The 288,358-nt window shown below is 41.1% G+C and overlaps 1 protein-coding gene across 2 annotated transcripts; it reads right to left on the minus strand.

Annotated features, from left to right (window-relative positions):
- Positions 1-8,206: 8,206 nt before the first annotated feature.
- On the minus strand, positions 8,207-212,987 carry PLCL2 (phospholipase C like 2). Of its 2 annotated transcripts, none has more exons than XM_063452311.1 (7): positions 212,907-212,987; positions 210,917-211,396; positions 77,567-80,050; positions 66,920-67,123; positions 43,878-43,953; positions 19,562-19,671; positions 8,207-9,000 (listed from the first exon to the last, which is right to left on the minus strand). In XM_063452311.1, the coding sequence occupies exons 2-7, from the start codon at positions 211,214-211,216 to the stop codon at positions 8,821-8,823; spliced, it is 3,354 nt and encodes a 1,117-aa protein (XP_063308381.1). In that variant the 5' UTR covers positions 211,217-211,396; positions 212,907-212,987; the 3' UTR covers positions 8,207-8,820. The 2 variants fall into 2 exon arrangements, with proteins under 2 accessions (XP_063308381.1, XP_063308382.1); XM_063452312.1 differs by lacking the exon at positions 212,907-212,987 and adding an exon at positions 212,244-212,286.
- Between the last annotated feature and the right edge of the window lie 75,371 nt (positions 212,988-288,358).

The following is a 288,358-nucleotide window of genomic DNA, read 5'->3' on the forward strand; positions in this document are numbered from 1 at the left end:
ATTTATATATGTCATACTAAGTGTATTTTTATATTAAACACACTATATATAAATATTATAAAATATAAATAAGTAAATAAAAAACTGTAAATATAATTTTTACAAAATTATATATATATATATATATATATATGTAATTTTATTCTATCTGTATTTTGATATTTTATATATATATATATATGTATATATTATATATATATATATATATCAATATATCAAAATACACTTAGAATGAAATTATATATATATATATATATAAATTAAAAAAACAAAAAACAAATATATATGTATATCAATATGCATAATTACATAAATAATTTCATAAACATACACGTAGACTTCAAATATATAAATATGTATATACGTGTATATAGTTTTACATAATTAAGTAATTTTATTGATTGCAATTTGAGGGACCTGCCTGACAACTCACGCCGAAAGTCCAGAGAATTTAATTTGCCAGCACTGTATTTAACCCTGTAGCTTTCCATGACAGCCTAAAACCTGTGCATGGGGGGTACTGTTTTACTTGGGAGTCTTCACTCAACACAAATATTAGTGTTTCAAAACAGTAAAACATATCATAGCAGTGATATTGTCAGTGAAAGTGAAGTTTTTTGCATTTTTCACACACAAACTGCACTTTAACTGATGATATTGTTGAGATACGTTTTACTGTTTTAAAACAAATATTTAATATTTGTGTTCAGCGAAGTTTCCCATGGTTTTCCATTTTTTCACTTTGAAATTTGCCAGATTGGTTATGTTGCCTTTGAGAGCGTATGGTAGCCCAGGAATGAGAATTACCCCCATTATGGCATACCATTTGCAAAAGAAGACAACCCAAGGTATTGCAAATGGGGTATGTTCAGTCTTTTTCAGTAGTCACAAACAGTGGCTAAAGTTCATAATAGCTTTTTGCATTTTTAACACACAAACAAATATAAATGCTAACTTTGGCCTACTAAAAAAGACTGGACATACCCCATACTGAATACCCTGGGTTGCCTACTTTAAAAAAAATATGTACATGTGAGGTGTGATTCAGAAATGTATGACAGATAACAGTGTTACAATGTCACTATTGATACATTTAAAATATACCGTATTTATTGGCGTATAACACGCACTTTTTCTCCCTGAAAATAGGGGGCAAATGATGTGTGCGTGTTATACGCCGATATACATATTTTTCGCTCCATAAGACGCACTTTTTTCCCCTCAAAAGTGAGGGGAAATGTCTGTGCGTCTTATGGAGCGAATGTGAAGGTTTACTTACCTATCTTGAAGCGTGGGCCGGTGTTCGGCGCGCACCGCGGTAATGGAACTTCAATTTCAGGTTCCGGTTTCCGGCGGGACTGAAAGGAAGTGCGCACTCAGTGTGCACACTTCCTTTCAGTCCCGCCGGAAACCGGAACCTGAAATTTAAGTTCCTGTACCGCGGTGCGCGCTATGAATCCGGCCCACACTTCAAGACAGGTAAGTAATTATGGGAAAAGGGGAGGGAAAGTGCACTATGGGACAAGGGGAGGGGGGGACACTATGGGAGGGGGGGAACACTATGGGAGGGGGTGAAAAATAATATGGAAAGGGGGGGATAAATACGGTATATATATTGTGAAACATCAATGTGCTACTTGTACTTATAGCCCTCTAACTTACAAAACAAAAGCTAAAAACATGTTAACATTAGGTATTTCTAAACTCAGGACAAAATTTAGAAACTATTTAGCGCGGGTGTTTTTTGGTGGTTGTAGATGCGCAACAAAAAAAAGTGTTTTTTTTATATTTTTCATCATATTTTATAATTTTTTTATAGTAAATTATGATGAAAATAATGGTATCTTTAGAAAGACCATTTAATGGCGAGAAAAACGGATATATAATATGTGTGGGTACAGTAAATGAGTTAGAGGATAATTACAGCTAAACACAAACACCGCAGAAATGTAAAAACAGCAGTGCTAGGAAAACAAAGTTATAGCTCCCTATAGTGCCCCCCTCTTTCATGTCCCTCATCAACCCCCCAACCCCTCCCCATGCTGCTCAAGGGGTTAAAAAACACTTTATCACTTACCTGATTCATGTGCCATCTCCCTTAGCACTGGTGTAAGCTCCACCTCCGCTGATGTCTGCCACGAGTTACCTTATGCGCATGTGCAGCAATCGCATTAGGACTTCCCCCATAGGAAAGCATTGTTTAATGCTTTCCAATGGAGTTTGGGGTGACGCTGATGTCCTCATGCACAGCATGAGTATGTTCAGTGTCATTTAGTGGACACCTTAAAAGTCACCTAACAAGCCGGATGTCCCTCTAGTGCCTGTCTGGTAGAGGTAGTATTCACCCTGCATGGTAATTATGGCAGTTGATCATAAACGGCATTAATTAGAATTGCTGGATTAAAGGGGCCTGGAACACCGCACCCAGACCCAAATCAATTAGATGAAGCTGTCTGGGTGGCTACAGTGTCTCTTTAATAGGATTCAATCATTTATTTTAACAGAAAGGTACCGCATGTGTATACAGGTAGATCAGGCACATTCCAGGTTTCCCAACTACATTTCCATCATCACTTAAACTTTTCCAGAGGTTTATTCATATGTCAGTCCGTCGATATTCTGTGGTCGGTCATCAAATCGCATTCTTGCTAGTCCCATTTGTCATTTCCTTTTTCTGTTTTTTTTTTTTATAATTTTTTTTTTCCGCTTTGACTTTGTTTTGTATATTATATCCACACTCCTCTATACTCACATACTAATTTGTTTCCTTACTCTTGTGTATACCCATTTCCTCTTGTTTTTAATCAAGACCTCCTCCTATTGCAAGATTTGTAATCTTGTTCTCGGGACCATATTGAAGATGCCTCACAGCTGCACAAATCTGGCTGTTCATGAATGAGATCCATCTGTGCTTTTAAAAAATACCAGAGCCTTCTTTCCCACTGTTAATTTAGATAGGTAAATTACTTGTCAATATCCCCTTTCTAGAATTGTAAAACGCTACAGAAAATGTTAGTGCTAATAATACCACGCAAATTCCTTCTAGTTAGCTTGAACCTGATGCTCTTATGTCTTTGCTTGCCATCTTCTACTGTGATGGATATACTTTCTGTCTGCATCTAATTTAAAAATAAATAAATAATTATTTATTGAATTTTGTTCCAATACAAGAAAAGAGGTAGAAACACTTTGGACATTAGTACAAGAAATACTACAGTTCAATACACGCGGGGTAAATATGAAAATATTACATTATCAGTGGGAGTGACATAATATACATATAAAGAATAAAAAAATAAAAAAAAAAGAAGATGGGAGGAAAACAGAGAAATAGCCATTTTGGGAGATGTGGATGTTGTATCCATGAAGACCAAATGTTTGGATCTAACTTTTAATGGGATATCCCCACTTGCCTCGTTCTTTTGTGTCTGAGGATTTATTACTTGTCACTCTATTTTTGACCATTCTCAGCTAGAACTTTCCCACATAACTTTGTATATGCTGAAACCCATGCTTTACTTGCTGTTGTGTTTGCCTGATGAGAATGAGGTATTTAAGCTTTGAACACCTACAGATAAATTGGCATTCTGATTGTACCCATGGCTAAGAGGTCCATTTGTTAATCTTGAATGTCAGCTTTCCTTGGTATTGCATATGGACAGGCAGAAGTCACTGTGACAGAAACAAAGTGCAATAGAATAAGTAAGGATATTCATTAACCCTCTCTATAGTTAAAGTTAGAGAACAGTCCCAAGAGCACAGGCAGAGAGTCAGTTACACAGCAAAAACAAAAAAACATGCAAAATGTTCTCACACTTTATGTGGTCATCAGTCTGTCATCATTAAAAAAAACTTTAGCTTAAAGGACCACTATAGTGCCAGGAAAACAAACTTGTTTTCCTGGCACTATAGTGCCCTGAGGGTGCCCCCACCCGCAGGGTCCCACTCCCGTGGCGCGTGGCGCTGAGGGGGGAGGAAGGGGTTAAACTCTTAACTTTTTCCAGCGCCGGGCTCCCTCGGCTCTGGAGACTCTCCTCCCTCTTCTTCCGTCATCGGCCAAATGCGCATGCGCAACAAGAGCCGCGCGGGCATTCAGCCAGTCCATAGGAAAGCATTCACAAAGCTTTCCTATGGACGCTGGCGTCTTCTCACTGTGAAAATCACAGTGAGAAGCGCCTCTAGCGGCTGTCAATGAGACAGCCACTAGAGGCTGGATTAACCCTATAGCAAACATAGCAGTTTTTCTGAAACTGATATGTTTACAGCAAAAAGGGTTAAACCTAGATGGACCAGGCACCCAGACCACTTCATTAAACTGAAGTGGTATGGGTGCCTATAGTGGTCCTTTAATGAAGCAGTTTTGGTGTATAGAGCATGCAACTGCAGTTTCACAATTCTCGGCTATTTAGGAGTTCTACCACTTTGTTTATGCAGCCCTAGGCACACTTCACTGCATGTGACTTGTACAGTGATCCTAAACACTTCCTGTAAAGAATCATCTAATGTTTATACTTCCTTTTTTGCAAATTCTGTTTAATTTAGAATTTCATATCTCCAGCTCTGTTAACAGCTTGCTAGACCACTCAGGAGCCTCATGTATGCAATTAAAGTTACATTTACAGTGCAGTAGATACAAACTTTCAAAGTAGGTTACATCTTTTTAAAAGTGAAACTATTTTTTTTCCATGCAGGCAGTGTGAGTCACAACCAGGGGAGGTGTGGCTGGGGCTGCATAAACAGAAACAAAAATGATTGATTGAACTAAATGGCAGTGAAATAAGCAGTGGAACTTAGAGGTATGAACTATACACAAAAACCGCTTCATTAAGCCAACATTGTTTTAGTTAATATAGTGTCACTTTAAGATATTGCATTTCATATTTCCAATATATCATGTACAAAATATCAATTGCAGGGATGGGAAGAGGTTATCATATCCCCTTCATAACCAAAGTTTTGAAGAGATTCCATGGTATATGACCAAGGCTCTATAGCTATGTCTGATTAGACTGGTCCTTTTTTTTAGCCATGCCTCTTTACTTAACCCCTTAAGGACCAAACTTCTGGAATAAAATTGAATAATGACGTGTCACACACGTCATGTGTCCTTAAGGGGTTAAATAAAGAAAAAAAGGCCCAAATCAATCCTAAAGGACAGAACAGGGGGTAACCCTAATAGTATGAATGAGAAAAACAGGAGAGAAATCTGTCCTATAGCGCATATAAAGATATACGTAACGTCGAAGAAAAAACTGTTAAAAGAATATACTTTATTGAATAAATAAAAAGAACAAAACTTAAACCATATATAAAGGGAAGGGGGGAGTGAGGTGAGACACACCTAAGTGAAAAATATATATAGACCCCTTAATGGGTAAAACAATAAAGCGATGCTGCCTAAAGAATACCTCAGTGGCAACACAGTCCACCTAAAGGGGTATATAATCACACTAAATGCCGACATCACAAAGTACGACTCTGGCTGAGAGCAATAAACAGTAAATCGCTACCTCAAGAGAAAGAGAGATAAGTAATAATTGGCAACAATATAGGGCGATACTTAATGAACAAGTGTTCCAGTGGCAGCAAACGCTACAGTCAATCCGAATGCCACAAAGTATTACAAAGTCTCTTATAGGTAGATAGAACGGACAAGTAATAGTAGGCAACCGAGAATGGGTAAGTGTCTCGCCCAGGTGTCTAACTCAGGTGTCTACAACCGAGAATGGGTAAGTGTCTCGCCCAGGTGTCTAACTCAGGTGTCTACAACCGAGAATGGGTAAGTGTGTCGCCCAGGTGTCTAACCCAGGTGTCTACAACCGAGAATGGGTAAGTGTCTCACCCAGGTGTCTACAACCGAGAATGGGTAAGTGTCTCACCCAGGTGTCTACAACCGAGAATGGGTAAGTGTCTCGCCCAGGTGTCTAACCCGGGTTAGACACTTACCCATTCTCGGTTGTAGACACTTATCTACACCTATCTGATTCCTATCTCGGGTCAGATATTTACCCGATTTACTTTGGCTATCCCTGTTCCTCAGGCGTTACTCTGTCTATCTTCTTGTCGACTATCATTATTATTTACTTGATTTGCGCTATCATACAGCAACTTGAAGGTGTAATTGACCATAGTCCCTAGATAGCTTCCTGATGAGAACGGGATTTTTACTGCCGACCAGGGTACTTCATTTATTGTAAATGGGAATCTGAATAATGACTAGGCTATCCCTCGTACTACTATTATAATGTTTAAAGATATGCTGATTACTACTATACAGTTTGTATAGCTATACCTCTTTCCGGCCTCCTCTCATACTACTTTACTATACCTGGTACCCATGAAGGCACCATTCCTTTTCTATTGTTATCTGGTCTCGTGTGGTACATCTGCATACGCGGGCTTCTTTGATTAGGTGTTTACTATACTGGGATTCAGTGTATAGGTTCATTGTACCATTACCGTAGTTAGTATGGGGAGCAGGACAGGCTATTATCCATATTAGCATTTAGCTAACGTTCTTTGGGGAAACCTGGTTTCAGTTTGTCGCCTTTTTTGTTATATTACTGCATTCCCCTTTTACATTCCAGTATCTCCGCTGCCTACTATTACTTGTCCGTTCTATCTACCTATAAGAGACTTTGTAATACTTTGTGGCATTCGGATTGACTGTAGCGTTTGCTGCCACTGGAACACTTGTTCATTAAGTATCGCCCTATATTGTTGCCAATTATTACTTGTCTCTCTTTCTCTTGAGGTAGCGATTTACTGTTTATTGCTCTCAACCAGAGTCGTACTTTGTGATGTCGGCATTTAGTGTGATTATATACCCCTTTAGGTGGACTGTGTTGCCACTGATGTATTCTTTAGGCAGCATCGCTTTATTGTTTTACCCATTAAGGGGTCTATATATATTTTTCACTTAGGTGTGTCTCACCTCACTCCCCCCTTCCCTTTATATATGGTTTAAGTTTTCGTTCTTTTTATTTATTCAATAAAGTATATTCTTTTAACTGGTTTTTCTTCGACATTACGTATATCTTTATATGCGCTATAGGACAGATTTCTCTCCTGTTTTTCTCATGCCTCTTTACTTGCTTCCCATTTATGCTATTTAGTGAAATGACACAATTTTTCCACCAAACTGACCAGGATCACATATTGCTCCTCTTTCTCATCCTCCGTTAATTCTAATCCTAAATTATCCAAACCTTAACCATAAATCCTTTTGATTGTAAGCTTGTTTAAACAACACTAACCATTTTGTAGACTGGGCTTAACTAATCCTAACTAACCCTAAATACTAAATTTAACACTACATGTTCACAGAGAGTAGATTAGCCAAAGATAATCCAGTAATAGCACTAACTCTAACACTAACTATGCAAGTTTAGTATATTGTTTATGATTGCCCTAGGAGTCAATTCCAGAGATGACCGATAAGGCATGTGACAATGGTGCTTGACTCCAGGGTGACAGGTCAGTTTGAGGGACAATCAGTGACTGTTGCCACACTATCTTCTTTTTAAGGTAGTCCAGCAAGGACCAATTGACAATTCATTCCAGCATGTACTGTAGCCAGGCATCAACTGTCAATCACACCATAGGACTATTGTAACCAACATTGCTGCATGAAATGGAGGACGTCTGGCTGGCTGTGCATCCAAGGTATTTCTCTGCAATTGCCTGCCTTGGGTGCTGATGTTCCCCGCATGTTGGCCATGCCTCCTCCGTAACCGTGCAAGTTTTGCAGAACATATTTGGACAGAACACTGTACAAATATAGACTATTAATAAACACATTAAATTATTCTTACTGCAAGGTACTTTTTTTGTGATTCATAGAGACATCAACAACTTTTATGGGAACACTTGATCACTGAATTTATTATTCTCTCAAAAATAACTCGGTTTGTATCCATTATGTTTATTGCGTTATGAGAGGTGACTATTAAAAAAAATATAGGCATTAAAGAATGCTGTGTTGATTTTATAAATACAATTCAGGATAAATCTTTGTTATCTTTTGAAAACGGCAAAATTTCTAACAAACATTGCACGAAAGTTAATTATCACCCTTTCATTAAATTAAAACAAAATGGTTAATATCTGTTAAACGCAAGACAATAAGATAAAACCTTTATGTGTACACATCACAGAATTAAAAAAAAAAAGTATATATTACAATATTTCTTCAAATTTGGTCACTTTTTATATTAGCTATTAACATTTCTAAAACTCTGGCAGAATAGAATATTTTATTTCAAAGATGGAGTGCACGTATTTATCGATTAGCGTGTACACACATTCAGCGCACGCAATCCTTATTGCATTCGCTATTCTCATTTATGTACAATATGGCTCAACAGAAACAAACATAATTGGCCATTTTTTTTAAAATCGATCCTCAGTGGAGCTCATTTCTGTCCATTGTGCGCTGTTACAACACATTTTGTGAAATGTGAGGATTTCTTCATTTTATTTAAGCATGTCTACTAAAATATAACTAATACAACCCATCTTTAAAAACCACAAGTATCTAAACTAGGAGTTTCGATGCTAGTAGGTATATTTTTGTGCACTGTCAAAAACTTTTTTGACCGAGACAATCTGCACACCAATTCCTTCATGTAAAAGATCCACATAGTTGCACAAGTCAAGTCAAGACTGTTGTTAGCTTCTCCATATGTGCTCCGTAACAACCAGAAAAAACAAACCCTTTTTTTGTGAGTGCAAATTGGTAGAACATGTGCTGCTATATTGGTCCTAGAGTTTATAAACTCTATCATAAATAGCTCAACCATGTGATTTTTTTTAATGTGATCAGTCTCCGGTTTCATCACTCGATTTCTCTGGGATAACCTCTAGGCTCCTCCTCGGTTTGGCTGCCTCTGTATTTCCAGTGCTTGACTTGTTGAGTCCACAAGAAAGAGCAGCATAATGAATTTGCTTCAAGTTCTCCATGGTCTCGGTTTTGGCATACTTGAGAAGATCAGCTTGTCCCTGTAGATAGTCACAAAATAAAACTTGAGTTACATTGTAGGCATGACAACCACACTGAGGACAACATACAAGCCGTGGCATTTTGTAGCACTGTATACTGTTATAATACACAATCCAAATGCAACCAAAATCAAGCTCTACTCTTCTTCTCGCTCCTTTCCATTACAAAAATATTCTTTATATGGGCTTCAAAAGCCTCTAAGGAGATGAACAGGAACTGGAAAGTTAAAAAAACAAAAACATTAAAAAACACCCAGCTCCATTAATTGACTGCATGAATAAAAATATACCTGTTAATACATTTTCACATTTTCACCTGCTCAGTATCAAGCAACTCTTCTTGGAAGTGACCACAAAAAATAAAGTGCTGGTCAGTAAAAAAAATTAAAACTCACAAATACGAAGGTGCTTAAATCTTAGGAACAATTCATGTAGAAAATAAAATCAGTTTATCATTTAGCAGGCTTGTGCATATGCCGCCCAAATGGTATTTTATTTTACAAACGCAGTGATAGGGTGAATCAGAAAGAAAAAAAAGTAAAACATAACTTGTGGTCATATTAACTTGCAGAAAGTTCAGTGCTCCTCTGTATAATTCAGCATATTAAAAGATATTTGAAAAAATAAATAAAAAAATAACTTTGTACTTAAGTGAATTTGGGGGTTTAAAACCAACGATTGTCCCACCAACTACAAGTTTTAAAAGCATGATTAATAAAAAAAGGTTCGTATTCCTAACGCAATGGTGTCCCTTTAAAAGGATACTAAAGGCACCAAAACAACTTTAGCTTAATAAAGCAGTTTTGGTGTATAGATGATGCCATTTAGCAGTTGCACTTCCTGTAAAGTGAGATCTAATGTTTAAACTTCCTTTATTGCATGCTCGGCCTTCTTGCAAGAGCCTCCGGTATGGGATTAAAGCTCAAATTACAGAGCAGGTGATAAAAACATCTAACGCAAGTTAACATCTGATTGCAAATGAAACAATTTTTTTTTATGCAGGCTGTTTCAGCCAGTCAGGGGAGGAGTGGCAAGGGCTGCATAAACAGAAATAAAAGTGATTTAACTACTAAATGGAAGACAATTGAGCAGTGTGACTGCGCAGTGCATGATCTATACACTAAAATTGCATTATTAAAAGAATACTATAGTGTTAGGAATACAAACATGTATTCCTAGCACTATAGAGCTGCAGTAAATACTTAGGTGACCGGCCGCCCTCAAAGTGGAGTTAAAATGTGTTTAAAGTTACCTTTTCTCCATCGCCATGCATGTCTTTCCGCAGCTGGACCGCCTCCATGGTTAAAATCATCAATGTTGATGATCTCAGCTTATCCAATGCTTTTCCATAGAAAAGCATTGGGAGGCTATTGCGCATGTGTGGCAAAATGCATCGCCAATCAACATCTCCTCGTAGAGGTGCATTGAATCCATGCATCTCTATGAGGAGCGTTCAGCATCTCCATGCAAAGCAGATTTCATTATCCTCTACTCTGTTCTGGCAAGGGGGAAGCTGTCTCACACTGATAAAGGCAGCGGGGGGGCAGAGTTAAATACTGTCAGAACCTGCTGCCTGTTCACTGCATACTGAGGGTTAAGCAGGAAGTCCGTTCTTCTCCAAACACTGCCATGGTTCTGCTCTCCGCTCCTTCCCCATAAAGGTAAGAGGAACATTTGGTGACTGTTTCTTTGTATGACTGTGTGCCAACATACTTTTCCGCCCTGGTTGCCAAGTAACCCAAGTACGCCTCTGTTTTAATCTTCGTTTGTTTTCTATGCTCTCTTAGCACAACTCATCCCCTTAGTACTAAACATTAAAACATTTGTGAGTATTAATGCACTTGAAAAAGACTGCCTGCCAAAACGCATTGTGCTTTGATCCAGTAGTATTTCTTTTTTTGTATCTTTGTGATTTATATTGTTTGTTTATTTGTTTGTTTGTTTTGTTTATCAAAGCTGATCCTGCTTTCATCCATTTGGTGAAGTCCTGCCTTCTTTCAGACCCTTGGACTGGACTACCGGTAGAGGGGGATCAGTTAACCAAACTACATGCCATTTCAGCATGCTCTAGGAGGCTCTGGTAAACGTGAGTGGTTCTAAGCAAAGCCTTTTATAATATACATATTAATACACAATATTACACTGAGTTTTTTTTTTTAATTCATTTTTTTCTACAGATTCAAGATTTTTAGCCAGTTTTCTTTCTGAGAAAATTAAGTATAATTAATTTTGAGCGTGTTTGTTTTGCACTCTCCGCTTATCTTTTGGCGTTTTTATATTGTTCTATTTCGTGCCTTTATGGGTGATCGGTGGCACAGTGGATTGTTGCAATTTTATCAACTAGCGCCGACTGCAACTCATCTTTTGTTACCAAAACATATAATATAACTTGAAATGTCAATAACACAAACTTCCAAAAAAAAAAAAAAAAAAAAAGAAGTAGCAATACACAAGGGCCTAGATTTAATATTTTTGGATAACCTTTTCAAATGGTCACTATCTGTGAGAAAATCTTTTCTAATTATTTATGTACGGAGGTGTATGTGAATTCTCATAGATAAAGTATTTGAAAAGTTTTCCCAACATTGTGATCATTTGAAAAGCTTATAAAAAAAAAAAGGAAATCAAGCCCAATGTTTGCAAACTATATGAGAAACATTTGGGGTCTAAAAAAAAAAAAATCGAATTAATTAAATAATTAGAAAAAAAAGCAACTATCCTGAAAAGAGTCTGTCTATCCGTGTCTGTGAGCTTTGGCTTGTGAGCACTGGTTATTTGCCAGTGTAGTTGCCCATGTCTGGCATGAGACAGTTCACCTAAAAAAAATATTTTGTATTTTAATTATTTTGCAGTTTTTGTAACGAATGCATCTGAAAATCTAACAGATTATTTGGTCAACTTGAAACCCTATTCACTGCCTTATGTTGCTTTAGAAAAAGTTAAAGTGCTAGTTATTGCACGCCTTTTATAGTGGACACATGCTGCTATAGGCAATCAACCTGTATGACTTCACCTTTGAAACTGCAACTTAAATTGCAATTTAGTTACTTAAAATTCTGATCATTTAATGCAAATCAGCTTACACTCCCCATGATGTCTATCTCATCTCAGTTACGTTTGCTGAACAGATTCTTGAAATGAGGCCCTTAAAGTCAATGAGGCTTAAAATACAATTACTTTTTCAGGTGGTGTTTCTGTTATTTTGTCCACCCACTGTATTTTATACCGTCTTGGGTCTTGCTTGGGTAAATAGAAAATGACTCCCCAGGACTGTTCTAAAGCAATATTTTGCAGGTATGTCAAATAAAAGCAAAGTGCTTTGGTGGCACATCACTAAAAGGGACTAAAAAGAGTCCTTGTGCAAAATAAACATTACATGATTTCATATTACAAAACAAATTACACAGTCCATTTCTCGGCTTCCTTCAGGAAATTATTGCACTGACATATGTGTATAATTATCCAACAGTCTACTTATATAAGAAAGATTTGTAGTATTTGATGTAAGTGCTGATGATTAAGTTGGAAGTAGAGATGTCGCGAACATAAAATTTTCCGTTTGCGAACTTCCGCAAATGTTCGCGAACGGGCGAACCGCCATAGACTTCAACAAGCAGGCGAATTTTAAAACCCACAGGGACTCTTTCTGGCCACAATAGTGATGGAAAAGTTGTTTCAAGGGGATTAACACCTGGATTGTGGCATGCCGGAGGGGGATCCATGGCAAAACTCCCATGGAAAATTACATAGTTGATGCAGAGTCTGGTTTTAATCCATAAAGGGCATAAATCACCTAACATTCCTAAATTGTTTGGAATAACGTGCTTTAAAAGATCAGGTATGATGTTGTATCGATCAGGTAGTGTAAAGGTTACGCCCGCTTCACAGTGACAGACCAAACTCCCCGTTTAACGCACCGCAAACAACCGCAAAGAGTCAATTTGCACAACCGCAAACTCCCCATTTGCACAAGGATGGATACCAAGCTAGCCATGTCGGGTTCCTTGTCCGCACTGATGTCATTGAAGGTCTCTTCCTCCACCCAGCCACGTACAACACCAAGGGTACCCAAAAGGTGACAACAAGCCCCCTGGGACGCCTGCTGTGTTTGGTCTTCCACCTCCTCAAAGCCACCTTCCTCCTCTGACTCCTCTTCTTCAGACTCCTCTCTCTGCGTTATTATAAGGTGTGTTAAGTAGTACTATTCCTATCAGTTTAGTCCCTGTTACGTCCCCTATCAGGGGACGTGTATATGGCATCGATTTTAGGAACCGCGAGATGGAAAAAGATGCTTGGTCGGTCCTCCTACTTCAAATTTGGGGCACTGCGCGTGTAATCTAATGTGCCACCAGATAGGAGTGGTGTGTTAAGTAGTACTATTCTTATCAGTTTAATCCCCGTTACGTCACCCTCATCAGGCCTTTTTTAGTCGAATGTATCGCCCACTGTCAGTCCCTTCGGGATCCATCCCTCATTCATCTTAATAAAGATGAGGTAATCTAGACTTTTTTGACCTAGGCGACTTCTCTTCTCAGTGACAATACCTCCTGCTGCACTGAAGGTCCTTTCTGACAGGACACTTGAAGCGGGGCAGGCCAGAAGTTCTATCGCAAATTGGGATAGCTCAGGCCACAGGTCAAGCCTGCACACCCAGTAGTCAAGGGGTTCATCGCTCCTCAGAGTGTCGATATCTGCAGTTAAGGCGAGGTAGTCTGCTACCTGTCGGTCGAGTCGTTCTCTGAGGGTGGACCCCGAAGGGCTGTGGCGATGCGTAGGACTTAAAAAGCTCAGAATGTCCTCCATCAACAACACATCTGTAAAGCGTCCTGTCCTTGCCGGCGTGGTCGTGGGAGGAGGAGGATTACTTTCACCTCTTCCCCTGTTAGATTCCCGTTGTGCTGTGACATCACCCTTATACGCTGTGTAAAGCATACTTTTTAATTGATTTTGGAACTGCTGCATCCTTTCTGACTTGCGGTAATTCGTTAACATTTCAGGCACTTTCTGCTTATACCGGGCGTCTAGTAGCGTGGACCACCAGTACAGGTCGTTCTCCTTCAGCCTTTTTATACGAGGGACCCTCAACAGGCACGACAGCATGAAAGACCCCATTTGCACAAGGTTGGATGCTGAGCTACTCATGTCCCGTTCCTCCTCCTCAGTGATGTCAATGAAGGTATGTTCTTCCCCCCCAGCCACGTACAACACCACGGGTACCAGATAGGTGACAACGAGCACCCTGGGATGCCTGTTGTGGTTGGTCTTCCTCCTCCTCCTCAAAGCCACATTCCTCCTCTGACTCCTCTTCCTCACAATCCTCTTCCAGCATTGCCGCAGGTCCAGCAAGCGATGCTGATAAGGCTGTTTCTGGTGGTGATGGTGACCACAACTCTTCCTCTTCACGCTCATCTACAGCCTGATCCAGCACTCTTCGCAGGGCACGCTCCAGGAAGAAAACAAATGGTATGATGTCGCTGATGGTGCCTTCGGTGCGACTGACTAGGTTTGTCACCTCCTCAAAAGGATGCATGAGCCTACAGGCATTGCGCATGAGCGTCCATAACGTGGCAAAAAAAATCCCAGCTCCGCAGAGGCTGTCCTAGCACCCCGGTCATACAAATAGTCGTTAACGGCTTTTTCTTGTTGGAGCAGGCGGTCGAACATTAGGAGTGTTGAATTCCAATGTGTCTGGCTGTCACAAATCAAGCGCCTCACTGGCATGTTGTTTTGCCGCTGGATATCTGAAAAGTGCGCCATGGCCGTGTAGGAACGCCTGAAATGGCCACACACCTTCCTGGCCTGCTTCTGGACGTCCTGTAAGCCTGGGTACTTATGCACAAAGGTTGTACGATCAGATTACACACATGTGCCATGCACGGCACATGTGTCAACTTGCCCAAATTCAATGCCGCCAACAAATTTCTTCCGTTGTCACAAACCACTTTGCCGATCTCCAGTTGGTGCGGAGTCAGCCACTGATCCACCTGTGCGTTCAGGGCGGACAGGAGTGCTGGTCCGTTGTGACTCTCTGCTTTCAGGCAAGTCAACCCCAAGACGGCGTGACACTGCCGTATCCGGGATGTGGAATAGTACCTGGGGAGCGCCGTTGATGTGGAGCAAGACGCAGCAGCAGAAGAGGACTCAGCCGATGAGGTTATGGAAGAGGATGGAGTAGGAGGAGTAGAGGAGGTGGCAGCAGGCCTGTCTGCAAGTCGTGGCGGTGTCACCAACTCCTCTGCAGAGCCACGCATTCCCAGCCGTCAGCAGGTTTACACAATGCGCAGTGTAGGTGATATACCTGCCCTGACCATGCTTTGCAGACCAGGTATCAGTGGTCAGATGGACCCTTGCCCCAACACCGTGTGCCAGACATGCCATTACTTCCTTTTGCACAATTGAGTACAGGTTGGGGATTGCCTTTTGTGCAAAGAAATTTCGGCCGGGTACCTTCCACTGTGGTGTCCCAATAGCTACAAATTTTTGGAACGCCTCAGACTCCACCAACTTGTATGGTAAAAGCTGGCGGGCTAAGAGTTCAGACAAGCCAGCTGTCAGATGCCGGGCAAGGGGGTGACTTTGTGACATTGGCTTCTTACGCTCAAACATGTCCTTGACAGACACCTGACTGTGGGCAGATGAGCAGGAACTGCTCAAGGCGAGAGACGGAGTAGCGGATGGTTGAGAGGGGGCAAGGAGGACAGCAGTGGTTGACGTGGCTGAAGATGCTGGACCAGGAGGAAGATGGCGGCTTTGAGTTTGTGTGCTGCTTGTACTCATGTGTTGATCCCATAGGTGTTTGTGATGTGCGATCATGTGCCTTTGCAAAGCAGTTGTACCTAGGTGGGTGTTGGACTTCCCACGACTCAGTTTCTTTTGGCACAGGTTGCAAATGGCATCGCTGTTGTCAGAGGCAGACACACAAAAAAAATGCCACACTGCTGAGCTCTGCAATGACGGCATTCTGGTGGTGGCAACAGCATGCGTTGATTGGCGTGCTGTCTGGCTGACCCCGGGTGCCGATGCATGCTGTCTGACTGTGCCACTAGCTCCTTGCGACGACCTCCCCCTGCTTCCAACTCGTCTCCTCCTCCTCTATGTCTCCCCATTTGAACTTTCCCCCTGTTCTTCTTCTCTTCTAGCGGGCACCCAAGTGACATCCACGGACGCATCGTCATCATCAACCGCTTCACTTGTATCTGACAACTCAGCAAAGGAAGCAGCAGCGGGTACAACATCATCATCATCACACCGTACGTCCATGTGTGTAATGCTGCCTGACTGAGACATATCCCTGTTATCTACATCCTCTGTCAATAATGGTTGCACATCACTCATTTCTTCCAACTGATGTGTAAATAACTCCTCTGACAGATCAAGTGAAGCGGCTGTGGTGCTAGTGGTGGTGGTGGCGGCAGGCGGGCGAGTGGTAACTTGAGAGGTGCCCGAAGCTAAGCTGGAGGAGGATGGTGCGTCAAGGTTCCGAGCGGAAGCTGTAGAAGATTGGGTGTCCTGTGTTAGCCAGTCAACTATGTCCTCAGAACTTTTTGAGTTCAGGGTACGTGGCCTCTGAACACTGGGCATTATTCTAGGGCCAAAGGGAATCACAGCACCATGACCACGACGGCCCCTGCGGGGTGGCCTGCCTCTGCCTGTCATTTTTTTTTTTTATTAGTGGTACTATGCGTGCAAGCTACTGTGACAACAGATATGAGTGGCACTGTGCACTGGCAGAAGTTGGCAGAGTAGACGCTGTAGGCCTGACACACATGCTTGCAGACAACTAACTGCTATTCAATCTATTACAGTGAAAAAATGTTTTTTGCTTTTAAATGTACACTACTGTTACACCAGATATGAGTTGCACTGGTGTGACACTGTGCCCTGGCAGGCCCTGAAATGCACACGTGTGAAGGAAACTGACTGCTATTATATTACAGTCCAAAAAGTTTTTTTTTTAAAATGCAAGCTATTGTGACACCAGATATGAATGGTGGCACTGGGCAAGTGGGCACAGTATACGCTGTGAGCCTGACACACACGCTGGCAGGCAGGCAACTGCAATTAGATTACACAGGTTAAAAAAAGCAGACTGATGTTCTAGCCCTAAAAAGGGCTTTTTGGGGTGCTGTCCTTACAGCAGAGATCAGATGAGTCCTTCAGGTCTGTAGTGGACACTGAATACACTAGCCTAGCTATCGATTTCCCTATTAAATCAGCAGCAGCTACACTGTCCCTTCCTGCAGCTTCCGAATGAATCTAAAATGGATGCTGTCCAGGAGGTGGGAGGGTCTGGGAGGGAGGGTCTGCTGCTGATTGGCTGGAATGTGTCTGCTGACTGTGAGGTACAGGGTCAAAGTTTACTCAATGATGACGAATAGGGCGCGGACCGAACATCGCATATGTTCGCCCGCTGTGGCGAACGCGAACAAGCTATGTTCGCCGGGAACTATTCGCCAGCGAACTATTCGGGACATCTCTAGTTGGAAGTTATCTTTGGAACGCTGTAAACCTGTTCAGCTATGCAAGAAGGTGCAACAATTCATTTGGGAGTTTTGCTAAGAATACACAATAAGACTACAGTGTTTATAATATGGATCTTACAGAGTATAATAGACAGATTACATTTTCCATACAGAATATTTTGCTCATAAAATAAACAAACATTCTACTCTACTCTGCATTCTACTACCATGCCATAAAACTATGAACGGAGTGACAAAATATCCACTAAAGCTAGTCAACATCCCCCTCAAAAAAACAAAACAAAACTTGGTTTACTTTCATTGAGAATGATCGGTATGTTGCAATAACATATATATATATATAAAATAATTTACTAAAGACTCCTGGGACTTTATTATATTAAAAATGAACTTTTATCTGGAGCAACGTTTCTGTTTTACATAAAAACTTTCATCAGGATCTAAAACGCACATTTATAAAAATATAATATAATTTTACTAGTTTTGAGTACATCGTATTTATATTTTTGCCTAATGCTTTATACACATATTGGTATCCAATAACCCGGTGTCCTCTGCAAAGACTGAGAACAGGAACAAAAAAAAAAAATGAACAAAGAATTGGATTTCCTGATATTTCCCACATCATGTGAATCCTTATCTTCTAATAACATCATGTGAAAATCAACCTTTTTAGAGCTAGAGACATACTTTTCAAAACAAAACATTAGTGGAATTTAGGGAACAAGTTATCTTGTGATGGCCAATCTCTACATATGGGTCTGTATGGTCAGAGCTTGCATTTTATTTTATTTTGTTTTGTCATGGTTTATGTGCTTTAGTTTTAAATGATACACATGAGAAAATGTATATCGAAAATGTAGTAATTATTATAAAAAAAGAATAGGTTAAAGGAACATGTATTCCTAATGCTATAGTATCTCCTCACTATTTAAAGTTGTTTGCTTACATTTTATCTAGCGCGAGACTAACTCGGTGCTGCCAACAGCTCCTCCTCCAGTAACGTTATTTGGCGGTTTTCATGAAACAGCACTTTAAAGGTGAACTGCATAATATGTGGATCCTGTACTCGTCCTATGGGTTCATGACAGTATTTAAAGTGGCAAGGACTTCTCCCCCATCCCTTTTTGGAACTTCACTGAAAGTCTAACTCAAACAATAGATATGAGACAAAGTAGAAACTACTTTGTCTCGGTATGTGTCCTCTGCCTGACGTCTATAAGCGTCAACCCTCCATTAATCAGTGGATCCAGTAATGACGGCTGCAACAAATTGGCTCTATCTATGGAGGATTCCATGATCTTGAGGGATTCTTCTGATCTCAATGCTGCACTCTCAAGCATGCACAAGAGTACATGAGTGACGTTGGCTCCTGGCAGCTGAGGAGGGTCTGCTGGAAGAAGATGGCCATGAGCACAAGTTCAGATAAGTAAAACTCCTATTTGCCTGCTTCGTTTCCCCAGGCCACTAGAACCCCAGCATTAATGTCACCATCGGGGGTCTTTGCAAATTTATCAAAGTCCCCAGGCAGTGACAGTGTCGCTTCAAGGCACAACTGGGATATTAAATTGCTGTTGGAGTAAAATGCGAACACTTAATGAAAAATAATGGTTTTCCAAACAAGTTTTTATGCCTGTGGTTTATTTAAATGACATTGCTCCTTAATACTTTTATCACTAGGACGTTGTGTGAATTCGCAATTGATATTATAGACTGCAAAAGGCTATCCCAGCACAAAAATATGAATATTTTATCTAGTATAATAGGATCGTTAAAACAGAATTAGTAAGCGGGATTTCCAAGCAACAAAACAAATAACTCAAGTTCAAATATATAAATAATTGGCTAGGATTCTTATTTCTCCAACCACTATAAAATCGATATAATCTTAGGATGTTGTTGGCACGTTCTTTACCATATAACAGGGATAACACAGGTCAGTAGGAAATGGAACACAGCAGCAATCTATCCAGTAATGGAGCGTTCAAGACCATATGTTTAGACTATGATGAAACGCTCAGGAAATTAAGTTGGAAGTGTGAAATAAAAGAACTTGAGTAACAGCGGCCAATATCTACCTTTAGAATAGTTATATTCCATGTGAAGCTCTCTACGGCTTTGATCATCTTTCTTTCTTTTAAACCTTCTTTGGCCCCGATGGCATTTAAATTCTCGTGGAACTCCATGGCTGGAAGAAAGAAAATATCAATGAGTTATACGTGGTTCTCAGGATTTCCTGATAAAATGTCAGTTCGTATAATCTTGTGTTCTTTTCAGTGACCTGCTTTGTCTAATCTGAGCATTATTAAGAAGGAGATGAGATTCAAAGAATTAAGAAATCTACAAGCAGATTGAGAAATAAGGAAAGAAAAAAAGAAATGCAGATTGGATTAACATCTATATGAAAAGGCACATAAAGAGGTTGTGTTAATACATTTGAATACATACATGTGCATAGGAAAATCAAACTAACAGCACAAATATACCAAAAGATTACATAATATCTGTTGAATACAGGGAGAAAAATAAATAAATCACCCAATAGGATCAGTTAATAAAGAAAACAAAAGAAAAGAAAAGAAAAAGGCTGGAACAAGTTAAAAATATATCTAAAATAGAAAATTAAATAATAAATGAAAGTTAATACATATAAGGACCAATTTTTATTTTAGCTTATAGTAGTACATATTTTTTTTATCATATCCTCACATTATGGGTACATGAGCAAAAATACAATGATAGTGATTTTTTTAATTTTTTTTTTTTTTTTTAATTCTTTATTTTTGTCACATCCTGCTCTGTTCTGTGGAGATGTCTGGTCTTGGCTTCTAGTATCCAGTACTCTTTTTACAATTCTTGTTTAGTTTTTCTTGATTTTTTGGTTTTCTATTCTATGTCTGGTTTTCTTTATGCTGGGATTTCTGGGTTCATTCCTGTAATCCATCCCTGGGATTCCCAGTCTCCAGGTTTAATTTAAATGTTTGTTTTATGTTGCCACACCCGTTTGTTTTCCATCATTCACTCTGTTTCAGTGTTCCTGCAGGCAGCTCCTCAAGGCTTCTGCCCTTTCTTGCAGGTAAGTGCTATATATGTCTTTTGGTTGGTTTAGCATACATTAGGCAGTGTAGGACCTGCCAGATATGGGGTACATTGGCGTTGTTGGCAGGCTTATGCAATGTATAATCATATAGTTTCTATACTGACTAAATCCCCATGATTTCCATATGTAGTACTTAGTTATTTCTCCTCTTGTTTTGCCTGTTATCTTGTCTTGTTTTAGCTTGTATACCCAGTCCATGTACAGTCCTGTTCAGTCATGCCCAAGTCATGTTCATGTTTTCCTCATGTCTTGTGTATATGTTCTGGGTTTAGCTTACTATCCTTCTCTGGTTCTGGGTTCTATTAGTTCTGTCTTGTTTTCATGTTTGGTGCCTATCTCTAGTCTGCCTTGTTTCTAGTACTGGATAGAATCTTGCTGCAGAGCCTCCCTATTCAGCTCCTGTGAGGTCTGCTAATTTCCATGCTCCTAGTATCCGCTTAAGCTGAATCAGGGTCTTGGTATGTGGCTGCACAAACGCTGGTGCTCAACACCAGGGGGCGTGCAGTTACCCTGCACCAGACCCTGCTAATCCACCTCCACACTGTGACTCCTACTCTGAACATCAGGCATACTGGGTCCCGGTCCTGCACTGCCGCCCGGACAGCGTCTGGGTCCCGGGCACCGGACCGCCACCCTGACAATTTTTCAGTGCAAGAATTAAAAATATACTTTGAGTTGCCACAACAGCTATGACAAAGTGTTCAACATTCCAACTCGGTACAGATACAGGCATAGAAAAATACAGTATGCACCTTTTTATATGTTTTGGTCGGTCTGATAGGTGTTAACGAAAAGTGGTGAATCATTATTGAGAGTGAGAAAACACTCTGAGGTCGCCGACAATGCTGTCGGGGTCTGGTGGTAGTAAGGCTAGGTGGACAAAGGGTATATCGGGGTTGACCTCGATATTTATGGCTGGCTCTTCCACTGTGGTAGGCATCCCATGGTTTGAGAGTGATTGATCATCTGTTTCTAGGGGGTAGTCGCTTAGAGTTGCGTTGCCTAGTATCTAGTGCTGAGGAACCTATGTGTGGATGAGCTAGGTGAGGTGCTAGTGTTTGGTTCATGTATAGCACAGCTAGTTTGTTTGGGTCTGAGGGTAATGGAGCTTGTGTATGCATGTGTGGTCTGGCTAGGGTGTTGCCTGAGTTACAAATGGGCAGACCAGTGTTGTGTTTGTAGCAGTGAAGCTCCAATGATTGCGTTGCCCCTGTACAATGGGGCCATGGGGGGGGAGGGAGAATGGAAAAAATGTGCACCGGAGCAGAGAGATGTGTTCTCTGGATGCCTCACTCACATCCTAATGACCTAGTGTTTAGGCTTTGCTAACTGGCCCACAAGAGGTAGGCAGAACTAGAGATATTTGAAAAAGGACTAAATCAAACCATTTAAATAACAAAGTGTCCCAACAGATAAACAAAACATAGTAGCGGTGTGCTTGTAGTCAAGTTGTGGCGGCTCGTTTCCCTCTGGGTGTGGAGACATCCATGCCCTCCATGTTCAGTGGTTGAGGATGAGTAGTAACGGCTGCGGGTTGGTCAGGCAGTCCCAGTGCAGCCAGCAGGACTGGGCCTTCCTTGGGGTCCGAGGCCTTGTAGTTATGTCCCTCCTTGGAGACCCAGAAGGTCTTCGGTGTCACCCACCGGTATGTAATCCCTGCTTCCTGCAGTTGTGCGGTGAGTGGCCGAAGTGTTTTACGCCACAGGAGTGTGTCTCTACTTAAGTCCTTGAAGAGGGATAGTTGACATGTCTCGACGTCGTATGGGGTCTTCCCCCGGAATGCAGCTAGAAGTCCCAGCTTGTCTGTCATTGTGCAGCAGCATAAGATGAGGTCACGTGGCGCCGAGGTGGGTGCTGGCGATTCTGTATACTCCGTCAAATAAGAACTGTTTGGCCTGCTTGGCTGTAAAACTGAGCCCACCAGGCATCTGATGAAATGAGGCAGTTCTTCTAGGGGTAGCGTCTCAGGGACCCCTCTAATTTTTAAGTTTTTTCTCCTGCCCCTTTCGTCCATTACATTGAGCTGTCTGGCCATTGTGGCCATTGTGGCCTGTGCTGTCTGTAGCCGTTGGACTGTTTCACTTAGAGCAAGATGGTCTCGCTTTAGGCCTGCGAGGCCTGTCTCATTAGCCTGTGTGCGTGCTGCCACCGCTTGTACTGTGGTGGTTAAAGCATCTAGGACAGCCTCCCACATCTGCTTCAAATTTTGCTCTAGGCCTGTGAGCATATTTTGTATGTCCCTTTTAGAGGCCTGGCTGTGGTCTTCTGCCGAGTGTGTTAGTACCGGGTGTGAGCTGGAGGGGGTGCTGCCTAGGTGGTCCTCGTCTACCGAGCATGCTGGGGAGGCGAGCGTGGTGGCAGGGCCTGTTGTGAGGGGGGAGCTATCAGCATGTGGCCGATGTCCTGTTGCAATTTCGGGTTTGTATGGGCTGTTTTTGTGTCCTGCGCCCCATCTCACCTTCCTCACAAAGACCTGGGTGCTCATGTGTGTTCCACCTTTCGGGTCTTTCAGTAAGTTCCCGCGGCAGTCCGCCCACGCGGTAGGCCTTAGAGCCTCGGGTTTGGGTTTTTGTGCCCGGAGTGGAAAAGAAGGGCATTTCCGGGTGTGGCAGGTAATGCTGCAGCTGACCGAGTCCTTTTTAGCCAGTGATTGAGCAGGATGTTCTTGGATTTCGGCAGATTGTGTAGCACGGTGTCGGAGCTCAGAGCAATGGCGTCCACTCCGGTGACAAGCCCCTCCCCCCAATAATGGTGATTTTACCAAGATCATTTATTCTAGTACTAATAGCCTCCTACCAAATGGGGCAAAACCATCTAGTTGCATATGTGGATATTTGGACTATAACATCCACGCTATGGACAGTTAAAATCCAGACCTAAATGTTTAAAATCTGTGCCTGGATTTAAAAAAAAATCTCTGATCCATTGCTGCCCAGTTGGTAAAAAGGCCACACCCCATAGGAATGGGGCCTGTTATATAACAGGGGGAATAGGGATATAGTCCGTGGGCATTGAAGGAAGCACCTTTAAAAAACATTATAAAAGGGTAGACAGATCAGTCCACCCTCTGCCCCTACCTGTGGCCAGCTAGTGGGGGCTATTTAGTAAAATATCAGTGTCAGTGGGTTGGGAGCGATTTATATTATAAAGGAGGGGCACCTAGTGTCCCCCACCCACTGGAGCAGGTGATGGCCCAACTGTAATATATAGGGTAAAGATCTAGTGTCCTCCCTCTGGTGGATGGTGGGGACTCTGAATATTTATTCAATAAAAGAGTGGACATACCATTATCCACCCCCTCTGAATAGTGGCTTGCCTCCTCCAGGTGGCTAGGCATTCCCAACACCATGGGCACCCCCATTAAAATTAAATAACCCTATCTAACCACTCACCCTAATAGTGTGTGTGTGAGGGAGGGGTGGGGGGGGGGGGGGGGGGGCACGGACAATAAAAGTAATACCTGTAAAAAAATATATATATATATATATATGCAATTAACATCAGTCTTACATTAAAATAAGTTATATTAAATATATTTAAAACCATACTTGATGATGCAACTAATTAAATTAAAAAAAAAAAAATGATTAGCTTAAACAAAAATAAGTTCAAAATTGTGATGGCTCAACTCAGATTGAGCCTATAAAGGCTTTCCCACACTATATGAGCTATTACATTGTGTGGAAATATTTCCCAGCCTATGTAATATTAACATATGTATTCAAGTGAAATGGGAATACACGTTTGCACCTAGAAAGAAATTAATCCTAGCTATTTGTTTCCACCTATTGTCAGGATTTTAACCTCCCTTATGAGGGTCTTATTGCGCCCCATATGATTTTTATGTACAATTTTTTTTTTTCTTTTTTAATATGATGGCTGGTTAGCTGCCACTTAATTAACCTTTGTGCCACTGATGGCACTGCCATTGGGTAAATAGTATCTAAAATGACCATTCACTTGCAAAAACAAACAGGTGAGCGATAATTTGCAAACATGCATTGTGTTGGATGTATTGGGTTCGGAATTTTATTGCAACTGGTGCTTTGTGAATCTTCCGAATCCTATACTTTGTGTAGGATTCAGATAAGGTAGTACAGATTTGAATCCGGACATCGAATGCATCTGGGCGACTGATACAGATTCGCTCGGCTGACCGAATTCTGACCATATTAGGCTTTCATAAACATTGCCATAATAATCACAGTTGGAATTCACCTATTTTCAACGGACAAAATCTGGTGTTTAGTGAATAATTCTTTACGTGTTGTAAGCATATCTAGCGCTGATAATGTGTACAGGTGTCAAAGGTCGAAGAAGAATTTTTTTTTTTTTTTTTACTGCAAGTTGCCATATTAATAATTATACAGACGATAGCAGCAGTAACCTGCAACACAACAAGATTGCTCTCTGTTCCAGCACATGTCATGTGATATAATTAGAACAGTGGCCAGCATCACAGTCTCGTCTCCACTCCTTATAATTGCCAAAGGATTTGGATCCTGCAGGACTTTCCCAATTTAGGCTATGTGTCACAGCTCAAAAACCACCAGAGAAAAGTCACTACAAATGCTGAAGCCCTTTTAAACATACCACATGCCCCCAAGAGTAGATTATTGGACACATTCAGTGGAATTAAATTCCATTAACATATTTATGTAATTTGCCTTTCTACACTTTTGAATCCCTCTTGCTGCCAGAATTAATAATGCAGCTAACTTTATAAGCTATGAAACCAATGCTAACCGACAGACATTTCAGAACTGCTGCACATAATGTCAATCGGAGCTTTTTTCTTTTCCTTTTCACTTCTGTGTGTTCAGAATTCTAGTGTCGAAGTCTGTTTTTGCCTGACCCCTACCCCTTCGCAATTTACGCACAGCTTCTGAGCACTGCTGCTGGGGATCAAATGAGAGCCCGCTGTGCAGAGATCTACTGGGTTTACAAGCACACCGAGATTCTAATTTGTGTTCTGCTAGCTACTCAGAAATGCAATAGCAACCACACAGTGTGTACTTTTCTATTTTATCGGCTACCCAAACAGCTTCTAATCTTTATATTGTACTTATACACACAGACATCAAGCACCAAGACCACTTAAAATCACTGAAGTGGTCATGGTGCTCATAGTAACCCTTTAAAGTATTGTTTATTAAACTTGGCTGATCAATATTAGGAAAGGTATGTAAATATTGATTTAGTGATCATGGTCATCTACTTATGATTTGCTTTTTATTAAACCATCCCCCACAGCTGCCAATCACTTTGACCCCCTACAATTTTAGATAACAGAAGTAAAGGCAAAGTTTCAATCATGAGTCAATCCATATGTCTGTGATTTAACTCCAAAGCAACAGTAAACTAAATACAGTTTGTGTGTATTAAGGGAACACTCCAAATAAAAGTGGGGTGCTGCTTTAAACGGTTTAGATGACTGCCCCCTTAATCTTAGCACTGAAATGGTTTAAATCAATTAAATTCATTCCAGCTCTGGAAGAGTCTCCTCACTGCAGCTCCAATTTACCTATTGTGATGTCATTATACCGGATGACTTGTATCTAATCAGCTGCTTTACATAAAGAAGCACTGGGACACACAGACAATGCTTCTCATTGAGAAGCATTCACGCCTGCTTTGAACTATAGGCAATAACCCTCCAAGGTATCTGCTTTACAGGTGTTCAAAATGGGATTTACAAAAGAGTCTATTTGTCTTGTACTTTAAAAAAAAAAAATAATAATAATAATCTTGCAGGGACATGCAGTAAACCCCCACTTTAGCAATGAGAAGTGCTTTAGCGAACTAAAGAGTCTCTTTATTTAAACTGGGAACTCTGGAGAACTTAGAAGGACATTTCAAGGTTTAGGCCAAATTACCAGACTGGAGAAACTCTTCAATACAGCTGTATTGCCCTAAACGTTACAATTCCCCTCCGACTTGTATACTGTTCCCATTTTACTGAATGCCAAGATGTGATTTGAGTGTGTAAGCCATGAGAACGGTAGGGCTCCAGATGTTGTAGAATATCCAATAATGCTGAATGTTAAATATGGAGTGCTACACCTTAGCTTTACAAACCCGAATTGAACATTTTAGCAATACATATATATATAGTTAATAATTTACAGAGATTTAGAAACTTTAAAAAAAAAAATATTATCTCAAATCAATTATTTTCTTATTAAAGTACAGATAACTCTGCAGTTATCTGTACTTTAATAAGAAAACCCAATTAGCACTTTAGCACAGCGTTGTCAATCTGCACATATTTTCAGGGCATATAATGTAATTTTCACCTTTCCAGACAGACAGGAATAGTTCCAACAATAATTAATCTGGTTATAGTTCTCTTCGCTACTAAACTAGATATTCACAAACATGGCACAAGTCAGGTTGTGACTCATTTACTACATAAGGACCAAGAACAAATGGGGGTTTCGATTGACAAAACAAAACAATACCCTACCATTAATAATTTGTTTAGAGGATGGGTCCAGAAGATATTATATGCCTGTCTGGGTTATTCACTAAAAAGTGAAATATTAAATGTTAGGCCACAGTAGACAAATTGGAAATAAACATTATTCATGGTGTTGCTGATTTTAGTTTGGCTACTATGGCCTACATTTTGAATTCACTTTGAACCCAAGACTCCATCAGGCTAATTTATAAAATGTTCACAGACTGTCTCTGAGAAAATTGTAACAAATTCATCCGCTCATAGAAATGTTTTTAATGGTATTTACCATCCTGACAGGAATAGTTGTGCCCATCTACAGCCGTGCACCCGGATACCTGATAAACCCAGCATGTCTAGGGCCGCTGGCCGCTGCAGATCTATGCCACTTTATAGCCCTATGGCCATCCACGTTGATGACGACGTCGGCATTCCTGTGACGTCACGTGCATGCACGTTTTGGGGTCAAAGGCAATCGGATAAACAGGAGGGCTATTTAAACATATTTTTACATTCTCTCATTGCCCGTCGTGGTTTCTGCCTGATGGGAATCCGAGAGTTCGTTCCTGATCTTGATATTTTGGTATTTGACTTCGTTCTGACTTCCCTGATTTCTGGTACCTTTGACTTTTGTCTTTTTCTTTTCAAATAATTTTTATTAAAGTTTTACATATTTGTATAACAACAAGAATATGAACATTGTATTGGGGGTAGGAAGGGAAGGGGAACTTGGAAATGGAAAAGAATAACCATCCAGTATTACAATAGGCATAACAGTGTATATGGCAAAAAAATAAATAGAAAATAATAATATGTTTTACATCAATGCACTTTAATAATAAATATGTCAAAGACCATATGCTGCTTTGATTTTTTCTTCCCACTTATCCCAATTGTATTTTAATATTGGGAAACCACGCATATTAGCTCTATGTGATAATTCGTGTGCCTTGTTTTCTAGAATCAAATTAAAAACTTCCCTGAGAGATGGCACATCTTGGGACTTCCAATGTCTAGGTAAACAGGATGTAGCAGCGATCAAAATGTGACCTATGATTATTTTGTCCGATCTATTAATGGACTCCGGGAGTTTTTTGAATAAGGCTAGTTCCGAGGTTAAAATGCTAATGGTTCTGTCCACTTTAATAATTAGGTCGTGAATCAATTTCCAATATTTAGTTAATTTAGGACAGAACCACCAAATATGGGCCATATTGCCCACACCCCCACAATCTCTCCAACACCGGTCAGAATACATATTGTTCATGTTGTGCAGTCTAGACGGGGCCAGGTACCAGCGATATAAAATTTTGTAATGATTTTCAAAGTGGTCGGTGCAATACGAAATACCTTTTAAAGCTTTAAAAAAAACGAACCATGCTTCTAGATCGTACTGGGCACCCAACTCCGTCTCCCATGACAACATATGTTTTAATTTTACTAGGGGCTTGGCGTTATAAAACGAGTAGCATAAAGATATCATACTAGTGGGGCTGCATAAAAAAGCTTTCTCCAATGGAGACATGTCAAGCGTTTTATAATTTTTATCTGTTTCAGGTACCTTATATAGTTCTTTCAATTTGTCAATGATTAACATACAATCCAATTCACATACATTCGTTAATCCATATTTAAGTTTCAATTTTTCCAAAGAAAGAATAGCATTGCCGTGAAAAAAATTGTCAAGATTAGTTATAGAGCATTCCTTCAACAGTTCTGTCTTTAAAGATGGAATATAATCCTTCAATAGCTCAATTGGCATTGCTCTATAAAGGCTGGGAGAATGATCATTTTTAAAAACAATATCCCAGGCCTTAAGTGTAGTCTTGGTAGATAAAAATAACTTTGTAATTCCAGGTCTTTTCTTAGGATTTAACCAAGGTAATTCTGACAATCTAACCGGTAAAATTTTTGATTCTTCTATTTCCATTCATCTGGGTTTATCAACCTGATTATTAAAGCTCACAGCCACTGCAGCGTTAGTGGCGAAATAATATTTGCGGATATCGGGAACACCGATACCGCCATTCGATTTGTGGTGCTGCAAGGAAGTGAGCTTCACTCGAGCAGGCTTGTTCCCCCAGATGAACTTCATCATTGTCGAGTGAACTTTATTAAAAAATGATAATGGGATGGATAAAGGGATGGTCTTAAAGAAATATAGAATTTTTGGTAGTATCGTCATTTTAACAGATGCGACCCTCCCCAGCCATGAAAGTTCCATTCCGCCCCATCTTTCCATCTCCTTTTGTAGGTCCGACCATGCTTTCCTCAAGTTGTGATTATGCATATTTACCAAATTTTTGCATAAATTAATGCCAAGATACTCCATATAGTCAGCTCTCCAATCAAATAGATATAATTTCTTAAGGGCAATGGTTTCCGAATTTTTTAAATGAAATGGAAGGGCCTGAGACTTAGACTCGTTTAATTTGTAGTACGATATCTCGCCAAATTGAGTTAAAATGTCTTTGAGGTGGCTCAAAGATTCTTTTGGGTTTTTGACAGCTAGAATTATATCGTCTGCAAACAAGCCAATTTTGTGTGCGGATTCTTTAACAACAATTCCTGCAATTTGTGGGGTTGTTCTAATTAATTCAGCCAGGGGTTCTATTGCTAGAACAAATAAAATTGGAGATAAAGGGCACCCCTGTCTCGTCCCATTGGTTAGAGAAAACGTTTTGGATGTGAAACCGGAAGCTGAGACATGGGCGGAAGGTGCACAATATAGCGCCTTAATTGCTGTGATAAAGGATGATGGTATGTTGAATCTTTCTAACGTTCTCCATAAATATCCCCAATGTATCCTGTCAAACGCCTTCTCTGCGTCTAGAGATAGAAGCAATGAAGGCGTTTTGGTCATATTTATGTGCTGAATCAAGTTTATGAATCTTCTAGTCCCGTCGGGCGCCTGTCTATCTTTTACAAAACCCACTTGATCCTTGTTTATTAGCAATGGGATTAATTTGGTTAATCTATTTGCGAGAACTTTAGAATAAATCTTTGAGTCATTATTGATTAGAGAAATGGGTCTAAAATTGTGGCATCTATCAGGAGTTTTTCCCGGTTTTGGCAAGGTGACTATTCGTGCGCACAAGGACTCCTCTGGCATCGTTCCCCCGGACTTATAGGAGTTGAATAATTTGGTCATGTGGGGAATTAAAATTTCTTGAAAAGTTTTATAATATAAAATAGTGAATCCATCGGGACCAGGGGCTTTTCCGGATGGCATAAGTTTGATCGCCTCAGCTATCTCTTTTGCTGATATTTCACATCCTAAGCTTTCTAAGTGTCCTGGAGACAGCCGAGGCAATGTCACTCTGTCTAAAAATTTATCAATGGTCGTTACAGAAGGCTGGGTAAGGTTCGAATCACATTCTAAATTATAAAGTTTACTATAATACTCTGCAAACATGTCACTGATTTTAGTAGGATGAAACACTTTTCGCCCCTGATCATCAAGTAAATACGCTATTTTTGATTGTGCATTTACTTGCCGGAGTTTAGATGCCAAAAGAGTAGAGGCCATGTTGCCTTTTAAGTAAAATGTTTTCCTGAGACGTCTCACCATAAGAGATGTACGATCTAAATTAATTTTGTTAATTTTAGTCTTAATTTCTCCTATCATTGCTGATAGGGAAGATGAGGGGCCAAATTTATTAGCCTGGTTCAAATTGTACAGTTCTTTTTCCAATGTTCTTAAATTATTGCTATTAAGTTTCTTCAGGTGAGACGCTCTAGAAATAAAATGACCTCTTAACACAGCCTTATGCGCATTCCAAGACACCTCACCAGGAACCTCGGGTGAGGCATTTTCAAAAAAATAATCGCTCAAGGCTTTCTCCGTCAATGATCTGTTCACAACATCATTTAATAAATAATCGCCTAATTTCCAGGTTCTATTCGGGGCTGAAGAAACAATTTCGTCAATATGCATTATGATTGGAGCATGGTCAGACCAGTTAATGTCTAAGATATCCGATTTCAAGATGTGCGGAATTAAAGCGCTCTGGACCATAAACCTATCCAGCCTGGAATACATATTTTTAGATACAAAATAATACGTAAAATCTCTTTCATTCTCATGCATCAGTCTCCAGGAATCATATAATCCACATTCAATCATGTATCTGGAACATTTGTTTGCTAATCTGTCGCTGTCCCCTCTATGTTGTCGATCACTGTCTTCCCTAGCGTTATCCAATTCACCGTCCATAACAAAATTCGTATCGCCACACATTACCAAGCTGCCTCTCACATTCTCATTCACTAAGTCCATCAATTTCCTAAAGAACTGCAACTGACCGGTGTTGGGAAAATACATGTTCACTATAGTATATTCAATAGTGTTAAGTGAACCTATCCATATTAAATACCTCCCGTCATCATCCGTCATTACTTTGTTCGTTGAACATGCTACATTCCTGTGGAAGAAGATCGATGCACCTCTAGACTTGGATTTATAAGTGCTATGATATTGGACTGGGAAAAGCTTTGACATAATCTTATGTTTTTTATAATTTTTAAAATGCGTTTCCTGTACACAGATGACATCTGACTTGTTGGATTTTGCTTCTTTAAATAGCAAGCGTCTTTTGTGGGCGGTGTTCAGGCCTCTCACATTAAATGACATATATTTTAAAACCATAATTTATGGAACAGCAATGCTTGATAAAGAGTAAAAGAACATTCAACTTTGTGAGAGTCCGAACAACCGCCTTCCAATAAAGAAACATCCAACAATACTGTCACAACAAACTCTAGTTGTGTACATGTGTGTACAGGAATAAATAAACAGATTTGTGCAAGTCGCTGATGCCACATAATATGCATTTTTGTATGAGGCATTTCTGTGATTCGTGATCTGGAAACATTTCTACCAAATTTTAAAGGATGGATGGTCAAAGAAAACAGAAAAATAAAAATATCAACGGGGTACAAAAAACTTGGGTATATACCCCTATGAGGGGAAATAACAAACATTGAAAAAGGGCCATGAGGGAGAGCAAAAAAAGTTTCTCCATCTCAGGGTATTAGGCCCAGGTTGGGGGGAGAGAAGGCTGCTGGGTACAAGGGGAGCAATATAAATAAAAAAAACCACACCAAAAAAATAAAAATAATAATAAAAAAAAAACCACAAAATAATATTGATTGTGAAAATTTGGAAATACTTAAGTGGTCAAATCGATTTCTGAAATAAACTGTTAAGTTGCATATCAAATAATCATTGGTGTGCAAACTCTAAGGACAGTCATAACGAGGAGAAACAAGTCAAATTTCAAAGTAATCCCGTTAAATCTCCAGACTGGAGCAGGACTCAATAGTCTGTTACAGAGATAAAGTTTTCTCGGAACCAAGCCATAAAAATCGAGATAGAAAAAAAAAAATCATGAAAATAAACGTATATAAAAAAAAAGTAAATAAAATTCCTTAGTGAAGATAGGAAGAACATCTAAACTTGAAGTGTCGAACGATTTACGACCGTGGAAAATGAAGACTGTAGCTCTATAAACTGGAAACTCAGGAAGTGTCAGATTTGCTTCTCTTGCTGGCCTGCAGAGGAGTAGATGGCGAGAGTCTATGAGGCGATACCTGACTTCTATTCATGGATTGGATGAGGTCCATTCCTTCCTCAGGCGACGTGATTATGAAATTCCTGCCATCCATGCGGAAAAGGACTTTAACCGGGAATCCCCATCTATATCTTATCCCTCTTCGTCTTAGATCCGCGGTAAAAAGTTGAAATTCTCTGCGTCGCCTCATTGTTTGGGCAGAGAAGTCTTGGAAGACCTTCATACCGCTGTAGTCCCCCGTGAGACCTGACGTGCGTACTGCACCCAGAAATTCCTCTTTAATGTGGTAATAGTGAAATCTCACTATCACATCTTTGGGTGCAGCCGCAGGCGCATTACCGGGTTTAGGCAATCTATAGATGCAGTCCAGTAGCAGATCCGTATTTTTAGCAGTTGGTAGAGCTGACTTCACCATTGCCTGGAAATAACTTTGTAATTCCAGAGAGTCTATATTTTCAGGGATCCCCCTGATCCTTAGGTTATTACGCCTACTTCTATCCTCGGCGTCCGCTAACTTTTCCGCTTGTTGGTGTACTTGCTTCTGAAGCTATTTTACAGTTTCAACCAAATCCAGGTGAGATTGCTCTTGAGAGTGCAATCTATTCTCTATTATTTCCGTCCGCTGATTAATGCCCTCCATGGCTCCATATAAAGTGTCAAAGTCTTTCTTAAAGTCGTTTTTCAGATCGACTCTCAAATCTTTAATGAGTTGTATTATCATGCCAGCTGATGGTGGCAGATCATCTGCCAGTTCAGGTGGCATATTCGGATTGTAAGTCGCAGCTATAAATGTGGTGGTAGCCATATTGGAGGTGGCAGTGGCCATCTTGGGAGTGGAATATGTAATGTCTGGTCTGGCAGCCATCTTTGTTGTGGCATCATGACCTTTTCTCTGTGGTAGTGCAGAGAAAGTACTTGTTTGGAGCATTTCAGCTCCTAGTTCCATATTTTGGTCCTCTGGGCTTTCCATAGCCCTTACTGTCCCTTTAAGAATTTTGGGTCGGATAGCAGAGCCCCCCCCCCCACCGGGACCGACAACCTGGAGGCCGAGGATCCCGATGGGGAGCGAGACCTCACACTACCCTCCCCTTTACTTGCAGCCCGGTCACTTTTGTAAGTGAGTGACCGGGCTGCTCTATGCTGAGACCGCGAGCGGCTTGCTGGGTGGTCCTTGCCGCTCGCGGGAGACACAGCTTTGTGCTCCGAGCATGCTGAGTGCTCGGAGCACTCTGAGCCGCACACAGAGGTGTCGGCTAGTGCGGCCGCGGTCCCGCCGCTCTCTGGATGCTGCGAGCGGGACGCGACCGCACAGGCATAAGATTTGGCATGGGAGACCGGGAGGGAGGTGGGGAGGGATTTCCCCGACGCCACCAACGATATTTTAAGCGGCGAAACCAGCCGCGAGCCGGATTTTGAGGCAGGGGAGTGAGCCTGGGCACCCTTACTCACCCCAGCAGCTCCTGCTCCCGATTTCTTTATTGCAGGTACGGATTTTTCGTTTTTTTTTTTGTTTCTCCATATTCAGATAGATATTAGCTATTAGTTCTCAAAAGTAAAATGTTTTCATTGTAGTTAAAGTTGCACTTTTTGAACGAAATTGCCCCCCTTGTCCAGGAGCCTCTCTAAAACGTGGCCATCTAAGATGGTGGCCAAGACACGCCCACTTTTGTCTTTTTCTCATCGTTGTGTCTGATTCTGTATCCCTGACCTCTGCAAGTATTCTGACTATTCTTGGATACGTTAAGTCCAGCCATTCTAAGGTCCGGTTAGACGTTATCTTTAGTCCCAGGTGTGACACAATTCTGCGTGCTGCATCAATTAGTAATCCAGACAAAAATACAGCGTGTTTAGGACACCCTCAGCCTCAGGGCTTTTGGCATGATTTTCCATTTCAAAACCAAGAAAAGAGGCTTTACTGTACACCTATTTTCCCTGCTTGATGAAGTGTGGGAATATAGGAGTGAGCAATGATGTCTGTAGTCTGTATGATGGCACAAATAACAGTGTTGTCACCCAGTAGAGTGCTAGAGCAGGGATAGGGGTTATTGTAGATCATATGCTGTACATGGATGTGTGGGAATTGCTCTACCACACAATTTTATATGAGCGGTATTGCTATTTTATTCAATAAAGCCCTTGCCAGTCGCCACTTAAAGATATTAGTACCCCTTATGCCTTTTGTATCTAGGAGTGCATGGCATGTAAACCAATCCCCTAATACGGCTATATAACACAGTTTGTCAATGAAAATTATAATGAACTTTATTAATCTATTTAAAAAGGACTGTAATTACAGCTGAACGCAGAGGTAATTATTATTATTATTTTTTTAGTCATTAATATTTTGATTTTACAAATAAAATGTTTGGGGAATAGTTCTGTTACTCAAGTTGTTTTTCCAAGTCTAGCTTTTTTTTAAAAAAAAAATAATAATTTATTTGGTAAGCACTTCCTCAATATCGATGGAATTTTTTCTCTTATGTTTACTGGCAACCATACATTTCAAACATATGTGTGTCTTTGGACCAGATCAAAAAAAAAAAAAAACAAAACCCTGTGCAAACCAAAATGCATTGTGACATGAAACATTCACTAATTTTCACACACCTAGTACAGAGGATATGCATGTAGAGGGCACAAAGCGGTTTGCAACAACAAACCGTCAAACACACATTTAATAGTTGAAGCTTGACGCATGGACCAGACATCAGTGTTGCTGCTGTTCCAGTGTCACCTATTTGCATATTTTATTGATTGCCAATCAAAGCTTTTGGTGAGGAATTTATAGATTTCCACGCACCAGCTACACTGTATCTAGCCATTACCAGTACTCGCATGATAATTGTTCTTTCTGATTGCATAAGAGAAGCAGGTAGTATGTCTACAATGAAGATTTGCGGTTTCAATGGGAGAACGTGTCCAGATAGGTTCTGAAGATCCCCATGAAAAATACCTTTCCAGAGTGTTTTTAGACTGTTCCCCCTCTAAATGAACAGTAAATACACAGATCCTTTAGGGAAGTAATCATGTGATTATTGTGCCCCTTGTCGTACAATTTAACAATGTTCTGTTGTTCCAATATTTGATTTGAATGTGTAATTTATCACTGTAATCTTTATTATCCCTCATCAATCAGCTAAAGTGACTTCAATTATTCTCAAAGCTCGTTTCAATGCAATGTTATGGCTCCCAACGGCATATTCATTTTGGCTCTAATCACTCATCACTTCTCAGTTTACATTTTAAGACAAAACCACAGCTTTCAGAGAATCAATAAACTACACATGCATACAGTGAAGAAACATTGCTAAATTTTAACAGAAAATCACTTTCGAACAAACGAGCTTGCCTTTGTTTTGTACTAATTTTTGCAAGATTCTAGGGGCCAGAGATAACGGTGTCACTAAAAAGTCAGATTAATAGAGGAACGTAGAAGGCTTAGCTACGATATTGATGCACTATATAAACAAACCGGTATAAATACTTCTATATCATTTATAAATGGCTTTGAGCAATGTAGGCATTGTTTGGAATTAGAGGCTGGATTATTACCCTTTTATTACAGTTTCACTCTAATGTCACATTAGACAGTGCAGTTCATTCCAATTAATTTCATTTTCCTATTAGGCCTATTCTATATGAAATGAACTGTGTCAGCATAGAATAAGTTACTCGCTTTTGCAAGCTTAGCAGTGTAATGTCCTCACATATTTAATTGTAGACTGAGCATGCAAATAGACAGTTTGTAATCACTCGCTAAAAATATCACCAATGTGCAATGTTTTTTGCAAGGGGTCCTTATTTATACATTGGAGCCTAACTAAAATTGTTACTCTTAGCATAATAACCAACACTACAGACTGCTGTATTGGTTATAATGCCAAAAGTACTCTGGTGTCATTCCCTGGCAAGTGGGCAAAACTTTTCTGCAATTATTTGCCTCTTATCTGGGTCCTGCTAGGCGCCAAGCCTCCTGTAACGCCTGTTAAATGGCATCTAACTTCTGCAGAGCTGGATGCAATTCATTGGCTGAGAGCATCAGTTTCATACTGACACATACAAGGTATTTGCACCATAACCACTTTACACTTCATTGTGGTACTTGGAATATTCGATGATTGCAAATCATTTATATAATTAAAAATGGATCCACTCTTTACATGGCTTGGCCAGCAGAGGTAAAAGGTATTTCCTCACTTGTCTACACTAATGGTCTAAAAAACGGTTTATTCACTAAATTCCAGATTTTAAATAGATTCATTATTTTCACTATTAATTATTTTCCATTAGATCTCATTGTAGCGTTAAGATTTACGCTTAAGTTGTTCTGGTCTGTATTAAACAAATGAGATCAAACATATTAATAGAATTCAAATGCAATTTGGTTACAGTTTGCCGTTAAATTAGTAAACTTATAGATTTTTTTTTTTTTTTTTTTAAATTCTTTATTTTTGGTGCAATAAGAATTACAAACAGGCCTGTGGTGCCACGACAGCAGACACAGGCTCAATGATGCAGACACAGTCATGACAATATTCAGTTGCACGATTTTTGTATATAAGACAGGATGTATTCGCATGTGTGTTGCATATAGAATGTGTACATCGGCATTTGTGAGATGCGTTTCTATAGATTACAAGAATTTAAACTTTGCTTTTAAAACTAGGAACATGCTTAAATAACTTAGGCTAAACATGAGAAATAAATTGAGAAAACACACTTATGGGTTGTGCATGAGACTGTGGATATCATGTTGTAGAGCTTGGGTGTTTAACTGTATAGATTGTGTCACCAGTTTGAGAGGTAGGGTAGCTTGTACCGGTAGGGTTAAACTGGCTTTAAGTGCTTGTGGGCCTTGTTTCTAGTTTGGTAGAAGCTCGCAGGACAGGTGAACCGGATAGCTGGGGTTAAAAATTTAATAGGGTTGGGAGAATTGAGTGCGCTTAGGGCGCCGTCACGTTTCCAGCCTACCCTGAGGTCCCAGTAAGGCTACTCTTGCCCGGCATGTTGATTGCCTCCAATATGCTACGATTTATAACTTTGCTAAATCAACTTAAATGAGGCTACAGGAAAAGGTAAAAACGTTAGGGAACCTTGCCGTCCACACAGGGCCGGCCTTAGGGGTGTGCGAGCTGTGCGGCCGCACAGGGCGCCATGGAGCAGGGGGCGCCGTGCGGCCGCACAGGATTTAAAAAAAAAAAAAAAAAAAAAAAATTTTTTTTTTTTTTTTTTTTTTAAATTTGCAGCTGGGGCGGAGCTTACCGTGCGGCGGGGGCGGAGCTAATAGCGCCGGAAAACTGCTGCAGGGGAAGCAGGAAGGAGTCCCTGCTTCCCCACCAAACAGTCACCAGGAGCTGCACTGCCTCCACAATGAACTCCACAGGTAACTGTGGGATTGTCAGGTGAGTGTGACTCTCTGCCTGTGTGTGTGTATTACTGTCTCTGTGTGTGTATGACTCTCTGCCTGTGTGTATTACTGTCTGTGTGTATGACTGTCTGCCTCTGTGTGTGTCTGTGTGTATTACTGTCTGTGTCTGTGTGTATGACTGACTGTCTGCCTGTGTGTGTGTGTCTGTGTGTGTGTGTGAGACTGTCTGCCTGTGTGTGTGTGTGTGTGTGTATGACTGTCTGCCACTGTGTGTCTGTGTGTATTACTGTCTGCCTCTGTGTGTGTGTCTGTGTGTATTACTGTCTGCCTCTGTGTGTGTGATTGTGTGTATGACTGCCTGTGTGTATGGCTGTCTGCCTCTGTGTGTATGGCTGTCTGCCTCTGTGTGTCTGTGTGTATGACTGTCTGCCTGTGTGTGTGTGTGTGTGTGTGTGTATGACTGTCTGCCTCTGTGTGCGTCTGTGTGCATGCCTCTGTGTGTGTCTGTGTGTATTACTGTCTGTGTGTGTGTGTGAGACTGTCTGCCTTTGTGTGTCTGTGTGTGTGTGTATGACTGTCTGCCTGTGTGTGTGTGTGTGTGGATGTCTTCCTGTGTGTGTGTATGGCCGTCTGACTCTGTGTGTGTGTGTGTGTCACATACAACCAATACACGCATATCACACACTGTTAATACACCCATTACAAATATCACACATAGCATACATATCACACACAGTCATCACACCTACTATCACATACACAGACAACACAAACATTACAGCATACATGGATGACGGGGGGGGGGGGGGGAGGGGGCGCTGTGAAGATTTTTCGCACAGGGCGTCTAAATGCCTAAGGCCGGCCCTGCGTCCACATGACTTGCAGTGTTAGGTTCGTCCGTTCCTTGCCGGGATTATCCGACGCCCTGCTGGGGTGTTACAGAATGTGAGGGATTTTCCTATACGGCTGTCCCATGGCGTAGGTGCAGACTTAATAGGTAAAGTTAAGGTAGGTATCTCCAGTGAGATTGCGCCGTGCCGAACCCTGGTGGGGCGCTTACAGTTATGGTTGCCTGTGGCCCAAAAGTAACACGAGATGTTAGCGCAGAGCTCCTTTAAATGATAGGACTAATACGTTAGCTTAGACTCTGCTGTTAGGGTACAGGGGGCTCATAACAGGTTGCTGTGGGCCTCTGTGACAGTGTAATCAAGGCATGTTAGTTAGGCAGATATTAACATTGTCAGAGTGAACAACTGGTGAGAAAATAAAAAGTTAATTTAAACTTATGCCTATAGTGTTAAAACGTTGTGGGAATAATTAGGAGACCGCAGATCAACATATTATAGCAGTGGAATAACGAAAAGAATAACATAAGAGAAAGAAATAGTGGCTGTGTGCCATGTGATCTGTCCCTGCAGTGTGATGCAGAAGATGAAGCCTCCCAGCAGTCCATGTTGGTCAGCCTATACCCCGTCTAGAGGCTCGTAGTGTGGCCCTAATTGTACTGTCACAGGGTACTTGCAGCTGGGTAGTCAGGACCATGAGCTGTAGCCGTGTCTGGTACGTGATGCCGTGGTGTCGCGGTTCAGCATGCTGGGAGCGGCTGTGATAGTCATCTCTCAGACCCCTTGAGGAAGCAGGAGGCCATCCGCCGTCTCTAGTTGTGGTAAGTCTCCGTTGGGCAGTGAATTTGCGGGTCTGGCGACTCTGCTGGTCCGAGGGCTTGCAACTGCTTAGTAAAGAGCCTTTCTCTGTGAAGTGCTTGTGTCCCCGGCTGGGAGCAGCTCCCCAGTATCGTGGGTGATGCGTGGTGGACTGTCTCTGCCTAGGCCGTGGCCTAGGATGGCGTACCTTGGTGGCGCCAGGCTGTTTGCGTCGTGGCACTCTCCGAAGCGCTTGCTTCCTCCGCTTGATCTCTAGTGTTGGTGCCATGTCTTGTGGCCGTTTTGTGGGCGGCCTAGCCTCAGAAGTGTGTTCCCGGCGTGCAAGTTTGGCCCAGAAGTCCTGCAGAATGCGGTCAATCCTTTCCGCTAGCGGGGGCAGTCTGGTGCCGGTCTCGAGGCTGCATGCGGTGTCCGCCATGTTTTTCACAAGGTGATTCCCTGGTGCTTGGTCGTCGTTTATGTTTGCCGGGATATCCCCCGCCGGCATGGGGGGGGGGGAGGTAGAGTCCTCCGGGGAGACCCCAGTCCCCGAAAGTTGCAGCTGCGGAGGGATCGGCCGCCTCCCTCGTGTCGCCTGCTGCCGCCTTCCGTAGGCCCCGGGTCGGTCTCCGGTAAAAGACTGTTGCTGGCAGTTGGTACTTTGGGCTGGTAAGGTTGCTTTGGTGTGCCCCTTAGGTTGGGGCTGCTGTGCGAGCAGTTTTAAAGGCTTTGTCTCGTTTGTTTCGGCATTTTTTAGGTTTTTGCCTTGGAGCCCATGTTGTGTGCGACTGCTCGGCATGGCTGCCAGGCTCCGCCCCCCTCAAACTTATAGATTTTGATATGTAACCAAATGGCAGTTGAATGGTAGGACAAATGTGCATGAAAAAAACAAATCTGTGTTTTTTAAATATGACTTAAATATCTTAAAAGGGATGGCAGACTCCAAAAGCACTTCAGCTTGCTGTGGTGATTCATGTGTTAAGAGTGTGTCCTTTTTTCCCCCTTTTCGTATTGCAAATAGTGCAGATTTCAATAGAAATTGGAACTTTTATCAATAACCTTATTACAAACCCTTGGCTGTCAATCAATCAACCCATCAGTAGAGCTAAAATCAAAAAGCAGGCATTGCCCATACCACAGGGTTTAAACGGAAGGGGCAATTGCCCTGGGAGAGGTTACAAAGGGAGGGCTTGTGAAGGATTCAGACAAGAGACCTGCAGCTTTGCAAGCTAACTTTAGAGTGCTTTTAAATTCGGTTGAAACTGATGAATTTTGATATCCAATTGGTGTTCGCCTGTCGCTTTGCTCTTACTAATATATTTATTTTTATTATTTGCATTTATATAATGTCAACTTATTTCTTAGCAATTGACAAGTTTACAAAGGGGGAAATTTAACAATAAATGAAACAATTACAAAATGTTTACAGGAACAACAGGTTGAGGAGGACCCTGTTCAAAAAGAGCTTATTATGACTCATAATCTATGCAAAGCTCGCTAGACAAGGAAAATACAATAAATAAATCATTGAGTGCAACTCTCTACTGAGTGATTTTTAGTCTATAGACAAACAAACATAGAAATCAATTATTAATATTAATCAATGTAATTAAAATGGAAAAAGTTTATATATGCATTGTTGGCATCATTAACACATTTAAAAGAAGTGGCGTTGGGGGGCGGGGCCCGACCGCCATGCTGACCGGTCGCGGGCCGGAGAGGCTCCTGACAAAATCTGGTCCCCTGTGGCACAAAACCCAAACATCACAGTAATCTGGTTGACTAGGAGATGTCTAACGCATCCAGGCAGATGCCGGAGCCATCGCGGTCCCTGAGATCGGGAGTTTCGGAGCCCCCAGTGGGCAATATGAGGCTTTGGGGACTGCGGACTACGGGGGTGAGGAGTGGGATGGACGTCCGCCGTCCTGTTTGTGCACCTGGCTGCCACGCAACGGCCTTGAGATGCGCCTCGCAGGCCCCGCTTTCCCCCCCCATGGACCGGGGGGGTTTATCCCGGTCCCCACCGGAGAGAATCACTGTCTTGCAATGGCTCAACAACAAGCCTACCTGGCGTTGTGCACCATGCGCCTGGTCATCAAAATGGCGGCAACACGGCCTATACTAAGCTTCACATACAGTCCTCCTTGCCTTACCAACTGCTGGAGATAGCTGATCCCAACCTCAAGCTCGCTGTACATGCTGTGCCCCTCTTTGTAGCACCATAGACCCAATGGACTCTGCAGTACACTGTGTGCAGCAGCATGCATAAGGCCAGAACTGCCAACGGTCGTCTCACTCCCTGCCATTGTCTACAACATGCTACACCGCTATACTAATTAGCACAGAAGCTAGAGAGAGAGCCAAGTTCCAAAGCTGCAGCCCACACCAAGCTACCAAACTGCAATAAAAAAACGGGCCCCACCAGGACGCCCCAGGCAGCACGCTGAACAGCCCTTTGCAGCACACCAGTGGCATTGGTTGAAGTCGGGAGGACCGGCCTCCAAGTACATGCTACCAAGGCTAGTGCGGGACTTTGTACACATACCCACTGTCTAATCGTGAGAACCCTATTTCAGCTGTAGAAATGCACATTCAGCCCATCATATTGCCTCACAAGTCCCTAGCCCCGGTGGTTAATAACCCTGTTCATGATTTTGTTGACAATCCATTATAATCTTGTTTGTTTGTGGTTATCAAAGTGTGTCAGTGTACACAATCTTTCACTACTACTCATACTCATCCAGCTCATGGCATACATAGCATTATCCTATTTACTCATGAGAAAAATGTGTTGTTCAATCCTGTCACAAAAACGCATTATGTGTTTCCACGCAATTATATGTCATTAAGCGGTATAGACGAAATCGCATGCCTAAGCTTGTTAAACAACCTATAAAAATGTGCAGTTATTCCCATGCTATATATGTACCAATACTGTGTTTCTTAACCGCTTATACATGCTGTTGTGGCATGGTCAAACGGATGGTAACACCTGCACAATGAAAAAAAAAGAATGAAAAGAAAAAAAAAAAAAAAGAAGTGGTGTTGGTGCACAGACCCCAATATTTATGTCTGGCAATGTTAAAACATTGCTGTTTCAGAGAAACTGTAATGTTTAAATTTGACCTAAATAGCACTTCTATTAGAAATAAGACTTACAGTCACACTAAAGGTGTTTCTTCATTAAAGACCCACAATTTATTTATTTATTTTTTGGGGGGGGGAGGGGGGAGGGCAGGGAGGGATTAAAAAAAGAAAACACACAAAACATGATGCCACTGAACTCCGTAAATGCTTCTCAAAGAAAAGCATTTGATAGTATGCTTCTCTAGCAGAAGTATCAGTGTGGTAGAGCTTCGAAATGGCAAGCAAAATTGGTCCACAATGGTTCTCCATGAGTGAAACAAGAGGTTGAAGGTTTCATAAATGGCTGGAATCGGCACAGCTGTGGAATGCAAGAGTAATATATAATTTCCATGGCCAACCTGCCACCATTAATAAAATGTCAGGATTTGGGTTTTATATATATATATATATATATATATACACACATATATATATATACACACACATATATATATATTTTATAAATATAGCAATTCACATTCGTTTTCAATTATTCAATAACATATCCCTCTTCCTTTAATCTGACCACTGAAAATAGGAATTATTAAATACTTGATTATTACTCTAATATTATGGGATATAATTAAAGCAACACTGTCATCAGACCATACATATTATGTTTATCATAAAGATGGAATCTCTATTACAAAAACTCACACTGACTTTTAGATAGTCATTGAAATTCCAACAGAATCAAATATATCATAAGAAACTTGTACGGGGCCCAGGCTGCACATCCAAAGGCTACTCTAAAGCAGTATTTGTTGTAATGTGTTATCAAATATGTCTACGCTCTGCACAACCATTTGGACACTCAGGGCAACAAACATGAAATGAATGTGCAGAGCTGAAAGCAGGATATCTATTATTTGAGGGGGAAATCTATTATTTGTTCAAACTGCTTTCAGCCGCAGCCTATAGGGATTAATCCACCTGACTCCAACATACGTGTGCCCTTTATGGGCAAAACACTGAATTAGACAAATATATTAAAAAATAGCATAAGGCAATGTTAATGATGCTTTCACGCACTCTGATTATACCATCTCTGCTTTGCATTAGAATAATCCAAGTAGATTTTACAGTACAATATTAAAAAGGAAAGAATAATGAAAATTCTCACTTACCAGTCTTCTGGCATTGTACAATCTTCTCGTACACGCCATCAGAATTCTCAATTAAAGCCTTGCTGCTCTGGATTATCTGTGGATTAAGTGTTACATAAGCGTTAAAAAGAAAATCTAGGAAACGAGAAATGAGAGGTGGTGTACTAAAACAATAATGCATTATGTTGTATTTTTAGGATTTTTTGTTTGTTTTAGAAAGCATTCTATTCAATGAGGTGAATTAGAAAGTGTTAAATAAGCTGCAGAACACTGGGTCATTTTGGTCTATTCAAACTGGCTGATCTTCACTTTTTTATGTATATGGTATATTAAAGGAAAATACAACAAAGCAACAAAATAAGTCTGGAATCAAAGATTTTATTGGGCCACTCACTTGCAGGAGGACTGAGCTTCTGTCTGGCACTAACTAGCAGTGTTGGCACCTAGGGCATGCCTCCCAAGTGCTCCACAGCTATAATACGCATAATAACGTGTCAAAAAATAGGTTTAGAAATTAGTTTGTGTAAACAAGATACAGTGTTCGTGTTCTAACTATTTTAGTCAAATAACCTATTAGGAAGTCACAGAACAGCTTGCCCCTGGCCACACCCCCACTCACACTCCTAAAATTACAGTGTCCTGCTTTGTCCATTTCAAATGTTGGGAGGTATGTCCTAGGCAGGGATTCAGGCACTATTTATGGAAAAGTATAGACATATTGGCAAGAGGATCAGGGCAAACTATTAGTAACTCTTATCAAGGTTTGAAAGGTGAAAGGAGAATGTGCTGAAATTAAAGGAACACTATAGGCTCACAAACACAAACATGTATTTCCTGACCCTATAGTACCAGCTAGCCCAAATGTCCCCTTCCTTAATAGTGCAACATCTTACCTTTACTCTAGTCTGCTGCTGCTGGCTCTGCCCCTGATGTACCTGCTTGGCTGACATCATCAGAACTGTTGCTCAATACCAATCACAATGCTTTCCCATAGAAAAGCATTGTATTGGCTGACACAGTAAAGGAGGCAGATCACGGACTGAGACCGCACAAGCCAAACACAGCCCTGCCCAATCAGAATCTCCTCATATAGATACATTGTTGACATAATAGATCTATAATTTCTAGACCGTGTCTGGGTTTCATGGAGGTTCTCCAATTTTTTTTTCATTATCCATAACAAGATGGGTTTCTTATTTCTTATTAGTCTAGCCTTGTTCCTTCACTAGGTTTGCCTATCATGGGCTTAATTCCTATCTGGCTCTATATGTCTCCAGGATATTTCAGACATGTGAATGCCAGGGGGTTGCTGATCTAGCAGCCTCTAGGGTAAATTTAACTTGTCTGAACAGATTTTATGACGATAGTCTATTGATCACTTGTTTGGCTTTTTTAAAGTCTTCTAAGGTTTATGCAGCTCAATAATAGTTTTTATAACTATTGGCTGTTTTTGAACTATGTCCCTCCCTCTAGATATACTGCTTGGGTATTCCCCATGAGTAAATGCTGCCACGATTGATTAGGAATAAGGAAAATTGTTTCATACTTACCATAATTTTCTTTTCCTGATAATTTATTCATGGCAGCATTAAGTTCCCACCCATATACTATGAGTTGTGAAGCGAGTTACAAAGGCTGCCTGATGGGAAGGGGGAGGATCTATTTATACCAGTTTCAGAGTTCTGTTTCCTGTCCTTTCTGCTGTGAGGGGAGGAGCTAACCCATAAGTAAATGCTGCAATGAATAATGATCAGGAAAAGAAAATTACGGTAAGTATGGAACAATTTTCCTTATTTTGGACTAAAATTTGAATTTAAATTATCCTGTTGGACTCAAACCCATGAAGTACCAAAAAGAGATCACATGATAGAATGTCTACTTTTTTCTATTTTATATACTTTTTATCCCTTAACAACATTAGGAGGTTCCATAACGTTCTAATGTTCTGATGAGAGTAGGGTCTAATTCCTAATCACACCAGGGAGACCAAAGTATCCGTTGATACTTGGGGCTCCTCTCTGTCAGCTGTAGTTAGCCTCCACCCTGTCAGATGACATTAGAGGAGGCGGAGGGCCAACCGAGTGCCATGGAACATTGGCCCTGAAATCAGGTAGGTGGCTAAAGGATTTTTTTTTTAAGCCTTTACAGACTGGGGTGCGGGTGAGGGCACAAGATGGCACTATAGTGTTAGGAATATAACTTTGTGTTCCTAACACTATAGAATCCCTTTAAATTACAGTGGAACAAACACATTTCACAAATTCTAGGTTTTGTTTTGGTTCAGAAGTTGGGACAACTGTCTCCGTTCTTAAGGGGTTAAAATATGCTATGCTTTATTTTTTGATTGTGTACAAAAAACTTTAAAAAGTCTATAAATCTTGTTCAGTGTAACACTGCTTCACATTGGTGTAAAACTGCATAAAATCATAGTATGTGGTTATATTGCCTGCATCAAAATCTTGATGACAGAATTCCTCAATAAATTTTAGTTTACAGCTCTAACAAGCAATAATAAAGTTGCTCTAGCCTGTTGTGAATGATTCATTCCGTTTATCGCTACCAAAGCTTTATTGATCTGCAATTACTGCATTTAAGAATCAATTTGGTCTTCTCTATAAAGCCAAGTTCCTCCTTTACTGTCATGAAAATATCGGATTGATGCATGATAATGGGCTGCAATCCAAGCTCAAATGATATGTGGCCTAAATATAGTAAAATATACTCTGCAAACACAGATATTTGTTCACCCTGTTCTTTCACTGCAAACAAATTCTTTATAAAGAGAGCTGGTACGATAAATATTATAAGCTTGCATTGTGGTTAAATGTTGAAAGAATTGCCCAATACAAAAGGACTACTGGGGACCATTTACCTTAGTGACACCGCTACCCATCCATGCATGCATGCCTTCCATTCATAATGGGAAGTGATATAATATCAGGGAAACATTCATCTGTTCTGGGATATGCCAGGAGGTAGAGAAAATAAATATCTGGGACCATGGCAGTTGGCAGGACAATGTGAGGACACCAGGAAATGAAGAGAATGGTAAAGGGACAACCACATCCCAGTCAGTACAGTTTTGGTGGTTATAGTACTACTATAGACAATACATTGCTCCTAGGCTTAGTTTCAATATAAAATGGCCTTGTAGCATTATTATAGTAAGAAACGTATAATAAAATAACAACATAGTGAAACACAGCCTTGCCGGCCAAACAGCAAACTTTGGTTCTCCTTGGAACTGAAAGCCTCTCCTCTCCTTTTAGCTTTTCTTCCACTGTTTGCGTATACTTCCAAAAAACACACAAGATTTCGGTGATCCTAGATAGCTCATACTGTACAATAAAAAAAAAAAAAAACCTCATTGTTTGCTCGAGTATTCCCGCTCTTCCTATTGAAAGCCTTCCCTTCTTTCATATTTACATTCTATTTTCGAAGGAAGCCGCGTGTCACTCTTTTCAAGTTATAAAACACCTTTCCTCCGATGTCTTCCCTTTCTCCACAACCACTTTCTGACAGCTGTTTCATTAGAGTCAAGTTCTAGCATCACAAAGTACTTACTATCATACACGCGGTCCACTCTGCTTTAGAGGGGATTTACCCATTCTGAAAACACTTGCTCTCAAGGAATCACCATGCTACTACACTTGAATAATGGACATTGTTTTTATTGTCTGCTATGCTATATAGTAAGCAAACTGCAAGAACCTGCCTATAAAACTTGTTAAGATGATACATAAACCATGTATATTAAATGCTATCCTTTGTCTGATACAATGTCTCCAATTAATTAATTTGCTGGACCTGCACATTGTATTTAAATAAAATGATTTACAAATACAGATAGAACGTGCACAATTGTGCATTGTGTTTAGAAATAATTAAGTTGAAGAAATAAAGAATATTAATAATAAATGTTTTTTTTAACATGAAATAATGCAAGAAAGCACCTGGGATCTCACATGATAACCGGGAAATCCAATAATTATTCCAAACGAGCACCAAAAAAGCAGAGAACGTAATTTACAACTTACAATAGCAAATTTAAAAAAACATGCTGAAAAAAATTCATACATTTTGGTGGGTTAATACCTGTACCTTTAACTTATGAAATGAGGGTCAATATAGTTTGCAATGAGAAACTTGTAAGGTCAGGAATTCTGAGGCTGGTATTATATTATGTGCATGTTTTAGGCAGAGTGTGAAATGTAACACTCTAAATACTGGTTTTAATTGAGGATGGGAAAGACAAGCAGCTCGGTTACAAAAAAAATTAAGGAATTACCAGGGCTGGAATCGAACTATTGAGCCAAGCAGACATGCTTTTGCCAAGAGAATGTTACTTGCCCAAAAAGTAAATCAGCTCAATGCCACATGATCAAAGCAGCCCAAATTGATAGTACAGCATACAGATGGCCTGGCTCACAGGGCTTGTAAAAAAAAAAAATAAATAAAAAAAAAAAAAATAGATAACATACTACATTAGACTTACACTGATGGATAGAATAAGAAATTAAAAAAAAAAAACAGCATAATTAACTCAGAGGCATCTCTCAGAGTCCATCAAAGCAGATTAATCTGATCAAGGCATACCTCTCAAGTGTCCCTATTTAGGAGGGACAGTCTCTAGTTTGGGTTTAAATAACCCTTTCCTATCTAGGAGCTCAATATTGTTGGTGTGTCTGAATGTATAACAGAGCTTTACAGCAATAATACTCACATTAATGTGTCTTTAAACTATACCAGATATGTTTATCAATCAGTCTGTATAAATAAGATACATTGTTCTTGTTCTAAATGACATTTTGGTTGTCCAAAAAACACTATTACCAAGTCATCTTGAATTTTTGAGGATTCCATCTCAGAGTTTTGATTTTTTTTTGTCAGGTTTTTACTACAGGTTTGCATTCCTAATGCTATAGGGTTCCTTTAACATCAGTAACTCATACCTCTCAACTCCATCTACTGATGCGCTTGCGCTATGCTTGTTGAGATCATTACCTGGTGCAGGACACAAGGCTGTTATACAAGGCCATTTTATAGCGGTGATGTCACACAGAAAAAAGTTAAAAGAAGAAAAAAAAAAAAAGCTGTTTCAAGTGACATTATGGAAGTTAGAAGTTCATTGTTCCAATCCCAACACTTATACGCTAATAGAACTAAGGGGAGTATGAGAGGAAATCCGAAAATTAGTGGTAAACGATGTTGTCCGACATTTCAACAAAATGGACTCTATACAAGTGAGAATTCTGAGATGAAGACAATGCTGGAAGCCAGTAACAGGAATCAATAAAATAAACACATATTGTTCTTATACCCTAAGAGGGCAAAGATGACAAACAGGTGGGCAGTTACAAACCTATTTCACTAAATTAACACTGATGCAAAAAAATCAACCAAAATATTGGGGTGTTTGATCCATCCCGATCAGGTTGGATTCACGACAGTACACCAACTGTTTGAGAATACTAGAAGGGCAGCAGATCTGATCTGGTGGGCGGGAAGATTGGGGGGTCTTCCTTAGTCCTGTCACTGGATAAAGAGAAGGCATTTGACAGTGTACAACAGCCATGCCTCCAGTGTTAATTTTGGCGCCAAATTTCAATTTCGTTTTAGTCATGGTCTTTTGACTAATAAGCCATTTCGGTTTTTGTCGTATTTAATGAGAACACAGGTGTCTGGCTGCACTCACCTGAATATGCATAAATAGGGTGCTGCTGGGGGCCAATTTATACAATAAAAAGGGAATATCCAGCGCACTCCATTATCCCCTAAACAGCAACAGCAGTGCTGACAGATTTAGTTATTTTTTTAGTTTTATTAAAAACACCTAATCCAGGCATAAAATAATGGGGGTTTAGTTATATTATATGAACATACATTGCATAAGCCTGCCACAACGTCAATGTAATATAATAAAAAAACAAAACAAAACAAAACACGAAATCTGTCTGCACTGAAGTTGCTGTTTAGGGGATAATGGAGTGCGCTGGATTTTCTTTTTTTATTGTATAAATTGGCCCCCAGCAGCACCCTATTTATGCATGTTCAGGTGAGTGCAGCCAACTCCTAGGCTTTGAACCCCTCCCTGTTACAGGTGCCTCATCCCAGGACCCTATTTAGCCTTGTACTGCAGAGAACTCTAGATGGATTTTTTCCCCTAAGTAAGTAGCTCATGAAGCAAACACTAGGCTGGTAATGTAGGACCTGCCAAAGATGGGGTACATTGACGCTGTGGAAGGTTTATGCAATGATCTAATGATGATAATGTAATTAAAACCCCATTATTTGTCATATTTTAGTCATCTTAATTGTTTTAGTTTTAGTCCAGTTTTAGTTGACTAAATCTCATATTTTGGACGACTAAAATTGTTAGTCGACAAAATTAACACTGCATATCCCACCGAAATCAGGACAGTTGGTAGCTCTGAGTAATTAGTTCAATAGATGTTAACACAATATAGAGCCAATTTAATGTAATTTCTTTCTTAATTTCATTTTAGGTAAGAAAATGGAAATTGTTATTTTTTTCTTCCATTAGTGAATTAAATCATGAACCTTGAAATGTCAAAGTTGTATTTTCAAATGTGAACTCTTCATTAGTAGGTCTAAAAGGTTATTCACTTCCTTAGGGAAGTATGTTCATACAACTAAGTAAGAAGCCTTTAAGAATCATTAAATCTCTCTTTTTTACATAAATGTTAATTGCTCAGTACAATTATGCTTTTAAGAGTATGTGGGAGAACTGTTAATTACACGTTCAGTTACAGTTAAAATGTCTGAAAGTGTGTATAAGACAGTACTAGTCATATTTAAGCGCACAGAGTTAGTCTTGCCATTTAAAGGTAAGATATGTCTAAAACAATTTTAAATTTAGAACATAGTTTGACAGCACTAGAGAGGAAAAATGACTGGATGGCTTAGTTGGAATATTAGTGCTAAAGAGAGGATACTTAAAATTCTACTTAGGAAAACAAAACGGATTGTAGCTATCCAAAACTTTCAGCCACTAATATGCAATTATCCTTTGAGCCAAGTCCATCACCTACAGTTCTTTCTAATATTTATTAAATGTATTCTGGAGGTTGTTGCTGTTTAACTACCATGCCACTACCTCTGCTGCGTACAGATTCCCAATCACCCCTTGGTGCAAGGAAGTATTTATGTCAGAGTGTTTTGCCCGGACAAAAAACGTCTAAATTTCAGGGGGATCATTATTTTTTACACATTGTTTTTCTATCATGACATCAAAGAGTTCTCTGGAGACACGGTATGACTAGCCAAGAAAGCAGCGGAGAGGAGGACTTTTCTTAACACTATGGGACCAGTACAATCATTAGTGTCAAAGTGTTTGGCGAGCTTCGCCAAATTCAGAATAGTGTTAGACAAAGTAAACGAGGGAGCATGCTGGACTGTTGCCTAATAGTACTTCCACGGACGGGATACGGAAGATAATAAATGGTCTTTGCTTTTACAAATCTAGACAAATGGATACTGCAATGCCTGCCATAACATTGCTTACAAGCACAGAAAGTGTGGGGGTTTTAAACTAGTCTACCTTCCTTAAAAACATGCCAGCAAAATCCATAACAAATGAGGTACTTGTTACCTAAATGTTATTAATCGTGGACTAAACCAACAGACAGATGTGTGATGTATAACACGCTAGTACACTGTAATATAATCTTCATAGCACATGCAAACACTTGAAATTTACTTAAACATAACATTGCAGATGTAAGCAGTGTTTATTGTTGTGAGTAATAAATCGAGGGTCTTGGAAAAGCATTACAACATAAAGAAACTAAAGATCTGAGCAGTGTGTATGTGTATATATATATATATATTTATATATATATATATATACATATACATATACATACATATTTATTAATTAAAGTAATCCCCCAGGGAGACATGTTTTTTGTATATTTTTTTTTCTAATTTGTGCTAAAGAATAATTGAACCAGCAAAGTCAGTAAGTCACCCAAAACAATATTCCAGATCTCATTGGTAGACAACACAAAGTGTGGTATTTGAACACTGTTCTATTATTGTTGTTTTATTCTCAACGTATAAACACAGGGGTATTCCCTACGGATAAATGCACTGTCCGTGTTAAACATGGCTGCAGACATAGCCGTTCTAATATAAACAAGACGGATAAGCGCTAGTAGATCCACAGCAGATTACCCTAGGCAGCAGTCACAGACACACAAAGGGATCCCTTCTATACTCCTAAAAAAAAATACAAAACAAATTGCGCCTAATAAGAGGAGTTATATACTGATGCAATTATTTACAAAATGGTCGCAAGAATACAGTCTAAATTGTGATGGAATTATATATTTGCAATATTGCACTACTTGATTTTTCTTCTTTTTCCATATTCTTCACAGACAATCACTAGAGTAATCTATACAAGTCTGTATCCACTAGTGGGGATTATACCAATACATATTGTTATTACTGGAGCTTGTATGAAGCGCTATACCATGTGAGTGAAAACGTATACACTATGTTGCTTGCTATACAACTTGTTGCTATCCACTTATCACACAATTGGTCATTGTTTCTGCTTTTTACATTTATCTACAGAGGAAGGGTAAGGTCCTATAGGAATGCAAGGCCATTTTGTGACTGCAGACAGTACTGACCTTATAGATTGCATAGTGACTTTGTAGTTGCCATTTTAAATGTGAGGTACCCTATCATACCCCAGCCTGCCCTTTACTCTGTAGTGTTTATCAAGCACTGTCCCTTTTACTAATCAATCGTCACAGTGACAAACAACATGAAATACACAAGGAAAATATGAATAGGTGAACTGATCATTTTAATTTTACATTTTTTTTTCAATTCTTTATTTTATTTGTGCATAGAGTAACAGATTTTTGTAGCGCCACAACAGCGGGTACATTAACAATATGGCAGTAGCAATTTGTAACATGGCAGATAAGACAGCACATTTTATATTTAGTGAAGGTAGTGGTCCAGAAGTTTGGAGGTGAATTACTAATTTTAAATGTTTAACTATTATATTAACTTGGTCAAATAATTTGATGGGAAAGCACTTTTTACACAAAGTGGGGGGAAGTAACTCCCCATACAAGCAGGTGCAATCATTCTACTGCTGGTTTGGGTGGCATGGTTCCTGAACTGGAATATATACATTCACAGGACATTCCAATTTGTCTGAAAAAGTAGCCACGCGATTGGCCAATGTTGTCTATATTTTTTTTTGGAAAAAATTATTTATGTATTTTCAGGCTCAGGAAATGAGAGAATAAGTTATATAAAATTCCCAGAGTATTTGTAATTATTGACTGTATAATTTGATCATCTGGTTTTGACCAAATGATACAGTTCGAGAATTAAATAGGAGTTTTCTGTTGTTGGCTGCCGGTTCCAAGTATTGTATTTCTGGGGACTGAGATTGAATTATTATGGATAACACGAACAGTAAGCACGCTATACTGCTGTACAGTGCTTGGGAGCAGCTGTTCAAAGAAAGAAATTCACAGGGAAATGGGACTTAGATTAGCAGAAGCCAGGTTGGTGGGATTTTGCTCTCAAATTTGTCCTCTAATATTCAATTTTCTCTTGGCTCCGGTTGATAATTTTGTGGGATAAGTAAAACGTGGCAGCTATATCAATATCACATTCTTTTTAAATGAATTTCATTGTAAAACGCAGGCGTTTTAAAGCTTATATTTTCATATTTATTTACAAGCTTTAGTGCTTTGCAAAGTCTGAACATAGTGGTCTTTGATATTTTTGCTATAAATAACAGTTTCAGCGGTGATTATAAGCCAGACACTTTAATGTGGGGAGACAATCTTCCCATGCTCAAATAGTTTGAGCCACATAAAAAGAAATGTTTCTTCCCATTAATTCAAAACACAAGAGAAAAAGAAAGTGCTTTTCAACATTTATTTTCATTAGAACTTGTCGCAATATACATTTAAATGATACAATTGAATTTCTAAATAATAGGTCTTTAACATAATAAATAAATGGCTGTCTAAATATTCTTAAAATGAATACATCTTTTTTTTCAAATGAGCAGCAATCCAAAGAGTGACTTTATCACATCAATCGAAATTAAGAAAATCTTTAATCACTTAGGAACATTCTGACACCGTATTCTAGAGTGTATGCAAATGTATTTTTACATTTATTGTAGTGCACGCAGTGTATAGATATGTATTCTTAGATTTATTATAAATTACACATAATGGAATAGTTCATGCAACTTTGATATGTTATTTTGCAAGGTGGTTCCTTGTACTGCTTTTCGCCTTGACTTACAACTGTAGTGATTTGCAAAATTGTCTGCAGTTAGAAACCCATACCATCACTTAAATACATCAGGGGAGGTAGGCATGTGTCTGAAAAACATGCGCATGTCATTCAAGATCTTCCTTTCTAAGTGGCTCCTTCACAGCTTTCTGTGAAAGGTTTAGTGCTGTGGCTGCATACACATGCGGCCATATCTAGAACTCAATTCATGAAAACCATGCAAGGCTCAATTCCCAAGCAGTAAACAGCTCCATCACATCTGCGATCAAATGGTTTAGCTGCATGCTTTACATTGACCCATGAATGGAACTGCTGCAGAGTTCTGAAATGCATTTGAGAGAATATGAACTGAGCTATTTGGCAAGTCGATAGAAGTTGCATTAGGTAGATTCATGTAATTTCATGAATTTCCAAGTGCTTAATATTACCTATCCTCAGCAGCCCCATTGAAATCAGTGCAAAGTTTACTGTAGAAAGATAAACATCCTGTGGATTTGCTTTAATGGAAGCACTTAAAGGAAGAACACTCTTCATGTGGAAAGAGTGCATCATATTTTTTGCATTTTACAAAAGGTCCAGATTTCAAGAGAAATTTGCACTTTTATAAATGAACCTTGTTACAACCCCTGGCTGTCAATCAAACAACCAACCGGTCCTATTACTTCCTGGTCGTTTAGCTCAGTGGAGCTGAACTCAAAAGGCAGCAATTGCTTAGAGCACCTTCCTTGCAAAGAATTTTCATTGAGTTGGATTGGGAAGCCTGTGCCACAGAAAATCTAGGTGTGGCTAGAAGGGCTTGAACAGGCAGCAGACACGAGATCTGTAGCTTTTGCAAGCTGTTTTTAGATATACAAAAAAACAAAAACGCATTTTTAAATGCATGTATGTTTTCATTAGGGGTGTATCTAGTAAATGGTGATTTACTATTTTATTTTGCAGAGGTGTGTCCCTTTAAAAAGTTAGCATTTTTTTCCCCTCATATTAATTTTTAGAATAAAATGCATTAGATAAAACTGGGATTATCTCCAGCCTGGAGTATCCTTATAACCACAATTCTGGTGAGCTTACAATTTTATCTCAACACACCCCATTCGTTTTCGTGTCCCTGAAAGTAACAGTAACTTGATGGACTTGGCATATTGTATTCCGAAACCGGATTACTATAGAGACAGAGAAAGATTTGAAATCAAATTACATACATCTTTCTTGTTTAGAGGAAGAATACAAAACAAAATGCTAATGTACATCTGCAGATACTGCGATCAATGGAAAAACACTGTCATGTTGGTTCAGTTCCTCACTGTCCAAATTATAAAGGGATTTAGCTTGGTCATACTGCGACAGAGCCATATAATGGTTTAATAACTACAAAAATATATTGAAAAATGATCTAATGTATGTCTTGTAAGCTCTAAGACAAATTCCAGAGCATTTAAGTTTGGGATCAATGAACGCAGTTCTATGTAGCTAGCTAATTAGACATGATACAGAACATGTCTGATGAAATTTCACAGAATTTCACTGCTCATCATATTACTGTACAGTCAGTTTCAGCAAAGTTAAATCCCTTTTCATATGATTGCCCCCTGTAATTGTTATAGATTGCCCCCTGGCTAGCAGCTAGCAATTCAGCCTACATAGAACCAGGCAGGGTACTGAGGTATGCAGCAAACCTTAAGACCGTATGCCTATATGGTCAATGATGCAGAGGCAAACCTAATCGTTATGTAGTTTGTAAGTGTACACACATTGGTCATAAAGTGCACCTTATGGTGAAAACACTTATCATCTTGGCATATCGGAATATCATGAGCTAACAGACCCACATACTCCTTTATATTTTAATGAACATTAGGAGGAGGTCTAATGCTGTCCACCTCTTCCTCTGACTCTAGATCAGTGGTTCCCAAACCAGAACTGATGCCCCACCCACAGTCTAGGATTTGTCAGTATCTCCATTGGAATAAGCTAGGGAAATACATAAACCATGGAATGTTGGTGGGCCATGAAGACTGGTTGGGAACCCCTGCTCTAGATCATTGAATCTTGATAGGAAGTTCAGCAAATAGTCTGAAAAAAAATCTGCTTTTAGGATTCTGCAAACTGGTGCTGCATCTTACTTTGCACTAGCCCGAGCAGGACAGAGTGGATGGGCTGTTCAGAGCTAGCATTAAAACAGGTTAACATTGAATGGAACAATGGCGCTGTTCAGAACTAGCATTAAAACAGGTTAACATTGAATGGAACAATGGCGCTGTTCAGAACCAGCATTAAAACAGGTTAACATTGAATGGAACGATGGCGCCAGGGGTCTTCAGACACTAGCTATTTCAATGAGATGAAGCAGTTAAAGTGCCTACAGTGCCCTTTTATGAGAAACAGAAGTAGGACATTTAAAAGTGACCATTTGTGCTTATATTGCGTGATATTATTGGTGTGTTGCATCGTTTTGGCAAAGCTTTAGCACAGTAGGTGATATGTAATGTTTTCCTGCTAATGAACATTATTTGACTAGTAAATTTCAGAGAATTTGCTAATAAAAAATCCAATTCTAAAGGAGCATGATGTCAGCTTAAAGTCTTTGTAAGATGCTTACATAACACCTACTTGTTCTGTTTTGAATTGTGTTTCTTTTACAAGAGCAAAGAGGTCAATTACACTTCATTACAAATTGACTCAAACAGTCTAGGCCAAACCCTTGCCACTCTATAATGAGGTTATCATTGATCTTTTCCTTGTTAGATCCTTTTATCAGTGCTCTGCTAGACATCTTGACATGAAGGAGCTTTCCTTTATCAAGATGCAGAACACTCTGCCAAACACTCTGCTGGTTTAAAATAGATTTGTAAAAAGCATTATATATATATATACATACACACACACACACACACACACACACACACACCCACCCACACACCACCCCCCAAACTAACCTTACAGCTGATAGCTTTGCATGCTACTTTACTGACAAGATTGAACAGCTAAGGAAACAATTGAAGATTATGCTAGCGCTAGTGTACTTATAATCTTAATTTTAATAATGACAGGAGGCGAGTATTTTGCTTTACTCTCTTTACTAAAACTCCATAGCAGTAAAGAAAGTGAATAAACGTTTTAACCAATCAAAATGCAAATAGGGAGTATATTATTTCAGTCAACAGGCTCCTCCCCCTCTTTCGGAAGCGAACATCGGAACAGGGAAGAAAATAGTCATAAAGTCTGTAACGAACATCCGTAATGGAATCCAACGGGAATGATGAACTTCTTGGGTTGATTAGGAAGAAAAAACAGGCACCAACCGGAGAACTTCCGATGCTTGGTCTTTATATGATGAGAAATATCGTTATGGTCATGCCGTAGATGTTCCAACTTCTTTCACACTTAAACTGAAAAGAGAATATGAGAAAGGTTAGGCACCGGTCTTGAAACTGTTTGTAGTCATGACAGTGATCCATCGGATTACATTGCAATAATTTAATTTGTATATTCAGTGTATAGACTACTGGTAGTTAAATAGGCTAATGACAACAGTGACTACCTTATGAACATAAGATTCAAGGAGTATGAAGAAAACAGAAGAATGAAGAAATGTAGAGAAGTATGATTAGAGTATGAATAGAGTAGTTCCCCTCCTCCCGGGTGGGAAGGGTGGGAAAATACTCGCCTCCTGTCATTATTAAAATTAAGATTATAAGTACACTAGCGCTAGCATAATCTTCAATTTTATCACATGACAGGAGGCTTCATATTTTGCATTTTTAACGCTGTAGAATCAGAGACATGGCAGCACTGGAATTCGGACGGAAATAGAAGGTGCGGAATGTCGATTCCCTGGACCAATCAGCGGAGCGTAGGATATCCGTTAAGGAGGCACCCGCCATGAAGGCTGAGGATGCTGCTGCTCCGCGTACTGAGTGGGCTCCGAATGTAGTGTCCACACCGGCTAGCGATAGTAACCATCGAACCCATCTTGCTAGGGTGGTGGAAGTGATGGGGACATGTGGTCTGACGTATGATACTAGGAGTTGACCTGATGGTGTAGACCGAAGAGGTAGGGTGGTTTCCACGTACTGTTGTAGTGTGGAGACAACGCAGAGTTGCGGTTCTGTAGGGAAGAAAGGATAAAACACAGATGTGGAGTCCGTCTTAGTGCGACGAGATATCCGGAATGTAACTCCTTCTGGAGAGATTGAAAAAGCGTCTATGTCCAGTGCTCGTATGTCTGACACTCTGCGGAAGGAGACCAGGCAGAGCAAGACTGTGAGTTTTGCTGATAATTGACGGAGGGAGAGTCTGTCGTTAGTTGGCCAGTCTTTCAGGAATCGGAGGATTACGTCGACGTCCCAGAATTGAGAGTATTTGGGCCCTGGGGGACGTTGTAATCGAATGCCTCTCAGGAGTCGGCATACAAGTGGTTCTTTGCCAACTGGAATCCCTTGTATGGGGACGTGGGCTGCTGAAATAGCTGAGCGAATTACATTAAGTGATCTGTAAGAACGTCCTAATGAGAAAAGGTGAGATAGGAAGTTCAAAATGGCTGAAACAGGGGCCGTAAATGGATCGAAGTTCCGTTCCAGACACCAAGTGGACCAGGAATTCCAGGCGGATAGATAGCATCTTCTGGTTCCGGGTGCCCATGAGTCCCATAGCAGTTCTTTAGCAGCCTGCGATAGTTCGCCGACTTGCCAGGAGCCCCTGAAAGCGTCCAAACCACCAGATGGAGATGGTTGTCTAGGATTAGTGGATGAGGGTTGTCTTTTGGATCTGTTAGAATGTATTGATGGTGAGGTAGTAGAAGGGGATCGTGGCATGATAGAGCTAGGAGATCTGGGAACCATGGTTGTCCCCTCCATAGTGGAGTGATGAGTACTAGTGAGGTTTGCTGATTCTTCAGATAGTGTATGGTCCTCGCTATCATGGCAAAGGGAGGGAAGGCGTAGGCTCCTGTGATCGGCCAAGGTTGTAGGAATGCATCCACTGCTGCGCTCTCCGGGTCCGGGAGCCAGCTGAAGTATAATTTCGTTTGTCTGTTGTTGCGGGACGCAAACAGGTCCAAGTGGAGTGGACCTAGGCGTTCCGCAATGCAGCTGAAGATTTGTGGATCTAGTTTCCAGTCGCTGGTGTCCCGCCAGTGGCGTGAGAACCAGTCCGCCGTGAGGTTTGTCTCTCCTGGGAGGTATTCCGCCGTGAGGGAGATGTTGCGGGGTAGGCAAAAGTCGAAAATTTCTTTTGTTATTTCTGATAGGAGACGTGAGCGGGCTCCTCCTAGGCGGTTGATGTAACGGACTGCGGAAATGTTGTCCATCCGGAGTAGGATGCAACAGTCCGACTTGTCCTTTGCTAGGCTTCGGATCGCGAAAGACCCGGCTAGGAGTTCTAGGCAGTTTATATGTAAGTTGAGGTCTTGGGATGTCCAAGCACCTCCTGTCGATATATTTTCGCTCGTCGCTCCCCATCCCCAGAGGCTGGCGTCTGATTCTAATATCATGTCGGGAGCTTTCCCGAAGATGGCTCGGCCGTTCCATGCTTCCATGCTGTCCAGCCACCATCTGAGTTCGTCTCTGACTTCCTCTGTCATCGGGACCGGCTGATCGTATGAGGGGTTTTCCCTGAGAAAGGAAGCTTTGAGGCGTTGCATTGCCCTGTAGTGAAGTGGACCTGGAAATATAGCTTGAATGGAGGCCGAGAGAAGCCCTACGATGCGTGCGAGGGTGCGGAGTGGAATGGTGTGGGAGCGGATGGCCCTGCGTAATTCCTTGCGAATGGCTGAGATTTTTGCCGTCGGTAGCCGTAGAGTGCTGGAGGTGGAATCTATCTCGAATCCCAGAAATTGAACTGTTTGTGATGGGGAGATAGCTGATTTTTGAAAGTTCACTGTGAAGCCCAGGGATGATAGGAGATCCGTGGTGTAGCGTGTGTGTTGTATCAGTCTGAGTCTGTCTGAGCAGAACAGAAGGAGGTCGTCCAGGTATATAATGCAACGAATGCCTTGAGCTCGAAGATGTGCAACCACGGGTTTCAGCAGTTTGGTGAAACACCAAGGGGCAGAACTGAGGCCGAAGGGGAGGCACGTGAATTGCCAGGGACGGCCTTGCCAATGGAAACGAAGGTATTGTCTGCAGGAGTGATGGACGGGTACTGATAGATACGCGTCCTTGAGATCCAGTCTCGTGAACCAATCCTTGTCTTGTAGGAGGTCTCTTAACAGATGTATGCCTTCCATCTTGAAATGGTTGTAAGTGACGTATTGGTTGAGTTGTCGTAGGTTTATGACTGGTCGTAGATCGCCCGTTTTCTTCTTGACTAAGAAGATGTTGCTGAAGAAACCTCGAGGTTCGGACGCGGGTTCTATCGCGCCTTTTGAGTATAGGGTTTGTAGTTCTTCGTTGATGAGAGATTTGTCTGTTCTTGAGCAGTTGATGGGACGTGGTATTTCCGTCTGTCGGGGTTGGTCTACGAAGTCTATGATGTAGCCTCGTACTGTCTGTAGGATCCATGCGTCCGCGGATATTGAAGTCCATTCCTGGAAGAAAAGAGATATGCGACCTGCTGTATGCATTGGAAGGGAAACATGAGTGAGTTGGTTGCTTACCTGCGGAGAAACGTGCTCTGCCTCGAGTGCGTGGTCCGCGACCTCTGTCTGCGCCTCGTGTGTAGGAAGATGGTCGGTATCCCATCTCTGGGTAAAAGGGCTGTGGTCTTGTAGCTCTGGGGCCTGAGGGCCAGAAGCGGCTGGCAGCACGGCCCCTTTGGCGGTCAGCCCGTCCAAAAACACCCCTAGAGGGGTTTTGTCTAAAGACTCTTCTCATTGATGATTGAGCCTTGTTCAGGGATGTGTATACGTTAACATGTCTGCTTAATTCTTTGAGAAATTGTTCTCCGAAAAGCTTGCCCTGTGCCATAGGACCTAACTCCTTGGTGCCCAACTCCACCAATTTTCCGTCAATGCGGAGAAGTGCTGCTTTGCGTCGCTCAGATGATAAGGCGACATTGGCATTACCCACAAAACAAAAGCACCTTTGTGCCCATTCCCGCACGTCATGCGCCCATTCGCGCACCATAGTAGGGTCAAATTGATCGGCTTTTGCTAGAGCATCATCAGCCAAGTACATAATTCTGGATAGTGGTCCCACCGAGTCCAGAAGTTTATCTTGAACCCCTCTAAACCCTTTTTCCACGCCTTTTCGTGGGTCACGGCCACCTCGTGACATAAAAGTTGTCATTACTTGGTCAAATTCTGGCGTGTCCGCCACGTGGTCGGGTAGAAAAGGCCTTGGGCATTCTGACCTCAAACGGTTGCGGACCGTTTTGTCCATGGGCTTTCGTAGCCAGAGGTGCATAAACCTCGCTAGGTGGTCAGGAGGTGTCCAATCGCTTGAGCGAGGGTGTCTAATTTTTCTTGGGTCAAAAAGTTTTTGTCCCAGTGGGTCAAGGATGGTGTCTTCATCCTCTTGCGGGTTATCCGCATTATCTTGGTCTTGGGGTTCTCCCATGAATGTGTGTTGCGGAAAAAATGATTGGGATCCGGAGTCTGAACCCCAACCACCTTCATTAGAGTCTGAGTCGTCCGCTTGCCATTCATCTAAAATGGCCATGGGTTTAGTTTGGGACTGTTCTTCATCCGAAGAGTAGTCGTGTTGGGGATTCGTGATGGTGGCAGAAATGGGTTTAGCGCGTTTAGCGGGGTTTTTACTTTTATGTGAGTGGTCTTTTTCGCCTTTCCACTGGCGTTTGCCCGTGAGAGTTTCAGGGCTTTTGTGAGATTCTTGTGCATCAGAATCGGAGTCATGGCGGGATGGGTGGGCTTTAGATGGTTTCCTCTTGTCGGAGCCAGAGGCCATCATTTTGGAGAGGACTTTCTCCATTGAGGCAGAAACGGCCTCGTTCACCATATTTTGGAGATCTGTGGTTTGAGAGGTCTCCATGGTGTCTGGGTATATGATTGGCACAGGGCGTGGTAGAGGTCAGTCTGCTGTATTTTAGTCGATATAGACTGTAGTAATATCGCTATGCAATACCCCAGCAGGGTGCAATAATGTAAATTTTGTATAGTAGTACAATCGGGACCCCAGCAGGGTTATTAGAATAAATAATAATAATAATAATAAAACCGAGTACCCCAGCAGGGTCTAGACGGTATAGTAACTGGTCAAATGTAAGCCAGATAACCCCAGCAGGGTTGTAATAAAATGATACCCCAGCAGGGTATGAGTAGTGGTATGTTGGAGATTAAGCTCCAGCAGGATAGTAATCCGATTTATATAATCACCCCAGCAGGGTGTATAATGTCCAATGTAACCACTAGGCCCCAGTAGGGCAAATAGACCACTTGTTGGGATTTTTAAATGTATTCTGGGCCTCACCCAGTATGACAGAGGTGGCCACAAAGCGACCTCCTTAGCAGCACAATATATAGGGCAGCACCCCAGTCAGGCACAGGTTAATACCTGATGTGCCTTAAAACAGCTTGAGTGACTGACCTCTTGTAGCAGACTGTAGAAAGGCTTGCAGTGTCCGTTGAACTTGCCGTTCTGAGGTTTCGCGGCAATTTGCTGCGGTCCTAAAATGGCGGCCGTAATCTCGCGAGACGCGGGATTAAAAATGGCCGCCGCGAGAAGGAAAACGCGGCTGAAATAGGGCCGCGGAAAACGCGGCGGAGAATAGCCTCCGAGCGGCGGCAAGGTGGGGAAAAAAGAAGGATGCAGGGAAAAAACCCGAGCGGAAAGGAGAGAGGTAAACTACCACTAGGGTGAAGTAACCCCGGTGGTACTAAACATTAGGATAGATAGTAGGATAAAAACGGTTTAGAGACTACAGAAAATAGCAGAACTATATAGATAATAAAAGTTAGATAATAAAATAGTATATCATGAGGAAAAAAGGTAAATAAAAACATTCACATGAGGTAAAATAGGGAAGAGCCAAAAACTCTGACCTGTCTGCGATGGAGCAGTAAAGAAAGAGGGGGAGGAGCCTGTTGACTGAAATAATATACTCCCTATTTGCATTTTGATTGGTTAAAACGTTTATTCACTTTCTTTACTGCTATGGAGTTTTAGTAAAGAGAGTAAAGCAAAATATGAAGCCTCCTGTCATGTGATAAAATTCTCCCCTCCTTGCCGTTCTCTTTCTCAACCACACGTAAATCATGCTTTCCCTACCCTCCAGACTTTCTCCCCGGCTACTGAACAAGAGGTGGCTGCACTTCTCCGTTCCTCTCGCCCCACCACTTGCCCGCTCGATCCTGTCCCATCTCACCTCATCAGATCTCTCTCCCCTTGTCTTGTGCCTACCCTAACACACATCTTTAACTGCTCTCTCTCTTCTGGCACTGTTCCTGCTGACCTTAAACATGCCACTGTATTACCTATCCTGAAAAAAACATCTCTTGACCCATCCTCCCCCTCTAACTATCGTCCCATATCCCTGCTCCTTTTCTCATCAAAGCTTTTGGAAAGACTTGTCTTTACCCGTGTTTCTCACTTCCTTAATTCCAACTCTCTCCTTGACCCTCTTCAGTCTGGCTTCCGCCCTCTCCACTCTACTGAGACCACTCTTATCAAAGTGACGAATGACCTAATCTCTGCTAAATCCAAAGGTCACTACTCCATATTAATTCTCCTTGACCTCTCTGCTGCCTTTGACACCGTTGATCATGCTCTCCTCCTTCAAACTCTTGAATCGCTCTGTCTCTGTGACTCTGTCCTCTCTTGGTTTTCCTCCTATCTCTCCCAACGCTCATTCAGTGTCTCCTTTTCCAAGGATACGTCTCGGTTGGAGTTCCCCAAGGCTCTGTCCTTGGTCCCCTTCTATTTTCTCTTTATACTGCCTCTCTTGTAAAACTTATTGCCTCTTTTGGATTCCACTAACACCTGTACGCTGATGACACTCAGATGTACCTCTCCTCCCCAGACCTCTCCCCTGCTGTCCTGCAACGTGTCACTGCTTGCCTTTCTTCCATCTCTGACTGGATGTCGTCACGCTTTCTCAAACTTAACCTCTCTAAAACTGAACTCCTTGTCTTTCCTCCTCCTAATACTGATCCTCCTCTCTCGCTCTCCCTTCAAGTCAGTGATATCCACATAAGTCCATCCCTGCAAGCGCACCGTCTTGGCGTCATACTTGACTCTGGTCTCACCTTTGAGTCTCACATCCAGTTTGTTGCCAAGTCCTGTAGGTTCCCGCATCCGCTCCTTTCTTACACAAGATGCTACCAAGGAGCTTGTCCATGCTCTAGTAATTTCCCGCATGGACTACTGTAACCCTCTCCTGATTGGTCTCCCCAAAAGCCGTATTGCCCTGCTACAGTCTGTAATGAATGCTTCAGCTAGACTGATTTTCCTCTCTAGTTTGTCCTCTCACACCTCGCCCCTCTGCCAGTCCTTACATTGGCTTCCTGTATCCTACAGGAGTCAATTCAAAGTGCTAACCCATATAATACATTTAAAGCACTGAACAATTCCAGCCCCTCCTATATCTCTTCACTGATCCATAGGTATGCCCCTTCTCGTACCCTCCGCTCTGCCCGTAACCACCTCCTATGGAATAGCTTGCCTACTGCCATCAGACTCTCCCCTAGTCTTCAATCATTTAAGAAGGGCCTTAAAACCCATCTCTTCAGGAAAGCTTATGGCCTCCCAGAGTAATCTCTGCCTTACATACCTGTCTCTTGCTCTCTCCTATGGGACAGTGCATTGCTCTCTCCTCCAGTTCTGCTTCACTCCTACTTGATATTTCCTGTCCTAATGTTTCTAATACCCTACCTCCTATAGTCTGTAAGCTCGTTTGAGCAGGGTCCTCTTCAACCTATTGTACCTGTAAGTTTTCTTGTAATTGTCCAATTTATTGTTACATCCCCCCCCTCTCAAAATATTGTAAAGTGCTACAGAATCTGTTGGCGCTATATAAATGGCAATAATAATAATAATAATAATAATAATAATACACACATATACCCTGAACAAAATTCTAAATGCAACACTTGTTTTTGCCCCCATTTTTCATGAGCTGAACTCAAAGATCTAAGACATTTTCTATGTACACAAAAGGCCTATTTCTGCAAATATTGTTCCCAAATCTGTCTAAATTTGTGTTAGTGAGCACTTCTCCTTTGCCGAGATAATCCATCCACCTCACAGGTTTACCCGAGAGTGCGTTTTTGTCTATTATTACCTAGTTTTTTTTTCAACTGTAACTTGTTTGACTTTTCTTATTCTCTGTCATCCCGATCGTGACTATAGTTTCCGTGTACCTCTGTTATCCTTCACCTCAGCCTCTGTATGTTTATTCTGTCTCTTCTTGCAGACATTCTAACCTAAATTCTAAGTGCTAGCGCGTCCACTCTAAGGACCTGTACGCATTCATACTTTATCTTTAAAGGGACAGTATAGTCACCCAGATCAGCTCAATTAAGTGGTCTGGGTGCCAGGTCCCTCAGGTTTTAACCCTTCAGATGCAAACATAGCAGTTTCAGAGAAACTGCTAGGTTTACATTTGGGGTTAAGCCAGCCTCTAGTGGTTGTCTTCTGGACAGCCACTAGAGGGGCATCTGCGACGCTGGATGCGAACTTCGCATCCATCGCGCAGAGCGTCCATAGGAAAGCATTGAGAAATGCTTTCCTATGGACACTATGAATGCGCGCGTGGCACTTGCCGCGCATGCACATTCGGCTCCACTGACGTCAGACGGGGAGGAGAGGTTACCAGCGCCGAGGGAGCCCAGTGCTGGATTAAAGTATGTAACTGAAGGGGTTTTAACCCCTTCAGAGCCACGGGAGGGGGACCCTGAGGGTGGGGGCACCCTCAGGGCACTATAGTGTCAGGAACACTGCTTTGTTTTCCTGACACTATAGTGATCCTTTAACGTAGGTTTGTGTGTTAGGGTCATATAATATATATAATCATTTATGCAAATTAGCATGGCCGGTATTAAAAAAAAAAAAAAAAAAAAAAAAAGTGGCATCCCTAATCATGGGGGTAATTTGCATTGAATGCTAGTGTGTGCCAGTACAGCTGAAATAATTATTTTCAGAGAAAAAAAAGCAACCCAATTAACAGTTACCATTTAGTTAAAAGAACCCTCCAAGTACCATAACCACTACAGCCCTTTTGAAGTGTTTCTTTAAATATGGAAATGTGCCAAGTAAAAGTATTGAAGGGGGAAATATTATTGACAATTTATATTACAGCATGGCATTAACCCCTTAAGGACCAAACTTCTGGAATAAAAGTTAATCATGACATGTCACACATATCATGTGTCCTTAAGGGGTAAAAATAGTGCTGCTTTCCCCCTTGTTTCTTTTTCAACATCAATTGCTTGTCACCTTGTCGTTCTTACTGTCTTGTCTCACTTTCGGAATAGATTGTGAATCAAGAGAAAAAAAAAAAAAGAACAGCAATGGAAATTAATAAATCTTGATTCCATATTAATTCCAAAAAATAAATGTATTCATAAGATAAAGCTCATGTGATTACATTGTATTCAATTATATTACATGTCAGTTCTGAATATTTTCCATTCTCGTAATTCATTAGCATTTATTAAAAGACCTCCAAAACACAAACATAAAATCATTTCATTATTTTTTTTCCCATTAGTCTCCCGTCTCAATGAGAATATTAAGTAACCTTATTGAAGGTAGCAATTTTGTAACCACTAAATCCTTAAAATGTCCAACAACGGAGATTGTTAAAACAATAATATTTGGTGGCAATTACTAAAATCTGAAGATGTGTGCAATTACAGTATTACTCACCAAGTCATAAGCGGTTAAAATCCTTTTCATAACTTCTGGGACTGATCCCTGCAGCTCCATCGTCGGATATTGATCATTGAGGTTCATAACCACAACTGGAGTGTTTTCAGGCCCAGCCAGACGAGTTGATAGCGCCATAATACATTGCATGAGATTAGCTACAGGCGAGAGTCCGCAGAGCTCTTTAAATGAAACTACTGCATTCTGTGAAAGAGAGAGGAAAAATAACACTTATTTTGTAATGGCACAGTAGACAATGATTAAAGTAAATAATCGGAACAATAATAATATTATATATATATATATATATATATATATATATATTTTTTTTTTTTTTATGAGCCTCATTTCTAATTCACACATCTTGCTATTCCTGTTTATATGTTTAGTTGAAGATACAATGCAAACCAGACAATCTCTCTAACCCTCTGGATATAGTGTGGATGGAGATGTATATGTGTATATTTGAATTTTTGGAGTTTGGATAAGGCCTGAGTTCTGTGGGGGGCAGTGCAGAGGATCAGTTTTATTTGATTTTTTGTAATTACTCCCTGCTTCTTACCTCTGGCTAGGGAGCGGGGAAACCACATTCCATGGTGGTCCAGTGGTCCTATAGAGGCAGCACCTCTGGGTGGCACATTCTACTCGCAAGGCCCAGCATTGTACATTATCAGAGTACTGCCGTTAACCCGCGGCAATGCTCTGAAATGCCGGCGCTTCAGACAGACAGAGTCTCTCCACCTCCTGCTATGGAAGCCTGCAATGTCTTTGAACACCTTCACTGGGCCATATTGCGGCTATATATATAGTGATACTTGATTTATATATATACACATACATACATTAAAACATAAGTTTAAAGGACACATTTGGTATACAGGACACAAAATTTGGGGTTAAAAACTGCCTCCTAGATTCCAAAAAATACAATGTATGTATGTGCGTGTGTGTGTGTGTGTGTGTGTGTGTATATATACAAATAATAGATAGATAGATAGAAATTACTTTTTTTGCATCACCCGCATATCTCAGGTTGGACTTTAAGAAGTCCTCCTTGAGCACATAATATCTAGAAATCATGTTTTCACAACTATCCCAGAGTTCCCAGTTTGACATGTAAATAAGCGCAGACCGGCGTTGTGATTCAAACTTCATACTGCACATACCCTTAGCAATGGACGCTGTTTTTAACAGCCAAGCAGATCAGACCTACAAGGTCAAAAATGCAGTCCATGGTTGGTTTCTGGTCACTGATCCTCTTGGATCATAATCCACTCTTTGGTTTAAAAACAACTGTGTTTAACCCCTTAAAGACGGAAGCAATTGTACAAGTTCTAAGCAAAACAAAACCTGGAATTTTCGCAATATGTTCAACCATAATTTACCTCTTTCATAGTAAATGCACCCGCACTTATTATACATAATTTTGTTCTGGTGAAACTGGACTTTCATTTCACATTAAAATAATTATATTTCAAACTATTTCATATGAATATAATCTAAAAAAGCATGAGAAATTAAGAGACTTTGGTATTTACTTAGTTCTGCATGGCATTTTAACTGTGAATGTCATACCGTTGGCTTTTAGTGCAATAAAATACACATATTTATGTTCAATTTTATTGGGTTTTCATAAGTTACAGGGTCAAATATAGGGGTTGTTCCCTTTCCAGTTCTTACACATTGAAATTTGCCAGATTGGCTTGGGGGGCATATGTTCCTTTTGAGACCTATGGCAGCCTAGAATGAAAATTACCCCCATCAGGGCATACAATTTGCAAAAAAAATACAACCCAGGGTATTCAAAATTGGGTATATGCCCAGTCTTGTTTTAGTAGCCACAAACCCTGGCTAAAGTTAGCATTCATATTAATTTTTTTTTTTTTTCATTTTTCACAAAACTGCAATTTCACTGATGATATCATCAGCATTATGTTTTAATGATCTAAAACACTCATACATGTGAGACTTCGCTGAAAACAAATGTAACAGTACTCCCCCTCCCCTCTCCCCCATGTCCATGTTTTATGGTGTTTTGGAAAGTTACAGGGTCAAATAAAGTAAATACAAATACAAAAAGAGAAGTCCTGCGCTCACTCCCATTACTACTGGGCCGGCAGCAAGGACTACAATACACATCAGCCCCAATATATAGTAAAAACCAAAGAAAAGAAAAAGTTACCTGCACTCTCCTTAATCCCTATGTATATTTAGACAAATGGAGGTCATTTAGTTACTCCAATGGCCACTGGAGGGAATGCCAGCCTGCCAACGTTAAGGCAGACCCCCCTAGACGGGTCCTACTCTGACCCTTCACCTTGCTTCCTTGAGCTTCTGGCAAAGATATCTCTAATATATAATAATATTTCAAAATTTGATAATATACTTTTGTGAATAATGAACTATGCTTTGTCTCGCTTTTCTCTTCTCTCTCTACGATTTCTTTTCAGGTCCTCCTCCTTTTCGTCTGACCGGCCGTGTTCCGGTTGCCATGGTAATGCCCAAACAGACAAGACGGAATGGAGGGTTAATGAGATTTGTCCTTTAGCGGTACCCGTAAGTATGGAAACAACTAAGGAGACGTGTGAGTTCTCCAGTTGCCTAGAAACGGGGTGCGCATGGCCAATCCAATCCCTCTGGCTTAGCCACATGGGCAGGTACCCGGAAGTGAATATACTTCCGTGGAAGCGATCGGAGCACGCTCGGCGGCGGGAACGAATGAGGATCACCTGGATTCGTAAGTACTGTAATTAAGCGTTTTCCTATATAAGCCTTTTAATTTAATTGATTTGGTGTCCTGATGAAAGCTCCATGAGGAGCTGAAACGTTGATGTCCTATGTGAAATAAAGAATATCGAAAGATTGCAAAACTCCTTGAGTGCCGGTATTTTCTTGGATATATGATTACAGCTACCAGAGCACCAGGTACCAAAAGGTTTTTTTCTGGGTTGGAGTGCAGGAATTTTTCTATTTTTATTTATATATATATATATATATATATATATATATATATATATATATATATATATATATATATATATATATAATTTTTTTTTATTTTTTTTATAATTTTTTTTATTATTATTCTAAATTCCTAGTTTCCATGAGCCGGCTCCTGCTTCTTCCCACCTCTAGTTTCTGTTCACCACAATTCAATTTTGATTGTATATCCATTGTAGAGCACTGTGGGACATGTTGCTGCTCTATAAATAACAAAATGGCTCATTCAATATAAAGAAAGCACAGTAAATTAATATTTCAAAATTATCCGTAGGCAATTTTTAAGTCTGTGTTCCAAGCCTTGGCAGCAAACTATATGCATGTCTCACCTTTGTAGATTAACTGGCAAGGTGTCATATTTCACATGGCTGTCTAGTGACAGAGAGAATTTAGCAATATCAGTATATTGAATTGTGCGAAAACAAAACAGGAAAACCTTAGTACACAATCTGACAATCTTACAGAGAAAAGAACAATTACACAGAACCTACAACATAGGATTTGTAGTGCACCCTGAAAACAACAAAAGTAGCCAAAACTATGCTTCCTTTAAAGAGACACTCTACTGCACAAATACAAAAATAAATAAATCTGTGTTTTGTGGATATACCCCCAATCAATACATGCATGCATTTAATAATGAATTTTTATCGTTGGGAATATGGCTTAAAAAAAAAAAAAAAAAAAACTAACTTGACAACATGCATTTCTCTTGTCTGCAGCCTTTGCAAGACCTCCCCTTTTAACTCCGCCCAGACTTTCTATGACTGTCCAATCACAGACTTCCCAATACAGCTCAGTGAGAAGTCTTTGCAGGGCAGGTGCTCTAGGCACTAGAATTCCCACTAAGTTTAGCTCCACTGAGCTAACCAAGCCAGGAAGTAACAGGACTAGTTGTCTGATTGAAATCTGAACTTTTTCCAAAATGAACAAAAGAAGACACCGCTAAAGAGCTCTATGGTCTGGAGTGTCCCTTTAAAACAGGGGAAGGCTAGTTCAATATTTACATCAAGCAGAACATAAAGGCAAATGATGGATGCCAGGGTTTTTAAATGTTCTACACTGAAGTAACAGAATACTGTGGGGTCATCTCAAAGCTACAAGCCAATACAAGAAAAGGGTATAAACTGTTCATAAAATTGAGTGTATAAAACTTAATTAGCATACAATTGTCATAATTACGAGGAGTAACATATTCATTATCAAATTATGAGCTAATGTGTTTATAGTGGAGAACACACACTTCTAGATAAGGAGGCACTACCACTGCATGCAGATTTAGAAGTCATATGCACCCAACGGCCTGTTTATAATTATCGTTCCTAGACAGTGATTTCCAGATAATTACTTTATTTTAGGAGCATGGCTGAAATTAAGACTAAAGGAATCTTCCCAATCAGATCAGCGTGCTCTTTGTAGAATGTCATTCTCAAAAGTCAATGCATTAACCCCGTCACTTCCAATTAAGTATCTCCTGACAGAAGAGGTATGCACATCAACACCTATTGTAAGGCGTTTGTATAACTGTATCTCACTGTTTTATTTAACTAAATTAAACTAAATTCTAAAATAGACTATTTTTTTTTAATAATGAATCTGTTAATAAAGCTGATTTTATCAATAAATAATGTGTTATCTGTGTACTGATGAAATATATTTACACATTACTTTCCAGAAAACACACAAATATATACCGTATATACTCAAGTATTAGCAGAGTTTTTCAGCACATTTTTTGTGCTGAAAAACCCCAACTCGGCTTATACTCGAGTCAATGTCTGTATTATGGCAATTTACATTGCCATAATACAGGCTGGGGGCTGGCAGCGAGCGCTTACCTCTCCTGCAGCTCCGGTCAGCTCCCTTCTCCTCCGCGCCGGTCCGTTCAGCACCTCTGTCAGCTCCCAGTGTAAGTCTCGCGAGAGCCGCGGGGTCATAGTGCGGCTCTCGCGAGACTTACACTGGGACTTGCAGAGGGAGCTGACCGGACCGGCGCGGAGGAGAAGGGAGCTGACAGGAGCTGCAAGAGAGGTAAGTAAATGCTCTCTGCCAGCCCCCCTCCTACACAGCCCATGCCACTGGACCACCAGGGAGTGAGAGCCCCCCTCCCTGCCATGTATCAAGCAGGGAGGGGGGACAAAAAAAAATTATAATAATAAAATAATAATATATTTTTTTTAAATAATAATTAAAAAAAATAATAATAAAAATGCCCACCCCGCACCAAGGCTCTGCAACACATACACAAACACACACTGTATCACACACACTTACACTGCACTCATATACACACACTGTACTCATACACACACACACTGCACTCATTATATACACACACACTGTAAATAAATATTCAATTAATATAATTTTTTTAGGATCGAATTTTATTTAGAAATGTACCAGTAGCTGCTGCATTTCCCACCCTAGTCTTATACTCGAGTCAATAAGTTTTCCCAGTTTTTTGGGGTAAAATTAGGGGCCTCTGCTTATATTCGGGTCGGCTTATACTAGAGTATATACGGTAATCGGATTCTGGAAGTAACTTGTTTTTGTAAATAGTAAATAGATTAAAGTGATTCTTACACCCAAGTATTAACATTCAAATACTGATAGTGGAGAAACACGGCAAATGAAGGATCACATATACATATTCACTAAACCCATCATAGTGCTCCAAACTGACTTCTACATAAACTTTAAAAAGCCACAATAAATATGTATTTATTTATTTTTTACCAAGAGAAGTAAACATCAAACACACAAAAATAATCATAAAGAGGATACAATAGCATTCCGGTTTCTAAAATATACATCACTCTATGCTAAACAGGGGTGTTTCATTGCAAGGTCACTGACAATCACTTGCTTCAATCTGCACTCCTCCAGACTGATGGGAAAATGATTAGAGGTCGTCAAAATAGAATTTTCATTAATCTTAATTCAGGAAAACTATTGAAAAGTGTGATCAGTTAAACCAGGCTTCCCCAAACGACGGCCCTCCAGATGTTGCTGAACTACAACTCCCATTATTCTCAGCCCATTTCATTCATAGGATCATGGGAGTTGTAGTTCAGCAACATCTGGAGGGCCGGAGTTTGAGGAAGCCTGAGTTAAACTGTAATGAGTTTTCTCTTAGCTTTTTAAATTGCCAGTTTCTCATAGTCTTTCCTTAAAGGAATGTGTATTCCTGACACTATAGTTGTAATAACACTATTTATGCCTCTGGCCCCACTCTCCTGCCTTTAAAAGGTGAGTTTACTTATCTTTATTTCAGTGCCGCACCTGTCTCGTCAATCTTGATGATCTCAGCCAGCTGGAGGCTATATTGCATGCGTGGCAAAATGCAGCACTGCGCCAATCAGCATCTCCTCATAGAGATGCATTGAATCAATGCATTTCTATGGGGAGCTTTCAGCATCTCCACGCAAAGCGTGAAGACGCTGAACGTCAGTGATGCACAATGTGCAACAGTGCCCCAGGAAGCACCTCTACTGGTCGTCTGAGTTACTGCCAGAGGAGGTGTTACTAGGGAGTATTGTATACACTGCCTTATCTCTGAAAAGGCAGTGTATACATTAAAATGTCTGCAGGGACTGACTATACTCATCAGAACAACTACAATAAGCGGGAGTTGTTTTGGTGACTAAGGTGTCCGTTTAAAGCAGGTTTTTAGTATTTCATAAAAATATAACTTTTGTCAAATCCCAGCTTGTGACGAGTCTTGTGACAAATACAACATTCCTGATATGCAGTTTTTAAAATTAATTTCCCATTTGTAAATATACAATGCTGGTCTCATTCATAATATAAAGATTTGGAGAATAACTAAAAAAAAAACTACATATCCACTTTCAATAAGTTATTATTTTTAATTAATGTAGATTAAGCAGAGCTTTTAGCCCAGATCTACACCTTCTTTGTTGCTCTGTTTAATTCAAACGCCAATCCTTTCCTCAAATCTCCATTTTCTTTTCTGACATAGCACATTCCGGTTTAGTCACGAGGCAGTGAGTACAGCTACAGTTATTACACTCAGTCAATTGGAGGCTCAAAGACAATTAACAGAAGAGCACAAAATGGGGACATGAAAGTAAGAGAATACAGTTTTAAAAGCCACCATTTTGCTCAAGCCATCAGATAGTGTTTTTAATGCCTTGGGAGTTTTATGTTTTGGTTGAAATCAGCCTTTTCTACAAGCAAAACGTACAATCCTTTTTATACAACTGGGACACAATTAGCAGTAAAATGTATTTTAAATGATTTTGTTCAGACCTCTGTCACAAACTGGTTTATAAACCAAAATGTAATTGATACTATTTCATTATTTTATTACATGGTGGTTGCTCCACTTTTACAATGCTATCTTACTTTTCTATTAGCAACATGTCTCACTTCCTCAATGTATCACTAAGATAACAGGCTGATAACCTAATGCATATTGCAGTATTCAGATAAGGGTTGAATTTCTTTAGACAAAGATTTAGTGTGTATATCCATTCTAAAAATCGAAAGCATTTCAGAACATGTTAAGCTGTCCTTAGTGTTAAAGGGTTACTCCGACCACCATGGCCACTTCAGCGATTTGAAGTGGTTATGGTGGCAGAAGTCAGTATGTGCAATGTTTTTGCTTTAAGTACAACATATTAAGCTTGAAAGGTTAAGTAGTATTCTAATAACACCAATGCCTTTCATTCAGAGTTTCTAAAAACAATTTACAACAATGTATAATGTGCTTAGTGTAAAATAGGATAATAAATAGCAGTGTGTGTCCCTTTAACTGGGGTACTGCAAGTCACTGCAGATTTCAGTAAACATCGATATCTTTACAAAACTCCTCAGTGACTTGCAATATCTCTAGTACATGTAGTCAGGGTGCAAGTGATAAACATTTTACACTCACATTTGTACACGTTTAGCTTAATAAATACACTGTCCTCAAAATGGAAAACCGAGCAATGGTACTTCATTTTATTCAACTGTTATTTAAACTCTAAAACAAGCAAAATTAGCACAATATAAAGTGATAAACATATTCAAACCTAATCTCTAATAAAATACTGCAAAACCAAAGAAAGAGAAGGAATATTAGTTTGAGTAGAATTTAAAAATATAAGTTATATAAAGGCTTGTTTCAGGAGTTGCAGCTTTTACAGTGAGCATACCCCATGTTAGGCCCTAATTGAAGGTTTTTAGCTAATCCTGGTTCTGACATTATGTTCTATATTCTAAACATGATAGTTTATGCCCACACTTTGAGGACTAATAAAATAAATAAAATAATAAAATAAAATAATAAATAAACCGAAAGCAAGAGGAAACACTTGAACAGGACACTTGAGGGTCCAGCAGTACTTTTCCGATATCCTTTTTATACAACCTTTACTTTATTGGGAATGTGGTGAAATAGCTAGGGATCCGCAAAGCTAGCCATGCTAGAGGAAAACTTTTACAATCCATTATTTTAGCTTAAAGGGACACTATAGTCACCCAGACCACTTCAGCTCGACGAAGTGGTCCAGGTGCCAGGTTTTAACCCTTCAGATGTGAACATAGCAGTTTCAGAGAAACTACATTGCAGGGTTAATCCAACCTATAGTGGCTGTCTTCCTGACAGCTGCTAGAGGCGCTTCTGCGACGCTGGATGTTAAATTCGCATCCAGCGTGCAGAACGTCCATAGGAAAGCATTCAGAAATGCTTTCCTATGGACTGTTTGAATGAGCGCGCGGTTGCGCATGCGCATTCTGCTCCACTTGGGAGCTGACGTCGGCGGGGGAGGAGTGGTCCCCGGCGCTGGATTAAAGTAAGTAACTGAAGGGGTTTTAACCCCTTCAGTGCCAAGGGAGAAGGACTCTGAGGGGGGGATGAATTAGAAATCCATCTGTCCATTTTGCTAATTTACTAAATATTCACATTCAAAGTATTCATTTTAAGTCCATGATGAATTCAAGAGTGACTTTTGTCTATTTCATTTGCAACTAAGTTCCTCCAGACTTTAACTAAAATCTCTAGTTTGAATGGAAATTTAACATAGAAAGGGCTTAATATCCTATAGATCTTGAACAATATGTTTGTAACTGGTATAAAATCCCTGCCTTACCAATTGGTTGCAGCAGAATCTCACATAGGAACAGGAAGTTCCAGACTTTTCCAATACTTTCCATTCACGTCTACGTAAAAAGATAACTGAAACTTCCGTTGATACCTTAATGGGGCTCTGTCACCTCCTGGGGTCTTTGCAAATATTGCAAAGACCCCCAATGGTAACTTTGCCGCCTGCAGTGCGTTGGTTAGGGTACAGGGGAAAATAAGTTTAATTTACCTGAAACTGTCCCTCATGACCATCCGGTGGATGCTGCATCTAACAGGAGCCCATGTGAGTACAACCACTGATGTTAGTTATGTCAGGTACAGGAAAAATTCTCAAGTCAAAGTAGTCTATACTTTGCCTTCTGATATCTTTTGACTACGGTGGAATTTCAACACATTTTAACAGTCATGTGAGTATTTCATAAAGATTTTATCTTTCTAAAAAATACTAATTTTGCAGGATGGTAGGTAGGCGGCTGTGACAGACGCTTTAAGTAATGTAATCAAACTGTTAAAAACCTAACATTTCCCTGCAGAAAACCATACATATAAAAAACAAAACAAAAAAAATAACATTTGTCTTAAAAGGACACTATAGTCAACAGAACAACTACAGCTTATTGAATTTGTTCTGGTGAGTATAATCATTACCTTCAGGCCTTTTGCTGTAAACACTGTTTTTTCAGAGAAAATGCAGTGCTCACATTACAGCCTAGTGATAACTTCACTGGCCACTCCTTAGATGGCTGTTAGAGATCCTTCCTGTGTCATTGTTGCCTAAAATGTATCAAAACATTCAGTGTCTCCTCCCTCTGCATGCAGACACTGAACTTTCCTCATAGAGATTGATTGATTCAGGGCTGTGTTTGAATTGTGCTGGCTGTGCCCCTGATCTGCCTCCTTGTCAGTCTCAGCTAATCCTATGGAGAAGCATTGTGATTGGATCAGGCCACCACTTCTGATGATGTCAGCAGACAGCTTGTTTTTCTGAGGCAAACGGCATGCAGAGGTACAGCTTCAGGCTTGAATACAAGTAAGATTTTGCTATATTTATGGAGGCATGAGCGACCCAGGGGGCTAGATGGTGGTTTTAACACTATAGGGTCAGGAATAGGGTCAGGAATACATGCTTGTGTTCCTGACCCTATAATGATCCTTTAAACTAATGTGCTATCACCCAGAACACCCTCAAAGGATTACAGTAAGCAGTCTAACCATTAACAAAGAGAAACTGAAATACAATCATTCATTAATTCTGTAATCAGAAGACGACCAATGCAATCCAACATAAAATAATGTTGTTCATGGTTCAATAATATACATGGTCACTTGAAGCATGAGATGTGGCACAATTTCAACAAATCTTTCCAAACTGAATAGGTTTATTATTATTATTGGTATTTATATAGTGCCGTATATATCGTATATGTATTATTTTAATAGATCATTTTTTTTTCTTCTAAACTGAATGTTTATATATAGCTATAGTCCACAGGTAAAATCGCATTAAATCTAAGATGTGCTTATAACATTTAATGGTTTTCATAAAGAGGTCGTACCTGCATATTTTCTCTTAGATCTGTGGCTTCCCGTATTGGTTGAATTGCGGTTTTGAAAACGTCATCGATGGACTTTATCCATAATGTTCTCATTGAAGCATAGTCCCTTGACTTCTTTGCTTTTCTCACAGAAAGGCCTCGTTTATGAGGCTTACCACCACCCCTTCGATTTGTAATAGCCACATGGACAAATAGAGATGCATGAGTTAAAATATCTCCCGTTAAAGATTGCAGAGGGATATGTCTGTAACCAGGCTGTAGACATTCAAAAGGAATAGTGTACTGTCCAATAAATTCATCTCCAATATAATCATCATCAAGCACCACAAATCGCACCATAGTAAGTTCAGGAAGGTTCACTTGAAATTCAAAGCTTTCATCAAATATTGGATTGTCACCATTTTGTTGTACCGTTTTTGTTCTTTGTTCAGCACAATCTGCGGGTATACCATGAATCTCAACGTATACATAAGGATCCACAACATCTCCTTTAGACCCTGATCCCTTGGGTTTAGGAAAATTTTGGCCACTGATAATTTTGATGTGAAGAAGCTGTGGGGAAACTCCAGGCACAGAATCTTTTGTGTTTGCACTAAAAAAAGACACTTCTTCACGCATGATTGCAGGCCTCAGAACATATCCGCAGTTTCCATTCTGACGGAACCAGCCAATATTAAGATCCATCATTAGCCCAGGAGTCTGAAAATTCATAGCTACTATTTGGCAACCACACTTCCAAAAATCCTGAGGATTCATGTTGCTAGAATCTATTCTCATAGGGCTGGGAAATATCCTGGACAGGAATCTTTTATTATAATTAACAAAGTCACCAGCATTTTCATTTGCATATTTGCTAGCAACCACTTCATTAAAGGAGCATATTTCCCAGTGTTTCTGATTCTGAAATGACGACTGAAAGTCAGTAAACTGAACAGATTTACAAATGCTTACCAAGTCTGAAAGTTCTTTGGAAAGCGGAATCCTCTTCACAGTGACAACACTTTGCTGTTCTTCGCCTTCTTTCCCAACTCTTTGTGACATCTCTAAACCTTCATCTTCGTCTGTAACATCTCCTTCTACTCCAGAACAATCCGGGGAAAGTTTTTTAGTCTTTACAAGTAGCTTTCCTTTCAAAGAATCCGGAGATGGAAGATAAGATTCTTCTGCATTAGGAGAGCTTATGTATAATTTATCACCTAGAATTTTTTTCATATGCTGAACCATAACTTTCTGTTGCTTAATGGAGCAATGGTTTTCCAAACATAAAATCAATGGGTATTCCGATGCATGGAAAGCATATTTGTTAACAATATCAATGACACTACGGAAGACTATCTGTGAGGTCATAGTATGACCTGTATAAATAACAGGCTCGTTGTCTGGGCCATCCCACACATCGAGTTCAACACTTCTGCAACCCATTTTCAGAGCTCGAATGTAGCCCGTAATATCTGAAGGTCCCCTAAACTGGTCTTCTATTAAATATGTATTATGTGATGAATTTATGTAGTAGTGAGATAGCGACTGTGTCATATCCTGGCAGACTTTTTTGTGCTCTGGATCAAAAATGCAGCAATCTGCAGACATAAGGTAATTAGTGAAGCCATCAAGGGAAAGACACCCTTTCTCCTTACCTATAGAAGGTTCATATTTTTTGATGATATCAAGGCTAATTTCCTCGGTCACATGGGCAACACCCTGTTCTGCTTCCAAAAACATCATAAGGTCCTTAGTATCCAAATATTCTTTATTGCTTGAAAATTGAACTAACAAGAAGTAAATTTCAGGCCTGGTGCACAGCTCATGAAAAACTTCAATGAACTCATCTTTTGACACATCAGTGTTGACCTTATCCTTTGCCTTCTGTAATTCTTTGAATTTTAGTTCAATTTTGAGGTTTTTAAGACCTGGGTTTACGTTTTTTATAGACTGTACTGCCTTGCAAAGAGGTATTTCCTCAGCATTTGCCTCGACAACTTCCCTGAAGATATCAGAAAGCCAAGATGTCCGCATATTATCATGAAAGCTTTCAATCATATCCAGTGTGTGCTTCCCATATGAAATTAAATAGCGTAATCCAGTTACCCATATATTGGCGACATCGGCTGAATTTGCAACAAGGTCCAGTGATTCATAATTATCACTGTATATGATAGAAAAAGCACAGTCTTCGGATATCTGGTCATAAATTCCATTGCTACGGAAAATATCAGTATTTTTCCCATTTCTCACTTCCTTTACAGACTTAATATCAATTTTTGCTTTTTCTGAGTCTTTCTTAGAGGGCTCCCACCTCAGTGATTGCATGTCTGCATCCAAGAGAAAATATCGGTGATAAATTCTAGAGATTGACCGTACTTTTTTTAATTCGGAACCTTCCACCATAGCATTAATACAGTCGCTTGCACTGCTGATCTTTTTCTCTGTTGGCATACTGCTGAACGATACGGTTTTCTTTCGTTCTCGTTTTTGTTTTGTTCCATCCTGAAAAGCAAAGAAGAGAAACACTTAGTTAGGAACACCATTTTCAATTGTTGATATCAGTACAAGAATTATTAGGCCATTACATGATGGTCCTCATATAATCTTTTCATAATATATCAGATTTTCAAAGGCTGAAACAGAAAAAGTACCAAGTAAAGGAACATTAATTAGCATCTATAAATTAACACAATGTACAGGACACTTGAGGGTCCAGCAGTACTTTTTCAATATCCTTTTTATACAACCTTTACTTTATTGGGAATGTGGTGAAATAGCTAGGGATCCGCAAAGCTAGCCATGCTAGAGGAAAACTTTTACAATCCATTATTTTAGCTTAAAGGGACACTATAGTCACCCAGACCACTTCAGCTCAATGAAGTGGTCTGGGTGCCATGTCCCCCAGGTTTTAACCCTTCAGATGTAAACATAGCAGTTACATTGCAGGGTTAATCCAACCTCTAGTGGCTGTCTTCCTGACAGCTGCTAGAGGCGCTTCTGCAGGACTGAACTGTAAAAGTAAGCAAGAGGGTTCAAAGACAATGTCATTGTGAGATAGAATTAAAGCATCTAATGATATAGAGCCTCGTTTCTCAGTTCGTATGCCATTTGACTTTGATCCCCGGGATTTCTGACTTCCCAGCCAATGATGGATTTATAATTCATACTAAAATTCTTTAACAAAATCACTTTAGCATTAGCACCCATTTAGCTTAAAGCTATGCTACACAATATGTCACGGATAATTTAAAGACTTGTAATAATCAACTGACTGATAAACTAACCACCATGGTACATACTACCCTACTTTTGACTCAAAGATGTGAAGGGTTCACAGAATCTCTTGTCATATGGTGTCTAAGGTTCTGTAATACTTTCCAAAATTGCCTTGTATGCCCCTCCCCCTTTTTTTTACTTCACTTTACCTTTAACTTTTTTATTTCAGTGCTGTATACACTACATTGTTTCAGAATGTAAAATCTACTGTCAAGTTCATACTGAGATGTATTGTACCATCAGCTTATTCAGTTTGGCTGCTAAATAAAGAATTAAAGAACAAAAAGGGGGTTGGCACTCTAAAACACAAAGAATATAGGGAATATAAATAACAATTTCAAAGTAGAAAACTAACTTACAATTTAAAATCAATTTAAAAGTGACACTACAGGCACTCACACCACTTCATCTCATTGAAGTGGTCTAGGTGCAGTATCCCTATCCCCCTTAGAACTGCAATGTAAACCATTGCAGTTTTTGAGAACCAGCAAAGTTTACATTGCAATATCTACCAAACAGCCACTAGAGACGCTTTCAAGTGTTTACCAGACTCTGGGTCCCCTAAATTATGCAGGACATCCTCACGCTCTCAGGGCCGTCTTTAACGTGGGGGAAATGGTGCAACTGCCCCGGGCCCAGTTACTCCTGGGCGCCCCAGAGCAGCTGCCCCGTTGGCCTCCACTTTTAGTTTATCTTCCCCATGGGCCTGCAGATGCAACCGGGCGCCCACACCCAAAGGAGGCCCACCGCGTGGCCCATGCACTAAAGGTCACCCAGTGGGCATTTGTAAGCAGGAGCCCAGTTGCGCGCTGTGGCCCTTTAACAGCGCGACTGGCTCCTTGCTTTTTGGCATTCTGGAAGGAAGTGATGGCCACAAATCACTTCCTCTCACAAAGGAGAAGAGGTGCCGCGTGGGAGAAAGAGAGGAGGGGGGATGGGCCGAGAGCGCCAAACCCCAACTCCCAACAGCATCAGCCACCAGTGTGGACAGTGGGGAAACCACCCTCCAAGGTAGGAAACTTGAGGGTGGGTTTAAAATTGCAAGTATGTGTCAGTATGTCTATGTGTCTGTGTGTGTGCCAGTATGTCTGCCAGTGTATTTCTCTGTGTGTCAGTAGGTCTGTCAGTGTGTGTCAGTATGTCTGTAAGCGTGCGTGTGTCACTATGTCTGCCAGTGTATGTGTCTATGTGTATGTCAGTGTGTCTGTTTATGTCAGTGTGTATCAGTAGGTCTGCCACTGTATGTGTGTGTGCGCGTGTGTCAATGTGTCACTATCTCTGTCAGTGTATGTGTCTGTGTGTCAGTATGTCTGACAGTATATGTGTATCTGTATGTGTGTGTATGTTGTCACTGTGTGTCTGAGTAACTGCATGTGTGTCAGTGTTTTTATCTGGTTTTCTGTATGTGTATTGGTGTGTCTGTATGTCTGTATCTGCATGTGTGTCATTGTGTATATCTGCGAATCTGCAAGTGTTTCTGTGTATATGGGTATCACAGTGTGTGTGTGTATGTTGCAGGGTATGTGTATATGTGCATATATCTCAACATTCAAATGCCAACTCTACACACAAATACACTCCTGCATTCAAACTTCAACACTACATATAAACACAATTCTGTATTTTACACCAAACTTAAATTTCAGTATCAGTTCACCACTGCATTCGAAAACCAACACTACACATAAGTGCATACTTACATTCAAACATCAGCACCACATACAAACACACCCCTACATTTACACAAACACACTCTATACAAAAGCATAACAGTGCTAAACACAACCCTGCAAGCATGGGGAAATGGTAGAGCCATAGCTGTCAAAGCATTGTTAGAGTTGCACGACAGATAGGGATCTACCTTTTGGCCATTCTTGGGGTAGGAGGACCCCAATAAAATCTCACATTAGGGACCTTTCTACTTTAGTTCTTCCACTGCACTGGGGTGGATAGCATGATTGCATGCCAGGGAATGGGAGGGTGCAGGGTCCAGGGGGCCCCAAAAAATGGATTTCCAGGGTTCGGTCAATATTACAGACAGCCCTGCATGAGGACATCCAGCGTCAGTGAAATCCCAATAGGAAAGCATTGAGTCAATGCGCGAGTGATTCAAGCGCATTAGGTCCCCCCATCGGATGATGATAGAGGAGGAGCAGCAGCAGCACCGTCCCAGCGCCAACGGACAATGGCGCTGGAATCAGGTGTGTAAAGATTTTCTTTATCTGCTGGGGGATTGGCGGGGGGAGGGGACACAGAGGGCACTATAGTGTCAGGAATATAACGTTGATAGCTTTGTATTCCTAACATAAAATCCCTTTAAGGTCTTTTTATTTTACTAATCAAGATTGTTTCTATTACCTTGGTTACTGCAAATACTTTAATGTTTAATGACATGTATAATCACATAAAACATTTATAACATTTTATGGCAGTAATTTTTTTTTTAGATGTATATTCATGCTGATAATGAAGTACTCTGAGGTTCAATTAAGATATGTAAATGTATAAATTCTATTTTGTGTAATCTTCACAAATTATTGCAAATATTAAAATGTATGGAATGTTTGTTGTATCTGGATATTTGTTAACTATATATAATGTGTTTTAACATTTTATCTGATTTAGAGCTTGATTAAAACACCGTAAAACAACTGCATCTGCCATAGCCAACATATCTTGGTGTTAACTTAAAAGAGAATAAAATGTTTAGTTGAATTTCGAGACGCTGTGCTAACCAAATTGCAAGCCGATATATGGATAAAAAGTTATTTATCGCTATGTTAACTTGACCTTTTTGGCCACCCAGCTGCCCTGCACCTAGTGACATGTTATCAGAGATCGCTCTTTTTTTTTTACTTATTTAATATTTTATTCTTTTTCTTGTTATATAGAACATATACATCATTATATGCATTACCGTTTTCTCAAATTGCAATGATAACAAAAAAATTCAAGTGTATACATATCAAACATACAAAACAATGACTATACATTAACAAAAATACACAAAGGGTCCAGACTGGGGGCTTTCTTGAGTCAGATTAGATTTTAGTTAAGCAGTTTTACATTCCTATTATAATAACTAGCTATCTCTGTAACATATGTAAGCAGGGTTTAACTATAAACTAATTTTCCTGTATAATACCTAGCCAGTTTTTCAAAGTACTTGGTTCTTTAACTATCCCTATCTCCATTTTCAGCTGATAAATTAGTTGTGATTTTACTTCCTCCCATATTGGGATTTCTCTGGCTTTCCATTTCCTAGCAATTGATATTTTGACTGCTAATAGTGTATGGATTATCAGGACAGCATATTGGTCCAAATTCTGAGACATGTGTAGTTGTAACAGAAATAACTGTGGTTTCTTGTCAACCTTAATTCCTGTCCATGATTCAATATTTATAGTTACCATATCCCAAAATCTTTTTATCTCACCACATTCCCACCATATATGTAGCATTCCTGCCTTATGATCCCCGCAGCGCCAGCATTTATCCGATGCATCCGGGTACATTTTAGCAAGTTTATCTGGCGTTAAATACCATCTGTTCATGATTTTATATTGGAGTTCCACTAAGTTCAGACAGTGTACATTTTTTATGGTCAAATTCAGTGCTATCATCCAGTCATCATAACTTATGTTATTATCTATTTCCTTCTCCCATTTTGATATCACTAAGCCAATGATTTCTTCTGGGTCAGTTTCTATTAAATTAAGACACTTTGAGACTAACTTTTTAATAATAGTATGGTCTTTTAATAATTGTTCAAGTATTTTATGTTTCGCTGAATAATTTTTTATTAAGTGCTCATTAAGATACCCCTTTATTCTTATATAGGTAAATATCTCTTTGGCTTGTAGCTTATATTCGTCTGTTAAAGTATTAAAGTCTTTTATCTTACCATTCTCTATTATATTATTGATTTTATTGACCCCTGCGTTGATCCAGCACTGAATGTTTAAATCCCTTATATTTTTTTGCAACTGTCTAAACTCAATGCTAGGAAGCAGTTTACCTTGTAGGTCTAGGTCTTTTCTTAATTTGTACCATATGGGGATTAAATTGTTTAGGATTAAGCCCTTATCATATTTACCTTGTCTAAGGTTTTTTTTTATGGTCTGTCTTCCAGAAGAGAGAGTATATATCCTCCTTTATTTCGTCATTTAGTAGACTCTGTTCCATTTTAAACCAAATTTGTTCTTTTGCTACATCGGATTGGGTTATTATTACATGTGCTATGTTACAAGCTCTCCAAGTATGATTTAATTGTGGGATTCCCAGTCCACCCGATTTTATCTTTAATTTTGAATGGTTTCTACTCAATCTAGGGCGTTTTTGACCCCAAATAAATTTGTTAATAATTGATCGCTCTTATAACGAGAAGTGATTTTTGAAATTTTTATTGACATTTTAAAAATAATCCATTGCATCAATTTAATATGCAAACTTTAGTCACTAGATTTAGAGAATGTAAACCACGGACATAGGATTTGAGAGCAACAGCAAAAGGGCTCAGTAGCCATACAATGGTGAAATGTTTACCAAGAAGAAAATATTGAACTTTCAAATGGTTAAATCACACAGTATAATGCCCATTTATACTGTAAACGCCGGAATGACTGACTCGTTCTGGAAATGCCAAAACTCCCATTCTCTCATAAAGAGCCTAACCAATTAATAAGTCAAACCTAGTCTTTCAGGATGCCATATACTCCCAGCATACCCCCTGCAAGACTTCGGAAGAAAATACACATTTAATTTTATATTGAGAAATTAGCTCTTTCTTATACACACTGCCACGGGAGACATTGTGAATATATACAACAAACAGTACACAACATGCAATTCCAAAACAAGCATAATATGGTCTAAGAAATAACTACATTACTGCAGGTCTATCTTTTTGGCAAACGCAAGGCTAACATGTCAAAATGAGGGGGTATGAATTTGATATTAATTAATAATGTAATGCATGACAACATTTCTTTAAGTTAAGCAAAAAAACAACAACAGTGATTTGAGTTTCAGTGATACTCTTTTAAGCTGAGGCTGCGTTTTCTAATTCTGGCCAAAGACATCAAGACCACAAGCTTCCGATTCTCAATGTCAACTTAAAATATGGCATGTAATATTTTAGGCTACTTTGAAAAGTACATGGACACGGCAGCTGTTGGCCTACGCCTGAGCCAGGAGGTTTAACATTAACACAGTGTGCCTCAGCCACATGGACCCGTACATGTGCCAACAAGACAGTTACTGCATTGTTATATTTACTCACTAAATCTGATTTACTTTGTGTTCTCCAATTATCTTAATTACGTATACCTCATTGGCAGTATCTTTAGAAAGAAAAAATATTAATAAATAAATATATTTCCTTTTTATTTGAGAGGTTAAAATTTATTCTCAACACATGATCAATGTAATAATCCCATTACTAAATGCAAATGGAAATAACACACTTTTTCCGATTTTCATTCAAGAGATACGCTGGAAGTAACACACATTTTATACCTTTTTTCCCCCAATGTAACTTACACCTAAACCACCGAGAATATCAGGCACAGAAACAATATCTGATTGTAACCGTACGTGTATGGTACCCCAAACAGTTTACAGAATATACAAATATATTTCTTCATTTGTAGATGATCGATAACATGGCAATATGAATGAACCGTTATTGGTTGTGAAGAATAAGAGCAGTTAAAGTAATAAAATTAAGAAAATTCAAACCACCTTATTATGTCACACAGTCTACGGGAAGATGAAAACTACACGTAAAATAAGACATACCAAAAAGTTTTAATGGCCTAACTACTAAGGCTTCAATTAGTTGAGTTATGTACTATAAAATATATCAAATTGAATCATTACATCAGTAAATCATATACAATTGCCAGTTATGAGAAACTTATGTAGGACAAATATGTTCTCAAGATCAATGGAATATGATCTAAATAAACCTTTGCCAAGTTGGGACCAAGGGAAGCCGCAGTGCTTTAGGGCATCACATAGGTCATGAAAATTTTGGGAAATCAAGAGACTTCTCCTGACCACTGGACAAAGAGTAAGCTGTATCGGCTGGGGTGACTTTTAGATCCAACTTGCAGTGCTGCATGGTGTAATGAGAAAGAGATACAGACAGTCTCGGCTCATAAGGTTTATATTGAATCAGACATCAAGGATAAAGCACATTTTCTCTGCATAAAAAGTTAGGTAATCTGGAGGTTCTTTCGATTTTTCATTTATTTATGTATTTTTGCACAGACGCCAGGAGAAACACCACTGAGAGAGTAATATAACCTAGCATCTAATTTCCTACTCACCAGTGAGAAAGAGCAATGATAGGTAATTTTATAATATCATACTTTAAAAAGAGAGAGAAAGGACAAGGAAAATAATAAAATAAATAGGATGCAAAAGACAAAGAAGCAGCTGGTAAAATTAAATAACAGAGTAAACAACGAGAATAGGAGATATGTTTGGATGTCTTCAGCATGCTGGCGGTTCTAAAGTCCAAACATTAAAAATAAAGCCAAAGGATATAAAAAGAGAATAGTAGAAGGCCAAGTAAGGATCATTCAAGGTACAACAAGAGAAACATTTGATAAGCAGCTGGTGATCTAAATGAGGGGCATCCGTGAGGTCCAGAATAATACCTAGCAAGAAGCAATTTTGGGATTTGGCAGAGGGAATGCAAACTGATACCTATATTAAGGCCAGTGTATGGGGAAAGAAAGCAGAATGGAGAGTGTGAAGAAGAAGAACTTCATATTAAAGAAACATATTCATATATTACAATTACACAATTCACTCTTGTACGTCTGATGCCAAAGACGTTAATATTAAATTGTTTTTAGAAGCTATTTAAGATGGGTTTGCAATGAAATACCAGAAGAAACAAAGATTTAAGAAGAATCAAACAACTTCAAGGTTTTACAAAAAAAAAAATCTCTGCTTTTCAGCATATTTTTTTGTTAAACAAGGAGACTTATTCTTGACGTTTTTATATGGAAAATGAATAATTACACATACTATTAAGTAAAATTTTTTTTTATCAGTTATGTCCTCAGTCACGTAACAGTTCACAAAATAAAAGGTGTAATCTCCAGTCCCTGGGCCAGTAAATGAATCACAGTAAAAGCCAGTCGGTCGCGTACTTGCAACATTACACAAGTGTGAATTGCTGTGTGCCTCGATGCTACTTTTAGAGTTCAATTTGGCACATTCGTTAGAAACTAGAGACTTCAACAAGCCATCTCTCCTTTATATGGCAATGCCATCCAGAGATTTATTAATAAAATACTGCAGTCCACTCCAAGTTATTTAACAAGGAAAGGCCATTAGTCTTTATACATGCAATGAAATCTTTTTATTATTATGAGAAGAAACACGAATGAAATAGGTTGTTTTTTTTGCACTGAACGATGCATTACACGAATGCTGTTTGCATAACACACACTGGCACAGACAGTGTTGTGGAAACCTTAATTTTTTTTATCTTTAACCCCTTAAGGACTGAGGCATTTGTACAAGTTGTGATCAAATCAAAACGTAAACAAAACCTTGAATTTGCGCTATAGGTCTTTTCAGGCGTAATTCACCTCTTTTATATTATGGGCACCCACACTTATCATATTTCACTTTGTTCAGGAGAAACAGGGCTTTCATGTCACACCAAATATTTGTATAATAAAAATATCGGCGGGGACCCAGTAAGTACGAAGGACAGCAGGGACGTTCTATGCCGCCCGCCGTCCTTAAGTGGTTAATATGCTGAGTGTTTACAATTATCTTTATTCTGATAGAAACAGCTGCATATTTGTTATCACAAGGACCTAGAGCAGGCTTCCCCAAACTCCGGCCCTACAGATGTTGCTGAACAACAACTCCCATGATTCTCAGCCTATCTATTTCATTCATAGAATCATGGGAGTTGTAGTTCAGCAACATCTGGAGGGACGGAGTTTGGGGAAGCCTGACTTAGAGTATCAGCGTACATTTAATAGAATAATATAAGACACACATACAAACATGCCAAATAATATATAAAACATGTGTGTTCATCTACACAGACACCTATTTTACAAACTGCCCATCCGATACTTGAATAGTTCCATACGCCGTCAGACAGGCTTCCTAAAAATGTTCTACTTGGTGCATACCATTTCATGTTTCTCCCTGGTTTCTACACTTGGCACCTTAAAATGGCTCTGTCACTTCTCAGTATTTCATAAAGATGAAAATATTTATGAAATACTGATACTTATACTGCATTGAAATTCCATTGCAATGCAAAAGATACCATACGATCAAGCAGAGTCTACTTTGTCTTATGGCAAATCTAAGGTTGACAAAAGGTGAAGTTCCGTAGTCAACTTTTGTCCAATCCCAGCAGTCGTCACAAGTAATGGCTAAGAGATGCATTCATGGTCTCTCTCATTGTGAAAAGTCATCTATGGAGGTTCTCGGGATATTGCGGAATCCTCCGTAGATTTCAGTGTGAGAATACTGAAGTGCCAGGAACTTAAAAAAAACAAGATGAAGAAGATGGTAGCGGCAGCAAGGTACAGCTTCACGTAAGTAAAGCTATCTTCCACTGCAATCTTCGCCCACTTAAATACAATTTATGCAAAGACCCCGGAAAGTGACAGACCTGATTTAACTCCACAGAACTTCATCAACTTCAGCAATAAATACATTTTGTTAAGTCTTACATTGTCTCACCTAGAAAACAAGCCGTACACAGCCACTCAGATCGGTTTACAGATGTTATTCCTAAAAATTAACTACATGCAAGGTAGTTTTCCAATGTTTTCTTAATATGTTTAGAAGTGTTTGCAGTGTTTTAAATTGCAAATATAGACTAGGAGTCCTGCTGCAATATTTACAATAACATTCCTTCAAAGAGCCAGATGGCAGCATACCCTGATTATGATATTATATAGCACACACAGGGACTAAAGTGCTTTCAGATTAGATTTGATCATACATCAGTAAGGAACCAAAAATAAAACAAAATTTGGTTATCTAATGAAGGTTTAGCCATGGTCAGCCTTCTCTTGCAGATATACCTTTTGGTTACCCTGCAGAAAAGTTTATAGCTTTACTGAAGATCATTATACATTTTGTGTTAACGGGAAAGCAACTTTATTGTATTGGATGCTGGGGCTAGGCAACTGGGAACCAGGTCTGTCACTATCCTATCTCTCTTATGTCTTTTTAAAGATACCCTGTCTCTTTCACCATGCACTCCTCTTTATTCATATTCAGCTCCAATCTTTATACCTATTCTGTCCAGATCTTCTTTTATAATGAGACATTATCATATATTTCTGCTGGGATGGGGTTCTCAGTTCCCAAAGTCTATTTTAACTGCAAGTTAGCAGATATTCTTGTCACTGTCCCATCGCACGGTCCTCCAGGTTTGTGTGGGGCCACATGGTGGAGAACTCTCAGAAATTTGATGTCATGTGTATGTCTCCATCAATAGATCCTGTGCACAACATTGAGAAAAAAGTTACAGATCTGTGCAGCAATGAAAAAAAACCAAGAAAAAACAAAAACAAAAACAAACTTGCATCTTTTGTCAGCAGCACAACTGGGACTCAAATACATCTGGCCCACCTTCTGCATTGAACACTTGTACAGTACAACTGATATTCGAGAACTTCTTATAGGACACACCATGGTGTCACCGTGAGCCACAATGGATACCATTGGTAATGACCTACAATTTCGAACTACAAGCGAACCTATGGGGTTTTTAAAGCATGCAGGGATCTGTACAAAAGACTGCAATTGACTGGTTGGCTACAAGTAGGCAATCTCTGGCATGGAATAATACAATATACTATGACATCCATTCACAGCTCTAATGGGAAAAGAAATCATAGAGGTTTAAAATATAGATTACAAACACGTACAAGGGCGCCCCCGGCTGGGATATGGAATTAGAAATGACTATTAAATAAATGTCATTTTAATTATTATTATTTTGTCTGCCTTATAGCCTCCAAAATTAATATAATATCATATTAATTAGTGTAAAACATTTAACTGAAGAGTGCGGGAAAAAATTCAAACTAACTAAATTCAAACGAACACTATTTTATAGTTATATCATTTTAAATGTATCTATACAATTATTGATTTTATATCACTTCATTTATTTCTCCCCCTCCCCCCATTTAAAAAAAAAATATTTTACATTTTTTTTGTGCTTCAGTAGTGTGCAAATCAAGAGAAAATATCTGACAAGTAGTTAGATCGCATGACAAGCTCACATCTGGACTGCACATGTTAAATAAACTCATTTTAACCCTCTCTAACACAAAAGCCCTACACAATAAAGTCCCATTAAACATTTTACAGGGTTATGCAGATATATGTCTGTATAATTGGGAACATTTCAAATCCCTCCCCGGGAAATCTCCTATTATGGGGCAAAGGAGCTTTCATATAAGAAGAATCAGGAAACAGGACCTGGAACGGAGGGAGCTTAACGGAACCCAGGTAAGTTGTCGAACTGCTCAAACGGTTTTACAAATTACATGGGGAGGGTGCCAGAGCAACCCTTGTACCATAACCACCACAGTGTTTATGGTGCTCGGAGAGTTAATTTAAATGTGCTTATGAACAATACAATATTATTGACATTACTTTGCTAAAATCCTTTACTATTGAGATTACTGTGATCTCCTATCCTAAAGATATGAGTGGATTTACAAACCATTTTAAAGCACAATATTATACAGATAATGTATTTAAAAATGTGTTAAAACAAATTAACAAAAGATACATGCCTCTGAATAGCCATCTTGCGCAGCAAATCATTGAGCTCTAATTCCCCTCCAATAAGCGTGACTCAAAACCAAGGGATATCTCCACTAATTACTAGTCTCCAGCTGATTCACGTTCGTGGTACTCAAAGATGCGTTACATGCAAGGGTTTTAATCACCCATAGAGAACACATTGAGCTATCCAGGTTCCAAGTAAATAGGGTCTCAACATGCCTTGCGGAGCATGATAAACTGGGATTGTTGTAGGAAATGAAAAACTTTGTAATTCAAAACAACGTTAGGACTAGGATTGGCTGAACTGTTTAGCCACTCCTTGATCTGTGAGAGATTATAGCAGAAAAAGCAAATATTGGGGTTTTGTAGGAACTGCAAAAACTTGAAAGTCGACGATCTTTTTCTGCAAAAATGCTTCATTTTATATAAAATAATTGTTATAATATTATTCATTAGCTCTCATATATCCTTATTTAATTTGGTGGAAACTGAGGAGTTAATTCATTCAGTATAGTAGGGGGTAAGAAGCAGCGTATGAAGTGATTCACTTCGCTAGCCTCTGATAAAAATCAGGAGTAGTGTATAGAATTGTACAGAATAAATGAAATGCAATTTGCTTCAGTAATTTTGCAGCCAGTTAGGGGATTTTATCTGATAATTTGCCAAATTGTTTTAAAGCGTTATTAAACCAGGGACACTGGAAGGTGGAAAACGCAAAGTGAAGAATTCTCAAACAAAGAATTACATTTGCAATGAAAGAAACGTAACCAATTTGTTCCAGATGAAAGAAAAAATATATTCAAGGGATCAAAAGGGTAAGTGCAAGAAAATGGGCACTTGAGTCACCTTCATTTTACATGCCAAAGAGGGAATGCTGATGGGGTTTATGAGCTGTGACCCCTTTTGTCCCAGCCTAAAGTCATTGCAGAATGAGAAAAGAGACGTTTATTATACCAAATCTTCTGCCTGTACATGTTGCAAGTGGAAGAACAAGGTTAACAGTACAAAGTTTGGACTACCTGTGTCATTTGAAGATCTTCTTACGCCATCATGTGATTTAGACAAAACATAACGTACTTAAACTAAATTTCAAAGGTTCCCCGTACAATAAAATTAGCCAGAAATTAGTCATATTACATCCCAACATATTACAGCAAGAAAATACACAAACACTTTGATTCCAAATTAATAGGGCACTCCAAGGTGGATTTACCATCTATAATGTGAATGTAATAAGGACATAATGCATTAAAAAGACACACTGAATGTACTTCTGAATCAGTTTCTGTAGTAACCAAGAAGTGGCTGAGATTGTTCAACCAATCCAGGCCTTTGTATTATTGTCAATGGTTAAATGTCACTGTAATACAAACAAAACGTCCTTACTAATCTTTTGTTTTAAAGTGGCACTTAACATTTTAATCTTTGCTTTATTAACAAAACAACAAAATAAAATAAAGCGAGTTAGAAATATAGTTTGCGTCTGAAGATCAGGTAAAACAAACCTTTAAAGAGATACGTTTTTTCCCACTCTTCTTTGAGTACGCAGGTTGCCTTGAGCAATTAACTAGGGTTTTTACGGATTTTAAACAAATGTAAATGCTTGTTGCAAAAATCACTGCAGCTTTAAAATCGCTCCTTATTATTCTGATATAAAGCGAGGAACTTTTACTTTGCTGTCCAAATCCGTCTAACTTGTATACGGCAAGGTCACATTAATGCATCTAGGTCTACCTTGTAGCTGCAGCTGTGTGGCCTGCAGCTTGGGGGAATGCCATGCACAGGCCTGTTTACACAACTGTTAAGTGGGTTGTTTATAAACTGATAGAAGCCGCAGTATGACTGCTATTAGTTTATAAAACAGTTCTACTCATGTGGCTGGGGGCTAAACTATGTAACCCTTAAACCTCTGCTTAATGGGATACGATCAGGCCCTCATAGAAAAGAATGAAAGGCTCCTGACTGTCGATGTTTATTCACGGTTTAGCAGAAACAGTCTGCTTCTTGCCTGCCTAAGTAAATTTTTAAAGTATATTATTTCCTTTTTATTTATTTTTACACATGGTGTTTAGAGCATTAAAGTATTAGGCTCACTTTCAGGTTGGAGTGTTCCTTTAAATGTTTGGTCTATTAAAGGGGGTAAAAACTGTAGAGTTTGCCTATGGTTCTATGTTTAAAATGAAACACAGTGACTAGCCAATTGCATATACAGTGCATCATTATTTTTATTTTGCAACATCACAATATTGCTTAGTTATTGGGACGCTATAGTCACCAGATCCACTATAGCTTAATGTAATGGTTCTGGTATCTACAGTGTGACAAACGCCGCTTTCCACAGACGTTTGCCACGGACTCCTGGAGAAGTGTGGAAGCTGGCCTCCTACCCACCGACTATGGGCCAGGTCAGCGATTGTAAAGACCCATATTTTATTCATCCTGGTTCGGCACTTTCCATTCGTGTGCATAGAACCAGACACTAGCTCCCTGGCAGCCATTCGTATGGAGCAAAACCGCAAATAGACTTCAGGGGGACTTCGCCACGAATGCCCTGGAACTATTTTTTGCATGAAGACTTTGCGGTTCCCGGTCGGTCCCCAGCGGCACTTAGCCACGATTCTATGGAACTATTTTGGGCATAGGACCATTCGTGTGGACAGTAAAATTATGACTTACAGGAAAAACCTGAACCGATCTGGGTGATTTTTGGATATGTTGGTCACCCATATCGGGGCTATCAGGGGATGTATTTAGGGGGTTTTATGTATTTTAAAGGTACTTTTGGGGTGTTTGGGAAATGTGTGTTTTCTGTGCCTGGAGATAATTGAGTTTTGTACAGTTTCTGACTTAATTATCTCCCAGGCACAGGGGAGGAATTTACCTATTTTGTATGGGAGTGTCCTGGACCTGAAAGCCAATGTAATCGTGTTTATGTTTTTACTGTAGTCTACTCTCAGGTCCGGGGGGGGGGGGGGCCCCTTGCATGGGGACCTGCATATAAGGCCAGTTGAGGCTGCCAATAAACAGTTCCTGCTTACCCTCAACATAGAGTCTAATCTCATGTTTGTAGGGAACAGCTATACCAGCTATAGTCCCTGCTCTTGGGATTGTTCTTTGGATTGTTATAATCACAAGGTCTTGTAAGAGCAACACTGCTATACCTGCTATATTCTCTTGGAGGAGGGGTCTTCTCACTGGGAGCTGGATCCAGGAGTGAGAAGGGATGGCGAGACTCCAGCCAAGCTGCGGTGGCTAAGGGGCTACAGTGTTTATGGTGTCTGGTGCGGTGCTTATGGTACTCGGCGACAGCTAGGAAGCAGCGATTGGCGGAGGCAACCAGTCGGGGTGCCAGGCTGTCCGCCACATACAGCCTGTCCCATTAGAGAAAAGGCAGTGTTTACAGTGTTTAGTGGCTGTCACTCAAATGGTCACTAGAGGTGCTTACTTTGTCAGTGGTTCACAATGTGCAGCATGGGCTTTCAGTGTCTCCATGATTTGCATGGAGACGCTGAACACTCCCCATAGTGATTCACTGACTCAATGCACCTTTATGATGAGCTATAGTGTTCCTTTAAAATATATAACCACCCATACTAAACCCATTTTCTTTAACTATGGAATATACAATTACACGTAGATCTATGGAGGATCTCAAGGTCTTGCACAATATTACAGACAGTAACAAGGACTCTAGTGGATAAAGCACTAGCAGTTGAAGATGGAATGAAGATGGTTAAGCCCATAAGGGCAAACCTTAGTGAATATATCTCCCCTTCAATTCTCCTCCATGCTGCCGCACAGACCAAGTAACGAAAGCAAAGTCATGGATAAAATATGCAACGACCACTGAAGGGTTCAGAGCTGCTTTAAAAAAATCAGAGAGACAAGCCTTATGATGCAATGTAAATTTTGCTTCCCTTTTTATTATTTTGTTACATTTTGTGTTGTGATTTGCACAATATTCTAATGTATAATGAGAGGATTGTACATGAGTGTTTGTAGCGTTTATTTGTTTTGCACTAATTATAACTATTTGTCTAAATTTTGCTTATTGCTTACATTTTTTATATTTCTGATAATTGAAAAAATCATACAAGAACCGTAATATGCAGAAATCTAGGCAAGAAATCAGAAACACATTATTGAAAACTATGAGGCTGTACATAACTTCTGATGACAGCGCACGTTGCTAACCTATTTTAGGTACTTCTTCTCATACAGTGTCAATATATTACACAATGTAATGTAACACATTCCACAGTACTAGACACTATGGCCTTGCAAACTGCAGGATAAACTCTGTGACCTGTATTATTTTCTTTTTCAATGTTGAACAAACCATTTCAGCTAAAATGATATAGCGGAACTAATCTTATGAAGTCTGTGGCTGTAGCTGTTTGTCTGGTCTAATCCTATTGGTAGATTTCATTGAAAGTCGTGTGGACTAAGGAAATCGGAATGTTAAAACCTCAGATTAAACCAAAATGTGTGTGGAATATAAATAGCAACAATTTTCAAAAGGCAAGTCACCAATATTGCTTTTTTAGGGATGATACGGATAAGCTTTTCCGACTGATGCGGATAATTTAAATAAATAAATCATTAAAGGACCACTCTAGTGCCAGGAAAACATACCCCCACCCTCAGGGTCCCCCTCCCGCCCGGCTCTGGAAAGGGGAAAAGGGGTAAAACTTACCTTTTTCCAGCGCTGGGCAGGGAGCTCTCTGCCTCCGATCCTCCTCCGTTCCACCCCGTCGGCTGAATGCGCACGCGCGGCAAGAGCTGCGCGCGATAAATAAACTATTCAGATTTTTTTATGTTTTTGAGAACATTTGTGTGTGTTTGTGTAGTGTGTGTAGTGTGTGTGTGTGTGTTTGTGGAATACTGCAGTTTTAAAAGGCCCAAACCCTCATCCATCCCAGCAACAGGAAGGCCATTTGAATACTGAAGTTTTATAAGGTACAAACAGAGATGCAGAAGATATTCAACTGGACTTCTTTCGTTTTGTTACTAGATTATTATGTTACTATAATGATGCTACCATTGTTACATATAGTTTACTACGGTAATATTTCATACTTGCTGTTACATGTAGTTAATAATAATCTAGCTGTTAGAATTGTGGTTGGCAAACATTTAATTGGTTTTAACAAATGGCTGACCTGCTCCATTCCTCTTCCCCCTCGTTTGCCACTCCCAGCTGTAAATTCCTAACTGTCTTATCTCTCTTTCTTAGGCCCAAACCATCCATCCCTGCAACAGGAAGGCCATTTAAATTGTACTCGGCTCTAACCACCCACCCTGGCTCCTTCTAACTATATAGCATGCACCTCCAGCTGTTTGGAACCACAGCCAATCACCTCCTTATTACCTTCACATGTTATCAGCTACTACAGTTATACCATTAACTCTCTCTGCCATCACATACAAATCCCTCTTCTACCTCTCGTCTCATCTCCCCATTTTAACCTTTAGAATGTAAGCTCACGGGTAGGTCTGGACTTTACTTTTTTTCCCACCTAGACAACTATGTAACCATGTAACATCATAAGACAAAACTGACAAGAGACGAGCTCCTACCGTCAAATGTTGTCATTTTCCCCAGCTGTCACTAGTGATGTCTGAGTAAAAATGCATTGTCTATAGAGGTTTCCACAGTCTCGCAGGATCCTCCATAGACATTAGTGTTGTAGTGGCAGGAATTTAAGAGGCTCCACTGGACGGTTATGGTGGTGGCCGCGAGGGAGAGCTTTAAGTGAGTATAAGTTTGCTTACCCTGCACCTCACTGCAAGCAGCAAAGTCACCATCGGGGGTATTTGCAAAATATACAGAGATCCTACAAGGTGACAGACGCTTTAAACACGTTTAGCTGTAGAACTGATAGAATTTTGTATTGTTCTAGAATGCAATGCAAACTTTGGAGGTATATGGAACTAGCACTACAACAAACATAAATCTCTAACCTTTCTCTTCGTGTATTTTTGAGTAAAACCCTCTGGTACAATCTGGCACAATATGTAAATGCATGCGTTATTTTGCCCTTGAAGTAGGAGTTTTCTGGACAGGATCACAACAAAAACAAACAAAACATATTGTCTGTATTTGTGAACGCGATGTGTCTGTACTCAAATACATGCAGTGGTCCTTTTAGCAGGCAAATATATTTTGTGTAATTCACCAGGAATGAGTCAGGTGGCTGCAACCCAACATATAACACACCCAGACATGGTCTATATGTTAAGAAACGGTTTGGCCAATAGCATCTAATTAGAGAGAATTGCTAGTACCATATGTAGTAGTTATACATTTTAGAAACAACTGTAGTGGTTATGGTGCGTGGAGTGTATCTTTAATTGAACAGCAAAATGAAGAGGATGGGCTACAGCAATGTATCACGTTCAAAATAGAAAGATTAAAGAGGTTTGCTGCTGACATAATGATAAGATTTTGACACTGCTTGTACAAATCCATATCTCTATTAAACCTTGTGTCAACAGAACAGGTTGCTTTACTGTAATAATAGTGATGGAAAATATTTAACTGGCGGGTATCATTGTGTACAAAGCCACGGTTGCCAGCATGTAAATCCCTGTACTACTACAGTCCACCTTTTACATTACGCTCAACACACAAATTCTAAGTTTGTAGCCCTGCAATTGTTTTTAACTACAAAAATATATTTCATAGCATCTTAGGTCAGAAATAAATTGACCACGGCCAGTAAAATCATATTACTGGAGAACTTTGATCCGCCACAAAGCTGTGTAGGCAGATTTGCAAATCATACTGAAGGAAGAAATGAAGGGAAATAAAACAGCCAAACAACAATTATTTATGACCGAAAGAAGTTCATTCTTTTTAAGATTCGAATTTCCTTTTTTTATAAACATGGAACAAAAGCAGATAGTTGCCATATAGGACATACATCAATTCAATTACAGATTATAAATTTATTAAAGTGACAATTAAGGATGAAACATGCATTACTAAGCTTCATCATTTGTACCGAAACATAATTAAAAAAAAAAAAATGTATCCAGTGAGCTTGATTGGTTATGATAAAATAATATAAATAAATATCATTAAATGTATTAATTAAACGTCATGGCTTTATCCCAGTCCTAGGACAGACCGCTTACTGCAGCCTGATTCTCCTACTGTGAGATCATGAAGCTTGATGCTCTGTGCCCAATCCAATGACTCTCATAGAGAAGCACTGTGGGCAAACCGTGCAGGTGCGTCAATCCAATACTTCTCTATGAGAGGTACTGAATCCAATGTTTCTCAAACAGGAGCACTGGCCACAAACGGAGTGTGCTGCATTAGCACACTTTGCATGCTGACACCGGATTTAAAACAGATTCCGTTATTAATTATCTATTTAGTCCTACGCCCCTAGAGGCTGAAAATTTCAAAATGTAATCAGTGAAGTTTCTCAGAAATAGTGGCAGGGGCAGCAACAATACCTCAAAGCCACTTCATTAACATTAAGTTATTTTGGTGCATAAATTTCCCTCCTAAATATGCATTAAGTTTACCTCATACAATCTTCAAAAGCGTTTTATTAGTAATTATTACAAACAAAGAATATTGGAAAAACAACATAAATAAGGTGTAGACCACTAAATGTTTTCCCCAAATGCCAAGATGAAAGTAATACATTTGTACATTGTTACTTGTCTTAAAGACATTGCATGTGCACTTCCCATCCATTTCATCATGTAATGTACCACGGATAATTCAGAATAATCAATGGTGTAATCTACTGGAGACCCAATTAAAGAGTAATAAAAAGTATTTATCATGAAAAACTAAGTTTTGAATGTACTTGGCCCTTAAAGGGAATCTCCAGTGCCAGGAAAACAATCCACTGCAGGTTCCCTCTCCCTCCCACCCCCCAATCCCTGGTTACTGAAGGGGTGAAAACCCCTTCAGTCACTTACCTGAGGCAGCGATGATGTCCCTCGTCGCTGTCTCCTCCTCCGCGCCGCTCCTCCTACTGACTCCGTCGGCCGAGACTGATCCCGCCCACCGGCCGGGGAGACCTAATGCGCATGCGCGGAAATGCCGCGCATGCGCATTAGCGCTCCCCATAGGAATGCATTGAAAAATATTTTCAATGCTTTCCTATGGGGAAATGAGCGACCTATGGGCAGAAGTGGTCTGGGTGCCTGGAGTGTCCCTTTAAACTTTTTTTTTTTTTTTTTTTTTGAGGGAGTACGGTTGAGGGGAGGATAATAGTTGTATTTGTTAATCATTTGCCCTCCAGCCCGAGTTTCTCTCTTTCCTTATTATTCTATAAACAGCAGATGGTCTATGAAAGTGTTTGGTACACTGGCAGCAGCCCGATATGCTTCCTTGGAGCTCACTAAAACTACTGAAGGCTGGGAGAGCAATATAAAACGTGACAGCATTTTGAAACTAAAGGACTACATCTTTCCAAAGAGGCAATGTATGCTACAATATATCATGAGCCATGATAGCTCCTCTTTAAAGGGAGACTCCACTGCCCAAGTACAAAATAAACAAAACTCATGGTTTAGTAGATATATCCCAAATGAAAACTTGTGTGCATTAAATTATGCATTTTTTCATTGCCTGCAACCTTTTCCAAACCCTCCCCTTGTAACCCCGTCCAGACTTTCTGTGACTGTCCAATCACAGACTTCCCAATGTAGATCAATGATAAGTTTTTGCAACGCAGGTGCTCTGAGCAATTGCTGTCTGTTGAGTTTAGCTTATACCTATGATGACAATTTTCAAGCATGTGAAGAAAGTGGGCATTACTTTATGTGAGTCAAGTCATTATCTGTAAGTAACCTTCTAAGAGCACCAGCCTGGAGTTATCAAGATACCTTTCTTGATGGATTTGCCAATGTGAAAAGGCCTTTCTAAGCACCATAGCCATTACCTGCCCTGTATCCAAAATTATAAAATATATAATATAGTCGTTATTCATATAAATGTGGACAGATAATTGGATAAGAATTAGGAAGTGAAATCCCACATTAACAAAAGGCAATAGAAGAGGTGGGATTTGGGTGCCGAGAGAGGGCTGGTTTGTGCCAAACACCTCAAAGAAGGTTTGAGAATAAATTGAAAGACTATACATGCGAGACTCCCTGCATCATAACCAGTACCAAAACAGGAAGTAGTTATGGTTCTTAGAGGATCCCTTTAAATTTGAGCAGCAGTTTGGTTACAAAAGACATAACCTAGATGTATACCGGTCACTCCATTTGAAGGTCAATTAGCATATTTCATTTCAAAGGTAATTTAGAGATGAAAATCTGGATGGGATTAAGCACACACTGATCAATAAAATATGCTCAGATCTCAATGTACAACTTTTCGCAAAACACGACTGATCAACTCTTGTACACATTCCTCAGGTGGCTTTCTCTAGGGGAGCTGTAGATTATTCATAAAGACGTACTGTGCTTTTTAAAGAAGAATTCGTGATACAGGAATTTAATGGGAAATGCACAGCTGTACAGAAGCTGCAATGTACAACAATTAGTCCTGTTGCAAAATTTATAAAATGTACTCAACAATCGAACTGAAGCGGTTGTACTGGCCTATAAACCCCAGATGAGCATGCTGTGCTGAGGGGTCTTAGCAACTTCCTGGTCTGTGGATATATCGATTCAGAATCAGAGATCCTGGGCATTTTCAGATAACAAGGGACCTTGAAATGCTAGGATCTCATACTAACATGAATAACAAGATTTGCTATTTAAATTTATTTTAGGGAGCTGGCAAAATAAACTAAGTAAGCAGTGGCTAATATAGGAGCCTCAGGAAAATACCAACTGTGCTTTTTAGTCAAAATGTGCCAAGCTTTTACATTCATTTATTCTGTCTGCTCAGTATGGCCTCCAGGAAGCTTCCAACCATCTAGGCAACATTGTCAGCCCCTGCTTTCCTTTTATTTAACACCTACACCATGTCACATACATTTATAGCAAATCCTAAGGAAAGTGCCATGTGGTTTCTTTATTCTTTATTCTGCATATTGAAACCTGCAGTAACTCACTCTTGAATAAGGCATTCATTATAAAGGCACATCCACCTACCGCACTGCGGCACCCACCTAGAGCTAAATGAATTGTATAAATCACAGTTTGTGATGTTATAAATTCTCTTAATATACAGGAAGTATCAGGGATTTGCAATGATAGATGCATGGGCACCAATTATGTAGCTTAATAATGTCAAATCATTTTCATTTTTAGCATTGAGCGTAATATAGAATAAAAATGTTATTTGTTAACAGCATAGTTTACAAAAAATGTTTAATCTTTATTTCTAAAAACCCAAAATGTATTCCAACTGAAGGTTGCAGTCATATTTCAAACATTCCACAGACTGAACCATAGATGCTCTGTTCCTGTGTGTCCAACATGTCTGGTTACATCTACATGTTTGTTCATCCACCCACTGTAAAGCGCTGCGGAATTTGTTGGCGCTATAAAAATAATAACATAATACCACTTTGTAGGATTTTCTATTTAGTCACTATCTTTGCACTCCAATCCTCCCCTATTAGATGCCATGGACCGTTGTCACACTGTGCTCACACCTGGGAACTTGGTGGGTTTGTATTAGACGCTCTAAAGATGCCAAAGTTTGCAGGTGGAACTGTCCAAAGTTTGACTTGAACTTGAACACTTTGGTTCAGGACTCTTTCCATTTATGTCATTAGTAGCAGGAGAATGGGGAAGGGGCCCCTGTGGGGTCAAGGACTTAAGAGTGGCTCTACTACGTTTTGTGTAACCTCTTCTTCTATATAAATTTAAATAACATGAGAGGTGTCAAGTTAGGGATCAAATGTGGGGTATAACCCCTATAAAATTAAATCAAGGCAAAAAAAAAAAAAAAATGAGTAAAAGACTCACCACTACCCAACCCGATCAAATACTGAAACATAACTGACAATATATCCGTTAAAATTAACAATGATGAGCGAAGAGTACATTAAAAACAGAGATATAGGTTAATAAGTAGTCTAAATAGGCATCAAAATATTTGTAAGCATATTAGTAAGCTGAATAGTTAAAGGGACACAGTAGGCACCCAGACCACTTCAGCTCATTGAAGTAGGCTGTCTACCAGACAGGCACTAGAGGGACTTCGGGCTTCTTAGACACTTTATGGTTGTCTAAACGACACTGGACGTCCTCACGCTATGCATGAGGACCTCCAGCGTCGCCGGAATCCATACAGGAAAGCCATGAACAATGCTTTACGATGGGGAGGTGTAATGCGCCACGAATGCACATAAGGACTCCCCCGCCGGCAGATGTCGGCAGGGGAGGAGCATTGGTGGAGACTGACCCAGCGCCGAGGGACTGGATTCAGGTAAGTGTCTGAAGGGGTTTTAACCCGTTCAGTGACATGGGATGGGGGGTGGGAGGGAGGGGGGAGAATTCCTTTAACTCAACTCTAGCAATCACATAAATACCCCTTAAAGTTGAAAACCATACAATAAAGGGACCCCAGAGAACAGAAATATGTACACTTAGAAGTCTATGCTAACCGTAAAGATCAAAAGATAAAATGCGCACTGGCTATAATTTTAGCCAACGCTGGGAAATTATGGAAACTCAATAACGGCACTCATAAAGGGACTCTCCAGTGTCAGGAAAACAAATCCCTCTCATAAATATAAAGGAAAAACCTGAGACCACTCATAGAGAGTGACCACTAGATTAAAATCCCAGTCCAATCTAGAAAAAGGTCTCAACAGAAAATAACAAAAACTTTATTAATGATACTGAAAATACTGAGGTAGACCATAGAATATAACCTGGTAGACCAAAGGCAAAAGTTAGGAGAGGTACTAGATAACACGTACTACATCAGGTCAGAAAAATATATGCCATTAGTGAGATAGGATTGAATAGCAGTAATGAATAGCAGCCTGATCCTACCCAATTACTGTTGCCAGCCAATGGAAGTAAAACCTAACACTGGCTAATAATAACCTAGCATGGAACGAAAAAGGTCCAATAGCAGGTAGAAAAGGTAGCAAAAAATCCCTAAACACAGGGAACAGCTAAAGAGTTGTAAAAGGAGAAACCATGACAGGGATAGCAGTGATAAAGTGACTACTATATTGACAGAATCAATAATATAAGTCTGTCAAAAAAAAATCAATAAAACAAAAATCCTCTCTAAATCCGAAAGAGACAATAATGGGGCATCCCTATTGATAAACCCTATAGCTCCTGAAAACACCTTCTAGGGTGTTCTATCTAAATGCTGAATCTGAAGTGCCAATCCTGTAGGCCTAAAACGCTACCTCAGTATCAAAAATAAGAAAGTAAAAAAGTAACACTTTTTCTAGATTGGACTGGGATTTTAATCTAGTGGTCACTCTCTATGAGAGTGGTCTCTTAGGTTTTTCCTTTATATTTATAAAATACTTTGGGTTACCCCAGTTTTCCCAGTCTAGGTGACCACATTGGTGAAGGAACAGAATGTGGGAGCTCTGTTAAGCCCCTATCCTAGACCTCTACCTCTCTTCTTTATTATTCTTCAAAACCCTCTTATCCCTCATCCCATGTTGCTGAAGGGGTTAAACCCCTTCAGTGACTTACCTGAATTCAGCGCCGATGTCCCTCGGCGCAGAGTCAGGCTCCGCTCACGTTCCTCTCTGCCAACGTCAGCCGGCAGGGGAGACCTAATGTGCATGCGCGCATTAGACCTCCCCGTTGGAAAGCATTATTCAATGCTTTCCTGTAGAGATTCCGGCAACACTGGAAGTCCTCATGCATAGTGTGAGGGCGTCCAGTGTCATTTAAAACACTTTTCGTGTTCTGAGAAGCCGGAAGTCTCTCTAGTGGCTGTCTGATAGACAACCACTAGAGGAGGACTTAATAAAGTTAATAAAAACTGCAATAATTACGCTTGCAGGGTTAAGGGTGATGGGAGTTGGCACCCAGACCACTCCAATGGGCATAACTTGTCTGGGTGCCTGGAGTGTCCCTTTAAACTCCATGCATACATATATCAGCTCAGAGAGGGGTAGCCTATATAGTACTGTTATGCCGTTACAAATCAATGCCTCAAGTAGAAGATAAAATGTAACAATTTGTTATTCTCAGTCCACAAATCAGTGCTTGTTAGCGGTCCGTGATATATAAGATAAACTGTAATCTGACAAGTGAAGTGGTGCAGCCACAGAGCTGCTAGAAAGAACTTGGAGAAAAATAGATATATGTAAAACATATAGAGTACCCCACAGTAAACTCAAAATCCGGAGTAACATCATCAAACTAGGAAATCCATAGCCCTTTCACTGTGCCTTCGGGGGCACCTGTCTGAAATTCTATTACTTGACTAGCCTAAACTATCCCTAAAAACCACACAAAAAAACGCAACCCCAAACCATGCGCATTAGCTTCCCCCTCGGTGCTGATGTCAGAGGAGGCGGAGACAGAGCCAGAGCGAGAAAAGTTTTGGGTTTTTTTTTACCACTGAACTGCTATAAGTGGGCGTAGGGGAGGGCAGAGGGACACTATAGTGTGAGAAATACATCTTTCCTAACACTGTACTGTTCCTTTAAATTTGCAATGTTCATGCCCTTTCATACTCTTGCTGCTCATGCTACATTCAAGGTTTTATTTCATCAGCTGATATATTGAAATATACAGAACATACAGTACATAAGCATTGAGTAATTAATTAACTAGACACAATGCAACTGGGATTTATTGCTACATCACACAACTACTACCTCTTAATTACTTTGTGTTGTCAGTATGTCATGTGCATGTGTTTTAATAGAATGTCAACTGGAGCCACAGCAGACTTGTTTTATCATGATGTTTAGACACTAAAAGGCACAGAATTTGATGACTACGCCGACCTTCTTGGCTACCTAGGATATCATAGAAACTGCATATATTCCCCATTAAACTTTGCAATCCTTAAAGCAAAATCTCTCCTTCACCAGCATTTCCCTCATGGCAACAGAACAAATAACTCTTCATATCATGTAGCAGGGAACTCTCAGTGTTCAAGTACTTAAAGGGAAACACCAAGATGAAGGTAACCATTTAATGCATTATGAAGATCAGTATATCATTATAAGATCAATGGCTCTTTGCCAGTGTGTCTAAGCCCAATATTGGCTCAACAGGTGACTTCCAGAGTACCATACGTGATGGATAGGATATGTCACATTAATTGCAACTGTTTGCAATAAGTTATTTTTTTTTAGTAACATACTTTAATCAGTGCAAGGAATCTAATGAAGGTGTCTTATTGAATTAAATTATATTGAAGGATAATTTGCTGAGCTGTACATAAGCTGGGTCCCTGCTAAGAAGAGTAACAGTCGTAGGAAGATAATGCTTATAGACATTGAAGAAATTGTAATGGTACAAATAGATGAAAAGTTGGTTGCATAAGGATCTAGCAAGCTCAAAGAAAACTAACAGACGTGACGGATGCAGAGGTGATGGATGATTTAGGCATCAAGTTTAGTGTTGACACATATGAAAGCTACATCCTATCAGAAGAAACACATGGTACAGCCTGCGTTTCTTACTGGATGTTTCCCCTTTAAGATATCTCTTATGGTTGGGCGAGATTCCTGTCCTGCTAGTACCCACTTCTGGTTACATTGACCTTGTGGATCCATTGTTCTCAGCTGAGCTCCACAGTAGTCTGCTGTTACACGCTTGAATAAGATGTAAAAGAAATAACTATTTTTAATTAAACATGAGAGTTGCCAATTATCTTTCCTAAAATCTACAATCAAGACGAAGCATGTCAAACTCAAAGTCTAGCAAGGGCCAAGTAAACAAGGTTTAAGTTTATGTGGGCCACAAAAATAAACCTTTTTTTTCGTAGAAATGTAGGTTTATTTTGAAAAGTACCGTATAAAAAAAAATAACAAAAAAACAGCATCCCCCTCTACTAAATCCCAGTCCCCCATTGTCCAGCCGCGGCAATCGCAACACTGACCGACACTCACACACACTCACTGACACACAAACAGACACTGACACACACACTCACACATTTACACATTCTTGCACACACTCACATTATTGTATTTATCCCTGGGGTCCAGTGAGGATCTTCTATCTGGAGCTCAGCCTTCCAGCTCCTCACTGCTCCCTCGCACGAAGTTTAGTGATGCCGCAAAGATGTCCATTGTGGGCTGCGAGTTTGACATGCTTGATCAAGACATTTAAAGTGCAACGTGCTTGAACTAGATGTAACAAATACTCACGTTTTAGCAGCATACACTAAAAGCATGCGTAAAAAAATAAAAATAAAACCAAATACCAAACAAAAAGTGATGGCTCGAAAGAGTAAAACTAATTTTACACAGTGCACAATTCCTTCTGTGTACTTTTAAATGTGAAATTTACAGTACATAAAAATGCAAACAATATTTCAATATACACCTCACATACCGTTACCAGCCTTGCTGTGCATGAAAAGTGCAGTAAAAAAGGGGGTGGGGGGGAGGAAACAAAAAGCACTAATTGAAGTGTTATAAACCTACAATACAAAGTGCAACTGGTCCACAATACAATGCAAAGTGCAACTTTGTCACAACAGTAGAAATCACATGTGATTACCAGCTTTACCTTGTATGAATAGTGTTACAATTTGTGCAGAAAATTCTAATTAAAGTGCTAGTCTTTTAGAACCATATAACTATATATTGATTTCATGTACATATGAGATTCCAGTGTACCTAGAGAGATTATAAACATATAGTGCAAATAACGTGTTAAAAACATCAAGCTAATTCCTTGTATTGGCAACCCCCTCTACGCGGCTCTGGGTATTTACAGCATAATAGTGAGAGGGGTTAAAACACCACTAGGCTTCCAATTCCACCCTCCAAAATGGATGACTGCAGCAATAAACAAACGGAGAGAAAACGGTGAAGGGGGGGAGGGGCAACAGCGTTCTACGGATAACTTTTGTCCTTAACACAGACATGCCATTTTGGATTGAGAAATATTTATTAATATATCATCTGATGAAACACACATAAGGTTAAGATAGGCACAGATATCAATCAAGCAAGGTATCACTATTTGGGTCTTTAGCTGTGGGGGGATTATTTTTATCTGTCCATTTATTTAAATTGGACATGGTATTCTCATTGACCTGTGTACTGTTATAAGAGGTGTGAAAAGAATATCTGACCAAAATAAAGGATAACCTTGAAAACAAGAGACATCTCAATGTATCCTTCCTGGTCAAATGCATGCACGCACTCACTCACGCACACTTTTAAATTACAAGTTTTCATGTTTGTTAAACATTTTTACTTTTAGAAAACTTACAAAGGTTTAATTTTAAGCATTGTATTACACAAAGCCTTGAGAAGGAATGCATCCATTGTGGTATTTAACTCTGAATTAAGCACCTGTGAACCACAGCTATCTCACATTCAGGAGAGTTGCAAGCTCATGACCGATTTTCCAGCTGTACGTGTGCGAAAGCTAGATATTACTAGACGGATGATAAATGTACAGTGTATATAAATGATGCCAGGAAGAAAAGAAAAGAAAAACCTCAATATCTTCCAAAGATATTTTTTTTCTGGTAAAAGATAGTACAATATATGTGCATTACACCTCTAGCACTCTTTAACTTCACCTTTAATATATGTCATTATTCTTGCAATTTCTTATTCCCCTGCTATTAGTGTACCACTATATTATTACTTTCCTTTATAAATTCCCTAGCAATGTGACAATTTAGCGTGATCTTCTTTAAATTCTTAAAATCACTGGTTTAATTCTGTGCAATGGGGCACTTCAAAAACTAAGAAATATAATTTGCAGGATTTTTTGAAAGAGGCCAAGAAGGAAAATTGGTAGACTTGTAATGGGTGGGGGGGGGGGGGGGAGGAGAGGGTGAGGGGGAATAGGGGAGACCCGACGCTCCAGCGGCTTCAACTGCTGGCCTGGTTTCTAGAAACATTAAAGGGATTCCGGGAAAATGACCTTGAATATAATAGACCTAACTAGCACGCAAGCCTAGATGTCATCTGAAGTGAACAAACATATTTTGATAGACCCGTACAATGAACTCAAAAATATCTGCACAAGACATACTGGAAGAACAGTTTGAATTAAAAGAAAACAATGCAACCCACTGTCTTAGTTTTGTTTATTTTGTTTGTTTTCTGAGGAACATATTCTTGGTTATAGAAGAATAGCATTCCAGTTATAATCAGCTGCACAGTGCATAATACAGCCTCCAATGGCCACATATAATCCACTTTTCATTCACTAGTCCCCAACACTATATCCAAGTGATAGGCAGCACCCAATATACATTTAGCAATAACAACCAATATGCACATTACAAATATCTGATCCAGATTATATTCCTGAAGTTCATATCTCTAAGAGATCCGCACAGCAATATTGTTACACATGGATAGCACTATATGCCCCAGAGTGATGGCTGCCACTATACTGAAATAAACATTAGTTTGTACCATTATATAAAAATAATGCAAACAAAAAGTAAATACATTATATTTCAGTGTTTCTCTTCACTTTCCTTTGCTTCATGGAATGGCCATCTTTAAATCCTCTTTGGTTGTAGGATTTCCTTTGCTTACCAAAGCCTGAGCATAAAACAGATAACATATTACATTCACAAATGCAGATGTGATACACAATCGATGGGTATCTAAAACTATGCTTTACACTATTCTCAGCTGTTCCAATTGCTTGTGGTCTAAGATAGGTGTTGCTTTTGACTTAATGGAACACTATAGGGTCAGGAACACAAACACGTATTCCTGACTCTATAGTGCTAAAATCACTCTCTAGCCTCCTTCCCCTTCCTTTCCCCCTAAATATAGCAAAATCTTACTTTTATTCAAGTCTGCCGCTGCTGGTTCTGTTCCTGATCTGCCTGCTTGGCTATCATCATCATAAGTTTTGTTCTGAGCCAATTGCAATGCTATCCCATAGGATTGACAGACTGGTAAGGAGGCAGATCAGGGGAAGAGCCAACACAAGTCAAACACAGCCGTGGCCAATCAGCATCTCATCATAGAAATGCATTGAATCAATGCATCACTATGAGGAAAGTTCAGTGTCTGCATGCAGAGGGTGGAGAAACTGAATGGCACCCCAGGAAGCACCTCTACCAGCCATCTTAGGAATGGCCAGAGGAGTTATCCCTGGGCTTTAATGTAAACAGTGCATTTTCTCTGAAAAGACAGTGTTTACAGCAAAAAGCTTGAAGGTAATTATTATACTCACCAGAAGAAATACAATAAGCTGGAGTTGTTCTGGTGACTATAGTGTCCCTTTAAATATAGCCACCCCACAAAGCAAGGGTAAATCAGAAGATGCACTGAAAATAAACATTGGCTTTTATGTATACATTGCAAAAGAACACACAAGGACGAAAACCCATTTTATTTTCAATAATAATAGAACATTATATTTTCCATTAATAAAAGAATATCACACAGTGAATTAGTAATTTTTTTATTTTTTTTTGTCAAATCTTGTGAACAATATCAGGAGCTCAGTCAGCCCATAACTGGGGTAATGAGAGAGACCCAGTATTCAATTCTAGTGTATATCCACACTGGAAAGTAGAATCAGGAAGTTAATCACTATTTAGAACTCAAATGGAAATACACTGTTCACTGTTCTACATTTTCAAAAGGAAAAAGGATAAACCGCATGTTATTTTAAGCATATTATAAGGGAGGCAAGATGTAGTGTAATGCTAGACCCTCACAAATAATGGACAGGTGTGGAAAAAATTCTATAATGGAAAAAGAAAAAAAATGGAAATCATTGAATACTCCTTTAACTTTCAACTTTGTAACTTTTTTATGTGTTATTTTTAAAGCCAATTTTCAGGAGTTTCTCATTCTCTGAGCTGTTCGCGATACAATATTGATTTATGCATCTGCACATTGTCATGGTAACTCTGTATCACCAGTAGCAGTTTTAGAATGAATAAACATCCACAAATGTATTTTTTCCTTTCTTTAACATAGAATTTACATTTAAAAAAAGCTTCTTGATGTTTAGGGCACATCAATAAACTTTTTTTTTTTTTTTTTTTTTACAGGAATTCACTGTATATGGAGCTAAATTAAATTAAAATACTGTTGTGTAAAATAAAAAGCAATAAATTGGAAAAAATAAATAAATCTCTCTAACAGCACCTGTTTCATACTTTTGAAATGTCAAGTTTTAAGAGCTGACATTGTTTTAGTCTTCATAGGAACTTTGAACATTTCACCAATAGTGCAGTTTAAAACAGCACAGTCAGAGGTCTTCAATATTAGGGGTAGTTAGGATGTGTTTAAGGTCATTAAGGGGGTATCTGCTTTGAAAATGCTGTGGACTAGGTCTCATAACGGTGGTACCACCTCTAAACATCTGCTATAGCATGGTTTACCGCTCTACCCGATAGGCTCATTTACAGCTGCCAGCCTAGGTACTGGCCTTACTTAACGCGCATCTGCAGTCTGCATACATGCTTATCTATAGGTCTAGATTTTCTACCCACCAGCAAGCTGTAATCGGCTCATCACCTCAATACTGAATTCTTATACCTCATAACCATAGTCGGTGCGAAGCCTATGCGAAGCCTACCCAAAGCGCAGAACACCACTATTCATTAATATTCTCTTTCCATTTAAAAAAAAAAAAAGGGCAGCAATCTCAACGTGTATAATATTACTTCCTGTGACACTCTATATTGCTATTTATTGACATGTTTATGTTTCCTATGTACTTAACGATGCACTACCAAAATAAAGAATTTAAAAAAAAAAAAAAAAAAGAAAGAAAATGCTGTGGACTGTAACTATAATGATTGTCAAGCAGTTGAATAATTAAAAAGAAAAAAAGCAGAGGCAGATTGTCCAAAGGACACCACTATAGCCCGCAATAAGTCAGCTTTATCTGATTCTCTTCCCCCATATTTGTGTGCATTACCAAATGAAATGTATACTGCTAAATGAGGAGAGATGCAACCAAAAAGAGGGTAACTTGGAAGCAGTCTCTCATTCAATCCTCAATGTGGTGTGGGATTAGAACGAACATTCAAATCCAATGGCCTAGTAAAATATTACTATACCACCTCAGTCAATAAGTTATGATGATTGCCCACTCTCCCAGGAGCCAGGAACTATGCAATGTATATAAAATATAAAAAAATTATAAAAAAAAAACAGAACAAATATCCCTTGTATTCCTTCCTCATAAGGATGTCAGAGTGTCTGTTACACCTCAATTAATGTCTTGTTTCGCCACCCACTATAGTGGCAAATAAAAACGAACATGATTGGCTATAACGGTTCAGCCAATTATATTGACTTCTTCAGTTTAATGTGAGAGGGCATAAATCCTGTGTAAAATAAACCAAACAAGCTCTCACATTGCAGAGGATAATGGATGTCTATTTTCATGGGCAGAAGATGAGGATTTGTGGGGGTATCATTTGACAAGTAATTTTTGTTTCACAAACTATTTGACACGTCCATTCTCAGATTCACTGAAGAAGATTAATAGAGCACGGTAGCTTGTGAGAATGGGTTTGCAAATAATGACAATGTTATAGATTAGAAGTCCTGCTCGTCAGATGACTGAGTAATTACTGTTTTAGAGTCCTGATAGTATAAAAGCAACGTTCTTCCTCAATGTCAAAATATAACATGACTGCAAGAAAAATCATACATTTATAACAATAACTTCTCAAACGTACCACAGAGTATATATTCACGGCAGGCTCCCCCATTTAAAATTGAAATATTTAAAGGACACATTGATGTCCAATTTGCTTTTCCCCTTTGTAAAATAAAAACTCATCTTAAATGACAGCTTGACACATTTATTGATTTTTTTTTTTTTCATTTCCAAAATTGTTCAATCTTCCACTTTTGGCATTATATTTCTTTAAACGGCACAGATTATTTTAAGGACAAGGTCATACATTATTCCCCTCTTTAAAACCGAGTCCCAAACAGGCTGGAGGATTTTGGGGATATGAATCAAAATAAAATTATAAAACATACAATCACATAAGTTAGTTTATATCACATTGGAAAGCCCATATCTCTCTATGAGCTCGCATGAGCAGAGAGATCATTAACTTTTGCCCCCGTTTGTCTATATTTGTTCTCCTTAACATGTGAACATGGTCTATCCAAAACAGGTTTAACATTTTGTGAATCATAATAATGCAAGTAAAATAATGCAACACGAGTTGCAATCTGAAAATGGAATCAGCTTCACTGTCAGGATTTACTTTCTGATTTTGACTATGTTGCCCATGAACAAGGAAAGTGGGGAGGCGTGCTAGCTGTGTATAAAAAGTCATAACAGCAGGGGACGTAATTATGACAGGTAGCACCTCAGCGTGCTAAGCTACCAGTCAACTTGGCAGCCACCTAACCAGTCCTGCATGTGAGTGAAAGAGTGCAGAAGCAGTGTTTGCATACTGCAAGGAGAATTACCTCTTATGTCCCACAGAGAAGATGCTCAAGATACAAGTCGCTGTGGTAACCTGAGGTCATGTGGCTTGCACAGTAGTATCATTGATGTATTTTCGTTTATAAAAATAATAATGCATGCTGAACTACAGATACTTTAAACCTTGATGGAAAGGCTAGGATTTGCTGCCAAATCTCAGCCATTTCCAAGTCTGGGAAGGGCTCGTTTCAAGGTGCAATTCCTGATGTTATTTTGAATAGCATGCAATTTTTAATAATCACATAGCCATGTTTTTCAGGACACTAATTTTATTTAAGAGAATTGCAAAACCGTATTTATATTATTTCATGGATGACTTAAACAAAATGGTTTTGCCCATTAATTAAAGCGTTTGATATAGAGTTTCTATGTTGTCTCTGCCTGTCCTATGATGTGACAGTCAAGCATAAACAGACTTATCGGTCAACTAATCCCAAGGAGAACATTAAACAAAGATTGACTGCCTGTTTAAAAATATACAAATTATGCACATTTTTTTTCTCTCAAATCATCTCCTTTTTATTTTTAGTACTTGTTTTGATCTGTCTACATACAAACGTTTATTCCAAGGGCACAGTTTACAGTCAACAGCTAACTACACTGTATTCACTACACTAGACTCTGCAGCTGTTCCAGTACCTGTCTAATCCTAAATATTGATGGGTTCTGGAAAATGAATGTGTTAAACATGAAAAAGTTTAACACAGGGAGCACTGTGACGTTTAGTTACTTCCAAATTTGGGGAAAAAATATTTTTTAAAAAATGACAGATTATATTGATACCGGAGAAACTGACGGAAGCCAAGCACAGAGAGATGGACACAGGTTTCTTCAGGAAGGAAGAGATTCTTTATTGGATCACCGATCGGGACTCAGAGGGACTAGCGTCACCAAAATACAGCAAAGTCTGAGTACTGAATACATAGAGTACATTCCTTATATAGCACTGTAGCTCCTCCCACAATTAACTACACCCACACATACCCTTAACCTATTTAATAAATAGAGTCTAAACTCATCCATCCGGTCTAACCACGTGGCTCATCTGATACAAAGGAGAGGGACGCGTAATTCCAGTTCTTACATTCCTGCACCTGGTCAGTACAGTGATAACAGTATCTTAGCTACGTGTAATTAACTAACTGATACTACAAACACATATACATACATATGCCTTGTGGCAATCTTAGCCTGCTAAACTTGTATTTTACTGGAATTACATCACATTCCCCCCTTTGATGCCTCTGATATTTCACAATTACTTGAGGCATCACTTAACCTTGGTTTGCATATACCTCAGGTTACCATGAACCAGACCAGACTTATCTTATGATGTGAATCTTTTAACACTCATCTTCCTGCATTGGTTCTCCTTGATCTAGAGCCTTATACTTATATATCGCCATTATCTGTGCAGCAGCCTTCCTCTCTGCTATACTTCCTATCAGGCTTTGCACAGACCTAACTACTAAGGGTATAAGACACGGTAGGAGTAGACACAACAGTAAAATCAGTAGGACTCCACCTACCACTGCCTTAAGCCCTCCAAACCACTCATACCAGCTACCAAACCAACTACTTGGATTGTACCCTTTCCATACCTGAGTAGGCACATGCACTAGTTTAACCATATGGCTAGTAAGCTCAGCTATTGCTTGCCCTTCGTCATCTATTTGAAGACAGCAATTGCTCAGGTTAAACTTCCCACATACACCTCCCTCTACTGCCAAAAGGTAATCCAAGGCTAATCTATTTTGGTACACTGCTGTCCTCATCCTGGTATTATGCTTCGCTAGAAGATTGAGTGCTTGTGAGGTCTCATTAGTAATAATCTCAACCACCGCCTGTAATCTTATAATACGGTTGAGCATATAAATTGGGGTTCTATAACCAAAGGTACCATCTTCTGCCCACGTGGCTGGCCCATAATAATCTATGATACGCTGGGGAGGCCATTCATTATCTTCCCAGGTGCCTATCTCTAAGGGTCCCCTTTTCTTCCTATGATTCACATCATACACTTTAACACCTAAAGTCTCACCTGTTTCAATCGGTAACAAGAAGAAGGATGGTTTGAGCATACCCAACACACATGCCCCTTCCCAGTCCTGTGGCAACTCCGAATAGGCTTTCTTACCACAGATCCAGTACAAATTTGCTGGGGCTCTCCAGGTAGATGTGATGGATAAATCAAACCACACATCCTTTAAACTGGCATATCTAGCAAACGGGTTAGATGGTTCTGAGACATTTGAAGCCGACCACCAAGTTGTATTTTTAGTATCATCATCATAAGCTTTTTGCCCTAGACAAGTTAATTCTCCTACAGAAGTATTATACATTATTCCTTTCCTTGCTATGCAAACATAACCTATGATGGAGGTCTTTAATCTCCACTCAGATTTACCTCTAACACTCAAATGATAATCGGCTTGTGTAGATATTAGTTGGTCAACTGCCTCAGAACCGGACATTACCTCCTTTGCTTCCCAAGGCCATTGGTCTCCCATGTTAGTACCTCCACACACATAGCAGTTGGTAACATTAAGACTACCGGCAATACTTTCAGCTAGGTCAATGAACAGGTTTTTAGCGTTATGGGGGATCTTATTATCTATACTCATCTCTTCATAAAAGGAATGGTATACTTGATGAGTCTGGGAGGATACCGTATCAGTCTCTATTCCTATAAACAATAATGTCCCAGGATCTAAACCCGTCCCGTATATCTGAAACCCAAATAAATTTCCATACTTATCTAGGAACTTGTCGGGGTTATTAATAAGTATATGGACTGGGTTGCATTCCATAGACTTACAATAAGGGCTAGTCGGCAACTTAGTCACTATCATGTCTTTATCTACTGTCTGTCCCCAAGTCGCCCACCCCACACAAGACCAATATGGACAAAAGTTATAGTCTTTATTTGGGCATCTAGGACTCACATATTTATTTTTACTACTGGGACAAATATATTTATCATTAGACCCATACGTCCTCTCCCATCTAAGATCCCCACATACATTCCACGGTTTTCTACCACTTGATATCGCCTTACATGCATCAAATAGCAGAACACCCGAAGAATGTACGGATTCTAACACCGTCTTATTAATTAGGGTCCCCTGAGGATCTCCATTCCTGAGAGTCAACCAAATTGTACGAGGTTGATACTCTGGACTGAAGCACTTAGGTTCTCCTACTCCTAAATGGCACACACTATAGTCTATATTTAGGTATCTACATCTTGATACCTCTCCTTTACATTCGTATTGTGAATGCCAAATTAGGGTTTGGGAAATATGGTTACCTGTTCTCGTAGTCTTAATGCATACCTCACAGCTAGGAGTGTCGGTACCTCTACCTTCCTGAATATAAAAACACATATAAATAAACACAATCAAAAGCACATCTTTCGCCGTCATCCTCAGTCTTCGTCCGTGCGATGGAACCTCAGCTTCCAGGATGTGAGGGCTGCAGGGAATGGAGTTCTGCTCGTCTTCACAGGTGTCCCTTCGAGACTTTCCTGGCTTATACACTATGTGTTGATAAGCGGACAGGCTTTATTATGGCCTTCTCACTCACACCTGTAACAATAAAATTTGTAATCCACAATAATTCCTCGTTACTCCGACTGAGTAGTGCGTTTCAACCGGATCTTGCAGGGATTCTCTGGATCTGCTGTAATTTGCCAAGAATCGACTGCTGCTGGTTTAACCCTGGAGTGATGTATCCACGGAGTTACTTCGGCTACTTTTATCGCTGTAGGGGTAGACAAAAGAACAACATAAGGACCTCTCCACTTGGGCCCTAACGGTACATTATTCCACTCTTTAATCCACACTTGGTCTCCTGGATGATAACTATGAACAGGGGGATAAATATTCACAGGTAATCTATCTTGTACCCATTTCTGTACCTCCTCCATAGTCTTACCCAACTCTACAACCTGCTGCCGGGTAATTCCTTCTCCCAACTGACTCAAGTCCCCCCTTAAGTTACCAAGTACGGGAGGTGGTCGCCCATACATGATTTCAAAAGGAGAGAGGCCCATCCTTCTGGTAGGGGTACTGCGGATTCGCAATAAAGCTATGGGTAAGAGAACGTTCCACTTAAGTTGGGTTTCCTGACACATTTTAGCCAACTGGTTCTTTATAGTTCTATTCATTCTCTCTACCTTACCAGAACTCTGGGGTCTATATGCAGTATGAAGCCTCCACTTTATACCAAGCATATGAGTCAGTTGTTGTAGGCACTGATGAACAAAAGCTGGACCATTGTCCGATCCTATAGAACAGGGTAGTCCATATCGGGGTATTATTTCTCGTAGCAGGAATCTTACAACTTCTCCTGCTTTCTCTGTACGAGTAGGACATGCTTCTACCCAGCCTGAATAGGTGCACACAATTACCAACAGGTAACGATGTCCACCCGATTTAGGCATTACTGTAAAGTCTATTTGTAGATCGGACATGGGGAGTCGCCCCATAAACTGGACTCCTGGTGGCTTTACTGGTCCCTGTCTTGCATTATTCTTAGCACACGTTACACATCTGCGTACAATGGCCTGAGTCAAGTTGGACAATCTTGGTATGTAGAAATGTTTCCTGAGAGATTCTTCTGTACTGTCTCTCCCAGAATATGTCCCATTATGATAGTTCTGGACAATTTCTACTGCTAGTGATGCTGGTATAACTATTCTTCCATCTTCTAGCTGATACCACTTGTTCTCCAAATACTTTCCCGGTTCAGTCTTTAACCACTCCTCTTCTTGAGCTGTATAAACTGGAGTCCATTGGGACAGTGGAGTTGGTATAAGAGCAGCTATATGCCCCACATACTCCTGTCTTCCTGATTCAGCAGCACGCTTAGCTGCACTATCTGCCATCCGATTTCCCTTGGTTACATCACCATCTCCTCTCAGATGCGCTCGACAATGTATGATACCGACTTCTTTCGGCTCCCACACTGCTTCCAATAGTTGTAGGATTTCAGCTGCGTACTTGATTTCTTTGCCTTCTGAATTCAGTAGTCCTCTTTCTTTATACAAAGCTCCGTGGGCATGAGTGGTTAAAAACGCATACTTAGAGTCCGTATAGATATTTACTCTTAAACCTTCAGCCAATTGTAACGCTCGTGTTAGTGCTATTAATTCTGCCTTTTGTGCTGATGTTTCTTTCGCCAGTGGCCGAGCTTCTATCACCTTGTCTATTGTTGTCACTGCATATCCTGCATAGCGGATCCCTTCTTTCACATAACTACTGCCGTCGGTGTAATATTGAACATCGGGGTTCTGGATGGGAAAATCACGAAGATCTGGTCTACTTGAAAATACTTCATCCATTACTTCCAAACAATCATGTTGACTTTCAGTAGGTTGCGGCAAAAGGGTAGCTGGATTTAAGGTGTTTACAGTCTCTAAATGCACTCTTGGGTTTTCACACAACATTGCTTGATACTTGGTCATACGGCTGTTACTAAACCAATGATTTCCTTTGTAATCCAACAACGTCTGTACTGCATGTGGGACTCGTACATAAAGTTCTTGACCCAGAGTGAGTTTATCGGCTTCAGCTACTAGCAGGGCGGCTGCAGCTACGGCTCTTAGACAAGGTGGAAGTCCGCTGGCCACTGCATCCAGTTGCTTAGACATGTAGGCAACAGGTCTTTGCCATGATCCCAAGTACTGTGTCAATACTCCCACAGCCATTCTTCTTTGCTCGTGTACATATAAGTAGAATGGTCGTGTGTGATCAGGTAGACCTAATGCTGGGGCACTCATCAAAGCCTTCTTCACATCTTCAAATGCCGTTTGCTGTTCTTGGGTCCATAAGAAGGGGTCGTGCTCTGTACCTTTGATGGCTGCGTACAGAGGTTTTGCCAGTATCGCATAGCTGGGAATCCATATCCTACAGAAGCCTGCTGCCCCCAAGAATTCTCGCACTTGTCTTCTATTCTTGGGTATTGGTATTTGGCAGACAGCTTCTTTTCTCTCTGGCCCCATAATCCTTTGACCTTCAGAGATATGGAATCCCAGATACTTGACAGTTGGCAAACACAACTGAGCCTTCTTCCTGGACACCTTGTATCCTGCCTTCCAGAGAATATGTAGTAGATCGTGCGTTGCTTGCTGACATTTTTCTTTTGTAACTGCTGCTATCAACAAGTCATCTACATATTGTAACAATACACATTCTCCTGGGATAGACTCGAAATCCAGTAGATCTTGACTTAGAGCTGAACCAAATAGGGTAGGTGAATTTTTAAACCCTTGGGGCAGTCTTGTCCAAGTCATTTGGCGTTTTGAGCCCGTTACAGCGTTCTCCCATTGGAAAGCGAAAATACATTGGCTTTCTGCGGCAATTCGGAGGCAAAAGAAGGCATCTTTGAGATCTAAGACTGTGAAGTAAGTAGCCCCGCCCGGAATTAAAGCAAGCAGGTTATATGGATTGGGTACAACTGGATGTATGCTAACAACCGCATCATTGACTGCTCTTAAGTCCTGTACAGGTCGATACTCATCTGTACCGGGCTTTTGAACAGGCAGCAATGGGGTGTTCCAGGGGGAAGTACAGAATTTTAGGATACCATACCGTATGAACTTATCCAGATAGGATTGGATGTTCTTCTTAGCCTTCTGCGGAATGTGATATTGTCTTAGGCTCACTGGATAAACCCCATGTTTCAGTTCAATTTTTATTGGTGGAATATTGCGGGCCAGTCCTGGTGGGTTGTTCTCTGCCCAAACTCCTGGTATGTTAAACAATGTCTCATCACTCCTAGGGTTTTGGCTAGTCAACACTGTATAAAGTCGCCACTCTTCTTCCTTTGGTACGGATAAAGTCATAATACCTGAAGGTCCATTAAACTTTAAGGATGTTGTTCCATTTGGTAGGAACGTAATCTGCGCTTGTAATTTTGATAGCATATCACGTCCCAGCAATTGGACTGGACATTCAGGCATATAAAGGAATTGGTGTTTTACTACGTGGCCTCCCAATGTACAGAGTCGACTTTTAAGAACCGGTTTTTCAGCACTTCTTCCAGTTGCTCCTATCACAGTAATAGTCCTTCCAGATGGAGGAGCAACTAGATTAGTCACCACTGAATGTTCAGCACCAGTGTCGATCATGAACGCACTCCTTTTCCCCCCTATTGATACATCGACCATAGGCTCCGCTCGACCAAGGGGGATGGAGCCCGGTCGGTATCAATAGTCCTCCATGACAGTGTCAGCCAATCCTACAAAGTCCCTACCTTCTCTATCGCGGGACCTTTGCGCTGCTGGAATATACCTGTCTTCCCTAACACTTCCTCTGTTCCCATTACTCCCTCTATAACCATTACTCCCTCCGGGGCCTCCTCTACCTCTCGCTCTACCTCTAAAGTTTCCGTAGCCTGCCCTGGGTTGGTCTCTCTCGTACTGCTCTCTTTGCGGACATTCGTTCCTCCAATGCCCTTCTTCCTTGCAATACGCGCATTGATCCCTACTCAAAGGCTCCCTACTCCATCTATTATTGCCTCTATCTGGGCCCCGTTTATCTACGCCTGCGATCGCTACCGCTAGCATATCAGCCTTTTTACGCATCTTGCGCTCTTCCTCTTTCTTACTTTCTGTATCCCTGTTCATATAGACCTTATTTGCTACCTCCATTAGTTGGGTGATGGACATACCTGCAAACCCTTCTAACTTTTGTAGCTTGCGCTTAATATCTCCGTATGCTTGGCTGACAAAGGCGGAGTTAACCATTCGGGAATTGTCTGCGTCTTCCGGATTAAAGGGGGTATACAAGCGGTATGCCTCCAATAATCGGTCATAAAAGACACTGGGCGCTTCATCGCTTTTCTGGATCACCTCAACTGTCTTCGACATGTTAATGGCTTTCTTTCCTCCGGCTTTCATGCCAGCAATTATAGCGTCTCTATAGGCTCTGAGTTGAACCATATCAGCACCATTTACGTTCCAATCGGGATCGGTGTTGGGATAGTGTGTCGCGGCCCATGCTGCTGGATTGGCTTGGTTCAAAGCACGGGCTCTATCCTCTAATGCTTTAATGGCTGCTTGATTTATTCTTGTCCTTTCCTCATTGTTAAATAAAGTCATTAGTAACTGCTGGCAATCAGCCCATGTCGGATTATGCGTCTGTACTATTGAGGTGAACAGATCAGTCATAGCTTGTGGTTTCTCAGTATACGAGGAATTATGGGTCTTCCAGTTTAAAAGATCGGTTGTGGTAAATGGGACATATACGAAGACTGGGTCAGCGTGTGCCATTTGACCTGCGGCATCGATATAAGCTGACCCGGGATTCAGACGAAGAGGCATCTGATAGTGCTTTAATTGTTGGGCACCAGTCAACTGTCGGGTTTGGATGGGGCTACGTAGAGAGGCGTCAGTCATGGGTTCCGGTCGGGGAGAGATAGGGTATGGGGATGTGGGAGGTCGGTTTTGGGAAAAGGTCGTAAATAAAACACTTCGAGCCGAGCTAGATGAAGCTTGACCGGAAGTCTGAAGTGGCGCCAAATCAGGATATTCGTTTCTAATGGGGGTGGATTCTGGTTCCGGAAGGGGAGATTTAGTACGAGGGGGGGTGGATCCTGTACTGGAGGAGGAAGCGGAAGTGGATGAGGGTAATGAGGGGAGGGGTGCAGGACTTCCTGCGTTTGCGTCACTTCTTCTTAACGGAAAGTAAGGGGGCGGCAAAGGGATCTCGGACTCAGGGGGCGTGTCCAAAATGGGCCTAACACCAGTCCTAGTGGACGAGCAAGTCCTAGCTACCATGAGGCGACACTGCTCCTCGTGGCATGTCTGGAGCCATTTTGGCGAGTCATTTACGGCCTGTCTCCAACAGTCAATATAAGGAAACTGGCCGTAAAGTTCAGGCCTACCCGATACAGCCACGTGTAAGCGCTGTACCAGAGTTGGATCCAAACTGCCACGTGGCGGCCATGCCGCAACCAAAGTAGGCCACTCCCTAGTACACAAAGTGACCAAACGTACAGGAGACATCTTTACCCCAAAATCACAAACTTTGAATCCCTTTTTAAAATTCTTAACCATACATCCTAAGGGATCCGGAATCGTTGACTGCGACGCACCCATACTTAACAATGGAACGTCGTCGACAACGAATACTATACACGCGTACTATTCAACAGTCACACCCGTTTCCTCTGGCAACAGCACCACGTGGTACGGTTACCAAGTGAAACGTACACAATAACAATAAACACTCAGGGAATTCCCGTACACACACAGCTGTTACACCAGTCACTATATAATCAATATTATGCCCTTTGGCGTAACTATACAGTCACCCACGCTATAATTCTCTATATACGAATTACCCGTCTATAACACACCCCAGTAACATCGTCTTTTACAAATAGCGGTTACAGTACGGTTAGCATAGGTCAAAGCACAAGTTAAGGTCACAATACAATTATTAGTGGTTATGGTGTTAAACATGCAATGGACGACAATGATTAGTACTTATTATATAATGTCAGTAAATATACAGGGTTATGGTACCGTGCACTATAATACAGCAACACACTATTAACACTCTCGCTAGACGGCTGAGCTCGCGCTATCTAACAAGATATACACTTTACTAAAACAATCGTTAACACATTTACAATTCCCAACTAAACTATTGGCCAGTACCTTGAATGGACTACCTAAAACTATATACACCCGTTTTGGTTAGCCACACTGCCCAATCACCACATATATAGCGAGCTAGAGAACCGAATTTACACAGGCGCCTCTTAGTCGCACTATCAAAAGTCTAGTGGGTTCCAAATTTACACGCCTTCCCACTTAGCCCAGATAGGATGAGAACTAGCGAACCGAATTTACACAGGCGCCGCTTAGTCTCCCGGTCCCTCCGACCTAGCGAACGTAATATACACCCTAGAACGCTAGTCTAGACAAGACACCGGTGTCCGGCTAGGGCTATTTACACCAGGACCCCGCCTGACTAACCAAATCAAACGGTCTGACTAAAGAGCGTTCGATCGAGCGGTGCGCCTTCGCTCCTTCCCTCCGACAGAGGGGGCAGATACACAGATTCAAAACCCCTTTGGGCCTACCGCACAATCGGTATACCCCTAGTGGGTCCTGCCGTCTAAAACAGCAGTTGTCTTACCTCCTCGTTCCTGAACCTGAGTTCACACTCATCGACGGGGACACCCCAGCACTTCTCACGTAGAGGCCGATGATCTCCTGGACAACAGACCAGTGGCGCCGAGACGAAGGGAGGTCCACGCAGAAGTTCAGGGGTGCAGCCGTAGAGAACGTGGGCAAAGATAGACCGTCTCACGCCTCTGCCTCTCAGCTACCGTTGAACGATGAGCTTCCCGGCCAACGCACCAAATGATACCGGAGAAACTGACGGAAGCCAAGCACAGAGAGATGGACACAGGTTTCTTCAGGAAGGAAGAGATTCTTTATTGGATCACCGATCGGGACTCAGAGGGACTAGCGTCACCAAAATACAGCAAAGTCTGAGTACTGAATACATAGAGTACATTCCTTATATAGCACTGTAGCTCCTCCCACAATTAACTACACCCACACATACCCTTAACCTATTTAATAAATAGAGTCTAAACTCATCCATCCGGTCTAACCACGTGGCTCATCTGATACAAAGGAGAGGGACGCGTAATTCCAGTTCTTACATTCCTGCACCTGGTCAGTACAGTGATAACAGTATCTTAGCTACGTGTAATTAACTAACTGATACTACAAACACATATACATACATATGCCTTGTGGCAATCTTAGCCTGCTAAACTTGTATTTTACTGGAATTACATCACAATATCTGTATAAACACAGCTGGCGTTTAATAAATTATAATTTAATGACCAAAACAAAAAGATTAAACATGTCTGAAATATACACAGTAAAGAGAGTGGTGAACATTTGTTAGAATTTGAAATGGATCCTGCTTTTAAACATTTTTCTTTGATGGCTTCTTACAGGAAGTAGTTGCTTCCACCTTCCACTCTATTCAATTGCCATGAATAGGAAATAGTGGTAGATATCTTCTCAAAGTTCCCTATTGTCCGTCAGCGTGTCCTTGAGCAAACTGTATAGATATTCTTTAAAATCATACTGAAATGAAACTGCTTCAATTTTAGCAGCATTTACTCAAATCTATATTCGTTCAGGCAGGGCTTGCAAGCACTGCCCAGCAGTGTGGGGAATTTAGGATGTAAAATCAACTAAGCAGTCATGGCCAGAATTTCAAAGGAGAAGTAGCTGTTAATGAATGGAGTTAATATTGCGAGCACATACATTTCGTATACTGCTGGGCAGCACTCGCAATCCCTGCTTGACAAAATGCAGAATTCATAATTGTATTGCAAAAAAAAAAAAAGGAATGGCTCCCAGACCTGCCCTAGTATGTCCTGTCCTAATAATGGATGAAAGAGGGTGTGGGCAAAGGCGATGCTGGCGAGAGGATTTGTGTAAGGCAGTGCATCAAACCGGAACATATGGGCACCAGGATGACAAGCTACCAGTATTGATCGACGGCTCAAACAATGAGTAATGCTGTAGTGCTTGTGTACAGCAATACAATTCCCTGAATTTAACTGTAAGTGCACCGTGGGCATAGTCAAAGAGGCTCTCAAAGTGTAGTTTCCCTAAATCTCCTTGACATCAGGTGAGAGTGTCGAGCATACGGTTAATCAGGAGAACAGAGATAAAATTGTGGTAGATTCAAGTTCAAGCTTCATACCGAGAGGCTTAGAACATTCAGTTCCAATTTTCATCATTAAACTAAAAGAAAAGACAACCCATTTGACTACACTCTGAGTAAATTAATTGGATAAGACTTTTAATACTTGATAATTGATCCAAAAGATCAACTATAAAAAAAAAATAATAAAAAAAAAATAAACACACTATTACTTGGCAGTGACAATGAAATGACTGGGAAGCAAGTAATTGGTGGACAATATTTGGTGGCCAATATTTCAGCAATTATTTGGTTCTTCATGTATTTCTGTAATTTATTTTTTGTTTTTGTTTTTGTTTAAGCTACCCAGGCACATCTATTACTGCACAGACAGTGTTTGGTGCTGACAATAGTGATAGATTTCACAAAGACTACCAATTAACCCCTTAAGGGCAGATGACGGAAATATTCCGTCGTGATTCCCTTTTATTCCATAAGTTGTGTTCTGAAGGTGTTAAAAAGCTATAAAATGCATTAATAACTCAACAGGCACTGCAGGATACAACAATTATAATACAGGGCAGCTGTTTGTGCACAGCCTTGTAATTAAATAAAACCACAAGGATCAGGAGGATTTACTTTGCCAGATATATACAATGATCACTTGTGGCACATTGTTGATGCAATTACAGGCCTTCATGTTCTGATCCTGTGATATAATTCCTGCTAGATTTAATAACATGGTTTAAGAGTTTCAGTTATTTCCAAGTGCCAAAAGGCTAAGACTCATTGTTACTCCAAGACAATACCACCACTCTAAAGAATATTTTGTACTGTCTTATAGAATTACTGCATAGGAAAATATCCTAATTTGCACGGAATGTAAGTGGGTTGCTGGGAGAGCTGGGGATGCGTCTAGTACTTATCTGGAAAGGGAAACAATTCAAAACTATAAGAGGGATTCCCTGCTCTGGTGCGTATGTCTACGTTCGGGTAAATTTCCATTGGGTAAAAATTAATCTAATCTATGTACGGGGAACGTTCCCCAAACACAGACCTGCACTGGTGCGCATGCTCTGTAGCGCATGCTCACTTACTGACCAATTAGTTTTATGACCGGGTCGTAAAAACAGAACCCGGTCGGTAAGTGAGGAGTGCCTGTATGCAACTGTACATGCTCTGTTTGCGGCTGCAGCTTCTGCATGGTTGTTCCTAATTACCAGGAAAAGATCTTTCAGCCAGTCCTAGTCCTTACAATGATTTAAATGGGAATGTTATGTGCTACTTTTCAATGGAAACTATGTCTAAAAATACATATATCTTGTTTAATGCATGCATATAAATAATCAAAAAGAAAATAAATCAAAAGAAAATAAATTATATATATATATATATATATATATATATATATATATATATATATATATATATATAAAGACCTAAGATGACTGTACCCACTTACACATACATACATGGTACTGGGGCGAATTAACACAACATCAGCGCTTACAATACATAATATGGTATTCTTTTTAAAAACCTGGTACTTCTTCTTGACTTCTTTCTTTCAAGTAATCATCTTCTATTGTCAGTGTCACTTCCAGCCAATGGTGCTTCTATTAAAGCTACCCTGCACACTTGCTTCCTCTGTGTCCTCTTTGATCTAGACCTCTCTTCCACTCTCCAAATAATGCTACTCACATCTTAAAAACCTAGCTCAGGGGGGCGGGGCCTGACTGCCGAGCAGACTGGTCGCACTCAACCAGAGCTCTGTACGAAAACCGGCTAACAAGCGACTTTCCCCCAAAACTACCACACCAAACCTTCCACAACGAAGCAGCAGAGTAGTGGGGTGACCCCCGAGACTCAATTTGCCGGATTGCCGAGCTCGGAGTAGCGACCTGGGGCAAATACAGGATTGCGGCCTACCAACATATGCAGGTGCGGGAGTGGCGGCCGACCTCCACGCCAACAACTCAGCGGGAAAACGCTGCAGCCCTCCAGACCCCGTTCACCCCCCCTGGCCGGTGAGGGATATCCCGGTACCACCAAGCGACAGACACAACACGTCCGACCCAAGCATACCTAAACGGTGAGCGAGATACCCAGACCACATAACTTGCAAACAAGCGAGGCGCCTGAGGCCCAGCCAAAATGGCCGCCCAGCCAAGACACAGGAAAAAGTCAGCGGTCAGCCGTGCCACACTCCACCCTCTGATGGCCCTAGACCAGCTGTGCCTGCAATTCTGCACAACATTGGTGGACAGGGGGATGACCCACCAGCGGGCTACACAATTAGTGGCCTCGTGGCTAAGACCAATCACCCGCAGACGTCACTACGAACACCCAGCTCTGGCCTTCCAGGCGGCCACCAGGCAGCGCAAACGCCAAAGGCCGGCATGGCGGGAGCACGAAACGGGCGCACACACCAGCCCCCTCGCACAGAAAAGCAATACCACCGAACAGACCCTAAGGCCCAGCACTCTACCAGAACATGGCTGCAAGATCTCGCCAAAGGCCCAGGAGAACCGGCAAGCACACAGGCGGACGCACATCGGCCCGACCTCCCACCAACATAACAGCGAGTACTCACCCACAAGAGGTCGGAACCACCTGATGAAGAAGCAGACAGCGGCAACGAAGACGGCCCCGACATGGTGGCACATAAGGCAACATATAACACACCGGGAACTACCGACGCCAGGGAATGGACTTACTTTACAACCCACTCCGCAGCCTGAAAACAGAAGTCACTCTCCCTGGCTATCGGGAAATTACTCGTCAGGCATAGGCTGAACTGTCTCTACAACCGGTCAGCCACACGGACTAGAGCCATACACGCTCTCCAGTTCCTTACCGCCAGTGGTATTTTCTTATATTTTCCCCATATGATTGCCTTTTTTCCTTATGTTTTTTCTTTCACTTTCGTTCCCAAGCAATGTTTTATACCTTTATAGCCTAGCATGTTTAATAATGAGGTACCGATGACAAACATAGCGTTTCATATATTTGCTTTCTTTTAATAGAAATTTCCTTATATAAGCCTGTTCTAGAAACCTGTTTTGGACGCCTGTTTCACTGGTCCTGTCTCCTCTCAGCATGAACCTGATTGCAGGGCCTTGCTAAAAATAAGATTGCATGTGTCTTGTCTATATCCTCAGTCACGCCTCTGCATACTATATCCTATCAAGTACACATAGGCTACCTCAACACTCACCTTAACAATATTGGCAGTTACTGCCTATGCCATAAGCCTGATTACACGTTGCCTTTTACCCTACTCGTTTCAGCTTTAAAGCAAGATCCTCAACGAATATAATCCTGGCATATGTACGACTGTTAGTCCCTCTCAGGCATGTAATACCTAATACTCAACATGATTATACCGTAATTAGATCCATCATAAGCCTGTTTATTAAGATGTTATATATATAAAAAATTGTGCAAATGTTTCATGCCACTGTATACCATGTGCAACACTTGAAATACGCTGTTGTGGCGACTGTCGAAATATTGTGACTATCTGCACTACCAAAATAAAGAATTTAAAAAAAAAAAAAAACCTAGCTCATATCTGCCTCTTCCTCAGCTGATACATCCAAATTGCTTGAACATCTCTTATCTTATCTACTGCATCTGGACAATCACTATAGAGATTGATCCCAGCAGCAACCACTGCCCCCCCCCCCAGGGATGAGGTTCCAATCTAGCTCTGCCTGTTAAGATAAAAAGGGGAGACTTTAACTTTACTGTGAACACCCCCCCCCCCAAATAAATAAATATAAAATTAAATGTGTGTCTGTGTGTATATGCGTCTTTGTGTGTGTATATCAATGTGTGTGTCTGAATGCATGTGTGCATAATGTGCGTGTAATTTCCCTACCCACCAGCACATCCCAGGTATTGATGGGGGTGCACAGAGAGACATAAGATTTGTATTATTTTTATTTGGGGGGATGGGGGAAATGACTTCACTAGAGTAAAAAGTCTAAGGAGAAGTAATAAGAAAGGTACATTGGTTCTTAGGGACCAATATTCTAAAAGGAAAAATTATCATATCTCCTTATTTTTCTTTTAATTAGAGTGTTCTTTAAATTAAGAAGAAGAATTCCGAGAACCTCTCAAACAGTAAACTGAATTCTTCCCAAGACATGTAGTTATCAGGTGAATTATATTTTCACTGGAATTCATCTGCTTGGCTGGTGTGTGAGAAGGGCATGAACGGGCAGGTTTTTAATCAAGCATTTTCATTTGGCTTTGAAAACATGAAGATAGCTCCTACTAAAAGAGAAAAACGACAGCAATCATTTAAATATGCATTTCCTTCTGTTTAAAAAGAAAGACAAAATAACTATATAAAGATGGTATCTCTTTTAGCAGAAGCTAGAGGTCTGTTAAACAGACCAACACTAGCAGATTTAGAGTCATAGACAGATATATGGGACACAAGTTATATCTTGGTGGTCATGAATGATATGGTGGATCTGTGCACAAGTAGAAGTATTGACGTAAAGGTCTGCGCTCACATGGACACAGAATTCTAGCTACCCCTTTAAACCCATTCCAATCCCAAAAATAAATCAATTAAGAAATACTGAAACAATTCTCCCAGGCATGCATTCTCTTATGCTTAAAGGGTCACTATAGTCATCCAGACCACTTCAGCTCAATGAAGTGGTCTGGGTGCCAGGTCCCCCAGGTTTTAACCCTGCAGCTGTAAACATAGGAGTTTCAGAGAAACTGCTATGTTTACATTGCAGGGTTAATCCAGCCTCTAGTGGCTGTCTTCCTGACATTAGAGGCGCTTCCGCAACGTTCTATGTGAAAATTGCATTGAGCGCGCAGAATGTCCATAGTAAAGCATTGAGGAATGCTTTCCTATAGGCGGTTTGAATGCACGCGTGGCTCTGGCGACGCATGCGCATTCGGCTCCACTCGGGAGCTGACGTCACAGGGGGAGGAGAGGTCACCAGCGCCGAGGGAGCCCGGCGCTGGATTAAGGTAAGTGGCTGAAGGGGTTTTAACCCCTTCAGCCCAGCGGGAGGAGGACCCCTGATGGTAGGGGGACCCAAGGACTATATAGTGCCAGGAAAATGAGTTTGCTTTCCTGGCACTATAGTGGTCCTTTAATGTTTTGACATGACTAGCCCAAAATATCTACTGAACACATGATATTGTAGCAAAGGTACAGGCTGGCAGATCTACAACTACTAAATAACTACTTCTTGGCCAATGTCAACGAAGGGGATTTATCAAAGTGTTGTATACAAAAAAGTGGTATAAACTTGTAAGCTGAATCTATTTTTTAACGTGGGCCGTATGGATCTTGACACTGTGTTAACCTGCCCCACTGCACTTCAAAATGGCATTGTACCATACATTGCAGCAGATTTCAATCTTTTTTTCCCAGCTATAGTTTTATATATAATGAGCAATAACACGAATGTGAAGATAAAAACAATATATTCCGTATATTGTATATCCGTATAAGTATATGCTCAGTACTATATTTATTCTACGGTTTCTGGGAAATTCACACACATTTCACTTGAAACCACATCACTCGGAAACTCTATTTCTAGATTAAAGCTGTAATTTTAAATTGACAGGGTCCTAGCCTTTTGCAGCACCTCTCCACGGAAATTCACTGTGGTGTTCAGCACTTTCAATGCAACCCACAGCACAGAGAAAAACACACACGTAGATAACATCAGCCTGTATTTAGGAAGCGATGGCATATGTCAAAATAAATAAAATCAAAAACTGGTGTACAGAAAGCCAACAGGCAGAGCGATACATAACTATGAATCTTCAATGTACAGTCACATGACAAAAACTGCTTATACCTTATTTTGGTGATTTTTTTTGTATACTATGTAATAAGAAAAAATAAATACACACACACACACACACACACACTATATATATATATATATATATATATATATATGTTGTCTTTAGCAATTGGGTTCTGGGGTTACACTGGGCAAGCAGCACAATCAAGGAGTACAAAAATAACCCTTATCCATGCAATGTACAATGTGTAGCTATTTACAAATAACAATACAATCGGCTACTGAGTTCACATGCTTTTTGCTATCAGTTACTGTTAAACAATGCAAAACAATAAGTGAATCACTAGGTGCTATAACAATATATCAAGACATGCAGCATACACAGGTTGTGTTACAATACCAAACATTAACCAAAAGTAAATTTGTATTGCAATGTGTGTTGCACAACCAATTCAAATAACCGCTCGTGTTTTGTTTTGGTCGATTAGACGTGTTCCTTAACTAGTTAAGAATAGACTTGCACAAGACTAATCAATTTCAGTTGTAGATTCCACAGGTGAAAAAACTACAGGTAGAATGATTTGTAAACGATTAGTTTAACGATTACCAGAAATTTTATTTTTAGAAATTGCTTTATAGGAAGTTTTCCACAAGTCAAATTTAGTATGCTGCCGGCCCCCTGCCCTACCCCCCTCCCCACCCCCCCCCCCGCCCCCTTTCTTATTGATGAAAATTGCCTTGATACTAGCTTCAGGACACTCATCACTGCTACTCAACCCGCTTCCAGTGAAGTCATGAAGCATGATGACTTTTGTCCAATCAGATGCTTCTCAGAGAGAAGACTTAAGAACAAAAGGCACATGTGCAGCAAATGCCATGATTTGTCAATACAATGCCTCTCTGTGAGAAGCACTGAATCCAAGGAGTCTCAGAGATAAACCAATTTACAGGGTTAAAAAAAACAAAACAAAAAATAAACACCAGTAAAAATTGCCTATAATACAGGAGCTTCCCAGTCTCACTGTGGCTTTTATTCTGTCTATTTTCAGCAATCGTCCATACAGATCTTGGGCCAATCCAATGCTTCTCTATAGAGAAGTATTGAGGGACCCAATGCGAATGCAGTACTCAATGTTTTTGAATTGATATGCAGTTTGCAGTTTTATTAGACAGTGTAAGCAGCAATTTAAAGATCTGTAAAAATAAGAGTCAAATGGGCAAGTGCTCACTAATCCTTCCATACAAAGAGGTTTATGAAATTAATAAAAATGGGTGGTAAATCCACCTCTGAATGTCCCTTTAAGTAATACCACAACTTACTGAGACTTTCTCAGAAAAGAACAGGAAACAAGAATTGGTGAATCATTCAGCGATGCTTTTTCCACACAAGTCATAACAATAAAAAAAAAATTAAAATGAAAATCTACTTTATGAGTGTGATAACGCCTGTTCTTAGAAATTTCTTCCATGCTCCCAATTATTCTATCTTGTTACAAGTTCAATCAAAATAAAAAGAGCATTTGATTTATGCAACAGGAAGGAATACATTTATGTTTAAAGCACGTAAAACATAATGAAAATAAATCTTAGAAACTTTGAACTCTCAAAAGCATAGGCTTGCAACCACAACTCGAACGGAAACTGCAGCTAAATTTACTTGTGGAAAAAAAATGCTGAAATGAAAGTGTACATTTTACACCGCTAGAAAGAAAAATGGCAAAATTACACAAAACTGTAATCAGAGAATTACACAAAACTCTAAAATAAGTAAATACATAGCAATGCTCCAGTGTTGTGCGATATTTGGAGAGTTGTAACAATAACACTCCTGTGATAGAATGAAAGGATCATCAATTACTTATCTCCATGTTGTTTACACACAGCAAACCTCCCCCCCTCAAATAAAAATAATAAAAAATAAAAAAAAACACACCGAAAAAAACAACACAAACAGATTTCATAAGTAGCACCGACATTTATTTATTGCACACTACTCAAATGTGCACACCTATCACGGAGTCTCACAACAATTGGCAATTTAATAAAGATAGTTTGGGCAGGGTTACAATTCACGCAGTACTCCACTTTTCAGTAAATAGCATTATATGTTTTGTTTTCTACTGAATGTTCTTGTTGAGAATGCACTTATGGTAGCAGCCTTTTTGCTTGATTTTAGGTATGTAGATTTTTGCTATTTATCTTCTTTGTTGCACTATCACCTACATTTTGATTATCTTGTTTGGGGCATGATTGTCTCAATTGCACTCTCATTTTAAGTTATCATTTTTTAAAAAATCATACTAGCGAGCACGTCAGTGTCCGATTTCAAAATAAAACCGGCACATACCTACCAACTGTCTTAGAGTCAGTTGGCACCATCAGAATTCATGGTCCTGCCCGCCAACCCCTGTAAATGTCCCCAGTCAGACAATGCTTTGAGTGCTTCAAAATGCTCTGTGCATAGGCTGCACATAGTTGGGCTGGCTGGAGTGGCTGTCAGTAGCACAAGATTGACACATCCTTTTTTTAAAAATGTATTTGTCTGCCCACTTTACATCAGGCCCACATTTGTACGTTCCATTGTTAGGAAGTATGGAACCACTCACAAAACTTTACAATAAGGATGTAAAAGAACAGCATCAAGTCATATGTAGAAGAATACATAGAGCACAGCAACGTGCAGCAATAAATTGTGTATCCTTCAAACCCCTCACCATCCACAGAGCTCTCCACCACAGTGGATCACCGCACCTTCATGGAATGTTGGTATGTAATGTCCACTCCAGACCCTTCTGAACAACATACATCAAGTCTTTAAGAAGTGGAAATGGAAATGGACTCAAACTGGTACAGCTTTCGAAGTCATTTCCCATTGACATCAGAACAGCTGAGGACTATTCCACATTATGAAGAAAAAATGCTCCCTCTCCCCCCCCAAAAAAAACAGTTTCCACTCTTTTTTTTTTTTCACCCTCTTTCACACCGTTTGCTTTATGCAGCTTACCTTTTAGTTACAAGGGGGATTGGTTTGCTTGGTGTTATGCAATGTAACTTTTCAGGTATTAAAGTATTTTTTTTTTTTAACCCCTTAAGGACACATGACATGTGTGACACGTCATGATTCCCTTTTATTCCAGAAGTTTGGTCCTTAAGGGGTTAAAGAATACCACTTTCTATTTTTTTTTTTTTTTGTTTCTAAACGATTTTTGGCCTGCAGGCCATCTCCATAAGACTTTAACTTCTAGTTTATTATATGAAATGCAGCATAGTCACATTACAGAGAACAAAACAGATCTTAGTTCCAGATTCTGGGCATTGTGCAATAACGTACGGTATGAGATAGCACATTTTAGTTGGGAACAACATTTTAAATGCACTAGTCTGAATACAGACCTTCATATGGGGGTGGGAGCTCTTAAAAAAACAAAAAAAAAAACAAGTGATGACACAGAATGGACAATCGCCATACCTGAAGGCAATGTGGCACATTATCTGTGCCAACAACCAGAAAACTGTATCCCAGTGCGATTTGTATAGCATTGTTGAACATAGAATTAGCTAAAACGCTAAGTACACAAGGTGCCTGGAGCAACTGAAGTACCTTCCATTACTAAAAGCCGTGAAGACATTCTAAACAAAAGGATAACATCTCACACAAAAATGACAAGTGCTAATCCGCCTATGGTAAACGGTATTGTGCTATATGAACTGAACATTGTTAAACAAACATTTTGCGACAGTCTACTTTCTGTTCTATCCAAATATATTAAGTTATTTATTATTAAAAAAAAAAAGGTTATTCAAGAGGGAAATGATGGGAGGATATATCGAGTTATAGGCATATTTTAAATATTATATTTTTGAGTTTACATATTATCCTATATGGATGTGTTATCTATACTGTAATTCTGACTAAATTTATATATTATAGATTGAATAAAAATTACCCTGGTATATATGTTTATTTTATCTCAAAAGGGTTTTTCTCCTTATATTATAAATGATAGAATTTTTGATGTGGATAACAATAACAGGAATTGTGTAATTATCTATCGTTCTGTTTTTTCCTTTTTTCCTTAAAAATAAGAATTCAATGTGCAGTTATATATGAGTTGTTTTATTTTCATGTGTGTATTAAGTTTGCAACAACAAACTTTTTATGTAGACATTTGATGTTTACATGAGTAGTCAGGATGATATTGCCCCTACTTAAAATGGCGATATACATACTTCCGGTAAAGTTTGCCAGTGAAGGAAATAATGCGGTCATTCCGGATATGACATCATGATGTGTAGGCGCAGGCTGACATCATCACGTGACATGGAAGTGTAATGAACACGGAAGGAATGACGGGAAGCCGGAAAACGGCGCCACAATTTGATTTCCGGAAGAACCTGATAAAAGCAAGGTGAAGAGAAGTCCATCATACACTTTGAGAAAGACCGACTTGGGTTGAAACGCGTCAGTGCGTGTGGACTTCTAATTTTACTATATATTTTTTAGCTTATCTGTTTGTTTCCAGTATAATTGATCCAGCAAAGTTCATTTTATCTTTACCACCTTGGATATCCTCATACTTCTTGCGGTGCTGGAAAGGAGACACCACAGCAGTATATCTCACAGCCAGTATACGCTAATTATTCATCTGCCATCATAGCCAGAGCCTGCTTGTTGTGGCTCTGGAGAGTGTGAGTGACCCATTACCTCTGTAATAGATCTATATTTACTGATATAACAGTATTATGCTATAAATGTTTTTATATTTTTTTTTTTTCCAGAAAGATCAGGAAGCTCTACACTCATAATATTAAGTATACATTTTATTTATTGTTGTGTACTTTTGCACCCACCTATCATTCATTACTTTTACTAATCATTAAGTGCTATTTGAGTGATTTAAGGCACTGGGGGTAGTTGCACTTATATCTATAATACTAAGCACCAATCCACCATTATTTTACCCTTTCAGGATTTAATATTTTCTATCTGGAGTTATAGGCATCTAATTAAATAAAAAACATGCATTAAAAAAAAAAGTGTGTGCGTGGGGGGGGGGGGGGGGGGGGAAATGGAGGAGGACACAACAAAAAACAAGCACAATAAAAAAGTAATTTACTTTAAATGTCCACTTTTTTGCGTTTTTCCCCCCACCTTTTTGCGTTTTTCCCCAGGCACACTCCCTGTATGTGTTCCTGTGTCCTCTGCTGGTTTCCACGCAGACAACAGATTTCCATTCATTCATTCATTCCATTTTAATGACTGCAATCTCTATTTTGGTTGCACTGTACAGGTGCATACATCCTGTAGCTGATTGCATGGGGAATTAGTAAGGTTTCTTCACTAATCAATAAACTACTTTAAACTGAAAACCTGAATGGCAAAAATGAGGGTAAAATAGCGAAGCTGTGACTATAGTAGAGACTGAGTTTTTAACAGAGCAGCTATTTAAGCACCAATTTTAACATTCTGATTTCAATTTACTGCAGTTTGAGGTTTTATTATTATTATTGTATTATTTATATAGTGCCATCAGATTCCGTAGCGCTGTACAATGGATGTTTATGAATTTGTCCTATAAACCCCTGAACAACAGCAGAATGAAAATGAAACCACAATATCAAACACACACTGTTTGCATGTTTTACAAAAAGAAAAAAAAAGATCAAGCAAAAACATGCTCAATGATCTTTCAGATGTGTTGCCCTTAGGGACTACTTTGCTTGTCACTAGTAATTATACAATCATTTCATTTATATTTAATTCTTGGTTTGTTTTCGGAAGTGACAATACTTGATACTATAGCACTCAAAAAATAATTAGTTTAGGTCAATACATATTGAGACCTGCAATACATATCTCCACCATTAAATACACCATATACAGTATCTCACAAAAGTGAGTACACCCCTCACATTTTGGTAAATATTTTATAATATATTTTCATGTGACAACACTGAAGAAATTACACTCTGCTACAATGTAAAGTAGTAAGTGTACAGCCTGCATACAAGTGTAAATTTAATGTCCCCTCAAAATAGCACAAGACACAGCCATTAATGTCTAAACCGTTGGCAACAAAAGTGAGTACACCCCTAAGAGGAAATGTCCAAATTGGGCCCAAAGTGTCAATATTTTGTGTGACCACCATTATTTTCCAACACTGCCTTAACCCTCATGGGCATGGAGCTCACCAGAGCTTCACAGGTTGCCACTTGAGTCCTCTTCCACTCCTCCATGACAACATCACAGAGTTGGTGGATGTTGGAGAACCTTCGCTCCCCCACCTTCCATTTGAGGATGCCCCACAGATGCTCAATAGGGTTTAGGTCTGGAGACATGCTTGACCAATCCACCACCTTTACCTTCAGTTTCTTTAGCAAGGCAGTGGTCGTCTTGGAGGTGTGTTTGGGTTCTATATCATGTTGGAATACTACCCGATGGCCCAGTCTCCAAAGGGAGGGGATCATGCCCTGCTTCAGTATGTCACAGTACATGTTGGCATTCATGGTTCCCTCAATAAACTGTAGCTGCCCAGTGCCAGCAGCACTCATGCCGGCCCAGACCATGACACTCCCACCACCATGCTTGACTGTAGGCAAGACACACTTGTCTTTGTACTCCTCACCTAGTTGCCGTCACACACGCTTGACACCATCTGAACCAAATAGGTTTATCTTTGTCTCATCGGACCATAGGACATGGTTCCAGTAATCCATGCCCTTAGTCTGCTTGTCTTCAGCAAACTGCTTGCGGGCTTTCTTGTGCATCATCCCTAGAAGAGGCTTCCTTCTCGGACGAAATCCATGCATACCAATTTGAGCGTATGGTCTGATCACTGACAGGCTGACCCCCCCACCCCTTCAATCTCTGCAGCAATGCTGGCAGCACTCATACGTCTATTTCCCAAAAACAACCTTTGGATATGATGCTGAGCACGTGCACTCAACTTCTTTGGTCGACCATGGCGAGGCCTGTTCTGAGTGGAACTTGTCCTGTGAAACCGCTCTATGGTCTTGCCCACCGTGCTGCAGCTTAGTTTCAGGGTCTTGGAAATCTTCTTATAGCCTAGGCCATCTTTATGTAGAGCAACAATCCTTTTTTTCAGATCCTCAGAGAGTTCTTTGCCATGAGATGCCATGTTGAACTTCCAGTAACCAGTATGAGAGAGTGTGAGAGCGATAACACCAAATTTAACACACCTGCTCCCCATTCACACCTGAGACCTTGTAACACTAACGAGTCACATGACACCGGGGAGGGAAAATGGCTAATTGGGCCCAATTTGGACATTTCCACTTAGGGGTGTACTCACTTTTGTTGCCAACGGTTTAGACATTAACGGCTGTGTGTGGAGTTATTTTGAGGGGACAGCAAATTTACACTGTTATACAGGCTGTACACTTACTAATTTACATTGTAGCAGAGTATCATTTCTTCAGCATTGTTACATGAAAAGATATAATAAAATATTTACAAAAATGTTAGGGTTGTACTCACTTTTGTGAGATACTGTATATTCTGACTGCATGCATACTGTAAACATTGTCCTTCTGTAAAAGTCATACTGAGCAGGTCAGGCAATCACAAGCAGTCACACCACTCTCAGCCAGCCTTCTGACATCTGCTGCAATGTTAGCTGTGGCCTGTGCATTATTTATTAATATCACAGCCGTGCCTGAATCTGGATTTCCATTATCTATATAGCAACGTGGACACAGACATGCTCTACGTGTCAGCAGAGGCCTCAACTGTATCGAGGGGAACAGAGGACAAAAAGTTGTGGCACAGGATATATCACACAGCTGTAACCGATTGTACCAATAACAATAAAACAATAGTCCTAACCAAGGTTTGTGTTTCTGCCCATATTTTGTTTTCCACAACTAGAAGAAGAAAAGAAAAAAAAAAAAGAAAAGGAACAGGATAAATTAAAGACAGAAATTGTAGATATTAAATTACTTCACTTTCTGAACTCAAGAGCAGTAATCATTTACACTCCTAAAAAAAAAAAAAAAAAAAAAAAACATGTGAAAAGGTAATACGAAGGGCTTATCCCCGTATCACCTAAAATGTGTAGTGGCTTTCCATTCTGTGTGACTGCAGGCAAAGACTGAGGCTTGCTACGAACTAAAGCTTGCAGGAGAGAGGAGCACTGTTCTCTAGAGCTCTAAGGGTTAATGGTTTCCTTGTGAATTTGGCATGATACGTTTTATTGTTACTCAGCAGATTAACAAATCATGAAGGAATGCAATGTGGAGCCTCCTGGTGAAACTGAAACAATAAGCATGTTACTGACAGATACTGAGGTGATTTACTACAGAGAGAAAAAAGTATGAGTACTTGTCTAAACCACCTGTTCCTATACAAAGTGGCAAGACCCAACTCCTCGCTAGAGGATAAAGTATTAACTCCAAGCATTCTGGAAGCACTCCTATTATAACAAAATTATATAAAAGAAAAATGTTCATACCCCTCCCATCTCACGTATCTCTAATTAGGAGGGATGTCTATTTTGGGCCCAGAGCCCTCTATCCCTCCTTCCTATGAGCTCCATATTGTTGGTGTGTCTGAGTATAGAACAGAGCTACACAGCAATATTACTCACAGTAATGTGTCAGTAAACTACAATAAATGTGTTTAGAAATCAGTCTGTGTAAAAGATACATTGTTTTTGTTCTAAATTATATTTTAGATTCATGTAAAGTCACTTAAAATTTCTTGGAACACCTCCCTTGGCCACATCCCGACCCACACCCCTAACATTAAAGCAGCCCTTGTCCATTTTTGGGGAAGTATTAATGGTTTGGGAATTTTAATTTTTTTTTACTTAAAAAGACAAACTAACAGTTGTGTCTGGGCTCTGATTGGATTTGTGTGACATCCTTTGCAATCCCAGATACAAGTGGGAGAAGCATCTCTCCTGTGTATGGTGTGTCTTAAAGGGACACTATAGTCACCAAAACAACTTTAGCCTAATTATGTACTTTTTGTGTATAGATCATGAATTTTCACAGCTCAATTCAACTCAATTTAGGATTTAATTCACTTTTGTTTCTGTTTATGCAGCCGTAGACACACCTCCCCTGGCTGTGACTGACACAGCCTGTATGAAAATGAAATGGTTTCATTTTCAATCAGATGTAACTTACTTTTAAAAAGTTTTTATCGGGGCAGGGCTTGGACACCATCCTGGAAGTTTGCAGGAAGATTGAGCTCCTGACCTAACTCTACTTAAGATTGTTTTAAACGGGGCAAATACCCCGATAAAGATCATTACCACACTGACAACCTCACCCTGCATTGCTAGAGCAACTCTGTAGTGAACTACAAGCTCACCCTTCTTGCCACTGGCAGCTGCGGCTCCATCTTCTTGCGGCATGGTGCTGCCCTGACAGGCGAAGCGGCCTATCTCTACGTCTGGGGTGACACAGGCATTCACTCTTGGAGACCGTCCGAGCTTCGCACTCTCCTCCTCCTCCCCAGGGCGACTTCTGGCTGTGAAGCATGCTGAACAAGCAGTGGCGCAGAGCTGGGAAGAAGGATTCTTGCAGGCATTTTATGCCATCTGTCAGCGGTTCTGGTGGAAGCTGAAGAGACGGAGGAAGTGAGCTGCAGAGAGGGTTACTGTGACTCACCTGGCTCGCAGAGTTCCTGCCTGCAAACCCCCCTCTGGTCGGATACCCAAGCAGTATCGATGAGCAACACAAAGGTTGCACCCCTGTGAAGATTGTAGCCTCCTGCTACCCTATAGACTTTACATTGTGTGTGTGGGGGGGGGGGGGGAGGAGGGGGAGCGGGGGTGTCTATGACCACAGGAGCAGGGGTGTTGATAGCAAGAGGTGGATGGCTGGGGCAAGTTGTGGAACCCTAGGAACCTTCGCTCACCTTTTATGCCTGCCTGGATTATGTCTCTATGCCATGTGTATAGGATAAATACAGCCAACAGCTTACTACCCCTACCCTTGTGCTCATGTTACCATGTCTTCACAAAGCTTCAAATAGCTTTTGGTGGCTTCACTTTTATTTGCGTTTATCTTCGGTAGTTAGCATTTTCATACTCTGATAATACTTACCATGTCTTGCATACTTGTTTGTGACATGCATGCATATCCTAAATATTATTTACTATAAAATGTGCAGTAACTTTGAGATGCTGACCAACAGATGTTATACTATGCATCATCCTGTACTGTTGGGGCATTGCAAGATGATTTATTTATTTTTTTAAATAGTTTTTATTTCCTGCTCTGTAAATTGAATTTTAATTACACACAGGAGACCCTTCAGGGTGTAGCAAGCTATTAACAAAGCTGGGGATTAACAAAATACTAAATTAAACAGAATTTACCATAAGGAAGTGCAAACATTAGATGACTCTTTAAGGAAATGTTGAGGAAGGCTGTGCAAGTCACATGCAGTGAGGTGTGACTAGAGCTGCATAAACAAAGTGATTTAACTCCTAAATGGCAGAGAATTGAACAGAGAGACTAAAGTTGTTTTGGTGACTATAGTGTCCCTTCAAGCAAATGTTTTACTTAGGACTGTAATTCTCCTAAAAAAATAAAATTGAAGTTCTGAGTAATGTTTTGCTTTATAATGATAACTAATAATGCACAAATAAAATGTTACAAAAGATTTTTAACTCCCTGCAAGAGATAAACCGTCTTCAACTATGTTTTTCATGCACAGCTCTATTTATGACATCACAAACATGCCAAGGTCACTGAGTTACATCATAAAGATCCTGTCATTAGACACATATTCATTTGAATCTAGATGTAACATTTAGGATTGCTAAATTGTCAAATGAAGATAAACACAAATCCACAATACAAATATGACTTTCCAAGAAAGTCCATTTCTGTACAAGGGAGTTTATTCACTTTATTCTTTACACATGGCATACACCACTACCTCATTTAAAATGCAGGATTTGCCCTCTTTCTGGTAAACTACCCCATGCTTTTGAGTTCCCCCCCCCCCCCCCCCCTTTGCTTCATGATTAATTGTTTGGTTTTTAACTCAAGATAAAGTCCTTGGGTTCTATTCACTACATACCAGATTTGCAAGATTATATTTGTCCATTTCGCTAGATTCAGAATTGAGCCACTGAGCCATATGGGGAAATGGATAAAAATGAAGGGATGTTGGGTGTAGTTTGGCTGTGAATTGATGAATTAACAAACTTATATGCAGGTTAAACAGATTTTAATAGCTAATAGCAAATACTAAATGGATGCTTAAGACATCAAAACAACAATAAGTTAATGAAGCAATTTTTGTGTATATATCATGCCCCTGCAGTTTCACTGCTCAGTTCGCTTCCATTTAGTAGTTTAATAACTTTTGTTTCTGTTAATGCAGCCCATTTATTCACACCTCTCCGGCTGAGAATTAAAAAAAAAAAATTGGATTTTGACTTACTTTAAAAGTTTTTATCATATGATCTGTAAATTTAACTTTAACCCCTTAAGGACACATGACATGTGTGACATGTCATGATTCCCTTTTATTCCAGAAGTTTGGTCCTTAAGGGGTTTATCACACATACAAGGCTCATACAGGGTCTACAAGGCTATTAACAGGGTAGAAGATAATACATTCAAAATTAAACAGCATGTGCTATAAGAAGTTTAAACATTAGATGACTCTTTACAGGAAATGTTTAGGAAGGCAGTGCAAGTCACATGCAGGGAGGTGTGTCCAGGGCTGTTTAAACAAAGTGATTTAATTCCTAAATGGCAAAGAATTGAGCAGTGAGACTGCAAGGGCATGATCTATATACACCAACACTGCCTATAGTGTTCCTATGAAAGTGCAGATATGCTGGAGATAACCAACTTTGCCTTTTGAGAATTTTAGAATGTTCTTCTAACAGGAAAGTTTCAGCGGACACAGAAAGATCTGGACAGACAAAAGCTATATGAATTTGTTTCAATGTTCAAGCTCATAACAGAAAGAAAGTGTACAACCTTAAGTATAAAGGAGCATTTGATAGAAGTACAGTAATCAGAAGAAAATAGGCAAAACAGATAGAAAGAAAAAAAACAGGAAAAATGTGCATTTACTGAAAATGTTATTCTAATGGAGGACTCTGTGTTTGTGTGCAGAAACAATGACTATATGAACCATTCCTCTTTGGTATGATTGTCTACAATAAAACAAATGTTTCTACCTTTTAGAGCAGGGGTTGGCAACCTTTTAGCAGAACTGTGCCGATATAAGACTGATGTCCCGTAGCGTGCCGGCCCTATTTTTTTTTATATTGAGGAGTGTATGTTGCCGTATTCTGTTGGTGTTATTTACACTGCAGTTGCTTTGTATCCTTGTATTTGTGCATATATGAGCTATTATATTGAATACGTTCATGAGTGGTTTGTGGTATCGTGTATGATACCTATAAAAGTGGGCTGTGTATAGGGGCTGCTAGTGGAATTGTGTGTGTGGGTACATATGTCACATTGTGTGTTTGGTAGTGTGTGTATGAGGGGCTGTTTAGGGTATTGCATGTGAGAGGCTGCATGTGGGGTTGTGTGCATGTATGTGTATTGTTTTTGTGGATTGTGTGTATGTTTGTGAATGGGCAGTTCCATATTATTTGTATCAGGGGAGGGTAATTCTGCAGCTCTGTGTATATCTAGAAGTATGGGTGGCTTCCTTGGGTTCCAGTGGTTCCAGGCTGACCAGGTACAGGTCAAGGACAGGAGCAGTAACAGCAGCTGTGGACTGCTCTACTCCAGTGTGGAATCCCATTCACAAGTGCTGGGAGGACGTGATCTGAGATTACTTCCTTTACGTGCTGCAATGCAAAAATTGAGGATTGTCCTACACCACCTTTTGCTGATAGGCCTGAGCCTGTTTGGCTCTAGCAGCCTTGAGTGCCGTGCATGGCACTCGTGCCATAGGTTGTTTACCCCTGTTTTAGAGTATAGCAGTTGTTACACTGAATGAGACATTAATTCTTTAAAATAGCAGGTACTATTGCTCTAGTGTCCTATAGCAGACTTCTGAGCTCATTATACAGTCACATAGGTATCTAGTGATAGCACTTAGAAACTACAATCTCCTGAAAGATTGAAAGAAATCTTTAAGTTTATTGCTATTTTTTAAAGTGACTTTGTCTAACACGTTAAAGTAGCTTTGTGCTGGTAACAGCATAGCAAAAAAAAAAGAATTAATCACATCGCTTTTTCACTGCACTTCACTTTCAATAACTCCTTCCAATAAGTCCTATGCTTGCAGCCTTGGGGAGAATTTTTGAAAATGCTACTCACACACACCTAAGAAAATACTTAATGAGAAGATTACTTACAGACATTCAAGTGTGTTTGAATTAGATCCTTAAATGAGTTTATCCTGAAAGGAAATCATTCAGTTTAAACTTGCAAAACAAAGTGAGCTTATGTAGAAAGTAACTCATTTGAATAATGGATTGAAATGTCTAGCTCAGTCTGCTCAAGTTCATCTGTTTGTAAATCATGTGTGATATTGTTGGGAAAATTAATTTTCTTGTTATTCATTTTTTATAGAGCTGCTCTAAGGACTCTTATCACTACAGCTGTTTTGTGGCTTAGCCCAGTGCTCACATGCTATCAATGCATGCAACGATACGTTTCTATTCCTAATGTTAGAGATTATCTTTAAGATTCCCTTTATCTATTGTGTTACTCCAAGCACCATGACCACTTCATTTTAAATGGTGACGTTGTCTGGAATAATTACGTGCAGCGTTGCGCGATTAAAGCACTGCACATACGGAGTTTAACCCCTCTGCTGCGTCATTAGCCAGCCCAGAACTCTTAATCCTGTGCAACTTTCTGTGGACAGTGTGTCATTCATTGAGAGTGGTCAGCTGTTATACACGATTGCACAAATATACAAAATACTGCTACCTCGTGCCTTCACTCCAAAAATCTATCACTTCCAAATGTAAATATAGAAATGGTATCAGGAAGTACAAGCATTGTGTCGCTATTAAAAATCGGCATTTTAGTTTTTTATACCAAATACTAATACTTTATATAAAAAAAAAAAAATGATTAGCTCAATGCCAGCCTGACGTCCAATCGACACTGATCCACACATACACACTTCATTCACAAATACACACAATTATAAACACTTATACATGCATACACACTGAAATAGCATTCTGACTAATATATATATATATATATATATATATATCTCACACAAGTGGCCCATGATGAGTGGTCTTAGTGGTGCATAATCTTGAGGAGAGCATCATTGACCAATTCAAGATGTCTGTATTGTAGCTGGCATGTTAACTCCGAGGTTAAACTTAGGTTAGGACCCACAAATATAGGGGTGCGTTGTTCGTACGTAGTAGAAGAAGTGGTGAGATTGTCATATATTGGATATATGATGTGAGCATAACATATTTTCACTTAAGTTAGAAGATTCCAAGTAATATAACATCTGAAACTGAATAGTTTGTGTGCATTATTCAGCTTTTACTTACAAGCACTTAATGTGACATTCACTCACAGACATATACGAATCCCCATACACACACTAGACATGCATTAACACACTTATACACAAATGATATCCATTCACAAACAGATTACTATTACATTAACATGCTTACAGAAACAGAACGTACTATCATTGGGCCAGCAAATCCTGCCTATTGGATCTTGTCCACTACATGTGAGGTTTACCACCGTCTTTACTTTGTGTTCCTTCAATTTCTTTAACTCTTTATATACCACCTACATTGTTATAATGTCAAGTGTGCCACCCAATGCAACAAAAACAAAGCACGAATCAATCCACAGTGCGGAGAACAATTATTCTCTAATCTGAAGGGGCACTCAAGCTGTAGGCAACACATGGGTTGTCAAGAGGCACGGGTGGTCCCTTTAATGAGGAGTTGTCCTAGGAGCTGAAGGCAATAGGTAAGACAGATGTAGAGTTAAAGGACCACTATAGGCACCCAGACCACTTCAGCTCAATGAATGTCTCTTAGCCGGACATCTCACACAATGTTGGGAGCATACTGTGATGTTGATTGTGGGTTGCCTTATATTAGTGCAGGCCTTAACACAGTGAGGGAGTTTAAGCATGTGTGGGATAGGCATAAGGCTATCCTAACTATAAGATAAGATCAGAGACTAATGAAAGTATTTAGAAAACTGGGCAGACTAGATGGGCCAAACGGTTCTTATCTGCCGTCACATTCTATGTTTCTAGAGGAGACAAAACATGTAATCCCCCCAAAAAGTCATTCAGACAAGAGAATTCATTGTATAATGTTTCCACGACAAATGTTTTTATATTGCATTTAGAAAGCAGGGTAAATCCATCATAGAGTTGATAGTGTATTCTTTGTGTCACTCTTGCAAAGTTGCATGAATACAGCCAGGCATAATAAAAAAAAAAATCAAATAAGGAAACAACCCATACATATGTGATATAAAACATATATGTTATAAAATGTCTTCTCATTGCTATAGGCTACAACACAAAGTGCAAAAACGTGTTATTCAATGGAAGGGTTTTTTTTTTTTTTCCAGGAAACATCACACATTATCATTTTATTATACATTAACACCGACTGGCTATTTTGCAGCAGTTTGTGAAGACTACATGCAATGAACTGTCGAAATTCACACCAAATGCATTTACATGGAGGCTTTACATCGTCACAAGCCTATCTGCAACCATGCCAGGCTTAGGGTCATATTCTTGTTCTCGTGATAGTCTTGCCATATTGGTCCTGAATTGGTTAATATAAGGGTAATAGCCGTCAGGGATTGCATTCAATCAGAGCACTTGAAACGTGTACAATAGAGAAGTATTGAAGGATAAAAAAACATTTTTATTGCACTTTTATTACTTTATTGCATTTTTATTAAAAGCCAACACTTTTTAGAGTAAAAAGCTCCCTTTATCGAAGGTGAAAGCATTATTAATTAACAAAATAATGCTTTTAGTATTACTTTTCAGTGAAATGTAAATCCAACCAATAAGGTTCTGTATATATCAAATGTTCCACATGTTACTGAACAACTTATTTGCCATTCATAAAATATGACTATGGAGTTTGTCGCACGCACGCACGCACGGAGCCTGTGCATCTTTAGGGAAGGAATGCAAAAGGGGCAAAAATGGAAGGATGTCAGATACAGACATCTCTGATACACAGTTTTCCAAGAGATGCCGCAGGCTAGGGAGGGAGGGAGACAGCAGAGGACCCTGGGTGCTCTGGCTTGCAGCTCCGCTGGGTTCCTCTCGCGAGGTGGGAGCGTTGCAGCGGGTGCCATGGCAATGCTCCTATCTCGGTCCCCCTCCCAGTCAAAAGGGAAGAATGGAGGGAGGACACAATGTTTGTTTTGTTTCATAATAAAACATTTTTAAAAATACATATATACAGGCATTAATCTGCCTCCCCAACACACAATCCCTTCAAATATATACACACACACACACTCAATGACGCACGCGTTTCGCTACTCCTAGCTAGTCAGAGCTCTTTGACGAGCTAGGAGTAGCGAAACACGCGCGTCATTGAGTTATGTTTAATAAAACTTTATTATTTTTGCGTACTTGACAACAATCGGTCTATTTAGCAGGGTTGCCGTTGGCCATCTTGATATCCCCTGGATGTATATACTCTACACCATACATTAGATACATAATTTCTTGCTCTTTTCATTTTCTATTTGGGGTTACCCCCCACTTTTGTGTGTATCTAATGTGGCTCTACTAGTTCGCTTCTTTTCAAATCCCTAGCCCTACAGCCACTGCTGCCAGACAGGCTTCTTAGGGGAAGCATTTTCCCTGGTGCTCCCGTTTTGGATCCGCTAGTGGTGTCTGGTCATTCTTCTTTGAACTTTTTCAGGGCTTTCATAGAACTGCTGTCGCTTTGTCTGTAAATTCTAGAGACTAATGTAATACCTACTACTACATGGGGTCCACTAAGTCGCTGTTCCCTACCTTTCCAACTTCAGACAGAGATAGGTGAAGGGCTTAGCTTGTGCTTCGGAGCGTCTGGCTTTCCATTGGAAGTAGTGCAGACATAAAGCAGCGTCAAGCAGACCCCAGGTAAGAAGTCAAACCATTTCAAAATTATTTGACTACTTACAATGGGGTATCACTAGGGTACTTCTGGCACCATAAACACTAAAGCACTAAAAACTATAGTGGTTATGGTGCTTGATGTGTTCCTTTAAACACTGTGTTAATGTTGAAAGTTAGTGTTTAGTAAAAAATACCATAAACACAAACCATAGTACTGAATTAATCCTTTGGTTATTTCTATAACCTCACAAACATGATACATTTACATTTGATTTTCTGCATGATGTTGCAGGCATCTGACCGTTACCACCAGGGCCGGCGCTACCATTAAGGCGGACTAGGCAGCCGCCTAGGGCGCCCCTTGGGAAGGGGCGCCGCCAGGAGCGCCGGCCCCCCTAATGCTGCAGCCGCCCGAGCGCTCTGTAGAGAGCCTCAGGCGGCTGCAGCTTCGCCCGGGCTGGTGAGTCCATGAGGGCGCACCGCCCGGGCGCAGCATGAAGAGAGGAGCTGACAGGAGGGAAGCGCTCAGCGCTCCCTCCTGTCACTCCCTCACTGTAGCGTAGCCGAGCCCTGTATGATCCGCCGGTACAGGGAGCATTTGTCTCCTGTACCCGGACGGACTAACAGCACTGAGTGTTCACTTCCTGTTAGTCTGTCCGGGTACAGGAAACAAAAGTTCCCTGTACCCGTGGACAGTACAGAGCTCGGCCACACTACAACATAGGTAGGGGAGGGTGGGGGGAATAAAGGGAGGGGGGGAGAAATAAATGGAGAGGGAGGGAGGGGGGGAGAAATAAATGGAGAGGGGGGGGAGAAATAAATGGAGAGGGAGGGAGGGGGGGAGAAATAAATGGAGGGGGGGAAATAAATGGAGAGGGAGGGAGGGGGGGGCAGGAGAAATAAATGGAGGGGGGAGAAATAAATGGAGAGGGGGAAATAAATGGAGAGGGGGGAGGATAAATAAATGGAGAGGGGGGAGGATAAATAAATGGAAAGAGAGGGGGGGGAGGAGAAATAAATGGAGAGGGAGGGGGGGGGGAGAAATAAATGGACAGGGAGGGGGGGAATAAATGGACAGGGAGAATAAATGGACAGGGAGGGGTGGGAATAAATGGACAGGGAGGGGGGAATAAATGGACAGGGAGGGGGGAATAAGTGGACAGGGAGGGTGGGGGAATAAATTGACAGGCAGGGTGGGGGGAATAAATTGAAAGGGGGCGAAATAAATTGACAAGGTGGGGGGGAGTAATTGACAGGGAGTGGAATTGACGGGGTTAGGAGGGGGAATGAGAGTGGGGAGGGGAGAAGAGAGTGACAAGGGAGGGGGGAGAAGAGAGGGACACGCAGGGGAGAAGAGAGTGACAAGGGAGGGGGGAGAAGAGAGGAACAAGGGGGGGAGAAGAGAAGAGAGTGACGAGGGGGGGAGAGAAGAGAGTGACCAGGGGGGGGGGAGAGAAGAGAGTGAGCGGGGGGGGGGAAAGAAGAGAGTGACGAGGGAGGGAGAGGGGGAGAAGAGAATGACAAGGGAGGAGGGAGAGATTGACATCCATCACACACACACAATGCACCCCTTGCACACAGAAAAACACACAATGCATTACACACACAGACACACACACACACAAGCAATTCAACCCTTACATACAATGCATCCCTTACACACACAATGCATTCCTTACACACACTCAATGCACCCCTTACAGACGCACACACTGCATCCCGTACATACACAGAAACACACATTGCAGCCCTTACACATACAAACACAGATTCACACAATGCATTCCTTACACACATATCAGGACATCCCCTACTCCTGTGAACAAACAATTTGGTGGAACATGAAGGTGGACCCTGGGGCCCAGACCATGAGCTGTGTAAAGGGCCTTTAAAAAAATGGAGCTGCTTTCCGTTCTCCCAGAACACAAACAGCTTCCAGAGAGCCTGTTCTACACCAGACGAGTGGAGCCAGACTGCAGCTAGAGCCCATCACCATCCTCATCTGATTGTAAGTAGGCAATCTAGTATATTATTCGTGGCACTAATCTCTAATTTACCTCACATTAAAGGGACACTTTAGTCCCCAGAACCACTGCAGCTTAATATAGTGGTTCTGGTGTCTATAGCCTGTCCCTGCAGGCCTTTTAATGTAAACACGGCGGCACTGCAGCACTTGCGTTAGTTAACATGGGGCATTGTGATGTCATATGGGGGGGAGGGGGGGGAGGCGGCAAACTTTACTTTTGCCTAGGGCGGCAAAAATCCTTGCACCGGCCCTGGTTACCACTAGGTTAACCTGCCCATTACTAAGCTATAGACAAGCAATCTTACCTGAATAAATAGCTTGGCTCCAGTGGAAGACATGCTGACTTGACAGAGATTGTAAAAAAAGTAATAAATACATTTATCTTGGCATCAGCTAAGCAACTATTCAATCAAACTGTTTCTGGAAGGGAGTGGTGAAAGGGTCATGATGCCTTTTGGTACATAAATTACAAAACGTACAAGCATATATTCATACAACAAAACAAGAACAGGTAGCGCCTAATAACAAATTAATAATATATAAAACTCAATGGTACATAAAACATCAACAAAAAGTAAAGTCCAAAATATGCAATTTTGGGGGGGCAGGAGGTCTGGCTTCTTATAAACGCTTGAAACTATGACCTTGGGTACATGTAAAAACCTAAAATAATAAATTAAGAAAAATGAATAAGCCAATAGTGAAGTTGAGTATTCCTCTTGATAAAGTCTATTGCAAGGTGAATCACATTGTGGATTATTGCTTTAACTTGTTTTTAATAACATTTTGAAGACTAAAGTATTTTGTTATTTTTATTTATTTTTACCACTTGAATTTCCATTCTTGGCATCCTGTGAGACATGTCCTATCGTGGACCTCTGGTGGGAACTAAACAACAAATATAGAGCGGTTTGGCTGCTCTATAAAATGTGAATATGGTTCCATTTATTACTTGCTAACTCACTTATACACATAGCAATATACTGCTTTCTTTTCTTTTATGATGCTAACTCTGCTGCTGAAGAGATACAGATAAACTGATATCCTTAAAGTGCTATCCTATCCTTGAAATAGTGAGCTGAGATGCAAGCTCCCCCCTCTCTTACTAGCTATATCACTCCCTTAAAATCAATATCACACCATTGTGTCTTGCTTTTTCTCCTTTTTATGTATATACCAAAGTAGCTTAGTAGATAAGAGAGTGCGCTGGATTTTAATTTTTACTGTACTTATTGGCCCCCAGCAGCGCCCCATTTAAACATGTTCAGGTGAGGGCAGCCAACCCCTTGTATATATATATATTATATTTAGGAGTGTAGCCAGTTCCTTTGTCCTGTACCCCTCCCTGTCACAAGGACCCTATTTAGCCTTGTACTGCAGAGAACTTGAGATGGAAGGATTTCCCCAAGTAAGTAGCTCATTTAGCAGACATTAGGCTGTTAGAGTAAGACCTGCCAAAGATGGGGTACATTGACATTGTGGCAGGCTTATGCAATGTATGATCATATAATATAACTAAACCCCCATTATTTTTTGCCTAGATTATATATATTGTAGCCGTATTAGTCCAGTGCTGAAGATATAAAAAATAGATCAAATTCGTATTATCTTGTAAAACCTTTTTTATTGGACTAACAGAATTTTCGAATGACAAGGTTTCGGGAGAACCTCCCTCTCTCAAGTCTGAAGCATTTCTGAGCAAGACGACATATAGAATTCAAAGTTGATGAGTAATGCTTTCCTATGGGCGGATTTGAATGCGCGCGCGCACCTCTGGCCGTGCATGCACATTCAGCTCCACTTGGGAGCTGACGTTAATGGAGGAGGAGAGGTCACCAGTGCCATATATATGAAACCAAGGGTCTGCACTCACCTGAACATGCATAAATGGGGTGCTGTTGGGGGCCAATTTATACAATACACAAGATCCAGCGCATTCGCTTATCCACTAAACAGCAACTTCATTAGCAGACATTAGGCTGTTAGATTAGGACCTGCCAAAGATGGGGTACATTGACGTTGTGGCAGGCTTATGCAATGTATGATCATATAATGTAACTAAAACCCCATTATACGTCGATGGAGGAGGAGAGGTCACCAGTGCCACGGGAGCCCGGCGCTGGATTAAGGTAAGCAAAGAAATGGTTAATTAACCATTTATTCACTGCGGAACGGGGCCCTAGTTACCGTTTAGGTGATACGGGCTCTGTAGCGTTAGGAATACATATTTTTATTTTTAACGCTATAGCAATATAGCCATAAAATGTACATGCAGTGGTTACAGTAACATTTGACTGTTGGTGCCATTCTCTTCCAATTCTCATGGCACAAAACTGGGGCACTCTGCGGTCTAGCCACCAACTTACATAAACTACCAAAGTGGACGTACCACTAGTCATGAGGCACATCAACAATGCAGTTTTTGTCAGTAGTCCCACATGAACAGATCTGGCAATAGCCAGAGTCCTGAATTGTGGGACAACTACTGTCAATTTCTCCATGTCTGCAACTCACATCATCTCTATCCACTGTAGTACTACTGCCTATTCACGCACACCGACACTGTACACAAATACATGCATGCGCATAGACTAGCACTCTATTTCACACATTGTGAATACATTCTGGCATGTAGCTGTTATTATTACCCAATTTAAATGGTACCGACGTCATCTTTCTTGGATGGAAGAAAGGCCGAGTTGACGCTTCTGGGAACCAACATGTGGTTACAACCTGTACTAGGAACATTGCGGTAGGACATTAACACCTGAGTTGTCTCATCAGCAAACCATTAAAACAAATATTAACCTATTGGTTCTACAGCTTTAGACATTCATCTTTTAACATGAATATACGACTCCTGGACAAAGAATATTAAGTATAACTAAGCACTGTGCTTGACAACTGCACAGACTGTATATATTTGCTTTTTTTGCTATACAAACTATAATCACACTATTAAACATAATAGAACCATTTATCTTTATCTAAGTCTTACGTGAGCGTAGTAAGATTTCTATTACTCCCATCTGTTACTGTTTGCACTGTTATCAGTAGTTTCTAGTCTCACACCGACTTGGCACTGAAGTATAAACATAGTCTGTGCATGAACATTTTTAAGTCCCAGTAATAGGACTTTCGAAAGATACTGACAAGCAGACATTTCCGGTTGGAATTGGCAAATGTTTTGCAGAATTTGCTTAGGCTATGTATGCATATATTCTATTCACTCATCTATAAATCACTGGAATATAATAGTACAGGGCACAGTAAAAATGCCCTATTTCACTTTCATATATAATAAATGTGTTATAGGGACTATCACCATAACAAAATATGCATACCTTGTTTCACTCTTTTTTCTCAAAGGGGACACACACAACCTATCAGCGGTACCCAGTCTGAGGCTTCCTGATCGAAGTCTCAGACATTGAAACACAGGGGCAGAGAGTTTGGGTGCCAACTTGAAGACTTTGGGTTTAAACCATTTGTTGGGTTTAAAACCTTCTGGTAAGTCAGCGGCTGGGACCTCTTGGCACCATAACAATTTAATTGCAATTAAGTTGTTATGGTGCCCGGAGTGTGCCTTTAATAAAAGAACAAAAAAAAAAACCTTTCATGTTGTGTATATATATACATATATATATATATATATATAAAAAATACACGCACGCAGTGATATGATTCTATGGGCATTGATGACTGAATGGGAGGATAACCTACCGTAACATGTTAACAATCATTTCACCACTTACGTCCCATTCTCACTGAATAGTTTTTTTACGTTTAGAGTTGTGGAAGATTTTCAGACTTGTGTCTAGCCCTAGACCTGTGATAGCTTACCTTGACACCATAAATTGTTTCTGGACTACATTTCCATGATGCTCAGCTAGCTTTTAGAGTCTAAAAGCTAGCTGAGCATCATGGGAAATGTAGTCCAGAAACAATTTATGGTGTCAAGGTTAGCCATAACTGCCCTTGGGGCCTGGTTTTAAGCACCTATTGATTAAAGCAGGATATATCAGTCATTGACCAAAATGCTATTCCTAGAACAGCCACTAGTGTGTTTAGGATTGAACCTGTGATGGCATGGAAGACTTCTACACAGAGAGATACATGCTTTACATCACCTAAAAATCCCAAGACATTAATTAAAAAGTTATTTTGAAATATGCCTCCAGTACATTTAAAAATGGAGATTATGGCTTAAATGGACACTAGTTACCAAAACACTTTTAGCTTAATGAAGCAGTTTTGGTGTAGATATCAAGTTTCTGCAGTCTCGCTGTTCAATTCTCTGTCATGTAGGAGTTCAATTACTTTGTTTATGCAGTCCTAGTCACACCTTCCTGCATGTGACATGAACAGGATTCCTAAGCACTTCCTGTAAAGAGTCACCTAATGTTTATACTGCCTTTATTCCTGTTTAATTCAGAATTCCTTATCTCCTGCTCTGCTAATAGACTGCTATGCGCTGCAGGAGCCTACTGTGTGTAAAGAAAGTTCAATTTGCAGAGCAGAAGATAAAAACCTTTAAAATAGGTTATATCTGATTGAAAACGAAACCATTTTTTTCATGCAGATTGTCAGTCACAGCCAGGGCTGCATAAACAGGAAAAAAAATGTTTTAACTCCTAAATGGCAGTGTATTGAGCAGTGAGACTTCAGAGGCATGATCTATACACAAAAACTACTTAAAGGACCACTATAGTGCCAGGGAAACATACTCATTTTCCAGGCACTATAGTGCCCTGAGGGTGCCCCCACCCTCAGGGTCCCCCTCCCGCCGGGCTGGATGGAGAGGAAGGGGTTAAATTCACCTCTTTCTCCAGCGCCGAGCAGGGAGCTCTCCTCCTCCTCTCCTCCCTCTTCTTCCATCACTGGCTGAATGCGCATGCGCGGCAAGAGCCGCGCGCGCATTCAGCCAGTCCATAGGAAAGCATTATCAATGCTTTCCTATGGACGCTGGCGTCTTCTCACTGTGAAAATCACAGTGAGAAGCGCGGAAGCGCCTCTAACGGCTGTCAATGAGACAGCCACTAGAGGCTGGATTAACCCATAGGTAAGCATAGCAGTTTCTCTGAAACTGCTATGTTTACACCAGAAAGAGTTAATCCTAGATGGACCTGGCACCCAGACCACTTCATTAAGCTGAAGCGGTCTGGGTGCCTATAGTGGTCCTTTAAGCTTAAGTTGTTTTGGTGACAATAGAGGCCATTTAACCCCTTAAGGACACATGACATGTGTGACATGTCATGATTCCCTTTTATTCCAGAAGTTTGGTCCTTAAGGGGTTAAGCTTCTAAACATTTAAAAGTGTAAACATGGAAGGAAACACAGTTACATAATTTCACAGCAAACTCCATCAATGGTCAGTATTCCACTAGAAAGAAAAGTGACACACAGATTACTTAAGAGGAAATGTAAGCAACACATACTACTTCTATAAACGGCTCTTTGCACACACAATTCAAGCTACCTATGTCAACATTTCTTTGTTTCTGTGTCAAGTTGTGCATTTACTTCAACAACAAATTATCTGGTGTTTTTTTTCAGTTAAAAGTTAAAATATTTTGTTGACTCAGAGCAGAGTATCACTTACACAAAGGCAAAAAGCCCTTATTTCTTTTCTTTCGGACTGAAATTCTATCCTGTGATTGAGGCAGCTGCATTTAATAACACATGCTATTTAGAGGTAAAAGCGAACCATAAAGCATATCAATCAGCTGAACTGAGCAAATGTCTTAAAGTTGTTCTCTCAAAAGCCTTCAGCAATAAACACGGTGGTTTGTACAGCATGCACTGCTAGCACTGATAATAGGCACAACCTATTTAAAGGTACATTAAACTTTTTAACGTTGCCTTCTTTAACAGAAGTTGTGGTTAAAGGCACACACTAAGCCCCATAACCAATGCAGAGTACAGAAGTTTTTGACGACAAACACACGATTGCTGACACTTAACAGCTTATCAGACTGGGGTCATATGGCGATAACGATCAGCACGTACTCAGGCCAGTTAGCTGAAGTTTGGCAATGGAGAGCTTGCCTTCTTCATGAAAGCCACTTAGATTTGAAGAGGTGTAGATGCTGGTCAATAAACAGGACTATTACAGTAATCTGCAGATGATGATGAATTTAAAATAAGTAATTTAGTAACTTATTCATAATAATAAAATACTAGATTTACTCAAACTAAACACATTCATTGCAGTTTAAAAGACACATAATTGCCAGTAAAATTGCTGTTGAGTTATCGAATATTCTCATTCAAACCAAATCTATCTACTCCTAGAAGGGAAGATAAACATGGACACTTCAGATCTATGTGATTAGTAAAGTGAGAACTGTCAAAAGTTCAAAGTTAAGTGAAATCCAAATTTAAGGGCAAAATTCATAAAGTGAAAGAATTCAGATATGCTTCCAGTTGGCTATTTTGGCCTTAACCCCTTAAGGACCAAACTTCTGGAATAAAAGGGAATCATGACGTGTCACACACGTCATGTGTCCTTAAGGGGTTAAAGCGGCACTGTCATGGCCGAATCCCCCCCCCTTTTTTTTTATCCACCCTCCTGACTCCACTACATCTAATTGTCCCCCTAATGACCCAAATGTCCCTAATCCCCCATATTACCTATTTTTTAATCTTTATGTTCTGCCTGAACTGAAGGGGGACTCGGCCCACGCTGTGAGCAGCAGGTGGGGGTCCTAAACGAAAATGGGGAGGGCCTATTGTGTGTCCCTCGGCCCCCACCCATTAACAGGCAGATGGGGGTCCAAAATGAAAATGGGGGGAGCGACCTATTGTCCTCCCCCTAGCCCCCACCCATAAGGACAATAGGGCCCCCACCGGCCATGGGCGACGAGTGGGGTCTAAATGTAAACACGCACTCCAGGTGACATGGGGCCCTCAAACCCCTAGTCACCTCCCCACCCAAAATTTTTTTAATAAAGACCTACCTACCCTAAAATTAGTGAGAGGGGAACAAGAAAACTAAATACCTTCTTAAATTGAAAGCAACCAATCAGCGTTATAAGTCAAATTACACAGCATGGGAAAAATCCAAAGAACTTTACCAATCTGAGTAAAATGACACAGAGTACTCTGATTGGTTGGATTTCAAGCCATCCAATCAGAGTTCTGTGACAGGTAAATGAAGAGACTTGGCTGTCAGTCTCTTCATTTACCGTTCAGAGCACTTTGGTTCTGATTGGTTGGCTGGAAATCAACCAATCAGAGTGCTCTAAGTCAAATTGCAGGGGGAAGGCTTTATAAGTATAGAGCGTTGTGTGCGCGTTGCCCTCACTGGGTGAAGATGGATTACTTTTTTTTAAAGTTTTATGCGACGGGTATTATGGATTTTTATTTGGCCGTTTTGGGGGCTGAAAAAAGATTTTAGAAAAAAGAAGACATCAAATGGCAAGTTATTTTTTATTTACAGGTATTTAGTTTTCTTGTTCTCTCCTCACTATTATTAGGGTGAGGGGAGTAGATAGGTCTTTATTAAAAAAAAAAATTGGGTGGGGGGGGTGTGACTAGGAGCTTGAGGACCCCTAAGTCACATGGGTGGGTTTACATTTAGCCCCCACCTGTCGCCTATGGGTGGGTGCCAGGGGGGGAGGACTATAGGTCACCCCCATAGTCATTTAGGGCCCCCACCAATGAGCAGCATGACAATAGCTCCCGCCCCCCATTTTCATTTAGGGCCCCCACCTGGGGGGGTGGGGGACAGGGGGGGAGGACAATAGGTACTCCCCCATTTTCATTTAGGGCCCCCACCCGCCGCTCATGGGTGGGGGCTGGGGACAACGACAATACAGCCTGCCCACCTGGGTCCCCGCCGTGTTTCGAGTATCCTCTGGCTTTCAATAATGCTGTTCATTAACCGCTCACAGTCATTGAATGCCCATAAAAAAACTGCACAAAAATGACATTAGCCAACCCAGAACTCTTGTTCCGAGGGGGCTAATGATGAAACCTTCAGCAGAAAAGTGATAACATTCATAATGTGCATTGCTGTACACTTCCTATATAGACTCCAGGCCCCATGACCACTTCAAGCATGCTACTCTGAGTTATCCTTTCAATTTAACATTCACTTTAAATCCCTGACAATTTCCACTTTAGTAATTAACCCCATTTATGCCATTTTATCATTCAACCACATGCAATCAGCTTTAACGTTTATCTCTTTTTAACATCACTATTTTCTTGTGTTGTAAAATAAAAGCAAGATCCCAGCTAGTTTGCTTTTTTTTTGGCATTTTCTGTTTGGGGAATTGAGTAGCACTTTTAAAAAGGGCTGGGGAGACTTTTAGTAAAAACCTTACAGAAGTAATGTGGTTTGAAAAAAGATTGACTGCTTTTCTAAATGGTTGAAGCATAATGATATACAATGTTTGAATGGAAAACAGAGTTCGGTTGGGTTTCTCGGGCAACTTGAATATTTTCTCAAGACAATTGTTTCACGATTTTGTTTAAAGTGTCAAACTTTCAGTTCAAGTTCAGTGTTACAAAAAAATAAATAAAAAGATTTTAAACTTGTTTACAAGGGAGAGAACATACAGGGGTTTATTTACTAAGCAGTGAATTATGCAAACCTGAGAGAACAAACATAATTGAAACAACTGGAAAATTGGAACAATTGTCTGCCAATCTGTGCACCCAGCACTTTCAACAACAATGCCGCTGGATAAAGGAGAGTTAATTTTGAATCTAGTACCATCCAATGCTTCCAAGGATGTAAAGGTCTGAGGGTGTTGGACTAACCCAACCCACTTTCAGTGCATGATTGGAATCCTGGTTGGATGGGTTGGTGCTGGGTAATGAAAAAAGTATTTTCAGCATTTTTTAGTGTGGCTGAATGGGAGTCAACATCTGGCTGTTGGGGTGTTTTTTGTTAGACCACTCCAAAAATGTTTTAAAAAAAATACAGAGATCGTAAGTGTAGACTTCTAGAACCATAACTAGACTGTAGTGGATATATGCATAGAATATTTTCTTTAAGGTGAAAAATCAGCCTTGGTGACTAAACACTGAACTCACCTAAGAGGCTTCCATTGATATTGTCAGGTGAACTTAATTTGATTGTCATTACATTGCACAGACAACTTGTTTTTGTTTGTTATATTTAGTGTTACCCTTGGAAAAACATTTAGGCACTCTATTGGTGGATTTGACTATACAATGTAGAATAAACAGCAATTTATTATAGTCTGGTATGATTCAAAAACACAATGCAGGGAAAGACATAAAGGAGAACCGTTTCAGAAAGTGATAAGTGAGAACAATTAGGCTCGGGCGACGGACAGATTATTCATTGGCTAGACATCAAAAACCCTTGGGACGCCTACACAGGGTAATACGAGGGACAAAGGACAATGTCAATTAATTCTAAACTGGCAAGGCATATAAAATACTGCTCCAATGTCAACCAATAACAAAAGACCTCAATCGAAACACTTAAAAAGCTTTACATTGTTGAGAAACACAGCATGATGCCATCATAAATAACCTTGTAAAAATTGATGTATGTATCCATTCAACATTGGGATATGCATACAAAAGCTCACTCCAGCAAAACGCAGCATTTTAAATGTTAACTTTTCACCAAGCCAAAAGGGAATTTGATGATGCAGCAAACAGGATTGTATTATGTTTTTTCTTCTTCTTCAAATCAATCATTAGAGTCACAAATATGTGACAAGTTCTATTGATCATTCGCAACTTGTGGCAATGGCTACCAGAGTTCTATAATCAGCAGTATCTACAAAGGTGTTTATACAAGTGACACAAAACGCCCTGCAGACACATGTGTTATACTTTGTTGATGAAAGCACAAATACCTCCAGAAATGTCAGACAAGAATAGCACAGGTAGATGTAAAAATAAAACAACAACAACAAAAAAAAAAAACGGCAGAGGTTTCAATTGTTGAACACAGATCTTAACAAATATTTCAATATGTCCAAAGTTCCTCTATCACCAGGAAAACAGCATTCTAATTTACATGCTGTATTAAATTTTTTAGCAATTAGGCTAATAACAGTGAAGAAATAATTCTAAAGTCTGGGAAAGCCTTTGTTTCTGAATGTTGGCTCCAGGCTCCAATCCCAATCATGTCACCTGACTAATGAAAGTGGAGGCTGATCTCCTGCTGAAATCAATGGTAGAAATGTTGTAAATGTGCCATCAAACATACAAGTATCTGTGTAGAATGAATCCTCGTTTACAGTATATCTGCACAAGCAAATACAGCTTTAATGCTTATGTCAAGGGCTGCCATTGACTTAAGTCAGACATGTTCAATAGTCCCCAGCAGCTATACACGCACTATAACCTTTTTATCAACACAACCATGTTGTCTGAAATACGGGGGTAAAAGTAAAAGATATATACTAGGAGATTTAAAAAAAAAATGCCTAGAGAGTAAAGCCACGGACCAGATTATGAACCTGGCCATATGTAAACTCAAAATCACTTATTCTGTCCTATACAGAGGGTTTACGGGACAATAGTTTCTTTCTGATAGGGAAGGATCTGCATGCACTATACAATTATTTATTTAGTTTCCATTATTTTCATAATGTATTATCTTTAGAATACTTTAAAAATAACTTATTTGTTGCACATAGATTCCCTTTAATTTAGCTTTCAGGAGGACAATAGGTTCCCCCCACATTCTCATTTTGGGCCTCCACCCGCTGCTCAGGGGTGGGTGCCGGCGGGGAGGACAATAGGTCCCTCCCCCTTATTGTTCTTTAGGGCTCCCACGGGCCGCTCAGGGGTGGTGGTCAGGGGGGAGGACAATAGGTTGTCCCCCCTCATTCTCATTTAGAGCCCCTACCCCCTTCAGTTTAATAGCCCCCACTCGCATGGCACAGGTGGGGGCTTGGGGGGTGAGCACTGCTCACTGTTTAGTAGACATGCCCCTAATCACAGTATAGGGAGTAGGGGCAGAATTTACTTATATTAAGTAATCTTTACTTAGTATTAGTACATTTGTCTGAAAGACCAATTTAGGTCTTTCAGCCTTTAGGTAGATAGCTCCATAATACAGTGGGAATTAGGATCGGAGTTTCATTCATTCAAATTAAATTCCGATACTAACAAAGTCCTGAATTGCATCCTAACACGAATGGAGAAACTCTTCTCATTCTGTTAGGATGCAATTCGGTAGTTTGAAAGGAGGCTTCGCGGGGACACAGAGGAAAGGTGAGAATTGTGAGGAAATTGCTCTGACCACCAGAAATGTAGCACACTTTGCTCCTCCGCTGGTCAGGCGTAGGAAACCTCCATAAGACAAATAGTCCCTACTTTGTCTTATGTTTTAAAGAAAACTAGAGCAGACAGGAAGAAATGAAGAACAGATCCTGAGAGAGGGATAGAAGATGAATAGATTAAAGAAATGTAAGTTCGGCATGACAGTGCCGCTTTTGAAGAAAACAGCCAATACATGTGGGGTATGACTATGGGTTCCCACCTACAGAGGTCTGAATTTTACTGGACAGTTTAAAGGCAATTATAATACTACAGAATTAGTAACATGGAACATAATTTAATTCATCTTCATATTGCTCCTTTATAAAGGTTTAACTTGATGGACGGGAGTCTTTTTTTCCACCTATATTACTATGTAATAGAAGGGAGAAATTGTAAATGTAGATCACACGGTTAATGTCTCATCACAGGTTTGAATGCACTCCCATCTTATTTACTTCCTATATGACACAGATTACCCCTTTCATGCTGTCTCTCTCTATACTCGTCACCCCAAGGACAGCGGACATCTAGCGAGTGGTACTTTGTCATGCTACACAACATACATGCAATGCATGATCTTCACTTGGCATATTGACAGCTCGGTTTCCAGATAAGTTCTTAATTAGAACCAGGATGGAAGTGCATGAAGTATTTACGAAAGCTACATTTTATGTTCATGTCACCATTGGCCAGATCACTTTTAAAAAAGTTTTATGACAATGACAAAGGTCATCCATCACCGCAATGGTCATTCCTATGAAAACATGAGAATATTCTACTAGTTAAGAGTGAGTATATCTTTGTTCTACTGAAAATAAAGAAAAAACTTTTTTTTTTTTTTAAATACGGCAATTACAGACAGAGCTTATTATTTCCTAACTCGGATGGCAATGCACAGAAATGGTGGGCCATCGTTATCGCTTTTGAGCCTAGAGAATTCCCTCTCTGAAAACAATGCACTTTTTAATTAGAAAAGCTGTACGCGGATGCAAAATAATTGCATTAACCATGACCTAATACTCTTAAATACCAAGGAGATTGTCGTCATCAGGGAACGTGTGCCTTTGGGGAATAATATAGTTATAGCACTTGTAGCTAAACTTGGCACTGCAGATTTATAAACCCCATTCCCATTATCAGTCCGCTTAAAGCTATCGCTGGTTTATAAGAATAGAACTGCAACAAACTGATTCTCTTTCATGTTCGCACAGGATGGGCTATACATACTGGCGAGATTGTATTGCTCCATCATTTATTAAGGGTTAATTGGCAGACAGACCTATATACCACAGTGGATTCTGCAAAAATCTGTCCGCGCACACTGTGTTGTGTAAAATTACAGACTACTCCACACGAATCGAGCCATAATAGGTAACATGTAACGTAAAGAGGCGAAAGGCATTTTAAACAGTTACCAATCAAAATCTTGTAACCGTGCACAGTATCAACAGCATTTAATAATGTGCAGGAGAGTTACATTTTTATTGCCTTAAGCAAGACAGCCATTTGCTCATATTCTGTGCTTACACACTAGATGTGGCAGGAATGTAAACAGTCTGTGGATAATAAAAGTGCCAATACGAGAATCCAGGAACAAGAGGCCCCTCACGGTAAAACTAATAGCAAGCTCATTTTTTTTTTTAAATAGGTGGAGGAGTGCAGAGGGAGGAGGCATCACAGGTGGTAGCATAAGAACCACTTAGGGTAGTGAATTTCCAGAACTGGTATTAGTTATTTTCTTATCTGTTTTAGGGATTCTTTACAATAGTGATTGCAAACGCTGCATGTTTTGAACTGCGGATATTTCTGGTCTTGTTCAGCCGATATCCCAAACCTGACTGAATGGACAACCAGTTTAGTACACAATTCTCTATCTGATCTTTATGTATCACAGCGACTCTTATAAACTGCCACTGAGACTCTGTGTAATTTGTTACACTATACATGTACTGAATGCCTACTGTAATATTAAGGAGAAAACAATAAAATTAAGGGGGGGGGGGGAAAGGTGCAGGAGTATGGCAGATGTTGATAAATTAAACAATTGTCTGAAAGATGTACAATATTAAACGTTGCATTGGGTTATGCAAAAAATTGTTTATCAAGGAAAAAAAAATAAGAAAAATACAAAATCTGTACGATAGAACAAAATATTGCAGGAGAATTAAGCTAAAGTCGCTTTTAGATTCTTTGGAGCCTAAAATAATTTATAACATTATATCTATAACCGTCTCCTATATTCCACGGAGCAACTACTAGCAAAGTTTAACATGGACTGCAGCTGCAGCAATAAAGAACCTATTAACAGAAAGGAAGCCTAAAGTGGACTTTTTTATTTCATGTTTAGCATCTCACCAAATGTTAAAGGAACATTATAGGCATTCAAACCACTTCATCTCATTGAAATGGTCTGGATGCAGTGTCCCTGCATGGAGACACTGAATTTTTATCATATAGATGCATTGATTTAATGCATTTCTATGAGGAGATGCTGATTGGCCAGAGCTGTGTTTGACTTTTGCTCGCTCTGCCCCAGATTTGCGATTTCTTGACAATCTAGAGCCAATCCAATTTCCTATGGGAAAGCCAAGTAGGCAGGTTAGGGGCAGAACCAGCACCAGCACACTTGAATAAAGGTAAGAATTTCCTATATTTAGACGGGTGAGGGAGGCTAGTTTTTAACACTATAGAGTCAGGAATACATGTTTGTCTTCCTGACCCTATAGTGTTCATTTAATGATAAAAAGCCAATAGTATATGACCCATCGTTTACTAAAAGGAAGAATAGATTTGTGGTTTATGTCAAATTATCACTTTACCCTCTTGAGTCATGTGTCAGACTAGGCAATATTTTCACCACCTATAAAATACTCTAGGTTGGGTGATCACTTGTCCACTTCAGCCTCATCATCTGATAGGACCAAAAAATAAATAAATTTTTTTTTTTTTTTAAATGGAGATAGGAGCACTGCTCTAAATGCTTCACTAAAAAAAATCTGACACATTGTACAGTCACAGATCTACCCTTTACTGTTACAATGTTTGTAAAGAGTGGTTATATGATATACTGTATGAGACATTTCTAGCATCATTTCCAGCTTCAAAGAGTCTAGGGCAGTGGACATTGATCTCCATCATTATCAAGTTGTTTTTTGCCCATCAAACTACTGCTCAATCATGGTGTGTTTTTTGTTTTAGATTTTTTGCACCATTCTCTGCAAACCTTACAGAATGCAGTGAGTGAAAATCCCAGCACTGTGTAATGCGCCAACAATCATGGCACGGTCTAACTCCCTTAGATCATTATATCTTGTAATACTTTATCAGACAACAACTTTACACCTTCACCATGTCTTCATGCATTGCCTGACGAGTAGTGAGCACATGATTTGCGGGTTAGTTCTATGCTATTACGAGCAGGTGTACCTAATAAGTGTGATAATCAGTGAGAGTATATAACACTTTAATAACGTCTCTGACTGTATTCTTTGCTTACATTTTATCACCTAATTAAAAAAGACGGGTTCTGGAAGTGTGACAAAGCGATTGTGGTTTCACATTAATTGGTGCACTCGCAGTAAAGTTCACCTTAAGGTCTGCGAAGGAAGTGTTAAAAGGCATTTCATAGCACTGCTCCAAATTGAATTGATATGTTGGATTAATTATTTTAAAGATGTGATGTAAAGCTGAACAAGAAAAAAAAAAAGATGCAAAGGGAACCAATAATCATATATTATTCCTTAATTCGACATCAAAGTCAAAAAAGTCTCTGAAGGGATAAAATCGAGCTATACACACACAAACAAGAACACACTCGTGTCTCATGCAGTCGTTGTTCAGGGACATAATATAGTTTTGTTTCACCAAATCCTCTGGTAGCTTATCCTCGCATCAATTAATGTAAGAGCAGAGCATTTCCACTGTGTCAGTCTTGGAACAAAACAGTGTCAGCCGATTAGGTTAAAGTTTCCACCCAGTGCCCCCAGAGAGATGCTGTGGTGAACAATCCATTTGTGATAATGTTACTAACTACATGACTAATGCGGTCCTATTCTTGACAAATAATGGGAGCACTAGGCTTGGTGGAGTAGTTGCAAATGATGTGTATGAAAGGGACACTATAGTCAACAAAACAATTATAAGATGACTCTTTGCAGGAAGTGTTTAGCAAGGCTGTGCAAGTCACACGCAGGGAGGTGTGCCTAGGGCTGCTTAAACAAAATAATGAAACTCCTAAATGGCAGAGAATTGAGCAGTGAAACTGCAGGGGCATGATCTATACACCAAAACTGCTTAATTAAATTAAAGTTGTTTTGGTGACTATAGGGTCCCTTTAATGGTTATTTTTGCATGTTGTAAAAGAACACTGCAAGTACCATAACAACTATAGCCTTTTGTAGCGATTATGATTCCAGGAGTGAACAGGTGCCATTGTGGAGTAATCTGTCACACCATATCAGTGCAGGTGCCTGGGGGAGGAACCCAGGTAATTTGTCAAATCATTTTGTTCTTTAATAGATCATCTATGTAATGAATGAAAGGGTGATCAGCAAAGTCAGTACCTTTCTTTCCCTTTTTCACAGAATCATGCAATGAGTTGTAAATCAAAAGGAACTAAATGTAGTCCAAAGTAGCAGAGTTACAAAAATATTCTCCCAAAAAATATTTTGGCTTCACTTGTTCACTGAAACTAGTGATAGAACTCAACAATTTAGAAAATTCCTAATAAAATAATGCATACTTCTCTTTTATTATCGGAGTAAGTGTGTAAATAAATAGATAGAGCTGATTTTATGATTTCTGCATTTGATGGTAATTATATAAATCAGTGATAACATGACAATTCCCATGATAGCCAGTCTTAATACAGGAAATATATACCACAAATATATGTCACGGTTAGCCAGGCACCACTCCGGCCTACAGCTCACAGCCGATAAGCTAAGCCGTGGGCAGGAAGATTTAGTTCAGACAAAGAGCTTCTGTAATGGTTACGGCAATTTTAGTGCTCCTAAACTGGTCCAGTGACTCATTCTGAAATTCTACCACAAAATAAAGACCTTCATTAAATTCTTTACAGTATTAAAAGAGTCTTGAAGGAAAGTGAGTACCATAACAAACTTTGGGTGGGCTGTTGCCAGTGGCTTGATGAATGTCTTTTTCAGCCAATGTGGACTGAAATAGCACTGGGACCCAGTTTGGGCTTTAACCCAAGAATAATTATTTAAAAAGTAGCTTTCTACTAAACAATTACATTCAATTAAATTGCTTGATTAAAATATTTAACAATGGGGGGCGAAGCCGAACCGGCAATTTGAACGGTCGCACACTGCATGAGCTCCTGTAGTGCAGGGCCAAAAATCGACGATAACCTGCTGGAAACTACCCACAAATAGGCTACTTGAACAGATGAAGCAGCTACAGACCTGCCGACACTAATCATGACACCCAACCCAACCGGGTACCGCAGCAGCTACATGAGGCCTAGCGGAAGCTCGGGGGAAGGACGGCCGCCTTCCCGCCAGATGCTTTCCGCACCAAACAAGCGACATGCACTCACCCCCCAACCCCGAGGACCGATGGGGGTTATCATGGTCCCCGCCGGACGGGGTACCCCGAGCACCGCAACAAGCGACAGGCACAATAGACTCCCTACATGAAGCGGAGCAAGGGGCCACCAAGATGGCGGATCACTCTGACACGAGAGTGTCGGACAAGCGATGGCAACAGCATGCTAAAACAGAAACCGTAGACCACACAAAAGACTATCGCATTGATTTTTGACCACTTTGGGCCAAGTTAGCGGCACACTTACAGCCTGACACACCAAACCGAAACCCACCCACGAAGGTCAGAGCCGTCGGCAGAAGGAGGACAGGGGATACTCACGAGGGCAATTCGATGGCCCCTACTCTAAACCTCCAAGTTAAGGACCCTCCCGGACTGGGAGCACCGCTGGGCATGACCCAGAGGTGCCAGCCACACTGGCTGAGAGTGATAAGGCGAATACATAAGCGACCGGCTAAACACCTCCGAACCACCCCACAAGGGGCGACCCTGGGCCACACAGGCTCCCAGGCTCGTGGCCTACGAGCACAAGCTCCCACATGGTTCCGGGGCAACGGAGGACCCCCACCCCCAGAACGGCAGGGCTCTACCCAGCGGAGATAGATTCCAGGCGCAAGACCCGAGCCCAGACTGTACCCGACACTCAGCGGTTACCAGTTACCAGCAGCAGCACAGCACTCCAGGTGCATACCGGAGGAGGGCATCCTACCAAACATCGCATCTGCACGGCCAACCATCCACATGGACCGAGCATACAGAGGAGCCTCAGCCCAATGACGCCTCAACTGATCATGCTGGACCCGACCGAAGAAAGGTACCTGACACAGGCCAGCAAGAGGGAGACAGAAGACACCAGTGCGGGACTCACATGGCAAACCTCAGTCTGGCCCCAACAGGGAATCGGCTGACTCTACAGAAAAGCGGAGGACTCTCCCATCCCTGGCAAGCAGCTCCAAATGCACCCATAATAGACTTAAAAAGTTTTTTACAAGTGACTATTTTTAATTTTCCTTTATTACTCTATGGTTTTATTTCTTTTTCCTTAAAATAACTGGTTGCCGACCTGAGCCTACAATTACACTACGAAATCAGAGGCGCACCAGGGATTAAACCCGCTGCAGCATATCCCTACCATTTGTAATCCACTCTTGTGTAAAAGCTAGACTAAGCATGTACGACATAGACTGAATGTTACTCTATGATACCCAAAATTAGCAGTCTAGATATACCAGCGAAATTACCCTTTAGTTATGAGACAGAATTAGCTGTCAGACCCTCTACTGTTTACTACTTAAACAAGCGAGTTACTTAGCAAACTGTTTATTATAGTTCAGACATAACTGTCTAGCTTATCATTATGCTCTTCAAAACAAAATATGTGCAAATTCTCTATGCCACTGTTTCACCTATCTATGTTCAAATATAAATGCACGCTGTTGTGGCGTATGACTATCCTATGTACTCACCTGCACAACAAAAATAAAGAATTATAATAAAAAAATAAATAAAAAAAAATATTTAACAATACGCAAACAAAACAGAAGCTACCATGTCACCATTTTATATTTTTTTAAACCATCACTTTTGTATAATTTACACATTTACTTTTTATGAAGCGTGTTTGTCCTACAGTTCAATTAAATTAATTATATTTCTCATAAATAACTATCCACTTGAGTGGTTCTGTATTTAGAGTGATTTGATATCATGTTACCTTCTTTGGAACGAAAATGTTTAAACATCATACTTCTATTTGAGTACAACAAACCTTGTGAAATATATACACCCAGCCTTCCTTTATAGCAGAAACTGATAATTAGAGTTATGGTAAGAATGAAATACAAGCCTCTCAGACATTTACAGAAAGCTGGTATGGTAATCATTAAGCTATTAAAGTAAACTACTCTATTTAATTAGATTTATAAAACAGAAAACTAGAAAAATATTAAATCTTCTTTAAATGGACTCTCTAGGTTTCAAAACAATTTTATCTGAATGTAGTGGTTTTGGTGCATAGATGATATCCCTCTTTTTGGACAATGTGAAACATTGGAGTGGCAATGTTTACAATTGTCAGACACCACATCTCTCATTGCTGTCACATTTGGCATGATCACACACAGAATTTTGGCACCAAATGTTCTTCAGTGATTTAAAAGTGGTCATGGTGCCTGGAATATTTATGTGCAGCGTTTCACAGTGCCATGGAATGTCATCCACCAGCCTAGGATATAGACTGCTAGGCTGACCTCTTCAAATAATGTAGAGTGACAATGATCCATTAACAAACCATCCCAATAAACTTTGATAGTTATTTCAAATGATGCAAAGTTATTAAAAAGCAAAGTAAACCCACTGCAGTATAGGCAGTCATTCCAAACGGTTACATTTCTATATGTGTTCATTTGCATATTCTGCACAGCCATCTGAGAGAGTTGTAAAACAGAGATGAGCACTCAGACTAAATATGTTTTTGTACAACTGTAAATAGCCATTTAAAGGACCACTATAGAGCCAAAAAAAAAAAAAAATTGTTTTCCTGGCTCTATAGAGTCTTTGGGTCCCCCCCACCTACCCTCCGAAGGGGTTAAACACTTACCTTTCTCCAGCGCCAGGCTCCCTGGGGAATCAATGAGAGCCACTAGAGGCTGGATTAACCCTATTGTAAACATAGCAGATTCTCTGAAACTGCTATGTTTACAGCTGCAGGGTTAACCCTAGATGGACCTGGCATCCAAACCACTTTATTGAGCTGAAGTGGTCTGGGTGCCTATAGTAGTCCTTTAACTTTCTGGCTCTCTGATGGTTTTTCTTGTGGTTGTAGGTGGGCTTGGAATTGAGGAAGAATAATAAAATAGGATAGATGCAACAGTTTAGGAAATAGTATCCCCACTGGAACAGAATTTAAAAATGCTGAGAAACCCTGGATTACTGCAGTGTCTTGAGACTGGGATTGGACTACTGATACAGTACGGACAAGGTAAAATAAATAAATAACTTAAAACAGATGATTATCAAGGACCTAATAAGTCATCTTTGCCTTCAGGATTGGGAATATTTATCCACTACTCAATAAAAAAAAAAAATGTCTCCCAGAGAGACCCAAAGATTTATTGCAAGGATCAACGATATTTAGATCTGGTGAATAGGTAATGAAAGTAGTTTCAATACATTCTAGTGTTTACAAAGGTCACAAATCACAAAAACTGGGAGGGTGTTATAAAACACAAAAAATAACCTTACTGCAATCTCCTTTTCCTCTGATTGAATCTTCGCAAACTGAGTAGCAGAGATTAATTGCAATGAAACTGCCAACATTTATATTACAGAAAATTCTACAGTTTAACAATAAGGCAATTAAGTGCAAAAAAAAAATAACCCGAAAATAAAAGCAGTTGTTCCTTATGAATTGGGAATTAAATGAATCCTGCAAGACTCAAACTGTAGCTATAAAGTCACTCCATACTGCGGCGGTTATAGCTAATGCAGCTGTATTTATTACAGCTCTGATTATCACGATTGTTCAATTTCCAGTTACATGCATAGATCAACGTAAAAATGTGCAACAAATATACCAAACAAACAGTGCAAAAAATGGATCCTTCAAATGATATTCCAAAAAATAACATAAATATACATAGTGCAGACTATCTGATGAAACAACATAAAATATGAGGGGTGTCTGGGAGAGGACTCACATGTACCAGAGCCCTATCACCACTGGCTCTGGGTTTGAAATGCTCCAATGGAGAGGGATAACTCCCATAACAAGATATTCAGATGGATATCCCCAGATAATGTTTTTAGTTTGACATGTCACTCCTCTAGATGTGTAGGAGATGAACAGAGAGGCAGGATAAACAGAGAGGGATTGACACATCAAACTGAAAACATTATCTGGGGACATCTATCTGAATATCTTGTTATGGGAGTTATCCCTCTCCATTGAAGCATTTCAAACCCAGAGCCAGGGGTGATTGGGCTCTGATACATGTGAGTCCTCTCCAGGGCCGGCGCTACCATAAAGGCGAATTAGGCATTCGCCTGGGGCGCCGACCTGCAGGGGGGCGCCCACTGGGAGGTTTCTGGGTGGGCTGGGTGGGCAGCGGGCTTCTCCTGCCTGGGGTCAGAGCGCTGGGTAAGTGGCTGTTTAGCCACCCCCCAGCGCAGCCATATCCTGTGCTCCCTCTGTCTCCCTGTTGCTGCAGTGCCGATCATCTGCTCAGGGAGAGGGGATCTGTTGAATCCCCAGCACCCGAGCAGAACACTCTGCTTGCTGCAGGCCGAGAAAGCCGGGATGTAACCTGGTATCCTGGCTGACCCCTGCCTGTGAACACAGGAAGCACTCTGGAGGGAGCAGGAAGCAGCCTGTGCTCACAGTGCACGGCTCTCCTGCTCCACCAGGAACAAGGACAGATACCTGCAGGCTGAAAGATGGTCCCCTTCTCTTCCAGTCACATCACTAGCAGAGGTATGGCATAAGGGGAGATGGTTATTGTTTGTATGTTTAAAAATTGGTGTGTTAAGTTTGTTTGTGGGTGTGTGTATAATAAACTGACTATATGTAAACTGGTGTGAGTGACATTGTGTGTGTGTGTATTTCAGTGAGAGAGTGTGTGTGTGTTAGTGAGAATGTGTAAGTGACATTGTGTTTGTGTGTATTTGTCAGTAAGAGTGTGTGTGTTGGTGAGAGGGTGTAAGTGACATGTGTGTGCCAGTGAGTGTGTGACCAGTTATATTTCTAATACATTAATATAATTATATATATTATATTTAAAAAAAGTTTTACTTACAGTGTGCCTTTCAGACATGTTCCCTGTAGCATACATTAAATACCACCATTATCATAAACTAAATGCACAATAGTATAAGTTAAATCCCACCAAATTAATTGAATACATTTTTTTATAACAACCATAAATATATTCAATGTAAAATGTATATGTATTAGGAAGTATGTGCGTATGGATGTATGTGTTGGGCAGTATGTGCGTATGGATGTATGTGTTGGGCAGTATGTGCACATGGATGAATGTATTAGGCAGTATGTATATAATGGGCAGTGAGTGTGTATGATTGAATGTATACATTAGGCAGCGTGCGTGTATGGTTGTATGTATTGGCAGTCTGTGTGTGTGTGTGTGTGTATGGATGTATGTATTGGCTGTGTGTGTGTGTGTGGATGTATGTATTACTGTGTGTACTGAATGTGTGTGTTCATATTGGACAGTTTCTTTTTTTTTCCCCTAAATGTCTGCTCACTGTGTCTCTTCTAAAATGTTTCCTAAAAACCTCAACAATCTCTCTATCCCTTTCCTATTTGCCTTCCCGGTCTGTTCCCTTTCCCTAAACTTATCACCGGTCTCTCTGCTTTCCCTTAGACACTTAGGAGTCTATTCACTAAACAGTGATTTGAAAAAAGTTGAGATTACTTTATACAACTCTTCTGTTTTGGCCTAAATGTTTCAAGTTATATTTCAACCCACTGTTTAATAAATAGACATGGAAAAGAAAAGAAGAGAAATTGACAGAAGATAATTACCGGGTTATTCACTAGAGTGAAAATTGTAAGTGTAAGGGCAGAGTAGCCAAATCTGGAGAATGTTAACAGGTGTTTTGACCGTAAATTAGAAGTTCAATTTGAATTCCCAACAATTTTCACTTTATTGAATAACCCTATTGGAATAAAGAGAAACAGGCTGGAGAGAATCTGTGGCATAGAGTGAGCAGATAAATGAAATCATGAACATAGAGACTGCAAACTTTTGGAAACAGACACAAAGGAGAATGCTGGGGATAAACGCTAATGAGAGAGATTGGGCACTATGGAGGAAAGGGACAGCTGATCAGACCGTATTAAAAACCAAATGGCAAAATTTATACCATTTAGAAGAATTCGCCAACTCAGCAACTGTCACAGTTCAGCTGTTTTTGCTTAAACTATGCAATTCGATTTCCAATTCACTGAATTCATAGTTTAGTGAATAAACTTCTGAGAGAGTGTAGTTGCATTCAAGAGGGGGCGGCAAAATGGATCTTTGCCTAGGGCGGCAAGAATCCTTGCACCGGCCCTGGTCCTCTCCCAGACACCCCTTATATTTTATGTGGTTTTATCAGATTGGCTGCACTATGTATAAATTTATGTGATTATTTTTTAGAATATCATTTGAAGGATCCACTTCAGTTTAAGCGTGCTACGTTTGTTTGGTATATTTTTTGTATTACTTTGTGTCACTGTTGTGTCAGTTTGGGGGAAGTGCAGCTGTAACTGGACATTTATCACTTTTATTTTCTTCTTAAGCGCTTATACACTTTTTTTGGTTATTTGGTAAAAATGTGCAACACAAAAAAAAAAATCAACAGTTGTAAAAAATATTTTGAAGAAAGCTTTAATTTAGTCACACAGATAATTAAGTACTGTGATGCTAATTGGGTAGTAATAATCTAATATTTACAATTTCTCCAAGTCATAGATTAGCCCGGGGTAGGCAACCTCCGGCACTCCAGATGTTGTGGACTACATCTCCATTGGTTCTTTTTCCAGCATTATTAATGCTTGATGAAAGGTTTATTATATTTAAAAATTGTTTTGAGGTGACAGCGGAACATTAATAAAGCACGTGGAGGTGGAAAAACAGAAGCAATGTTTTGATTTCACCTACAATGCAGGGTGTGCCCTGGCTGTGCCTCAACAGAACTGGGTTGTTTTTGTCTTTTGTAAAATTCAAAATATATTTAATAGAAAAAGAGGCATCACCATCTTCTAATGTGTAATTTCCAGAAAAGTGTTGTTTCTCTTTAGATGAACTTAAGATAAACACCAGAACATGGCCTGCAGTCAGCTCAAGATGCACTCACTTGCTCCCATAGCCATTCATAAAGGGAATCAACACAGTACAGGAGGAGACTATATTTAAAAAAAAAAAAAGAAAAACTACCACAACAAGAGGACATAGTCTTAAATTAGAGGGACAAAGGTTTACAAATAATATCAGGAAGTATTACTTTACTGAGAGGGTAGTGGATGCATTGAATAGCCTTACAGCTGAAGTGGTCCTAGCTATAAGATAAGGCCAGGGACTAATGAAAGTATTTAGAAAATTGGGCAAACTAGATGGGTAGAATGGTTCTCATCTGCCGTCACATTCTATGTTTCTATAGAATACAGTTTGACCAGCATCACGACTGCCCCTTATTTATCGATAAGTCTCTAATAGCTATTGTAAACGGCATCAACAGATAATCAGAAATGCATTTCACAATTTAAGTATTAACACTTTAGTCACCCAGACCAGTTCATCTTAACCCGCTCATCCTTTTAACCATGGAATGTAAAACACTGCAGTTTATTTGTTGTTGTTTTTTTGTTTTTTTTTAAAGTTACCGTATATACTAGAGTATAAGCAGAGTTTTTCAGCACATTTTTTGTGCTTAAAACCCCAACTCGGCTTATACTCGAGTCACTGTCTGTATTATGGCAATTCATACACACACTGCATTCATACACACTGCACTCATACACACACACACTGCACTTATACACACACACTGTAAATGAATATTCAATTAATATAATTTTTTAGGATCTAATTTTATTTAGAAATTTACCAGTAGCTGCTGCATTTCCCACCCTAGTCTTATACTCGAGTCAATAAGTTTTCCCAGTTTTTGGGGGTAAAATTAGGGGCCTCGGTTTATATTCGGGTCGGCTTATACTCTAGTATATACGGTAATTCTACCTCTAGTGGCTATCAGTATGACAGTCACTAAAGGCACTTCCGCTGCACCTATCTAGTAAATACTCTGTCACGTGACGTGGAGGCAACCACGGGAAAGCATTGATTCAATGCTTTCCTACGAAGAAGTTTGAATGCACGCGCAGCAATTGCTGCATATACGCACTAGGTGCGGGGGAGAGGGGAGAGAGATGATGAGCATTGCATTAAAATGGCTTTCTTGCAATAGTTGCATTCTCTCACTCTCTAATTATTCAGCTTTCTGTAACAATGTAACAAGCCAGACTGATGTTATTTATTGATTTTAATAATACAAAAGAATGGGGATAATTATTGTTCTCTTACATACAATATCAATCTGAATGGATTTACAATAAATTGGTTAACACATATAAATAATGCAATAATTTATATGTATAAGTATATTTTTAAAAACAAAAACAGTTTGAACATTGTACCATTAACTACATATATATATTTTAAGTGTTAAACTCCGATTGATCAGTATTGCTTCAGACCTGAGAAAAAAGAAAACTCTCCAAACTTGTCTTTGAAATATTATGTTAGTCCAATAAAAAAGGTATCATTACATACTGTAATATTCTGGTATTTTGGCATCTTGTCTACTGGACTAATACGGCTAATCCAATCTACACCATATATATTACTTTTTATTCAGACACAATTTATTTTTTTATATTTTTATATTTTGGAAAAATCATTAAAAAAAAAAAAAGTGTATCCAAAAATTAATAATAAACCATTTGAAAAGATTATCCAAAAATATAAAATTGAGGCTCCAGACATATAAAAAGTTACCATATACAGAAGAAAAAAAAACAAGTTGAATATCTTTGCTAAAAAGTTATACGTATTGTTGTGCACAAAATGTAAATATTCGGTGTAGCAGAGGGGATTGTAAGAATATAATAATTATGCTTACAATTATTGATCTATAAAAATCATCTCTTTAATATGCTTGGTTATACACTATCAAATTGTAAATTAATCCATAGCTAATTAATAGGAATAACCTCTTCTCCAATCAAACCAATAAATTTAGAGCAATCACACCCAAACCAAACTCCCCGTTTAACGCACCGCAAACAACCGCAAACAGTCCATTTGCACAACCGCAAACTCCCCATTTGCACAAGGTTGGATACCAAGCTAGCCATGTCCCGTTCCTTGTCCTCACCCAGCCACGTACAAAACCAAGGGTCCCCGCAAGGTGACAACAAGCCCCTGTATTTTTTTTTTTTAAATGTATACTACTGTTACACCAGATATGAGTTGCACTGGTGTGACACTGTGCCCTGGCAGGCCCTGAAACGCACACGTGTGAAGGAAACTGACTGCTATTATATTACAGTCAAAAAAGTTTTTTTTTTTTTAAATGCAAGCTATTGTGCCCCCAAAACGTTCGTGTGTGTGGGTGCTGGAATGACGTGGGCCAATGGGAGCCTGAATCAACTTTTGGCTCCCACTGCCCCTTTAAGAGCGAGATCGTGACTCGAGCTGTGCTCCTAGTACCAGGCGGGCCACGTGACCGATCACTGCGGTCAGTGCACGCGGCTAAGTCAGAAGAGGAGATCAAGCCGCATGCGGCTCGTGTGGAGGCAGGAGTGATCCAGCCACGTGAAGCTCAAGCTTAGGAGCCAGGTCGGTCCCAGGATAAGGTAAATACAGCCACAACCACTTATCCCAATCACACACCTTTCCTAACGTCCTATCCCATTAAAAGCATATTACCGCGTATTTAATAAAACAGATAGAACCCCTATACTTCATCCAGGTTACCGATCGATGGTTCGATATTCTGAGCCCTCTCTGATTTACTGTACACGACTATTCGATATTCCCACAAATTTTATATAGCATTTTATGTTTGTTTGAGACCACCTTAAAAATATTGGATATCGCTAAAAATCATGATCACTATATACTTTCTCTACAAACCTCTAAAACGAACCAAACTACTCATCCATCCGCTATACCACTTTATCCCACCTAGAACTAGTGCCCAGTTAAAATACTTGACTCTTACTTACCCACACTCAGTCATGCCACACACATTTCACCACTACTCTCACTGAATCCCTCTGACTACGGCTAAATTCATCTTCTACATCAGAACACTACTCCTAAGATTGGGTTGTATCCATGTCTCGGGTCTTTCATTTAGAATAGGGGCAGCTTCGGTCTCCTTCAACACTGACACTCCAGTGCATATTATTAAAAACTGGGCAGATGGAAATCCTCAGTCTACAACCGATATATTCCTCATCCCGAGAAAGAAATGAGGAAAGCTTTTAAAAGTTTGGCTTTGTAAATTTGATGCAATAAGTGTGTTTTTCTTTAATACCTTTTCACCCTCTATGCATGAACCCGATTTACATATATTACTAATATGTTTCTGAACATATATATTATATTATTCACTCACTCACTCTCTGGGCCGGCCTAAGACATCATGCTGCCTAGGTCCAACGATAAATGACTATGGGGGATAATGTATAATAAACACAGGTTACTGGCTATGGGGGGGATCCCATGTATAATAAACACAGGTTACTGGCTATGGGAGGGATAATGTAAGCACAGGTTACTGGCTATGGGAGGGATAATGTATAATAAACACAGGTTACTGGCTATGGGAGGGATAATGTATAATAAACACAGGTTACTGGCTATGGAGGATAATGTATAATAAACAAAAAAAAAATGCAGCTTCAGAATTAATCTAAATTGTATGCTGTCTAGGAGGTGGGAGGGTCTGGGAGGGAGGGTCTGCTGCTGATTGGCTGGAATGTGTCTGCTGACTGTGAGGTACAGGGTCAAAGTTTACTCAATGATGACGCATATGTTCGCCATCCGTGGCGAACGCGAACAAGCTAACAGTTCGGGACATCACTATAGATGTATCATATAGCTCTGTCCCAGAGATGAATTCTAAATAAAGATTTTTTTTTAAAAATTACAATTAAATACAGTGAATACAGCAAACATCTAATTCTTAGTGCTAGTTAGATATTGTTCTATGATTTTTGACAGGCTGACCTTTATATTGATAATATGTGCTAGACTGGTCACGCAGACACTTGCAGGAGACAGACATCTAAAAATTTCACTATGCAGAAATTATATTTACAGTGGATAATAATTCATAGGACTAAACCATTGGGATATTTGGAATACCATACTTCGCTTGACAATGAAACAAGGAGAGTCTAAAATTTATTTTTGCTAAAACCAGTACCCTTATAAAACGAGGAAAATCACAGAAATGTATGATAGCAACTCTGTGCAAGCTGCCACATCCGGTGTGTGAATCAAGTGAGAAAAGTGATTATAAAACATGAGAACTTATCCTAGGGCTTCATATACTACAAGTAGGCATGCCTCCATATAGGTTAATAAGACTACTAACATTCTTTTTTTATATTCTTTATTTTTGTTGCGCATGAGAATAACACATATGAGCTTACAATGCCCCAACAGCACATGCAAGTAAAACAAAAACATAGCATAATAGTTGGTCAGCATTTTGAGAAACTGCACATTTTATATTAAATCACATTGAAACTATGTATGCATGTCTAAATGAAGAACTGAAATCTTGTCAAAGAAAAGATTATCTTGATATGAAGAGTTAGGATAGTGGTACATCCATGGAGCCCCTAGTTCATTTAACAAGCATCAGTTAGGTCAGACTTCGTGTTTCCAACTGCATCTGTAAGGCTGTATATACTTGTTAAAGGAATGGAAGAGTGGAACAGCTCTATACTGTGTAGGTGCCTGGAAGAGAAGTGACACACGTATACACAGTCTAAGTGAGGCAAAACAATTTAAGTCCCTTTTAGCCTATGCCCACAGCAGTCAGGATATAGTGCCATAAGGAGGCATAGTACCATCTGCTGAGGGACCAGAGTGAGGTAGTTGTAGAGATAGGCAAGTTGTCTAGCCTCCCTAATTCTTTCTGAGGGCTTCTACCCACCTTCATCCCTTTAGTTCCTAACATTCTTAAATGGTGTGGGAGGGAGGTGGATTGGGGGTGGGTGGTAGATATGGATGCACTTCTAGGGGTCCAAGGAAATAAGCTGGATTCAATAAACATATGCCTGGGACTGCTACATTTCTACAAGCATTTGCCATCTGCTGGCCGGTTACCTCATTTTGGGGTAAACTCTAGGGTAGAAAAATATATTTTATAGCAAGAATCAAAATACAGGAAGAACACTGCACATGAATGTACATCTGCAAGGTTTAAATGCATGATTTGATAAACCTATTAACCTGACGTTGTCCAGATACAGTCACAAACTGTATTATTATTTGAACATGTTGTATTAATGATTTTATGAAGAGCGCAAAACAATGCAGCTGAGACAATTTGCTAGGGTTATTCCGTAACCTTTGCTGGTTTGTATGGTTTTCAGCCATTTACTGTGAAATACATCACGCATTATCCAAATCGAAAAAAGGAATGCTATGCTACCTGGAGTTATCAAAAGTGTAGTAAATGTTGGTTCATTTAACTGCACCAAGAATACAAATGTAAATTATGTCTTCAGGCTACATAGAAAAGGTTCTTCGCATTTGTAGTTCACCACAAGGAAACTCTGCTGTGCCCATAAAGCATTGATGTGCAGGGATTTATGAGATAAGCTGAGCTCTGCCTTGGCTGTTATCAAGTCCTGTGGAAATCAATATCAGCTGCTCACGTTTCCAGTTGGAATGGGATGAATTCTTGAAAATTCCCTCAAGATAACATGCATTCTCATGATCCAAAATAAATGTAAATCTAACCAGGTGGGGTCCCTTAAGCCAGTTTGGTCCAGTTTTATATACTAATATTGACATGCTTGGTAAAGGAGCAAAGAATGCTGTGAAAAATCGGCTTGATTGTTTTTAACTTTAAAAAAAAAACAAAAAAAACAAAAAACACAAAAATACTTTGCTCTCATGGATCTCAAACAATTACAAACGCAAGTTTATAAAATGTATATATATATATATATATATATACACACACATATATTTATTTGTGAAATGTGTGTGCAACGATTATTGGCACTCCTATGAATTCACATGCGAAAAATATATTTGAAGCACATTCTCATTAATCGTTTACATTTAAGTACACCTACTAAACTAGGAACAGGAAATTGTTCAACCATGACTTCCTGTTTCACAGGGGTATAAATATGAGGTAACACATAGGCCAAATTCCCTTAGTCATTCATAACAATGGGTAAGACCAAAGATTATGTGATGTGCAGCAAAAGTTTGTTGAGCTTCAAAAAAAAAAAAAAAAAAAAAAAAAAATATCAAAATGGGAAGTGGCTATAAGAAAATAGGAAAATAATTGAAAACGCCCAGTTCCACCATCAGGGCAATTAAGAAGTTCCAGTCCGCTGTAAATGTAATTATTCAATCAATCAAGAAGAGGATATGTTTCTATATTGTCTCAATGTACTGTGAAGAGGATAGTTTGAGTGGCCACAAAATCTCCAAAGAATGCAACCGGAGGATTTCAGAAGTTAGCTGCGTTTTGGGTCAGTAATCTCCAAAACTACAATCAGACTTCACCTACATCACCACAAGCTGGTTGGAAGGGTTTCAAGAAACAAGTCTCTACGCTCATCCAAAACAAACTCAAGCGTCTTCAGTTTGCCAGACACTATTGGAACTTCAAATGGGATCAGGTTCTGTGGTCAGATGAAAACAATTAGAGCTTTTTGGAAATAAACACCAAAAGGTGAGTTTGGCTCACACAGAGTGGTAGCTATGTGTAAAAGTATCTCAAGTTAAATATGGTGGTGGCTCTTCAATGTTTTGGAGCCACTTTTCTGCCAGAAGACCAGGACATTTTTTTTAGAATACTTGGCATCAAATATAAACAGATATAAAATGAACATCCGACTGTCCCTGCCATGGTTGGATCTTCCAGCAGGACAGTGATCCAAAATATACATCAAAATCAACACAAAGATGGTTTACTGAACACAAAATCAAAGTCCTGTAATGGCCATCCCAGTCCCCTGACTTGAACCCACAGAAAACATTTGGGATGAACTGAAGAGGAGCGTCAACCTCGAAAATTTTAAGGATCTGGAGAGATTACGTATGGAGGAATGGACTCATATCCCTTGCCATGTATTCTCCAACCTCATCAGGCATTACAGCAGAACACTCACAGTTGATATCTTGGCAAAGGGAGGTAGCACAAAGTTGTGACTAAAAGGGTGCCAATAATTGTGCCGCAGATATATTTCATAAAGATTTTTTTTAAATGTTGTTATAAACCTGTGTTGTCTTTCCAATTGTTTGATATCCATGAGAGCAGAGTATTTTTGTGTAGCTTTTAACAAAATATCAAAAAGTAAAGCAACTTTACCAAGGGTGCGAATATTAATGGAGGGCAGTGTATATACGCTTCTGATTACAAACTAAACGGTTACATGAAAAGTATTTAGTGAGATGAACCAGAAACTGACCGGACATTATCAACTGCAGACTTTGCAAGATTCGGTAAGGCCTAGTTAGTGAGGTTGAGTGTAAATACTCTTGTTTTATCTATAAAAAGTGCTAGAATTTGGCTAGCACAATGTTTAGATTATTCATCTTTCCTTAGGGTGCCATTGTGACATTTTAGTATGACAGGCACATGTTGACGGCAGACACAATATGCTTCACCTGTTTTTGTGGTCATAAATTCTTATGCACTTGTGCTTTAGAAAACTACACATATCTAAATATTTAAAAAAATATATCTGAAAATCAAGTCTGATCCTTAAACGATGATGCATCAAAATTGATTCAGTGGCTTCCCCCAAAAGACAAAAGGTGGCATCCCATAATACATACGGAGTGCGTTATTGGAGATGGATGGCTATGTGAAGCCGCCATGTTTGATTTCTATGATTTTGGCACCATGACATCAGAAAAAATAATTATTAATGTTTAATGTTAAATAACTATTTATGTGAACAATTCATAAGCATGATCAAGGGGTGAACTGGATTTGCACAAGCACACCCTAATAGTCAAATCATAGTCCCCTATCCACTGTGTAGATCTCTTAGGTGTACTTTTGCATTTCATATGATTTAAAAAAAATCAAAGTATGAATTGTTCAATAAATAAATTTATTAAAGATTTTTCAAATCTGAAATGCACATTGCTTTTTAAACCTTTAAATTGTGTAGCCCCCCAAAAAAATAAAAATAAAAAAAAATACTCTGTGGCTTTTATCCACAAAGCAAACCCATATAGGAGATCCCTGCATACAATACACTGTAAAAAAAAAAACCACACTCTTCAAGCAAAAACATGTTCTGAAGAACTAAAAATGGAATCATGGAATCAGAGCCTTGATATAGGACAAAGGAGTCTATTCACTAGAAGATAGAGTTGTTCATGGTGTCTATAATAAATTAATGTGATTGTTTTGAAGAATTCCCATGAGTGCTCTCTAACAAGCAACTTATATTACCCGGTCTGAGAGCGCACCTGTGCTGCGGAGTATTGAAGCTAATGATGAGTACAAGGCCCACACTACCATCTATCAAGAAAAATGAAAAAAGAAAAACACAAATAAAATCCCATTTTTGGCACAGAGGAGATACTGTATCATATCCTAAGGAAAAATAATAACTTGCTAAAGTGGTTATGATGTAAGGAGTACCCTAGCCCAGCAACAGTTTCCCTCCTTACTTGGGTGCTCCGAGGCTCCACCGTGGTTCAGTGACACGCTTCCAGCTTCTGCAGAGCTGCAGAAGCAGCAGCGGTCGACATTCATTGGCTAAGAGCGTCAGCTGACTGCCCTCAGCCAATGACTGACATTCTGTTCAACGAAAGTTGCACAGAATTGACATTAGCCAGCCCAGAACTCTAGTTAGAGGTTGGCTCATGGCACTCTTAGGACACTGCCGGAGGTGGAGTTACACCTCCGGCAGCTAAGGGGTTAATCTTTGTGTGTGCAGCGTGTCAACGCAAAACACTGCATATACAGACTGACGTTGTTAAAGTGCTTGGTGTAACCCTTCAAATATTCTATGTCTAAGCCAGATGTTACGCATGTATATGCAACACGATGAGCCATGTTAAAAAAAAAAAAAAAAAAAAAAGAATGAAAAATAAAAAAAAATCTTTTATATACATACATACATACATACATACATACATACATACATACATACATACATACATACGTAGGTTTAGCACTCCAGCTTCATAGTCCGGTGTTTGACTGCACTGCATACAGCAAAAAGATAAAGGTAGCCAGCACTCTAGGTCTTGTGAAAAAAGATTTTCTTTATTGAATTGAAGATCCTACAGAAGGTCAACGTTTCTGTTCACATTAGAACTTTCATCAGGACATAATCATTAATAATTATGTCCTGATGAAAGTTCTAATGTGACCTGAAACGTTGACCTTCTGTGGGATCTTCAATTCAATAAAGAAAATCTTTTATTTCACAAGACCTAGAGTGCTGGCTACCTTTATCTTTTTTTTTGTGTGTGTGTGTGTGTATATATATATATATATATATATATATATATATATATATATATATACATATACATATACACACACACACACACACATATACATATACACACACACACACTTAACAGTCTGTTGAAATAGGATGCTATTGTTTAGAATGATTTAAACGGTGCCATATTAACAGCAGGACACTCCACGTTGTTCCGTAAGTTCTCATAATTACTGCTGCTTTTATATACACAAGTTTTATTACACTGCTAGGTCCGGTCTGCTCTCTAAGATTCAAAAACACAGACATAAATTATGTTTCACCTATTTAACAAGTAAAAATATAATAACTCTTTACAATACCGTATACAGTTATACCCCAAAGTTAACATGTACACTATCAGTGGTTCATTAACCAAAACCACTAGATCTTAATTCTTTATTTAATAAAATCAAAGGATAATACAAGTACAAAGTAGGAGTGAGCAAATGTTCTACACAGATTATATTTTCAAGATATGATCCAAAATAAGAATAGTGAAAGTTAAGAAGAAGAAAGATAGAATGGGGTAGGTTGCACAGCGCCGACCGACCCACCAATAGGATATCCACCTATATACTTGGGTCACAGGTGTCCAAAGGCATGTGGGTTTTTAATACCAAATGTATTGGTCTACATCAGATCACGTGGGGTTACACATTGTACACAATGAAGATTAGGGTGCACTTTCTACCAATCAACAAAGAAATAAGTTGCCACACTCTTACCTCATTGGCTTCGGTAAGGTTTGAATAGCAAATTTATCCATGATAACCAAAAGTACTACTTAAAGAAACACTATAGTCACCTAAATAAAGCAGTTTTAGTGTATAGAATAGATCATTCCCCTGCAATTTCACTGCTCAATTCACTGTCATTTAGGAGTTAAATCACAGTGTTTCTGTTTATGCAGCCCTAGCCACACCTCCCCTGGCTATGATTGACACAGCCTGCATGAAAAAAAAAACTGGTTTCACTTTCAAACAGATGTAATTTACCTTAAATAATTGTATCTCCATCTCTAAATTGAACTTTAATCACATACAGGAGGCTCTTGCATGGTCTAGCAAGCTATTAACATAGCAGGGGATAAGAAAATCTTAATTAAACAGAACTTGCAATAAAGAAAACCTAAATAGGGCTCTCTTTACAGGAAGTGTTTATGGAAGGCTGTGCAAGTCACTTGCAGGGAGGTGTGACTAGGGTTCATAAACAAAGGGGTTTAACTCCTAAATGGCAGAGGATTGAGCAGTGAGGCTGCAGGGGCATGTTCTATACACCAAAACTGCTTCATTAAGCTAAAGTTGTTCAGGTGACTATAGTGTCCCTTTAAATATATTTTTTTTTTAAGTATACCCCTCCCCCCCTCCAACCCAAGCCCCCCAAACAAAAAGACATGCAGAATGCAAAAGTGTGCAAAAGAAACATCACAATGCCTCCACAACCATAGATTTTGCTATTCAAATATTGGCTAGCAAAGAATTGGAAGTTGTAGCCAACAGCAGGAGTAACAACGTTAAGATCCCTGTTTTAAATTATGTTTAATTTGAACCTTGCTGCAGAATTTCTTTCAGTAAAATATTCATTTGTGACCTAAACAAATTTACCAAATTTCCTTCTGTCATGACAACGAATACATTTGCTCGCACTCTCACTTATTAATAATGTTAAATAAACAGACATGCTTCAGTGGAATAGTCACAGACCCCTGCCAATTTCACATATGTGTGATTATTTTTCTGAATAAGCTGATGTCATCAACAATCTTTATGTTTGTTAACCGTTTCATGCTTCAATTGCATTTTTGGAAGCTTGGAAATATCAAATTTGCCAGTTCATATACCTCTTCCAATAGATTAAGTAATCCTGAGTCCAGACAGATGATATCCAAGGATTATAAGATTTGTAGTTAAAGAACACCTGTTGTCCAGTCCTGTAAACGCACATCGAAAGACTTGTGTATGTCACAAAACATAAAAGGTAAAGGATTTTACAGAGTACTTATCATGGCTTATAATATGTGCCAAAAATGTAAATCCAGGTTTCATCTATACATTGTAATAGCCAAAGCACTAGCAAATTTATAAATTTGTTTAAAAATCCCTGCTAGACTCACACTTTTCCTCTCCCTGACTCAGCTGACTCAGAACATCTTGTAGTCCCTTTGTGGCAGGTCTTTTGACCTGTTGATGTGCCTTTCTGGCCACTGTTAGTGGCGGACCACCTGTGAGTGCATTAATCACCATATCTTGTATCATTGTTTTTAACAGTTTTACACTATGTTTTGTTTTATGTCTGTTTTTAAGTGATTAAAAGCTGGAATATCATTTCCTAACGGGAGTACTACAAGTATATTTCGGGAGACCGATAAACAGTGTATGTGTATTATCTCATTGGTGATCCTCACACATGTAATTGTAGCACACCACACCATTTCTTCTGCATTTAGTACCGCTGTATAGAAAGAAATGGCAATACAAAATGTTCGATTTAGAGATGTACTCAATAGTACAGAAGCATAATAGGGCACTGTAAAGACATGTAAAGTTTTAGATCTCTCTATCTAGACCAGGGGTTCCCAATTAATTTTTCCCGTGGAACCCTTTGACATAGTGTATCAAAACCGTATAGTACAGGTTAAGTGTGGTGTGGTGTGTATGTAGAAGGCTGAAAGCTGTATGTGGTAGGAAGGTATGTGTGCTGGTTGAGTGTTGTGTGTGGTGGCTGAATTTTGTGTGTGGGACTCTGCGGGGAATTCTGGAGTCTGAGTGTTGAGTATGGGCGAGGTTGTGCTGTGAAGTGTTTGGAGGTTGGTATTGGTTTTTCATTTGCTCCCCCTCCTGCTTACCTTTTGACAGTCCGAGTGGGGAGCAGTGCGGTCTGCACCTATAACAGGAGCAGATCACGTTAAGAGCTCCCTTGCAGTCCGGTGCTGGCAGGAAGCTCTTAAAGTGATCTGTACCTGACATAAATGCACACCACACACTTCCTCGCAGATGTGAAGGGGCACAGGGCAAAGTCGGGAGATATTTTGCTTTCGCTGCCAGCTCAGGAAAGACAGAGGTGGATTTAAGGTCTAGACTGGGTCCAACCAGGTCCTAGGTGGACGTCATTTCCTCTTTATGGGTCCGGCTCTGGTATAAACATGACCTGCAGCTCATTATATATATTAAAAATTAAAAACATTTTAATGGATATATGTATGACAATTCGGTTTCCCTTATTTTTGAATCAATTTGCATTTGGTCTCCCACAAGATATATCTTTATAGAATGCTCATTGGCTGCTGCTCCCAGACATTCAGTGCAGTAATGCTCAGTGCAGGAGAGCTAGCCAGACTCTCCTGCAGGATAAGACTGAAAGCAGGGTTTGCATCCAGAGGCACATGGCAGGACCCAGGTAAGTTGTCACATGTCAGAAAAGTGGTTAAATTATAGCATTTGGTCCTGCTACTCATAACGCCAGCTAATGTATACATAATATGATACTCAGACATATGGCCATTGTACGAGATCTTACACGAATATAAAAAATACAAAATAAATATTTTTCCTGTTCTAAAAAAGTGTGTGCATGACAGGTGATCTGTAACTAGGAACATAGACACCAGTGTGTGGAGCAGGTGGAAAGATATGCTAACCAATGTTGACAAAAACAGAGCCATACATCTCCAGATAAATTCTTAATTTGCACAAGCTGCGCTGTGGCTCCACACTCACATGTTTAGGCAAACCATTGTCAGTATAATGCAAAACTAAGTAGTGTACCTGTTTGGCAAGAAACACAAGATTTGTAAATCAAATGAGCCAGGTGTATTTTTCTCTTTTTAAAAGTGGAAGTTATATTCATCCTATAACGACCAAAAACAAATTGAAATCGTAGACATTTAACAATCAAGGGTGATAATTGAATTTATTTAGAATTCTTTTCTTTAGTTACACTACTTTTGTGGCAACTATTACAAGCAAAACAGTGGTTTTTTTACCCCCCATTTTGTACCCATTTTTTATATTTTATTCATACTTAATTTGAGTTATGTACGTACATAGCGGCATCTGTAAAACAAAAACAACCAACAATATAGAACATGCATGGGTGTACTTTAAGAGAAAGCTTTAAAATACAGTGAAACAAACACTTCGCAAAAGGGTCAAAAAGCCAGTCCCAAATGTATGAAAAAATCTCCGACGCTAAGGGGTTAAATTGGTCCTTAGTAGGAGACCACATGAAAACCAGAAAGGAAAATGGGTAGCAAGCTTCCAGGTGTGCTTGTTCTAGCATAGCCTGCAGCACACTAGAGATTGAACTATAAGATAGCATTAACTATAATGGTTACAGAATAATACATTAATATACATTGAGCAACAAAAGCAGCAACAAAATAAAATGTATTAAGTTAAAATCTTTATTCATCTTGTGTTGGCAAATTTTCAAATATACCATCAGAATGGCTAAATGTTTAGCCGCAAATATTTTACATCTCGTATAGACCCATAATGCTTCAAAAGTGGCCTTATATAAATCTGACTCTATATGGAGCAGCAATTCAGGAGTGCCAGAAAAATTAACCCCTATTATGTCAAAGAAATACACAGGAAATACACAGGATTAAAACATCCATAAAGAGAGGCTTTTGGCTGTAAAGCCATTGCCAGTGATAAAATTGCTAAATACATCAACAGATCCAGAGAGAGATACCACTGCCAATATTCCCATGGTGACATTAAAATTATCTAATTTGCTAACAATTCCGTAGTGAGGCCAGGCATATGCATACCAAGATTACTGGTGTGGATTCAAATGTGACTATTTGTTAAAGGGAATCTCCAGTGCCAGGAAAACAATCCATTTTCCTGGCACTGGAGTGTCCCTCTCCCTCCCACCCCCCAATCCCCGGTTACTGAAGCGGTCAAAACCCATTCAGTCACTTACCTGAAGCAGCGGCGATGTCCCTCGTCGCTGTCTCCTCCTCCGCGCCACTCCTCCTCTGCATTGCGTCAGCCGGTGGGCGAGACTGATCCCACCCACCGGCCGAGGAGACCTAATGCGCATTAGCGCTCCCCGTAGGAAAGCATTGAAAAATAATTTCAATGCTTTCCTATGGGGAAATGAGCGACGCTGAAGGTCCTCACACAGCGTGAGGACGTCCAGCGACGTTCTAGCACAGGTTTCCTGTGCTATAGAGCAGGAAGTGACCTCTAGTGGCTGTCTAGTAGACAGCCACTAGGGGAGGACTTAACCCTGCAAGGTAATTATTGCAGTTGATAAAAAACTGCAATAATTACACTTGCAGGGTTAGGAGTAGTGGGAGTTGGCACCCAGACCACTCCAATGGGCAGAAGTGGTCTGGGTGCCTGGAGTGTCCCTTTAATGACTCAATTTACGATATTTGTTATGATTAGTGTATACATTAACAGTTTGAGGCCTGCTACTGCTCAAACGTACTAGCAGAATGGTGGCCACATTACCAGACTAAAAGTCAAGAGTGATTAAAAGGAGAACTCTAATATTCGAGGCATTCTTCATAATTTATATCAGCCCCTTTGAGATATAAATGAAATTTTTTTACTTATCTTATCTAATCCCGCTGCAAGTGCCGTTTCACCCCTGGGTGAGATTATCAGCGATGATGAACTTAGCCAATCCAATGCCAATTGTTCAGAAAGGGGACTGTTGGGAGAGTCTCTTTGCACCAAAACTACTGCATAAAGCTGTAGTGGTTTTGGTGTTTAGAGTATGCCTTTAAGATGGAATTTATAACTCAAATAGCATTATTGTTTCTATTTTAATATTTGTTTTATTTAATCTCTAAATAGGTTTCATAGAGAATGACTAGCAGCTGTGCTGCATGATCAGATTAATGTAATATTCTTACAGATCACTGATAGCCAACTATGACTTCTGTAATCAGTTCAAACTACAACTCCAGTGATGGTCAATCAGGTCCAGACGTACTGCTTTTGTTCTAGACTGTCAATTGTTCAATCATGGAATTTGTAGTTACACATACGCTAGCAGCTACCAGCATATTACTGCAGATTTACAGGCATTTCCCCAAATATACAGGTTTTTAGATTGCATTTTGCCAGCAAATTCTATAACCTCTTATCCAATCTAAAAAGCATGTAATAAATTGGACACTGTCAGAGTTATTCACTAAATTTAGAATTGTCAAAATAGTTGAACTGGAAAAATTCTCCTAGTTATCTATGATTTCATTTTCGCAACTTTGGTCTTTAATTTGAAATTCACTTTGAATTCTTTCCAATTTTGACATTAGTGAATGCCTTGAGTGTCTTCAACCTTATGAAACTTTAATTTATCCGGTGTCATACCAGTAGGCTGCGCTGAAAGGCCACCATATTCTGTATGAGTAGCACTCAGCCCATCTTTTAAAAAATTATGCTATGAATTTATCATTTTTTTTATTAAAGGGACATTATAGTCACCAGAACAACTACAGCTCATTGTAGTTGTTCTGGTAAGTATAGACCTTTGGGTGAGGAACTGGTCCAGCCCGTATAAGTTGATTACTTTGATGACCCGCAAGTGATGTTTTAAATATCCAAATGGCCCTGGGCAGATAAAAGGTTCCCCACCCCTGGTATAGACAGTCCCTGCATATATTTTCATGCCAACACTGTCTTTTCAGAGAAAAATCAGTGTTTACATTAAAGCCTAGGGACACGTCCAGTGGCCACGTCTCAGATGGCTCCTAGAGATGCCCCCTGGGTCAGTGCTGCACAGCACCTCCATGAGGAGATGTTGATTGGCCAGCATTTGGCCCCGTCCCTCCTTGTTGGCGATCTCAGCCAATCTAAGTTGATTGGCTGTGATTATCAGTTCTGATTATGTCAGCCAAAGAGACGGATGGAGGGCAGGGGTGGATGGAGGGCCAGCGCGGCGGTTAAATAAAGTTATGTTTTACCCTTTCTAAGTTGGAAAGCCACCTAAATCGTGGTTTTAACACTATAGGGTCAGGAATACATGTTTGTACTCCTGACCCTATAGTGTTCCTTTAAAAAATTTTGAAAGAAAGAAAAAAACAGATAAAAAAAAATGATTAGCAATGATATCAAACTACAAACACAAAATACAACTACCTAATATGTGATACTTTTGTGGAAAATGGCACATCTGTTGCTACAGGAGCAGCGAGACTGAGAAAACTCCATTCCCCCAGCCTGCCTATCATCTGATGCTGAGGAGCAACAAAGTGTGAACTGTCAGGAATTCCGACTGATTTCCAAATTTCAGGTCACAGTAGCCGATTTGGAATATTTCTTCAGGGCAGCTTTGTTTTTTGGATCTATTTTGGTCTGAAGCTTAAAACCTTTACTTTAAATTCCTGATAATTAACCATTTAGAGGGATATTAACTCAGTAGAACTGATTATTTAAAAAAAAAAAAAAAAAGTCAGCAAGGGTAGTTTTTCTCCACTTTTATTTACTCCACAGAGCAATCTGAAGTGGCCGGCGCACAGAACTATAGCGTGCCTGACCTTTCCCATACTTTGTAGATATATCTATTAAATTGTTTTAAAAAATAAATCAATGGTGTGTTCCTTTAAATTTAAAATTTACACTGATTTCTCAACAATACTCTGTTTAGGGCAACCTTTGGCACTCCAGATGTTGTTAACTACTCTTCAATAATACTTTTAGAGCCATAAAAAACTCATACTGGCAAAGCATCAGGGGAGATGTAGTTCACAAGATATGGAGTACCGAAGGTTGCCTATCGCTGCTTTTGAGAATAAACCTGTCAATTTCGAACAGTCATTTCTACTGAGTTAATTTAAACCAACAAAATTCATTAGTAAAAGTACAGGGAATTTGTTCAAAGTATGTTTAATAAATAACTTTAAGTGTCATAAAAATGTCACTTCTAAAGTTTAATTTCAACCAAGACTTGAATAACCCTGTCAACTTACAAAATTGTATGGCAACGAAGTAATATCTTTCACTTGTCTTTTATTTATTTTTTTCCTTTTTTTTTTTTCCTTTTACATTAAAATATTTTATGAATTTTATTGCAGCCTTTTCTTTTAAAGTTCCTAAATCAAAACTGATGGCTTGTGGTTACATAACCGTTTAATGAATTTATAATTCCAATCAGTTTAATATTCTACTCTCTTAAAAATCAGCAAACACAATAAAGAACACTGTTGTAAAATGAACATAAAGCCATTACACGTAAAGAGAACAAAAGTTTTGGATACGCTTTTAAAATGATTTAGTATTTTGAAAAAATATTTTAATAGGTCAATATGTTGTTGTTTTTTTATATTTTAATAGTTTTTTTTTGGGGGGGGGGGGGAATTTAAAAGCTTACCCAAAAATATTAATCATAAATATACCCATTTGTCAACAAGACAAGAGGCTCGGTCAACCACTCCCCTCTTCAAAAATCAGTGTTGTAATTCAGCCAAAATATTTCAGAAATACTTATATGGACTGCAAGTATTGACTGACAAAGTCAAAATATATACTAGGATAAAGTAGGGACTAATGTTTGCCATTGCCCCCAGTCTTACAGAATCCTCCATAGACCTCAGTGCTGTACTCCTGCACATGCACGAAAGTCCAACACTGACGTTTGGTTCCTGGCAGATGAAGAGGACCCTCAGGATGACCAGGGCAGCAGCCACTAGGGATAGGTTTAGATGAGTAAATCTCACCTTCCACTGCCCACCATAGCCACTGCATACCAAGCAGAACAGTCGCTATTGACAAAGCTGCTTTAATCACTTCGTGCCACATCCACTATATTGTTTTGTAAGTAGTAACACAGTTTCACGTGTTTATGACACAATTGTGGAGTAAACACAATTTCTAGTAGCTTTTCTAACTCAGGCAGCTTTAGTTGCTACAATATTGGTTCATAACCATGAGAATGTTACTATGACAATGCCATTTTCTGCAGAGTCAGCGAAGCAATACCTTTTAATGTGCACAAGTTCTATTGACTGTTATTTTCATTATTTTTTTTACTTGTTTTTGTTTCTAGATTATTGATTTTTTTTCCCCCGCAAACACAGAGCAATAAAGAATTAACAAAATACACCCAAACAAATGTGTAGTTTGCAAGATTAATTTTTGCATGGATCAACGAGGCGCTGAGATCTCTCATTCAGTCCCGGCCTAGATGCCTTTCGAAGGTAAAGCAGATCACATCGTACAAACCCCCTGCTCTGGGACTGCTCTCAGGCATTTATGAGATATGTAGTTCTAGCATTTTTTCCTTGAGTTTAAAATTTGCAAGGAAGAGTTATATGAATTTGATGTTGCAGTAACTGCAAAACACACATAACACAGGTCTACATTAAGTATAATATCCGATTTCCTTGGACATAAAATTATTTAAGGGTAATATTATATTTGGAGATAAATATATCCAATCCAGTTCTCGCCGAGTCATTACTTATTCACTCGCAGTACTGTTCTGAGACCCACTCTCTACCCACTCAGCAATTAAGTATTTCAATAACTAGCAGGGGCGGACTGACCAGTCGGGCACTTCGGACATGGTCCGAGGGCCCGGCTGGGAGGGGGGCCCGCCGCCAGAGCCGCCATCAGGGGGCCCGGCGGCAGGGCCGGATTGCCCCACCGCGGCCTCGGCATCTGTGCATGTAAGTGCCACCGGGTGGCCGGTCCGGTGGCACACTGAAGGGGCCGGGTACATGCTGGAGCCGCCGGGCCGGGTGGCAGCCTCGCCGGTCCGGCGGCACTCCTGTCAGGCTGTCAGTAACGCTGAGGACGGAAGGAGGGGAGGAGCATGTCTCTCTCACATGCTCCTTTGCGGTTCCCACAATTCCCAGCACAGGATGTGGGAACCGCAAAGGAGCATGTGAGAGAGACATGCTCCTTCCGTCCTCAGCGTTACTGACAGCCTGACAGGAGTGCCGCCGGACCGGCGAGGCTGCCACCCGGCCCGGCGGCTCCAGCATGTACCCGGCCCCTTCAGTCTTCTCTTGGTAAATGGGAGGGGGAAAAATAAAACAGAGAGGGGGAAAAGATAGAGGCAGGGGAAGAAACAGACAGTGGGAAAATAGAGAGACAGGGGGAGGGGAAGGAAAGAGACAGAGGGGGGGGGAGAGAGTGACACAGGGAAAGGAGGGAGAAATAGACAGGGGGGAGAGTGAGACACAGGGGGAGAAAGAAGGGGAATAGAGAGATGGTGGAGGGGGGAGAAAGAGACAGAGGGGAAGAGAGATGTGGGGTAGGGAGAGACACAGGGAAAGGGGGGAGAAAGAGACAGGGGACGAGAGATGTGGGGTAGAGAGAGACACAGGGAAAGGGGGGAGAAAAAGACAGGGGATGAGAGATGTGGGGTAGAGAGAGCCACAGGGAAAGGGGGGAGAAAGAGACAGAGGGGAAGAGATATGTGGGGTAGAGAGAGACACAGGGAAAGGGGGAGAAAGAGACAGGGGACGAGAGATGTGGGGTAGAGAGAGACACAGGGAAAGGGGGGAGAAAGAGACAGGGGACGAGAGATGTGCGGTAGAGAGAGACACAGGGAAAGGGGGAGAAAGAGACAGAGGGGACGAGAGATGTGGGGTAGAGAGACACAGGGAAAGGGGGAGAAAGAGAGAGGGGATGAGAGATGTGGGGTAGAGAGAGACACAGGGAAAGGGGGGGAGAAAGAGACAGAGGGGACGAGAGATGTGGGGTAGAGAGAGACACAGGGAAAGGGAGGAGAAAGAGACAGAGGGGATGAGAGATGTGGGGTAGAGAGAGACACAGGGAAAGGGGGGGAGAAAGAGACAGAGGGGACGAGAGATGTGGGGTAGAGAGAGACACAGGGAAAGGGAGGAGAAAGAGACAGAGGGGACTAGAGATGTGGGGTAGAGAGAGACACAGGGAAAGGGGGGAGAAAGAGACAGAGGGGACGAGAGACACAGGGAGAAAGGAGAGAGACCCACAAGGGGAGGGGGAGAAAGAGGCAGAGGGGGAAGAGAGACTGGGAAGGAGAGGGGAGACATGGACACAGAGGAGCAGTGAGGGGGAGAAAGAAACATACAGAGGGACTGGGGGAGACAAAAAGGCACACAGTAGGGCTGTATATATAATTGGTGGATCGCCCCAGCCGATCTCTCTCCCCGGTCTGCAGGCACCGTGCGGGCAGCTGGCAGGGAGGGAAGAAGTGAGGACCCGGGAGCTTAGCCTGCAGCTTCTCTGGGTCCTTCTCACGCAAGCACAGAGCGTTGCCGCAGTTACCACGGCAACGCTCCGGCTCTCGCAAGAGTGAACTCTAGCCCTGGAGCTACGGGCTAGAGTTCACTCTCAACACTGCGACCACCAGGGATTCCTGGTGGTCGTAGTAGTGAGAGTGAACTCTAGCCCCATACAAACACTGCCCCCCCACACACACACCATACACATTCACTCACTGCCCCCCATACACACACACTGTCCCCACACACACCCTACACATTTACACACATTGCCTCACACACACACATACACAGACCCCCATACACAGCCCCCCATACTAACATTGCCACACACACCCTATATGTTCACACACACACACACACTGCACCCCTCACACATTGCACCACTGCTCCTATACCCTACTACAGCCCCATATCCCAGCAGACCCCAGGTAAGTTTTCAAACTGTTCTTAAACGATTTGACTACTTACTCTGGGAGGGGGTCCTGGCCCTCCTGGCACCATAACCACTACACAGAGCAGCAGTGGTTATTGTGCATGGATTATTTCTTTAAATAATCTACAAGTGCCCCCGTAGCCAGCCAGCCAGCCCACAAGCCAACCAAGCCACCAGTTAGCCAGCCCACAGGCCAGCCAGGCCAGCAGCCAGCCACAGGCCAGTAGCCAGCCCACAGACTTACAACAAGCCACAGGCTTACAGCCAGCAAGCCCACAGCCTGCCGGCAGTAGCCAGCAAGCCCACAGCCTGCCGGGAAGCCACAGCCTGCCAGCCGCAGCCAGCAAGCCCACAGCCTTCCAGCAACAGTAATTAAGGTAGGAGGAGCCAACTTGGCCTAGGTATCAGCAAGCTATGTTGTGTTGCTATATTGTAAATAGGAACCAGAGTGTTGGAGAGACCCCCCTCCAGGCCCCCATTAGACTCCATTGTAGTCTCTAATGGGGCTCGAGTAGATTCTTTCTAACACTCTCTAAATAACACTGAGATAGCCTCTGCTAGAAAGACCCCCCCCTCCATGGCCCATTAGCCCTCAATTGTAGTCTCTACTGGGGCCTTGAGGGGATTATTGCACTTTTGTTCCTTGTGTCTAAAGATTGTGTAGGGTGTGGCTGGAGGCGGGACAAGGGTGGGGCTTGCTACGGAGCATGGGTGGGGCCTGTAAGGGGGCCCTTGATTTATTTTGCCCGTGGGCCCTGAGGGTTCTCAGTCCGCCCCTGATAACTAGAGCGCGCTCAGCACTAACTATATGGGCAACTATAGAATTACCGTATTACAATAAATAAACATTTCTAAAATGGAATATGGAATGTGCTAATCCCTGCAGTCAAAGCCCTCTAGGTTCAGTGATTGGATTTCTGCTTTCCCTTGACGGATAACTCATTTTTCTAATCTTAACATGTATAAGATAAGGCCCTTTATAATCCCATGTAAACCTGCTTCCATTAACACCTTCACGGATAATTTTGATAATGCATGTTAGATGTGCATTACTTGTGCCAGATCCTTGCTCACATGCACATTTGTGTATCGACAAACTCTGTAAAAGCAAAATTACTTTCTTGCCCACATAGTCCTCCATATTCCAAATCTTAAACAACCACCTACTGAAAATCACCTGGAGCTGACAACTTGCTATGTTTAATTTCTTTAAAAATGTAACAACTAACATCTCAACCAAGTTCCGTCCTGGCATAGCAGGGCACATTTTTTCTGTTAGAAAAACAGAGATGTTATTCTGATTTCTCCTCCTGTTATTATGCTGGAGCCATAGTGGAGGACCCATCCAGAAAAAAAGTTCAGAAATTCAATGGTGTAGGTATCTGGATTTAAATTTTATTTTTCAGACCTCACAAGCATTTTGGTCACAATCACAGCAGATCCTTTGTTGTCCAAGGAGTAATTTTAGTTAATTTTATTCCATTGCAAAAGCACGTGCCAGGCAGACAAAAGTGTGTATGCACCATGATGAAAGCAACTGAAAGGGCAGCAGGAAATGTATGTGGTTTAAAACATGAAACACATAATGAATGAACACTCGGAAAATAAAACCTAATGATGAGAAAAAACAGGGCAAAATTTTATAAAGAAACACAAAAAGGTAAGAAATGTAAATATTAAAGTATATGGTCTTGCTGCTTAAAGCGTTGCGATCCACTGAAAGTCTGTTAATCAATTAATCAGATTAACAAAATGGATTCCCCTAACATTTCAGTGTCAGGGAGGTTACGGCTCAATGCTCAAAGATACCATCAAGTTTGCGGTTTCCTACAACTAAGTAGTTTTCAATTGTAATCAAAAGATAAGAGTGAATTTCCATTAGTCTATTTGAACTCAGATCTAAAAAAAAAACCCCCAAAAAACATATATCCCGATTTTCTTTAAAATAGACTTCAAAAGGGCATCCCAATCGCATTTAGAATCACGTCTACATTTCATTTGTATAGCCAGACTATGTTTACTCAGATACACTTTAGCTTGTCTGTCCACAGTAATAGAATACACTTGTCATTCACCAATTGTTTGAACAATATCATTCAATTACTGCCCCCTGGAGATCCTTGACTTCTATCTGCAGGTACGTGTGCCTTGCCAAAGGCGGCTGCTGAGCTAAAGTATGTCAGCATATCCCCTCAATCCTTGCATGACATGAATCTCAACTAGATGGAACAAAAGATGGAAGGATGATTGAAGGTCTGACAACATACTTGAAAGTAATTTGAACGACTTCGGCAGGTAGAGCCACCATGGTTTTCATTCGGCAACCATTAAGTTGGTTATAAGATTTAAGTAGCCTAATTTGTCAGCTAACACTTAAAAACAACTCAGAACTCTTCTGCAAGATCAATGTTTGAGCAATTGCAATAAGAGGCTGTGGAGTATTTGATTACTTTCTTGGTACTCAAATTTATTTATTTTACTTAAAGGGACACTATAGTCACCAGAACAACTGCAGCTTATTGTATTTAAGTGTTAGCTGACAAGTTATTGTATTTGTTATGGTAAGTAGAATCATTCCCTTCAGGCTTTTTGCAGTAAACACTGTATTTTCAGAGAAAAGGCACACCTGCCCTGGGGCCACTTTGTGTTGTGGCTGCAAACTTGTCTGATTCTGGTCTTCCCTCCCACAGCCGATCGCATGCTCCCGCTGAACACTCCCCATGGAGAGGCTGATTGGTGGATCAGCTTTTTGCCACACATGCACAATAACCTCCCAATGCTTTCCTTTGGGAAAGCTTAAGATTGGCTGAGATCATTAAGTTTGATGATCTCAGCCAAAGTGAAGAACACACAGGACTTCAAAATCAACAAGGTAACGTCAATTGTTACAGTCATCATTTCAGTCCCCTTACTAAACTTTTCTTAATATGTCAAGGTAGTTGGACTGAAACATCGGTTATAAGCAATATATATATATATATATTCTTTAAAATAAGTTCATTCCTTTGTTTACTTTGAAGCCCTACGAGCGTGAGGACGTCCAGTGTTAGTTAGGCAACTTTTTTTTTTTTTACTGTACTTTTCAAAATATTTAAGTTATTGAAGTTACTTAAGTTTTACGTTTTTTTGCGGCCCATATGAACTTAAAGCTTGTTTATTTGGCCCATGTTCTCCATTGAGTTTGACATGCTTGCATTACAGCCTAGGGATACCTCCACTGGCAACTCCTCAGATGGCTACTAGAGGTGCTTCCTGGGGCAGTGCTGTGCAGTATGTAGCACTGCCAGTTAGTATCTCATAGAAACATAGAATGTGACGGCAGATAAGAACCATTCGGCCCATCTAGTCTCCACTCTCTGCATGCAGACACTGAACTTTCCTCATAGAGATGCATTGATTCAATTACTTTCTATGAGGAGGTGCTGATTGGCCAGGGCCGTGTTTGGCTTGGGCTTGCTCTGCCCCTGATCCGTCTCCTCCAGTCTCTCCAGTCTCAGCCAATCCAATAGAAAAGCATTGTGATTGGCTCAGAACAGCATTTCTGATTATGTCAGCCAAGCAGGCAGATCAAGGGCAGAGCCAGCAGCTGCAGATTTGAACAAAAGTAAGATTTTACTATATTTAGGGGGCAAGAGGGGACCGGGGGGGGCAGGGGGGTTTCAGGAGGATTAGATGGTGGTTTAACACTATAGGGTCAGGGATACATGTTTGTGTTCCTGACCCTATAGTGTTAATTTAAAAATAATAAACCTCACCTTCATATTTTCTCTTTAGAGGCTCTCACCCTTTATGCCACTTACATCAGTAGAAACAAAGTTTAGGAACATTTTCATCCAATCATGGTTCCTGATCTGAGCAACACTAAAATATGCGTATAATGCATCTACTTGGGACATAGGTGTTGTAAACTGTATGCATGCGACATGCTATTTATTATCTATACTTGGATGTTTTTCTATCAAAATCTCTTTGGGCAAGGGCAGTGGTGCCATGAGCATAAACTTCAATGGTAACTGCCATTACTCTTAAATTACACGTCTGAAAATTGCCTATAATTTTTTCATCTGATTCTCATTTTAATCTTAATTGCATTTTTAAAGAATTACTAATTGACATCACAATATTGTCCAGTCAGGGTGTAGCCAGGGCATACAATGCATTGGAAGAAGAGAACCAAATAAATTTATCAAAGTGGGAAAATTTATCAAAGTGTTATAAAAAAAAGTGGGGCAATAATGTAAAACGGAGGACTGACCAATGAAATTTGCCTACTCATTGTATTGCATTGAACATCAAACGTGCAATCAATTCTTCCCTATTAGAAGCATCTGATGGGAGGAGCCCTCATATGCTTCTCTCACGTGGTGCTTCTCTATGAGAATCATTTGATTGGACAACAAGAGGAGAGAATGCTAAAAGGGAGGCGGAGCAGGCAGCTGTAAGGACTGAGAAAACGCACTGGAAAAACGTTATTTAGAGTACATTTTAACCCCCTTGATTCCCTTTTATTCCAGAAGTTTGGTCCTTAAGGGGTTAAACCATAAAAAAGGGCCCAGGGAATCACAAAGATGCCATTAAGTCAGTAAATATTTTTTTTTTTTTTTTTAAAGTTTCAACTCATAGTATCCCCTTTAAGATCTCTTTTCAGAACAGAACACTTCACTTGTATACGATTACTTTTTTTTTTTCTTCAACCTACACTTTCTATGTTTCATGCTGAACACCGATTATCTACACCTGCAAGATATTTGAAGCAAGTTGTACGAAGGTCTCTAAGTTGACTGACAGATGCAAAGGCTGAAAAAGGTAGAAGTTATAACAATTAGTAAAAGGGAGCCAAGAAGGGTCTGCCAGTTCCCAGGTAGATGGGAATACAGTACTATGGATTTAATTTCGTTTTTCATATCAGAAAAACACATATTTAGTAAATATAGGGGATTTATATAGTTATAACATATTCTGCACCACTTTACAATCATAGATTGGGTATTTTTGACAACAAGTAACAGACATACAGATTATAACAAGAGGTGAAGAGGGCCCTGCTCAAACAAGCTAACTCTTCTACTCTGTATAAACTATTATGGTATGCACAACTCTCTAGGTACTTGCAGTGTGCCTTAAAAAAAACAAAGATTTCAATATTTAGTTGGTGTAGTGTTTTTAAATAAACATGTCTATTCAGTGTCTCTGAACCCTTAAAACCTGAGGGCTGAAAGCTTGTGGAGAGTGGCAGCTATAATTAATGAAGCCATGCAGGTTAACACTTGTACTTTGAGGGTCCGAATGTTACTTTTGTGATACAGTAATGACTCTGTTTAAAATCGAACAGCTGATATAAAGCATGCCTATTTGCATTGTATTTTATTTTTCCTCCAGGCCCTCTGCATTTTCAGAAAACAGGGAGTTGACTTTATTTTGATCTCATCTGTGCATTTGTAAGTTCCCTACCATGATTTCAATTCTTCATATATTCTAATCCAGTGGTTCTTAAAGTAACACTCCATGTAAAATAAATTTATCTAAATTAAATTATTATGATGCATAGAGGTCCTGGCCGCCATCTTAATGGATACGTATCTTTCTCACACAGTTTTCTCAATGGCAAGCTAATGACAGGCTAAGAACGTTAGCTGAGCTCAGGAAACCATTGTTAGAGGGGCCAAGCCAACTAATACCATCTACTGAACTCTAGGGTTAAATCAATTGAAAACATTTTAACTCCTTAAGTATTTGGATGAAGTTGGTATTGTGCCAGAATGTAGCGACTTAAACTACAACCGCAGCCAGGGGCAAATATTTAAAAACACAACAGCTGTAAATGCAGTGAGGTGGCAAGGGGGAAATGTAGGTTTTACCTTGCTCCCAGTGCTGCCTTTAAGGGTAGAAGTGCAATGTGCACTTACAGATGTAATGTTATAATAGAATTATGATAAAATATAGGCACCAAGAACACTTCAACTCATTGAAGTAGTCTGGGAGCAGTGCTCCTGTCCCCCTTAGTTATGCAATGTAAAACTGTGATATTTACATCGCAGGTCTAAGGCTGCCCAGCAGACAATCAGTAGAGGCACTTCCTGGAGTTTGAAACGACTCTGGACGTCTTCACACTCTGCATGAGGACACCCAGCATCAGAGAAAGCCCCATAGGATACCATTGAGGCAATGCTTTCCTATGCGGAAGCCGTACACATGTGCAGTGTTTGCTGCGCATTAGGTCCACCCCATCAGATGACGTCGGAAGAGGCGGAGCCTGGCCCAGCACCAAGGGACATTGGTGCTGGAATCGGGTAAAAAAGTTTTTTTTTTTTTTTAAACCCTTTATTTGCTTGGAGGGGGACGGGGGTGGACAAGGAAGGGGGCACTATATGTTAGGAACGCAGCTTTGTGTTCCTAATACTACAGATTCCCTTTAACATTAGGCAGCATGGAGCTCTGCTCAGTGTGCAACTAGTCCCAGGCACAAAAGTATTTGCAGGATTTCAAGCAAAAAACTTTGCACATCCAGATTCCTTCCTCCATGGACGTTGGAGTGACCCTTTAATTGACATTCCATTTTCACAATTATGCTGTCTAAACCTGAAATACGAAGAAAAGATAAGGGCCTGTGTGAGAAAAAAAATACACATCTTATGGAAACGGAGCAATGTTTGGTTCATTCTACACCTAAATTCTGTAAATTATTTTATAAAAAATATTGATGATTCCTCCTTTTTTATTCTTTTTTCTTTTTACCATAGCATAAACCACATGAATATAGAATTGGTATGCAGTGATGTAAAGCTTGTCATTAGAGAAACACTCCAGGCACCATAAAAACATAATCTAAATACAATCCAGGGTGCAATCTTACCTCAAGGGGTTAAACCTTTCCTGCCGGTCAGCTGACACTCTCAGCCACAGTTACAAAACTGGAAATGGTTTACCCCTTTACTACTTGCTGGTAAGAATGCGCTGTGGGGCCTCCTGGCACCAAAATACACCATAACAACTTTATTTAGATTAAGTAGTTATTGTGCTTTAACTGTTCCTTTAATATATACATACATTTATACACACACACACACACACCATGCCAACAATGGTTTATATTGGCGTTGTGACAGGATTATGCAGTGTATGATCATATACTGTAACTAAACTCACATTCTTTTTGCCTAGGTTGGGTTTAAAAAAAAATATTACATTTTGTGAGCTTTTAAATTGCTGTTTAGTGAATGAGTGAGTGTACTCAATGTTGTAAGAGACAGACAGATAGATAGATAGATAGGTAGGTAGATAGATACTATTAATTTGCATATCTTCATCTGTTTTTATTTAGCTTTTTCTATATAAAGCTGGAAAGCCAGAGACGGGCTGAATAATCCAGCTGCTGTGGAATGCAACTCAGTCACACACCGAGACATGCATTCTTTATCTCACATACAGAAACACTCACACATGCACAGATTTTCGCTGGCTATAATACCTGGTAGAATTTAGCATTGGATTGGGAATGTAAATCCCATTTTGGGCAAACGTGATGTATATTCCACAATATACATGTCACTACTGCTATTTAATCCTACAATTCCCGGAGTCTAGACACGCTGTGGATTAGATTTTCCCTGCAGTTGGCCTGGTGTAACGTTTGATCTGCTTGTTAAAAATAACAGGCAGACTTTAGAAAACATAATAATTAGATATATATATATATATATATATATTTTTTTTTTTCCCTCTAAGAATCATACTAGTATAGAATGCAGTGTTTAACCCAAAGGATCTGGGCAAATACAATGATATAGTGACAGTTCTAGCACTCCACCTGTCATGAAGGGGTTAATAGCTGGCAAAAGATTGTCATACTAAGCCTGTGTAAATTGTTAGTATTAAAACTTACAGAATAAAGGAGTTTTAAATTTACATTCTCTGCATCACTGACATATCGTTTTGTAATGACATATTTTGCAAAAGTGTTATTATTCACAAATTTACACATGATTAAAAAAATACAGACAATTCTCCCAGCATGCCATGCAAAATATGCAAACAAGCACAGACAGCATTCAGATTTTCAGCAAACATGACATTCTGGTTTCAGAACAGCGGTTATTTACACCAATGCTTTGGCTAGGAACTGAACCTATTCCTTGCTGTAAACCAAGCAGGTCAAACTTGCGGCCCGCGGGCCTCATGCGGCCCACAATGGATATATTTGCGTCCCACGATGGATATATTTGCGGCCCACTTGCCCTGGGGCCACTTTGTGTTGAAGCTGCAAAGATATTTCCTGTTGGATTCTGGTATTCCCTCCCACGGCCGATCGCGTGCTCCTGCGGGCCAGCCACTCCCCTTTTCCTCTTGCTCGCAGTGCGAGAGTAACATCTGGCCTGTTTGAGCAGAGAAGAACCGGGCTGGAACTGGAGGACGGGTGGCTCATCTTAAGGTATGAGAAAAAGGGCTTGGGGGACCTTCCTGTGTAGTGTGGTAAATTGGGGAGGGGGACATTGTATAAATTTGAGGGAGTGGGCAGTGTATTCATTTTAAGGAGGGGGCACTGTATTAGGTTGGGGGAGGGAGGGGACCAGTGTATTAAATTGGGGGAGGGAGTGAGGCAGTGTGTTAGAGTGGAGGGGGGGGGGCAGTGTGTTAAATTGGAGGGAAGGCAGTATATGAAATTGGGGGAGTGAGGGGGCAGTGTATGAAATTGGGGGAGGGCAGTGTTTTAAATCAGAGTGTTGGGAGGAGGGGCAGTGTATTCTATTAGAGTGGAGGGAGGAGGGGCAGTGTATTAGATCAAGGGGCAGTGTATTAGAGTGGAGGGAGGGGACAGTGTGTTAGATTGGGTCTGCATGGAGGCGCTGAATGCTTCCCATGGAGATGCTGATTGGTGGATCAGCTTTTTGCCACACATGCACAATAACCTCCCAATGCTTTCCTTTGGGAAAGCTTAAGATTGGCTGAGATCATCAAGTTTGATGTTCTCAGCCAAAGTGAAGAACACACAGGACTTCAAAATCAACAAGGTAACGTCAATTGTTACAGTCACCATTTCAGTCCCCTTACCAAACTTTTCGTAATATGTCAAGGTAGTTGGACTGGAACATTGGTTATAAGCAAATATATATATCTCCTTAAAATAAATTCGCTCCTTTGTTTACTTTGAAGCCCTACAAGCGTGAGGATGTCCAGTGTCAGTTAGGCAACTTTTTTATTTTATTTTTTTTACTGTACTTTTCAAAATAAACCTATGTGTCTATGAAAACTGAAGTTTTACGGGTTTTTTTGCACCCACATGAACTTAAAACTTGTTTATTTGGCCCATGTTATCCATTGAGTTTGACATGCTTGCTGTAAACAGATGTCATGCGAGCAGAAAATGGAAAAGGTTGCAATGTTACCTATACATATTTGCATATTTTTGTCATGCTCTGTATAAAGGAGTCAGGAAAAGACCAACAAGCAGGTGAATCACCTACAGGATTTCGAAGACTCAGATTGCAGTAAATGAAGAGGTCCTAAATAATTAGAGGAGCACTATAGGGTCAGGAACACAAACATATATTCCTGACCCTATAGGGTTAAAACCACCATCTAGCCCCCCTGTCTCCCTCATGCCTCCCTAAATATAGCAAAATCTTACTTGTATTCAAGTCTGCATCTGGATAGGCTGAGACTGACAAAGAGGCAGATCAGGGGCAGAGCCAGCACCATTCAAACACAGCTCTGGCCAATCAGCATCTCCTCATAGAGATGAATTGAATCAATGAATCTCTATGAGGAAAGTTCAGTGTCTGCATGCAGAGGGAGGAGATACTGAATGTTTGGATGCATTTTAGGGGAAATGGGCTGAGGAAGAGGACAGTGACTGAGGAGGGGGACAGGGAAGGAGGGACTGAGGAAGGGGATAAAAAAAACTAAAGTGCATTCCTCCCTCCCTGAGGCTTACCTTGGGCCAGGAGGGGTGAGACAAGATCTGGAGTGTGGAAGTCTGCAGCCAGTGGAGTCATCCGGCCTCTCCGGATGATGTCAGGAGGAGGGGGCGTGACTTCCTCTGCTCTTCTCCCAGACTCCCCGGTGGTTCTGTGAGAAGAGCAGTGAAAGTCACGCCCCCTCCTCATGACATCATCAGGAGAGGCCAGCAGACTCCACTGGCTGCAGGGAGAGAGGTGAGTTTAAAAATCAGAGTTCCCAGCCAGAGGCAGGGGATTCGGATTTGTGCTCCCCCCTGCTCTCGCGGTTGCTTGTGCCAGCCCTGGGTTCTGCAGGACAAGTCACGGGAACAGAGTTCCTGCTGTGGAAAAAGTGCAGGAATGCTGTTCCCACAGGACTCGAGCCCTGGATTAGGCCCTTAATGTATACAACCCAACAAAATTATGCTTTTCAAATGTATATATAATTTTACACCTTTTGAAGAGATCTGTTGATCATATATTTATTAGTATAATTTATACATATGGTTATTGGGGTTATAGAATGGAAATGTGTATGCACTCTAGTGTAATTTGCATATTTACAACACTTTAAATATGTTAGAAAGGGTATAGAGAAGTAGCGCATCCCGATCAGAGGAATCTGATTGGTCAATATTTCATTGTGAGCACTGCAAGGAACGCGCTTGGAATGGGTTTTCATCGGAAGCACTCTTTGGACAGTGCATTTAAATGAGGCAAGGACCATCAGATGGAATATTTTATGAGAGCAATTTCATGTTTTTTAACAAACTGGGGCTTTTAACATAAGCTGTTGTAGCACACCGAAGAGTATAACGCTTCTACTAGACTGGAGTTCTGATTGAATGATTAAAAAGGTAGTAAAGGACTTAGCTCTTGCATGGTCAGCGTGATTTGCACACTTACACACATACACACACTGGGTGCCTATAGTGTCCCTTTAATAAAGTAATACCGAGAAGTGTGCACCAAGTAACCTTTACCAGATTGTTTGCCAATATTCAAAAACTATCCTGTGTCTGGCATGAGATTTTATGTTTTGTGCCTTATTTGTACATAGTATATAATGGATCATGAAACGATCGACCTTGGCAACAAAAACCTATAAAACAGCCTCTATGAAGATGAAGTTCAGCAGAAACATATCTTCTCTCAGCAGTGTTATATATTCTTCTAACAGTGTTTTTCACTAGAGTGAGCGTTCAAGGGAATATAAAATTTAAGGCCAAAGGAGCCGAAATCGAAGCATGGCTGACAGACAGGATTTTTCCAATTAAGCTATTGTGGCCTTAAATTTGACATTCACTTTGAATTCACACTTAGGTTAATGTGCCTGACAGTGTCAAATTGCTACAATCATTGCACGCATACAAAACTTGTTGTGTAAACAACTGACGGAGAGCGGATAGGGTAGGTTACACATAATCAGGGAAATGCGCACTGACAACTGAACTTTGGGTGACAAATAATGTTGCCAATATGGTCTTGTCTTCACTCAGTGGACTTATATTGTGGTCTGACGGATTACTACATTAAAAAAATCAGGACAAGTGTAAATGAACACATTCAAGCCACTTCAGTGTTATTCTGCTACAAAACCAAGACAGAAAAAAAAAAAAATAGATACAGTGTATGTTAGTTAGATTAGATGTTTTGTCTACGGCCTCACGGCCTCACTAATTTTCTATCAATAGTGCCCTGATCTAATATTTCATTTTTAATTCACTGTCAGTCTGTGGCACTGTACTGGAATATACATAGAGTGCATTAGGATCTGAAATGTACAGCTGATTTGTATTTAAATGTTATGGTCCAGTGATGATTTCCTAGTCAGTGATCTAGGTAACGTCTAGGAATATACAAGCGATGTGGTTTGAATTATATGGTTGCTTACTTTGTTCTTTAGGGACTGTATTAAATGCGTGTTTTGACATTGCACAATAAATGATCCCAAACAAGTCATCAGTCCAGTTTAGATTTGCAGTATTAGTCTTTAGTACAGGGCTAATAATTTTGTAGATTATTTCCTTAGTCGGAATAGTCTATTAAGAAGCAGATAATACAATTTTAAACTCACCATATTTCAAAAACAACCACTTATTACTGTAAATGTTCTTGTAAAAAGAAAGAATGCATGTCATCTCATCACTACTTGCCAACAATCCTGACAATGGAAAACTAAGGTATCAAGGTACTTATGAATTATCCCACCAGTCCTAATTAAAGAGAAGACGGTGGATTTTTCATGAGTGGGAAAGTACAATGGGGGGGGGGGGGGGGGGGAGGGGGGGCATTCATTTTCATTATGAATAACATGATCTTTTATATTAGAAGATAAAAAAAGTAATGTCACTTTAAGAAATTAAAATATGGATTTATATACCCGTGCTAGCATTATTACAGCAGATTTTAAATGTTTAAGACATTGCACTATGAGACAGCTCATTTAGAAAATGTCATAAAATTGGAAAACGTTCAACTTCTGACACATGGATTGGATATCATGGTTTAAAGATAACAGCTACATAATCCGATGTCACGAGTTCTCACCATACTTTGAAAAAGGTGAGGTATTAAAATATGTAACGGAGTTGTTTGTTATGAATTCTAAACAAGTGTCCGGGATTAACTTCACAGAGGCAAAATTGAACCAAATCTTTGCAATGAAAGAGTGTTTTGATCTCAAACCATTCATATTTGGCCTATAATTGCATTATAGGATGCCAAAACAGATTAATAGCATTATGATACTTACTGGATTTATTAATAGGAAAAATAAACTTTTGTGCAAAGCTTCAAAATACCAGCAATCACAATGTAGAAAAATGGAATGTGTCTTAATTGCTCCACTTTTAAAACGTTGTCACAGAAATTTCTTTGTAAATACCCTCTCATTGCTTACTTTTAAATCAGTAAACTTGTTGTTTATTTACATGTCATTAAGGGACATAGCATGCAGTCTACTAAATCAGTGCATGCTTAGTTTATCCATCTGTGCCATGACAATTTTTTGGCACACTCCCAATAAACATGACTCTAAACCCCATTTAGCTGATACTTGAATTATTTTTAGTTTACTGTGCAAGAGGAACTGTTGTACACTATAATAATCTTACTTTATTTAAAGGAACACTATAATATTAGGAACACAAACCTGTATTTCTAATGCTATAGTGCCCCATTCCCTAATCAACTTTTGCCTGCATCCATTGTAAGCAATAAAAATGAGTAATTACTTACCTTTTTCACAGAGCCAAGATTCCTTCACTGCTGCGGCCCACTGGCTTCCTTGGCGAATGTCCATTTCAAAGCTCCTCCTACAGGAGCATTCGGGACTAGATGAGTGTGCTCGTAAGAAAGCATTTAATTCAACGCTTTCCTTTGAGCTACATTTGATGACGTTTAATGTCCTCATGGTTCTAAATTGAATCTGATTTCCCATGAGCCACAACACGGATCTCCAACATTCCATACACAATATTAAAAAAAAAATAATAATAAATCATAATTTATATATAAAAAACTGTCAAAAAAAATTAGGCAGCAGGTATTACAATTTAAGAACCAGAGCTCCCTGGTGTTTGCCAAAGCTTTGTTACCATTCTTAGGGAGACATACACATAGGAAATATCAGGATTTCTTGTTTACAGAACATGATGCTCTGGCCATATTGTGTAACATATTGCAGCACCTGATGTTTACATCATGTAAAACCCTACTCCATATCCTGTTAGTATTGAAAAAGCTTTGATAACGGTGCTGTGACACCACGAAAAAAAACTATTTAGGAGGGACGTTATTCTTGCAAACACCATTAAGGTTCTAAAGCTGATTTCATATATTGTATGGGAGAGTCTTTTGAGATTGGTTTTCTCTGGTGTCTGTATCCTATATAAATCATTTGCCATGTGAAATAAGAACATGCTATATATAAATAGATTTTGTACTGAGAAACAAAAATGCATTACAAAGCAACACACGATATTAATAGATCATTTTTATCCTAGATTTACAAATTACCATGCATTGCTGCATATGTATAATTAGTAATAATTATTCTCACTGTATACAAAACAAAGCTTTATACTATTAAGACTTGGATCAGTTGCACACAGTTCAACATTTTGTTGATACCAAATGCCAGGATCACATATGTGTCAACAGAGGGTTAATGAGGTTTGCTGTAATGTTTACAGAAGTAGAAAAAAAATGCATTTGCGTGTGCATACATAAATATGGCTGGGGCACCTTAAGGTTTAAAAAAAGTTTAGTCATACACAACTGCATTTAAATGTTTACGTATAGGAAAATGTAAGAGTATTGGTATTATTTTAAGTTTTCTAAGATCCACTGTACCAAGTCTGTTCTCGGTACCGACCCAAAACAAATTGCCTTTTAGAAGAGCTTAACATGAAAGCAAAGACTATCGAAGGGCGCAAAGATATCAACCAGGCAATGCATTTTGCACATGAACAGAGATACACGCCATGAACAGTACACAAAAAAAACACACACACACACACACACAAACAAAACAGCATTTATAGTTCATTTCCAGGGCAGACGAAGATAAATTTGGTGAGATTTCATAGATCGTAGAAATATAATCCAGTATTTGCTCAGTAGGAAACCGTCATCTGATTAAAACATCAAACACAGGGTCCTGTCATACAAATGGCTTACTGAATCATGCCTGGAGGTCTGTGTTCTGGCTTTTCAGCTATGTTTCAAATTCTTGCATAACATATGAAATGTGTAGATGCAGCTAAAAAAAATAGCCAATGTTGGTCTACAGATACAAATCCTATTTAAAGATACTGTAAAAACTCACACACCAAAGATCATACACTTAAAGAGAAAATGATTTCTATTCCCAAACATCAGACATCAATGCTCTAGGTGGGACTTGTGTTATTGTCATTGAAAGAGAATTTTATATACCCTACATAAGAAGGATTAAAACAAGTCACATACATATTTTGTTTGTTTAATGCAAATGACTGAAATAAAACATTCAAATGAATAAACCAGAAAAGTTTGAAAAAAAAAAAAAGTGGCAACTCGACAAATTTGGACCCAAAAAGTAAAATTTGAAAAAAATCTCAAACTTGACTGAGCTACAGATTTTTCCCAACTCTGCTTTTTTGGCCTAACATTTTAAAGTTTGCGGGCAATTTATCTCTGTACAATGAATAATCCTCATCTTAAAAGGTCAGTACGGGAGTACAATAAAAAAACAAAAATGTAAATAAATGATATGCTAGAACACAATTAATATTGTCCAACAGTTATACTAATTCCTAATAAATATTAGGAAAATATTGCTTGTGTATGTGCATAAAACATTATTTGAGCCTTACGTAACTTAAACCTATTTTGTTTCCCAATTTTGGGCTTTTAGGAGCAAGGATATCATTATAATAAACCAGGTTCTAAAGAAAGCGTTGATTTCCTTCAGCACTGACTGCTACCATACCAAGGTTAGACAGACAATCAGCCTGCAACAGACATTCTGAAAAGATACCAGTCTCAAAGGCTCAGTTCCTCTGCTGGATCCGGTGCATTACTAACACAACTACAGCTCACACCCATCCTACATGTACTAATGACAAATACCACATTCACTCTAAGCAGCTTTTGCAAACACAAGAAGAATAGGGGGAGGGAAGGAAGACAAGAAGTATCACATGAGCGGCAATTACAGTATGAAAGCAAAATGACTGTAAACAAGCTACTTGCCCTACACTGGCCAGCTAGACCAGGGTAGCCAAAAAGTAGATTCCTGATGTTTGAAGAACTGTACTACTCCCATACTGCTATGTTAGCCAAAACTCTAGAAAATTAGTTGTAGATCCCCTGCTTTTATAGAAATAGTTTTGGCCATAATGTAGATAGTACCTGAGCAACAGTGCCACAGAGAATATTTTCAAATGACACCCACTGCAAGCATATGAGTTCAGTAAAAAGAAACAAGGGATTATGAGGCAATTCTTAATATGAACATAGAATTTATGATTCTTAATTTTCAATCAATAAAGCAATTGAAAATTAATCTTCATTTTAAATTCCATAATGCAAATAAAACGCAGCAATAATCACTTAATATTCAGGACTATGTTAGAATGGAAACCATCAATTATACCATGTAAAAACCATTAACAAAATAACATTAAAGGAACTAACACAAAAAGTACACATAGTCGCAGTAATCAAAACGATTGACATGATTTATAACAATTGACGTGATTGTGTAATAGATGTGCGCCTCTGGAAAGCATAGCGTAGCCAACCCCTAGCACTCAGTATATTGTAAACTGCCATTCCCATCATCCAAACCTATTACGGCCAACAACTCCTTTTGCACTTGGAGTTTTAGACTCCAAAATTCTGGCAGACGTGGTTGAACAGGCAGACGTGATTGAACAGCAATGATTATGTATGCTATTCTATTAAAACTGACCAGAGAAATGAAAAATTGCACAATTAAATGCAAATCTGGGGCTCAAACATGGACTGCTATGTGACAAGAGCGGTTAGAGACAGGAATGAAAGCAAGTCCACTCACCTTAATAATGCTGCTCCTGCGGGGCAGGCCTTGCTTGCTTCCTTTATCCATGCCAGGGCTCTCAGGCTGAGCAGACCCACGGTCCTCTTTGGCATCTACAATGACACAGTCTCCATTGGACACTCCACTACCACTGGTGTTGTCAGTATTGCATGTCCCTCCATTCCGCTCCACATTTCCTTTCTCATCTTCGTTAGCCTTTAATGTCAGTTTGCCAAGGGCAGAATGCAATGGTGAGGGTACACTATCGCCACCCTCGCCAACATTTCCCCCACCTCCTCCCCCTCCTGGCTCTGCCATGAGGGCTATCAGCAGCAAACTCTTCACAGCAATCTGGTTTACTTCTGCCCTCTCCCTGGCACTGCCCTCCAAGACAGGAATACCTTAACGTGATGGCAGACAGCAGACACACTGGCAGTTCTAAGGATGTCACACGCGTCAAGGACAAAATAGATATATGCGCACACACACATTGGGGACCTGCAGTAAAAAAATATACAAAGAAATTACTCCATGCAATTACTACATAGATGTATTGTATGATGCAATTTACAGTTTTATTCAAGCATACCGTTTAAACTGAACAAGGTTTCATTTTGAGCAATCATGATACTTTGAGTGGCATTTAGTACACAAGTAATATCGAGAAACACAACAAAGAACACTAAAATCTGATTATTCTCACAGTTCACATGAACGTTTACATTTGAATATTTCACTTTTCATAGTAGTTCAACTAAAACATTAAGGGGTGATAAAGACATCCTTCATTTCATTCTGCCAATGCTTTGTACTTCATCGTGCAATTAAAAGGTTTAAATAGTGTGAAGTATACGCGTGCAGGGGTTTATTACCTAAACTTGAACTAAATGGCAGCGAATTAAAATCAGAACTGACAAAAAAAAAAAGGGAGGCCAAAACAGCTGATATGGAAAATGTATCCAGCTCAGCTACAGTCACAGATTGGGCATTTTAGCGTACATTTTTCTATTCAAATTTGAATTGGCAACAATTCAGAGTTTAGTGGATAACCCAGACATTGTATCATACACACATATCCGTGCCGGGCAGTGTGAGAATGTGTACTGGGTCCAGCTGCTACTGTAGTGTGTGTATGTATATATGTGTGTGTGTCTCCTCTTATCACCTCATCCCTCTCCTTAGTGTATCCCCAGATGTCACACATACAGACACATATGCGGGAGCACATGCATGCTAAGCTTTCTTGGGAAAGAGAAAGCCCCAGGGCTCATCCCTCTACTAGCCAGCAAATGCAGGCTGAGAGCACACAAAGCAAAGCCTCTGTATGTGTGTGTGTATTGCTCACCTCCTTTCACAAGATAAGCCTAGACACAGCACAGCAAGGCGACTCCCCTCTGCTGTCACTCACTCTGCTAGCAGAGTCCTTCTGACAGCTGTGTGTTCTTTGTGTGCATGGATGTACATGGCTGTACCATGTATGTTGGTTAAGGCACACACAGTATGCAGAGGACAGAAGCCCAGGTGATGTGATTTCTTTGTGATTAGGGTCCCTGAGATTTGCATGCAGCCCATCCAGCTTAACACACACACACAGCACACATGTGTGCTCACAAAGCTATATGCATGACAGAGAGGGGGGGGACATACTACACATGCATTGGTTTGCCATGAGCATAGTAGGGCAGGTATGTACCCCCAATTCTTAATAAAGGGCACCAAGAGTGCATGCATGATGCCAACCCCATGTTAATAAATAGATCTGTACATGTGAAAGTACATGTATGTGTGATCAGGGTGTGTGCACACAGCCATTTCCGTGCTGGCACAATGCATGCACAGTGAGGTTCTCACCATGTGTACATCTGGCAGTCTGCACCCTTAACATGTGAATGAACATGGCTCTGCATGACCACTACATGTTCCCACAATGGAGCAGCTGTCACACATGCCCCCTCACCCTTCCCATGGCAGCAGCTGCAGGGGCAGAGACCCGCCGGGTGACACTTACCCCCGTGTCTTGCTGTACTCCCGGCCGGAGAGGGCTGCCGCTACCACCGGCTCCCGAACAGCCTCCGCACTGCCGGGGGGAAACCACAACACCCGTGGGGGGCGGGGCCTCCCTGTCACTCAAACACGAAGCCCGAGGCTCATTGGTCGCTCCGCCAACCCGTGAACGCGCTTCCCAGAGGCTAGCCACGCCCACCTGTCAGCGCCGGGCCACGCCCACCTGCGGCCCCCAGGATCCGGCTGAGACACAGACCCCAGCGCGCGGGGCGAGGGTGTCAGTGGTTGTCACGGTGCTGTGACTGCCACATCCTGGGGGGGGGGGGATCTCAGTTAGTGCTGGGGGGAGAGCCTCTCTAAAAACCCACACAGAGACACTATTACAGCGTGTTATCACCCAGACAGGAGCTGGGGGCTTTTATTATTTTATTCTGTATCACAACATGTTGAACAATTAAATTTCACATCTGACAGATGAATAGTACTTCTATATGGCTTTGTGGGGATATGTTTATAACTAAAATGTATCCCTAGTCTCATAGAAATCAGTTTTGGCAACATAGGTATATCATGGTCGTAGATTGTAAGCTCACAGGCAGAACTCTACCTTTTGTATTGGACTGTTTATATTGTATTGTCTTTTTCTTATTTGTACAGCGCTGCGGAATATGTTGGCACTTTATAAATGCCAGTAATAAATAAATAAAAACTGGTATACCTCAAGGAATATTACTTATATAAAGCAGGGCAGGGGTACTGTGCCCTCCCAGAGATAATATTAGACTATCTCCCATATTTTTTTTTATAATTTTTACATCTGGCAGAGAGTTAAAGGAGTTGAGGTGCAGCATGAAGTTTTTCTTTTGGCTGAGCTTCTCCTTCCCACTTGGTGCTATGAAAGGTGACGATAAGAGGGTCTTGTCCATCCTGCTATGGCTGGTTATCTTCTGAGCTCTTCAGCATGTTAGTGGTTCTTAAGAGAACCCTTATTATATACATATATCATATGGTGATATGTATCATATGTACATAGATACATATCACCACATCAGCCCATACATTAAAGGGACACTATAGTCACCAAAATGACTTCAGCTTAAAGCCGTTTTGGTGTATAGATCATGCCCCTACAGACTCATGTTCATACATCCCTAGTCACACCTTCCTGGGTGTGACTTGCACAGCTTTCCTAAACACTTCCTGTCAACAGAGATATTGTGTATATACTTCCTTTATTGCACATTCTGTTTAATTTAGAATTTCCTATCTCCTGTTCTGGTAATGGCTTTCTAGACACTGCAGGAGCCTCCTGTATACGATTAAAGTTTAATTTACAGAGCATGAAATAAAAAAATAAAAAACTTTTAAGGTAAGCTAACATCTGATTGAAAATAAATCCATTTTGTTTTTATGCAGGCTGTGACAATCACAGACAAGGGAGGTGTGAGTAGGGCTGCATGGACCTAAACAAAAGTGATTTAACTCCTAAGTGGCAGAGAATCGAGCAATGAGACTACAGGGGCATGATCTAAACACCAAAACTGCTTCATTAAGCTAAAGTTGTTTTATTGACTATAGTGTCCCTTTAACATAGATAAACATTTTGCGAAATTCCTTCGTTAGACCCATGCAAGGTGTTGGTTGGATCACAACTGCACTGTGGAAAGCAATGCTATCTAAGTGCACAGATTATTAAGGGCCGTTTACCTGGTAGATGGTTATTATTATTTTGTTATTTATATAACGCCAGCAAATTCCGTAGTGCTGTACAATGGGTGGACTAACAGACACGTAATTGTAACCAGACAAATGGACGCACAGGAACAGAGGGGTTGAGGTCCCTGCTCAATGAGCTTGGGGTATAGTGACACAAAAGGTATAAGTAGGGGCAGGGCCGCCACCAGAAATTTTGGGGCCCCTGACAAAGCACAAGGTCTGCCCACCCCCCCGCTCACCCACGAGTCCACCCACAGGACTCCTACCTAGTCCACTGACAATGATGCAGGAGTGAATGTGGTGTGTATAGTGGAAGTGAATTAGAATGTGTGTAATGGATGTAGTGTTTGTGTGTATTAGATACTGTTTGTGCAGTGAATGCAGAGTGTGTGTTTGTGTAGCGGATGCAGTGTGTATAGTGAACGCAGAGTGTGTTTGAGTAGTGGATGTAGTGTGTGTTTGTGTAGTGGATGTAGTGTTTGTGTGTACTAGATGCAATGTGTTTAGTGGATGCAGTGTGTGTATTAGACACAGTGTTTCTGAATAGTGAATGCAGAGTGTTTGAATGTGTGGTGGATGTAGTGTGTGTACTGTGAATACAGGATGTTTGTGTAGTGGATGCTGTGTGTATAGTTAATGCAGAGTGTGTGTCAGTGTATTGAATGCAGTGTGTGTGTTAGTGTAGTGAATGCAGAATGTGTGTGTTAGTGTAGTGAATGCAGAGTGTGTGTCAGTGTAGTGAATGCAGAATGTGTCAGTGTAGTGAATGCAGTGTGTGGGTTAGTGTAATGAATGCAGTGTGTGTCAGTGTAATGAATGCAGAGTGTGTGTCCGTGTAATGAATGCAGTGTGTGTCAGTGTAATGAATGCAGTGTGTGTGTTAGTGCAGTGAATGTAGTGGGTGTGTTAGTGCAGTGAATGCAGAGTGTGTGTTAGTGCAGTGAATGCAGAGTGTGTGTTAGTGTAGAATGCAGAGTGTGTGTCAGTGTAGTGAATGCAGTGTGTGTGTTAGTGTATTGAATACAGTGTGTTTTAGTGTAATGAATGCAGGGTGTGTTTTAGTGTAATGAATGTAGGGTGTGTGTATGTGTGTTTACTAGTGTATGCATGCAATGTAATGAAATATATTCCCCCCTCCCTGTTTCTTACCTGGTTCAGGGAGGGTGGGAAGATTCCATGATCCCTGGTGGTCCGGTGGCATGGTGGGCCCCCCCCGGCTCCCTATACTTGCAGAAGGGGCCCAGCGGACTGCAGGAGCACTTTACAGCTCTTCCCTCTCTCTAACTCCCCGCGAGACATGGTGTGCGCGCCACGCAGAGCTCTAACGGCCGTGGGTCTTGAGGGAGTTACAGAGAGGGAAGAGCTTGTAAGTACACTTACAGTCCGCTGGGCCCCTTCTGCAAGTATAGGGAGCCGGGAGGGGGCCCGTGGCTGCACATATATATAGCGATCATCGCTATATATATGTGCAGAGCGTAATTGTGGGGCCCTGGACTGCCAAAGCAGTTCGGGCCCCCCAGGATCGCCGGGCCTGTGACAACTGTCATGGTTGTTACCCCTTGATGGCGACCCTGAGGGGTAATGAAATAGGTTGCTAGAAAAGTATTCACTGAGAACTTGTTTTTTTTTTTTTTTTTTTTTTACAGTTGCAGGAGAGGAGTCATAGGGGGCGGAGGGGAATGAAAACCCGCTAACAGTACATATGATGTATATGATGTGCTGGCTCCAACCATTCAATTAGCATGGGCACACAAACGTATTCCCAAGCCAGGGTTTAAAAACCATTAATTTAGACTAATGACATTTTACTTAAACTCGATCCCTCCAAACAGATGCCCCAGGGGATGTTCTGCCTGTCAGAGATAATATTAGGAAAAAAACATGAAAAAGTGACCATGAATATACTACAACAACAAGTCCCTCGTACCAGTGTCCACGGGATATACACCAAGAATAGGATTTACTAAATAAAATAATCCCTAAACTGAACATATCTAAGGCATATCAGACTGATCCCACCCATACGGGCAGTCCAAATCCAAAATGCCAACAAGTTTCCTCTGCACAAGAGATACGGCAACCCCAGACAATTTTTTCAACCTTGTAAGTTATCATCAGTGAGGTATAGCCAATATCCCTCTTGGCACTGTTAGCAAGGGGTCCACGTTTGGATTTCCATTTAAACTTAAGGAGAGAAAAATAAGTAGCAAGAGATGTTTCAGATATGTTCTCTCTCTGTAATGGCACAAGATTAGCTAAAACCAGCTTGAGGGCAGGCTATATCAGCTGCTGCCCGTTCTCAGTATACTCTTGCGCCCTGTTTTTTTGCTCTCCATAAATTTAAAGTGTAATCCAGACGTGGACCCATTGCTCACAGTTCCTAGAGAGATATCAGCTACGCCTCAATGATGGTGCCTAACAAGGTTGAAACGATTGGCATTTCGGATCTGGACTGCCGATATGCTTCAGATATGTTCTCTCTGTAATGGCACAAGATGAGCTACAACCAGCTTGAGATTAGAGTAAGGACCCACCGAAAGGCAGGCTATTGCAGCTGCTGTCCGTTCTCAGTACACTCTTGTGCCTGTTTTTTTTGCATCCCTTTAAGTTATACAAAAATAAATGTTATACCACCAGAAAGTACAGTTGTCCAGTCATCACTAAGTGACTAACAATTCTAATAGCAAATGAATAAACATAGATAATAATAAGAAAAAATAAATCCCAGAAAAAAAGGACAAATCGTAACTACTGATGATCCGAAAGTATACACAAAACCTATCCAATGTACTCCAAAACAACATAAATATTCTAAAATGTCATAATTATATATTGTTATGTACAATAGTAGAGAAAGAGAGGGATATTTAATAATATAATAGTGAAGTGGCCATCAACCACACGTTATAAAGACAAATTCACAGATCACAACAATAACTGGGATTCAAAAACATAACATGCGTGTTGGAATAAATACAAAATATATATAACTTACTGTTGTGCATCACCCGCATATCTTAAGTTGGACTTTAAAAAAGTTCCAACTTGGGCACAGAAATTCCAAGATATCATGTTTCCAGAAGTATCCTAGAATTCCCAGTTCAATATGCAAATGAGCACAGGCAGACATGTTTCAGACTTTGAAACAAAAACTGAGAACACGATCTCACTTGCAGAAAGAACTTTATGGCATTTTGGTTCTGGACTGCCTTCATGGGTGGGACCAGTCTGGCACCTAGCTCTATGCTCACAGAGATACTTCAAGTTTCAGACCTGTACCAGTGTCATGCTGAAAAAAATCAAGAAGGTTGAAAAACTTCTGGTCTTTCCTCCCTCAAGTGTTGCTACTACTGTGTCTGTCTCCCTTCAAGTCAACAGCGCCACCTCTACCACACAGGCTTGCTGCCTAGGTGTTCTCTTTTACTCCGACCTCTCCTTCACCCCTCATGTCCAGTCGATTGCCAAATCCTGCCGCTTCCATCTAAAAAACATAGCTTGGATCCTCCCCTATTTAACACCAGACGTGGCTAAGGTGCTGGTCCATGCCTTTGTTCTTTCTCGTCTTGACTACTGCAATCCCTTTCTCAGTAGGGATGTGCGTGAGACTCCCCAGAGTATAATCACTAAGCTCTTGTTAGAGCTTGTTCCTGCTACGCTCTCTGGACTAAGAGAGGTCTACCCACTGGAAGCTGGATCATGGTCATAGGTCCAGGGTGGGTAAGAGACGGCAAGATCCCAACCAAGCTGCGGCGGTTTGTGGGGTTTGCAGTAGTTATGGTGTTCCAGCGTGGGGTTTGCAGTAGTTATGGTGTACTAGGAAGCAGCGATTGATGGAGGTAACCGGTCGGGGTGCCAGGCGGTCTGTCACAGTAGGGTTAGGGTAAGGGTTAGGGTTGGTTTAGGAGTAGGGTTAGGGTTAAGGGTAGGGTTAGTTTAGAGTAGGGTTAGAGGTAGGCTAAGGAATAGGGTTACCCTACCCCTACCCTAACTCTACATCTGACCCTACTCCAACCACTAACCTTAACCCTACCCTTACCCCAACCATTAACCATACCCCAAGCACTAACCCCAACCCAACCCCTAACGCTACCCCAACACCTAACCCCAGCCCTCTGCTGCTTTGCCACTTTTCAGAGGCTTTCAGAAAAGAGTGGTTAGTCCATCAAGTAAGCAAACAAGTACTAAATACTTTGTGGTTAAACCAAACTATTGGAGAATTCTAATGTTTGATCTCATGCAAAAGCCCCAAAAGAGAAACATCACCAAATGTACAGGTCAATAGGAATGCTTATCTATATGAGGAGAGCAGTGCCGGTGCAAGGATTTTTGCCGCCCTAGGCAAAAGTAAAGTTTGCCACCCCCCCATGTGACATCACAATGCCCCAACATATGATCTGCCATGTTAACTAACGCCAGTGCTGCAGTGCCGCCGTGTTTACATTAAAAGGCCTGCAGGGACAGGCTATAGACACCAGAACCACTACATTAAGCTGCAGTGGTTCTGGGGACTATAGTGTTTCTTTAATGTGAGGTAAATTAGAGATTAGTGTCACAAATAATATACTAGATTGCCTACTTACAACCAGATGAGGATGATGATGGGCTCTAGCTGCAGTCTGGCTCCACTGGTCTGGTGTAGAACAGGCTCTTTGGAGGCTGTTTGTAACTGTGGTCACAAAAATCAATGTTCTATGAGAAAGGGAAGCAGCTCCATTTTTTGGGGGCCCTTTACACAGCTCAAGGTCTGGGTCCCCGGGTCCACCTTCATGTTCCACCAATGAGTTTGTTCACAGGGGGGTGGAGTGTGTAGGGGATGTCCTGATATGTGTGTAAGGAATGCATTGTGTGAATCTGTGTTTGTATGTGTAAGGGCTGCAAGGTGTGTTTCTGTGTATGTACGAGATGCAGTGTGTGCGTCTGTAAGGGGTGCATTGAGTGTGTGTAAGGAATGCATTGAGTGTGTGTAAAGAATGCATTGTGTGTAAGGGTTGCATTGCTTGTGTGTGTGTGTCTGTGTGTGTAGTGCATTGCGTGTTTTTCTGTGTGCAAGGGGTGCATTGTCTTTGTGTGTAAGGGGTGCATTGTGTGTGTGTGTGATGGATGTCAATCTCTCCCCCTTCCCTTGTTACTCTCTTCTCCCCCCCCCCCCCTTGTCACTCTCTTCTCCTCCCCAATCAAGCAGCAGCACAAAAGAGGGGGAAAAACCAGAACACAGAAAAAAAATGTAAAAAACTAAACTTTTTTCTTTTTTTTAAACTTTACCAACAACCAATTAAACAAAAATAAAATACAAACCACTCTCCACAGTATACAAACCACTCTTACGTGCCGCCGTTACAGTCCATAATCAATGCGGCGAAGCTCATCTTCCTGTCCGCCCACACCTCCCATGCCTCACCCTTCTGTCAGTCCCTACATTGGCTTCCTATAAAATATAGAGCTCAATTTCAAATTCTGGTTCTTGCTTTCAAATCTCTACATAATGCTGCTCCCACCTATCTATCCTCCCTTATACACAAGTATGTCCCGTCTAGGCCCTTACGATCTGCTGAAGACTTACGTCTATCTTATGTCCGTACTCCCACCTCTGATGCTCACCTTCAAGATTTCTCGAGGGCTGCACCGTTCCTGTGGAACTCGCTTCCCTCCTCCGTTAGATGCTCACCCAGTCTCCACTCCTTCAAAAAATCGTTAAAAACCCACTTCTTCATAAAAGCGTATCAATTAAACTGTTACTAGTTACATAGTTACATAGCTGAAAAGAGACTTGCGTCCATCAAGTTCAGCCTTCCTCACATTTGTTTTTTTGCTGTTGATCCAAAAGAAGGCAAAAAAAAACCAGTTTGAAGCACAATTTTGCAATAAGCTAGGAAAAAAATTCCTTCTTGACCCCAGAATGGCAGTCAGATTTATCCTTGGATCAAGCAGTTATTACCCTACATTGAAAGATTATATCCTTGAATATTCTGTTTTTGCAAGTATGCATCTAGTAGCTGTTTGAACATCTGTATGGACTCTGATAAAACCACTTCTTCAGGCAGAGAATTCCACATCCTTATTGTTCTTACAGTAATAAAACCTTTCCTTTGCCTTAGACGAAATCTTCTTTTTTCCAGTCGAAACGCATGGCCTCGTATCCTATGTAAAGTCCGGTTTGTGAATAGATTTCTACACAATGGTTTGTATTGGCCCCGAATATATTTGTATAATGTTATCATATCCCCTCTCAGGCGACGTTTTTCTAAATTAAATAGGTTTAAATTTGTTAACCTTTCTTTATAGCTGATATGTTCCATTCCTTTTATTAATTTTGTAGCCCGCCTCTGCACTTTTTCTAGTGCCATTATATCCTTCTTTAGAACAGGTGCCCAAAATTGCACAGCATATTCAATGTGTGGTCTTACCAGTGATTTATAAAGAGGCAAAATGATATTCTCGTCCTGAAAATGAATGCCCTTTTTCATGCATGACAATATCTTACTGGCCTTGGTCACTGCTGATTGACATTGCACATTGTTGCATAGTTTGTTGTCTATAACAATTCTCAAGTCCTTTTCATGTGTTGTTATCCCTAATTCGCTTCCATAAAGGGTATACGTTGCTTGTGTATTCTTTACGCCGAAGTGCATAACTTTGCATTTTTCAACATTAAATTTCATCTGCCATTTGAGTGCCCAGTCCTCCAGTCTATCTAAATCCCTCTGCAGCAAAGTAATATCTTGCTCACATTGTATTATTTTACAAAGTTTTGTGTCATCTGCAAACACTGAAACATGACTTTCAATGCGGTCTTCAAGATCATTTATAAACATGTTAAATAGAAGGGATCCCAGAACAGACCCCTGAGGGACACCACTTGCCACCTCTGTCCAGCTTGAAAATTTACCATTAACGACAACTCTTTGTACTCTGTTTTTAAGCCAATGTTCTACCCAAGAACAAGCATTTTCATCTAGACCGATTTCCTTGAGTTTGAACACTAATCTATTGTGTGGAACTGTATCAAATGCCTTGGCAAAATCCAAATAGATCACATCCACTCCAACACCCTGATCTATACTTCTACTTACTTCTTCGTAGAACGCAATCAAGTTAGTTTGACATGACCTGTGCTTCATAAAACCGTGCTGATTTTTGCTGATAACCATGTTCTTCTCAAGGAATTCTTGGATATTATCCCTTAATAACCTTTCAAATATTTTACCAGCCATAGAAGTTAAGCTCACAGGTCTATAATTTCCAGGCAAGGATTTTGAACCCTTTTTGAATATAGGAACCACATCTGCCTTCCTCCAATCCTCCAGAACACTTCCTAAAAGAAGAAAATATTCTTGAAAGATTAAAAACACAGGTTTACTTATTTCTACACTTAGTTCCTTAAGTACACGTGGATGGATACCGTCAGGCCCTGGCGCTTTGTTTATATTAACTTTCTTTAGTTGCTGCAGCACCTTGTCTTGAGTTAACCAATTACAATTATTCTGTAAGTTTTTAGTAGCAATCATTTGCACATCTATTGCCATGGGTTCTTCCTTAATATATACGGAGGAGAAATAGTTATTTAAAATTCCTGCCTTTTCCTGGTCTTCATTAACTAACACCCTCGTTTCAGTTTTTAGTGTACCTACACTTTCATTTTTGTTTTTTTTAGAATTTATGTACTTAAAAAATGCTTTGGGGTTGGTTTTGCTCTCTTTAGCTATCATTTTTTCATTTTGAAGTTTAGCAAGTCTAATTGCCTTTTTGCACGCATTATTTGCTTCCTTATATCTTTTATAAGATGCATCTGATTTGTACGATTTAAATGCTTTAAATGCCCTTTTCTTATTTTTAATCTCTTGTTTTACTTCTCTACTAAGCCACATTGGTTTTAATTAGTTTCTTTTATATTTATTTCCCAATGGTACATACTGAGAAATGTACCTTTCTAATATTTGTTGGAAGATGATCCATTTATCCTCAAGGTTCTTTTCACTAAAGAGTTTATGCCAGTCAATATATTGTAAAGCTTCCATTAACATGTTGAAATTGGCCTTTTTAAAATTATATGTTTTAGTATACCCCATGTGCTTTTGTTTTTTGAGTTTATTTCAAAGGACACTATATTGTGATCACTATTTCCCAAGTGATCACCTACTTGAATGTTGGTCAAAAGATCAACGTTGCTTGTTAAAACCAGGTCCAGGCAAGCGTCCATTCTAGTTGGTGCTTGTACAAGTTGTGACACGAAGGTGTCATTTAACAAGTTTAAAAACCTAATTCCCTTTGCTGAGCTACTAGTCCCTCTGTCCCAATTTATATCTGGGTAGTTAAAATCTCCAATAATTAAAGTGTTACCCAGATTTGCAGCTTTCTCAATTTGCTCAAACAGCTGTTGTTCCTCGTCAATATTAACATTAGGTGGTTTATAACATATCCCAACCAATAGTTGGTTTCTCTTCTTTTCCCCCAAGCAGATATTTAAACATAAAGCTTCCACATTTTTCTCATCGCATTCCATTTGCTTAAGATTTGGTTTTAAATCATGGTTGACATACAAACATACCCTACCACCCTTCTTGTTTTTCCTATCCTTCCTAAATAACATGTACCCATTTACGTTAACTGCCCAGTCATACACATCTGCCAAAGAGACAACCCAGACTTCTTCCAGTGAGGAGAAACAGTCCTGAGGAATATCACCTTCTCAACTAGACTTTTGGTTTTTGTTTTTCTTATTTTTTGCACCTTGTTATCTATGCGGGACTATGGCAGACTACTCACCTCATATTACATCGCAAAAATGGACATCCCGATATTTCTGCCTTGATAAACACCTGTTTGGATACTTATAAGCTTAATATAACCCTACTCTCCCAAGCCAGAAGATATAGCACTCTGGCGCCCACTATGCTTATCGCCTCTCTGCTCACCCCCCCCACCACTCCCAGGGATAAGGGGATAGATGAGATGCCACATGAGGTACAACGCACACTAGAGCACCTCACACACATATGTCTTTATAGCAAACATGACCCAAACAAAAGCTCCACAGGTGAGTACACTCTGGCATCCAGAACTACAACTTAAACCAGCTTGCATCATCCATGTACATGCTCCCACACACGCTTACACCTTGCGGCCCAAACCAGGGAGCACACCCATACTTCCGCACTTGTAGTACACCAGGGGAACACAACACCACACCTGTAACAACCTTGCTAACCCCGGGTATGTCACCAAACTTGTTTTGTTATAAGAAAATGTGCTTCACAACTCTGTAACCTCAATGTTGACAATGTTAAATTGTACCGCTTGAAAGTGTCATACCATGTTTTAAGTATGAAATTGTTAACTTGCTAAACCAAGCGCACAAAAATAAAGAATTAAAAAAAACAAAAAAACTGCCCAGTCATGTGTCTCATCCCACCATGTTTCAGTTATGCCTATTATATCATATTGTTTAGTGTATGCTAATGCCTCTAGTTCCCCCATTTTGTTATTTAGGCTCCTTGCATTAGTAAGCATACATTAAATATCATGCGTCTATCACTTGTATATTTTGTGAATTATCAACATTACATAGCTTCTCTGTTCTGAGCTTGCCCCTCCCCCCGTCTCCACCCCCCTTATACTGTGCTAAAGCCCATCTCCTTTCTGTCCTATCTCCATTTTGTAGATTGCTATGACCCTCCCCCCTACTACTGGTTTAAAATCTCCTCTAACCTTCTAGCCATCCTATCCCCCAGCACTGCAGACCCTCTCCCGTTTAGGTGCAATCCATCACTACTATAAAAGTTGTACCCAATCGCAAAGTCGGCCCAGTGCTCTAAAAACCCAAAACCCTTCTTCCTGCACCAAAACTTCAGCCACGCATTAACCTCTCTAATCACCCGCTGCCTTTCCACTGTCGCACGTGGCACAGGTAATATCTCAGTGAATACCACCTTGGAGGTACTTTTCTTAAGTTTGCTACCCAATTCCCTGAAATCATTCTTTAGGACCTTCCATCTTCCTCTTACTGTATCATTGGTACCAACATGGACCATGATCGCTGGGTCATCCCCAGCCCCTCCCAATAATCCATCCACTCTGTCAGCAACATGCCGTACCCGAGCACCCAGGAGACAGCAAACTGTCCGGTTGAGCCGATCAGAGTGGCAGATTGCCCTATCTGCTCTCCTAATGATAGAGTCCCCTACCACCACAACCTGTCTTGCCTTCCTTACATTTTGATTCCCATCCGTACTAGGGGGGCTGTTAGCTCGGCTGTTAGAAGTAACAGCTTCCTCTAATACAGCTACTCCTGAGCTGATGCTCCCAACATCTTCCCTCAAACGGGCAAATCTACTAGGTTGCACCAAATCAGGACTAGCTTGCCCTTTCCTCTTCCCTCCCCCCTGCTTCCTCGCCCCACTGTCACCCAGCTACATGCCTGTTCCCCATCTGTCTTATCTCCTGCCTCTCCACTACCTGTCCCCACTAAACAGACTCCTCTCAAGATTTTCAATCTCCCTCAAAGTTGCGATTTGCTTCTCGAGATCTCCAATCTGAGCTTCCAGAGAAGCCACTCGCACACAACCATCACAGAGGTATGGACCCTGGACGGGTACATCCAGGCATCCATACATGCAACAAGATGTGCATAGAGTTAAACCAGCAATCTTGCTAACACGCATTTCCCCAGAACAAAAAAAAATAAAAAAAAATTACCTTGATAGTTAACTCCTGGTTTTCTAACTCCTACTTAATAGAGTCTGCTTTCAAGTAATGTGGGCAAGCTCAGTGAGTTAGGGGTGTGCCTTTATGGGGATACAAATCCCACACAGGTGAAATTAATGAACACTCCCCCAATCAATCAAGCAGCACAAAAGAGGGGGGAAAGCCAGAACACAGAAATTTTTTTTAAAAAAACTAAACTTTTTTCTTTTTTTTAAACTTTACCAATTAAACAAAAATAAAATACAAACCACTCTCCACAGTATACAAACCACTCCAAGAAACTCCTGGTTTTCTAACTCCTACTTGAAAGAGTCTACTTAATAGAGTCTGCTTTCAAGTAATGTGAGCAAGCTCAGTGAGTTAGGGGTGTGCCTTTATGGGGATACAAATCCTAACTGATTCCTCTTCTGCAACTGTCACTAGTCTAATACTATCCTTACCTTTTTGTGTCATTTTACCCCACTCCCTCTAGCATGTAAGCTCATTGAGCAGGGCCCTCAACCCCTCTGTTCCTGTGTGTCCAACTTGTCTGGTTACAACTACATGTCTGTTCGTCCACCCACTGTAAAGCGCTGCGGAATTTGACGGCGCTATATAAATATAATAATAATAATAATAATAATATATATCTGTGTGTCAGTGTATATGACTATGTGTCAGAGTGTGTGCATCTGTGTGTGTATGTACCAGTACGTGTGTCTGTGTGTGTTGGGAGTGGGAGGGGGGCAGTAGCTCGGGAAGCCACCTCCCTGAAATGCATGTTGGGATGTCAGACACACTCACTGCTACATGAGGGGTAGCCAACCTTGTAATACCTACTTTTGTATATTTGTTGATGTTAAAATTTCCTTACCGCCCACCAGTGCTACAGTAACACAATTTTTTTTACGTAACTGCAACAAATGTTTTACAAAGGAGGGTTTCTGAAAAATATGTACTTAAATGTATCTTTTTATTTCTACTTCATGCATTTTATAAAGTTTTTAACTTTTTAAAGTTAAATGGTGAAAACAATAAAGTAAATTGAAATTAACTTTAACCAGGGCCGGATTAAGAGCACACTGGGCCTGGTGCTGACAATTATGATAGGCCATTATTACGGAATCTTATCGACCAAAAACACTAAAACAGTCATACCTCCCAAGCATCATGTATCTGATGGAGATGGTGCTGGAGGGAAACGCATAGGGTTCATCTATAAGAAAACACATACTCTATGCTAATCTCTCTCTAATTTATGCTTTCATCTTTCAAGTAAATCCATACCCCCTAACAGCAGTGTCCAGTGAAGCAGGAAGTCAATGGGCTGGGTAAAAGGGTGGGCCACTGGTGCGAATCACGTAACCAGAACTGCCAAAAGGGGAGAACATGACCAAAAAGGGGGCATGTCTGTCCAAAGAATTTGAAGGACAGCCTGGCATGAATGCATGTCAGGCTGCCCGCCAATAATGCAGGCTGTCCAATTAAGGGCATACTATGCAGGCAACACCCTGAGCTTGACATAAATGTGTCTAATGATGCGCTCACTCCATGCTTTCTAAGGACTGTCCCCTAGCACTCGCTGGTCCACTTGTCTCCTTACCTTCTTACTAGCAGGCAGAAGTTCCTGGTATATAGTCTGGGACAGAGAAAAGGTGTATGTAGTAAGTGTAAAACAAAGGGGACATGCCACAGTGTTAGAGAGACCAACGTCTGCATTACCTAAACTAATTTTATTGTCAGCCAGTCCACACAAGTTTTGTTCCCATACATCCCTCTTAAGCTTCCAAACTTAAAGGGACACTATAGTCACCAGAACAACTACCACTTATTGTATTTGTTCTGGTAAGTAGAATCATTCCATTCAGGCCCTGTCAGGGCTCCGCGGGCAGCGGTGAGGGGAGGCTGCAATCCTCTCGCAGCACTCACCCTCGGTCCGTCGCCGCCCGCGGTCCCCTCTCCCCTTACCGTTAAGCGAGCGGCGTCCTCTCCTCCTGACACGCCGCTCGCGTCGTCCTCTCCTCCTCCCAGCGGCAGCATGTCTAACGCTGCACGCTGGGAGCCGGCACTATTATCTAAGCGCCGGGGTCACGCACGTGACCCGGCGTTAAAGCTACAGTGCAACAAACACAGTGGGGGGTATAGATATCCTCCACGTGTGTTTGTTAATACTGATTGGTGGTTAGCCAATCAGGATTCAGGCTAGGATTTAAATACTTACCTTTCCTGTCTATCTGTGCCCTGTTGTGGTCTTTGCTTTATAGTATTGATTCTGAACGTGTGATTTCTGGTTACGTACTCTCTGGCTTGTTATACTGACTTTGTGACTTTCTCCTACCCTTTGACCTCGGCTTGTTTCTCGTTATTCTGTTTTCTGGTTCCCCTTACTCGGCTTGTCTCCTGACTATTCTTTGTGTGCTTAGCCCGGCCACTCTAAGGACCGGTACAGCACACTTTCTGTGTGTGTGTCTGTGTGTGTGTTAGCGTGTTGGGTTCCCCGGGATCGTGACATTACAACAGGGCCATAATGGAACCTGCTGACATACCACAGCTCCTAGTTAATCAGGAGGCTAGAATGGATGGCTTAGACCACCGTATGGATCAGTTTGCTCCAGCTTTGCAGACCATACTGGCTCGTACTGCACACCTGCAGCCTGCCGTCCAGGAGGCGGTTGCTGCTGTGTCCGAACCCATTGCCACTCCAGTACCCGTTCCTGCTCATATAGTCCATATGACACCGCCACAGCGCTATAGTGGTGACCCAGCTTTGTGTCGTGGTTTCCTCAATCAAATTGACATCCATTTGGCAATGAATCCACGTTCCTATCCCACTGACAGAACTAAAATTGCCTTTTTGATAAACCACTTGTCAGGGAGAGCTTTAGCATGGGCTAATCCCATGTGGGAGAATGCTTCCCCAATGTCCTTTGCAGACTTTTTGACCGCATTCAAACGCACATTTGATCAACCCGGTAGGGTTGCTTCTGCTGGCAAAGCTCTGCTTAGGGTCCGACAGGTTAACAGATCTGTAGCGGATTACACTATCGAATTCCGCACTCTAGCAGCTGAGGTGGTTTGGAATAATGATGCCCTCGTTACAGCCTTTCAGGAGGGTTTGGCTGCTTACATCCTGGACGAAATAGCGTCCAGGGAATTGCCTGTCCTTCTGGATGATCTTATAGATTATATCATCCGTATTGATAATCGTATTAGAGAGAGACGTAGTCAGAGGCGTATGTATACACAGATGTTACCTGCTTTACCCAGTACTGCGTTACTGGCATTACCCCCTTCTAGCCAACCTCCCCCTGAAACCTTGCAATTGGGTGTTACTGGGTTAACTGAGGTAGAAAAATCATACCGAAGAAGGGAAGGGTTATGCCTTTACTGTGGGAAAAGGGGACATCTTCTAAGAACCTGCCCTGAATTGCGGGGAAAACTGCAGCACCCAAGGCCTAAAGAGGGGTCGACCTCGGGTGTTATGTCGTTTACCCCTCACGTCCCCATTACTAGACCGTTTATTACGGTTACCCTTTTTGTTGGTAATACTACCGTGATTACCAAAGCCTTGATAGATTCAGGGGCTGCTGACAATCTTATGGATGAGAGTTTTGCTAAAACCGCATCTTTGACTCTGATCCAAAAGGTTACTCCCTTGGCTGTGGAGGCCATAGACGGTAGACCACTGGAGAAACCTCTGGTGACCCATGAGACCAAAGAACTGGTTATGTCTGTGGGTGCCTTGCACAAGGAAAGATTGTCCTTTCAAATAATCAACTCCCCTACAGCCTCTGTCGTTTTGGGCTTTCCCTGGTTGGTTAAACACAATCCGATGATTGATTGGGGTTGTTTGGAGATTCTCTCCTGGGGGAAATCTTGTCAAAAGGAATGTATGACTCGTGTTTGTCCTGTTGGCTTGCTTAATGTACCCACAGCCAAGCCACTTTCTGTTTATGTTCCTCCTGTGTATGCAGACCTAGCTAAGGTGTTTGAAAAAAGGGAGGCAGATAAACTACCCCCTCACCGTGAATATGATTGTGCCATAAACCTCTTACCTGGTACTATGCCGCCTAGGGGTAAGGTATACCCTCTTTCTGAAAAAGAGAACCAGGTAATGGAGGAGTACATACGAGAGGCCTTAAGTAAAGGTTTTATTAGAAGGTCCTCCTCTCCTGCTGGTGCTGGTTTCTTTTTTGTGGCAAAAAAGGAGGGCGATTTGAGACCGTGTATAGACTACAGAGCCCTAAACAATAAAACGATTAAAAATGCCTATCCGATTCCCCTCATTACCGAATTGTTTGATCGTGTCAAAGGTTCTAGATATTTTACTAAACTAGACCTCAGGGGGGCTTATAACCTTGTTCGTATTAAGGAGAATGATGAATGGAAAACGGCGTTCAATACGCGTAGTGGGCATTACGAGTATCTGGTCATGCCTTTTGGATTGTGTAATGCTCCTGCCGTTTTTCAGGACCTCATAAACGATGTCCTTAGAGATCTACTGCATGTCTGTGCTGTAGTCTACCTAGATGACATACTTGTATATTCTCCAGATTTGAAGACACATCATACTCATGTTAGGATGGTGCTTAAAAGGTTGTTGCAGAATGGTCTTTATTGTAAATTAGAGAAATGCTTATTCGACCAAACCTCTGTACAATTCCTGGGTTATGTTATTTCTGAACAAGGATTCAGCATGGATCCTTCAAAATTGGAAGCTATACTGTCCTGGCCCCTTCCCCAAGGACTTAAGGCAATACAGCGATTTATAGGGTTTGCCAATTATTATAGAAAGTTTGTTAAAAACTTCTCATCCATTATTTCCCCTATCACTAAACTGACAAAAAAGGGTTTACACCCCAGGGTTTGGAATCCTAATGCTATTGTGGCCTTCGAGACTCTAAAAAAGGCATTTGCCACTGCCCCTGTGTTACACCATCCTGATCCTTCCCTTCCCTTTGTACTGGAAGTAGACGCCTCTGAATCAGGTATAGGAGCAGTGTTGTCACAAAGACAATCGTATGACGAACCCCTCCTTCCCTGTGGTTACTTTTCAAAACGCTTGTCAGAGTCTGAAAAGAATTACGACGTTGGGAACAGGGAATTATTAGCTATAGTGATGGCATTTAAAGAATGGAGGTACTTGTTAGAGGGAGCTAGACACAAGATTTTGGTTATAACCGATCATAAAAATCTATCCTATATCGCAGATGCTAAGAGGTTATCCTCTCGTCAGGCTAGATGGTCTTTATTTCTCTCACGTTTTCAGTACATAATCACATACAGGCCTGGTTATCGAAATGTCAAGGCTGATGCCATCTCCCGCCAGTACGAACCTGTAGATTCTATTACCTCCACTCCTGAGCCCATTGTACCCACAACTAATATAATAGCTACTACCCGTTTGGTTATCTCGTCTCTTTTTCTTGATGGTATCAAGTCATACCAACCCCAAGCACCCTCTGAGACCCCTACTGGTAAGCTGTACGTGAAAGTAAAAGACAGAAAGAAGTTGTTGACTTTATTTCACACAGCCAAAACGGCTGGTCATCCAGGGGTTACCAAGACTTACAAGGGTCTTTTCCAACAGTTTTGGTGGCCCTCACTCAAAAAAGACGTGGTAGATTACGTGCAGGCTTGCCGTGTCTGTACACAGTGTAAGTCCCCTAATGTTAAACCCCTGGGACTCCTTATGCCCCTATCTGTACCCAAGAAACCGTGGACACACTTATCCATGGACTTTATTGTGGATCTTCCTTCATCTGATGGGCAGACAGTAATTTTGACTGTAACGGATAGGTTCTCCAAAATGGCGCACTTCATTCCGCTTAAGAAGCTACCTTCTGCGGTTCAGTTGGCTCAGGTGTTTGCCAAAGAAGTGTTCCGCTTGCATGGTATACCACAAGATATCGTATCTGACAGGGGCCCTCAGTTTGTCTCTCGGTTTTGGAGAGGCTTTTGTGCCGAGATGGGGGTCTCCTTATCGTTTACTTCCTCCTATCATCCGCAATCTAATGGAGCTGCCGAACGAGCAAATCAGTCTGTGGAGTTGTATTTACGCTGTTTCACGAATGCACACCAGGACAACTGGTCCCGTCTCCTTCCCTGGGCTGAGTTTGCCAGGAACACTGTGTCTCATTCTTCTACTGGCGTAAGTCCTTTTATGGTGGCTTATGGGTTCCAACCCGCTGTCCTTCCCGGTGTATTCTCCGACAAGGGAATGCCCGCTTTGGACGAGCACCTCGCCTCCTTACGGAAGATGTGGGATCAGGTCCATGCTGCTCTTTGTCGTGCTGCTGCTACTCAAAAGAGGTTTGCTGATCGTCGTAGGTGTGCGGCTCCTTCTTATGCTCCGGGTGATAGGGTTTGGTTGTCCTCTAGGAATCTCCGCCTTAGGGTTCCCTCGATGAAGTTCGCGCCCAAGTTCCTTGGTCCCTATAAGGTGTTGCGTAGGGTGAATCCTGTATCCTACTCCCTGGCCTTGCCCCCTTCCATGCGCATACCTAACACCTTTCACACCTCCCTTTTGAAGCCCTTGCTCTGTAATCGGTTCTCTGGCTCTCTCAGGCGTTCCGATGCCCTCCGCGCGGTCTCTAGTGACGTATATGAGGTGGCTGCTCTCCTTGATTCTCGTTTCTCTCGAGGTCGGTTGCAGTATCTGGTTGATTGGAAGGGTTATGGCCCGGAGGAGCGGTCGTGGGTTTCTGTCTCTGACTTGGACGCCCCCTCCTTGATCCGCTCCTTTCATGCGCGGTTTCCTTTGAAGCCTTCGGCTTCCCGCCCCCTGGGCGGTCTTCGAGGGGGGGGTTATGTCAGGGCTCCGCGGGCAGCGGTGAGGGGAGGCTGCAATCCTCTCGCAGCACTCACCCTCGGTCCGTCGCCACCCGCGGTCCCCTCTCCCCTTACCGTTAAGCGAGCGGCGTCCTCTCCTCCTGACACGCCGCTCGCGTCATCCTCTCCTCCTCCCAGCGGCAGCATGTCTAACGCTGCACGCTGGGAGCCGGCACTATTATCTAAGCGCCGGGGTCACGCACGTGACCCGGCGTTAAAGCTACAGTGCAACAAACACAGTGGGGGGTATAGATATCCTCCACGTGTGTTTGTTAATACTGATTGGTGGTTAGCCAATCAGGATTCAGGCTAGGATTTAAATACTTACCTTTCCTGTCTATCTGTGCCCTGTTGTGGTCTTTGCTTTATAGTATTGATTCTGAACGTGTGATTTCTGGTTACGTACTCTCTGGCTTGTTATACTGACTTTGTGACTTTCTCCTACCCTTTGACCTCGGCTTGTTTCTCGTTATTCTGTTTTCTGGTTCCCCTTACTCGGCTTGTCTCCTGACTATTCTTTGTGTGCTTAGCCCGGCCACTCTAAGGACCGGTACAGCACACTTTCTGTGTGTGTGTCTGTGTGTGTGTTAGCGTGTTGGGTTCCCCGGGATCGTGACAGGCCCTTTGCAATATACACTGTCTTTTCAGAGAAAATAACTCCACTGGCCACTCCTTAGATGGCTGCTAGAGGTGCTTCCTGTGGCAGTACTGCCTAGTGTACAGCACTGCCATTCAGTGTCTCCACCCTCTGCATGCAGACACTGAACTTCCCTCATAGAGATGCATTGATTCAATGCATCTCTATGAGGAGATGCTGATTGGCCAGGGCTATGTTGGACTTGTGCTGGCTTGCCCCTAATCTGCCTAGTTGACAGTATCATCCAATCCTATGGGGAAGTATTGTAATTTGCTCAGACCACCACTTCCGATGATGTCAGCAGACAGTCAGTTCAGAGGCAGATCCAGCAGCATATTTTACTATATTTAGGGAGTCAAGAAGGGGCCAGGGTGGTTGTTTTAACATAATAGGGTCAGAAATACATGATTGTGTTCCTGACCCTATAGTGCTCCTTTAAGCAAGAGTATGTGAAGAGTAGTTAGGGTTGCCACCTTTTTTGAAAATAAATACCAGCCTTAATCATTTGTATAATCACGAGGAGTGACATCAGAGAAAATTCTGTAAAATCACCAACAAACTACTCACAGTTTGATTCTGCTGTATAGATGGATTGCTCCCAGTGTCTCAGTCTCGCAAGTCACCAAGTGTCTCAGTGTCCCTATGTATCACAGTGTCAGTGTCCCCATGTCACCCAGACCCCTAGTCTCCCAGTGTCCCCATGTCTCAGTGTGTCCCCATGCCACTAGGATACTGGGGACACAGGGAGACATGGGGACACAGTGAGACATGGGGACACAGTGAGACATGGGGACACTGAGAGATCCAGGGACACTAAGAGACATGGGGACACTGAAAGACCCGGGGACACAAAGACATGGGGACACTGAGAGATTTAGGGAAACTGGGAGAAATGGGGACACTGAGACACTAGGGACACTGAGACACTAGGGACACAGAGACATGGGAACACAGACAATGGGAGACTAGGGGACACTGGGAGATTAGTGGACACTGGGGACACTGGCTGGGAGACAGACACTTGGGGATACTGGGAGACATGGGGACAGTTGTGGACATAGACATGGGGACACTGGGACATATAGGGACACTGGGAGACATGGGGACACTAGGCACACTGAGACACTAAGAACACAGACACTGGGAGACATGGGGACACTGAAACATTTGGGGACACTAAGACACTAGGGACACAGACATGGGAACACAAACACTGGGAGACTAGGGGACACTGGCTGGGATACAGACACTTGGGGACACTGGGAGACATGGGGACACCAAGACACTAGCGACACTGGATGGGGGACATGGGGACACTGGGAGAAATGGGGACATAGTGTCTCCGTGTCCCTATGTCTCACAGCGTTCCCATGTGTCTGTGTCCCTATGTTTTCCAGTGTCCCCAAGTGTCTCAGTGTTTCCAGGTCTCCCAGTGTCCCCAAGTGTCTCAGTGTTTCCAGGTCTCCCAGTGTCTGTGTCCCCATGTGTCCTAGTGTCTCAGTGTGTCCTAGTGTCTGTGTCCCCTAGTGTCTCAGTGTCCCCATATGTCCCCTAGTGTCTCAGTGTCCCCTAGTGTCTCAGTGTCCCCATGTGTCTCAGTGTCCCCATGTGTCCCTGCTGCCTTTCCCCCCATCCCTCACTTACCTGAGCTGTATTGCTGCTGTCTGGACTCTGTGCTGTGTAGCTGCTCCCCCACGGATCAGTAAGTAGTAGAGAGGTATGGATATGCTGTAACTTCCTATCCCTGCCTCTCTCCACACACAGTGACCCCTACTGGCCGGTGCTGGTATTGTAGAGTAATCTCCATTTATTCTGAGAAAAATACCTGCATTTGTATTGTAGGTATTACTGCAATATTGGCATGGCCAGGCAGCCTCAAATACCGGCTGTGCCAGTAAAATACCAGTGAGGTGGCAAAGTAAGTAATGTGTAAAAAAAAAAAAAAAAAAAAAATGTGTTTTTTTTTGGTTTTTTAAATGGGCCTATTCCATGGGCCTGGGCCCGGAGCTGCAGCTCCATCAGCCCCTATGTTAATCCGGCCCTGACTTTAACTGATGATTAATGAGATCCTTGAGGCTGATGCTGCCAGACTAAATATTTGATACCTGGTTCAATATTCATAACGAATAAACAAACGTCTCCCCTTATCGAAGATCTTTTCTATTTTTTTTGTATCCCTATTTTTCTAATTTCAATTTTTTTTCTGTGTGTGTTTGTGCGTGAGGGGTGCTGTATGTATGTGGTGGGCGCAATGTGTGTATGTGTGGGGCAGTGTGTGAGAGGCAATGTGTGTAAGGGTTGATGTGTGTGTGTGTGTGTGTGAGAGAGGTGCAATGTGTGTGAGTGGAAGTGTGTGTGAGGCAGTGTGTTTGAGGGGTGCAGTGTGTGTGAGAAGGGCAGTGTGTGTATGTGTGGGGCAGTGTGAGGGGGAAATCGGTGTATGTTGTGTGTGGGTGGGTGAGATCTGAAATTTTTTTTCTTAATGTCTTCCCCTCCCTTATTCTTACCTTTGGCCAGGAAGGGGGAACATAATGCTGCACGCCCTGGTAATCCAGTGGTAGCAAGTTCACTTTAGCCTGCAGCTCCTCCATCTTTGATCTCCTCACCGAACCGAGAAAGCTCACAGCAAGGCCTGTGCCGCAGAACCCACCACCAAACCTGAATCGCCCACATGTGGGTGGTTGGGACCTGGCTGACGACCCCTGCTCTACACGCACTCACTCCTACACAAACCTATACCCAGACTGTTCACACACACACACACACACACTGCAACACATACTGCTACTCAGGGCCAAAATAAGAACTAAACCAGATCTAGAAAAAAATGCTATACCAACCCTATTGTCCGTCACTAATATACAGGTTCAGAGCTTCAAAATAAACAAAAGAACTGCTTCATTTTCAGCAGATGTGCTTTAGCATATATTCAATGTTTCAATCATATGACCATGACATATTAAGGATTGTTTTGTAATGGGACTGAAATGGTGACTGAATGCTATTGCTCAACTGCAAAAAATGAAGTTGTCTTGTTTATTTTGAAGTACACTTTTCTTTAGAAATGTTTGTGTGCTGGAGTGGCGCTTAGCCACAAGACTGAGCCACTAAGACTTACAAGACTGAGCCACTAAGTGCTTATTACATCAATGTTATGTATTAGTGTCATTTCTGGGTGTATTATGCATATATACCATGTATATGAATATAAGTCAGTTTTCTGGGCATAATAATACATATTATACATATATACAATATACATATATATATATATATGTATATTTACATAATACTCTCACAAATCGCATAAATTACAACTTCTGTCTGTACATAAATTACAATATCCATCTGTACATGGTGCTAACAGGATTGCTAGTAAAATGTATAGACTGCGAGATAAACCTATTTCTCACACCTGTCAAACAACTCCTCAGCATAGACTGCTGTGCTGATAAATTGAGTTACAGGGACAGTAGAAGAAATTCCCTATAGGCAGTCGGCCCGATGTCCAAGCATAGCAAACGCAGCTCATGAGCTTTGGCTGCTATGGTTCCTCCCTAGCCGTTGCTGCTAGCACTGGTTAGAAAGTGTAGGTTCAAATACCAGGGAGTGGGTCGGAGTGATAAGAGGATGGGAAGAGAGGAAGGAATGGATGGCAATTACAGGATAAACGGAGGGATGAGTTAGCGCTGCGGCATTTACTGGCGCTATAGTGTAATGTACACTGTTGGCGTTTGAAAGGGTGCTTGTATATCGTTTTAGTGTTTTAATACAGGGGTGTGTTTGTATGTAATGTTTGCCTTTGATTTCAGGGGTGTGTTTAAATGTAATGTTCACTTTTAAATGCGGATGTACATTTGTGTGAAGTATTTGTGTTTGAATGAAGTGTGTTTGTATATCCTTTTGGCATTTGAATGCAGAGTTATGTTTGTATGTAATATTTGTGTTAGATTGCAGGAGTGTGTTTGTATGTTGTGCTGGTGTATGACTGCTTGGATGTATGCACATACACTACCACATACATACATACATACATACATACATACTTACACAGATATACATACACACAAATTCATAATTCATATAGACACCGACACATTATTATTATTATTGCCATTTATACAGCGCCAACAGGCGGATGTGGGCTATGTTTTTAAGATGGAATCTACAGGATTTGGAAACATACTGGACGGGAGGCTCAAAGGTGAGGCCAGAATCAAATATAACGCCAAGACAGCGCACTTGCAAGGATGGACTTATGTGGAGAGCGAAAGAGGAGGATCAGTATAAGGAGAAGGAAAGACAAGAAACTCAGTTTTAGAGAGATTGAGTTTCAGAATACACACACATAGATACACACCGACACATCCGCACACCATAACACATGCATACACTGACATATGCACACATTTAATACACACATACTCTGACATATACACACACTAACATAAAAACACATTCTGACACGCAGATGCACATACACAGATGCATATCTTAAAACACAGATGTCTGCGCACACACACAGACACACACACTGACATATATATGTATATATATATACACACACACACACACACACACACACAGGAGATGCGCACACACAGATGCATACCTTGACACACACACACACACAGATGCACACCCTGACACACACACTCCTACACACACACAAGTAATATTTTTAACCCTTCTGTTAGCTTACCTTGTGTGTCCCGGAGGGTGGCTTGGAGTCCTGGTCCTGCTGATAGCAATTAGGGCTCTGGAGTGCTCCTCTCCCATAATGCTGCGACTGCCTCTTCTCCCTTCCGCGCTGCCTCCCTGCATGATGCTGGGAGGAAGTGACAGGCTGTCACTGCCTCCCAGTTGGGCGACATTACAGGGGCCTGGTCGCGGTCTAAGAGGACCGGGCTCCTGTTCAGCAGTAATGTTTCCCCGTGCTATAATCATAGCACCGGGGAAACATTCCGCGGCAGCCCTGTGTGCCAGGGCGCCGTGGCACACAGTTTGGGAACCGCTAGGTTAGAGTGATAAGCGGATGTGGAATAGAGGTAGGGATGGAAGTAATTGAAGGACAGGGAGAGAGGAAGGGATTGGTGAAAGTGATAGGAGAATGGAAAGGGTGGGTTTGGTGAGAGTGATACAAGGATGGGAAGAGAGAGAGGGAAAAGTATGGAGTCATAGGGACCAGGCAGTGCTGTAGGTGAGGTGAGTTTATATCTAAATATTTACAAATTAACCCCTTAAATCCAGAGGGCATACTATTACGCCCTATTCTAAGCTGCTCTAAACGCTGCAGGGCGTAATAGTACTCCCCCCCCCCCGTTTTTTTTTTACTTACCCGGTCGCCGGCGATCCCATGCCGGCGATCGCGGTTGGGGGGACTCACCTGGGATCCCAGGGAGTCCCCCCCAGCAGATCCTTCCTCCTGCGGCCCCCCCGGCCATGTGAGAGTGAGGTTGCGAGGACCTCACAATCACATGGCTGGGTTAGCTGGCTGCTGCATTGCCAGCAGGGGGACTTCCTGTAATGACAGTTAGTCCCCCTGCTGGCTGAATTCAAATAAAATAAAGTCAAAATCAGTGTAAAAAAAATAAAATTATATACTTAGATCATATATATACATATATGATCTAACTATATATATACACATATACATACACACACATACACTGTCTAGGTGTATTTTACTATTAATATATATAATTATATATATATTAATATCAAATTACTCGTAGACTGATACTGATTAAATATATATATAATTATTGTTATATATATATTTATATATAATATACAAAAAAAATGTAAATACATTAAATATTTTAATTAAAAAATTATTAAAAATAAATAATTAAAAAATATATAGATGTGTGTTATATCATTCTAACTGTATTGTGATATTAATATATATATATTTATTTCAAAATACACGTAGAATGAAATAGTATATATCTATATACATAAATATATACGTGATATAACAATATACAGGTGCAGATAAATAAAAAAATAAAAAAATAAAATAAAATAAATACTTATATTCACTATTTCGTAAATCTTGTAGATAATCTGAAAAATACAATCATATACACATAGCATAATACTGTATATATGTAAAGATGATATTATAATAAAGGTAATGGGTCACTCACGATATATAGAGCCTAAATTAGCAGGCTCTAGCTGTGATCACTGGTGAAAAATCAGCTTTTTCGGTCTGTACGCACGGTATTCTTGTAGTGGCAGATGTCCTCTCCCCAGTAATAAAGGATAAATACCATAAATATTTTTATTTTTTTTCTTTTCTTTAACCCCTTAACACCGCAGCCAAATGTACAAGTTGTGAACGAAACAAAACGTAAACAAAACTTGGCATTTGCGCTATATGTCTGTCCAACCGTAATTCACCTCTTTCATATTAAATGCACCCCCCCTTATTATATATCATTTTATTCAGGGGAAACAGGGCTTTCATTTAATATCAAATATTTAGCTATGAAAGATAATTTAATATGAAAAAAATGGGAGAAAATAAGATTTTTTTTGATTTTTTTCGTTCTACATGACATTTTAACTGTCAATGTCATAATACTGTTTGCTTTTACTGCAATAAAATACACATATTTGTATTCAGCAAAGTCTCACGTGTAAAACAGTACCCCCTATGTACAGGTTTTATGGTGTTTTGGGAAGTTGCAGGGTCAAATATAGCGTGTTACATTTGAAATTGAAATTCGCCAGATTGGTTACGTTGCCTTTGAGACTGTATAGTAGCCCAGGAAATAAATCTACACCCATAATGGCATGCCATTTGCAATAGTAGACGACCCAAGGTATTGCAAATAAGCGATGTCCAGTCTTTTTTAGTAGCCATTTGGTCACAAACACTGGCCAAAGTTAGCGTTCGTATTTGTTTGTGTGTGAAAAATGCAAAAAACGCCAATTTTGGCCAGTGTTTGTGACTAAGTGGCTACTAAAAAAGACTGGACGTACCCCATTTGCAATACCTTTGGTTGTCTACTATTGCAAATGGTATGCCATCATAGGGGTAATTTTCATTCTTGGGCTACCATAGGGTCATAAAGGCAACGTAAGCAATCTGGCGAATTTTAATGTGAAAAAAATTAAACACAAGCCTTATATTTGACGCTGTAATTTTGAAAACACCATAAAACCTGTACATGAGGGGTACTGTTGTACTCAGGAGACTTCGCTGAACACAAATATTTGTGTTTCAAAACAGTAAAAAGTATTGCAGCAATAATATTGTCCCTGTAAGTGCTGTTTGTGCGTGAAAAATGCAAAAAACTTCACTTTTACTGGCGATATCATGGTTGTAATACATTTTACTGTTTTGAAACACTAATATTTGTGTTCAGCGAAGTCTCCCGAGTAAAACAGTACCCCTCATGTACAGGTTTTATGGTGTCTTGGAAAGTTATAGGGTTAAATATAGTGCTAGCAAATTAAATTCCCTATACTTTCGGCATGGGTGGTCAGGCAGGTCCCGCTAATTGTAATTAATTAGGATACCTAATTATGTAAAATTATTACATAAATATATGTGTAGAATTAATATATGTATATATATACATATGTGTATATATACGTATATATATATATTTTTTTCTTTTAATATTTTTATTTATATATAGGTATATATATAGTGATATATACGTATATATTTATGTATATAGATATATATATTATTTCGTTCTACGTGTATTTTGATATAAATATATATATATATTAATATCACAATACAGTTAGAACGAAATAAAACACATCTATATATTTTTTTATATTTTATTTTTAATTATTTTTTTTATTTTATTTTTTTTACGTATTTACATATTTTTTTAATATTATTTATAAATATATATATAACAATAATTATATATATATTTAATCAGTATCAGTCTACGTGTAATTTGATATTAATATATATATAATTATATATATATATTAATATTAAAATACACCTAGACGGTGTATGTGTGTGTATGTATATGTGTATATATATACTTAGATCATATATATATAATATATATATATATGATCTAAGTATACATTTTTTTTTTTTACACTTATTTAACATTTATTTTATTTGATTTCAGCCAGCAGGGGGACCAACTGTCATTACAGTTGGTCCCCCTGCTGGCATTGCTGCAGCCAGCTATACCGGCCATGTGATTGTGAGGTCCTCGCAAGGACCTCACTCTCACATGACCGGGAGGGACCGGAGGAGGAAGATGTGCCGCGGGGGGGCTCCCTGGGAGTCCCCCCAACCGCGATCGCCGGCGTGGGACCGCCGGCGACCACGTAAGTTACTAAAAACCGGAGGGCGTACTATTACGCCCTGCGGCGTTTAGAGCCGCTTTAAAAAGGACGTAATAGTACGCCCTCCGGTCTTAAGGGGTTAATAAAAGTATTTACATTTTATTTATCTGGTTATCCTGGTTCCTGATTTATATACAAAGAAGACCTCTGACGGTTTCCAAGGGACCTACACTCCAATACCTGCACCAGATCGATAAACCTGCTTTAACAGTTTAGAGCCAACTCGGAAAGGCTCTAAATATTGTGAGTTTTCCAAGTTTTCTTATATTGTATTTATTCCGAGATATATTACCCTATGATGGTCTTTTATACTTACAGAACCTAGGGATCTCATTTTGTAAATACTTTAAGGCCTGCTACTCACCGGCCCTCTGCTCCCTGGAGACTCTCCTCGACGACTACCGGGGTTACCACGATCCGGGAGACGGAGAGGTGAGCTCAACAGCACCTACACACACCTCTGCGACAATAAAACGCCGCACACAAAAAGGTCAGCAGCACATACCGGCAGAACAACCCGATATCGGGGAAATGCTGCAACGCCAGTCGCAAACCAAGATGGCGGCGGAGGCAGCCTCTCATACTCCAACGAGGCCTATTCCACCAGCCCCAACCCCGGCCTTGCACAGCACTGAACTACCAGCCCTTCAAACCATAGGGGAACATAATTTGGCTACTAAACAAGACCTCCAACACTGGATGCACGAACTCCAGACATTATTAGCCAAAGATATAGGCACTATAAAAGCTGAAGTGTGCCAAAACACTGAAAATATAGGTGCAGTGGCAGAGAAAGTAACGGCAACCAACAACGAGATCATACAGCTTAAAGAGGCAGTGCACACCCTGCAAGCAGCCCACCAGGCGCTAACGGTGCAGGTCTCAAACCAAGGGTATCGCCTGCGCCGCAACCACATAAAACTCCGCGGAGTGCCCACGACAACCACTCAGACCGAGTTACCGCACTTTCTTAGGAGGCTATTGGCTACAATCCTACCACCAACAACAGCCCGGAAAATCACTTTGGAGAGTTTCTACCGGCTACCAGCTGGACCCAACTCACCACCCACAGAAGCCAGAGACATTATCCTGTGTTAGAAACATAGAAACATAGAAACATAGAATGTGACGGCAGATAAGAACCATTCGGCCCATCTAGTCTGCCCAGTTTTCTAAATACTTTCATTAGTCCCTGGCCTTATCTTATAGTTAGGATAGCCTTATGCCTATCCCACGCATGCTTAAACTCCTTTACTGTGTTAACCTCTACCACTTCAGCTGGAAGGCTATTCCATGCATCCACTACCCTCTCAGTAAAGTAATACTTCCTGATATTATTTTTAAACCTTTGTCCCTCTAATTTAAGACTATGTCCTCTTGTTGTGGTAGTTTTTCTTCTTTTAAATATAGTCTCCTCCTTTACTGTGTTGATTCCCTTTATGTATTTAAATGTTTCTATCATATCCCCCCTGTCTCGTCTTTCCTCCATGCTATACATGTTAAGATCCTTTAACCCTTCCTGGTAAGTTTTATCCTGCAATCCATGAACCAGTTTAGTAGCCCTTCTTTGAACTCTCTCTAAGGTATCAATATCCTTCTGAAGATAGGGTCTCCAGTACTGTGTACAGTACTCCAAGTGAGGTCTCACCAGTGTTCTGTACAATGGCATGAGCACTTCCCTCTTTCTACTGCTAATACCTCTCCCTATACAACCAAGCATTCTGCTGGCATTTCCTGCTGCTCTATTACATTGTCTGCCTACCTTTGTCATCAGAAATAATCACCCCTAAATCCCTTTCCTCAGATGTTGAGGTTAGGACTCTATCAAATATTCTGTACTCTGCCCTTGGGTTTTTACGTCCAAGATGCATTATCTTGCACTTATCCACATTAAATGTCAGTTGCCACAACTCTGACCATTTTTCTAGTTTACTTAAATCATTTTCCATTTGGCTTATCCCTCCTGGAACATACACCCTGTTACATATCTTAGTATCATCCGCAAAAAGACACACCTTACCATCAAGACCATAGGCGTGCGCAGCCTATTGCATTAGGGTGTGCACCCTAAAGCACAAACACACGCCGCATATATATGTATATATATATATATATATATATATATATATACACACACACATATATACATACACTGCTGTGTGTGTGTGTGTGTGTGTGTGCTGTTAGTGTGCTGTGTGAGGGTGGTGTGTGTAAGGGTGCTGCTGTGTGTGTGTATGTGTGAGGGTGCTGGTAGTGTGCTATGTGGGTGTGGGTGAGGGTGTTTGTGTGTGTGTGTGTGTGTGAGGGTGCTGTTTGTGTGTGAGGGTGTTTGTGTGTGTGTGTTAGGGTCCTGTTAGTGTGTGTGTGAGGGTGCTGTTTGTGTGATGTGTGTGTGATGGTGCTGTGTGTGTGAGGGTGCTGTTTGTGTGATGTGTGTGGGTGTCATGTATTTCTGAGGGTGCTGTTTGTGTGTGTGTGTTTGCGAGGGTGTTGTTAGTGTGCTGTGTGTGAGGGTGTTGTGTGTTTGTAAAGGTGATGTGTGTGTTTGTGAGGGTGCGGTTAGTGTACTGTGTGTGAGGGTGCTGTATGTGTACTGTATGTGTGTGGGTGCTGTGTGTATGAGGGTGCTGTGTGTGTGCTGTTTGTGTGAGAGTGCTGTATGTCTGTAGGTGCTTTTTGTGTGTGGGTGCTGTATGTGTGTGTGGGTGATGTATGTTTGGACAGATTGTGGAGGTGGGGGCAGATTAGTAAATATCCCCCCTCCCTTCTTACCTTATGTAGGGAGGGGGGATCCTTGCTGCCATGTGCCGTCCCTGGTGGTCCAGTGGAGAGTGAACTCTAGCCTGCGGGGCTAGAGTTAACTCTCTTGAGATCTGAGCGTTGCCGCGGCAACGCTCAGATCTCGCCAGAGGAACCTGGCGGAGCTGCTGTCTAGAGCTCCCCGGGTCCTCTCCTGCCTCCCTTCATGCTGCTGTGGGCCGGTGAGGTAGATCTTTGATCTCCCCGCCGGCCCATGGAGGCTTAGAGCAGAGCCGACACTCAGCGCCGGTTCTGCGTGAGCCGACAGGGGAGAATAAAGTCCTGGAGAATAAAGTGTGGGAACCAAGATTCCCACCCCCCCAAAAAAATAATATACACTCCAGTGTGTGTATGTATATGTGTGTGTGTGTGTGTATATATATATATATATATATATATATATATATATACACACACACTGACACGCATACTCAAACACACACACATACACTCACAGACACACACACACTCATACATTCACAGACACACATATTCACATACACTGACACACATACACATTCACAGACACACATACACACATACACTCACACACACACATTCACAGACACACACACACACACATTCACAGACACACACATATTCACATACACACACATTCACACACACACACATTCACAGACACACACACACACATTCACACACACACACACACACACATAGTCAAAGACACACACACACACACACACAAACAGACACACAGACACACACACACACACACACAAACACAGTCACACACACACAGTCACAGACACACACACACATTCACACACACACAAATTATTATTTTTTTAATTAAAAAAAATTCCACCCAGCCTCCCTACCTGGAGTGCTGGCGTGGACTTGTCCCTGGGGTCCAGTGGGTCGGGCGGCTCTCTCAATATCAGCCGCGGCGAGGGAGCTGTGAGCTCTCTGCTCCCTCTCGCCGCGCGGGCTGTCTGCTGTAGCTGGGAGCCGGAATATGACGTCATATTCCGGCTCCCAGCATCAGCAAGCAGCGCACGGCGAGAGGGAGCAGAAAGCTCACAGCTCCCTCGCCGCGGCTGATAATGAGAGAGCCGACCGGGGGGGGTCCATAACCTCTTGCCCCCCCCCCCATCCATGACAGGGGGGACATGGGGGGAGGAAGGGGGGCGCTGAGTGCCTGCAGGAACGGTGTTCCTGCACAAAAAAAGTGCAGGAACTCCGTTCCTGCAGGACTCAATCCATAGGCGTGCCGCGGGGATTAGGGTGTGCCCAGGCACACCCGGCAAACCCCGTGCGCACGCCTATGATCAAGACCTTCTGCAATATCACTAATAAAAATATTAAAGAGAATGGGTCAAAGTACAGATCCCTGAGGTACCCCACTGGTGACAAGCCCAAGCTTCGAATATACTCCATTGACTACAACCCTCTGTTGCCTGTCACTCAGCCACTGCCTTACCCATTCAACAATATTGGAATCCAAACTCAAAGATTGTAGTTTGTTGATAAGCCTTCTATGTGCAACAGTGTCAAAAGCCTTACTGAAATCGAGGTAAGCAATGTCTACTGCACCACCCTGATCTATAATTTTAGTTACCCAATCAAAAAAATCAATAAGATTAGTTTGGCATGATCTCCCTGAAGTAAACCCATGTTGTCTCTGATCTTGAAATCCATGTGTTTTTAGATGTTCAACAATCCTATCCTTTAACATGGTTTCCATCACTTTCCCCACTACTGAAGTTAGGCTTACTGGCCTATAGTTGCCCGACTCCTCCCTATTACCTTTCTTGTGAATGGGCACAACATTCGCTAACTTCCAATCTTCTGGGACTACTCCTGTTATCAATGATTGGTTAAATAAATCTGTTAATGGTTTTGCTAGTACACCACTAAGCTCTTTTAATAGCTTTGGGTGTATTCCATCAGGTCCCATTGACTTATTTGTCTTTACTTTTGACAGTTGAAATAGAACCTCTTCCTCTGTAAACTCACGTGTAATAAATGACCCATTTATCCTTTTTCTTAACTGAGGTCCCTTTCCTTCATTTTCATCTGTAAATACCGAACAAAAATATTAATTGAGGCAGTCAGCTAGACCTTTATCCTCATCTACATACCTTCCTTCTTTTGTTTTTAATCTAACTAATCCTTGTTTTACTTTTCTTTTCTCATTTATGTATCTAAAAAAGGTTTTGTCCCCCTTTTTTACTGACTGTGCTATTTTCTCTTCTGTGTGTGATTTGGAAGCTCTTATAACTTGCTTAGCCTCTTTCTGCCTAATCTTATAGGTAATTCTGTCTTCCTCACTGTTTTTTTTATAATTACTAAATGCTAACTTTTTGTTTTTTACTATTTTGGCTACATCTGTGGAGTACCACAGTGGTTTCTTGAATTTTTTGCTTTTACTGACAAGCCTAATGCAATTTTCTGTTGCCTTCAGTAGTGCAACTTTTAAATAATCCCATTTCTTTTGGACTCCATTTAAATTGCTCCAGTCTGATAATGACTCCTTTACACATATTCTAATTTTGGAAAAGTCTGTTTTTCTAAAGTCTAAAACTTTAGTTTTTGTGTGGTGTGACTCAGTCACTGTTCTTATATTAAACCACACTAACTGATGATCACTGGATCCTAAACTTTCACCTACAGTAATATCTGATACCAAATCTCCATTTGTTAACACTAAATCTAGTATGGCCTCTTTACGAGTTGGCTCCTCAACGACTTGTTTTAGAGACAATCCCAGTAGGGAGTTTAGAATATGTGTGCTCCTGGCACAAGTAGCTATTTTTGTTTTCCAATTTACATCAGGAAGATTAAAGTCACCCATGATGATAACTTCCCCCTTCATTGTCATTTTAACTATTTCTTCAACTAGTAGATTATCTAACTCTTCAATTTGTCCTGAGGGCCTATAAATCACACCTACACGAGTTACTGTGTGATTACCAAATTCTAACGTAACCCAAACTGACTCTATGTTCGCCTCACTAACCTTTATTAGGCTAGATTTTATGCTATTCTTTACATACAGGGCCACCCCTCCCCCTTTCTTGCCTTCCCTGTCTTTTCTATATAAAGAGTACCCTGGTATTGCTATGTCCCAGTCATGTATCTCATTATACCATGTCTCAGTAACAGCGACTAAATCTACACTATCAGTTGCCATTATTGCCACAAGTTCATGGATCTTATTCCCTAAACTGCGAGCATTTGTAGACATGACTCTAAGCTTATCATTTTTAACACACTTGCTACAGACACCTTCTGTCCTTGTTTTGGGGGACAATTGGATTGATGTTTTATCACCCTTTTGCCCCCCCCTCCTAGTTTAAATACATCCTAGCAAAACCTCTGAACTGCTCACTGAGAACATTTGTTCCCTTTTGAGAAAGATGCAAACCATCTTTTTTGTACAGTTTATTTCCATTCCAAACAGAGCTACCATGAGAAATGAAGCCAAATCCTTGCTCCCAACACCATTCACCAAGCCACAAGTTAAAGTCCCAAGTTAAAGTCACAAGTTAAAGTGTTGCGCCACGACACAGGACAAAATCACTATAATGTCGGCAGTGAAGGGCAAAACGCCCCTGACATTTGAGAACGCACAACTCCTTTTTTTCCAAGACCTGACTAGGGCAACGCTGCAGTGGCGGAAAACTTTGTACGAACTAACTAGCCGCCTGAGACGTGCTGGAATACAATATCGCTGGGGGGCGCCCAGAGTTGTGACACTCACTCACGACGGCACCACCTACAAGGTCACATCTGAGACCGAAATCCCCACTATACTCACCATACTGGGTCTTACCAACCTTCCCACACCTGGAACAGCGAATAACTCGTCTCAGATGGGACATCCTGCCACAACGAGCCCATTTACACCTCGATCCCAAGGAAGCGCATCCACAACGCCTTGACAGGGACTGCATATCTCGGCTAGCCATAGCTGAAACAACCTCTCGGGACTCAGAGAGAGATTTTGGGCACTGATATGCCCCCGTGACAGATGCTACAGAAGTTAACTAAATGTTATTTGTTTTATGTTTGATGTTTGGCTCATACATGTCCACATGCAGTAGACAACAAAGTCGGGTTCACTAGTCAACTCGTACCACACTCTATCGAACTCACTCCCCCCCCCCCCCCCCTACATGCCCCTGGGTTAAGGGCAACCACTAACATGTCTCTACAACTTAGTCCCCCATTTTTTAATTTTTTTTACATAGCACAGCACTCTGAGCTCATACAAGGGCACACAGACAAAATCTACCTCCCTTGGTACATACACCACAACAGCCAAAAGTAACAGTGACGCAACACCAGAGGAGACACGACACTAACACAGGGTAACACGCCATCGCTTACCATACCCAAAGCCAACAGAAGAGAAGCACGTGCTAAAACCTGTTCTATCATTGTAATGTAACCTGTTTAAAAAATTATAAAATGTGTGCATATCTATGTGACAGAGAAATTACCCAATTTCCTATTTTACCATGTACAATGCAAAACTCTTGTCGCTGATATTGAAATGTAACCAAGCACACCTAAAATAAAGAATTAAAAAAAAAAAAAAAATCGCCAGATTGGTTACGTTGCCTTTGAGACCCTATGGTAGCCCAAGAATGAAAATTACCCTTATGATGGCATACCATTTGCAATAGTAGACAACCCAAGGTATTGCAAATGGGGTATGTCCAGTCTTTTTTAGTAGCCACTTAGTCACAAACACTGTCCAAAATTGGCGTTTTTTGCATTTTTCACACACAAACAAATACTAACGCTAACTTTGGCCAGTGTTTGTGACCAAATGGCTACTAACAAAGACTGGACATACCCCATTTGCAATACCTTGGGTTGTCTACTATTGAAAATGGTATGCCACCATGGGTGTAAATTTAATTCCTGGGCTACTATACAGTCTGAAAGGCAACGTAACCAATCTGGCGAATTTCAATTTCAAATGTAACGTGCTATATTTGACCCTGTAACTTCCCAAAACACCATAAAACCTGTACATAGGAGACCTGAGGCCTACAAGAGGCCTACACAGTTACAACAGGGGAGGCGGCCGATCCCTCACGTTGACTGCAGCCACTAATCTGGAGGTCTCCCCAGTACACTCTCCCCCCCCCCCCCCCTGCCGGTGAGGGTTATCCCGGCAACCAAAGCCTGGGATAAAGCATAAAACAACCACAGTGACTGTCCCACACTGCCGGCACAGCACTGCACATCATGGCAGTCACCACGTGTAACCCACTAAATGACGTCCCGCTGCCGCCCCTTGAAGAAAGGCTGGATCGCCTATTCGCCGCCTTCTGGGACAAAATTTATCGCCAAGGGGGCACCGACGAGGAAACCCCACCAGCACTAACCCAAGGAGAGGCCATGCTGAGACCTGCGGCTCCCAACCGGGGTGCTGGCAGGGCTCGGAGAGCGGGAAGGAGGAGGCGGACGATCTGACACAAACCTCTGAACTCCAACCACAGACCAGCGGTGAGTCGTCCTACCCCCCAGCAGGGACTGCCCCTTCGCAGCCTCGCAACCCTCTGGAAAGCCGGAGCTCACCAGGTGGGGAACACGCACAAGAGACTGCAGAGACCCAAAGCGGAACCATGCCGACCACCCACTATGTCATTGAGTACTATCACCCAAGAGACTGAACTGCCTCACACCACGACGACGACCAAAGCAGCTCCCAGCCAGAGACTCTCACATAAATGTGTTCCTGCTCCTCCATCCACTGGCATCGGCTGAACAGCTCCGTGACAGTATCATCAAGTCTCTGCAGCTACGATGCCAGTACTCGAAATGCGGTACTCCATGATATGCGATTGACTATGATACTCTGAGCTTCTAGTGACACTAGATTTCATCTATATTTAGCATGTTTGTCTTCAACGGCAGGTAGCCAAACCCAAACACTGGCAAGATTGCCACCACTCCTGATTTATCCTGGCTAATTTTGTAGTTGTACCCTAATTAACCTGCCACAGTTAACTCTAACTACCTGGTGGTAACTACTTATTTGTTGAATCTATCTGCAATTCTATTCCACAGCACTCTGACTTCTCTCTATACCTGACATGACAGAATTGTGTTTGTGATGTCCTTATCTTTTTCTTATAAAAAAAAACAAAAAAAGTGCAATGTCTCATGAAATGTCACTGCATACTTGTGTGTTATTCTCTGCACGACTAAAATAAAGAATTAAAAAAAACTGTACATAGGGGGTACTGTTTTACACGTGAGACTTTGCTGAATACAAATATGTGTATTTTATTGCAGTAAAAGCAAACAGTATTATGACATTGACAGTTAAAATGTCATGTAGAACTAAATTTTTTTTTAAAAATCTTATTTTCTCCCAGTTTTTTCATATTGAATTCTGTTTCATAGCTAAATATTTGATATTAAATGAAAGCCCTGTTTCCCCTGAACAAAATTATATATAATAAGGGTGGGTGCATTTAATATGAAAGAGGTGAATTACGGTTGGACAGACATATAGCGCTAATGACAGGTTTTGCTTACGTTTTGTTTTGTTCACAACTTGTACATTTGGCTCAGTCCTTAAGGGGTTAATACATAACTTATCTGGATAAATCAGGTATTCATTGCATGGGGAGGGATTTATGATAAAGTGAATCAGTCTAGCAGGTTTGCCTAAACGGGCTACTCTAAGCTGGCAGCTGGCCACCCTTTAGTCACGTACCCGTTTCCAGTACCATTGTCCCTCGGCACTGAGTGGGCACTCCACCTTCTCCAGCGTCATCCGATGGAGTGGCTAATGTGCATGCGCGGCAAGCGTATTTAGGCCCTCCCCATAGGAAAGCATTGCTTCAATGCTCTCCTATGGGTATTTCACTGACGCTGGATGTCCTCATGCAGAGCGTGAGGACGTCAAGCCTCATTTATAGGATCAAAAGTCCTTTAGCAACCAGGAGGCTCCTTTAGTGGCTGTCTGATTGACATTGTTTTACATTGCAGGACCAAGTGGGACAGGGACACTGCACCCAGACCACTTCAATGAGATTAAGTGGTCTGGGTGACTATAGAGTTCCTTTAAGAGAATAAGAAAAGAAGAAAGAATAGGAGAAAGGCAAGTTTGAGGTGTCAGAGCCACTTTAAGGAATGGACACCCATTTGACACACAATCTTACTGATACTTGCAAACTCTCACTGACATACACACACAATGTAATTTACACTCTAAATATCTGACACACTCTCATTGACTTATACACACTCTCAGCCACTGACATACACTCTCATTGACACATACTTTCACTAGCACACACAATGTCACTTATACACGCTCACACCAGTTTACACATAGTAACAGCAAAGTAGTCCAGCAAAGCGACTGTATCTGTCCTGTTTTTTCAATAAATTTATTGATGTATGAAGACCTTGAGTGCCTGGACTACTTTGCTGCTACTATATGGATTAGGGGTTTGCCAGCCCTAGGAACAGTGCACCGAGGTCTACAGGTGATGAGAGTGTGAATCCCTCCCGTTTTTTGCTATCACCAGTTTACACACAGGCATAATTTATTTACACAAGCACAAACTCACAAAAATTTACACACAAACAAAATAACAGTTCAGCCAGAGCACACCAGTCTTTGCAAAGAGGAGAAGGGATCCATGTCTGTAAAGGGTGTGGGCTCATGCTCCTTACTGGAAGTCTTTCAGCTAACAGGCAGGTGGCAGCCGGGATACCAGTTTACATCCCGGAATTTCCTTTTGGCAACAAACTTTGTTGTTTGCTCTGGCACTGGTGGTGTTACAGTAGCCCCATGCACAGGGCCGGCGCCACCTGTAAGGCGACCTAGGCAGCCGCCTAGGGCGCAACTTACCAGGGGGCGCCGGATCCCTGTCCCCGCTGCGCCTCCTCATGCTGCGCTGCCTGAGCTCTTTAACAAGCCCCAGGCGGCGCAGCACTGCTGCATGGAGGGCGGCCGGGTTTATGACCGGCAGGAGGGAAGCGCAGAGCGCTCCCTCCTGCCGGTCTCTCCATGTAGCGTGGTCGGGTGGCGCGGAACGCGGGACAGGAACCTTTGTTTCCTGTACCCGGCCGCCGGCGGAATGACAGGAAATGCTCACTTGAGCATTTCCTGTCATTCCGCCGGCGGCCGGGTACAGGAAACAAAGGTTCCTGTCCCGCGTTCCGCGCCGCCCGACCACGCTACATGGGCAGGATGGGAGGGTAAGGACCACTAAGGGGGGGGGGTTAAGGACCACTAAGGGGGGGGAGGGGGGGTTTAAGGACCACTAAGGGGGGGAGGGGGGTTTAAGGACCACGAGGGGGGTGTTTAAGGACTACGAGGGGGGGGTTTAAGGACCACTAAGGGGAGGGGGAGGGGGGGTTAAGGACCACTAAGGGAGGAGTGGGGGGGGTATAAGGATCACTAAGGGAGGAGGGGGGGTATAAGGACCACTAAGGGAGGAGGGGGGTATAAGGACCACTAAGGGAGGAGGGGGGTATAAGGACCACTAAGGGGGGTTATAAGGACCACTAAGGGAGGGGGGGTATAAGGACCACTAAAGGGGGGGGGGGTGGTATAAGGACCACTAAGGGAGGGAGGGGGTATAAGGACCACTAAGGGAGGGGGGGTATAAGGACCACTAAGGGAGGGGGGGTATAAGGACCACTAAGGGGGGGTATAAGGACCACTAAGGGAGGGGGGTATAAGGACCACTAAGTGAGGGGGGGTATAAGGACCACTAAGGGAGGGGGGTATAAGAACCACTAGGGGAGGGGGGGTATAAGGACCACTAGGGGAGGGATGGGGGGGGATAAGGACCACTAGGGGAGGGGGGTGGATAAGGAGCACTATGGGAGGGGGGGAATAAGGAGCACTATGGGAGGGGGGATAAGGAGCACTATGGGAGGGAGGGGGGATAAGGACCACTATGGAAGGGAGGGGGATAAGGACCACTATGGGAGGGAGGGGGGATAAGGACCACTATGGGAGGGAGGGGGGGATAAGGACCACTATGGGAGGGAGGGGGGGATAAGGACCACTATGGGAGGTAGGGGGGGTAAGGACCACTATGGGAGGGAGGGGGGGATAAGGACCACTATGGGAGGTAGGGGGGGTAAGGACCACTATGGGAGGGAGGGGGGATAAGGACCACTATGGGAGGTAGGGGGGGTAAGGACCACTATGGGAGGGAGGGGGGGATAAGGACCACTATGGGAGGTAGGGGGGGGATAAGGACCACTAGGGGAGGGGGGGGGATAAGGACCACTAGGGGAGGGGGGATAAGGACCACTAGGGGAGGGGGGGATAAGGACCACTAGGGGAGGGGGGATAAGGACGACTAGGGGAGGGGGGATAAGGACCACTAGGGGAGGGAGGGGGGATAAGGACCACTATGGGAGGTTGGGGGGGGATAAGGATCACTAGGGGAGGGGGATAAGAACCACTAAGGGGGGGAAGGACCACCAAAGGGGGGTAAGGAGGGAGGACTACTAAGGAGAGGGGAGGAGGGTGATTACCACTAAGGGGGTGGGGGGAGTAGGGGAAGGTCTACTAAGGGGTTTGGGAGAGGGAGGACCACTAAGGGGTTTGGGAGAGGGAGGACCACTAAGGGGGGAGGGGGGAGTGAGAAGACCACCAAGGGGGACTGCAGAGGGACAGGGGGCCAAGGGAGAGCACTAAGTGACAGAAGGGGAGAACACGGAGGGACAGAAGGGAAGGGGAAATCAATAATTGAGGGGAGAGCACTATGAATTTTTTTTTAAAAAAGAAAGCTGTTCCCATCTCAGTCCCTATCCTACCCCACAAACCCTCTCTTTTACACTACACACATACACAATGCATCCCCCCACACACACACACAGAAACATACAATGCATTCCTACTCACACACAGACACACCCGAAACACACAATTCATCCCTTACGTTCTCTTACATAATTAATGCACCCCTTACAGACACACACTGCATTCAATTACATACACAGAAACGAACCTTGCACCCCTTACACACACACACACACACACACACACACACACACACACACACACACACACACACAGAAACATACAATGCATTCCTTACACGCAAACACACACTACATCCCCTATAAACACACTGCATCCCTTACACAAATTGCACACATAAAACATCCCCAACTCATGGATGGGCCATGTAGGTGGATTTATGGGTGGGCATTGTAGGCGTATGCCCCCTGGGGGCCCAGACCTTGAGCTGTGTAAGGGGCCCTAAAAAATTGAGCTGCTTCCTGTTCGTTAATTGTTGTGAGCACTGTTAAAAACAGTCTCCAGAGAGCCTCTTCTACACCAGACCTGTGGAGCCAGACTGAGCCCATCATCAGCCTCTTGTCCTCATCTGGTGGTAAGTAGGCAATCCAATATATTATTAGTGGCACTAATCTCTCATTTACCTCACATTAAATGGATACTATAGTCACCAGAAGCACTACAGCATAATGTAGTGGTTCTGGTGTCTATAGCCTGTGCCTGTAGGCTTTTTAATGTAAACACACTGTATTTTCAGATAAGACACTTTGTGAAGACTGGCGTTGGCCCATATGGCAGAGCATATGGGCGGGGCATTGTGATGTCACATGGTGGGCTGGACATATGGGGGGGCGGCAAAATTTTTTTGCCTAGGGCGGCAAAAATCCTTGCACCGGCCCTGCCCATGCATTGAGCTGCTGACACTCTACGCTGAGCAGCATATTTGTAGTGGCTGCTCAGCACCGAGGGAGAGGGACACAATCGAGGTAGTGCTGCGCTAGGGGAGGATAAGAAGTCACTCAACTAGGGCAGAAATTCGGCACAGCCCAGGATCAAAGTGGCCCACCAGGATATTTCCCTACGGGTCATTCTGACCCTAATGCTATCCAGTTGCTGTTACACTCTACTACACATACTGCTGCCCACACTGTTACAAACAAACACTGCAGCAACCCACACTATCATTCCACACTGCCATAGTTGCTGCCCACACTATTACACTGTTGCACAGATTTTAGTGTATAACCTACTATATGTCAGTGTAACAATATTGATATGTTTAGGTGTCTAATGGAAAGACTACCTCAAAATTAATTTCTACAAAGGATTAATGAATAAATGAAATCATGTTTCTGTAAATATACATCATAGTTTTTTCTTGTTTTTATTTTTTTTAGGTATTCTTATCAGTTACCTGTGCACAGTATTGCTCTTGTGACTTCATTATTTTGTGCTAGCAATGCATCCCGTGTTCATATAAATGTTATTTTTTTCTAAAAATGTAAAGATGAAGGGGTTTAAATTTCCAAACAACAATGTTTAAGTGGTAGATGGATGGTAAATGGGTGAGAAGAGTGGTTTTAACAAGAAATGGTTAGTTATGGTTTTGTGTTACAGCACTGCATAAAGGGTATATGCAGCACTATTATGCAGCCAAATCAATTTTACACCTTCAGCTACAAGCAATATAGGGCCATGCGTTCAACTATTTCTTTCTTCATAGTTTTGCTTATAGTCATTTCTACACAACTAGTGCAACTAAAAAAAATAAACCACAATAGATTTGTGTATTAATCCTGATTGTTAAAATGCATCATGTGTCTAAGATTTAAATTAATGTTTGAAAGTTATGGGTCAAATATTGATTGAAGAGTCATTTACAGTTGTCAACTTTTAAACATTTGCAAATTTTTGTCTGCTGACACCATAACTTTAACAACAGTCACATAATTAAAAACCTAATTTTTCATCCATTATCATGAAGAAGTTATGGCGTATCTAGACTCCCTAATTCCCAGTAAACTACACGATGAGGTGAAGGGGCAGTTGGCAATAATGTCATGTCCAGTGGAGTGATGGGAGTTAGTAAAAGGAACCACACTGACCCAGCTTGTATCATAGCCCCAACTGTCCCATATTCTGTAAGACAGTTCATATTTTAGGTACTTGTTCAAAATGAACTTAAGGCGGCTCTGTCACCTTTCCAAATTAAAAACACAAACAAAGAAGTTTCCATGTTTACTGTTTTAGAATTTCACTGAAATTCCAGCACAGTCAAAAGACATCAGAAGACAAAATAGGGACTACTTTGCCTTACGTATCTTCCCTCTCCTTGACCAGACATTACAAAAAGTAGTTTTGTTTTCAAGTTTTGTGAATTGCCCCAACTGTGACTAGTGATGACTGTGAGGAAAAATTAAAGGAACACTATAGGGTCAGGAACACAAACATGTATTCCTACCCGTATAGTGTTAAAACCACTATTTAGGTGGCTTGCCCCCCTTAGCGTCCTTAAAAGGTAATAAAACTTACCTTTTTTCTATGTGTGTGCCAGCGCTGTCCCCGCCCCCGGTCCACCTCCTTGCTGACATTATCAGAATTTATTATTTCAACCAATCCAATGCTTGCTTTCCCACAGGTATTGGCCAATCACCACCTCCTCATAGAGGGGTGCCTTTTCTCTGAAGACGCCAGGGATGTCATTTGACTCTTTAACTTATATCATTAGACCCTTACGCCGATGACGTACTGCTCACACTAAGCAATCTGACCATTTCAATGGAACACTTAGCCTTAACAATAAAGACCTTTGGTACTTTATCGGAATATCAGGTTAACATGAATAGATCAATAGCTATGCGCTTCAATATGTTGGCCTTGGCACTAGTGGAATCTGCTAACCAGTTTAACCCCTTAAGGACTGATGACGGTTCAGGACCGTCATTGGTAACATACCCTTTAGGACCAGTGACAGTCATGACCCGTCATCACGGAAAACGATCGCTTCCGCCGAAATCCCGCTGTTACTATATGCCAGGCAGATAGTGACAGCCAATTACGCCGTGTGAGCGACCCACGATCACTCACAATTGGCTGCTGTCAAAGTGGGTGTTACAAACACTCACTTTGACAGATATCTCTGGACCTCTCTCCTCTGTAGCGTTTGTGAGGGAGAGAGACAGAGATCAGTGCGTGATAGTTTGTAGCCAGTTTGTTAAAGTGTTTCTAGAAGTTCCAGAACCTGTGAAAAAGTAAAAAAAAAATCCCTTTTAACCCCTTCCCTGCCAAGTCCTGTTACAGCAGTGCATTTGTACTGTCTGTATTTAATTGTTTTTGCCCTTAAGGTTTTTTGTTTTGTTTTTTTTTTGTCAAAAAGCTGTGTTTTAGTCTGTTTTTTTTTTTTTATAAGCGTCAAATTTTAGTCAGTCAGTTTCCTTCCCCCAAATCTCCATTAGATTCTTTTTGCAGGAGTGTTAGTTTAGGGATTGCCACTAAAGGCCGTTTTAGTCTGTTTTAGTCGATAAAAAATAAATACAAAATCTTTAAAAACAAATTGTGTGTTAGTTTGTTAGTGTCAGGTAGTGTGTTGGTGAAACAAGCAGCGCACATACAGCTTGGTGGAGGCATATGCCTTCTTGGCGTCAGACTCTGACGCCACTGACACTGCGTCTGATTTTGCCCAAGGTCAGTGTTCTGACACGTCTGGTGACACGTCATCTGTGTGTGAGCCGGCTGCAAAAAGAAGCTGTGATTTCCCTGCTACGCTAAATGTGGAGGAGGACTGGGTACCTCCACAATTAACCGAGCCTAACATCCCCCCTTTTAGTGCCAACGCAGGCATTAATGTCAATGTGGATGACTTCTCCCCTATGCAATACATAGAGCTATCTTTAGGGGATACCATCTGGGAGGAGCTTGCTTCCCAGACTAATTTATATGCTACACAATTTTTTTTATACCAATCCAGGTAGCTATGTAGTCAGGGAGCATGCTTGGCATTCCACAGATATCGAATAAATTTAAAAATAGGAGAGCGCACTAATAAGTATAAATGTGGATAAAAAAATAAGAATATGATAGTATAAATATCAGCAGCTGGACATAAAGCAAAACTCCTTAAAGACCATGCCCTAAATGTATGAATAAAAAATGTCAGCGCTATATACGGTAGTCTAACAATGAGGCTACCTATAGAGAATGTGCAAAAAATCAGATTTCTGTGAATTAGTGATATGAATATAAGAACACTTAAATCCCACAGTAAGTTAGACTTGTGCACAAAAATTGATTAAAAGAAAAACTTGCTTAAGAGTCCATACAGTCCATACAGTCTTATAAGAGAGTCCTGAAGGGGTTAATCTTGTGTTGAAGGGATTAATCTTGTATTGTAGTAGGAAATACACTGTAGCTTTTTTTCATGGATAATACCTTCAAAGGGTACAAAAGAGAGCTTGCATAGTGTAAAACCGTATTTAATAAATAAAAAGATACCCTTCCCCCCAAATGGAACCCTTACGTTAGCAAGTAGTGACACTCGTTTCCAAGATATCACAAAAATCACTTTGAATAGTCAGAGGCTGTGAAGCCGTTTACCGTCCGCTGCTCAGCAGTATTCAAAATTCCCGCCCGATCTCAGCGCTGATACGGTGGGTTCTAGCCTGCAGGATGCGAGCATCAGCGTGTGGTCGATTCTGAGCCGGCTGTAAACATCAGACCTCTGCACCCGATAGCACTTCAACGCGTTTCGCCCGCTTAGCCGGGCTTTTTCAAGATAGTGTATCGGCTGAACAGGACATCTTTAAATACATTTCCATCTGATCAGCTAATAATGAACTGCTGAACGACTTATGGTTTTTAACACATAAAGTACAAAGGATGACTAAATAAAGTCATGTCCTTCTTAAACATAAAAGTATATAAAATACCAGTATCTAATAAAAATTGTCAAATACAGAAAAAATATTTTAGAGAAAACATTATAGTACATCGGTTGTAAAACATTATACATCGGAAAAATAAAATCCTTTATAAAACAAGAGGTAGGTGGTCTATTCCATATATACATAGTGCAGTTGATTCATAATAACTTTTAAACTTCCCTCATTTCTATCCAGTTGATGACGGAGGCACAGTTAAAAATAAAGTGAGGAGAAAGAAGAAATAATAATAATGATAGAAATCATCATCAGTCATTGAGTAAAGATAAATGAAAAAAAAAATATATATATATCTGAAGATGTTCTCCAAAAATAGAAAAATACATATAATTTTAGTAATGCAATTAAAAAGAATACAAATTGAAAAGTCCCATTTCAGAAAGGCACTTCAAAGAATATAATTGATGATAGTATAGTAAATATGTTTGGTAAAAAACAGTGCCCATATTCACCTTCTAGAGGTGTTCATGGGATAGAGCACCATATCAATACCCTGAAACGGGCAGTGGTGGTCAGGAAAATATATATGTTATGTCAGTATTCCTAATATGCAAATGAAGGGAAATGAAGGCAAATGAAGGGAACAAAAACCCCATATTGTAGAACCCACCAAGTGCGCATATGAGTGCATTTAGTATAGCGGTATTGGAGGATCTAGAGAAAATTCCTAGTAAAATTTCCAACAGACACCATAACCTTACAGTGGAGGAGAGAAAAGCCTTAAAAGAATTGAGAGACAATAAGGACCTAGTGGTCAAACCTGCAGACACGGGTGGGGGGACCGTTTTAATGAGTGTAGAGTATTATGAAAAGGAATGCCACAGATTATTAAAAGACACAAGCACATACAAATTATTGAGTAAAGATCCCAGCATTGAATTCCAAGCAGAACTCACCTCACTTTTGGATAAAGGGGAACAAATGGGGATTCTGACTAAAAAAGAACATGATTTTGTTCATAATTTACATCCTAGAAAGGCAGTTTTTTACTTCCTTCCGAAAATCCACAAACACTTAACTGAGCCACCAGGCAGACCCATTATTTCAGGGATTGGGTCTTTGACCTCCAACTTATCCCAATATATAGACACACTATTACAACCCGCAGTTAAGACTACCAAATCATATTTAAAGGACAGTAGCGAGTTACTTCGGCTATTAGGGAATATCACTTGGAAAAAGAACTGCTGGTTGGTGACATGTGACGTAACATCACTATACACAGTCATCCAACACGAATTAGGACTAAAAGCGGTTAGGAGTATCCTATATCGAGACTCACAATTACAGATGGAACAAGTTGAGTTCTTAATTGAGTGCATTAATTTTATCCTGACCCATAATTTTTTCTGGCATGATGAGGAGATTTACTTACAAGTCACGGGAAACGCTATGGGGACCAGGTTCGCACCCAGTTATGCCAATATGTTTATGGCATACTGGGAAGACATGAATATATGGAGCGGGCATTCATGGGTAGCGAACCTGGTCCTCTATAGAAGGTACATTTTATGTTTTTTATTTGGGAAGGGGAAGAACATGAACTCTCCATGTTTTTAGGACACATGAACAACAACAGATCCAACTTGTCCTTTACCTCTAAACATAGCACAACTAGTGTGGATTTTTTGGATTTAGTCCTCTATGTAGAAGAAGGGACTTTCAAATCAAAAACCTTCTTTAAGATGGTAGATGTGAATAGCTTTATCCTAAGAACAAGTTGCCATCATCCACCGTGGCTGACCAATGTCCCTTATGGACAGTTTCAGAGAATAAGGAAGAATTGTACAGATTCTATAACTTGCGAACAACAGTTAGAGCTGGTTAAACAACAGTTTATAGAAAAAGCATATGAACCTGAGCTTTTAGAATCAGCACTCAATAAAGCTAAAGACTTGGAAAGAACTACTCTTATAAATCCATCTAAGAAAGATAAGGAGAATTCACAGAATTTTAAGTGTCCTATTATTTTCAACTACAGTAGTCATGCACACCTTTTAAGGAGAACTATCAAGAAGCACTGGCACTTTCTACACAAGGATCCAATTCTAGCTCCACTTTTACCTCAGAAACCAAGGATAATTTTTAGGGGTGCACCTACAATTAGGAATCAGTTGGTACACAGCTATAGACAATCAAAACCAAAAACACACTTTCTGAACGCAGAGAAGGGTTTTTTTAAATGTGGGAACTGCAGTGTATGCAAAATCATAGGTCCCCCTTATAGAGGTATCTCTAGTTTTGAATCTCTAGTCACCAAAAAATCATATAATATAAAGGAGTGTATTACGTGCCACTCCAAGCAAGTGATATACCTTTTAGGTTGTCCATGCGGACTACAATATGTAGGACAAACCAAAAGAATGCTGAAAACAAGACTTAACGAGCATATATATAACATCAGAAGGGAATTTGATAAACATTCTGTGTCTAGACACTTCATGGAGCACCATGGGAGTGACCCAGGCTGCCTCACTTTCTGTGGAATACAAAAGGTATTCCACATATTCCATGGAGAGGGGGAGAACTGGCTAAGAAATTAATATATCAGGAAATGTAGTGGATCTTTAACTTAAAAACTTTGGCTCCACTCGGTCTGAATGTGGACCTAGAACTTGTAAATATCTGGTAAATGTTCTGTAGATAACTTCTATATATGGTACCTAGATGTGAAACTTTTAAACTTAAGGCGAGCCATATCTGACTAGTTCTCTATAACCAGGGTACACTATATTTTAAGGATTTCTAATTCCTAACTTTCCATCCTTGAGACTATTAGGTGTTATTTGAAGTTACAGACTACAATATGGGGTTTTGTTCCCTTCATTTGCATATTAGGAATACTGACATAACATATATATTTTCCTGACCACCACTGCCCGTTTCAGGGTATTGATATGGTGCTCTATCCCATGAACACCTCTAGAAGGTGAATATGGGCACTGTTTTTTACCAAACATATTTACTATACTATCATCAATTATATTCTTTGAAGTGCCTTTCTGAAATGGGACTTTTCAATTTGTATTCTTTTTAATTGCATTACTAAAATTATATGTATTTTTCTATTTTTGGAGAACATCTTCAGATATATATATATATTTTTTTTTTTCATTTATCTTTACTCAATGACTGATGATGATTTCTATCATTATTATTATTTCTTCTTTCTCCTCACTTTATTTTTAACTGTGCCTCCGTCATCAACTGGATAGAAATGAGGGAAGTTTAAAAGTTATTATGAATCAACTGCACTATGTATATATGGAATAGACCACCTACCTCTTGTTTTATAAAGGATTTTATTTTTCCGATGTATAATGTTTTACAACCGATGTACTATAATGTTTTCTCTAAAATATTTTTTCTGTATTTGACAATTTTTATTAGATACTGGTATTTTATATACTTTTATGTTTAAGAAGGACATGACTTTATTTATTCATCCTTTGTACTTTATGTGTTAAAAACCATAAGTCGTTCAGCAGTTCATTATTAGCTGATCAGATGGAAATGTATTTAAAGATGTCCTGTTCAGCCGATACACTATCTTGAAAAAGCCCGGCTAAGCGGGCGAAACGCGTTGAAGTGCTATCGGGTGCAGAGGTCTGATGTTTACAGCCGGCTCAGAATCGACCACACGCTGATGCTCGCATCCTGCAGGCTAGAACCCACCGTATCAGCGCTGAGATCGGGCGGGAATTTTGAATACTGCTGAGCAGCGGACGGTAAACGGCTTCACAGCCTCTGACTATTCAAAGTGATTTTTGTGATATCTTGGAAACGAGTGTCACTACTTGCTAACGTAAGGGTTCCATTTGGGGGGAAGGGTATCTTTTTATTTATTAAATACGGTTTTACACTATGCAAGCTCTCTTTTGTATCCTTTGAAGGTATTATCCATGAAAAAAAGCTACAGTGTATTTCCTACTACAATACAAGATTAATCCCTTCAACACAAGATTAACCCCTTCAGGACTCCCTTATAAGACTGTATGGACTGTATGGACTCTTAAGCAAATTTTTCTTTTAATCAATTTTTGTGCACAAGTCTAACTTACTGTGGGATTTAAGTGTTCTTATATTCATATCACTAATTCACAGAAATCTGATTTTTTGCACATTCTCTATAGGTAGCCTCATTGTTAGACTACCGTATATAGCGCTGACATTTTTTATTCATTCCACAGATATCCCTGAACTTAAAAAAATCTGGGCTCTTACAATGCTTATGGGGATAATAAAGAAGCCATCAATTTGATCTTACTGGAGCACCAACCCAATATGTTCTAGTCCAGTGTACTCCCAAACCATGTCTAGAACAAGATATGAGTTGATGCTGAGATACTTAAATTTCAATGACAATACCCTCTGTCATCCCAGAGATCACCTCCAATATGATAGTGTTAATAAAATACGCCCACTGGTAGACCATCTTCAGCACAAGTTTTCAGAAGTTTATACTCCCCAATAAAATGTATCCATTGATGAATCCTTGATGATATTAGGATTCAAACAATACATCCCCTCAAAGCACACTCGGTATGGCGCAAACTGTGTGAGAGCGAAACTGGCTATATGTTTGCCTTTCGCGTGTATGAGAGGAAAGATGGTCAACTGGACCCTCCTGGCTGTCCTCACTCTTTGGGGACAAATAGGAAAATTGTTTGGGACCTACTGATCCCCTTGTTCAATAAAGGTTACCACCTTTATGTGGACAATTTTTATATTAGTGTCCGTTTGTTTAAAACGCGTTATGGTTTGCAGACACTGGCCTGCGGCACTGTGAGAAAAAATTCCCCAGACCTCTCATAGAGGCCAAATTAAAAAACGATGAATGTAAAGCTCTGTGCAAAGCTGAAGTGCTTGCAATAAAATTTAAGGACAGGAAGGATGTTAACATGCTAACCACCATCCATGACGAAAACATGTCAGACGTCACTGTCCGAGGCAGAGTACAGAACAAACCTGTTTGCATCAGGGCTTATAACAGGGACATTGGGGGTGTAGATTTGGCTGATCAGCTGATGTAGCCATATCTTATTTTAAGAAAAACAAAAGCCTGGTATAAAAAGGTGGCTATCTATCTATCTATCTGATGCAAGTAGCAACCCACAATTAATTTCTACTTTTTAAAAAAAATTGAATCCTGGAAAAACCACCTTTCTCCAATTTCAACTTAAACTGATTTCCACAATCATTTATGGAGATGGTTCCATTGAAGTTGCAACAACGGTGCCAGAGGAATCCAGAATTGGTGCTATGCATTTGATTTTTTTAAATTTTATTTTTTATTCTTTATATTAGTGTGCAATAAAAGAATAACATACAGGCTTGCATAGCCACGACAGCATCCGCAAGCTTATTATGGTCAAACATTTGCATACAGTGCCATGACATATAAAACAATTGCACTTTTTTTTTTAGTTTAAAGAGACAGGCTGAATTATAGATTGTATTGTAAGACTTAGAAAATTCAGGCTAGAGACCCTACGTTAGTAAAACCTTGGATGCGTACTTTATACAAATACATACTTTCAAACCATAAATTCACCTTGGGGGATGGACAAAATGCGCCACACTCAACATCTGCCTAGCAAAGCAAGCAAACTATATTGGTCCACTGTGCTTCCTTAAGTCCAGGGTCAACGCAGCTGTCTACCAGGAGATTTTGGAGCACTTCATGCTTCCTTCCGCAGACAAGCTTTATGGGGATGCTGACTTAATTTTCCACCAGGACTTGGCACCTGCCCACACTGCCAAAAGCACCAAAGCCTGGTTCAATGACCGTGGGATTACTGTGCTTGATTGGCCAGCAAACTCGCCTGACCTGAACCCCATAGAGAATCAGCAGACAAGAGAACTGCAGTTTTAGCTAAACCCCCAATCAACAAATACATAATTAAATGCATTAGTGTTTTCATTTGGGGTATATCTACACCCTGTTCCAAATTATTATGCAAATTCTATTTAAGTTTAACTCATGGATGGCATTGTGTCTCAGGGCTCTTTTGATCACTGAAAACAATCTCGGACACCTGTGATAATTAGATTGCCAGGTGAGCCCAATTTAAGGAAAAACTACTAAAGGAGGGTGTTCCACATTATTAAGCAGAGCACCATTATTATGCAATATGGGGAAGAAAAGGGATCTCTCTGCTGCCGAAAAGAGTGAAATAGTTCAATGCCTTGGACGAGGTATGAAAACATTAGATATTTCACGAAAACTTAAGCGTGATCACCACACTATTAAGAGATTTGTGGCTGATTCAGAGCACAGACGGGTTTGTGCAGATAAAGGCACATTGAGGAAGATTTCTGCCAGATCCATGCATCGGATCAAGAGAGAAGGTGCTAAAATACCATTACATAGCAGCAAACAGATATTTGAAGCTGCTGGTTGTAGAATATTGCATATTCTGTATATTCCTATTCAAATACATATTAAGGTGTGGCTGTCTAATGGGTTAAACAGAACAGATGGTGTTTCCTATTCTGTACCATGAGGTCTCTGGAATTTGCTGTATAAGAGATTTGGGGTGGTCTTTATATGGAGAATTTCCTTATATGGCTATTCTAAACTAAACGTTATGACGTAATTTGGGCTATTAAGGGCAGAGGACAAAGGACCACGTTCTCTTGCTCTTCCTGCTACGATCCGATGTCCTGAATTGCTGATACAAAGACGACTCTGTAACTTCGTTAAGAAATACCATCTGTTGGGGGCGTGGCTTGGAGGCCGAGAGGAATGGCAGCTTAACCTGAGAGCTCCCCGCAGGCTTATCACGAATCCTCGTCCATCCACTCCCTACAAATACAAAATGGGCAAAACACATCGCTCATCACATGCTGGTAAGCCCGCAGACACATCCAAGGGCACACCGGCGTCCACATTGCACAAATACCTGAAAACCCCGGCGGACCTGGCTTCACAGGCCTCAACGGATTCCGGGACCTCGTGGGCCTCGCGCCCTCACTCCCCGAGCGCAGAGCCCTGCATGGATGCCCCCGGCACCGACCCCCACCCGGAGAACACCCCGGACTGGGTGGCTTTAATCCGGGCACTACCCACCAAGGCAGACCTCAAGGAGGCGAACTCTGAGCTCCGAAACTCCATCACGGCAGAGCTCCATTCCCTCCGAGAAGAACTGCAGGGCCTGCACCAAAAGGTATCCCAGCTGGAAGCGGACAGTGATCATCTGTCTGCCACACAAAACGCCACTACGAATACCCTAAAGGTACACGAGGCACAACTACGCCAGATGGCCCTACAAGACCTGGACAACAGGGGACGCAGACAAAATATCCGGGTTAGGGGGATTCCGGAAGACTTGGATCAGAACACTCCGATCCGCGCAACGCTCATGGGCCTATTCAACAGGCTCCTCGGATGACCTGAAACCACGCACATCGAATTTGTGCGGGCACATAGGGCCCTGAGACCCAGGGGCCCCCCGGAGTCCCCTCCCAGAGACACGAACTGCTGCCTAGCTAGTTACCAATTAAAAGAGGACATCCTGAGACAGGCCCGAGACACAGACCGGGTCCTGTTGAACGGCACACCCCTACAACTATACCCCGACCTGTCGCCAGCAACACTGGCCTACAGAAGGACACTTAAACCCCTGACTCGTGTCCTACAATCTAACAAAATACGCTACCGATGGACTTATCCCTCAGGATTACAAGCTTCCACTCCCAGCGGCCTATTCGTGGTGAAAACCCCAGAAGATCTAGCAGACCTGACTACTGAACTGCAACTACCACCTATCCAGCTCACATGGCCAGACCCGATGTCATTCTACTCCTTCCAGCCTGGAACGGCCTCACAACCCCGCAGACAACGGAGAACCAGAGCCCAGACCATACGCCAATCAGGAGCAACCTCTTAAGCCGAGAGACATTTCTACCTCTGATTCCAACCGCAAGTATTTAATATGCTCCATGAACTCAGAGACTATGATCACCCATGCATCACACACAAGACTTTTTCCTTTTGTTTCAATAGACTCCATCGACTCATTACAACAAGTAACGGGGGGGGGGATGGGGAGGGGGGGGATGGGGAGGGGGGGGAGGGGGGAGAGAGGAGGGGGGGGACGAGGGGGGGGATGGAGGGGGAGGGGAGTTAAATGCCTTGAGACAGCCCGGGACCCCACCAGAGGTACAACTCCGAGAGTGACAGGTAGCTCATATCCGAGCAAATTCTGACCGGCCCACCATCAATACCCCCTAGACCAAACCCGCAACCCAAGTCGACCTTTGAGAACCCCCCTGGCGGAGGACCGAGGGGGGCGTTCCCTGGCTGGACGTACCGCGGAGGTAATACCGCCCTGTAAGGAACCGGTGGGGGAGCAGTGGCGGAGGCCAAAGCTGGTGCGGTTCACCTGGGGCCCGACCCCCCTCCTAGATAGCAATAGGGATGATAACTCAGCACTAAAACCAGAGGGTGGAGGACGAATACAGGGCCTACCTCACCCTAGGGATGGGTACGGGATACAAAGGAATGCAAACGTGGAATCTGAACCCACCCCCGGCAACCGCTAATATCGAAGATGGGGTACCCCCTCCCGCCCACACCATGAGAGTCGCATGGTGCCCTAACCCCCACACAGAATCAGGGAACATAAAGGAACTTATAACCGTAAAGTAGCATGGGAAGGTCGAGACCAATCCTGAGGAATGGGGAAGCGGGACTTTTCTCTGGTAGATAAATTGCTCGGAATACTTGTTTAATATGTTAATATGTTCATTTACAATGTTATTATTTGATGTTGCTCACTGACTTGCCCACAGGGCTACACGCCACACAAACACCAAACGCCCGATGAAACAAACCCTACCCACTAAGAGCCTCTGGCCAATACGAGTTTAGGACGAGGATGAAACAAACACCCACCCACCGCCCACACTTGAAGCCGCAGGGGAGTCGGAGGTTCCAGACGAGACCCGACGCACGAGAACCCAGGGTGTGAGGGCACAGGAGGCCACACAACCCCGGGAGCCCGGACGGGACTCGTACGGAAACCCTCGACCTCCTCCGCTTTCCCCAATAGGAATAGAGCGCCCACAGATAGGTGGACGGGACTTGGTGGACCACTGGTGGACCCCACCACTCCTTGTCCCCCGACGCTCGACCCTTGAACAGTCACCGCCGAGTGACTGGTTCATTGTACATAGTTCCCTCACCCAGATCCCCACCCCCTTCCTGCCCCGTACCTGCCCCACCCCCCCCCTTTTCCTTCCCCTACCGGACGACCCGACTGACTCGCGACACGCACTGACCGGACCCAACACAGATAAGAGTGCACACTCCACGATGACTGACGGACCACTACTACCGTGCGACCTCACTGTCCTCACTATAAATGCCAAAGGGCTTAACAAACCGGAGAAAAGGTCAGGGGCACTGAGGGACTTTCACTCGCAGAAAGCATCCGTTGTAATGATACAGGAGACCCACTTTAGGGAAGGGGACAGGCCCAAGCTGACCAACCATCACTTCCCAACAGGGTACTACAGTGACTTCCACGAGGGAAAATCCAGGGGGGTGGCGATATTGTTTAACAAGAGAGTACCGTTTGCTGAGAAGGCAAGCATGACCGACCGGGAAGGGAGATACCTCTTTGTGAAAGGCACAGTGGGCGACCACCTTTACACCTTTGCCACTCTGTACGCACCGAACAACAAACACCACCGCTACCTTAAAAGCACCTTACGGAAACTTCACGCTTTCGCAGAGGGGGTCCTCATAATAGGGGGCGACTTGAACATTGCCATGGACCCAACCTGGGACAGCTCTACGGGCACCTCCCACCTCCCCAGACAACACCTTAGAGCAATAACCTCCCTACTGAATAGACACAGATTAATTGACTGCTGGAGAGCACACCACCCGGACGAACGGGACTACACATTCTACTCCCACCCCCACCGGACATACACTCGCATAGACTACTTTCTCACCACACACTACCACCTCTCCTTAATACGGGACACGACGATAGGAGTAGCGACCTGGTCGGACCACGCCCCAGTCCTTATCACCCTCCGATCCCCGCTCCTCAGACCCGCAATAGCCAAATGGAGACTAAACGAATACCTGCTATCACGCCAAGACATGACCGCACACTTCAGTAAAGTTTTGACCGATTACTTTCAGGACAACACACCAGAGGACACCTCACCGACAATCAGATGGGAAGCACATAAAAGCGTCATACGGGGACACTTCATACAAAAGGGCGCAGAACTCAAGAAACAACGGGAAGCCCGTATCACAGAACTCATAGCGGACATACACAAACGTGACACGCTCCACAAACAAAAACAATCCCCAGCCCACCACACACAACTCCTACAACTGCGACGAGACCTGACCTCCCTGATCCAGTCCAAATATCATAGAGAAGTCCTCAGGCACAGGGCCTTCTTTTCTCTACACGGAAATAAGAGTGGCAAGCTCTTAGCCAGAATGCTGGCGAAACGACGCCAAATGACATACATCAATAAAATAAGAGACAAACAGGGGGTGACGCGCCGCCTACCGTCCGACATCATGCACACGATAAAAACCTACTACTCAGAACTCTACTCGCTCCCCCGACCGACGTCGGAGACAGAGGTCGCCCACCTACAAGACTCCATCCGACAATACCTACTGACCCATAAACTACCCACACTAGATCAACAGGTAGCAGACCAGCTCGATGAACCCTTCTCAATTGAGGAGCTGTCGGGGGCGATTAAGGGAACTAAACCTGGCAAGAGTCCGGGCCCCGACGGCCTACCTCTCTGCTACTACAAGCACTTCGCAGATAAACTGTACCAACCTATGCTGGCCTCCTTTAACGCGATTAGAGAAGGTCACCATTTCCCCAAACAGGCGTTGACAGCACACATTACTATCATTCCAAAGGAGGGCAAGGACGCGGAGCACTGCGGGAACTACAGGCCCATCTCCCTCATCAATTGCGACATTAAGTTGATGGCGAAGATGCTTGCCAGACGCCTGCAACCGCACATCCCCTCACTGGTACACCTCGACCAGGTCGGGTTTGTCACAAACCGCGAAGCGAGAGACAATACTATTCGAACCCTTGCCCTTATGCATAACAAGACCTACGATACCGGAGGCCTTCTCCTTCTGTCCACGGACGCGGAGAAGGCCTTCGACAGAGTGGGATGGGAGTACCTATTCCAGATCCTGGGTCAAATAGGACTGGGACCCCACATGCAGGGCTGGATCACAGCCATGTATGACGGGCCCACGGCTCACGTCATAGTGAACGGGGCACTAACGGACGAGTTCCCGATACACAACGGCACCCGCCAGGGCTGCCCACTTTCCCCACTGCTCTTCGTCCTTGCCCTTGAACCCTTTATGATAGCCGTCAGGGAACACCACGACATAACAGGCATACACACAGGAGACACACATCACAAAGTGGCCGCCTACGCGGATGACCACCTCTTTTATGTCACGAAACCGGAGATCTCTCTCCCCAATATTCTGCAAGCCTTCAAGACATTCGGACACATTTCCAACCTCAAAATAAACTACTCCAAATCCCACATACTGAATGTAGACCTACCCGACAACAGAACCTCCCCCATCCGCCCCAGCTTCCCATTCCAATGGGCAGAACACAAAATACGATACCTAGGTACATGGCTAACCAGACAGAAAGAAGACATACACAAAGAAAACTTCACCCCTATGCTGAACACATTCAAGAGAGAACTAGCCGAGTGGTCCCACCCACATATTTCGTGGTTAGGAAGGGTACAGGTAATTAAAATGAACCTTCTCCCACGATTACTTTACTTATTCCAGACACTCCCTATAACAATCCCTAAAAGATTTTTCACTGCCCTATGCACACTGACAAGCGCCTATATATGGAACGGGAAACGACCACGTCTCAAGTATCAGACCCTTACCCTACCTAAGGAGAGGGGGGGGCTGGCCATCCCCGACTTCTATCTCTACTACACAGCAGGACACCTACGGAGAGTCTTAGACTGGACCAAGACTAACGTCCACAAACTATGGAAAACAGTGGAAGAGACAGAGACAGCGGGGCCAGTATCGACCCTACCATGGTGCTCCGGAAGCGGCCTGGGCCGGGGTTGCTCCTCGTTGGCACAACATACCCTACGGGTATGGCATAGAGCGTCCCGGGTACATGGCCTCACCCGACACCCCTCACCCCTACTACCACTCATACACGACCGGGACTTCCCACCAGGTCTAGATCCGAAGGCCTTCAGGGACCTCATCCACAAACCAATCCCCAGACTACACCACATATACACACATAACGGACGGAAGACACTCACACAACTGACGGACCAAACGCACCCTACATTCATGCAAACCTTCAAATACAAACAACTTTCGAACTACATTGACTCACTACCCGGAGGACAGAATCACGCTAGGGTACCGACCACCTTCGAGGATCATTGTATCCAACCAGACCCCCTTCCCCACAGCATATCTATCCTGTACTCACTGCTACAGAGAGAGACCCCCACCGAGACCCCAGCCTTTAAGGGAACATGGGAAACGATCCTGGGGAGGACATTTACTGAGACGGAATGGGACAAAATTTGCTATCTAACACACCACTGCTCCACCTTTTCAAAGACGCAGGAGGCGGCATTTAAACTATTGAGCCACTGGTACCGCACCCCACACAGACTACATACCATAGACCCCTCACACTCCGACCTGTGTTGGAGATGTGGAGAGGCTACAGGCACCACACTACATCTATGGTGGGAATGCCGTAGGATCACTCCATTCTGGAAATTTATCCACGATATCTTGTCGAGGCTATCAGACTCACCACCACCGCTGGAACCAGCAGCGATGCTGTTACACCACACAACCATACCCAGATCTAGATATAAAAAATCCCTGACCATTAGGATCCTCAATGTAGCAAAGCAAATCATCCCCCAATATTGGAGACAGGACAGACCCTCTCCCCTAAGAGCCTGGTTCAAACAAATGGAGGACCTCAGGGCTATAGAGTAACTCCACTCAGGGGCTACTAATACCACTGTAAAATACATGGAGACCTGGACACACTGGATTATAACCACCAGGCAGACAGACTTCATCACTCACCTAGAAGCAGGAGACTCACACGACGGGACGGACTGACCCCACCACCCCACCCACCCTACTATAGCGCCCATACCCCCCCCCTTCAGTACCCCCCCTACCTCCCCACTCCCCCCCCCCTTTAGCATCTCCCACATCCCCCATAAAGATCGCAGGCAAATGCCCCAACGGCACGGAGACGCGTATGGTTACTTCATAGAGACATTGGCAGTCACATGGACACATACTGCTCACCTACGGGGACTTAGAGAAGCTAAACACACTTGGTTACCCAACCCCCTCACCCAATGAACCGCAGCTACTTGCATACTGACTCTAAGCACCATGACAATTGCCAGTGGCAACCTCATACGTAATTAAACCCAGAGGGACACACGAATGTTATACCAAAAGCCTAACCAAGGTTCATATGTTCCAGGACCTGCGTGTCCACCACTGTTGGGGGCCTGCGTGCTCCAATCCCAACCTATATTTTCTGCATGTTATAGCACATGTTGTGCTTCGTTACTACCAACTTTAAAGAGACCTGCGAGTCTCGACTTGAACGTTACATATGCTACTGCTATGGAGACCTGAGAGTCTCACAATGAACATAAAACTGACAATAAAAATATATTTACAAAAAAAAAAGAAATACCATCTGTTAAGTATATTATGATTTGCTATTGAAGTAGAATAAATACTTATTTTTTATAAAGAACGTCAGATTGCGTATTAATACTTTTCAATAATATAGACATATATTATTGTGGCGAGCATTTGGCCCAAGACTATATATATATATATATATATATATATATATATAAAAGACTTACTAAACTAAATAAACACACAGGCAGTTATTACACTGGTGCCTCTGGAGTCCCACGGACATTAAGGTGTAGAGTCCTCTAGAGTCTTGCAACTGTGCATAAACCTTCTATTCGGCCACCACTAACCAATGCTCACAAGCAGAAACGGCTGCATTGGGCAGAAAAATACATGAAGACTACTTTTCACTGATGAGTGCCGTGCAACCCTGGATGGTCCAGATAGATGGAGTAGTGGATGGTTGGTGGACGGGCACCCTGTTCCAACAAGGCTGCGATGTCAGCAAGGCGGTGGTGGAGTCATGTTTTGGGCCAGAATCATGGGAAGAGAGCTGGTCGGCCCCTTTATGGTCCCAGAAGGTGTAAAGATGACCACTGCAAAGTATGTAGAGTTTCTGACTGACCACTTTCTTCCCTGGTATAGAAGGAAAAACTATGCTTTCCATAATAAAATCATCTTCATGCATGACAATGCACCATCTCATGCTGCAAAGAATACCTCTGCATCAATGGCTGCTATGGGGATAAAAGGAGAGAAAGTCATGGTGTGGCCTCCATCCTCCCCTGACCTCAATCCTAGTGAGAACCTTTGGAGCATCCTCAAGCAAAAGATCTATGAGGGTGGGAGGCAGTTTACATCCAAACAGCAGCTCTGGGAGGCTATTCTGACATCTTGCTAACAAATTCAAGCAGAAACTGTCCAAAAACTCACAAGTTCAATGGATGCAAGACTTGTGAAGCTGCTATCAAATAAGGGGTCCTATGTTAAATGTAAGGTGACCTGTTAAAATGTTTAAAAAGTTAAAATGTTGTTATAATTTTGTTTGAAATAGCTTTCGATTTCAGTAAATATGCTGCAAACACAACAAATGACAATTTTCAGTTCTTTACAACCTATAAAGTGTTTTGAAACTTACTGTGCGTAATAATTTGGAACAGTGCATTGTAAGTTTTTTATGTTTAAAAAAAATAATGTTATCATTAGGAGGTTTGTTCAATAAAATTTGAATTGTACTCTTAATAGTTGATAACATGAGAATTATGCTGACTGTTATTTACATCAATTATTTAGGTAAATGAGAAAAATATCATTTGTATAATAATTTGGAACAGGGTGTATTAATCAGGAATTTTATTTATTTAGTATTTGGGCAGCGGAGTGTCCCTAAATGAGATACAATGTTCTTGTTCTAAATTACATTTTAGTTGTATAGATTGTTTTTCGTGCTACAATCTATAGCAGCATCACTTCGCTGTTTAGGACAGGAAATAAAAAATATAAATACCCCTCCTACCAGATAGAATATCCAGTCTTTTTTCCTGTCCTACTTGCTGTGGACAGGTTCTTCTTTTTTAAGATTTACATTGGGTCACAAAAAGGCAAAGCCAGGGGAGTTCCGCATCTCTCTTCCTTGCGACCCAATAAATGCCAACCCTGTTAAAAGGATGTACCCCTTTTACTGACCACCGGTCTGACGTAGACCCTCTCCTGAAGAAGATGACAGTAGTTCATGGGGTGTATAAGGAAGCCTCTAGATTAAACATATTAGGTTTTTAGGTTTCAAATCACCATTTACCAGTGGAACATAGGCCTGCGGTTGCGGTTGTTACATTTATCCTAGCTGCTTACTTTATTTTTTGTCATATCAATAGTGTTTCAATAGTATAGATTACTGGCTATTTTAAGTATGGAGGTTTACTGTTATTTCAGTTACTCCTGTTACTTAATATGAGGTTTCCTTATTACAAATGGGTCACGTTTAGGAAGTTTATTGGTGAGCATACAGGTAAGTTGTATACACCTCGTTTTAGTGTTCTGGAAAAAAGTGCTATTGATGACTGTACTGACTATGTGGGTTCTACCTGTATGCTACAGTTCAGTACGTCTCCAGAAGCCTGATACTGAGTCCATGCTGCCCCTTGCTTATAACAAGATGGTGGCAGTGATTTCCAGCATGAGTATTTTTTAACTTATAAACAGGCTTTACTGCAGAGAATTAAAGTCATATTAATAATTCCACTTCAGCCTTAATTATCCGCTGTGATCCTAAGGGTAGCAGTATATTATGTGGGACATGTTACTAATATGGAATATATGCCTTTATTTACATCCTTTAGAATGTTACTGTTATTCTATGTGTATTCATGTATGAGGACCATACTCTAAGATGATGGATATATATGTATAAAAAAAGTGTGGAAGGACTTGGAGTAATGATAACTGCACCTGTAGCTGATCTCCATCTCAGAATGGAAGGTAACCTTTGTTAGGCATTCCCCTAAGATTGCCAGATTCTTGACCCTTGCAAGTAACCAATCAGGTAAGGCTTTTTCTGTCAGAGTGCTCTGAGTCAAATTGCAGGGTGTGGGAACCTTTTATAAGCCTTTCTCCGCACCTACGAAGCTCAGTCTACGCCGTGCCCTCGCTGGATGAAGATGGATTTTTTTTCTAAATTAAAGGGACACTATAGTCACCTGAACAACTTTAGCTTAATGAAGCAGTTTTGGTGTATAGAACATGCCCCTGCAGCCTCACTGCTCAATCCTCTGCCATTTAGGAGTTAAATCCCTTTGTTTATGAACCCTAGTCACACCTCCCTGCATGTGACTTGCACAGCCTTCAATAAACACTTCATGTAAAGAGAGCCCTATTTAGGCTTTCTTTATTGCAAGTTCTGTTTAATTAAGATTTTCTTATCGCCTGCTATGTTAATAGCTTGCTAGACCCTGGAAGAGCCTCCTGTATATGATTAAAGTTCAATTTAGAGATTGAGATACAATTATTTAAGGTAAATTACATTTGTTTGAAAGTGAAAGCAGTTTTTTTTTCATGCAGGCTCTGTCAGTCATAGCCAGGGGAGGTGTGGCTAGGGCTGCATAAACAGAAACAACGTGATTTAACTCATAAATGACAGTGAATTGAGCAGTGAAATTGCAGGGGAATGATCTATACACTAAAACTGCTTTATTTAGCTAAAGTAATTTAGGTGACTATAGTGTTCCTTTAAAAACAAAATAAAAAAATTGCACTTTTATTTTCACAGGTGTTTAGGTTTATTGCTTCGCCCTCACTATTTTTAGGGTGAGGGGGGTAGGTAAAGATTATTTTATTTGTGTTGGGTGACTAGGGACTTGGGGGCCCCTAGTCTCCTTGGGAGGGGGGTTGTTTTTACTTTTAGCACCCACCTGTCACCTATGGGTGAGGGCTGGGAGGGCACTAGGTGTCCCTTCCCTATTGTCATTTAGGGCTCACACCCGCCACTCATGGGTGGGGGCTGGGACAATAGGTTCCACCCTCTATTGTTATTTAGTGACCCCACCCGCTGCTCATGGGTAGGGCCCAGGGGGAAACAATAGGTAAATTGTGGACCCAACTCTTACTTTTGTTTAATCAGTGGTTTCCACCTAATTGTAATTATATATTTTTCTTACAACATATCAATAAACAAAAAATAGGAAAAACCATTTATTTTTTTTAAAAAAGGAAAAAAACTAAACAGAAATCCTGAGTTTACGATTGCTAGATTTGTAACTTTCTCTAACATTAAGTATCAGCAGCTGTTCTCACTTAAATTGCTCTCTCTGAATTCTGTCTCAGTTGGGAAGAACACATAGCAGAAGTCTTTAAATCACTCCGAACAATATGTCAGCTTTGAAATTGGCAATAATAATTTGGATGTTACTCAAAGCAAATTGAATAAATGGCTGATACTAAACTTGGGGGAAAAAACGAAACGTACTTGAGAAAAGTTAATGAAATAATAACCCCTACCTAGAGGGTTAAAGTTTCATTCAATTCCTATTTTTTAATATGTCATCAATTAATATATACCTGAAGCAATTTTACAAAGAGCAAAGTACAGATCCAAATAATGGTATATATACTGTAGAAGAAAAGCTCAGTTTTGTAGAACTGTCAGATAATGTTAAAAAATCATTTAGAAAATATTAATAAGGATTTTCATTTTTTAATGCTATGTATCCATATTTTTATATCTACATTGTATGTATGCTTGGATGATATTCTTTTTTTGGCTTATTTTTTCTTTCTGTTACCGCAACATTGTAATACTAGTGGTATGTTCTTTTATAAAAATAGAAAAAAAGAGTTGGAACAACCTGGGGGTATTTTGATTTTCAATAACTTTCTTTGTTAATGTCTTTAAAGGACCACTATAGTGCCAGGAAAACATACTCGTTTTCCTGGCACTATAGTGCCCTGAGGGTGCCCCCACCCTCAGGGACCCCCTCCCGCCGGGCTCTGGGGAGAGTAAAGGGTTAAAACTTACCTTTATTCCAGCGCCGGGCGGGGAGCTCTCCTCCACCTCTCCGCCTCCTCTCCTCCTCTTCGGCTGAATGCGCATGTGCGTCAAGAGCTGCGCGCGCATTCAGCCGGTCTCATAGGAAAGCATTTCCAATGCTTTCCTATGGACGCTTGCGTGCTCTCACTGTGATTTTCACAGTGAGAATCACGCAAGCGCCTCTAGTGGCTGTCAGTGAGACAGCCACGAGGATTTGGAGGCTGGATTAACCCTATTATAAATATAGCAGTTTCTCTGAAACTGCTATGTTTATAAAAAAAAAAAAAGGGTTAATCCTAGAGGGACCTGGCACCCAGACCACTTCATTAAGCTGAAGAGGTCTGGGTGCCTAGAGTGGTCCTTTAAGTAGCACATTATTGTCGCAATAAAAATGATTTAGAAAAAAAACAATAGGTATCTTTTGTTACCAGGCCTGTGAGATTTTGTATAAAAGGTTTCCTTATAATCCTGTTCCACATTTAGCCCTAAGATTAAATCAAATAATTAGAGCCTATAATTAAAGGGTTACACCAACCACCATGACCACTTCTGCTTTTAGAAGTTGTCCTGGTGGTAGCAATCTGTATGTGCAGCGATCTCCCCTGCCAAACCAAACAGAACTAACAATGCACTTCCTTGCTTGTCAGAGCATTGCAACGGTTTCCACAGCAACCCTTAGACCCTACACAGTGTTGGACTCACGAGCGGAATATACTCAGCCTGCAACCGGCAGAGTTTTGACCAGGGTTTGAAAGTATCTCCCTCCCTGGCACAAGGTAAGAAGAGAGGTAGGGGGAATAAATCTTTTTTTAAAAAAATAGGAATAATGAAAAACAAATAGACCCCCTCCAGCTCTCCAATACATTCCCTATCCGACTCTCACATTTACTCACACACACTCACTCAATACAGATTTGTACAGATATGTACACAGGCACACACACACTGGATCCCTTACACACACACACACATTCAGACATACAAACTACAGCCACTGTAGCCATACATACTGGCTCCCTTACACACACAAACTGAATTCCCTATACTCACACTACAGCCAATGCACGCACACACACAACAACTATTGTACACACAGACTGGATCTCTCAGACACACAGGTACACTGGATTCCCTATTGTCAGGATCGGGACAGGGATCCAACACGCAGAGTACAAACAGGTACAGGATACGTATACCGGACCTTAGAATGGCCGGACTAACGTACGGAGAATATAGAGAATAGTCAAAGACAAGCCGAGGTCGAGGGAACGAGAAGACAGGTAAGCGAGGAACAAGCCGGGTCAAGGGTAACAGAGATAAACAGAGTAAGTCAAACAAGCCGGGTCAGAACCAAAGGGATAACAGAAATACAAAGAGCACTGTGTGACTAGGCAGACTAGAACCACGACAGGGCAATGAGCAAATGGGAGAAGCAAGTTTAAATACCCTGGCTCGGAAGGGTAGACGCCTCCGACGAGTCCTGATTAGTCTCTGAAGGATTGAGTGACAGGTCGTTCCGGGTTGGCGTCATGACGTCGGTTTCCGGACGTCATGCTAGAAAGGGAAGTGAATCCCTCGCGGCCGGCGTTTACGTGACCGGATGGACCGTGAGGAACAGAGGAAACAGCCGTCCAGACGGATGGACGTCTAAGTCTCTACCTCTCTCAGAGGTAGAGACTTCAGGTACCCTGACAGTACCCCCCCTCTCAGATACGCCCACCGGGCGGAAGGAACCGGGACGAGATGGGAAACGGGAGTGAAACGCCCTGCGGAGACGAGGAGCATGAACATCCTCCTGAGGTACCCAACTCCTCTCCTCAGGACCATATCCCTTCCAATCGACCAGATATTGTACTCTCCCCCAGGAGATTCGAGAATCGATAATAGAGTTAACCTCATACTCCTCCTGACCCTCCACCTGAACAGAGCGAGGAGAGGATGATGTGGAGGAAAATCTGTTACAGACTAGTGGTTTCAACAATGAAACATGAAATGAGTTAGGGATGCGTAAGGCAGTTGGAAGAGCTAGACGATACGCAACTGGGTTAATGCGAGTTAGCACCCTGTAAGGTCCAATATAACGAGGAGCGAACTTCATGGAAGGCACTTTTAAACGGATGTTTCTTGTACTCAACCATACTCTATCACCTGGAACAAACACCGGAGCTGCCCTTCTACGTTTATCAGCGTGTTTCTTAACCAGCATAGAATTGTGCAGAAGAATCTGTCGAGTCTGATCCCACAACTTCCTCAAATTGGCAACATGAACATCAACCGACGGCACCCCCTGGGAAGAAGAAGCCGAAGGGAGAATAGATGGATGAAAGCCATAATTCATGAAGAAGGGGCTTGAACGAGTAGAATCACAAACAAGATTGTTGTGTGCAAACTCCGCCCAAGGAATCAAACCAACCCAATCGTCCTGGTGTTCGGAAACAAAACAACGTAAATATTGTTCAATCTTTTGGTTGGTGCGTTCAGCAGCTCCGTTAGACTGAGGATGATAGGCAGAAGAGAAATTCAATTTGATACCCAGTTGAGAGCAGAAGGACCTCCAAAAACGGGAAACAAATTGGGAACCTCTGTCAGATACAATTTGGGAGGGTATCCCATGTAATCGAAAAATCTCCCTTGCGAATATCTCCGCCAATTCGGGAGAAGACGGGAGTTTAGGCAGAGGAACGAAGTGAGCCATCTTGGTGAATCTGTCAACCACGGTGAGGATAACAGTCTGTTTTTTAGAGATTGGTAAATCGACAATAAAGTCCATAGCCAAACAGGACCATGGCTTCTCTGGAACCTCTAAGGGGTGCAGAAATCCACAGGGAAGGGTATGAGGTTGCCTGGTCTTAGTACAAACCTCACATGCACCGATGAAATCTTTAATATCCTTCCGTAAATCAGGCCACCATAAGTCCTTAGAGATCAAAGCACATGTCTTGCGAATACCAGGATGTCCAGCCACCTTGCTGTTGTGGAAACATTGCAACAGTTCCAGTTGTAGAACAGGAGGAACGAAACGTCGACCTTCAGGAGTCTGTTTAGGAGCTAGATGTTGCAGTTTAATGATCTCGGCAAGTAACGGAGAGTGAATCCTGAAATTCGTGTTGGCGATAATATTGCATTTCGGAACTATAGAGGAAAGAACCGGTTCAGATATAGTAGAAGGTTCATATTGGCGAGACAAAGCATCGGCTTTGGAGTTCTTAGAACCAGGTCTATAAGTAAGCACATAATTGAAGTGGGTCAGGAATAAGGACCAACGAGCTTGTCTGGCGGACAGTCGCTTAGCTTCCCCAATATAAGACAAGTTCTTGTGATCCGTTAAAATAGTAACAGGATGTAAGGTCCCCTCCAATAAATGTCTCCACTCCTTTAAGGCCATAATGACCGCTAAGAGTTCCCTGTCGCCAATGTCATATCTACTTTCAGGGCCAGACAGTTTCTTAGAAAAAAAACCACAAGGGTGTAGTGGTTTATCCACCCCTAACCTTTGCGACAGAACAGCCCCTACGCCTGTCTCAGAGGCATCGACCTCGAGTAGGAACGGCAGAGTCGTATCAGGATGGACTAGAATTGGAGCAGAAGCAAAAAGATCCTTGAGAGTCTTGAAAGCAGCGAGAGCTTCATTAGACCAAGTCTTAGTGTCAACCCCCTGTCTGGTCATATTGGTAATAGGTGCAATAATAGAAGAGTATCCCTTAATGAAGCGCCTATAATAATTGGAGAAACCAATAAACCTCTGAATAGCCTTGAGTCCCTTAGGCAAAGGCCACTCTAAAATGGACTGGAGTTTGTCAGGGTCCATCTTAAAGCCTTCCCCCGAAATCACGTATCCAAGAAAGTCTATCTGAGACTGGTCAAAGCTACATTTCTCCAATTTACAGTATAAGCCATGTTGCAGGAGTTTGTGTAATACCTTTCCGACCTGTCTGTGGTGGGTCTCAACCTCTCTAGAGTGTATCAGTATGTCATCCAGGTATACAATAACACAATCATGTTGAAATTCCCTAAGAACCTCATTAATCAAATCCTGAAATACTGCAGGTGCGTTACAAAGACCAAAAGGCATGACCGTGTATTCATAATGCCCATAACGGGTATTGAACGCTGTCATCCACTCGTGTCCTTGCTGGATTCTCACCAAGTTATATGCCCCTCTGAGGTCCAACTTGGTGAAAATTTTAGAGCCTTTCAGACGATCAAACAGCTCGGTAATCAAGGGAATCGGATAGGCATTTCTGATGGTTATCTTATTCAAACCTCGGTAATCAATGCAAGGTCTTAGTGAACCATCCTTCTTTTTAACAAAAAAAAAACCCAGCCCCGGCAGGAGAAGAAGATCTCCTAATGAATCCCTTGTCTAGATTCTCCCGAATACACTCCTCTAGAACTGAATTCTCCTTAGTGGATAGGGGGTATACATTGCCCCTCGGAGGCATGGTACCAGGTAGTAAGTTAATTTTACAATCAAAGGTCCTGTGTGGAGGTAGAGTGTCAGCATTCTTTTTGTCGAATACTGCTTTTAAGTCTAGGTACAGGGGCGGTATCTGTATCTCTGTAGACTGGGTAGAACTACCTGGTGTGTTAATTACACCCAATGGGGAAACCCTCCGTAAACAATTCTCCTGGCAACCCTGGCCCCATGAGAGTATCTCCCCTAACTCCCAATCAATAATAGGGATATGTCTTTTTAACCATGGGTAACCCAGGACTATGGGAACAGAAGGGGATGAAATAAGCATAAGCGATAAGTTTTCCTCGTGTAAGATACCAACAGTTAAGCTAACTGGGATGGTCTCACGAGAGATAACAGGCTCAAGTAAAGGTCTACCATTTATGGCCTCAACGGCCAAGGGTGTATCCCTTAACTGGGATGGGATAGTGTGTTTAGTAGCAAAGGCTTGATCGATAAAATTCTCATCAGCACCGGAATCTATCAAAGCCATGGTCCTTAGTACTCCCCTTTCCCAAGTTAAAGAAACTGGTAGCAGAAGCCTGTGATCTTTATAATTATGCGTAGAGGACAAAATAGAAACACCCAAGGCCTGTCCTCTAGAGAAACTTAGGTGCGAGCGTTTCCCGAACGATTAGGACAATTCAGGCGTAGGTGACCTCTGACTCCACAATACATGCATAATCCCTCCCTTCTCCTGTACTGCCTCTCCTCCTCTGAGAGGCGAGTATTGCCTATCTGCATAGGTTCAGGACATAGTGAGGTAGTGGAATCAGGACTTTGAAATGCGGGAGCTAATTTAAATGAAGGTCTAAGGTTCCTCTCTCGAGTGTTCTGTCTCTCTCTTAAACGCTCATCAATACGAGAAATGAATGAAATTAAATCCTCCAAATTTTCAGGAAGCTCTCTAGTAGCAACCTCGTCGAGGATTACATCTGATAGCCCATTCAAAAATACATCTATATATGCCTGCTCGTTCCACTTAACTTCTGCCGCCAAAGACCTGAACTCTAGTGCATAATCCACAAGAGTTCGGTTCTCTTGTCTCAGGCGCAACAGTAATCTAGCTGCATTGACCTTTCTACCAGGAGGGTCAAAAGTTCTTCTAAAGGCAGCTACAAAGGCATTATAATTATATACCAAAGGGTTATCATTCTCCCATAATGGGTTGGCCCATATCAGAGCTTTCTCAATGAGTAAGGTGATAATAAATCCAACCTTCGCCCTATCTGTAGGATAGGAGCGAGGTTGTAATTCAAAGTGGATACTGATCTGGTTAAGGAAACCACGACACTTCTCAGGTGAGCCACCATAACGTACTGGTGGTGTAATACGGGAAGAGGCAACTACAGTGGCTACCTCTAGGCCTGAGCTCACAGGAGAAATAGAAGTAGTACGCGTCTCCTCTGGCGGGTTACTAGCACGAGACAATAACGCCTGTAGTGCTAGCGCCATCTGATCCATTCTGTGCTCCATGGCTTCGAACCTAGGATCAGAAGGACCAAGCTGACTGTTTGTACTTGCAGGATCCATTGGCCCTGTCGTAATGTCAGGATCGGGACAGGGATCCAACACGCATAGTACAAACAGGTACAGGATACGTATACCGGACCTTAGAATGGCCGGACTAACGTACGGAGAATATAGAGAATAGTCAAAGACAAGCCGAGGTCGAGGGAACGAGAAGACAGGTAAGCGAGGAACAAGGCGGGTCAAGGGTAACAGAGATAAACAGAGTAAGTCAAACAAGCCGGGTCAGAACCAAAGGGATAACAGAAATACAAGAGCACTGTGTGACTAGGCAGACTAGAACCACGACAGGGCAATGAGCAAATGGGAGAAGCAAGTTTAAATACCCTGGCTCGGAAGGGTAGACACGCCTCCGACGAGTCCTGATTAGTCTCTGAAGGATTGAGTGACAGGTCATTCCGGGTTGGCGTCATGACGTCGGTTTCCGGACGTCATGCTAGAAAGGGAAGTGAATCCCTCGCGGCCGGCGTTTACCTGACCGGATGGACCGCGAGGAACAGAGGAAACAGCCCGTCCGGACGGATGGACGTCTAAGTCTCTACCTCTCTCGGAGGTAGAGACTTCAGGTACCCTGACACCTATACACACACACACATCGGATTCCCTATACAAACACTACAGCCACTGCACACACACCGGATTCCCTATACACACACACACCTCAGCCACTGGAACCCCTACATAACACACTTCATAACCTATACACAAACACTACATCCCCATTTTCACAAAGTACCCTTTGTCTGCCACTTTGCTACACTGTTTCTGTTTCTTTACCCTGAATAAATCCACAAAAAAAGTAATTCACCAGGTCATTCATATGAACGAATGACCGACCACCCGGCATATGGAGTGTGCCGCCTATTAACCGCCCAGAAGTTGCGGTTTGCCTTGTTGACCTTTTTCACCTTTCAATAACCGAACAAACTGCCGAACGACCGACCACCCTGCAGGAGGAGAGTGCCCCTTATTAGCCGCCCTGAAGCTGCAGTTTGTGGTTAACCACAGCTTAATTGGTGAACAGCTGGGTGGTTGTTGTTTGTATGAACGAACACGTGGCGGCGGCCATCTTTCACGGTCGAACGCCCAGCGGGGTTTTGTCGTCGACCTCATGGTACTGTTTTCGGTCACTACTCTTCACGAACCCCGCTGGGACCTCCAAACTTTCATCCGTTCGTAGATAATCATACGAACGCAGCGCCGTTCGTTACTTTTATACTCCCGAAGCTAGACCGACCCTATGCATGAAAACTGTGGAACTAATTCTGGGTTAACTTCTGCCGAACGGCTGTGGAGACAAACTTTACCCCCATGGCGATCCCACTATATTCGTGAGATCTGAGCGCGTTTTACACATATTGTGCGCTCAGATCCAAGCTATCTGGGGATATGTTGGACATATAGGTTAAATATTGTATTATATGAGTTATTTATTTTTATGTGGTTTTTGTTACTTTAGAATATTTCCTGTACCTGGAGATAATTAAGTTACTACAGTCACTTAATTCCAAGATAGAGGGGAGGGTTCAGAAAGATGCACTTTATTCTGTTTGGTTTATGTTCTCTGTATCACTGTGTTCCCTCAGGTCCAGAGGGGTGTGCCCCTGGACTAAAAATGTGTATATAAGCAATGCCTTTCTGCTCAATAAACCAGACTTCTTACTCTCAACTCGCAGCCTCGACTTGTGTTGTAGGGAAATGCTGATCACTAGCTCTGTTTAGAGCTCCTGGAATACTCTACACTTCCAGGAATATTGATAGGTGCCGGAGTGGAACTTTTCATCGCTCTCTAAGTTCGGGGACAAGGACATCCAGGAGGTCCAACCCTCAGCTAGCCTGAGGCAACCGTAACACCCATATATGGACATACACTCATGCGCCTATAAAAACACTCACACAGACTCGCTACATCCACTATACAGGCACTACGGCTGCTATACACAGACTCAGTCCTATGCAGACTCCACTCCACACTCAGAATTTGGGCACCACAGACACAGGCAAATCGGCCTACCTACACAAACAACACTCAACGACTAAACACTCACACACACACAGCACTCTGTCTCCTCCACACATGCACAACACTCAGCCCCCCCATTCACAAAACAGAGCATGCCCCAATCTGGGATCCTGCCTAGGGCCTTAGGCAATATTAATCCAGCTGTGTTTCAAATTAAGGGTTTATTCACTAAGCGTGGGAATGTAATGAATTAAAAAACAAGTAGCAAAATTAGAGGGTCGCTCTAATCACCATAACAACTTATGGCGCACAAGCGGTAGTTTTGCTGATTGCTGCAGATAACTTGCTTTACAAAACTGTGAATCTGACTGTGTACAACCTGATAGCAGCCACAATACAGCTGCTGTCAGTTATAGCAACTATAATAAGATGCACAGACAATCGAAGCAATTAAATGCTCCAGGCTTGAGATTTTGAATTCAGTAAGAAATATACAGTTATACTATGTGCATAGTGCATTATTATGTTGCATTTTTTTTTATAACCCCCACTGAGGATCTTCTTTATTTCCTACCATAAGTATCATATTTCTCGATTTACCTGTTAATTTTCATTTTATTTAGCATATTGCCTGCAATCTACATTTGTTTTGTTATTTTTCTGTTTTGTTTGGGGGGGGGGGGGGGACTTTGTTGTTTGTTGGGTTGTTGGTTTATTTTTGCACACTTCACTTACTGGAACTTCAAGACACTTCCTCATAGCTCGATTAAGAAATGTGATGTAAACAGTGAGCATAAATCCTGTCTTACAGATGTGTAGTCTGAAGGGATTTCAGTAGCTCAAGCATCCTGATTCCTTCTGTACTACTGATGGTCACACATACAGCAGTGATTGGCTAAGAGATCTGGGGCAGTTTCACCAAACACTCTCATCCTATCAGATACATCCAAGGTGGATGACATTGGTTAGAATACAGAAGTCTAAATTCCACATTCTGAGTGTGGCTGGACACTTGCCAGGGCAGATATTGATTTTTTTTTTTCTGTCGAAATCCTCTTAAATGGCATGACTATTAATTAGAGAATGGCTCTTAGAGATTATTAGAAACATAACAACTACAATAAGCTGTACTGATTATGTTGCTTATAGTGCCCCTTTAAGTTAAGAGTTAGTGAACAGCCACTGGAATGTGCTCAATACTCTTCCCTGAAACCTTGTGGTGTTAGCTGCCCCAAAATATGATCCTGGGCCCATAGTCATTTACCCTGTACTTGGATTCATGCCCTTGAAAATCAAGAAGAGATATCTTTATCTCAGAAGACGGACTACTGAGAGCTACTTATGGTGCATCATCTGTCTTATATCTCTCATTGGTTTTTAGTTTAATAAGGAGCCATATGGTATGTCAGCCCTTGATTCACAGTATTGTCAACTGTACTAGCACCCTCTTTAAAATAACTGACATTATAGATTTTATTAAAGGACATGGAGGCTCATATTATGCTTTATCTCTTTCTTTATTCCTCACCAGCAAAGAAAGGATACTGTCATTATACAAAGGAAAAAAGTTAACATGTACCCTAGAGGGTTAACCACACTCAGGGCCGGATTAAGAGCCCACTGGGCCTGGTGCTGACAATTATGATGGGCCTAATTACGGAATCTTATTGACCAAAAACACTAAACCAGTCATACGTCCCAAGCGTCATGTATCTGATAGAGATGGTGCTGGAGGGAAACTCATAGGATGCGGCTATAAGAAAACACATACTCTATTCTAATCTCTCTCTAATTTTTGCTTTCATATTTCAAGTAAATCCATAACCCCTAACAGCAGTGTCCAGTGAAGCAGGAAGTCAATGGGCGGGGTAAAAGGTGGGCCACTGGTGCGAATCACGTGACTAGACCTGCCAAAAGGGGAGAACATGCCCACAAAGGGGGCATGTCTGTCCAAAGAATTTGAAGGACAGCCTGGCATGAATGCATGTCAGGCTGCCCGCCAATCCTGCAGGCTGTCCAACTAAGGACATACTATCCAGGCAGTACCCTGAGCTTGACATAAATGCGTCTAATGTTGCGCTCACTCCATGCTTTCTAAGGACTGTCCCCTAGCACTCACATGTCCACTTTTCTCATTATTGTCTTATTAGCACTTATTACCACTCCTTAGATGGCTGCTAGAGGTGCTTCCTTGGGCAGTACTGCCTAGTGTGCAGCACTGTCATTCAGTGTCTCCACCCTCTGCATGCAGACACTGAACTTTCCTCATACAGATGCATTGATTCAATTTATCTTTATGAGGAGATGCTGATTGGAATTGTGCTGGCTCTGCCCCTGATCTGCCTAGTTGACAGTCTCAGCCAATCCTATGGGGAAGTATTGTAATTTGCTCAGACCACCACTTCTGATGATGTCAGCAGACAGTCAGTTCAGAGGCATAGCCAGCAGCTGCAGACTTGAATACAAGTTATATTTTACTATACTTAGGGAGGCAAGAAGGGGCCAACGTGCTGGTTTTAACATAATAGGGTCAGAAATACATGATTGTGTTCCTGATCCTATGGTGCTCCTTTAAGCAAGAGTATGTGAAGAGTAGTTAGGGTTGCCACCTTTATTGGAAAAAAATACCAGTCTTAATCATTTGTTTAATCACAAGGAGTGACATCAGAGAAAATTCTGTAAAATCACTAACAAACTACTCACAGTTTGATTCTGCTGTATAGATGGATTGCTCCCAGTGTCTCAGTCTCGCAAGTCACCCAGTGTCTCAGTGTCCCTATATATAACAGTGTCAGTGTCCCCATGTTGCCCAGTCCCCTAGTCTCTCAGTGTCCCCATTTCTCCCAGTGTCCCAATGTCTCAGTGTGTCCCCATGTCACTAGAATACTGGGGACACTGAGAGACATGGGGACACAGAGACCCGGGGACACAGAGACATGGGGACACTGAAACATTTAGGGAAACTGGGAGAAATGGGGACACTGAGACACTAGGGACACAGACACTGGGAGACATGGGGACACTAAGACATGTGAACACAGACACTGGGAGACTAGGGGACACTGGGAGACTAGGGGACACTGGGAGACTAGGGGACACTGGGAGACTAGGGGACACTGGGAGACATGGGGACACTGGGACATATAGGGACACTGGGAGACATGGGGACACTAGGCACACTGAGACACTAGGAACACAGACACTGGGAGAAATGGGGACACTGAAAAATGTAGGGACACTAAGACACTAGGGACAAAGTGACATGGGGACACTGGGAGACTATGGGACACTGGGAGACATGGGGACAGTTGTGGACATAGACATGGGGACACTGGGACATAAAGGGACACTGGGACACATGGGGACACTAGGCACACTGAGAGACATGGGACACTGGATGGGGGACATGGGGACACTGGGAGAAATGGGGACATAGTGTCTCTGTGTCCCAATGTCTCAGTGTCTCCCAATGTCCCTATGTTTCACAGCATCCCCATGTGTCCCCTAGTGTCTCAGTGTCCCCATGTTTTCCAGTGTCCCCAAGTGTCTCAGTGTT

This window comes from Pelobates fuscus, chromosome 4, assembly GCF_036172605.1.
Source record: "Pelobates fuscus isolate aPelFus1 chromosome 4, aPelFus1.pri, whole genome shotgun sequence".
Lineage (NCBI taxonomy): Eukaryota > Metazoa > Chordata > Amphibia > Anura > Pelobatidae > Pelobates > Pelobates fuscus.

Coding starts and splice junctions, on each gene's coding strand:
- PLCL2 (XM_063452311.1), bottom strand. CDS start 211,216: ATGGCAGAGCCAGGAGGGGGAGGAGGTGGGGGAAATGTTGGCGAGGGT. Junction 43,954..66,919: donor TTTTAACCGCTTATGACTTG/GTGAGTAATACT, acceptor CTTAATCCACAG/ATAATCCAGAGCAGCAAGGC. Junction 19,672..43,877: donor TGTACAATGCCAGAAGACTG/GTAAGTGAGAAT, acceptor TCTTTCTTCCAG/CCATGGAGTTCCACGAGAAT.